General features: G+C 45.7%; 1 protein-coding gene across 2 annotated transcripts; it reads right to left on the bottom strand.

Moving 5' to 3' along the window:
* Positions 1 to 27,322: 27,322 nt before the first annotated feature.
* Positions 27,323 to 138,345, bottom strand: SRD5A3 (steroid 5 alpha-reductase 3). Of its 2 annotated transcripts, XM_069201123.1 has the most exons (5): positions 138,017 to 138,345; positions 110,559 to 110,710; positions 55,122 to 55,313; positions 31,205 to 31,333; positions 27,323 to 27,661 (listed from the first exon to the last, which is right to left on the bottom strand). In XM_069201123.1, the coding sequence occupies exons 1-5, from the start codon at positions 138,244 to 138,246 to the stop codon at positions 27,402 to 27,404; spliced, it is 963 nt and encodes a 320-aa protein (XP_069057224.1). In that variant the 5' UTR covers positions 138,247 to 138,345; the 3' UTR covers positions 27,323 to 27,401. The 2 variants fall into 2 exon arrangements, with proteins under 2 accessions (XP_069057224.1, XP_069057231.1); XM_069201130.1 differs by lacking the exons at positions 27,323 to 27,661; positions 31,205 to 31,333; positions 55,122 to 55,313 and adding an exon at positions 102,737 to 104,058.
* Positions 138,346 to 288,358: the final 150,013 nt, after the last annotated feature.

The following is a 288,358-nucleotide window of genomic DNA, read 5'->3' on the forward strand; positions in this document are numbered from 1 at the left end:
TGTTGGAGACACAGTTCCTACATTTTAAGAGATTCATCTGGGAGTAGATGGGGAGCGAGTGGCACAAGCTAAATGCAGTCCAAACCGAGGTGACAATGGTAAATGTGAAGTCAGATGTCTGGTTGGAAATCACTGGCCGAAGAGAAGGAATCCTGGCTCGTTCCAGTCAACAACGTGCACTACCAAGGAGTCACGTTTGCCAGGTGTTGGGTGAGAAGGGAGGTTGCCCTTCTCACTGATATACGCCTGTGTGCCTACAGATATAAGTCGGCTTTTAAGGTACTTCCAAGGGTGAGAGGGGGAAGGAATGTCAGAGAGAGAGAGAGAGAAATAGAAATATAAAGAGAGACAGCTCGGCTCTTCCACACCATGGTTCTTGTACGTAGGTGTTTTTTGGCAGTACGACAGTGTAAATAGAATTCAAGTACTCTTCCCTTATTGTTTGGGAATATGGTTACCACAGATAAATACAAGCAGTTGTAAGAAAATATTAGCAGTATAATTAAATCTCTCTTTTGTGCATTGGTAGTACCGGTTCCATTCTGCAAGGCACAGTGCACAGAGAGACTAGTAAACAAACTAGCACGAGAGCGACAAGCACAATTGCCAGGTGTCATTACTGGTTCCAAGTGCTTTTCTGCCTATGTTGGCCTGGAAGTCTTGCCCTTTGACCTGGACACCGGATCAAATGCCACCCTCTAATCTGAAGCCTCGGCTGCCTAAACTGGTCTGCCCCAGACACTGCCCTGCATGGTTGTATCCCAAGTGCCGAGTCAATCTACCAAATACAAAGACCGACTCCAATATTACTCTGCTTGCTAGTTCCAAGCCTTAGGCCAACGTGTTTCCCTTCCTCAATGATAATGGTAACCATCTCGCAGTGACGGCAATTATCAGATATTTTACAACGACAATGTTTTATTTGATGGTCTGCCAAACTCCTGCACTGGATTTAGGTTCCTGAGCATCAGGTACTTACTTGGTCACAGAAGCTCGCAATCCAGCCAACTTTGCCCTTTAAATTTTTTCTCTGCCTAGGGGATCTAATAAAGACCACATTTATTTTATAGTACTGTGTACAAACCACCAAATATTTTATCGCCAGTCTCCTAATTAGAAACCTATTCTTCCCTACTTCCGCACCAATTCACAGAGATAACATTCAATATGTCTGCCGTTTGAAGGTTCAAAGGGGCACGCTGGGGTGGATGGAGATTTTATGTTCAACCTCATAGTCTGCCGAATTAGCTGCCATTAATGCTATGTCCAATTTCTTTATTGAACAGTTTCAGAAAGCTCGAACACCCGGCTTTTTATTAAAGCATTCACACTTTGTAGGCATCCCATGCCAGTGTCAAGAAACCTGCTGGTGGACAAGCATTCTGGGTGTCATTATTAACGTAACATATCTTTCTTGTTATACAATACTGGATCACTCACTGTTCCTAATTCAGCAGTAAACACTCACTGCAGGCGGCATTTAGACATGCCAAATGTACTGGTAACTGCAGCTTGCAGACGCGTTTGGGCTTGAATTTTGTTCTATGTAAAACTGAAGTTAGTTCTTAGCCCACTTGGGTTACATATGGTAGGTGTTCGCATTCACCCCACCAGGGGGGTGCTCCTTCTTCACACTTATAGCATTAAGACATATTGGGGGTTATTCTAACTTTGGAGGAGTGTTAATCCGTCCCAAAAGTGACGGTAAAGTGACGGATATACCACCAGCCGTATTACGAGTTCCATAGGATATAATGGACTCGTAATACGGCTGGTGGTAAATCCGTCACTTTTCCGTCACTTTTGGGACGGATTAACACCTCCTCCGAAGTTAGAATAACCCCCATTATCCTTGAGTTTCTTTCGATAGGACCTGAATGGTTATGTGTTGCCTGTCCACTGTGGCATGATTGCAAACATTGTAAGTATACTAATGGATTTTATGTTTGATGCCATGATTACATGTTGCTAGCCCAGTGGAGCACGATTGAGAATGGTGTATTTCATGTTCATCATAACTAATGTGATATTTGGTGACACTCAGGAAAACCACCAGGTCCTCATGACGGAATAAATGGCAACACATCCGTAATCTCAGAAATACGTTCTGCTAATCAGCTTGGTGATCGCTTTACTGACCATTATATGCAGATAGGCATGACCCATAGCTACTGTATGCAATTCTTACAAAGAGTTACCTGCTTTACAAATTCATTAGACAGTTTTCATCTAGCATTTGTAACATTTACCCTTCATTAAGAGTAGATTATGTTTGTGTTTCTTATACAGAGATCTCAAGTAGACATATTTGGTGACTGTATCACTTTAGGAAAGTGTCTGTTTCGCAAGCAGTTTTGCAACAATAGTCTGTTTTCTATGTCTTACACTAAACACATATTGTGTGATGGTGACAATTTGACATGTTGGTTGTGAGCACAGCTGTCAAGCTGAAACATGTTGGCATTACATTAAAAAGGGGGTAATAACCTAGTACATACATTATTTAAATAATGTACTAAATATGGGTTACTATTAAACTGTTTCATTCTCCATGTATTAGCATTGGTAAAAGGAGTAAGCTTTAGTATTTTTTCACAGTAGTGTTTGAGATGTTATAGTGACTTCATTGAAATTCTTTTGTAAACTTTGTTTATTAACCGTCTAATTGAAAAGCTCACAATGGAAATATACCGTCTTGTTCTATTCTGTACTTCCTTGTGATAGTAATTGAAAGTTTTAACAATGGGCTCTAGTTTCTGGTAGGAAATAATGTTAGCTAAAATGTAATGTTCTGTGCTGTTTTCTACAATGTTAATATTCTGGGGAAACAGCCGAACGGAGAGGAGTGACAACATGGGACTATATTGCAGACGAATGAAGAAAAGTTACAAACCAAAGGAGAAGTGAAATTCAATTGGTTTCTCACTATCGCACCTCATAGCCTTGCTCAATAGGAGTCTAGCTAATGATTTTTGGGAGTTCAATTTAGCAAAGCTTTAGATGATGTAGTTCAGTTGAGTGAGGGTTATTTGTAGTGAAGATCAGACTTACATGCTTATGATATTAACAGTTGATAGATCTTATGCCCAACTTTACTGAACTGCTCCGCTTCATGTTCCTGATGCTGATCACTGAAGACCTGGAGGTTCTAGTGCTCTACTGACGAAGACTCTGCTAGCTGCTGTATCATTTAGAAGATGTATAACCAATGTGCATTTGTGTTTTCCTTTGCAGGTTTTCGTTTAGAAATCAAACCGTATATTTTTGCTAGCACCATAGTTCAGATGTTTTCCAAATACATTTTTGTCTTATTTAGATTTTTGTATATAACAAAGCCTAGCCCAACACATGCTTTTCGAATTAGAATTTGGTAGCAATGATTTCTGACCCCACAATTAAATTGAATGTTTATTATGACTGGTTCAACTGCACAACTAACGAAATCTATTGCTATTCATCTAATCGTTTTGTTGTTATTCTGTATAATTCTTTTGGAGTGTTTAATGGTGATTGCACTTATTAGACTAAGATTCTTCAAATGTTTTGGACAGCCTGTGTTGTTTCTGTATGGCTATCATCTGGTGTGACATACTATTTACGTGAATTCAGCATTGTTAATATAAAGGTAATAAATGTTTGAACTTATTATTACATGTCACTTAATCTAATTTAGGAGGTCACACACCCACAGAATTTGGTAGCAGATGATTGTTTCATCTCAATAGGAGAGAGATCATGCGGAGATTTGTTTTTGCCAATGCTTGTTTAGATGAGGTTGGTATGTTCCCAGGGTTGCTCAGTACTGTTTAAGTTTTAAGTAAGATTTGCGCTTGCAATGCTTTGGCAAATTCCAGGAGAATTGTGATGTGTGAGTAAAATATGGAGTTTGCACACTCCAAAGTAGATGAGTAGGGAGTTTGCATACTCCAAAGGGTGAGAGTAGGGAAGTCATCCTAATTCAAGTGAATGTGGCACTTTGTGCTCAAAAATTGCCATTGTGGTTGTATTTCTACCAGACCCTGCGACGTCTAAGACTCCAGAGTATTGTATAACGAGGCAAGGTGGAACCTAGAAGAAGGTGACCACAGACACATCTATTCAGCTGGACATGGTGTCTGTTCTGTTGGGGTCCTCTTCAGGTTCAGGCGCCTTCTAAACCAGGCATTGAATGGGTGACAAACCTGGCAGTGAATATACTTACGGTTACTGCAATGTGTCTATATTAATTGTCTTGTTATATTTTCAAGTTGATGGAGATATATATATATATAATTATAATATATTGTTTATGGTACAAATAATTTGCATACAATCCAATACTTTATAGTATAGTATTTAATACGGTGTAGAGGATATATAAAAATATGCTGTTTACATCCACAAATTGCAGGCAAAAATTCTCAACCTGTTGTTACCCATAAACTCCTGCATGAAAAACTGACCTTCCAATCACTTATGTTTTTTTTTTTTTAAATGGACGTCTGCTTCTGTTTCCCTCATCTGTATACAAGTTTCTCTAAAAATCTCTTGCCTATCTGCCTTAAAGCTCTTTTGAAACCATAACAATATTAATTCCAGCTAGTAATTGTGCCTCATGTAGACCCTCTAATAATCACATCAAACGAAACAAGCCCCCACTCAGCAGGCAAACTAACCCAATAACCAATTGACTGACCACTAACTAAGCTCTGGGTAGTGTGCTACTCACTGTAAAGTGCTTTGACGCCTCATCAGGGGTAGTAAGCGCTATACAAATACTATATATATATATATATACATATATATATCTCCAACAGTTGGAGATTGTGGAGGAACGGTCCTTTCCTCATGTTTGCACCCGTGAAATCTGCGGGCCAATGGTGTAATATATATATATATATCAAACCAAGGCCCTTTCAGGATTAGAGTGACGCATAAATTATGCAAAAAACAAAGGAGAACTCTGGGAAGTTCCCAATTTTAGGTGGAGAGCTGCTCTAGTAAGGAGCACCCTGCAACACCAGCGACACTCTAGATTTGCTCACCTCAAATGTCTGCTTATCTAGCAAAGTTTTTAAGCATAGGATCAGCACAGTGCTATACTTGCCAAGCTAGATAGTGACAAAGTCTTTTGCCATTTGTACAGCAAAATCTTTAAGAATAGGATTGACATAGGCGGTGATTCTAACCGCGGCGGTCGCCGCCCGCCATGCGGTTACCGCCAAATGACCGCACCGGCCATTCTGGCTTTCCCGCTGTGCTGGCGGGCGGCCGCCAAAAGGCCGCCCGCCAGCACAGCGGGAAAGACCCAGCAACGATGAAGCCGGCTCCGAATGGAGCCGGCGGAGTTGCTGGAGTGCGACGGGTGCAGTAGCACCCGTCGCGAATTTCAGTGTCTGCTAGGCAGACACTGAAATTCTTTTTGGGGCCCTCTTACGGGGGCCCCTGCAGTGCCCATGCCATTGGCATGGGCACTGCAGGGGCCCTCAGGGGCCCCGCGGCACCCCCTACCGCCATCCTGTTCCTGGCGGGATGGCGGTAGGGGGTGTCAGATTCCCCATGGCGGCGGAGCGCGCTCCGCCGCCATGGAGGATTCTCAAGGGCAGCGGAAAGTCGGCGGTACACCGCGACTTTCCGTTTCTGGCCGCGGCTGAACCGCCGCGGTCAGAATGCCCAGCGGTGCACCGCCAGCCTGTTGGTGGTGCTACCGCGGTCATTCGCCCTGGCGGTTTTTACCGCCAGGGTTAGAATGACCCCCATAGTGTCATCCTCGCCGAGCTGTAAAATGACAAAAGCCATTTACCACTCCAGGCACAGTATTACAGCTTTGGACTGGTCAAATACCGTCCAAGCCAACCTGGAATGAGTAAAGCAACCCCTGACACATGTTTCGCTCTTATTAGAGCTCTTCAGAGGGGTATAGCTTTGTCCAGACACAAGGGAGCACCCAGTATAAGTCAAACCAAGGCCCTTTCAGGATTAGAGTGACGCATAAATTATGCAAAAAACAAAGGAGAACTCTGGGAAGTTCCCAATTTTAGGTGGAGAGCTGCTCTAGTAATGGCAAAAGACTTTGTCACTATCTAGCTCGGCAAGGATAGCACTGTGCTGATCCTATGCTTAAAAACTTTGCTAGATAAGCAGACATTTGAGGTGAGCAAATCTAGAGTGTTGCTGGTGTTGCAGGGTGCTCCTTACTAGATCAATCAATCAATCAATCACGATATTTATAAAGCGCGCTATGTACCCATCAGGGTTTCGAGGCGCTGGGGGGAAGGGGGGTGGGGGGGTGGAGGTGTGCTGCAGTTAGCGGTCGAAGAGCCAGGTTTTGAGGAGTCTCCTGAAGGCGAGGAGGTCCTGGGTCTGGCGTAGAGATGTGGGGAGAGAGTTCCAGGACTTGGCGGCGAGGAAGGAGAAGGATCTGCCGCCGCAGGTCTTGCGCTGGATTCGGGGGACGACGGCGAGGGCGAGGTTGGCGGATCGAAGTTGACGTGTGGGAGCGTAGAAATTGAGTCTGGAGTTGAGGTAGGAGGGTCCGGCGTTGTGAAGTGCCTTGTGAGCGTGGGTGAGGAGTTTAAAGGTGATCCTCTTCTCCACCGGGAGCCAGTGGAGTTCCCTCAGGTGAGGGGAGATGTGACATTGGCGGGGTATGTCGAGGATCAGTCGGGCGGAGGCATTTTGGATACGCTGGAGTCGTATCCAAAGCGAGGATACTAGAGCAGCTCTCCACCTAAAATTGTGAACTTCCCAGAGTTCTCCTTTGTTTTTTGCATATTACAGATGTAGGCAAATACATTCAGTCAACAAGTTAGTAGAATCAAGTTATTTACAAAATATTATTACTTGCAAGGGCTGCATGCACAAGAGTTGTTAGCTCAAGCACCTCAGCGAGGATAACTTGGATTAATTGCCTTATTTGTCAATTTAACTTCCAAACTTGCCAATGCCAGGGGAAATGAAGTAAGCTCTAATTTTCTTGCCTTATTTGCCCCTCACTACCTTTTCAACCATTTTTCGTAACCCATTAAAAAAAACCTTCATCACTCTCCGAGATCCAAAAGAGTCAATATTTCTTGGATTATTAATTTATTTTCCACATTTAAGTGTTCTTTTCCATGGTTTTTGACACAGGTTCGGGCAGCAATATGATTCTCCGGTCCTCATACAGAGGCTTATTCAGTTTTCATAATGTCACAATCGTTTTCTTGTCTCTCTCATTTAGTATCCAGAATATTTATCCTGGGCTTCCTCCCTAATCTGCAACAGTCCATACTCTGCCTAACTTAATCATAGAGAATTTGTCCATATGAACAAGGTTGTCCACCCTTGACAAGTTCTAGCACTTCCATGACCCAGTTTTTAATAAAAAGGAAAGAGTCTTTAGACTGAATACCTCCAGGGAACCCCAGGGCTTTAATTTGGTTTTGATCTATCAAATTGTCCAACCTTGAGCTTCTGTTTCCAAAGGATTCGTTCACTTTCACCACAATCAACATTTTTCTCTCCATGCTACTCTCCTCCCCTTCTGCAAGGAGGCCCTCTTATTCAGTTTGTAAAATTTACCCTCAAATAGAGTGGTTGACTTTTCAATCCTACACTTTCTAGTAATTAATATTTGTGTTTCTGCTTTAAGTTTAGAACTGCAATGGTTAAACATGTCTGACCCTGACTGACAGTTCTTCTCCCAACCCTTGGTGCAAAAGATTGTTGCTCACTGCTAATTATCATTTCAAATATTCTGTTTTACCAACAGAGCACATTGCCAGTCTTTTTGAAGGTTACTAGATCCATTTTGTATGAAGTGTTAAAGTATTTGCCTCTAATATATGCACTAAAGCAGTAGACCTTCTCTGGCAGGCAATGGCAAGCCTGAGACATGGTTGAAGGGCTACTTATGTGGGTGGCACAACCAGTGCTACAGGCCCACTAGTAGCATTCAATCTACAGGCCCTGGGCACATGTAGTGCACTTTATTAGGCACTTACAAGTAAATCAAATATGCCAATTGAGTATGAACCAATGTTACCATGTTTGAGGGAGAGAGCATATGCACTTTAGAACTGGTTAGCAGTGATAAAGTGTGCAAAACCAGCAGAAACAGTGTCCGAAAAGTGGAGGGAGGCAGGCAAAAAGTTGGGGGTTGACCACCCTAAGGCTGTCAGGTTGAACAATCACCAAATAAATGGAACCACTGGTTTTGGTGCAACTGGAAACCAGAAGACCAGTGTTTTTGGTTGGACTTCAACCAGACTTCGGAGGAAATTGACTCCTGTAGCCAATGTCACCCCAACGGGCCTGTGGACCGAGGAGTAGCCCTAGGAAGACCACATTCACAGGATTAGCATTCCTTAGCATCCCTTAGTATCCTCTATCTCTTGCATCAACACCACTCTATTGATGTCTATGGTAGTTCACACATAGAGCTTGGAGCAGGACTGGACACTGCTTTGGTTGTGACGTAATTGTTCAACCAAACCTCTGTGACATCTATGACTCACTCCTGTCAGATTTGGTCACCCAAAGAAGGCAAGAGTAGTAGTTTACAACTTTATAAAAGTTTTCCAAAGTTTGTCAGTGAACGCTGTCCCTTATAATGAAAAAGCAAAGAGTTATTGTTCCTTTAAAATTCATATCTCCTGAAGTCTACAGTGGATTTCTGTCGATATGGTGTCAATTTGAAGCTAAAAATAGAACCTATTTTCATAATTTGATGTTGGATTTTTATTTAGTTTAATTTCTTTCTTAATCAACTGTTTTGGTACTTCTTAATGCTTTACACTTGTTCCTTTGATAAAGCCTGACTGCTCACAGCCACTGCTACCGAGGCTGAGCTTCGGTTTTTCAAGCAAATCTGACTGGATGCAGTACAGGTAGTAAGTTTATTATATGGTGAGGTCTCACAACCACACCATATAATAAACTTTTTTCGTCACACTGGTGCCTAGCAGTGGGATCCAGAACTTGTGTGTTGCAACACTATTTGGTTAATAAGTTTTAAACATTACAGATCTGCCAATTTAACACCAGGAAGAAAGTTCCTGTGATTTGCAATCAAATTGTCAAGTTTTGGACTCTCCTAAACACTGTTTCCGATCCCAGAGTTTGCAAACTTTTAAAAAGTTTTGAAAAAGTCTGCCAAAGTTTTTGCAAAGTTTCAGGAAATCGTAAAAAAAAAAAAAAATCAAGAAACAGAGATTGACTTGGACACTTTCTCCACTCCTAGGATTTATGATTTGAGATACCTGTGCAAGGACAGGAATATCAGGTGGGTGCTTCAGCAAAGAAATAGGATCTCATGATACACCTGCTGGCCCGGGAAGGGGCCCACAGGGGTCTCATGGCTTGGCAGTTTGGGCTGGACTGTTCCCTTGGGGAACAGGGTCAAGACTGATTTGCATATGGCTGGGTCCAAACTGTGGTGGCATGGTGAGCAAAATAATTGATGGTTTAAGCCCAGATCTGTGACTGGGAGTGAATGTTTGATTGGTTGAGCATTCCATCCATCATTTGTGTTTGTTTGCTTTTGTCGCCCTAAGTGTGCCGGCATCCCCAGATGTGGGTCCGGGCTCACTATGCCACTGGATTCAAGCTAGCCTGGCTGATTGAGGGTGATACCCTGAAACCAGTTCCAGGATGCTTGTTTCCAGTCCAGGGAGGACCTGGCCTGGCAGTTTCGGCTGGACTGTTCCCATGGGGAATAGGGTCAAGACTGATTTGCATATAGCTAGGTCCAAACTGGGGTGGCGTGGTGAGCAAAAGAATTGATGAATTAAACCCAGATCTGTGGCTGGAGTTGAATGTGTGATTGGTTCCGCATTCCGTCCATCATTTGTATTTGTTTGCTTTTGTTGCCCTAAGTGCACCAGGTATGCCCAGATGCCAAGTGTGACAAAGCAAAGTGAAACTTGAAGTCGCGATTGCAGGTTGGTAGAGCAGCTTTAAATTGCTAACGATTTTGCCATTTAAAAATATATTCCTTTCTTTTTAGTACATATAAGTCACCACTAAGGCAGGCCTAACGAGCCCGAAGTCAGGGTGCCTTATAACAAAATGCAGGATGTGTTTTTACATGTCCTAACAGTAAAAACTCCACAGTCGTTTTTACTGTAGAAAGGGTCAGCCCCATTGGCAAGTACAGTGTTACACACTCAACTCAGCAGTGCTAACTCCTGAATAGGACAATGAAATGATATTTAAATGTATCAAAAGAACTGCTGCATTAAACCTGAATTGATGCTCAAGTAGAATTTAATGTAACCTTTGTTCAAGTGCCAACTTTAATAAGTAGGCACTTCGTTGCCTAAAGATTTCCAGTGACAGTTTACAGTGGTTGGCCAGGAGTCAGTCTTCTGCCCTCCTGGGGGAGGTGTAAATGACTCTCAGGAAGAAACAACAAAGGGCATGTAGTTGGAAAAACAGTGACCTCACCCTGGCAGGAAGGCCAACCAGGGAGTGAGCCCAAAAGGCGAGATTTAAGGGGGAAGCCACCTTTGAGGAGCCAAACGTTCGACACACAGAAGATGAGCTGCTCTTTTGTTCTTATAGACAGGTTGGCATCAAGGACTGAGACAGAGAAGCTGAAAACTGGTTTTCCTGTGTCTGTGTAGCCCCAAGGTATCCATACCTATGAGGTGGGCTAGGGAGATCTACACACCAATTAAAGGATTGTGGCAACTTGGGAATGGGTTGAATAGTGCATTTTGAGCTACCTAGACTACACTTGACAGGATGCAGTCTCTAAGCAAGAACGGGACCTAGTAGCTCATTGGCTGGTCGCCAACACAACCCCTGAGGGCATACACATGGCATAAAATCAGCACCCCTGGCGTCCCGACCTTGGATCACGTCTGTACTGAAGAACGGACCCAAGAAGGACTGCGCTGCTGTTCCTTGGATATAGCAAAGAGACTGCACCAAGTCTTGAATGCACATGCTACTCCTTGGGTTAGCAAAGAGAAGACTGTGCCTGTGGTGTCCTGCTCGAGGAAAAGTCATCCCCAGTCTTAGACAGAAGAAGTGACTCCAAGAGTCAGTTGGCTAGCTTCCTGGTATAGCTACAGGGCCACAAAAGCAGAATACTGTCTTTGTGACTTAGTATCGAAGAATGCCTGACCGCCAATGTGCAGTCTTGGAGACTGAGATCCAACTTTCAAAAGTTGCACCCAAGTCTGCTGCACAGAAGAGAAATGTCGGAGTGCAGTTTGATTGCTGAAGACAGAAGTTAGCACTGTTAGAAATGGGGTCTCTAGTTGGCAAAGGTATACACCTTTGTCCAAATAGGGACCACAATCCTAGTCAAGGTAAGTCACTCACAATCCAAATTATCCTGTGCCCACCCTCTGGTAGTTTGGCACTGACAGTCAGGCTTAACTTAGAAGGCAATGTGTAAAGTATTTGTGCAATAAATCATACAGTAACACAGTCAAAACACCACCAAGATACACCACACAAGTTTAGATAAAATAAAGGATATTTATCTGGTTCAATTAAGGTCAAAACAATAAATATTCAAAAAGCACAAGTTGAGATATCACTTTTGCAATATTAAAAAGTGTCTTAAATCTTAGAAATCAACAGTTGTCTCTTGGTTTCACAAAGTACCTGGTTTGCGTAAAAATTGACATGCACAGAAACCGCAGAGGAGGAGATGCGTGGAAAAATAGGGTGTGCATCTAAATTTCTGGTGCGGCACAGACGATGCGTCATTTCTTTCCATAGTGCAACGGGGTTTGGTTCGATTTCCGACGCGCAGTCTTAGTTCCTCACTGCGTTATCGGTTTCTCTTTGACACCCAGGGACGATGCGTGGAAATCCTGGGCGTGAGGGACGAAGTCACAGCACAGGACGTTGCATCGATCCGGTAGGTGATGCATCAAATTTTCTGTTGCATGACAGCCACTGCGTTGATTCTGCACTCTGGAAGTCGGGCTGCGTCATTCCGGTTTGGCTGTGCATCGATCCGGTGGGCTGTGTTTTGAATTTGCGGCCGCAAGGCAAGCGCTGCATTGATTTTTCATTCGGGAAGTCGGGCCGCATTGTTCTGCTTCGGTATGTGTGGCAATTCTCTCATCGCAATGCAGGCTGTGCGTCGTTTCTGGCAGGCTGTGCGTCCATTTTCAGCGCACAAGGAGTTTCCTAAAGAGGTGAAGTCTTTTTGACCCCGAGACTTCAAAAAACAGGAGGCAAGCTCAATCCAAGCCCTTGGAGATCACTTCTCAGCAAAGTCAGAGGGCAGCAGGGCAGCAGTCCTTCACAATAAAGCAGTCCAGATGAGTCATTTGGGCAGCCAGGAACTTCCTCTTGACAAGTTGCAGGTTCAGGTCCAGAAGTGTCTGAGTTGGTGGGGTCAGAGACCCAGTTTATATACCCAAAGATGCCTTTGAAGTGGGGGAGACCTCAAAGAGTGCACAAGGTTGCGGTTCAGTACAGGTCTGTCTGCCAGGGTCCCAGTAGGGGTTAGGCAGTCCATTGTGTGAGGGCAAGGAACAAGCCTTTGAAATGTAAGTGTCAGGCCCTCCACCCTCCCAGCCGAGGAAGACCCATTCAATATGCAAGTAAGTGCAAGTGTGATTGAGTATCCTGTGTTTGTGGTTGTCTGGGTGAAATACACAAGGGAGCTGTCAACCAGCCCAGCCAGGCGTGGACTGGAGACAGGCTGTAAGGCACAGATGGATTTTAAGTGCAGAGAAATGCTCACTTTCTAAAAGTGGCATTTCTAAAATAGTAATATAAAATCCAACTTCAGCAATAAGCAGGATTTTGTGTTATCATTCTCGCCATACTAAATATGACCTGGTTACCCCTTTCTGCTCAGAATCTACCACTCAAACAGTATATGAGGCTAGCCCTAATGCTAGCCTGTCAAAGGAACATGCCTCACAGTAGTGGAAAACAAATTAAATTTAGGAGATTCACACTACCAGGACATATAAAACACACATGTACATGTCATGCCTTTTACCTACATAGCATCCTGCCCTATGGGTTACCCTGGGCCTAGATTAGGGGTGAATGATATGTAGAAAAAGAGGAGTCGAAGGTTTGCCAAGTACTTTTAAATTCCAAGACGAAGTGGCAATGAAACTGCAGACACAGGCCTTGCAATGGCAGGCCTGAGACATGGTTAAGGGGCTACTTATGTGGGTGGCACAACCAGTGCTACAGGCCCACTAGTAGCATTCAATCTACAGACCCTGGGCACATGTAGTGCACTTTACTTGGGACTTACAAGTAAATCAAATATGCCAATTGGGTATGAACCAATGTTACCATGTTTAAGGGAGAGAGCATATGCACTTTAGCACTGGTTAGCAGTGATAAAGTGTGCAGAGGCCTAAAACCAGCAGAAACAGTGTCAGAAAAGTGGAGGGAGACAGGCAAAAAGTTGGGGGATGACCACCCTAAGGCTGTCAGGTTGAACAATCACCAAATAAATGGAACCACTGGTTTTGCTGCAACTGGAAACCAGTAGACCAGTGTTTTTGGCTGGACTTCAACCAGACTTCGGAGGAAATTGACTCCTGTAGCCAACGTCACCCCAACAGGCCTGTGGACCGAGGAGTAGCCCTACGAAGACCCCTGTCAAAATCAAAAAATCAAAATCATTAACATTTATAAAGCGCGCTACTCACCCGTGCGGGTCTCAAGGCGCTAGGGGGGACAGGGGGGTTATCGCTGCTCGAACAGCCAAGTCTTTAGGAGTCTCCGGAAAGCGGAGTGGTCCTGGGTGGTCCTGAGGCTGGTGGGGAGGGAGTTCCAGGTCTTGGCCGCCAGGAAGGAGAAAGATCTCCCACCCGCCGTGGAGCGGCGGGTGCGAGGGACGGCAGCAAGTGCGAGGCCAGCGGAGCGGAGGGGGCGGGTGGGGACGTAGAAGCTGAGGCGTCTGTTGAGGTATTCCGGTCCCTTGTTGTGGAGGGCTTTGTGTGCGTGGGTGAGAAGACGGAAGGTGATCCTTTTGCTGACTGGTAGCCAATGCAGGTGTCTCAGGTGTGCGGAGATGTGGCTGTTGCGAGGTACGTCGAGGATGAGGCGGGCCGAGGCGTTTTGGATGCGTTGCAGGCGGTTTTGGAGTTTGGCTGTGGTCCCGGCGTAGAGGGTGTTGCCGTAGTCCAGGCGGCTCGTGACGAGGGCGTGGGTCACGGTTTTTCTGGTGTCGGCGGGGATCCAGCGGAAGATCTTACGGAGCATGCGGAGAGTGAGGAAGCAGGCGGAGGACACGGCGTTGACTTGCTTGGTCATGGTGAGAAGAGGGTCCAAGATGAAGCCGAGGTTGCGGGCGTGGTCTGCGGGGGTCGGTGCGGTGCCGAGGGCCGTGGGCCACCAGGAGTCGTCCCAGGCGGACGGGGTGTTGCCGAGGATGAGGACTTCCGTTTTTTCAGAGTTCAGCTTTAGGCGGCTGAGCCTCATCCAATCTGCGACGTCCTTCATACCCTCTTGTAGGTTGGTCTTGGCGCTGGCGGGGTCCTTGGTGAGGGAGAGTACAAGTTGGGTGTCGTCGGCGTAGGAGGTGATGATGATGTCGTGCTTGCGTACGATGTCGGCGAGGGGGCTCATGTAGACATTGAAGAGTGTCGGGCTGAGCGATGAGCCTTGAGGTACGCCGCAGATGATCTTGGTGGGTTCTGAGCGAAACGGAGGGAGGTAAACTCTTTGGGAGCGGTTAGCGAGGAAGGAGGCGATCCAGTCCAGGGCCTGGCCTTGGATCCCGGTGGAGCGTAGGCGGGTGATTAGGGTGCGGTGACAGACGGTGTCAAAGGCAGCCGAGAGGTCGAGGAGAATGAGGGCGACTGTTTCACCGTTGTCCATCAGGGTTCTGATGTCGTCTGTGACTGAGATGAGGGCGGTTTCCGTGCTGTGGTTGGTTCGGAATCCGGTTTGTGAAGGGTCGAGCAGGTTGTTGTCTTCCAGGAAGGTGGTCAGCTGTTTGTTGACGGTCTTTTCTATTACCTTGGCTGGGAAAGGTAGAAGAGAGATGGGGCGGAAGTTTTTCAGGTCGCTTGGGTCAGCCGTAGGTTTCTTTAGTAGGGCGTTGACTTCAGCGTGCTTCCAGCATTCGGGGAAGGTAGCAGAAGAAAAAGAAGAGTTGATGACGGTCTGGAGGTGCGGGGCGATGATGTCGTCGGCTTTGTTAAAGATGAAGTGCGGGCAGGGGTCCGAAGGGGCGCCGGAGTGGATAGAGTTCATGATGGATTTGGTTTCTTCCGTGTTGATGTGGGTCCAGTTGTTGAGGGTGATGTCCGGGGAAGCGGGTTCAGTGGTGTATGGTTGGGTCTGGTGTCCGAAGCTGTCGTGGAGGTCGCTGATCTTGCGATGGAAGAAAGTGGCGAGGGATTCGCACAAATCCTGTGAGGGCGTGACGGCGTTGGCGCTGGGGTTGGAGAACTCTTTGACGATGCTGAAGAGTTCTCTGCTGTTGTGGCTGTTTTTGTCTAGTCTGTCGGTGAAAAAGTTCCTTTTGGCAGTGCGGATCAGGTGGTGGTGTTCGCGTGTAGCGTTCTTGAGGGCGGTCATGTTGTCAGCGGTGTGGTCCTTGCGCCAGGCCTTCTCAAGGGCATGACAAGTTTTCTTTGATTCTTTGAGGGTGTCAGAGAACCAGAGAGGTTTTTTGGTGTTGGTCTGTCGATGCGTGCGTTTGAGGGGAGCAAGGTTGTCAGCGCAGTTGGAGATCCAGTTTGTGAGGTTGAGAGCTGCGTCGTTGGGGTCGGTGGTGAGGGTGGATTGGTTGGCGGCGAGAGCGGAGAAGAGTTGCTCTTCAGGGATCTTGTTCCACTGTCGATGAGGGATGGGTTGAGTGCGGAGGTGGGAGGTCTCGCGTCGGAATGTGAAGTGGACGCAGCTGTGGTCGGTCCAGTGTAGGGCAGAGGTGTGGCTGAAGAAGACGTGTTTGCTGGCGGAGAAGATAGGGTCGAGCGTGTGTCCGGCGATGTGGGTGGCGGTGTTCACCAGTTGTTTGAGGCCGAGGTTGGCGAGGTTGTCGAGCAGGGTGGTGGTGTTGGGGTCGTTGTTTTGTTCCAGATGGAAGTTGAGGTCGCCTAGGAGGATGTAGTCCGGTGAGGCGAGGGCGTGCGGGGAGATGAAGTCGGCGATGGCGTCGCTGAAAGAGGCGCGAGGTCCGGGAGGACGGTAGACGAGGGATCCTCTGAGGGTGGTCCTTGGGTCGGTGCGAATCTGAAAATGCAGGTGTTCAGCGGCGAGGGGGGGGTCTTCGGTGGAGGTGGTGACGCTGATGGAGTCTTTGAAGATGATGGCGACACCTCCTCCTACTTGGTTGGTGCGGTCTTTTCTGGAGATCTTGTAGCCTTCGGGGATGGCGGGTAGCGATGTCTGGAGCAGAGGAGGCGTTCATCCATGTCTCCGTGATGAAGGCGACGTCCGGGGCTGTGGAGTCCAGGAGGTCCCAAAGTTCAACGGCGTGCTTGTGGACGGAACGAGCGTTGATCAGGATGCACTTGAGGTGGTTGATGGCGCGTGGGCTTGTGGTCGTGGTAGTTGCGTGGTGGAAGATGCGTTTGCAGGAGTTGCAGGCGAAGGGTCCATGGGTGCGTTTGGGGTGAGCTAGGAAGCAGGTTTTGGAGCGCCCTGGGTTGAGGGCGTGGAGGGTGGTGGGGTCGTAGCGGATCAGCGGGGCTTGGGGGAGCTGGGGACCAGGGGTCGTGGCGCTGGGCGCGGGCCAGGCGCGGACGGGCGCAGACGGGCTTGCCATAAGAGGTAGGAGGGGGGGGAGGGGTCAGCTGGGGGCGAATGGGAGCTGGGGGGCGGGGGCGTGCAGGAGGTCGCGGCGGGAAAGCGCGAGGGAGGGGGGGGGACAGGTAGAGTGAGAGGAGCTGGGGGAGGGGGTTTAGGGTGGAGGAGGGTGAGTGTTAGGAGGTTTGGAGATTAGGGAGAGAGATAGGAGTAGGGTTGTGAAGATAGGGGAGGGGGGGTTGTAGAGGTGGGTGAGGGAGAGAGGTAGAGTGAGAGGATAGGGAGATAGGTAGTAGAGGGGGTGGCGGGAGGGGGGGAGAGATGGAGAAATAGATAGAGAAAATAGATAGAGAAGTCGATAGATAGGGAAATAGATAGATAGACAGATAGGTAGGTAGGAGGAGGTGGAGAGTGGGGGAGTTAGATAGTGAGATAGGGAGCTAGAGAGATAGGAAGATAGGAGGAGTGAGGGAGGTAGATAGCGAACGGGTTAGCTAGGGGTGAGAGAGGGGGAGGCGAGTGAGGGAGGGGGATGAGGAAGGAGCAGGAGGGCAGGCTCGGGGGAAGAAGACGGAGGAGGTAGAAGAGCCGAAGACAGGAGAACAGAAGACCGGAAGAGCAGAAGACAGAAGAACAGAAGAACAGAAGAACAGAAGAACAGAAGACAGAAGAACAGAAGACCGGAAGAGCAGAAGAACAGAAGAACAGAAGAACAGAAGACAGAAGCACAGAAGATCGGAAGAGCAGAAGAACAGAGAAGAACAGAGAAGAACAGAGAAGAACACAGAAGAACCGAGAAGAAGAACACAGAAGCACCGAGAAGAACAGAGAAGAAGAACACAGAAGACCGGAAGAACACAGAAGAACAGAAGGGAAGAACAGAAGAACAGAAGAGAAGAACAGAAGAACACAGAAGAAGATTGCAGAGGGGGGGCGAGGAGGAAGAGACAGAGAGGAGGAAAAGAAGCAGGAGCAGGAGAGAAGGTGAGTGGCGCGGGGCAGGGCGAGGGGCTGGGAGGAGGGGGGTACTTACAGTTAGGTGGGTCTCAGGAACACAGGAACTCGGTAACTTGGAGGAGCTGCAGCGGCAGGGGGAGCGACCTACCCTTGGATTAGCATTCCTTAGCATCCTCTACCTCTTGCATCAACACCACTCTATTGAAGTCTATGGTAGTTCACCCATAGAGCTTGGAGCAGGACTGGAGACTGGTTTGGTTGTGATGTAATTGTTCAACCAAACCTCTGTGACTTCTATGACTCACTCCTGTCAGATTCGGTCACCCAAAGAAGGCAAGAGTAGTAGTTTATAACTTTATAAAAGTTTTCCAAAGTTTGTCTGTGAACGCTGTCCCTTATAATGAAAAAGCAAAGAGTTATTGTTCCTTTAAAATTCATATCTCCTGAAGTCTACAGTGGATTTCTGTCAATATGGTGTCAATATGAAGCTAAAAGTAGAACCTATTTTCATAATTTGATGTTGGATTTTTATTTAGTTTAATTTCTTTCTTAATCAACTGTTTTGGTACTTCTTAATGCTTTACACTAGTTCCTTTGATAAAGCCTGACTGGTCACAGCCACTGCTACCGAGGCTGAGCTATGGTTTTTCAAGCAAATCCGACTGGATGCAGTACAGGTAGTAAGTTTATTACAAGGTGAGGTCTCACAACCACACCATATAATAAACTTTTTTTGTCACACTGGTGCCTAGCAGTGGGATCCAGAACTTGCGTGTTGCAATACTATTTGGTTAATACGTTTGAAACATTACAGATCTGCCAATTTAACACCAGGAAGAAAGTTCCTGTGATTTGCAATCAAGTTGTCAAGTTTTGGACTCTCCTAAGCACTGTTTCTGATCCCAGAGTTTGCAAACTTTTAAAAGGTTTTGAAAAAGTCTGCCAAAGTTTTTGCAAAGTTTCTGGAAATCGTAAAAAAAAAAAAAATCAAGAAACAGTGATTGACTTGGACACTTTCTCGACTCCTAGGATTTATGATTTGAGATACCTGTGCAAGGACAGGAATATCAGTTGGGTGCTTCAGCAAAGAAATAGGATCTCATGATACACCTGCTGGCCTGAGAAGGGGCCCACAGTGGTCTCATGGCCTGGCAGTTCGGGCTGGACTGTTCCCTTAGGGAACAGGGTCAAGACTGATTTGCATATGGCTGGGTCCAAACTGGGGTGGCATGGTGAGCAAAATAATTGATGGTTTAAGCCCAGATCTGTTACTGGGAGTGAATGTTTGATTGGTTGTGCATTCCATCCATCATTTGTGTTTGTTTGCTTTTGTCGCCCTAAGTGTGCCGGCATGCCCAGACGTGGGTCCGGCCTTACTATGCCACTGGATTCAAGCTAGCCTGGCTGATTGAGGGTGATACCCTGAAACCGGTTCCAGGATGCTTGTTTCCAGTCCAGGGAGGACCTGGCCTGGCAGTTTGGGCTGGACTGTTCCCCTGGGGAACAGGATCAAGACTGATTTGCATATAGCTGGGTCCAAACTGGGGTGACATGGTGAGCAAAAGAATTGATGGATTAAAGATCTGTGACTGGGGGTGAATGTTGGATTGGTTCCGCATTCCGTCTATTCAAGCTAGCCTGGCTGATGAAGGGTGATACCCTGAAACCAGTCACAGGATGCTTGTTTCTGGTCCAGGAAGGACCTAGCCTGGCAGCTCGGGCTGGACTGTTCCCATGGAGAACAGGGTCAAGACTGATTTGCATATGGCTAGGTCCAAACTGGGGTGGCGTGGTGAGCAAAATAATTGATTAATTAAACCCAGATCTGTGGCTGGAGGTGAAGTGTGATTGGTTCCGCATTCCGTCCATCATTTGTATTTGTTTTCTTTTGTTGCCCTAAGTGCGCCAGGTATGCCCAGATGTGGGTCCTAGGCTCTCTATGCCACTGGATTCAATCAACCCTGGCTGATGAAGGGTGATACCTTGAAACCGGTCCCCAGGATGCTTGTTTCCAGTCCAGGGAGGACCTGGCCTGGCAATTCGGGCTAGACTGTTCCCATGGGGAACAGCATGGGGAACAGGGTCAAGATTGATTTGCATATGACTGGGCCCAAACTGGGGTGGAATGGTGAGCAAAAGAATTGATGGATTAAACCCAGATCCGTGACTGGCAGTGAATGTTTGATTGGTTCCGCATTCTGTTCATCATTTGTGTTTGTTTGCTTTTGTTGGTTGGCACAACAGTTTTAAAGTATTAACACAATTTTGCCATTTAAAATTAATGACAAAGTCAAAATCTTTCTTTTTCATATATATAAGACAGTGCTAAGGCATGGTGATGTATACTAAAAAGTAGGACATGGGTTTTACAAGCCCTGACAGTAAAAACTCCACATTGTTGTTTTTACTGTAAAAAGGTTACTAGCCCCATTGGCGCGTACAGGGTTACACGCTGACAACTCAGCAGTTCTAACCCCTGAATGGGACTACTAAATATGATACTTCAAGGTGTTAAAACAAAAGTTGCATTAAACCCGACCTGATGGTCAATAGGAATTTAACGCAACTTTTGCACAAGTGGCAACTTTAGTAAATAGGCTCTTTGTTTCCCAAGGGTTTTTAGAACCGTTTATGGTTGCTGGCCACACAAGAGCCTTCTGCCATCCTGGTGGGTGGGTGAACAACTCTCAGGAAGGAACACAGGGGTCCTGCAATTGAAAGACATGTGAGCTCTCCTTTGCAGGAAGACCAAACGGTGTTAGCCCAAAAGGTGAGCTTCAAAGGGGAAGCTGCCTTTGAAAGGCAAATAGTGGACACACACAAGCAAAGTTGCTCTTTTGTTCTTGCATACAGGTTGGGGCAGAGAAAGGGGGAAGCCGTTGTCAAACTGGTTTTCCAGTGGGCATGTAGCCCTCCGATAGCCACCCCTTCATGTGTGGGGTAGAGGGCTCCACATACCAAGAGAAGGGTTCTGCCATCTTGGGAGTATGCAAAATAGTGCATTCTGGGTTAGCTAGATGCCACACTCCACAGAAAATCATCACTAAGTGGGAGGGGACCTAACAGCCGATTGGGTAGTAGTCGCTACATCCCGAGGCAACAAAACTGGGCATAAAAGTAGCACCCCTGGCCTCCAGACCTCAGATCACATATGTATTGTAGAGTGGACTGACAAATGCATGTTATCTTGTTCCTTGCACCCAGAAAAGAAAGGCTGCACTAAGACTGGACTGCACCTGCTACTCCTTAGGCTAGCAAAAATAGGACTGTACCTGGGCTTGAGGAAAAGTAGGCTTTTCAGTTGATTGACTTTCTGTTACATCTACAGGGCCACAAAAGCTGAAGAAGCTTGCCCTGGCAAGATGGTAGCCAAGAACAACTGAATACCGCTGCCTGCTAACGTGCAGCCTGGGAGACCAAGACATGACCCTCAAAAGTTGCATTGAGTCTGCTGGACTCAAAAGAGTCATCAGAGTGCAGTTTGGTTGCCTAAGACAGAAGGTATCACCAGTTACAGGGAACCACTGGTTTTGCTGTAACCAGGGACCAGTGGCAACAGTTTTTTGGCTGGACTTCAATCAGACTTAAAGGGACATTAATACCCTGTGGCCAAAGTCGTCACACCCTGCCTGTGAAGTAGCTCCAGGAAGGCCCTGTCACAAGATCAGCATCCTTATCATCCTGTATCCCTTGCATAAAGACCAGGCGTTTGAAGTCTATAGCAGTTCGCCCATAGAGTCTGGAACTGGACTGGAGACTGCTTTAGCCTCCTTCGCTTCTGTGACTTGCTCCCTGCCAGAGCTGGTCACCCAAAGTGGGCTGGGTTAGTAGTTTACAACTTTGTAAAAGTTTTCCAAACTTTGACCGCAACCATGCATAGTCCATTAGAGCGTTTTATTGTGTTGAATGAAAAAGCAGTGATTTATTGTTCTTCGAAAATTCATATCTTCGGAACCCTCCAGTGCATTTTTGTCATTGAGGTGTCAATTTGAAGATAAAAATAAAACCTACTTTTATAAACTGGGGTCGGATTCGGTCTTCTTCAACTGTTTTGATACTAAGTGGTTTACACTTATTCCTTTGATAAAACCTGAAGACTCAGAGCCACATGTACCCAGGGTTGAGCTAAGGTTCTTCAAGTGAAGTTGTCTGGACCTAGTACAGGTAGTGAGGTTATAGCACAGTGAGGACTCACAATCACACCATATAATAAACCGCTTTCTTCACAAGCAAGCACTCTAATGGCCGTTCAATGCAAAAAAAAAAGAGGTAGAATTTTTTTAAGGGGCAGGGATTTCACAGAATAGAACTTCCACCGGACTGCATTCAAAAGCTAATCCGGTGAATACAAGGAAAGTCACAGAGAAAAGGGTGCATGCATGTCGGTTAACTGCACATTTCACCACTGGGTTAATTCCCTTCGAAAGGAAAAAAAACCTGCAGCGCAGGGTTGGCAGGTTGGTTGGGGTTAGCCAGAAGTGCCGAAACACATAAAAGAATTGTGTGATTGGGTGGATGGGAAACAAGACCAAGCCAAAGTCTGTTTTGATTCTTGTAAACGTATTTCACGAAGTAGGCAAAGGAACCCGTATGCTGTGAGGATGGTATGTTGACTTAGGTAGGAGCGAACAGAAACCGGGCAAGATCCCTCTGGTTAAGAAGGGCGACTGTAGTGCACACTGGATGAAAGCTACCTAAGTATTTTACAGAAAAGTTGGATGAGTGTGAAGCTTGGTGCAACTTTACTAGAGATTGAAATGGTTTGATCTGAATTTATCTGCGATTCCTGTTTTAGTTGCTCATGTGTGAGGGGTAACAAATGTGAGTGTTTGCATTTCGCCTGGTTCTTTCAGAATGCCTAAATGTAAGTCTCCTGGTCCACGTGGCATGTGTGACATCGAGTGTATATATATAATGAGCATTTGGAGCAGAAGCTCCTCGACTCACCGCTCACACCAGCTCGTCAACAGCAAAAGGGACGCTGTATATGAACCCGAAGGCTACAAGCAGGTCCAGCTGGCCCAGGTATTACCATGTCGGCAGCGGCGTGGCCGTAACACACTGCCAAGGAGGGGCTTGGCACTGGCTCCTAGAAGCCAAACGAACTCATTACAAATTGTAGAACTGCACCACTCACCTTCGAGATTTCAGCTCTACAATATGGAATGTGTCACCAGCAAGTTTCGAAATAGCTCCGATTTTACTGCTTTTCAGCTACAATCCACCCTGCCTGTTGGCACTGAATGAAAGATATGCAGCTGGAACTGCCTGTCTAAACTACACATATCTATACAATGGATATCACAATTTATATTTTTGTTATAATCTAACAAAATACCATTAATGGGTCTTAATCGACCAAAAGCTGCCCGTATTCTTGTGTTCGACATAATTCGGTACACAAATCGAAGCAGAATCCTCAGCAATACACAATATTTCTTTACATCCACTGTACATTCTTTATACTAGGCATGGTATCCGTCCTATTGGCCAAGACTGAAAACAGCTAGTAGGAGTTACTAGTTTGATGAAACTGGCCCTGATGTGACAAACAGAAACCACAAATGCCTCTTAACAGTACAAATCAGGACGTCAGTCCTACTTGTAGGAAACTCTACAATTAGCAACTGCAAAATTCCAAATAAACAACCTAAATGAATCAAGAAGGAACGTTGTTTCACATGACGCTGCACAAAACACAGACACAACTAAATGTTTAATTGATTCTTGCCTTTTCTCTGACCCCTTCTGCCACTTTGTGTTTTTCTCTCTCGTTTTTTCCATTTTCTCGTTCTCTATGACACTTCTCTCGCTCCTTTCTCACCTTTGCCATCCCTCCATCTTCTCTGCACCTCTTTCCTGCTCTGTCTGTGCTACTCTCTTCCCCACAGTTTCTTACCTGTTCCTCACCTCTCTCCTTCACTGCTGTCGGGGTCCTCCTCAGCCCCGCACACCGCACTCCTCCCCCTTCCAGGAACTACTTAATGGCAGCCGCAGAGTGGTGCACAGCGGATGCATGCAGCAGGTATGCCGCTGGTACGCCATAAACCCTGGTCCTTCCCCAAGCCACCGATACCCCGCTTCTCACCTGCGTGCCTTGAACCCTGGATGTCCCACCACCCTCTGCTGGCATGCCACACCACACAACACGAAAGGACCTTTCACCTGCCCCCTTTGCCACTCAACTTGCACCACTGCTCCCACAACTCCAACCAAGAACACAACCACAACACCCATCCACACACACATTCAAACACCTATAACAAACCTGCACCGCTTACTCACTAATATCAGGCATGCACGCGGATCAACACCCACTCACTCAGCAAGCATGGCACTGAGATATGGGACCTGATGGACGATGATGCCCTGTACCTCCTCTTTGTCATAGAAACATGACTGAACACAGCTTCGCTGCCAGACATCACTATCACCATCCCTGTCGGATACAAGATCATCAGGCAAGACTTCCTAAATAGGCACAGAGGAGGATCACCATTGTCTACAAAGACAAATTCATCAGCGCCGCATCCACTGAAGCTGGAACAAGCTAATGTAACACCTCAATTTTAAATTAGAAATTACAACAAATTTCACCCTGGGTGGAACCCTAATCTATCGCCCCTCAGACATCACCAAGATCATCATACCTCTAGTCCTCGACTCCAGTGCTTTTATCCTCCTAGGAGACCTCAATTTTCACCTTGAAGAGCGGATCAATCAATCAGGGATTTGTAAAGCGCACTACTTACCCGTGAGGGTCTCAAAGCGCTGAGGAGGGGAGGAGGGAGAAGGTGAGGGGGAGAGGTGCTGCTACTGCTCGAACAGCCAGGTCTTGAGAAGTTTCCTGAAGGTAAGGAGGTCTTTGGTCTGGCGCAGGTGGGTGGGAAGAGTGTTCCACGTTTTGGTGTCGAGGTGTGAGAATGATCTACTACTGGTTGTAGTTCTGCGGACGCGTGGGACGGTTGCGAGGGCGAGGTCGGTGGAGCGGAGATGCCGGGTCGGGGTGTAGAAGGATAGTCGTCTGTTGAGGTATTCTGGTCCGGTGTTGTGCAGTGCTTTGTGAGCGTGGGTCAGGAGTTTGAAGGTGATTCTCTTGTTGACTGGGAGCCAGTGCAGGTTTTTCAGGTGGTCTGTGATGTGGCAGTGACAGGGGATGTCCAGGATGAGGCATGCAGAGGCCTTCTGGATGCATTGCAGCCTATTCTGGAGTTTGGCCGTGGTTCCTGCGTAGAGGGCATTGACGTAATCCAGTTTGCTGCTTACAAGGGCTTGGGTGACTTCCTCTGGTTTCGGTGGGTATCCATTTGTAGATCTTTCGGAGCATGCAGAGGGTGTTGACTTGCTGGGTCATGGATAGTGAGGGGTCCAAGATGAATCCTAGGTTGCGTGCGTGGTCTGTGGGAGTCGGAGCAGTTCTGAGAGTGGCAGGCCACCAGGAGTCATCCAATGCGGAGGGGGTGGAGCCGAAGATGAGGACTTCCACTTGTCGGAATTGAGTTTGAGGCAGCTGCTCTTCATCCATTCGGCGATTGCCTTCATTCCTTCATGGAGGTAGGTCTTGGCGGAGTCCTTGGCGAGGGAGAGGATCAGCTGGGTTTCATCGGCGTATGAGATGATGTGGAGGTTGTGGGATCGGGTGATGTTAGCGAGCGGGGCCATGTAGATGTTGAAGAGGGTCAGGCTGAGGGACGAACCCTGGGGTACACCGCAGATGATTTTGGTGGCCTCCGAGCGGAATGGGGGGAGGGGGACTCTCTAGATCAAACCCCAACTATGCCATCCATCTTGACAACCTCAGAAACCTGGGACTATTCCAACGTATCATGGAGCCCACCCATGCCACAGATCATATCCTAGATGCTGTCTTCAAATCAAGCGAGAAATCTTGGAATCATCATAGACAACAAATTGGACATGACTGCCCAAGTCAACCCAGTGGTCTCAACCTGTTTCAACACCCTAAGGATGCTGTAGAAAATTTTCAAGTGGCTACCAGACAACACAAGGAAAACAATCAGTCAAGCTCTCATCAGCAGCAGACTAGACTATAGAAACACCCTGTAGGCAGAGAAAACCAACCAGCTCACAAGAAGACGTAAAACCGTCCAAAACACAAGCGTCCACATTTCAAACTCCTGACCCACATCGGCAATGCACTCCACAACACAAGCGCTGCCTACCTGAGTAGCTTTAATTACTTCCACCAACCTTCTCGACACCTCCGATCTGCTGGTCTCTCACAATCACACACATCATGCACATACTAAAGCAGAGCAGTAGGACAGCTGTTCTCATACCAGACCTCTAACGCCTGAAACAACCTCCCTCAACATATCAGCGCCTCGTCCTCCCTTCTTGACTTTCACTAGAAGCTGAAGCTAAATAAGCCCTCCAGGACTGAATATCACACCTGCTATAGAACACCTAGAGACACTCAGGGGTGATTGGCTCACTATAAAACACTGATAACATAGCATAACATACATAGCATAACATATAAACACGGGCATAGATAAGATAACATGAAATGTGGAATATGAAAATAAAGAGTACTCTCAAACCCGATAACATATAGCTATCATCAGAACCTACCACACATCAAATCCAAGTATCCATAACATTACTACAAGTAAATGAGTAACGCAGTTTGGGCCGGGTGAACAAAGCTACATTTTTTAGGTCACCAAACCTGCCATTTTCAGAATCACAGGGTTCGTGACTTCAAAATAGATTTTTTAGATCTACTAAACCCATTTTGAGCTTTGGTGACATGTCACCGAACCACAAAATGGGTTCAGAAAGGCATAGCGAATAGCTATGGGAAAGGGGTGCATTTAGGGCATCCCTTTCAAATAGCAATTGTGATGGTATGTATCAAAGCTTTGTGACCATAATCCAGTTGCAAAACACTGAAAAGTTACCTACTTTCGAGATGGGGTGATGACACATTAGCAAATGGGATGAGTTCCTCCTGGAACCCCTTCTCCTTTCTGAATGTTAAAAAACATGCTTGTTGGGGCTACGGTAGTGGTACATGGGCCCACTGCGAACTCTCAAACCAACAAACAAAAAATAATTTTATTTTTAAATACAGCCTGTATACTTTTAGGAAAAATGGACTGCAGTGAAAAAAAATGACTTTAAAATATGATCACCGGTATGGTGGTCGCTGACCACAGCAATCAAACATCACTATGACAGCATCTAAACAAAGTGAGTCACAATTTGCGACCTATCTCATGAACATTGATGAAGTAGGTCGAATTGTGATGCACTACGATTCAGAATTTTGTGAAACAGCCTATTAGTACATAGGTCGGGTCACAAAATTCCTTTCACAAAAAGTTGGTGCGCAGTTTGTGACCACGTTTTTCAGATAGAAATTGTGTACGTCAGGCACTTTGTTCCTTAAACATGCATTTTCTGGTCTCCAATGTACACAATATTTAAGTTACTATAAAGAATAAAGAAAGTCTCAAGTTGAAATGAAGTTCTATAGATGTATATATGTGTGCATCTGGCATTCAAATACTTCTTGTTAAAGGCAGTTTTGTAATTTGTTTCCAAGGAAACAGCATTGATAATTAGTAATTTGTGAAACTCATTTTCAGTGCACTGATAATTGTGAATTAACCTGGGACTTTCTCCAGATGTCCCTTTTCCTTTCAGTGAATAATATGATTTGACACAGAGACAAGTGTTACAAAAATAGAAGATGTATTAGGATATAAATAAAATGTTCACAAACAGAAATTAACAAAACCAAATAAAGGTGGACTTTAAAAAACAAATGGAATAAATGCTTTTCTCTGCTTTGGATACTTGTCAAATTTCCTCAGATAGAATTCGTGGCACAAAACGGCTGCCAGCGCCTGGTTACAGAGCACGTACATTACTACCATGCACCACGTAAAGTTCCTGATTCCAAAAATGACAACCATGGCTATGTAGATTAATAGTTCAGCAAAGTAGTGTGGACAAGACACTCTATCAAACCAGTCTCCAGAAGGCACGTTGTGTCCCATGTTAATCACCTCACCTACAAGAAATGAAAACAACTTTATTTTTGTGTTTTGATAAAACAATATGATTAACAGACCCACTGGTTTTGTTACCCACCATGACAGGGGAAATTTTAAAAGCTTGATTTAGAGTTGGGTTGTAATCCTTTAATTTCTGGGGGAAATTCAAAATATGGAAGATAATCTGTTGGCTGAATTTCCTCCAGCATAATAAACTTTCGGTTAGGGAAATTTCAACAGCAAATTATCTTCTGCATTTACTCTATAAATGGAAAGGTATTCCTTAATAAACCGACTTTAAATCAGTTCACAGGGGCATCGAGCAAAACAGTAATTGCAAACATAGGGTAATACAGAAACCACTTGGTGACAAATAACATCATTAATCATTGTAACGGCACTCAATGGACATGATATATGAACAACTACCAGACTGTTTTCAGCACTAAACACAGGAATCCCACAAAGATACACAATTAGCACGACGAATACTAATAAAAGTAATCACAGATTTCCATCCAAAAATCTCACCTGTTTTTCGAGATCCTACAATTAGAACCTGAGACATTAATGGATTGATCAAAATGCAAAAGTACCTTTTAACCATCCAAACACCAACACAAATCTCACTTTCACCAAGAAAAAGGGGATAAAGGACACACAAAAAATTAAAATCGAAGCACTTGTAAGAGCAAATAGACAATGCAGCATAAACAGCTATAACTACGCAACCCCTACCCCATAGTCTACAAAAAATACCCACAAGAGACATACGGACAAGGAGAATAGTGTAAAGAAAAAGAAGGTTCAAACAAAGAACAATATTTTGGTTCTACATAAATCACAAGTTTCTGCAGGGACTCAGACTAACTAACTACATAATTATGAATCAGTTGTCTGCTTCCACCACTCTACGCCACTGGGTCATCAATCTTCACCTAATGTTCCAAACGGTTCTGGGGATCTTACACTGCATGGATCCAACAAGAGGCTCTGCTCAGTTCAAAGACAAACACAGGAACTGTCCCCTTCCTAGTGAGTTTTGCCATGGATGTATGTCAAATAACCATTCGCAATACGTGTAAGAGCAAAATATTGTGATTCTTGAGGGAAAATCATTAGCCAGACCTAAGCACCAACAGTACAATGTATGAAGGGACAAACCATCTGGGCGGACAAACATGACTGTAGGCACATAAAAGTACATGCATCCTAGACTAGCAATGTGTCCAGTTCTCTCTTTACCTTTTATATGGATCCTCTACCATTTCGTCTTATGCTTTCTTCCTTTTTACTAATTACTGTTTCGGGTTGTGTCAGAGATAGGAAAAAGACTATCATCCTAAACTTTTTTTCGCTATTTTTATGTACTGTTCCTTTTTAAAGAAAAGGCAAAACACCATCTTCCAAATCCTTTCATTTTGTAATTTGGAAGGGGAGTTCTCATTTCTTAAAAAGCTAGGTAATCACCATGCCTAGCATTTAATTTTCAAGCGCTGATGCTCTTTTCTCTCTTTTTTTAAAGTTTAACAGTTTGGTAATTTGCAAAAATGTTTGTGCATGCAATTTGTATTAAAAGGTTTTGATTTACCAATATAGTTTTGCCAAATTGTTTTTTCTCCGTATTCAGATACCACAATGAGACAACATCTATGAGAATATTTGCACATGTAATGTAAGTATCAGACAGCAAAAGATACAGTTTCTGTGAAGAAACTTTTTTCTGACACTGTTTTCCTTATTATGTTCGTGAGGGGAAACTAATTTGTGTATGTAAGCTTCAATCCCATTACAAGAAAGAAAGCGTTATCAGTGTTTTTCAAGTAGCCATTAAACCATTCCAGGTTCCATAGAGATATCCTTATTTTGACAGGACACTGATTAATTAGAAAACATTCTTTTTTGTTCTTTGTGCACCAGCTTCATCCACAGAAATCAGCTGTATAGAAATATTGCTGATAGATCCAGTTCTCTTACCCTTTTGCTCAGTTTACAGAATTCTCCTAAGCAGCGGTGAGCAACGTAAATCCAGATGATCTACTTCATGACAGGTTTTCGGACTATCAACCATTGGTAACTGCACTTGCAATACATTTAAATGTAGTTCAGTTATATAGCTGAAGGTTATCCTAAAACTCTGGCTTTGTGTGATACAGATTGCTTGAATCTGTACTTTTGTGGAATATTCAGCAATTTAATATTTGCCCCCTAAGCAGATAATTGAAGGCACTCCTATGAGGGGAAATACTATGAATTATAGTGTTAATATGTTTGTCTGTGAGAGATATTGCAAAAGTAGTCCAAGAATTTAGGTTGTCTGAAGGGATGACTAAGAAACCTCTCCTATTTACTTGTAAGATGCAGTAAACGCTAATGTAAAGTGGGTTACACAGGCATGTAGAGTAATGTACCCATATAGCTCGTAGTCTTATCGATCAACACAAAGGGGGTCATTACGACCCCGGCCATCGGTGTTAATATGGCGGTAAGTACTGCCAACAGACTGGCTTTACTTACCGCCATATTATGACATTGGCAGGTTGGCTGAAGCCAACCCGCCAATGTACCACACCAACCACCTTGGCGGTAACAGCCACCGGGCTGGAGATATTCATCTCCGGCCCTACGGCCGTCACTGTTCCGCCTGCAGGATTATAACCCCGCCTACTGCCATGGTTTTCGTGGCTTACTTAATGCCAAGAAAACCATGGCCGTACGCACTATCAGTGACAGGGAATTCCTTCCCTGTCACTGATAGGGGACTCCCTCCTCTCCAGACAGCCACCCCACCCCCCCACCTGTCCAAACCTCCCTACCCCCCCACATTCACACCTCCCCTTCAGACACACACACACACACCCATTCTCTCATGCATCCACGCATGCATACATTCATTCACACAAACATCCACACATACTTTCATACATACACGAAGACTCGTATTCACATAACACAACATACATGCACTCACACCACCATACATGCACACACGCATTCAACACGCAACACACCCGCATCCACGCACACACAAACATTAAAACCCCCCCACACACAACTCCCCCCACCCTCTTCCCTTGTCGGAGACCCGACGTACCTGTGTTCAGGGGGTCCTCTGGTAGGAGACGGGACGGGGCGCTGCTGCCACCAGCAGCACCCGGCAGCAGAATACCGCTTGGCCGTATTATGGGTCATAATATGGCTGGCAGCGGTTTACTTGCGTGGCGTTGCTGGTGGCAGCAGCACCACCTTACCGCCATCCGCAGGCATGGCCACAGCCGCATTTCCGCCATTCTTCAGGTGGAAATCCGGCTGTGGTCATAATACGGCGGAGGGCTGGTAGCCGCAGCAACAGTCTTTTGGCAGCCATCGCCGCGGCGGGAGGCGGTTTTTACCGCCAATGTCCAAATGAGGGCCAAAGTCTTTGCTCAACATAAATTCGTCTAGTGCAAGTGGACAATCGTACAACTGCATGGTTATAAACATACCGTTTTGCATTTTCTTACAGCATTATTTTTGCTAAGGCAATTTTGGTAGAATCACTAGCAGGAAAAGGATCTCACCTGATTTATTTTTTCTAAGATTGGCGAGAATCTTGTGACATCGGTGCTGATGAACAGAGGCCCATAAGTAAATAAGAACTCCTAAAATATGGTGCCAGCGGGTTTGTTGAAGAACATCTTCTGAAGAAACTGTAGGCAACATTTACAATAACTGTTAAACTGACATGGTATTTTATATTAAATGCACTCTACAGTAAATCCATTTTTAACGCAAAATACAAACAATCTTGAATTGAACAAAGGACAAAACAGCATTTGTAATTGGAGTACACAAACTTTTATTAATGTGTTTTAATTGAAATTTTGCATTGAAAATACAACACACCAACAAATTGGCTGCGGACAAGGTACAATGAATTCGACAATACATAGGGGTACACACACTTAGATACAGTTTGTAACATTTTACTAAGATTTCCTGAAATGCAAAGAATCTGAGAGACAGAAGGAACAGAACATTTTAACTTAAATCAAAAAATTTTGTTCAAGTTAAATGTTTTCAGAGTTTATATTTTGTGTGTTATTTAAAGATTTTATGTAGTGTTGGCTACTCCCACGTAGGAAGCAGAGTTCTTTACAAGTCACAAAAAAGCAAGAGAGCTGAAGATGAGGGGATCCATGGGTTGCAGTTCCTTTGTGAAAAGACACAAACATGATGACAAAAGAGGACTGGAGCAATGGTGTTTTTAAAAGTGATAGGGTATTACTTGCTACTCTGACGTTTGAAATTTAAAAGAAGATAATGGAGGATAGGTACATTCCGGTGGGTAGAGTATTCTTGATGTTTGGGCCCATTTTAGACAAAGGCACTGGCAAGATTTTTGGTGAAATCCAAGATTTAAGGAGTTGGACAGACCACACCTTTGAAGAGTACAATACTGTACAGATGTCTGAATATAAACATGGAGGTTTATTTCAAACCTCCACAAAGTGTGCTGCTTAATATCTAATACCGGGGCTTTTCTGGTACACCGCGACAGGTCTCAAAGCACTCCCTCCCCACTTGAGCTCTCACTGAGCGACCGTTATGAATCATTCATCTGGCTTATGCATTTTGGCACCTCAAACCCGGGTGAGCATGACAGCAATTAAAGCCATACATATTTTATTCTCTGTAACACCACGTGGAGGCAAATATTGTCACAGGCGTACCTGGGAACAGAATACTCGCTCCAAAGCCTTTCTTTCTCACCTCACACATCAAACTTTACTAAATTTATGAAGGCATAATGAGAGAATCTGAGACTTTAAAGATCCGCTGTGGGTCAGAACTGCTTCTCACTATCCATTCCACCTTCACTACATCATGGATAATAGAATACATCAGGTTACTATACTGCATTCGCGTACCAGAGCCTAACTTTGTCGTACCCTGCCTCGACTTTCCTCTTCTAAGCCAACCAAAAAGTCCACACGTTTACACCCACTGTCATAAGTCCGTAATCTTACGTCCTCAAATTCCTCTCTGCATTCTTCAAGAAACAGAGGATCGCCTCCTGTCTCAATCATTGTGAAAACACAACACTTGAAAAGGATCAACTAGAGTGGCTCAAGCTACTGAGGAATAGTCAACACATTTTATGTAAATGTGTTTTTGTTCGATATATTGGATATGCTAAAGATGCAACTATTGTGAAAGCATATTTTCTTAGGAGTTTCAGAAGTAACCTGGTGCCTGCTCCTGTAAATAACTGCACTGCCACAGGAAGGCAGAATATGCAAAATGTTGTCATGAGGATTATCTAATGCTTCTTTTGTCTCATGGCTTTCTTTCCAGCTCCTTAATGCAGATGCTGGTTTTGTCTGTAATTTCTTCTTTGTTCAGCTCTTATGTTTTATAGTGCCTGGGGCGTTACCCTCTGCAGCTATTCCTGGGCTTTTCTGGTAAACCACGAGTAGGGGTCTCAAAGCACTCCCTCCCCTGGGCTCTCATATTGCCGCCAAGTTTTCAGATTGTCTTGGTGTGACATGTACATGGTATTAGTGTATTCTGAGTGACATTCTGCTATGTGACACAGTGATTGACAATATTCTCACCAGTAAAACTAGGCAATGAAGTCCCTATAAAAAGCTAAATATCACAAACTACTACATTTTGAGCAATGAGAAGCACTAGCCTGACTATATAGTCTATTATAACACCATTAACAGCCATCAGAAGCAGCCTGACACAACCCAATGCATCCTAACACCATTGACGCCATCAGAAACACCTAGCCCAAACCAAAATGTTCAAACCCTACACACTTTTAGAATGTCTACCTCTGCCCAATGCACTCTAACCCTTTACATCCATCAGAGCTATCCCATCCAGTTCAAAGCAATTCTAGACCCATTCACATGAAACAGTGTGGCCCTGTCAAGTCCATTCTAGTCCCATTAATCCCCAACAGAACCAGTCTGGTCCTGTCTAGGCCCTTTCCCAACCTGAACAAAGAGCCATGGCAGTTGCGTTCAAACATCATAAATATTCAGACAACCCAGCCACATCAAGCCATTCTAGCCATCATAACCGCCCAATAGGGTTGCTAACTGGGTGTTTTTATTTTTATTAGCCTGTCCAGTACATTAAGGTCCCAGAACAAAAATGTAAAAAAAACATAAAACCTGTACTTTTCCACGTATCAGTGGATATTTAAAACTGCAAGCATAAGAGTAAAGCACTTTAAAAGGTGTTCCAGAGTTGCTTTAATGGTCCCTGGGAGATAAAATAAAGTAAACAAAGGAAGAAAACCAGTGTTAAAAATAAAAACAGACTATTTTGTATAACCGCCAGTTTATCATGTGTGGGCCTTCAAATAATTTTATAACATGATTCAGTGGTAAAGGTGGCGCTGCTACCGGCCTATCCCACTTAACCTTGACCCATTCACAACGCAACTCACCAGTGACAATGTCTTCATCGGGTAGGACGGGGCTGAGAACAACAGGCAGCGCTCTGAGGGGATAAATATTGCAGAGTGCATGGCCTACCTTGCTTCAGCCCGTACGGCGACCTGTTTCTGGTGCACGTTCTGAGGCCTACGGCTGGCAGCACTTTTAAAAGTTTATATTTATACAGCCAGCCTGGAAAGACCCTCCAACCCTTTCCTGTTATGAGCACCCCCTATGAGCGTGTGGGCATTGACATAGTAGTGCCTCTGGACCCCAAGTCAGCCCTTGGCAACCAGTTCATCCTGATCTTGGTGGACCATGCCACCCGGTCCACTACCGCTATCTCTCTGAGGTCAGTGACAGTGCCCGTTGTGGCCCGGGCACTGATGGTGATCTTTATCTGAGTGGGTTTCCCGAAGGAGGTGGTATCTGACAAGGGTACCACTTTTATGTCCTTATACATAAAGGCCATGGGGAAGGAATGCGGGGTAAACTACAAGTTCACCACTCCTTACCACCCCCCAAGTAATGGGTTGGTTGAGAGATTCAACCAGACCCTGAAAGGCATTACTGGGGGTCTGTCAGACTCCATGAGGCGTAAGTGGGATGTTCTCTTGCCATGCCTTTGCTTTGCCTACCGGGAAGTACCACAAAAGGGGGTTGGCTTTCGCCCCTTTGAGTTGTTGTATGGGCACCTGATCAGAGGACCTCTGAGTCCAGTGAAAGAGGGGTGGGAGCAAGCTCCTAGGAAGTTATCCCAGGATGTATTTAGTTACATCCTGGCCTTCAGAAACCAGACTGCCCGCTTCAGGAAGCTTGCTCAATAGAACCTAGTTGCAAACCAGGAGGACATGAAACACTGGTACGATCAGAATACCACTCTGGTTGAGTTTCAGCCTGGCCAGAAAGAGTAGGTCATAGCTCCAGCAGAGCCGTGTGCTCTACAGGACAAGTGGACAGGGCCATTTGAGGTAAAGGAGCGCAAGAGTGATGTCACCTACTTGGTGGACTTGCAGACTCCAAGGAGCCCCTTGAGGGTCCTACATGTGAACCGCCTCAAACCCCACTTTGAGAGGTCTATGTTAACCATGCTTCTGGCTACAGATGATGGGGTGGAAGAGGAGAGTGAACCTCTCCCTGACCTCCTGTCTGCCAGGGAGCAGGATGGGTCAGTAGAAGGTGTGGTCCTCACCCCTTCTCTGACTCTAGAGCAGCAGAGTGACTGTCGCCAGTTACTGGGACAATTTTCAGTTCTGTTCTCACTCACTCCAAGTGTCACCCATCTATGCACGCATGATGTGGACACTGGGGATAGCCTGCCTGTGAAACACAAGGTTTACAGGTTAGCTGACAGAGTGAATGCCAGTATCAAGGATGAGGTATCCAAGATGTTGGGTTTAGGGGTGATTGAGCACTCCAGCAGTCCTTGGTCCAGCCCAGTGGTTTTGGTACCTAAGGCTGCGGCACCTGGTGCCACACCAGAACTTCGGTTCTGTGTGGACTACCCTGGGCTCAATGCCGTCACTAAGACTGACACCAACCCCATGCCCATCCCCAGAGCCGATGAGCTCATTTATCGGTTGGGGGCTGTAGGAAAGTACCATCTTGCCTGGCATGTTACCCCCCATTTTTCACTGTATATATATGTTGTTTTAGTTGTATGTGTCACTGGGACCCTGGTAACCCAGGGCCCCAGTGCTCATAAGTGTGCCTGAATGTGTTACCTGTGTAGTGACTAACTGTCTCACTGAGGCTCTGCTAATCAGAACCTCAGTGGTTATGCTCTCTCATTTCTTTCCAAATTGTCACTAACAGGCTAGTGACCATTTTTACCAATTTACATTGGCTTACTGGAACACCCTTATAATTCCCTAGTATATGGTACTGAGGTACCCAGGGTATTGGGGTTCCAGGAGATCCCTATGGGCTGCAGCATTTCTTTTGCCACCCATAGGGAGCTCTGACAATTCTTACACAGGCCTGCCACTGCAGCCTGAGTGAAATAACGTCCACGTTATTTCACAGCCATTTTACACTGCACTTAAGTAACTTATATGTCACCTATATGTCTAACCTTTACCTGGTAAAGGTTAGGTGCAAAGTTACTTAGTGTGAGGGCACCCTGGCACTAGCCAAGGTGCCCCCACATTGTTCAGAGCCAATTCCCTGAACTTTGTGAGTGCGGGGACACCATTACACGCGTGCACTACATATAGGTCACTACCTATATGTAGCTTCACAATGGTAACTCCGAATATGGCCATGTAACATGTCTATGATCATGGAATTGCCCCCTCTATACCATCCTGGCATAGTTGGCACAATCCCATGATCCCAGTGGTCTGTAGCACAGACCCTGGTACTGCCAAACTGCCCTTCCTGGGGTTTCACTGCAGCTGCTGCTGCTGCCAACCCCTCAGACAGGCATCTGCCCTCCTGGGGTCCAGCCAGGCCTGGCCGAGGATGGCAGAACAAAGGACTTCCTCTGAGAGAGGGTGTTACACCCTCTCCCTTTGGAAAATGGTGTGAAGGCAGGGGAGGAGTAGCCTCCCCCAGCCTCTGGAAATGCTTTCTTGGGCACAGATGTGCCCAATTCTGCATAAGCCAGTCTACACCGGTTCAGGGGACCCCTTAGCCCTGCTCTGGCGCGAAACTGGACAAAGGAAAGGGGAGTGACCACTCCCCTGACCTGCACCTCCCCTGGGAGGTGTCCAGAGCTCCTCCAGTGTTCTCCAGACCTCTGCCATCTTGGAAACAGAGGTGCTGCTGGCACACTGGACTGCTCTGAGTGGCCAGTGCCACCAGGTGACGTCAGAGACTCCTTCTGATAGGCTCCTTCAGGTGTTAGTAGCCTATCCTCTCTCCTAGGTAACCAAACCCTCTTTTCTGGCTATTTAGGGTCTCTGTCTCTGGGGAAACTTTAGATAACGAATGCAAGAGCTCATCCGAGTTCCTCTGCATCTCTCTCTTCACCTTCTGCCAAGGAATCGACTGCTGACCGCGCTGGAAGCCTGCAAACCTGCAACATAGTAGCAAAGACGACTACTGCAACTCTGTAACGCTGATCCTGCCGCCTTCTCGACTGTTTTCCTGCTTGTGCATGCTGTGGGGGTAGTCTGCCTCCTCTCTGCACCAGAAGCTCCAAAGAAATCTCCCGTGGGTCGACGGAATCTTCCCCCTGCACCCGCAGGCACCAAAAAGCTGCATTACCGGTCCCTTGGGTCTCCTCTCAGCACGACGAGCGAGGTCCCTCGAATCCAGCGACTCTGTCCAAGTGACCCCCACAGTCCAGTGACTCTTCAGTCCAAGTTTGGTGGAGGTAAGTCCTTGCCTCACCTCACCTCGCTGGGCTGCATTGCTGGGAACCGCGACTTTTGCAGCTACTCCGGCCCCTGTGCACTTCCGGTGGAAATCCTTTGTGCACAGCCAAGCCTGGGTCCACGGCACTCTAACCTGCATTGCACGACTTTCTAAGTTGGTCTCCGGCGACGTGGGACTTCTTTGTGCGACTTCGGGTGAGCACCGTTTCACGCATCCTCGTAGTGCCTGTTTCTGGCACTTCTCCGGGTGCTACCCGCTGCTGAGAGGGCTCCTTGTCTTGCTCGACGTCCCCTCTCTCTCCTGGTCCAATTTGCGACCTCCTGGTCCCTCCAGGGCCACAGCAGCGTCCAAAAACGCTAACCGCACGATTTGCAGCTAGCAAGGCTTGTTGGCGTTCTTTCGGCGGGAAAACACTTCTGCACGACTCTCCACGGCGAGAGGGATCAGTCCACCAAAGGGGAAGTCTCTAGCCCTTTTCGTTCCTGCAGAAACCTCAGCTTCTTCTGTCCAGTAGAAGCTTCTTTGCATCCACAGCTGGCATTTCCTGGGCATATGCCCATCTCCGACTTGCTTGTGACTTTTGGACTTGGTCCCCTTGTTCCACAGGTACCCTAGATTGGAAATCCACAGTTGTTGCATTGTTGGTTTGTGTCTTTCCTGCATTATTCCTCTAACACGACTTCTTTGTCCTTAGGGGAACTTTAGTGCACTTTGCACTCACTTTTCAGGGTCTTGGGGAGGGTTATTTTTCTAACTCTCACTATTTTCTAATAGTCCCAGCGACCCTCTACAAGGTCACATAGGTTTGGGGTCCATTCGTGGTTCGCATTCCACTTTTGGAGTATATGGTTTGTGTTGCCCCTATCCCTATGTTTCCCCATTGCATCCTATTGTAACTATACATTGTTTGCACTGTTTTCTAGCATATTTTTGCTATTGTGTATATATATCTTGTGTATATTTCCTATCCTCTCACTGAGGGTACACTCTAAGATACTTTGGCATATTGTCATAAAAATAAAGTACCTTTATTTTTAGTATAACTGTGTATTGTGTTTTCTTATGATATTGTGCATATGACACTAAGTGGTACTGTAGTAGCTTCACACGTCTCCTAGTTCAGCCTAAGCTGCTCTGCTAAGCTACCATTATCTATCAGCCTAAGCTGCTAGACACCCTATACACTAATAAGGGATAACTGGGCCTGGTGCAAGGTGCAAGTACCCCTTGGTACTCACTACAAGCCAGTCCAGCCTCCTACATTGGTTGTGCAGCGGTGGGATAAGTGCTTTGAGACTACTTACCACTCTTGTCATTGTACTTTTCATAGGAGAAAAATATACAAAACAAGGTCAGTGTATATACACATAGCCAAAAAGTTTTGTATTTCCTCTTTTCACTATTTTCTAAGTGCTGAAAAGTACTTCTAACTTTCTAAAAAGTTCTAAAAAGTTTAACAAGTTTTTTTTCTCTGTCTTTCTAAAAGCTCTGACAAACTTTTTATCTTTTACTATCACTTTAACTCTCTCTAAAAATGTCTGGCACAGGCCAAAATGTTGATCTGTCCAAACTTGCATAGGACCACCTTAGCTGGAAAGGAGCAAGGAGTCTCTGTGTAGAGAGAGGTTTGAGTGTAGGGAAGAATCCTTCCTTGGAACTGTTACTTAACATGCTTAGAGAACAGGATAAGGCTAGAAGTGCCCCATCTGTTGAAAACGTAGCTAATGGTTCTCAATCTGATCCAGGGACTCCCCCAGGAAAAGATTCAGGAAAGAAACTTCCTAGCCTGCCCATTACTAGACAGTCTAGCATAGTTGGTAATGATGATGAGCCACACCATACAAATAGTGTTGTCTCACATCATAGCAAAAGCATTTATTCTCACCATACTGGTAGTGATGTTTCTGTTAGCCAAGCTGTTAGGGTGGCTTCTGTAAGGGACAGGTCTCCTTCTGTCCATTCTCACCATACTTCTGTTTCAAGGCATGTCCTTCCCACCCACCCTGATGACAGATTGTTAGAAAGGGAGCTCAATAGATTGAGAGTGGAACAAACCACACTGAAGCTCAAGAAGCAACAGATGGATTTGGATAGACAGACTTTAGAAGTAGAGAAGGAGAGACAGAAACTGGGTTTAGAAACCCATGGTGGCAGCAGCAGTATTCCCCATAGTCATCCTGCAAAAGAGCATGATTCCAGGAATCTGCACAAGATAGTTCCCCCTTACAAGGAGGGGGATGACATTAACAAGTGGTTTGCTGCACTTGAGAGGGCCTGTGTTGTACAGGATGTCCCTCAAAGGCAGTGGGCTGCTATCCTATGGCTATCATTTAGTGGAAAAGGTAGGGATAGGCTCCTTACTGTGAAAGAAAATGATGCTAATAATTTCCAAGTTCTTAAGAATGCACTCCTGGATGGTTATGGCTTAACCACTGAACAATACAGGATAAAGTTCAGAGAGACCAAAAAGGAGTCTTCACAAGACTGGGTTGATTTCATTGACCATTCAGTGAAGGCCTTGGAGGGGTGGTTACATGGCAGTAAAGTGACTGATTATGACAGCCTGTATAACTTGATCCTGAGAGAGCATATTCTTAATAATTGTGTGTCTGATTTGTTGCACCAGTACTTGGTGGACTCTGATCTGACCTCTCCCCAAGAATTGGGAAAGAAGGCAGACAAATGGGTCAGAACAAGGGTGAACAGAAAAGTTCATACAGGGGGTGACAAAGATGGCAACAAAAAGAAGGATGGTAAGTCTTCTGACAAGGGTGGGGACAAATCTAAAAATGAGTCTTCATCAGGCCCACAAAAACACTCTGGTGGGGGTGGTGGGCCCAAATCCTCTTTTAATCAGAACAAGGAAAAGAAACCATGGTGCTATTTATGTAAAATAAAAGGCCATTGGACAACAGATCCCAGTTGTCCAAAGAAAGGCACCAAGCCTCCTACCACTACAACCCCTACTGCTACACCTAGTGTCCCTACTAATAGCAGTGGTGGTGGGAGCAAACCTACTAATAGCCAATCCAAGGGAGTAGCTGGGCTCACTATTGGTAACTTAGTTGGGGTTGGCCTTGTTAGGGAGGCCACAGAGGCTGTGTTAGTCTCTGAGGGGGCTATTGATTTAGCCACCTTAGTTGCTTGTCCCCTTAATATGGATAAGTACAAGCAACTACCCCTAATAAATGGTGTTGAGGTTCAGGCCTACAGGGACACTGGTGCCAGTGTGACTATGGTCATAGAGAAACTGGTCCACCCTGAACAACACCTACTTGGTCACCAGTACCAAGTAACCGATGCTCACAACAACACACTTAGCCACCCCATGGCTGTTGTAAATCTCAACTGGGGGGGGGTTACTGGTCCAAAGAAAGTTGTGGTAGCTTCAGATTTACCTGTAGACTGTCTATTAGGGAATGATTTGGAGACATCAGCTTGGTCAGATGTGGAGTTGGAGGCCCATGCAGCAATGCTGGGCATCCCAGGGCATATTTTTGCTTTGACAAGGGCTCAGGCCAAAAAGCAAAAAGGACAGGGAAGCTTGGATCCTGGAACAATGGACCAAGTGCTCCCTAAAGCTAGGGCTAGTAGAAGCAAACCACTTCCTACTATCCCTCCCTCTACAGTGGATTCAACTTCTGAGGAAGAAGAATTCCCTCCCTGTGCAGAACCTACACCAGAGGAGCTGGAAGCAGACACTGCTGAGCTTTTGGGTGAAGGGGGGCCTGCCAGAGAGGAGCTGAGTGTGGCACAGCAAACCTGTCCCACATTAGAGGGTCTCAGACAGCAAGCTGTCAAACAGGCTAATGGGGATGTCAGTGACTCTCACAGAGTTTACTGGGAGGACAACCTCTTGTACACTGAGCATAGGGATCCTAAACCTGGAGCTGCCAGGAGATTAGTGATTCCTCAGGAGTACAGAAAGTTCCTCCTAACCCTGGCACATGACATTCCCCTAGCTGGGCACCTGGGTCAAATGAAAACTTGGGACAGACTGGTTCCATTGTTTCATTGGCCTAGGATGTCTGAGGACACAAAGGAATTTTGTAAGTTCTGTGAAACCTGTCAAGCCAGTGGCAAGACAGGTGGCACCCCAAAGGCACCCCTTATTCCACTGCCTGTGGTTGGGGTTCCCTTTGAAAGGGTAGGGGTTGACATAGTTGGCCCCCTTGACCCTCCTACTGCTTCAGGCAATAGATTTATCTTGGTGGTAGTGGACCATGCCACAAGATATCCTGAAGCTATTCCTTTAAGGACCACTACAGCACCTGCAGTGGCAAAGGCCCTCCTGGGAATATGTTCCAGGGTGGGCTTCCCAAAGGAAGTAGTATCAGACAGGGGAAGCAATTTCATGTCTGCATACTTAAAAGCAATGTGGAAGGAGTGTGGTGTAACGTACAAGTTCACAACACCCTATCATCCACAAACAAATGGACTGGTGGAGAGATTTAATAAAACTCTCAAAGGCATGATTATGGGTCTCCCTGAAAAACTCCGCAGGAGATGGGATATCCTTCTACCATGCCTCCTTTTTGCCTACAGGGAGGTACCCCAGAAAGGAGTGGGCTTCAGCCCCTTTGAACTTCTTTTTGGACACCCTGTTAGGGGTCCACTCACACTTGTAAAGGAGGGTTGGGAACAACCTTTAAAAGCTCCTAAGCAGGATATTGTGGATTATGTGCTTGGCCTCAGATCAAGAATGGCTGAGTACATGAAAAAGGCCAGTAAAAACCTTCAGGCCAGCCAAGAGCTCCAGAAGCAATGGCATGATCAGAAGGCTGTTTTGGTTCAGTACCAACCAGGGCAGAAAGTGTGGGTCTTGGAGCCTGTGGCCCCAAGAGCACTCCAAGATAAATGGAGTGGACCTCACACAATTGTTGAAAAGAAGGGAGAAGTCACCTATTTAGTTGACTTAGGCACTGCCAGGAGTCCCCTTAGGGTGCTCCATGTCAACCGCCTGAAACCCTACTATGACAGGGCTGATCTCACCCTGCTCATGGCAACTGATGAGGGACAGGAAGAAGACAATGATCCTCTACCTGATCTCTTCTCTTCCACAGAACAAGATGCTCTGGTGGAAGGTGTAGTTTTGGCTGATTGTCTTACTGCTGAGCAGAAAGACAATTGCATAAATCTCCTAGATCAATTCTCTGAACTCTTCTCTACTGTGCCAGGTACCACTTCTTGGTGTGAGCACACTATAGATACTGGAGACAGCTTGCCTGTCAACAGTAAGATCTATAGGCAGCCTGACCATGTCAGGGACTGCATAAAGCAAGAGGTCCAGAAAATGTTAGAACTAGGAGTGGTTGAGCACTCTGACAGTCCATGGGCTTCTCCTGTGGTACTGGTACCAAAACCATATTCCAAAGATGGAAAGAAGGAAATGCGGTTTTGTGTAGACTATAGAGGTCTCAACTTGGTAACCAAAACTGATGCTCACCCTATACCCAGGGCAGATGAGCTCATAGATACACTGGCATCTGCCAAGTATCTAAGCACTTTTGATTTGACTGCTGGGTATTGGCAGATCAAATTGTCAGAAGATGCTAAACCTAAGACTGCATTTTCTACCATTGGAGGACATTACCAGTTTACTGTAATGCCTTTTGGTTTGAAAAATGCACCTGCCACTTTTCAGAGGTTGGTGAACACAGTCCTGCAAGGGCTGGAAGCTTTCAGTGCAGCATATTTGGACTATATAGCTGTCTTTAGCTCCAGCTGGGATGATCACCTGGTCCACCTATGGAAAGTTTTGGAGGCCCTGCAAAAGGCAGGCCTCACTATCAAGGCTTCAAAGTGCCAGATAGGGCAGGGTAAGGTGGTTTATCTGGGACACCTTGTTGGTGGGGAACAGATTGCACCACTACAGGGGAAAATCCAAACAATTATTGATTGGGTTCCCCCTACCACTCAGACTCAGGTGAGAGCCTTCCTAGGCCTCACTGGGTATTACAGGAGGTTCATTAAGAACTATGGCTCCATTGCAGCCCCTCTTAATGACCTCACATCCAAGAAAATGCCTAAAAAGGTATTATGGACAGCAAACTGTCAGAAAGCTTTTGAGGAGCTGAAGCAGGCCATGTGCTCTGCACCTGTCCTGAAAAGCCCTTGTTACTCTAAAAAATTCTATGTCCAGACTGATGCATCTGAATTAGGAGTAGGGGCAGTCCTATCACAACTTAATTCTGAGGGCCAGGATCAACCTGTTGCTTTTATTAGTAGGAGGTTGACCCCTAGAGAAAAGCGTTGGTCTGCCATTGAGAGGGAGGCCTTTGCTGTGGTCTGGGCTCTGAAGAAGTTGAGGCCATACCTGTTTGGCACTCACTTCATTGTTCAGACAGACCACAAACCTCTACTTTGGCTAAAACAAATGAAAGGTGAAAATCCTAAATTGTTGAGGTGGTCCATATCCCTACAGGGAATGGACTATACAGTGGAACATAGACCTGGGAGTAGCCACTCCAATGCAGATGGACTCTCCAGATATTTCCACTTAGACAATGAAGACTCATCAGGTCATGGCTAGTCTTATTGTCCTTCGTTTGGGGGGGGGGTTGTGTAGGAAAGTACCATCTTGCCTGGCATGTTACCCCCATTTTTCACTGTATATATGTTGTTTTAGTTGTATGTGTCACTGGGACACTGGTAACCCAGGGCCCCAGTGCTCATAAGTGTGCCTGAATGTGTTACCTGTGTAGTGACTAACTGTCTCACTGAGGCTCTGCTAATCAGAACCTCAGTGGTTATGCTCTCTCATTTCTTTCCAAATTGTCACTAACAGGCTAGTGGCCATTTTTACCAATTTACATTGGCTTACTGGAACACCCTTATAATTCCCTAGTATATGGTACTGAGGTACCCAGGGTATTGGGGTTCCAGGAGATCCCTATGGGCTGCAGCATTTCTTTTGCCACCCATAGGGAGCTCTGACAATTCTTACACAGGCCTGCCACTGCAGCCTGAGTGAAATAACGTCCACGTTATTTCACAGCCATTTTACACTGCACTTAAGTAACTTATAAGTCACCTATATGTCTAACCTTTACCTGGTAAAGGTTAGGTGCAAAGTTACTTAGTGTGAGGGCACCCTGGCACTAGCCAAGGTGCCCCCACATTGTTCAGAGCCAATTCCCTGAACTTTGTGAGTGCGGGGACACCATTACACGCGTGCACTACATATAGGTCACTACCTATATGTAGCTTCACAATGGTAACTCCGAACGTGGCCATGTAACATGTCTATGATCATGGAATTGCCCCCTCTATACCATCCTGGCATAGTTGGCACAATCCCATGATCCCAGTGGTCTGTAGCATAGACCCTGGTACTGCCAAACTGCCCTTCCTGGGGTTTCACTGCAGCTGCTGCTGCTGCCAACCCCTCAGACAGGCATCTGCCCTCCTGGGGTCCAGCCAGGCCTGGCCGAGGATGGCAGAACAAAGGACTTCCTCTGAGAGAGGGTGTTACACCCTCTCCCTTTGGAAAATGGTGTGAAGGCAGGGGAGGAGTAGCCTCCCCCAGCCTCTGGAAATGCTTTCTTGGGCACAGATGTGCCCAATTCTGCATAAGCCAGTCTACACCGGTTCAGGGGACCCCTTAGCCCTGCTCTGGCGCGAAACTGGACAAAGGAAAGGGGAGTGACCACTCCCCTGACCTGCACCTCCCCTGGGAGGTGTCCAGAGCTCCTCCAGTGTGCTCCAGACCTCTGCCATCTTGGAAACAGAGGTGCTGCTGGCACACTGGACTGCTCTGAGTGGCCAGTGCCACCAGGTGACGTCAGAGACTCCTTCTGATAGGCTCCTTCAGGTGTTAGTAGCCTATCCTCTCTCCTAGGTAACCAAACCCTCTTTTCTGGCTATTTAGGGTCTCTGTCTCTGGGGAAACTTTAGATAACGAATGCAAGAGCTCATCCGAGTTCCTCTGCATCTCTCTCTTCACCTTCTGCCAAGGAATCGACTGCTGACCGCGCTGGAAGCCTGCAAACCTGCAACATAGTAGCAAAGACGACTACTGCAACTCTGTAACGCTGATCCTGCCGCCTTCTCGACTGTTTTCCTGCTTGTGCATGCTGTGGGGGTAGTCTGCCTCCTCTCTGCACCAGAAGCTCCGAAGAAATCTCCCGTGGGTCGACGGAATCTTCCCCCTGCACCCGCAGGCACCAAAAAGCTGCATTACTGGTCCCTTGGGTCTCCTCTCAGCACGACGAGCGAGGTCCCTCGAATCCAGCGACTCTGTCCAAGTGACCCCCACAGTCCAGTGACTCTTCAGTCCAAGTTTGGTGGAGGTAAGTCCTTGCCTCACCTCGCTGGGCTGCATTGCTGGGAACCGTGACTTTTGCAGCTACTCCGGCCCCTGTGCACTTCCGGCGGAAATCCTTTGTGCACAGCCAAGCCTGGGTCCACAGCACTCTAACCTGCATTGCACGACTTTCTAAGTTGGTCTCCGGCGACGTGGGACTTCTTTGTGCGACTTCGGGTGAGCACCGTTTCACGCATCCTCGTAGTGCCTGTTTCTGGCACTTCTCCGGGTGCTACCCGCTGCTGAGAGGGCTCCTTGTCTTGCTCGACGTCCCCTCTCTCTCCTGGTCCAATTTGCGACCTCCTGGTCCCTCCAGGGCCACAGCAGCGTCCAAAAACGCTAACCGCACGATTTGCAGCTAGCAAGGCTTGTTGGCGTTCTTTCGGCGGGAAAACACTTCTGCACGACTCTCCACGGCGAGAGGGATCCGTCCACCAAAGGGGAAGTCTCTAGCCCTTTTCGTTCCTGCAGAAACCTCAGCTTCTTCTGTCCAGTAGAAGCTTCTTTGCATCCACAGCTGGCATTTCCTGGGCATATGCCCATCTCCGACTTGCTTGTGACTTTTGGACTTGGTCCCCTTGTTCCACAGGTACCCTAGATTGGAAATCCACAGTTGTTGCATTGTTGGTTTGTGTCTTTCCTGCATTATTCCTCTAACACGACTTCTTTGTCCTTAGGGGAACTTTAGTGCACTTTGCACTCACTTTTCAGGGTCTTGGGGAGGGTTATTTTTCTAACTCTCACTATTTTCTAATAGTCCCAGCGACCCTCTACAAGGTCACATAGGTTTGGGGTCCATTCGTGGTTCGCATTCCACTTTTGGAGTATATGGTTTGTGTTGCCCCTATCCCTATGTTTCCCCATTGCATCCTATTGTAACTATACATTGTTTGCACTGTTTTCTAGCATATTTTTGCTATTGTGTATATATATCTTGTGTATATTTCCTATCCTCTCACTGAGGGTACACTCTAAGATACTTTGGCATATTGTCATAAAAATAAAGTACCTTTATTTTTAGTATAACTGTGTATTGTGTTTTCTTATGATATTGTGCATATGACACTAAGTGGTACTGTAGTAGCTTCACACGTCTCCTAGTTCAGCCTAAGCTGCTCTGCTAAGCTACCATTATCTATCAGCCTAAGCTGCTAGACACCCTATACACTAATAAGGGATAACTGGGCCTGGTGCAAGGTGCAAGTACCCCTTGGTACTCACTACAAGCCAGTCCAGCCTCCTACAGGGGCTGGCAAGTTCCTCAGCATGTTTGATTTAACATCTGGGTACTGGCAGATTGCCTTAACTGATGGGGCCAAGGAGAGGTCGGCTTTCTCAACACCAGAGGGGCACTTCCAGCTCTGGGTCATGCCCTTGGGGTTGAAGAACGCCCTTGCACCTTCCAGAAGTTGGTCAATCAGGTTCTGACTGGGCTTGAAAATGTCAGTGCTGCCTACCTTGACACCATTACTGTTTTAAGCAGGACCACTTGCACAACATCTGAGTAGTATTGAAGGCGCTGCAAGCCGCAGGCCTCACTATCAAGGCCAGTAAGTACCAGTTAGGGCACGGGTCAGTGGTGTACTTGTAACACCAGGTAGAAAGTGGCTGGATGGCTCCCCTACAGCCCAAGATTGATGCCATTCGGGCTTGGGCACACCCCAAGACCCAGGCAGAGGTGAGAGCCTTCTAGGCCTCACCAGGTACTACAGGAGATTTGTCAAGGGGTATGGCACCATTGTTGCCTCCTTGACAGAGCTGACCACAAAGAAGCTGCCTAGACAGGTGATCTGGACTGAGGCATGCCATACTGCATTTGACACCCTGAAGGAGGCCATGTGCATGATGCCCGTGCTGCTGGCCCCTGACTTCTCCAAGGAGTTTGTGGTACAGACAGATGCTTCAGAGCATGGTGTTGGAGTGGTACTTTCACAGCTGAACGAAGAGGGCCTAGACAAGCTTGCATCTATTTTTGCAATACTTTAGTTATGTTTTGTATTCAAGGAGATAAGTAATAATTAATTTTTGCTTGCAGCTAAAAAAAAAAAAAAGAGATATGAACCGCACCAAGGATATTATATCCAGTTTTTAAATATTTATAAGTGTCATGGAAGTTTAGACATTTACTTCCCCCAAGTGACCAAGTTTGTATTTACTTTTAGAAAGTGGGCATTTTCTTGCTTAAACCATTCTGTGCCTCTGCCTGCTTGTGTATTCCACCTCTGGGTCAGACTGAAAGTGGGGCTGTTGTGAATTCCTTCTAGACAATGACACAAAGGGAGCTGGGGTGTAGCCAGTATTTCTTGATGAGTCTCCTGGGCTAGAGTGGGGAGGGAGGAGCTGACATTTACACCTGAAAGGGCTGTGTCTGTCCTCACACAATGCAGTCTCTGCCCCCATGGAGTGTGTCTGGGGCCAGGTCTTGACAAGGCAGGATCCTGGGAACAACAGAGACTTTCCTTTGAAGTTTGCCTACTTCAAAGGTAGAACTGGGTATAAGCAGTGGAGACAAAACCCCAGACTTTTAGAACACTTCTGGATCAAGAGGAACCTCTGCCAAGGAGAAGAGCTGAGGAGGAGCAGTACTGCCCCTTTTTTGTGTGTGCTTTGCTGGGTTGGCCTGCAGTTGCTACTTCTGTTTTAAAGAGGAAAAAGACTGGACCTTGCTGTGTATCCTGCTTGTGAAGTTTCTCCAAGGGCTTGAAGTAGGGCTTGCCTCCTGTTGGAAGATTCCGGGATATTGAAGCCTTCAGCTTCATTTGCCTATAGCGCTGGGAACTGTGTTTTTTGTGCTGCAACAGAAGAAAAACCACTGCAATGCTGTCAACAATGGAGATGTCTGCACCGTGACCTGACGACACCACACGGAGCCATGCCCCACGTCACACAGCAACCCTGGTCTCACCGACGCCACCACCTGACGCAGTCCGCAAGCTGCTGCGTGCACTGTGACCTGTGGGCCCTGCACTCCGCATTGCCTTGCTCACACCGCAGCCTTGGGATCCCCGACGATGACACTAACAACCTGCACCGTTGCCTGAGGACACTGCTCGTGAAGCACACAATGCACCGTCCTGTACCGTGCCCCCAGTCCACCAACTCCAGTGTTTGCACTGCGACCCGTGGGCACTGCACGGAGCCCGCCCCACCGCCTTGGGCCTACCAATGACAGCACTTCAGTAATGACAACGCTGCTGCCTGCACCGTGACCTGGAGACACCGCACGCCACACTGCCCCGCTTCACACCGCAGCCCTAGTTTCACCGCCACTGCTGGACGCCGTCACTGAGCCGCTGCCTGCACTGTGACTTGTGGGCACCGCACAGCCCACAGCCCCGCTTCGTACCGCAGCCCCGACGTTATCCACGCCGGCGCTTCAGACTTCGTCATCAGCCCGGAGTTCGATCTGCAATGTATGTGACTTCAAGGGCCCGATGATCCCCGTACCGACCTCCCGAACAGACGGCTGCAACGCTGCACTCCGGATCTCGTTGCGAGGATCACAACGCCCTACATTTTCAAGGTACTGTTTGTGGGTCTACCCGACACTGTAGCTGGCCCACGATGCCGCGGCCGGTCTTAACTGTTGGATGTGTTGTTCATGATGCCATGATAGCTCAAAACGGAGCTATCGACTTCAAGAAACTGTATTTTTAAGTTAATGCTTGCAAAATTCATATCTTTATTACTGTATGTTGGATTTTTCTCGTTTTGGTCTTGTTTTACACAGATTGGCTATTTTTCTAAAACTCGTGATGTGTTCTTTTGAGGTGTTATCATTCTATTGCTGTGTGTGATGTGCAGATGCTTTACACATTGCGTCTGAGATAAGCCTGATGCTCGTGTCAAGCTACCAAGGGGGTGAGCAGGGATTATCTAAGCTGGGTACCTCCCTTGCCCTGACTAGAGTGAGGGTCCCTACTTGGACAAGGTGTAAACCGACTGCCAACTAGAGACCCCATTTCTAACAGCGGGGAACTGCTCCCTGTTCTCCTCACAATCTGCGCTTATCACCGTGAGGAGCATGGGATGGCAAGCACAGTTGCACTTGTGCTTGGTAACCCCCTCCTCTTTTACATGCAGGGTCGCCAATATAGGCCTAGGGGACTGTCTGGGTGAAATTATGCACCCCCACCTCTAATGTAGAGATGAATAAACAAAATAATAGCTTGGCAGTCCTTTGCAAGGTGATTGTGCCTTTTGGAGGAGTCTGGGGTACCCTTTATCCAGGTAGCTCCAGACAGAATTGGACCACGGAAATCCAAGAGAAACCTCTCCTTTGGGGTCCCTAGCAAGTTTACTCTGCACTGTTTCTCACAGAAAGTGGGGAGGTATGTACCTTGGCCTTGAAGGCAGGGAACAACAGAGTCCCCCCCCCATGGGTGGTGCCCAGAGCTCTTCCAGAGAGTTCCTGGGTTCTGCCATCTTGAATCCAAGGTTGATATGGACCTCTGGGAGCATCTAAGTGGCCAGGTCAGGCAGGTGACGTCAGAACCCCTTCCTGATAGGTGGTCACCTGGTTAGGTGACCAATTCCCCTTTCATGGCTATTTAGGGTCTCTCTCTTGGGTGGGTCCTCAGATTTGGCTTGCAAGATTTCAGCAGGACTCCTCTGCAACCTCTATTTCGAATTCTAGCCACTGGAACCGTGACTGGACCCTCCAGGGATCAACAATCTGCATCCATGATGAAGGCTCTGCTTGAAACATTGATTCCACAGCTCCTTAAAGCTTATGCAACATTTCTCCAGCTGTACTTCCTCTGAGGGCGGGAAGTCTTCAGTCTGTGTGAGAATGAAGACGGAATCTCCCATGGAGTGAAGGAGTCACTCCCCTGCATCCGCAGGCACCAACTGCAACAACGACTGGCTGCGTGGATCTCCTCTCATCCTGAGCTGGGTGGATCCTTCATCAAGGGTGGTGGTCCGCAGTAGTCCTCTTGGTCCTCTCTGCCAGCTGTCCAACTTTGGTGAAGGTAAGCCCTTGTCTTCCCATGCAGGACAGTACCCCCATGCACTGCGTCTCTTGAAGCTACCAAGGCTTGTTGGCATCTCCTTCAAGGGATCCTCAGGCTCCGTATAGCCCCAGCTCCCAGCACTCCTTCTGGTGACGCACAGCCCTCTGCGTGCTTCTCCTGCAGCATGGGACCCTTCTCCAATTGTGCTGCGTGGGCACATCTGCAACTCCTGGTTCCTGTTCTAGTGGGTCTCCTGTGGGGGCTGCCTCCTCTTCTGTGGACACTCTGCCTTCCTGAGGGCCCCCTAGGACTTCCCCCGTGGGTTGGGTCCTCCTGGACCTTGCTGGTTCCCAGCAGCTCCACTTTTGCTCCACCGCGACTTCTGCCTTTGCCAAGGCTTGTTGGTGGCTTTTCCAAACCACTGACCGACTGCAATCATCCATCCGGCTTAAGACATCGACTGCATCCTCCAGGAACTGTTCACCTGATCCAGGGCTGCATTCCTGACTGTCTTCGTCCTAGTGTCGACCAACTCCTGCAACTACAGTTGGGTGGGTAGTGACTCCTGTTCCCACTGGACTCTTTTGTGACTTCTGGGCACGGTCCCCTTCTTCCAAAGGTCTTCCTCTTCAGGAATGCACCACTGGTTTCTTGCAGTCTTGTCTGGGTGTTGTAATATCTTCTTTTTATTCCTTTTGGGTGGTTTGGGGAAAATCCAGTAACTTACTCCTTTCTTCCTGGTCGCTGGGGGGCACTGTGGTACTTACCTTTGGGGTTTCCTAGTTCCCCCAGCGCCCTTCTACACACTCCACTTACCTAGATGGGGGTCCTGCATTTGCATTCCATGTTTTTAGTATATTGTTTGGGCTTCACCTAGGGTCACTATGGTCTATTTGCATCTGCACTGTTTTCTATCACTTTTTATGCCTATTACTGATTACTAGTGTACATTCCTAGTATGCCACTTCCTATTGGAGGGTTGCCTCTTTAGTACGTTTTGGTAATTGTGTCACGAAAATAAAGTACCTTTATTTTTGTGACACTGAGTGTTTTGTTTCATGTGTGTGAGTGCTGTGTGACTACAGTCGTATTGCATGAGCACTGCAAGTCTCCTAGATAAGCCTTGGCTTCTCATCCACAGCTACCTCTAGAGAGCCTGGCTTCTAGACACTGCCTACACTACACTAGTAGGTGATACCTGGACCTGGTTTAAGGTGTAAGTACCTTAGGTACCCACCACACACCAGGCCAGCTTCCTACAGTCCTCCTTAACCCATAAGGGAGTACACAGGTTGGTTAGCGGTCTAGTGATTCCAATTTCCACAACTGGGTCTTCTGCAGTTTCCAATACATCTTGTTACCAGATCTCCTTTTAAGTGCCAAGAAACATGTGCATTGTAGTCTGCCATGTCTCCTCACCCACATATTCAGTGATCATCTTCACAGCAGTTCAAGCTCCAACTCTATGCTGTCGATCATACTCTCACCTGACTGCAAAAAGCACTTGGCCTTTTACCCCACTTGCGTTTAATTTGTAAAGCGTGAGCTTTGCAATTGACAGCGGGGTACAGTCGGTGATACCTAAGAGGTGCCTGCTGAACATCACTAGTCTCTTACTGTGTTTGCTGACTGGTTTCGAACAGCCTGCCACCACAGACAGGTTTCTGACCCCATGGAGGTGACAGCCCGAACTCTGAGGCCAGAAACAGAGCCTGCTCCAAAGGAAGGTGTTATCACCTGCTCCAGCAGGACGGCTACTGAATATGCATACCAAGGCCAGGAACTTCAAAAGGCCCTGCCACCGTTGGTGTGTGACCCTGGCTTCCCCACACATACGAGCTCCCACCCCCTGCCCTGAGGCCTCATTGCACCAAGACAGGCAGGAAAATTAGTTAGTGAGTAGGCGTGTACCACCTTTGGGTTAGCCACACCCCTATAGTGGGATACCCGAAGTGGACACTCGAGGAAGGGTTCCACCATCTTGTTTTTGTTGGAGCTGAGCTTTCTGAGACAGGGTTGTGCCCACTCCCCATAGGAAGTGATCAAATAGGGGGTGTAGTCACCCCAAGGGTAAGTAGCCCATTGGCTACTACTCTACACTCCCCTAAACACCCCTTAAGGGAGTATTTAGTTGCCCCTCCGACACCGGAAGAACAGATTAGTCCAAACTAAAAAAGTAGAGGACAAAGAAGAGCCGAAGGAACGAGAACTTTGGATGAGTGGTGGACTTTTGAGATGAAACCCTGTCTACCTACCTGCTCTAGTTCTGAAAATCGTGACACTGCGACTTGTCCTGCAGCTGTGGGGACTCCAAAAGCCTCAGAGGTTCTCCAGCACTTCGCCAGCCTGTCAGCATCTCTCTTGGAGTGGAGAAGCCACTTCCCTGCAGGTACCAACTGCAACTTCCGGTCCACCGTTCTGATGACCATTGGGTCCTCTGACTCAGCAGTTATCCAGGAGGTGGTTGCTGTGCTCCCACGGATCAGTCTCGTCTCCCCTCCAAGTGAGAAGACATCAAGACTAACCTGAGCCGAGCTGCACCAATACCTGGGGAACTGGACCCTTGCAACAACCAAGGCTTGTTGAGGTACAAACCAGACCCCAACAGCATATCCGAAGACCTGCTGTCGAGGGACGTCAGCACTGCGGATGACACCTTCCAGAGTAATCCAGCTGTCCTGTTTTGTCCCTCTTCTTGCAGGTGCCTCTGAGAACTGTATGTGCCTTGACACACGAGCACCAACTACAAAGATCTGGTGCACCCGAGCTCATGGATCCAGGTCCACGACATCCAATGGTGTTCTCTTGCTCCCAGGACCCCCACTGACCAAGACCCCCATTGAGAGGTCCTAGACTTATCTTGAAGTTCCCCCTTGCATTCTCCTTCTCAGTGGCCCCCTTATCGACAAGTGTGCGGTGCGCAGGAACCTCGACTCGCACCACTGCACCCAGTCGCCCCACGGCAGGTAAAACTGAACTGTTGGTCTTGTTTGTGGCTTCACACCCCTAGCACCCTTCTACCTACAGTGGATCCCTGAAAACTGATTGCAAGGACCCTTATGCAGTAAAAGTACTTTGCAACCTTTACCGCATAAAAGCGCATTTGAGTAAAAGTGTTATTCACTTGCTAAACCATTACAAAACTGCAACATTACTTAACTTCTTGAGAGTACTCTGGTACTTAAACGTAATATAAACAAAGTAACTATTTTTCTAAACAATTGGTCTTGAGTTCCTTCTTGGGTGTGTGTCTCATTTATTGACTCTGGGCCTGATTCAGAATTTGGCAGATGGGTTACTCAGTCACAAACGTGACGGATATCCCGTCTGGCGTATTACGATTTCCATAGGATATTATGGAATCATCATAGGACAGACGGGATATCTGTCACGTTTGTGATGGAGTAACCCTCTCTGCCAAACTCCAAATCAGGCCCTCTGTCTTCAACAATTGCTTAGCACTACCCTCTGATAAGGCTAACTTCTTGCACACACTACCCCAAAAAAGAGCTTTTGGGATTGTCACTTTTACCCCTGTTAGCCAATAAGGGTTGCAAGGACTATCTGCATAGTGTACCCTTACACTTGGAACAATACATAGATAGCCAGCTTTCTACACTTGTTGCTGTCAAAAACAAAAAACAAAAACAAAGAAAAACACAAAAACAACACAAAGCGGGATCCTTGAACAACTTTTGGTATTACTACTAAGTGATTACAGATGGTTGAGCAAACTTTGAGCAAATTCTCTACCCTTATGGTCAAGTGAGAACAGCGTTTGAATTACTTTTATGCCTGGGCCTGTGTTTCAGTGAGGTGAAGCAGTTTCCCTGGGTGGGATATCGCTTTGCCTGATCACAACGAGCCTAGTGTTTCCGCACCAGGTCATCCCAAGGGTAAGAGCACCGGACCCAGTTTTATTAACTGGTAACTCCAGCCAGGAAAACTGCATGAGACTAGCTGCAAAATCAGCCAAAGCCTTGCCACCCACTCATTCCAACTTTTTTCTCTGCCAATGCTCCCTACTACCACAACTAATCTTCCCCTTCCCTAACTCCCTCCCGCCAACCCTGTCCAAAACAGAAACCCCTGCACACATTTACCACCTGCTTACAGCAGGTGGTAACTGGTTGCATTAAACTCCTCAGAAAAGTTAACACTGCGTGGAACACACCATAGTAATTTCGTGTTTGCACAACTATTCCACGTTCTGAGGCGTTTAATTCTAATTTCACACTACTGGAATGGTGTTACTACACAGTAACCTTTATTACCTATACTAAGTTTGTACACCACCAAACAGTACCATACAACTCGCAATCAAGACCACTATATAGTTTAACAGTGTTACTTCCATTTTTATTCATACTTCCATTTTTAGACATAATGTTTACTCCTTCTTTCTGCCTAATTCGCTTGAAGAAAAATTGAGATTTGCTGACACTGATAATGACAGACTCACCACTTTTTCCATGAAATGGCACTTGGCACAGCACAGTTATGCCCAGGAGAATATAATACAGAAGTCCAAAGCAGTACTGCAGCAGGTGAATGACTCCGTCGGAGAACACGCTGACAAGGATGCACTCTGCCAGCCTCCTAAGACTGTGCAGCCAAAGCAGCATTAGAACCAGGAAGGCTGACAGCTCCCCACCTACAAATTAAACAGACGTGACAGGCTGTCAGCATTGTACTACACACAAAGAAATTCTTCAAGTTGCACATTCCACAGGCTAAGAACTGTGATTCCATACTGAACTGAAATAATACTAACCAAAGTTGGAAGCTATGACTAAAGGCGGAAGCTATGTAGTCACCTAGGAATAAATATTTCAATCAGGAGCCACAAGCGCATAATTTAATAGTTTCCGCCAGTGTCCAAAGGACAGGGCCCTAAAAGCTCAGTTTTTTTGTCGGTGTGGGTGGTAAAATAAGGCAGGGTGGGCCCAGTACTGTCCATTGGCAATGGCAGCGTTGGCTGAGGTCCAGAGTGTATGTTGGGTTGGACAGGTCTCAATCAATCATACATTTATATAGCGCAGCAAATCAATCAATCATACATTTATATAGCGCAGTAAATCACCCCTAAGGGTCTTGAGGTCTCGGTCTGTGGCCAGTCCGACATGTGCACTTCAACCTTCAAACCCTTGCTCTGTTAGTGAGCCAGGGGGAACAAAGCCCTGGTTTCCTTTGGAGCACTAAGTTCACCTGTCACAACCAATCCTTGTATGCTGTCATGCAGCTTTAAGTATAAAAAGAATGAGCAAAGCTTGGATTGATTCTGGCCAGACTGGCCTCTTCCCACGGGCACAGGGTTAGCACAGGGGTGGGATGACTAAAGGACACAACCAATCAATGTGTGGCATTATTTTAAAGACACACAGTAGTTTGTCAGATTTCTTTAGAGGCAGAAGCGCCTTGCGGTGATAACGGGGCGGGGTGGCATGTGCGGGGAGGGGGGGGGGGGGGGGGGTAAGAGTGAAATTATTATTTTTTTTAAACAAAAAAAAAACTTACCTTCATCTTCACCGCCGCCTGCCCTGCGCTGACAATCCTGACACTGCTCAGAGCAGCGTCAGAATTGGTTAGGAGCGCCCAGCCAGGGCACTCTCAGGCAGACTTGGAGCCTGTGCCTGCTCTTTCCAGCCCAGCAACTGTGTTTTGTGAGTCAACAAATATACATGCTCACTAGCGGAGGAGACATGCCTGTTTAAAGGTGATGCTTTTCCCATTATGCACAGCACCGCAGAATAGCAGTCGCCTTCTTATCATGGATCCTACAGGATCCACACTCACATAGCATGTCCCTGGAGGCCTGGTGATTGTCTCAAGCCCAGGCCTGTACTGCACTTCTACTATTTTAGAACACTGCGCTGTATCTGACACCTTGTCATAATTCACTCACTGGTATATAATATTTATGTCCAGTAACATCCATTATTTCCAGATCTTAGAAACTACAGAAGTATGGAATTAGGTGATAAATAAAAAGTATTATTAGTTGTGTCATAGAAATGTTTTGGTCCAACACAGTAGTCACTTGTGGCTTAATGAATAAGGTCGCAGACGCTCTCTGAAGATTAATGCTTTGAGTACTTATATCTCAACAGTCACCTGTCAAATATGCCCTTCTTATTGATGAGAAAATATATATTTTCACTTTGTCTGAAAATACCTCTTTTTAATTAGCTAACAACTTCTCTCTCTCCCCTCCGCCTTCTTAGCTGTTTTGTAAACAAATGCTGTAGATGTCAATGTACACTGAGCTATGACATAATATTATTATTATTTTCATCAAATGACCTTGAACTGTATAGTGGCAAAAGGAAAATAATTCAAGAGCAAAGCAGGCAAAAGGCTTAAAGGCAGAAAGATAAGACTGGTCTCAAGAAAACAAAGCATGTTGCACTGCACCGAGAGGACTCAAATGGCTCACCACTAATTTGCAACAATACCTATTTTGTAAAATCAAAGCACCTGACGGTTCGGAGAGGTTTCTTCTGGCACTGAGTGGTGTTCATAGTAAACTTGACAAAATGCTACGAGGCCAAAAAAAAATCATAGCTACATTTTTTAGAACAATGCACTGAATAATTTTGACAGATGTAAGAGTTTGAATGGCTCACACGATACAAATTTCTCTTGGAGCTTCAGCGAGTATTACTTAAAACAGGTCTAAAATGTTTTATTGACTTCGGAAAGATGGAAGGCAAAGTCATCCCCACTGCCATCCGGACTTGGAACCTGCAGTTTGTACTCACAGCTGTGAAGTTGGGCCATTGGGCCTTAACTGCTAAAAGGTTCTGTCCATTCATTCTTTCCTTTAAGTACAAAAGAAACAGGAGATACATTGCTGCATGGGCCTTAAATTCTACTTCAGCCCAAGCTGAAGTCTCCAAGTCATTACCAAGCAGACATTCTACAGGTAGATCAAAGGACACTACAACCTTTTTAGGGCCAGTAACCCCCCCCCCACCTAAAGTAAATAATTGCCATGGGGTGGCACAGTGTTACTGTGAGCATCAGTCACTTGGTACGTGTGACTAAGTGGGCGTTGTTCAGGAGACACCAGTTTTTTAGTCACCATAGTGACACTGGCATCTGTGTCCATGGAGGCCTTAGCCTCAACAACATTGATTAGGGGATGCTTCCTGTACTTACCCATAACAAAGGGACAGGCAGCCAGGGTGGCAAAGTCAATGCCCCCATCAGAGACCAACATAGCCTCAGTGGTCTCTCTCACTAGCCAATAACCCACTACAATCCGAAAGGTGAGCCCAGCTACACTTCTAGACTGGTAAATACCTTTATTATTGCCACCACTGCTGCTATTGCTAGGGGCACTAGGAGTAGGAGTGGTGGTAGTATTGGTGGTGGGATTGGTGCTTTTCTTAGGACAGGAGCTGTCTCCTGGCCAATGGCCTGTGTTTTTACAAATATAGCACCAAGGCTTTTGAAAGTTAGAGGAAGAGGAAGAGGATTTAGTCCCATCCCCAGAGGAGTTTTGTGGGCCTGATGAAAACTCTTGATTTATCTTTGTCCCCACTCTTATCCTGATGCTTACTTGCTTACTTCTATTTTGTGGTCTCCCCCTGTGCGAGTCTTCCTACTCACCCTGGTGCGGACTCACTTGTCTGCCTTCTTTCCCAATTCTTGGGGAGAGGTCAGATCAGAGTCCACCAGGTACTGATGTAGCAGATCAGAAATACAGTTATTCAAAATGTGCTCTCTCAGGATGAGATTGTACAAGCCCTGGTGGTCACTAACTTTGTTCCCACGTAACCAGCCTTCCAGGGCCTTCACAGAACAATCCACAAAATCTACCCAATCTTGGGAGGACTCCTTTTTGGTTTAGCTGAGCTTTAGTCTATATTGTTCAGTGGTCAAACCAAAACCATCCAGTAGCGCACTTGTTAAAGGTGCATAATTGTCCACATCTTCCTCTCTGACAGTGAGAAGCTTGTCTCTGTCTTTGTCAGAGAAGGACAGCCACAATATTGCTGCCCACTGTCTTTGGGGGACCTTTTGGACTTTACAGACCCTCTCCAAAGCAGTGAACCATTTGTATTTGTCATCTTCCACCTTGCAAGGTGGGACTATTTTGCTTAGGTTCCTGGAATCATAGGAGTCCTCCCTGACTCTGGTGTCCCTGAAGCTAAAATTGCTGCCACCATGGGCTGCTAACCCCATACCCTGTCTTTCCCTCTCTACTGCCAAGGCCTCCCTGTCTAGGGCCAGCTGTTGCTGCTGCAGCCTCAGCCTGGCCTCCTCCAGCCTCAGTTGCCTGAGGTCCCCGTCTAGGGGATCTTCCCCTGAAGTGGAGCAGTGGGTCCCCTCAGATACTGAGGAGACATGGGAACTGACAAAGGAGGATCCATCTCTTCTCTTGGGAACCCTTTGTACCAGCCCTCTAGGGATAAAGGTGGGCCTACTGGAATGGAATTACCCCTCTTCCCACTACCTGTTGTGCTCCTAACAGGGCTGTGGTGTGTCCCATGTTCTTCTTGATCCTCCCTAGGTACTTCTTGACCCTCCTCAGTGTCTAAATCTACACTCTCTAGCACTGGGGGAGTCAGATTCTGCTTCTTCCTCCTCTTGGCTGCCATCATTGTCCGGGTCAGCCTGGAGAAGTGGGCCAAGAAGCAGACTCTTGTTGGGATTCCTCCCAGTCTTCAGTTTCCTAGAGGCACACATCTCCCTTAACTCTTTAAAAGTTAGACTCTCATACTAAGAATCCAGGGCCTTAGAGGTGTTCTCTACTGAATACATGATGTCTAGCTAGAGTGCTGTAGGTGTCCCCAACTACTCTAACACTAGGATCATAAAGAAGTTTGGAGCAAGGGCTATGCTGGACCTCTAGCTTACCCAAACTTAGGAGACTAGAACCCTGACAACTAGGTGCAGTGTGTGTCTATAGCTAGCAATGGTCTTCCCTGTGGAAAGTATCTAGTGACAGAATGGTAAGGCAATTGCAAGTGCTTATCCCACCGCTTCACCACCAATGTAGGAAGCTGGCCTGGTGAGCACCTATGGTGTTATCACTTTATACCAGGTCCAGGTATCCCTTATTAGTGACGTGTAGGCAGTGTCTAGGAAGCCAGGGCTCTCTAGAGGTAGCTGTGGATGAGCAGCCAAGACTTATCTAGAAGAGATGCAAAGCTTATGCAATACCACTACAGTCACACAGCACTTACACACATGAAAGAACCACACAGTGTTACAAAAATAAAGGTACTTTATTGTAGTAACACAAATGCTAAAATACTGGTTAGGCAATACCCCAACTGGGGGTAAGTAAACACACTATTGTGTACACATTAGAAGTCGGTGATTAGCATAAAAGGCATCAGAAAACAGTAAAAACAATAGCAAGTACTGAAGGCCCAAGTGGAAAACCATACCATATACTAAAAGGGGGTAATTACCAGAGTGTCCCAAAGCGACCAGGAGAAAAGAGGTAAGTATCTGGTTCTCCCCAAACCCACCAAAAGATCTTCAGAAGAGGATTTTACAAGACCCAGACAAGACTGCAAGAAACCAAAGGTGGATCCTGGTAGAGGAAAACCTGTAAAGGAAGGGGACCAAGTCCAGTTTGCGTTGGAGTGTCCGGTGGTGGCAGGAGCCACTACCCACCTGTCTGTGGATGCAGAACCAGGTTGACGGTGGACAAAGATGGGCAGCAATTGAAGTTGAAGTCCGCCATCGGAAGGAGAGTTGCAGTCGGTCAGTGGTGTGGAAAAACCACCAACAAACCACCAACAAGCCTTGGCAAAGGCAAGAGTCATGGATAAAGAGATGCAGGGCGGCTGGGGACCAGCAAGGTCCAGGGGGCACAACTGATGGAGGGGAGTCCTGGGTGACCCTCAGCAGTGAGGAGAGTTGCAGGAAGAGGAGACAGCCCCCACAGGTGACCCACAGGCAGCAAGCACAGGAGTCAGGGTGAGGCCTATGCAGCACACCTAGAAAGGAGTCCCACTCCGCAGGAGCAGCACGCAGAGGACTGTGTGTCGCAGGGAAGAGTGCTAGGGGTTGGAGCTACATGGACCCTGAAGATCCCTTGGAGGAGATGCCAACAAGCCTTGGTAGCGGCAAGAGACGCAGTGCAGCGGGGGAAAGGCAAGGGCTTACTGTCTACCAAGTTGGACAGCTGGCAGAGAGGACCAAGGGGACCACTCCAGAACACCACCTGTGATGCAGGATCCACACAGCTCTGGAGGAGAAGAGATCCACACAGCCGGTCATTGTTGCAGTTGGTGCCTGTGGATGCAGGGGAGTGACTCCTTCACTCCAAGGGAGATTCCTTCTTGCTTCTTGTGCAGAATGAAAACCCGTCACCCTCAGAGGATGCACAGCCGAGGAAATGTTGCAGTTGCTGGAAGGAGCTGGAAAAACAATGTTGCAGAGCAGAGTAGTCGCTGTAGTTGCAGATTGTTGGTTCCTGGATGGTCCAGTTGCAGTTCCAGTGGCCAGCAGGTGAAGTAAACGATGCAGAGGAGTCCTGCTGGAATCTTGCACGTCGAATCTGAGGACCCACCCAAGAGGGAGACCCTGAATAGCCCAGGAAGGGGGATTGGTCACCTAGCATGGTGACCACCTATCAGGAGGGGGCTGTCACCTGCCTGTACTGGCCACTCAGATGCTCCCAGAAGCTTCTGCCCACCTTGGTTTCAAGACGGGAGAATCAAGTGGCCACCTGGAGGAGCTCTGGGCACCACCCCTGGGGTGGTGATGGACAAGGGTGTGGTGACTCCCCTTTCCATTGTCCAGTTTTGCACCAGTGCAGGGAAAAAGGGTCCCTGGGCTGGTGCAAACTGGTTTATGCAAGGAGGGCACCAAATTTGCCCTTCAAACCATACCGGTGGCTTGGAAAGGCTACCCTTCACAAGCCATGTAACACTTATTTCCAAGGGAGAGGGTGTATCCTTCCTCTCCCACAGGAAATCCTCTGTTCTGACTTACTCTGCTTGAGCTGGTCAAGCAGCAGGAGCGCAGAACCCTGTCTGAGGGGTGGCAGCAGCGTGGGCTGCCCGGAAAACCCCAGAAGGCTGGTAGGAGCAAAGCTGGGGGTCCTCTAAGGAGCCCCCAGAGTGCATGGAATCATACAACCAATACTGGCAACAGTATTGGGGTATGATTCCGACATGTTTCATACCAAACATGCCCAGGTTCAGAGTTACCATTATGTAGCTGGACACAGGGTAGCTGGACACAGGTAGTGAGTGACCTGTGTCCAGTGCAGGGGTAAAATGGCCTCCCTGCACTTACGAAGTCCAGTAAAATGGAGCTGGAGTTCACAGGGGCACCTCTGCTCATGCAGGGGTGCCCTCACACACAGGTACTTGCACCCTGCCCTCTGGGCTAGGAGGGCCTACCATCGGGGTAACTTACAGTGACCTGATGCAGTGACCTGAAGTGAAAGGGTGCATGCACCTTTTCATGCATGCTGCAATGGCAGGCCTGCAGACACATTTTACATGGGCTCCCATGGGTGGCACAATACTTGCTGCAGCCCATGAGGTACCCCTGGTGCCCCATTGCCCTGGGTACCTAGGTACCATATACTAGGGTTGTGTGAAGTCCCAAGCAACCAAATTTAGAGGGAGAGAGCATAGCCACTGGGATCTTGGTTAGCAGGCTCGCAGTGAACACAGTCAAAACATACTGACATCAGGCAAAATGTGGGGGTAACCAGGCCAAAAGGAGGGTACTTTCCTACAGCGCCTTGCAATATGTGTAAAATATGCCTTTTTTTGGGTCATTTTTGGGTCTGGTTGGAGATAGTTTTTTATCATATGCTGTCCCCACCTCCCCCTCATTGGTGTTGTACGCTTCTCCTCCTGGCCTGACAGTAATCTTTAACTCGTCCACTTATTTCTTTGGCCCTCCAGAACAAGCTTGGGAATGGGCAACGGACCAATGGGTGCCCCTGACCACCGTAACTGGGGAGGAGGTGGGGTTGCGGAGGTTGTGTCCCCTCTGGGCCCCCTCCCCTAAATTACCATGGAAAACCAAACTCACTCAAGGAGGGGAAGACTGGACCTCAGCAGGGAGCAAGGATCACCAAGCCCACCCTGTGCTGGGAACACAGTGGGCGCTCTGGGCCCAGAGGCGTTGCTCTCTGACACCCCTACTCTCTTCCAGACTCAGGATGATGAACCTGTGACACTCACATGAACCCTGACTTGCTGTGAGGTGCAGAACTGATCCGGTCATTGACAGACAACCTTTGCTGCAGACACTGTGAGATTCCCTAATAACTATAATTGCTTGTGGTCTGCTCCGAGCAGGAGGGGGTTTAGGTGTGGTAGATGTGGAGGGTTTCTTATGTTGTTACACCAAGATACTCAGAAATTGCTGTCAAGCGTCACAGGCCTTGAATTGGTAACTAGGAGTCTTGGATGGATTCAGAGACCCCCTATAGGTTTTTTTATGTTCGAGCGTGGGTAACAGATGCTTCAGGGTTGGAAGTATGGTGTGGGGGCAGTTGGGGTTATTGTTCTAACTTGTTTTGTTGTTCTGACTTATTTTTTCTAGGCACCTACCACGAACTTCATTTACTGCGTGCAATCAACCAAACAGTGTACATTATGGCTCCACTGAGTCTACCCCCTTGAGGACCGTGAGGCTTCTCTTGGGGGAGGGGCTGATCAACCCATTTCTAGCACCGCCCCGAAGGTTAGGGTCCTTTCCTGGGATGTAAACGGTCTCATTGATAGTATTAAGAGATTGGTAGTATTGCGCTATATAAAAAGTTTTCACCCAGACATGGTCATGCTCCAAGAAACCCAACTTATAGGCTCACACTGTTCTTTCATTGGCTGGCTGGGTTATGACTAAATCTTCCACACTGTCTTCTCCAGAGGATCGTAAGGGGTCACAATCCTACTGCACAAGGCCTTCCCAGTGGCAATATCCTCCTCTCACGTCAAACCACAGGGGAGAAATGTAGGAATAGAGGGCCGTCTGGAGGCTAGACACTACAACTTCATATCAGCCCCAACAGATGCTGCACTGGACATTGCAAGCACTTCAAGATCTTGTGGTGGGCCTTCCCCCAGAGATTACCCTGATGAGGGGATGACTTTAACATGGTCCCATACCACAAACTGGATATTTCTGAACCTCCTGACCGGGTTGATGTGTGCGCTCCTCCCAACTCACATAGTGGGCCGACTCTAGGGGCCTACGTGATGCTTGGAGATCATGGAACCTCTCAAAACAATGTACACCCACATGTCTGCAGCGCACAGAACGAGATCCAGAATCTATCAGATTTGGCTCCTTCTACTGAAACACTACTCACTGAAGTAGATCCTTCTACTGATCTACAGATCCTACATCGAGGAATCTCTCAGCATGCACCCCCTCCTCTTAGAAATAGGACTCCATGAAGGGACCCTACGACCTAAGTAGCACATAAACGCCTGGCAACTTGTAAACCAAGCCTGAGCCAACTTGATAGAAGAGGAACTCAAACTCTTCTTTAATTGCAACACTGCACCCTTTGCTAGAACCCTATGGGCATCCAATAAACCCACCCTGAGGGGTCTGATCAAGTGATACATTAGATGGAAGGAGACATGCCAATTGGCATAGGTAACAGATCGAGAAGTCTAGATCCTTTCAATGAAGTGGCAGGCACACAGGCGGTCCTCCGGTGACGTTGACCGCCAACTGGAACTGGCCACACTGAAACAAATCTCTGTGGAGGAAGTCAGGCAGTGATGTCATGAAGCGCTGGAGAGCATCGATCCAGTTGGTCTATGAACATATGGATAAATCTAACAAGCTCTTATATTGTCTGGCAACTAACAGACAATGCTTCGACCAGGATTGTACCGGCTACTCATGATGCTCACGGAGATCTCTGAACGCACACCCGAGGTTGTCCAGGTCTTAGCAGCTTACTACCAGGAATTATATGCGGCAACCCCTGAGCTTCCACAAGAGATCATAACCCCACATCTAGAGGAGATCCCCCTGCCCTCAGTCCCCCAGTCTTTGGCCTATGAACTTGACCAGCTGATCACGAATGAGGAGAAAAGGAGGCCATATCAGATCTCAACCCAGGTAGGACTCCTGGCCCGGACGGATTCACAATCAAATTCCCTAAACGTTACCGGACCCAACTGTTCCCCCACCTACTGCCACTTTACACTGAAGTGTGGAAACATGGATCGTTCCCCCCAGGACCTAGACACAAACTCATCAGCTTATTTACCAATGGCCCTATAGCTCCGGTCTGAGTGAACGAAGTCCTTTCCCCACCCTTCCCAATTTGCAGAGGCACCCACCAGGGTTGTTCCCTGTCTCCAATATTACTTGCCCTAGTAATTGACCCCTTGGTGCGCCTCATCAGATGTTACGCCCGAATAAGGGGATGCTTTGGGAGAGAGGTTCTGAACAGCGCACAGCCCTCTACATGGACATTTTATTATTTCTTGGAGATCCACAATTTTCAGGCCCAAGATACCTTGAGATCCTTCACCATCATGGTGAAGCCTCTGGCCTGCGGATCAACATGATCAAGTTGTTGTTGGTGCCGGTTGAGGGAGACAAGGGTGGACATTCATGGTGACCCACAATCCCAGTACGGGATCTCTCCTTCAAATATTTACATATATATACACCTCTCGCCTCCCAGAACTGGCTTGGAATCCTAATATTCTGCCCCTTATGAAATGATTGACTAGGGACCTGAGGAACAGGGGCTGCTTGCCTCTAAACTATATGGGGCATGTTGCCTTGTTTAAGATGATGTGCCTACCATGCTTTTTATTTGTCCTTGCAACCTTCCCTCACCCAATACCCCGAAAATAGTTTCAGACACTGACATCAAAGATCACCACCTTCTTCTGGGCAGGGGGTCATCACCGAGGGGCCTTTCCATTAGGAAATCCATATACGAGGGAGGCCTTGGTATGACTGACCTATAGGGGTACTACTTTGCTGCAGAAACCACAATGATAAATGGCTGGTTTACTGGGGGTTGGGATGACCCCATTGACCATGTAGAAATCCACCTCCTAGGTCTAGAAAATATCCTAAGCCTACTCTATGGCGCACTGACCCCGCCACCCCAACTCAACTCCACCTGGGTGTCTCTGTTTTGCTGGAGGGCAGCCCTGCATTTTATCAACTGATATCGTAAACTTACAGAGATGACACCACTGTGGGATGGCACATGGCTGCGTCAGGTATCGGGCCTCAAAGGCTTTACCCATTGGGACAGCATAGGCATTACCTATCTGGAAGATGTTAGACGCGGTACAGTATTGATGTGGTTCCAAGATATGCAGGAGCTTTACCAGTTCTATCTGGAAGATGTTAGACGCAGTACAGTATTGATGTGGTTCCAAGATATGCAGGAGCTTTACCAGTTCTACAGCTGTCTTCAATTGCGTCATGCCCTACTAGTCCACATCCCTGTTGACTTCCAGATCCCGGGATACAATCCTCTCCAAGCTAAGCTACTTTGGGGGAAACTGGGCAAAGGGGCCATCTCCAGGATCTACCGCTTCTTGATGGTTAACGCACCAGACTGTTTCTTGGTCCTACAACAGAAATGGGAGACATGGGTGGGAGAGCTGGACGATGATTAATGGTTGGAGACCTGTCTGGCCCCTCAAGAACTGGCAAGCTCCTTACGCCTTTGTATGATTCAGCTTAATTATCTCCACATGACATAACTAACCCTCCAGAGATTACAGTGTGCGGGTAAGGCCCCACAGGCCAGCTGCACTAGATGCTCCCTAATTGACACAGACTTCTTCCATATTGTTTAGTCTTGTCCGGCACTGCCCTTCTTATGGGGAGAAATAGGACGTGACCTCTCCACGGTCCTCAGCCGCCAGGTTGACCCTGGTCCCAGGACAGCCCTACTGGGTCTATTGGAGGAGGTTGGGGGCCAGAGAAAGGAGAGGACCTTTTTCAGGGAAACCACCTAGGTGGCCAAACAAGATATCGTCTGTAACTGGAGATTGTTGCAGCCCCCTCATTGGTGTGGTGGAGAAAGGGTTGGACTAGTGTGCCTGCCATGAGAGGCCAATCTACGAGGTACAGCGATGCCCCTGAAAACATAAGATATGGAGAAGACGGTGGGCACACCATGGGTTGAGCGTGTAACTATGTTGATGATGTTGTATTTATAATGTCTATATACCTGATACATATTGATGTAGTTTTGTACAATTGTTGTGCCAAACTCTGAGAAAACTAATAAAATGTGGTTATCAAACTGTGCAATGTCGAACATACTTGGAATGCTGGAGAGGTATCTCTCTCACATTGATGGGGTAGATAGCCATGTTTAAGATGATCCCTCTTCCAAAGTTATTATATGGCCTACAAAATACAAATTACTAGATCCGCCTGGGATTCTTTACAGCCTTGGCACGAGACATGCAACTCTTTCTGTGGGAAAGGAAATACCCTAGATTTGCCCTCAAAATGCTACAGTGCAATAAATATAGTGGGGGTGTCTCTCTCCCAGACCTGGAGGTGTACTACTGGGCAGCTCACCTCATTAACATCAATGACTGGATGTTTGCCCCAGGAGATCATCTTCTTTTCGACTGGAGAGACAGAAATGGGAGAGGAAATCTTATCTCCACTATCTTTACGGGGAGAGGGGTGGTGACACCTTTTACCAGCCACTCAGGTGTCCTCCAGCACTGTAACGGGATGGCATCACCGACCCACGAGGGAGACCACCCTTTGGAAGGGATGTTGGTTACCAGAAATTAGTAAACTGATGGGTTTTGAGGCTTGGGACCGCATTGGTATTTCCAAGGAGGGGGATGTGATGGAGGGGGGGCAATATCATGCCTTTTGCATCCTTTTAAACTGAGTATTAGCTTAGTAAGCCATGGATCCTGCACTATGCAAGTTTGAGGCACGCATGGAAAGCGGAGGGCCTCGTGGGGCAGGGGATACCTGATTACACCCCCCTGGAGTGTAGATTATTGATGGAGAAACTAGACACAAAAGCGATGTCCATGATGTATAGGACTATTAACAATAATATGCCTGACACACTTCTCAGACTACGCAGCTGTTGGGAGACCGACTTTGGGGAATTGGAGGATGTGGATGGGGAGGCAGCATTGATGTTCCCACAAGAAGTAGCTACCAGGTCGAGACTGAGACTAATCCAATTTAAGATCCTTCATAGGATCTATTACGATAGACAACGTTTACATGCTATGGGAAGGGCACAGCACCCGAACTGTCTTAGATGTCATCAGACCATTGGCACCTTCCTACACACAATCTGGGGATGCCTTGTGCTTCAGGGATATTGGACAAGGATTGTGGGGGAATTAAGTGGGGGTGGTATTGGAGCAGATCCCACTTGATCCCAAACTTATTCTCCTGGGACATTGATTTGCCCTGTGCTAAGCTCCTATTTTGTGGACTCGGGCTGTTGGTGGCCAAGAGAGATGTCCCTGTCTTTGGGGCTCTGAGATATGTCCAACTATCTTGTGTAGAAGAGTGATAGATGGATTTATGACGGCAGAGAAGGCAACATACACCAATAGAGCCTGTCCTCGGAAATCTGGGAAGGTCTGGGGGGCCTGGATGGCATATTACTCCTTGGATCCATAGATAAATACGGAAACTTGACCCACCGGGCCATGCTGCTGAATAGAAACAAATGAATACCAACAGAAATATTGGTTATGATGTTTATAGGTGGGGAGAGTTACCAATTGCTGTAATGACTACCTATATGCTCAAGTGTCTGTGGGCTGTTGTGAGTGGGGTGGGGTATTGTTGCTTATTTCTCTCTAGTTTTGGTGCTAGGATGATTTACCAATATGTAATGTTTCTTTGGTCATGTTATGCACCTTTAGAAAAAAAAAATCTAACTGCAAAAGTTACTAGATGGGTATATTTTTCCCCATTTTACATTAAAGAGTAATGGTCTGCCTTTAATTCTTGGCACATGAGGTTAAAGTGTGGGTGGCTGCCAGAACCCACACGGAGAGAGGGAGGAAGGGACAGAGAAAGAGAAAACAGAATGAGAAAGAAGGTGGAAAATATAGGGAGGGGCAGATAATGTTGAAGAAAGGTACAAGGAATGAGAAACAAAGAGGTGGAGAGGGGGAGAAATAAATGGTGAGAGAGATGTGGAAAGACAGAAAGAAAGACATGGGTAAACAACATACTAAGAAAGAAAGCCACTCCAATTAGCCACCAAGCCTAATGGGTGAAGTCTGATAGCCAATGTCTACATTTTTAGGTAAAACTATGTGCATAAAGAAATTCCCCACAAAGGCAAAACAGGCAAGTTTATAACAGTTTTTTAAAAAGTATATTTATTTATGAGCGATTTCCAGAAAAATGGAAGTCAGCATAACAATTAAATAGGTCAGTGCTTCAAAACTCAAACAAACATCTGTCAAGGCCTATACATTCATCATTGAATACAAACACAGGTGGGTGGCTGGCGCCGAGCTAGTATGTTAGTTCCCCTGGTGAATGACATTCCAGGCAGAAACAGGCTTTCCCAGTCTAAAGCTCAGTATCTGCTGGTATCAGTCCTCCTGGGCAGATGCAATATGTAGATAGACTTGCAAAGGGGCCCTAAAGAATTGTGGTCACTTAGCCACTGGAATTGGAATTGTGGTTCCAACTGGGCATTACAGTTCACCATAGCATTTAACTGTCCCCTGGCACTGAGGATCATATCTCTACCTCACACATAAGCCACTTGTCATTGAGCTAATAAACGTGCATGGATGCAGTGCGGCCCAGCAGGGCCAGCTTGGGGTCTGGGGCCAGTGGGAAGCTGAGTATCTAAATCAATGAGGCCAACACCTCCAACCAAAACTCACAACTGCAGGGACAGTGCCACACTAGGTGGAGGAAGTCTGCCACCGGGCATATACATCTATTGTAGAAAGGGTCACCCTTCCCTTCATAGTTTGTCAGGCCCAGAGGGGTACGGAACACCTGGTGCTCATATTAAAAATGGATGACCTCAGGTGGCCGTCGGGAACAGTTTACCAATCTGCTCGCAACTGTACGTCCATTCCTTATCTGTAAGTACCATCCTCAGATCTGCCTCCCATTTCAATCTGACTTTGGGCCGAGTCAACCGGGCCTCCACTCTTAGAGTGTTGCAGAGGGATGTAACTTTATGCCTGATTGATGTGTGGGTGATGAGTATGGTTAAGGCTTTAACGCTATGGGCTCTGATAGGAAGGAGGATTAGCGGGTTCTACACAGCGCTCGCAGCCAAATATAAGCAAAGGTGTCCATTGGAGACTAATGCTAGTCACCCCTCGACCCTGGGTGATCTAGGAACTGCCCACCTGAGTAGGTGTCTCCCATCCTATGTCCCCTCCATGTTTGTAACCACCGGGTAAGTGCTGCATCTGCCGTTAGTTGTGTGAAAGGATGAGTCAGGGATTGTATCTGAGAGTATAAAATGGTGTGGGTCAGTCACCTTCTGATCCTCTCCAATGGCCACTGAGTGCAAGCCCCTATGTTACTGTCAGTACGACTGATCTTGGGAGTCCATCCCAGCAATGACTGAAGTGCGTTAGAATGTGTGATGTCCTGCTCCACTGCTACATGTGTCATGTATGGGGGTGGGTGCAACCAGTAATGAGCCAAATGTGCTTGTGGACAATTATAGTATAGTTTGGAATCAGGAGCCTCCAGGCCCCTGCTCATATGACAAAGCTAAATCCTCCCATCAAATTCTGGGTTGCTTACAGGCCGATGACAGAGGAATCATTAGCGTTTTGAACATTCGAAAGAAGGTCTGGTTCAGCACAATGGGTACATTATAGAACAGGAACAATATTTTGTTCATTTTCATCAAGGAAAATTTCCCTCTTAGTGATGGGGCAGACGTTTCCGTTTATTGAAGTTTTCTATTTTTACCAACACTAATCCGTAATTCTCGGAGGTCTCAGTATCAATGTACTTGCCTGACGATTAGCACCACGAGAGCGGGTATTCTAAGGCAGTCTGCTGGGTGTTTGGGATGAGCGGAAATACCGTGGATTTATTCCAGTTAATTGTGATACCAGAGATGGTTCTGTAGAGGGAGACTTCTCTTATCAATAGACCCAAGTTATGAGCCGGGTCACGAACATATAGGGTAATATCATCTGCATGGAGCAAAACAATTAGGTTTCCTAAAGTAAAATCTAAGCCTTTGGCAGTGTGCAGCTGTCTAATGGCACACGCCAATGGTTCGGAAGCAATGGTATAGAGTATGGGTGACAACGGACAACCCTGACACGTGTCCCTTGCAATATGAATGGGCCCTGAGAGAAAGCCATTTAAGTGGATGTGAGCTGATGGGTCCTGATGCAATAATTTGACCCATTTGATAAAGCTGTATGGAAACTCCATCCTAGGCCAAAGTAGCGAATAAGAAGCCCCATTCTAATGAATCAAATGCTTTACTTGTGTCTAGGAAAACTGCCTAATATTTTTGCAACGACATTCAGTAAGGAAAGCAGCCGGTAGGAGTCGCACTGAGGGGGGGCTTGCCTGGTTTTAGAAAGGCAATGAGCATGGCCTCCCTGAAGGTTGAGGGAGAGACCCCTTAGTGTATGGCTCATTATATACTTTCAGCAGTTTCAGGACAAGGATTTGTGAGTAGGCTTTATAGAATCCCTAGGGAATCCATTGCTATCTCTTCGAGTGTGATTGGGGCATCAAGAAAGTGACGCTTAGGGCCCTCTATCCATGCGAGGGCCAGTCAGTCAAAGGATACAGTGTATGCTGCGGGGTCTGGATCCATGCAGGTGGTGTATAAATGGGAATAAAATTGTACACATTTGTCCATGATATCTTTTGCTTCGTGCGCTGATTGCCCAGTAGCTCTATCAATTTGGAGGATCTCGTGGGAAGCACGGTCCTGCCTCAATAGCCTGGCCAGAATCCTGCTCCGGTGCTCTGCCTACCCATAAACTCTAGCTTGTGTCAATTTATGCTGATGTTTGACCTCTTGGCTGACCACTGCCACAAACACATCAAGGGTTGTCTGGAGTTTTGCCAGTGAACTCTCAGATCACGGTTGCAATGCAGCGGACTCCTGCTGCTTTATCTCCTGAACATCTATGGGAGCCTGCAACGCCTTTTGGATCACATGTTGCTTGGCTATGCACACGCAACACAGATACTCTTTAAGGCTTCCCAGGCTGTTCCCGCTGACTCTACCGACTTGTCATTTGTCTCAAAATAGGTAAGGCTCTCAGATCGGAGTTTGCCATGAAACACCGTGCCCAGTAAGGAAGCAGGGTTAAGTCACCTTGTAAATACACGGTGCTAGGATTTGGGTATCTCTATGATAGACTGGACTGAGGCATGATCAGAAAATGTGTGCAAATGATGATCGATCCCTTTCACCCATGCAAATATATCTCTAATCCCCAACCAAAAATCTAAGCATGCTCAAGAACCATGTGCTGAGGATATATCAGTGTTCTACAGTTCCCACAAAAAGGAAGGACTGCGTATTAGAACAATATAACTTCAAGATGTAGGGACTGAGTCCATCTACATCACAGGAAGTGTCTGCCCAATTACTAGCTAGCCCACAGGGCCTCATCTGAACCCCTAACCTTCCCAGGGTAACATGATTTCAGCAATCCCGGACATGACCACTCTGACTCCCAAGGAAGTTGTGGAAACAGATCTCATCATTTCGTTGCCTACTCATGCATGCCCAGGGCAAGCACAAGAAAGATACTAATAAAGGTTTTCAAACATTTACTGAAATAATCGTACTCTTGCATAGAGAGAATGAACAACAATTATTAGGCAGATTAAACAAAGCATTATAACTAGCAGTACCAACATGGAGAAAAGAACAAATAATCAAACTATGACACCTATTTCTATGTATTCCTACTTATCACTACCTACACTCTGATAGTATAGCAGGTGTACCCTCTGTCCGAAAGGCTTACTAAAAACAAGCAGCACGTACAGCGTATTCTCAGAATAATATTGTGCAAGCATAAAGTGTGTAAAATGTAATTGCTAAAAGTGATGTCAGCCTAAAACGTGTAAAATATAAAATGTAAAACGAAGCAAAAAATGGAGAACCAATGTGGGCCTAAGAAGGCCTCATGACATGAGTACCCTCTCCCCGCTCGCTATGTCGCAGAAGCCAGAAAACCACAAGCCCCTCAAGTTGCATAATGTTCTGCAAGGTAGTGGCTGCTGCTTGATGAGTACGACACGTAGCACTGGAGCGGTCAACAGGTGTCGAGCACCAGGCCGAAATCTCCCCGCCACAGTACTGTCCACGGGGAGAGATGTGTACATGCAGTCCAAGCCGGTTGAAGGAAATCTGCATCATCTGTGTTGAGGACATATGTGTTAACAATAGTTAAGTGTTTGCCCTGAATCATGGCCTGGTATATGTTATATCCCCCTTGGGAGTCCTTGGTCTAGTTTAGCATTCAGAAAGGGATCCCCCGCCTCACCAGGATAGCTGTGCCACTTGAATAGGAGATGCATGAGGCCAGTGCAGTGTAACGACTCCATTTGGTGAATGCACTTGTCTAGTCTTTGCACTTAAATAGATCACTTGGAGCAATGCCACGTCGACCCTGTGCCTATCTAAGTAGGATAAGGCTTGTCTGGTCTTGCGAGGGTTGTTCAATCAGAACACATTGCATGTCATGAATAATAGTAGGGTGTGGCATCTGGTCATCTAGTGCTAGCAATCTGCATCCTAGGGTAATCTCAGGCAAACTATAGATCTGAATGTATTGGTAGGGGTCGGATGCAGTTGCTTGCGTGAAACAAAACCCAAGCGGAAGAGGAACCATTTCTTTGATTGAGTCGTGTCTAACAATCCATTCCAGTAGTGACCACCGTGGACCTCGACATAACATTCAGCACTCCACTCCTCACTAACACCAGCAACCTCCAACCTGCCAGTGGATACCTCTCCCATGTGATCCCTACAAGTACACTAACAGGGTGTCATTAATAACATTATCCATTATCTCAGCAAACCAGCGAAGAAAAGTGTGGGTATTATCCCTTTGAGATACAGAATGCAAGCAGAACAATACCTCCACCAAGAATGGGGGGTGTTCGCCAGGCTAGGATCGCACTTTGTAGGCCAGCCTCGGGTGTGCCCAGGTGTTGACTCTGGCCCATGTATGGCGATTGTCCATGATCCCTACCTTCTGGAGCAGAAGCCTCCCTACAGGCCATCCATCCACAGTGTCTGTGTAACTATGATGACAATAACAGTTATCACTGTCAATAGGAGGAGCAGCCTCCCAGCCGCTTCCCATGAGTTACCATCGTTGCAGTACTCCACCAACAGCATTGCTTCCCCTGGTATTAAAATATACTGGTCTTTTCAGTCCATCAGGGTGTGAACAGCAACTGTATCACTCAATATATTTCCAGTACACGTGCATTCTCTGGGAGGGCCACCCATGGTTTTTCTACGCAGTTGTTTATTAGAAGAGTTGGCGGTCTGCAGTGTTTGAATTATGTGACGCTTATTTTGGTGGGTGATTTTCAGGCGGGCCTGGTATAACATGGTATACTGTATGCCAGCTTGATGGAGCTTGCACTAAACTGGGAGGTATTCACGGCGCGCCTCTTGTACCACTCTTGTGAAGTCAGGATATATTGAAAAGGCTTGTCCCCCATGGGACAACGGTTGATTTTTGCATGTCACTTGAGGCACTATGTCGCGCTCACAATAAACAGTTTGGCGATTATCAAGTGCAGGTGCGTGCCCAGAGGAAGCCGGGGGCCCAGTGACCTGTGAGCTTGTTCCACTGAGAACATCATGGAGAAGGCTTCAAACCCGAATAATGTCTTAAGTAGGGTTTTTATGTACTCCACAACATTACCAGGGTCTGTGGACTCTGAGAGCCCCACCAGCCATATGTTATTTCAGCGGGACCTAGATTCTAGGTCCTCACTCTTGGCTTGGATTACTTCCAGGATCTTGGACATCTCAACTAGGGGGTTGCTGTGTTTTGTTGAGTCATAATGAAATGTCGAAAGGCGGGACTCCACCATGCTGAGATGTTTATCACGCTTTTCCATAGTGGTAGTCATTTTGTCAACTCTCATCTTGAGTATGTCCAGTTTGCTATTGATGGTGCTGTATGTGTTGTAATCACGTTTTACTGTATAGATACGCTGAGTCATCTGTGGTTGTGCTGGGTCATCCATCTTTTCTTGTGTGCCCACTGAGTCCGCTTTGCGTCAAAGAACAGCTTTGACTGCCAGTGGTCCCCCTTTCTCATGTCGTGGTAGGCCACCTAGGCAACTATGGGCAGTGGTTCATATTTCGGCTGTGTGTTGCTCCCTTTGCTACCTGCCAACAGTCTCTGTCACTGGACTCCAGACTACTGGGGTACTCCACTGCTGTCACTGAGATCTTACGATGCTCCTTGGGGTGAGGTACCCTTTCCACCCCAAGTTAGCATGGTATTCCTTCAGGTATGTTGGTGACCTGGTCTCCAAATGCACAAATGTCTTGGTAGGGCAGTGGGATCCCACACTTCTATGATGATCTGGTCACTCAAGCTCCCGCTCTCCTCAGCGCGGTGGTGGCCTTATGGTTATGCTACGGTGTTGTGGCTCACTCACCTCACCATGCCTCCTTCCAGTGCACCTCTCCAGGCAACACCACGACTATCCGCATGACTCCGTCCCCCAGCAGACACCAGGAATTGGGAGCATGTCAGCATCCACCTCACCTCAATCTCAGCAGGCTTCCGGGTGGGGGGGCACCCAGTCCCGGCGTGTTAGCTCTCTGCTGCACCCCGTGGCCCACCACCATCTTTGGAGAATCCACATGGCCCTGTACTGTGTCAAACAGGCCTGCGGCAGCGCCCCCAGCAATACCCCCACTGCCCGCTTCCTCTCTTTGGTAAGCTTCGCACAGAATGAGTAGGTCGGCCCCCTGGTTTCTGGCTTTCATTTTCGGCTGCATTGGACCCCGGCACCGCCATATTGCCTCTGTATTTCGGCCAGAGGCTGCTGTGAGCGCCAACCTGCAGAAATCAGCTAGGCCCTCTGCACCCCACGTTAATCTCTCCTCTGTGGTCTCTCCCCATATGGCAGCCAGTTGGGTGAGCTGTGTTGGGACCATGGTGGCCAGATGTTACAGGGTCTCTGGCCCAGCACTAGGAACCTCACGGATGTGCAGCCATTTTGGCTCAAGTTTAGAATAGGTTAGAAGTTTAGAATAGGTTACAGGTTAAGGTACCTGCAGTAGAAATCATTGTGTACCAAGTGTTTTCCACACTGCAACCACATTCCTATAAGTCTGGTGATTAATGTACTTGCTGATAATATCTAATCTGTGTGCAGTTTAGTCACTTCTTTTACCTATTTTAGAATAGAAAAGAGGGGTAATGTGCTTGCTACAAAGTACAATTAGCTTGTAACGAGGAGGTCAGGTCACAAATATTTATTCCATGTAGATTTCCGGTTAGGAAAACCCTCACCCACCAGTGTTAACCCTTGGTGGCATGCTTCATCATTAGGTTTCTTCCCATTCCGCCACAGAGCGGGGCATGCTACGACCTACGGGATACGTGTGAGCACTGATGTAGTCTTGTCAATGTGAATCACATGAGGGATAGGAGTGGTGGAGTCTTGGGTGAGTTAAAAATACCTGTTTCCTAGTAATTCCAATGATTTATTAGATCTCTTGGATCCGGTATGATTAAAAAGGGGGCTGCGGAAGTGGGGGATATAATGTACCTGACTTCCTAGTCTAAATGTACTCTCTATTGTCACGCTCTGTGTCGTCACCCCTACTGGATCTTGGTTGGATGCTCATTGGACCTGAGGTTGTCTCTTTGATTTGCCCCTTGGGAATCTCTGGACTCTTCCTAAAAAAAAGGGGGACGGTACTGTGGAAATTGGTCACCCTGGGGTTCAAAATGAGGAGGATCCATTTGGAGTGGTTGGGGTCCTAGTGCATAGGGGGCTGGATGTGCCCCACCCTCTCCCTGTTCTGAAACTATCTCTCCTGTTTCTTCTGTTTTTCCACCTCCCCTGAAACTGTCCTTTCATGTTGGAGTCAGAATTGCTGGAGTCTGATGAGTAAGAGTCCTTATTGTACCCTGGATTCCTTCCCGAGGGGACATAGTTGTCTCTGATATAAGGGTATACTTTTTCATACGAAAACCTGCTTACGTCCTTCTTAAATTTTTTATGTTTTGTTTGTTTAAGGTATATCTCATATTGTCTGATTTAATTCCTCAAGGCATTTCTTAAGGGCCCCTGTGGATAGGTATGATTTAAGGCAAACCTCTATGGTGAGAATCTCACCTTTTAGTTCCTCTGATAGTCGTGTTACAGTTTTAATGATGAGAATCAGCCAGTCCCGGGTACAATGCCAAGATATAAGTGACCAGTCTTTTTTAAAAGTCTTGTCATGTTGGAAAATGAAAGTATCATTTCTTACTATAAAACTTTGTGGGGCTGCATTTGCTATGAGGTACTCTGTCATCATGATCCCATGCATCATGGTTTTGACTAGATTCCTTCTCAGGGTGTTGAGTTTGTCACAGTCCTTACTGTCCCCCACATTCTCCGATATTGATGTGTCACCAAATGGGGATACTGAAGCTAAAATTATCTCTACTTCTTCAGCCGAGAAAGTAAGCCATGTGATTTCTGCCATGTGTGCTGAAGGTCCTTCACACGTTGGTGTAGTAAATCTACTCGCAAAAAAACTTCAACAGAAACTCAATGATGAAGTATGCCACCAAGGGGTAACCCTGGTGGGTGAGGGTTTTTCTAACAGGAAAATCCCTTTTCCTATTCATCCTGTGGTAGTTATTTTAGCTGGGACTCTGCTGTAATGTTATAAAGGCTATAAGGAGGACAGCCCCAGCCCCACAACCTCCTTTTCCCTCTTTGTTTTGGACATTTTACACAACCAGCTACGAAAACGAGGAATAGTCACTGGCTTTGTACAAAGAGCTGCAATTTAGTTTATCACCAGAATGAACAAAGTGAGAGAAGGGCTTGACAATTTTGACAGCAGACTGCCATAAAATTCTGATTTTTTAAATCGCAGAAAAAAACATAATGAACCTTTTTTTTTTTTTTTAAACAAACCATTTGGTGAGTGCCACATTACTGCAAAGTGGCCAGTTTGAAAACTACAATATTTTCTTAACTGAGAGAGCACTTAATGAGGATGTAGAAGCCTATGCTCAACAAAGAACATTTGGGAACTGAGTTGTCAGTATTATTATATAGAATGCATGTATATATGAGGGCTACTAGTGCCATTTCTGTAATTGCTTTATTTCAGAAACGTAATATGGAACATTAACTTGCAGAGACAGTGTTTTTTTTTTTAAATAGTCATAACTACTCCCTTGACAACTGGAGAGTTGGAAGAATGTTTTTCAACTCTGACCAGAATTAAGACATTCTTGAGGAACATCATGATTGATAAAAGACTAAATAAATCAGCAATGCTCTCATTAGAGAGAGACAATGTTCAGAGAATCCCAGACTTTAATGCACAAGAAAAAGAAATGTTTGCAACTCTTAAAGACAGATGCACTGATTTTGTGGATTTGAAGTGAACAACAACATGTGATTTTTACAATGCTGGTACTTTGTGACCTGGTGAGGTGTGTCTCATACCTTGTACTAATAACGGAGTGAGTGAAATCACTAGTGTATGCCAGATTTCAATATTTATAGCTTTTACACATAGATGCTCCTAAACATGTGATATCTACAATGTGCTCTTGACATATGAATATAATGCTGCTTAGCATTTAGTAAGGTGTATCACTACTGAGAGTAATATATTGTTTATAACATTAATAATGTATGATATGTATTTATTTATGCACTATTTTTATAGTGAAAATGTGCCAAAAAAGGTGAAGGAACTCTACAGGGTCAAAGGCAAGCTATCAACGAGAGATAGGATACGCAGCTGGTTAATGGTTTGTTACTGTACTGTGACCTAGTTGTCTTTGAAACAAGATGTGTCTTAAACTATTTCCTACATTGGAGCAGCCTTGAGCGGGGTGCTGCTGGATACGGGGATATTGTTCCAGATCCTAAGCGCATAGTTGGAAAAGGCCTGCAGTCTTGTTTTTTTTCTTTTTTATACTCCTTGTCTCCAGTCTGATGGTGGCATGGCTGTGCCACTTGCCATCAGAGATGGTGTTTTTGTTTACAAAATAAGAGGGGGTGCTGGTCAAGGCAGGTTTGTAAATGCTGCAGCTTGTTTTGATGATGCTGTGGGTCAGTGTTAGAAATGGGGTTTTTGGTTGGCAGTCAGGTTACCCTCTGTCCAAGCAAGAACCCTCACTCTAGTCAGGGTAAGTCACACACAATCCAAATTATCCTGTGCCCACCCTCTGGTAGCTTGGCACGAGCAGTCAGGCTTAACTTAGAAGGCAATGTGTAAAGTATTTGTGCAATAAATCATACAATAACACAATATAGCAGCACAAAAATACACCACACAGTGTTTAGAAAAATATATAATATTTATCTGGGTATTTGCACGTCAAAACGATAATAGATGCAAAATGAAATTGTAGAGATATCACTGAAAAGTGATATAAAGGGCCTCATTATGACCCTGGCGGGCGGCGGAGGCCGCCCGCCAGGATCCCGCCCTCCAAATTACCGCGCCGCGGGCAAAAGACCGCGGCGGGTATTACGAGTTTTCCCCTGGGCTGGCGGGCGGTTCCAGTTAAACCGCCCGCCAGCCCAGGGGAAAACGACCTTCCCACGAGGATGCCGGCTCGTAATCGAGCCGGCGGAGTGGGAAGGTGCGACGGGTGCTACTGCACCCGTCGCGTATTTCACTGTCTGCAAGGCAGACAGTGAAATACATTTTGGGGCCCTCTTACGGGGGCCCCTGCCGTGCCCATGCCGTTGGCATGGGCACGGCAGGGGCCCCCAGGGGCCCCGCGACCCCCCCCTACCGCCATCCTGTTCATGGCGGCTTTCCCGCCATGAACTGGATGGCGGTAGGGGGGTCAGAATCCTCATGGCTGCGGAGCGCGCTCCGCAGCCATGGAGGATTCCAATGAGCAGCGGAAAGTCAGCGGGAGACCGCTGACTTTCCGCTTCTGACCGCGGCTGAACCGCTGCGGTCAGAATGCTCATTGGAGCACCGCCAGCCTGTCGGCGGTGCTCCCGTGGTCGGTGGCCCTGGCGGCCACCGGCCGCCAGGGTCAGAATGACCCTCAAAGTGTCTTAAGTCGTTAAAAAGCAAACAAAGTCTCTTTCAAGCACAAAGTACCTGGTTTAAAGTGGAAAATCCCCACAAAGGGCCGCAGAGGAGGCGATACGTGGAAATGGTGTGTGCGTCGGCTTTGCCCCTTCACACACGGACTTGCGTCGTTATTTTTCACGCGGGGAAGTCGTGCGTCATTTTCCGGCGCGCGGACAGTCTCCTTCTTTGGTTCGCAGGATTACCAGATGTCCTGGGGTCTGTGCGTGGAATCCTAGGCTTGTTATCTGGCTGTGCGCCGTTCCGGTGGGCTGTGCGTGGAATCTTCTCCCTCACGGCAGGCGTTGTGTCGATTTCCTCTCTGAAGTCGGGCGGCGTTGTCCAGGCGAGGCCGTGCGTGGAAGTTTCGGTCGCACCGCAGGCGGCGCGTCGAGCGGCGTCTTTCCGGATCAGCGTGCAGTGAATTTTTCACCACAGAGCAAGCTGTGCGTCTAATTTTTTGGCGCACAAGGTCTCCAGTTAAAAAAGAGAAGTCTTTTTGGTCCTGAGACTTCAGGGAACAGGAGGCAAGCTCTATCCAAGCCCTTGGAGAGCACTTCAGCAGCAAGGCAAGAGTTCAGCAAGGCAGCAGGGCAACAGCAAGGCAGCAGTCCTTTGTAGAAAGCAGTCAGGTGAGTCCTTTAGGCAGCCAGGCAGTTCTTCTTGGCAGGATGCAGGTTCTGGTTCAGGTTTCTTCTCCAGCAAGTGTCTGAGGTGGTAGGGCAGAGGCCCTGTTTTATACTAAAATGTGCCTTTGAAGTGGGGGAGACTTCAAAGAGTGGCTTAGAAGTGCACCAGGTCCCCTTCCAGTTCAATCCTGTCTGCCAGGGTCCCAGTAGGGGGTGTGGCAGTCCTTTGTGTCAGAGCAGGCCCTCCACCCTCCCAGCCCAGGAAGACCCATTCAAAATGCAGATGTTTGCAAGTGAGGCCGAGTACCCTGTGTTTGGGGTGTGTCTGAGTGAATGCACAAGGAGCTGTCAACTAAACCCAGCCAGACGTGGATTGTAAGGCACAAAGATTTAAGTGCAAAGAAATGCTCACTTTCTAAAAGTGGCATTTCTAGAATAGTAATATTAAATCCAACTTCACCAGTCAGCAGGATTTTGTATTACCATTCTGGCCATACTAAATATGACCTTCCTACTCCTTTCAGATCAGCAGCTACCACTTCAATAATGTATGAGGGCAGCCCCAATGTTAGCCTATGAAGGGAGCAGGCCTCACAGTAGTGTAAAAACGAATGTAGGAGTTTTACACTACCAGGACATTTAAACTACACAGGTACATGTCCTGCCTTTTCCCCACACAGCACCCTGCTCTAGGGGTTACCTAGGGCACACATTAGAGGTGACTTATATGTAGAAAAAAGAGGAGTTTTAGGCTTGGCAAGTACTTTTAAATGCCAAATTCGAGGTGACAGTGAAACTGCACACACAGGCCTTGCAATGGCAGGCCTGAGACAAGGTAAAGGGGCTACTGAAGTGGGTGGCACAAACAGTGCTGCAGGCCCACTAGTAGCATTTAATCTACAGGCCCTGGGCACATATAGTGCACATTACTAGGGACTTATAAGTAAATTAAATAGTCCAATCAGGTATGATCCAAGGTTACCATGTTTAAAGGGAGAGAGCATATGTACTTTAGCACTGGTTAGCAGTGGTAAAGTGCGCAGTCTAAAAGCCAGCAAAAACAGTGTCCAAAAAGTGGAGGGAGGCAGGCAAAAAGTTAGGGGTGACCACCCTAAGGCTGTCAGGTCTAACAGTCAGCAATGGGGGTTTGTGGAGTTCCATCATGATGGGGTTGACGTAATCATATTTCTTCAGGCACCAGGTAAGACGGGCAGCAGCTTGTAGGATGCCCTTTAGGGGAGCCAGTGTGGAGTCTGGGAGAACATGGAGCAGAGTGTTACCACCATTTGGATGCAAGAGTACAAAGGCTTGAGCAGCAGTTCTAAAGTTGCTTTCTGAAAGAAAAGGTTTCACCTTCTTTACCAGCAAGAGCTAGTAGCAGGTCATGTTTATATTTTCACAGTGTGTTCTTTGAGTTTGAGGTTGGTGTACAACCTGAATCTAAGTGACTTAGCTTTCTGTGAAAGTTGGGGTTTGAATCTATCATTTCACTGAGGCAGGATTATATTATTTCTTGCTTCTTCTAATTGGCATATAACAGGAAATATGTCTTGGTTGGGTTTAGCTTCAGATTGGAGCTGAATAATTAAGGTCTGGATGAAGTGCATCAAGAGTATTAGGCGCTGGATGACATTTATAGGTAAAGGCCTTAAATAAAGAGCAGAGAACTGAAGCCTCTGGAAAATCTAACTGCGTGTTTATGACAATGCACATAGCATTATTATCAGTGGGCCAACAAAATCTACATACATGCTTTCAACCAATCTGTTTTTCACCTAAAGATAGTACAGGCAAAGGAACATACACAAACAGAAGGTAAAACAGTAAATACAATTCAAGACCAACAGAATATAATATTCTGCAGATCTGCATGAAGGTGCAAGTCATTCTAAATTTCATGTGCATTTGTTTTAAACAAATGCTTTCAATAACATACCCACATTGTCCACCTGAAGTTTTCACAATGGACTACTTAATTCCTACTGTCAGCAAGCCTCAACACCGGAGTCTCACTCAAGAAAAATTCAAAGATAATTGGAATGAGCATGCTAACCGTAAGTGTCTGCCTTTAAGGTAAGGCTGGTGCTATGAAATTAGGATATATGTCTTTGTGCTGGTTACATGTGAACATGTGAGCAAATGTGTGTGCATGCATGTATGGGCTGTGCCTGTGAGATGTCCTTGTGTGCAGCCGGGTATCTGTGCACAGATTGCTGTGGCAGACAGGACTCTGCAATGATTGGTATTGACCTGTGGTAGGCCTTACATTATAAGTGGGCATACACCGTGTAGGTATGTAGTGATTACTGGAAAATCTGTGATGCTTTACTGTATTATGCATTCTAGGCGAAATCTAGCCTAAAGTACAATTTTGCTCCACTTCGGCTTAGAGGGTAAGCAGTGTACCAAACTGGGGTAAAACATGTACACAGAGTTTGAATTTACAGTTTTCCATATTCCTCATATACACATCTTATTGGCCTTCAAGATTTGTCATATTTCTCTGACTCATCTCATAATCAGATTCTTAGCCTGTGTTCGGCCGCCTGGGCCAAGTTAACTACTCTACTCCCCAGCAGAGGGATCAAAGATCTCCCCACAAAAAAAGGGGCAGTTATCAGTACTTGAACTAGTTCCTGGGAAAGAAAAGGGGTTGGGACAAATCTGCACCTGTTACTTCACCTATCACACTGCACCTGGACAAGCCCAGCGCAGGCTCACAGGAACAAAGGAGGAAGGCACGACCTCTGCCAACACAGGAGGGGCCAGCCTTTAAAGCTTTGGTGGGAGGAGATCAGACATCTGTGTCATCAAGGGGTGGAGCTAAGGCTCTAAAGGGAGTTTTTACCAGAGACAATTTGAAGTCGCTATTTTGGTGTGGAGGGATGATGATGCATTCTAGAATTGGCCAGGGGTGCAAGGCTCCTAAAAATTTCCACCCGCACTTATATACCCCTGCACAAGGGAGAGACAGTTGAGAAGACCCTGGACCTGGGAGCAACAGCGGTGAAAGTATGCCAGCTGGATGGAGAAGACACCTAATGCCCTGCAACGATGGACTAAGGACCTTGACACCAGCTGACCCCCAGTAGTAGGAGCAGTCTCTCCAAGGCCAGTGGAGGTTCTATCCTTATGCCCGCTAAGGAACAGTTGGGTGAAAGGACATGTTAGGGGACCTTCGTAGGACTTGTGTGGCTTGGCCTTGGCTCCACTGCCAACCAGGTGCCCTTCCAGAAGTAAGGAGGCTCTTTGGGCCTGTGGAGTGCGGCAAGGAAGGTACTTGCCTGGCTTGATGTGGAGAGGCTGCACAAGATGTCCCCACCAATAGGAGAAGGGTACCAGAAGCCAGGCAGAGAACTGCTCTGGTGCAGAGAGACAGAAAATCCATCTCACTACCAAACGTGTTCCTTCAGACTACCAGAGGTCTGAAGAAAAATGCTCCTGGTGCTAGGGCTGGTCACCAGAAGCAGAACAAGCCAAAGATCATCTAGATCGGTACAAAGGGCCACAGATACGCTACTTTAAAGATTTGCCTGCTTGAAACCAAAACTTAAAAAAAAAAAAACAGGTGCATAGTGTTCTGTTGTACTTTCCCTTAATTACCCCCCCCCCCCAAAAAAAAGGGCCAGGGCCCAAGGGTCTGGCGTCTTTCATTTAATTATTTCCAAGAAAGGGGGCATGAGTGGGGCCCCCTCCACAACTTTGACCCCGTGGATCCCATCCTCAGCAGCCCGACACAAAGATGTCCTGGGGACCACAACTGCCGGGACAATGATATGGCAGAGGGCCGATGCAGGAAGAGAGGGCCCCTGAGACCCCACCTCTGGGACCGCAAGGACAAAGAAAGGCTGAGGAGTGAAAGGCCTGTGGGGTGCTCACCTGCCCCCATGCCTGAGTCTGGGGGGAAGTGGCAGGCGCACTACGCTCTCAAATGTCCTGTCGTGCAGAGCGCAAGTAGGAGGAACACCAGCTCCTGCCCACTGGGAACAGCAGGGGAGGGAGAAGCACAAGAATGCTGCCTTCTGTCAAGTGCAGGTAACCGAGTAGGGCTGAAGGGGACTTAGGGCTTCCCCCTGGAACACACAACATGTATACCATGCTTCTCAGAGTTCCTTTTAGTTCTAAGTATTCCTAGAGCTACAGCTTTTGCTGTTGGGCTTTGGACTCCTTGTGATTGGTTCTATGAATGTAGTAGCAGTCTAAAACTACGGAATTTGACCTTGGTTCTGTACTAAAAATGTGTGAAACTTTGCTTCTTGGTATACTCATTCAACATAACTTGTACTTGGTCCCCTCTATTGCCAGTCATGTTGAAGTAGACAGTGGACGGAAATATGGAGTCACTTTCTTGTCAAATTAATTTACAAATAGTAACTACACACATTAAGGCTCCAAATAGTGTACAAAATCACATGCTTGTGCTCACTTGGACTTGGAGACCGATTCCATTTATGGATGATCAGATAACTTGATCTACCGCTTTCGCTCACATAGAATGCCTTTAAACGACCTTAATATTAATTCAAGTCTGGAACTGAAAAACTCGCTGAATGACCCAAAGTGTTTTAAAACAATGGATGCTTTGATTAGGGCACTGCAACATCAAGTAGTTTTGTCTGCCGAGGACCAGCAATCAGATCTCCTCTTGGAAGGCTTTCCATCCGTAATGGCAAATGATAAAACAGTAAATGCATCTAAATGCAACTATTTTGCAACAAGAGGCGCAAGACAAACACACTCCCCTCCACGTATCCAGTCCTATTACCATTGATCACTATAACACCCTAACTAAAAGTTTGGATACATTCATTGGTCAATCAGCTGTAATAGAAAACCAGATAATGGTTTAAAAAAGATAGCCATGAAGCTAGACATGAGTAAAGACAATTCCATTGATTATTTAGAAGTTAGAAACACCCTGAAATTAGTGTGGACACCGCTTCAACAATCAATGTGAGTGGATGACTTTGTGGATCTACTTCAACTATTACCAATTAAAGTAAAAAGCTTAATTTCAGACCTCGGCATTCCATCCCCCCCATAAAATATTTTCCAACAACATCATTACTTCACGGACTATAAATGGGCCTACTGAGGGCTCTGTACCAAAAACACAAGAACGAATGAATAACAATACAGGACAATGAGAGACTATCCTTGAATCAACGACCCCCTCTGGGGTCAAATACTTCTCCTCGAAATATGAACCACTCATTGATAACTCAGGTGCATGAAAAGGTTCAGCGAGAAGGAACAATAAATAAAAACAAACATGGTTTTCAACCATACCTTAGTAACAAAAGTTTGAAAAAATTACACAAAGTAAATAAAACACCTTCTTTACACATGGCCTCTAACAACACATCTCTAAGAAAAGAACCTAATATCTTTCCTATATTTGAGAACAACCAGTCAGGGAAAAAATAAAGTGCTACTAGTACAGATAACGCCTTACTAGATAACAGTCAAATCACTGAGCCGACTCTTCAAAATGAGCTGGCTAATAACAGCAGAAGTATTAATGAAATACAGCCTAACTAGAGTCTCACCGTAAAGCCCACCACACAAATTAAACAGCCCCCACATCCACTTTGGAGAGGGATCAAACTTCATTCTAAAAGGGGTAAGAACAGATAGGAATGAGGCTACACCATGAATTACATCTGATGAACCCGTACTGGGGGATACAGCCCCGGAATGTAGTGGTGCCAGAATTGAGATTGTTGAGGAGTTAAGAAAGAATAAGCCTAGTGAGGTGGTACTTAAGGCTGTAGACCACGGAATCTCAGAGGGTACTTCAGAGGTCATGAACAACCTTCAGCACTACAAATAAGACTCAAAAGAGGAACCACGTCATAAGGGACTTCAGGGCATTTTAGGTAACACAAACACCAGGACTGAAGATCAAGCTTTTATGAGTCATGTGACTACTCCTGCCAACCTGCCAAATCCACCTGAATTGTTTCATGGACATCACGTCAGGAAAACAGCCCTTAAATCAATAAAAGGAGTGCATCATCCAGAGCATTAACCCCCTTATCAAACAGACTTTGTGCCTACCTACTGTTCGAAGGGACTATTTGATATTCTATTTAGGCAGAACATAATGAGGGTTTTGCGTCGCATAATGGCCTAGAATCGATTTATTCCAGCCATTTACTCAGCATTCGATTTTTATGGGATTTGATCTCCAAAAGGGAGTTCCCCAGAACAGTGTTATCCACCTAATTGCTCTACAAACAAATCCTAGACAACTACCAGACCTTAGTAGAGTGGGGAGTCATGATTAAAACCATAAAAATGGTGAGGTATCCCTACTTTTGGAAAAATTAGACGCAATGAAGGGCAGGGTTCTAAAAAAGCTCTAAAACACATCTTTTTTCAAAGACCTGGATTATTCGACCACAAATAAGGTTGACAACATCAGAATTACTATTTAAATTAACGAAGCAAACTAAAGGTTAGTTCTATTTCCAGCAAGCTTAATAGTTGGAGAGCATCCTGGATGGAATTCTTGATCATAGCAATAAATGGCTAGAGAATGATCTGGTTGCCTTAAGGGTCTGCTCATGGAATAGTGCAGGCCAGGAGCACCAGCTGAAAGAGTAATACAAATGTCAAGGATTTTCTTAATTTACATGTGGAAAATGGTAGAATGCACACTCTGAATTATAAATCCAAAACTTCAGTTAAACAAGGATGGATCAATGGGCAAGTTTTGGTGTGTAACCCCGGATCTTGTTCTGCCCCAGTAACACATGTGAAATTTGCATAAACAAGTAGGTGCACCTGTCCCGGGATGCACAACCAGCAAGACATCAATCGAACCGGGATTCGTGAGAAACTAGCACAATTTTAATCTTGAGATAGGAAGTCCATCAGAGCTAAAACAGCCGTCCTTGGAACCAAATCCTTATTACAACAGCCCACACGTGTTTCGTCCTGAGATAATCACTCTCACAGACTTCATCAGGGCTGTAAGAAATGTAAACAATGACTACAATTACAAAACGCACTCCTCCCAATGTAAAACTTATAACCCTATCATCGTGACATCCGTGAAGACATAGCTATTATAATTTGTGACTTTGTGTGACATGAAAATAGTAATTCATAGGAAAGGACAGAGGGCCACCATTAACAACAATTTATGCAATGCAACTTAAATCATAGAATTATTAACCTCAAGATGACTTGTGAGTCCAATTAAAATGAAGAGTATTACGTGACCAATCGTGTGTCATGACATAAATGTGCATGTCCTCAAATAAAAATTACTAAAACCCTCCCAAGTGATATTAAAACTGAAAAGTGATACGTGAAAAACACACCAGAAAGAACCAAAGCAACCTAAGTGACTAGCAAATAAACTGCCCTTAAAATGACCTAAAGAAACAACATTACATACCTTAATATAATAACATACAGCTAGTACATCCAAAATCTTAACTTTGCTCTGGATATCTGAAAAAATATTAATAACCCACTATGTAAACCAAATCAATTATCACAACCAATTATAAGAAAAAATGAGTAATACACTAAGTTATAGAATTAATTATATGGTCCAACATACCCTTCATATGTCATAATAAAAAGTATAATGAAGACTCAAACACCGTAGCTTGTGGGGTAACTAAAATAAAGTAAATGAAAAAGTCAATAAGTGATAAGTCTCGACTGAGACCACCACAACCCAACTCCAGTGCATGATCACTAGTTAAAATTGCCATCTAGGTCCGGGACACTATTTCCTCCCTCACCCGGGCTCAACCCCGCCTCCGCACCAGACATATCCACCACCATCCCCAAAGGGTACAAGATGACACACCAGGGCCAAACCAATAAGCATGGAGGCATAATCGCTATCATCTACTGGGACACCACACCATTCGCTGAATGACATCCCCTGATGATCCAACACCTTAATGTCCAACTCCACACAGACAGAAAAAGCACCATCAGAGGCACCCTTGCCTACAGACCATCAGGACCATGCCAGGCTTCTGCAATGCCATCCCGGAACTTATTGCTCCGCAAGCAATTGACTCACTACATATTCCTAGGGGACCTCAAATTCTATTGCGACAACCCCAGCGACACCAACTCCACGGACCTCCTGCAAAGCTTGAGCAACATCTGCCTCAAGCAGCTCATCACTGACCCTACCCATATAGCAGGGCACACGCTCGACCACATCTTCACCTCCACCGATAGAGTCAGGTACATCCACATCACACTACTCAGCTGGTTTAACCACTACAGCGTACACCTGACCATCTCAGGGCACCCCTACCCTAGCACTGTGCCCCACAGATCCACATGAAGAAACTGGAAAAAGGAATCAGAAGACCAGTGGAACAACACTCTCTGCTCCCACCTCCCAGACACTGCACACAACCCTGAACAAGCAGCTAAAAGCTTCTCCCAGTGGATCACAGAATGCGCCAATACCATTGCCCTAGCCAAGACAGTCAAAGTCAAAGAACAAAGCAAAAGAGCAAGCAGGTTCACTGAGGAACTGCACTCCACCAAATGCAACTGCCTACAACTTGAAAGGAAGTAACGCATTAGCAAAAAAACAGAAGACTGCACCGCCTTCAGAACCGCTCTTAACCAGTACCACCGCCTCCTGAAAGAAGCCAAGAAGAACGCAATAGCAGACAGCTTCAAAGCCAGCAGAAACCACAGCAAAGAACTCTTCACCATCGTGAAGGAGTTTACCAATCTCCAGCCACTGGGAAGGACATCACTCCCTCCCAGAAACTGTGCAACAACATAGCGGACTTCTTCTATGACAAGATCTTGGGCACCTACCAAAACTTTGAATGCCAACCCTCTGCCGCAGACAGCATCAACCAGCTTACACACATAAATACAAACCCCGAACACCTTCTCACCCACTGGGAACTCCTCACTATGCAAGGTACTATCTCCATCATGAACTCTGTATACTCTGGAGCACCCGTGGACCCTTGTCCCCACCATGTCTTCAACCTTGGAGGCAAGACAATCGGTGACGAGCTCAGGAATGTCCCGAATACCTCCATCATCGCGGCCTCCTTCCCGGAGGTCTGGAAATATGCTGAAGTGAGGGCCCTCCTAAAAAAAAACATCTGCCAACCCAACCGAACTGAGAAACTACCAGTCCATCTCTCTGCTCCGCTATCCAGCAAAAGTCCTCCTCCCCTATTCAGCAAAATTCCTCGAGAAAGTAATCAACCAGCACCTCACACAAAACCTGGAAGGCCACAACCCCTTGGACCCCTTCCAAACCGGATTTTGAGCTAACCACAGCACAGAGACAGCCCTGATTACACCCACAGATGACATCCGAGTCCTCCTGGACCATGGGGAAACAGCAGCCCTTATCCTCCTGGACCTGTCCGCCAGGTTTGACACCGTCTTGCACCACATACTGATCAGCAGAGTCCACGACATCAGGATTCAAGAAAACACCAAATGGATTGCCTCATATATCACCGGATCCGGTCTCCAACCATTCACCTCACAGCCCAAGAAGATCATCTGTGGAGTCCCCCAAGGATTGTCCCTCAGCCCAACCCTCTTCAACACCTACATGACTCCCCTGGCTGTCACTGTCAGATCACAAGGACTCAACATTATCTCCTAGGCCGACGACACACAGCTCATCCTCTCACTGTCCGAAGATGCCTCTACCACAAAAACTAACTTCCCCAGATGCATTATAAACGTAGCAGACTGGATGAAGGCCAACTGTCTCAAACTCAACACCGAAAAAACTTCAGAAAGTCTTCAGCTTGGGGAGCAACACCATGCCAGAGACTGACACATGGTGGCCCGGAGAGCTCGGTACAAACCCTACCCCAACAGACCACAACCTCAGCATCATCCTGGATAGGAAGCTATCCATCCATGAAGAAACAAGTTGACGCAGTCTCATCCGGCTGCTTCCACACCCTTCGCATGCATCGCAAGATCTTCAGGTGGCTCCCAGCAGATGTCACGCAGGCCCTCATCAACAGCAGACTGGACTAAGGAAACAAAGTCTATGTAGGAATCACAGCACACCTTCTGAAGAGACTCCAGACAATACAGAACTCAGCTGTAAGACTCATACTCGACCTCCCCAGAAGGACCCACATCGCACCCCATCTCGAGACACTACACTGGCTCCCAATTCATAAGAGATGCCAGTTCAAGCTGGTGACCCACACCTACAAGGCTCTGCACAACAAATGACCAGCATACATCAACAAATGCCTGACCTTCCACCAAATGACCAGACACCTACGATCAGCTTCCCTCTTCCTTGCATACACCCAACGGATTTGTAGAGGCAACAGCAGAAGACGCTCCTTCTTGCACCTGGCAGCCAAGGCTTGGAACAACATCCCCCCTGCACTTCAGGACTGCACCGTCACTCCAGCAACTCAGAAGAGAACTGAAGACCTGGATTTTCGAGCGATCATACTTACACGCAGTGGCATACAGCTCCAGCGCCTCAACACCCTCATGGGTGATTTGCCGCACTCTATAAATGTTTAATTGATTGCTTGAACTAGGATTCTGTGGAACATATGCTTACAAAAAACTGCAATGTCAGTGGGATCGGAACCTCATTTTAATAATAGAGAAGCATATGAAGGACAACTTACCAGGGTTTCCTTTGAGAAATTTCAACTTGCCAGCTAGTACTCTCAGTTAAATTCAATGTACTGGTCACGAAAGAGGATAAATAAATTGATGGAAAAATTCTAGACGTAAAAAGAGTTCATCCATCTAAAACCAGGCAACTTATTAAAACTGAGTTCCTCTCATCTCTGGAACATGCAGTAAAAACCTTAAAAGAGTGTTAAAAAAGTATATTTTGAACATAAAAAAAGACACCAGGAACTTGTCTTGATTGATCTTCAGACAGCAATTTCGATTAAAAATATCAAACTATTTTGGCCATTGGTGGGCTCTGGAACAAATTCCTACAAATTGGGGAGAGACAATTATATCCCTTTTCAAAAATGGAAAAAACGATTTATCAGAGTATTTTATAGAGAACCCTTCATATAGCCAAGTTTGAAAGGACCTTATAGGAAATATAGGATTTCTAATACGGAAATAGTAGCCTTAATAAAGCAAGCAAATAACTCACATGCGCCCAGTCTAAATGGTCTTTCTATGGCCCTATTAAAAATGAGTCAGCTAACTGAGGTGCCTTACTTTCTGTTATATTCAACTCAGTAACCAATATGTGTAAAGTGCCTCTGTTATGGAAAGGTTCTGCATTCAGCCCATATTTAAAAAAAGAAAAAGGCCCAAGAGATTTCTTCTTGCCAGAAGGGTGAACACCTCTTTGGAATATTCATCAGCCCATTTCTGCAAGTCCATCAGGAGTAAGTGAGCATAGTACTTTGCCTCAAGATCAAGGAGGGCTGTCATATTATAATGATTCATGTAATGGTGGGATCACACTTTTTAAACCCAAGGTGCAAAATTGAGCCTTTTCATGAGTTTGATGTACATGCTGTCTCCATACAAGAGAGATACAAACTAGTGAAACTGCGGGACCAAAAATCAATGTCCTGCTTGACCAAAGCAGAAGGGAGGCCCTTTAGGCAAGGTACGCCATTATATTTGCTGGTGATGAAGAAATTAGAGATTAATATCTGGGTTGCCAACTTCAATTAGAGACAATTTACCATTGTCCTTTCCACATCCATGCCAAATATAAACCCAGGAACCAACAGAAATGTTTCAGCAGGCTTCTGCACTATTCTCATCAAAAGTATTCACAAATTTCCAAAATATGCACCAGTTGCCAGATTTACAGGGCTTAAATAAAGTAGCCCATTTTGAGAAAATATTCATTTTTTTGAGGAAAATATGACAGTTTTATAATCTTTATTCACCAATGACATTTCAACTTTTATACTCTCCTGCACCTGCATATTTTTTTTCTGGGCAATATTTTATATTTTTTATTCACCAATAACATTTCAACTTTTATACTCTCCTGCATCTGCATAATTTGTTTTCTGTGCAAGTTTATTGACCAACAGTCTAAAGAGGTTGTTTTTCAATGCTGTTCATTTCTTAAGTTCACTTTGAAACATCTGTAGTACCTTTCATTTTGGTGCAGTGTTTCATTAAGACGGGGCTACAAGTTGGGGATTAGAGACAAAAATTTAACAACAGCATTTAACTAAATCATTGCATTTGAACACCAAAAGACCACATTACCAAGGCACTGATCTTTTATAGCCATCTCTGTGCAGACAACACAGAGAAGGACCATTTGATGTTTCAGATTAGCTTAGCAAGTTTGAAATTCCAATGCAGGTCAGATAGATAAAAATAATAACATAATATAACTTTCTTTGTCATAAGATGACGTTTGCGTCATGCACAGGCCATGCAAAGGTTACAAAACAAACATTTCTGTTGAATTCAAATATGCTGTAATTTGTCAAATCTAGCAAGGCAAGCAAAATACGGGTCATGCTAATTTTAGAAAGGAAAGTGCATGTTTAAATGTGGCTTCTGGTTAGGCCTAGTTTTCATGCTTAGATATTATTTAATTAGTGGTTTGTGTTTTCTTCTAAAATCTCTAACAGACTCAATAAGATAATCAGACCGACCAGCTATGTTTTTGACATGACAGTAGTCAATACAGTTCCAGATGATTCTTTTAACTGAAATGCAAGAAGACAACCTGGCTCTACAATAACAGGCCCAACCAGGGAGCCATAGACCTTCAATTTTTGTGTTTTCATTGGGCTTAACTCAAACACCAAGTAAAGTGATAGCTGATGACTCTAATATTGACAATGAGATATAAGCAGTGAGAAAACAGATCAAGGTTTATAAAAATATAATCAAGGATTGTTTAGCAAGAAAATATGGGCATAATTAGCTGCTCGGCCTTAAGGTAAATGACCATTAATAACTTTAAAATTTAATGACTGCAATAAGGACAAAAGATTTGCTGCTAAACCATCTGACTGCTGAGCTGGAGCATGTTTTTTCAGAGTATTTATATAAAGTCTAATAGATCAATTAACTGAGTTTCTTCGACAGTGGGCAAGTTTAGGCTAAAATCTCCAGCATTAAGCTAGCTGTAGAACCCTTCTACTTCAGGTTGGGGTTCAGATAAACTTTCACAATAAGTAATACATTTTCTGATTTATCTCTTAAGTGTCCCAGACATTTAAGAATCATAATCTAGGGGGCCTGGCCTGGCCTGACAAGATGGCCAACAGGACATAGTTGATGTTGGCTCATGACCAGTCTTAAATCCTTCAGAATCCTGCCACCTTGCTGTTGCACTGCCGCCCTGGAGCCGGAAAACAGTTCCTGATGGATGCAGATGATGTCCCACGCTGGAGTGAAGATTGCAGATGGGTGTAGAAGCAGAAATTCCACCAACAAGCCTTGGCAAAGGCAAACTCGCAGTTAGTGGAAAAGTGGTGCTGCCGGGGACCAGCAAGGTCCAGGAGGACTCAACCCAGGAGGGGGAGTCACAGGGGACCATTAGCATCACAGAGAGTCCACAGGAGCAGAGGAAGCACCCACGGAAGCTCCACAGGATGGGGGCACAGAAGTCACAGAAGGAGCCCACGCAGCACTACAAAAGAGCAACCCACGCTGCCGGATACCCACACGGAAGGCTGGGCTTTGCAGAAAGGAGTGCTGCGGGTTGGAGCTGCACATCGCCTGAAGATCCGTCGGAGGAGATGCCAACAAGCCTTGGCAGCTGCAAAAGACGCATTGCACGGGGGTACTGTCCTGCGTGGGAAGGCAAAGGGTTACCTCCACCAAAGTTGGACAGCTGGCACAAAAGACCAAGAGGACTACTCCAGACCACCTCCCATGATGCAGGATCCACGCAGTTCAAGATGAGGGGAGATCTACGCAGCTGGTCATTGTTTGCAGTAGGTGCCTGGTGTTGCAAGGGAGTGACTCCTTCACTCCAAGGGAAATTCCTTCTTCTTCTTGCGCAGGCTGAAGAGTTGCTGTCTTCTGAGGATGCCCATCTGGGGAAATGTTACAATGTTGCAGAACAGTCTTCTTCGTTGTTTGCAGCGTTGTGGGTACCTGGAGGGTCCAGTCGCAGTTTCAGTGGCCAGAAGTCGAAGTGGAGGTTGCACAGGAATCCTGCTGGAGTCCTGCAAGCCGAATCTCAGGACCCACCCAAGAGAGAGCTTTAAATAGCCCTGAAAGTGGGATTGGTCACCTAACCAGGTAAGCACCAATCAGGAGGGGGCTCTGACGTCACCTGCCTAGACTGGCCACTCAGATGCTCCCAGAGTTCCCTGCCAACCTTGGAAACCAGATGGCAGAACCCAGGGACTCTCTGGAGGATCTCTGAGCACCCCCCCTGGGGTGGTGATGAACAGGGGAGTGGTCACTCCCCTTTCCATAGTCCAGTTTTGCACCAGGAACTAGGGGGTCCCTGAACTGGTGTGGACTGGTTTATGCACAGAGGGCCCCAAATGTGCCCTTCAAAGCATACGAGTGGCTTGAGGAGGCTACCCCTCCCAGGCCAGTCACACCTATTTCCAAAGGGGGGAGGTGTTACCTCCCTCTCCCAAAGGAAATTCTTTGTTCTGCCTTCCTGGTCTTGATCAGATCAAGCAGCAGGAGGGCAGAAACCTGTCTGTGGGGTGGCAGCAGCTTGGGCTGCCCAGAAAACCCTGTAAGACTGGAGGTAGCAATGCTGGGGGTCCTCTACGGAGCCCCCAGAGTGCATGGAATTATACTTCTAAACTTGCAGCAGTATTAGGGTATGATTCCAATATGTTTGATACCAAACATGCCCAGGTTCAGTGTTACCATTATATAGCTGGACATAGGTAATGACCTATGTCCAGTATACGCGTAAAATGGGTTCCCACACTCACAAAGTCCAGGAAAATGGATCTGGAGTTTGTGGAGGCACCTGCACCTTGCCCTTTGGGCTGAGAGGGCCTACCATAGGGGTGACTTACAGTGACCTGGTGCAGCGACCTGTAGTGAAAATGGGTGTATGCACCCGTTTCATGCAGACTGCAATGGCAGGCCTGCAGAACCCTTTGCATGGGCTCCCTATGGGTGGCAGAATAACTGCTGCAGCCCATAGGGATCCCCTGGAACCACAATGCCCTGGGTACCTGGGTACCATATACTAGGGACTGACAGGGGGGGACTAGTATGACAATTGTGGGGAACAAAAAGGTACAGTTTACAGGAGAGAACCCTCTGGGAGCACGAGTGACTCGATATGTTAACATCAGATGCGGAACTCTGATCCTTGATTAAGAGCAAAAAGTTACCCGAACCTTTGGAGCCCTGCAACACTTTATTTGGGAGGTGTACAAATGCTATACAGCTGTATAGGGACAGTGTTATAGGGAGTGGTTGGAAAAATACATTACTACGATTTCACAAGCCTGTATCCATTTGTCTTTAAATCCCTCAATGAATACTTTGGATTGGTTAAACGTCAAGTCTACCCACCCCGGTGGCTTTACTTCCCAGTACTACCATACAGAGTCAATGGCAAGCTAATGTTCCCCCTATGTCGAACATGCGCTGAAAGTAAAGAGACTAGCGAGTGCAGACACTCTGAAGAGCAAAGGGTGATCACTGGGACATGGTGTACCCTTGAGGTGCAGGGGGCCTTGGAGAAAGGTTACAAACTTGAAAAAAAATGGTTTATTAATGAGACCTCCAAGCAGAAATATTTAGATGATTACTACGCTCATGAGGGTATATGCTTGGGACCTGAGTACATAGAAGTCAACCTCATCAGATGACAGTTAGCTAAACTCTGCCTCAATTCCTTATGGGGAAAATTCGCCCAATGTACAAACTTGTCAAACACCACCATCATCACAGATCCTGATGAACTGTTTAAATATCTTTTTGTGGGGTCTTATGAGGTGTCCAGCTGTGTGTTTATCGACGATGAAACTGCTGCTCTGTGTTGGAAATACACAAAAGAGTACCCCACAACTTGTAACAATATAAACATCTTTTTCGCCTGTTTTACAACCGCTCACACCCGTTTAGAGCTTCACAAGGTTATGCATAATCTTCAGGATCAGTGTCTGTATCACAATACAGACTATTTTTGTGAGCAAACTAGGGGATGAAGATCCTCAGCTCAGTGATTATTTAGGCGATTTGATCAGCGGTCTAGGGAACGGTGAGTACGTCACTGAATTTACCTCAGCCCAAGACCTACAGTTATTGTACATCAAAAAATGTGCATGTATGAAAGTCAAAGGCATCACCCTAAATCTTAACAGCGGAGTCTAAATAAATTTTCACAGTCTAAAGGATCTGGTGGAAAAATACTCTGCCTCAACCGACCATAAAAATGATAAAACGTTCGTTGTAAAACAACCTAGCATTATCCGGTCCAAAAATGCATAAAACCTTGCATCTAGTGTTAGATAAAAGGGTACTGAATGACGACTACAAAACCCTGCCGCACGGTTACTGAAGGGTCATTAGAGTCTCTGCCCCGACAATGGACATTAGGCTGCAGCACCCATTCTCCTGCGTTTTAGCAGGCCCCTCAAATTGCGGTAAAAGCTATTTTATAAAGAAACTATTAGAAAATGCTCTAATGTTTTATCCCAAACCTCAAACAATGTTGTATGGCTTATTCGTGATCTTTATCCAGAACTATCCCTAAGGTTCCTGCACATGAAATTTATAGAAGGCATATCAAATAGTCTCAGTGACTATGCGTTGTTACCTACAGGCCTTGTAAACATGGTAATTGTAGATGACCTTATGAGCGAAGATGGGGATCACCCTGAGATAGAGAAAGCTTTTACTCAATATTCACACCATTGCAATCTAAGCGTATCTAACATCGTGAAGAACCTGTTTTACATGGAGAAGAGTAGTCGGTCTACAGCTCTCAACACTTACCTGGTTTTATTTAAAAACCCCTGTGACAAACACCAGATATCCGTTATAACTGAACAGATTTTCCCCGGAAACACACAGGAAGACTTTAATGACGCTACAGAGAAACCCCATGGATACTTCCTGGTAGACTTAAAACCCAATACTCTGGAAGAATACAGACTGTGGGCGGCTATTTTCCCACCCGATCTCCCTGTCGCTTACACGCTTAAAACCAAGTCCAAAGCCTATAAAAAATTTGTTAAAGAGACTCCAGAAACATTTACACTCTAGACCTTGTGATACAGGTATTGACCATGTACGCCGAAATCTAGCCCTCCTAAAAAAGAAAGTCACGGCCAGCCCCCCACAAAGAAAAGCCATCCTGTGTGCGGTTTCAGACGATTTAGAGGCTGCCATTTCAGTGATCGCCCTAAACACCCTAAAAAGTAATGTCCCTGTATAGAGCGCCAGTTACATGTTTTGAAGCAGAAGCGCCATCTTATCAAGAAGCTCAGTAATAAACGGGTTTCCCTCATTTCTAAGAAGAAACTGGTAAAGTAGTCGGGAGGTGTTATAGGTTCTTTGTTGGCCATAGCTATATCCCTTTTCACCTGCCTCCTAAGCAGGACCTGATGAAGAATCCCCAAAAGATGCACTTTTGCTACAGAAAGTGCCTAGAGGTTGGGAACAGTTTTTACGAGCTGCTGCAAAACTCAACGTTCTTTCTACGACTGTCGTAATGCCGAACACAGACGACTGCTTGAAAGTTTGAAAGAACCGGTTTACAGCGCCCCAAGTACTCGTAACACCTGTTATTTTTAACCCTCATCCTGAGATGCCAGCAACTCATTTCCCCCCCCCCCTTGCTATCCCTTTCTTGGAGCACCCTGGCTCTGCCTTTGGAACCTAAAAAAAGAGATATTGTCCCAAATGAACATGTGGTTAAATGTCTGATGTTTCTTCTGACTTTTTAACCTATGTATATGTGTGCCTGTGTTTGTGTGTATGGTGATGTCATAGTTAACATTTGACGTTTTTTCATCTTTTATTTCTTTGGTAAATTTTATCCTTGTGTCGCTTGTTCTACAAGAACTGCTGTGTGAATAATGCTTTACATTTTTCAACATATTTCTGTAGTTTTTAAAAACAGTTTAAATGGCGCACGTGCGTCAGAATAAAGATGCAGACTCTATATTCAAAGACCTTTTTTTTTTTATTTTTTTATTATTTTATTGTAGACAGTCATCATTACACATAAATGGCATTAAACGGCCTTGCATTTCGACAAACTGAGTAAAATGTTTTAACAGCGTTTGATGTAGACCTAGAGTTCTCTTTCAAGTACTTCCTAACAACAGAATCATTGTTAACTAAATTGTTTGAATAGATTTTTTAAAGATTGTAAGTGTCAAACCTGCCGAGATTTTACTAATAAAGTATAAACAATGCTCCCTGCATGTGACGTTGAGAGAATTCTATACCGGTTTTCTGTTGTACTTCACCCTCTCCACAGCTTTTTATTTTGCAGTAATCACAGCCCCTTTGTGGAATAGTGCAGCATAGTTGATATCGTAGTGTTTGAAATTGAAAGAGTTTGATATATAGATACCACTAAAAGTCGTGTTATCGACAAAACCTATGATAACACGTTTCAGCAGTTGTCCCAAAAATAAATTTTGCTGTTGGGTTAATCTGGTGCCGGCTGGGATGCTGAATATCTTTAGAGCTACCCTCTCAATGGCGTACTTGGCGTCAGACAGAGGTAAAGCTTCGGCGTCAGCCACTCTGACATGTGGGGACGCATTCAATCTCTTTATAAACCAACCAGCCGAAAAGTATGACCAGTTTTTACTGTTCTGTATCCCCGCTGATGAGACAGAAAGTGTCCTTGTTGCTGTTAAGTTTGATTTTAAGATCAATACCGTTGATGAGTAGTTTATCTTGGAAGAAAAGGTCTGAATGTATATGCCGAGGAGGTCCAGCTCCTTGTCTTCAAAATGTGCAAAAGTATCCTTGAGGAAGAATCCCGCTGAAAGCTGTGTGTCCAGGGTGGTGCTGCTGAAATTTAGAATACTCTTGATAGGCTCTGTAGACATACATGTTATCACTTTGCGTGATAAGTCGGTCACCGAGGGTAATGTCCACTTTATTAAACATGGTTGCGAAGGTGTAAGCGATTGTCGCCACTTTAGCGGAGGCCAGTATGTTGGTACCATCCGCTTTTGTGATTTTACAGACAAGATGCAGCAGAGTATTGTTGAGATCCAGATAGATATCTATGAAGCCTGACACAAAAAACTCTATTGGTGCCAAAGGCATCAAAGCGGCTTGAGCCGCTACTTCCATAAAAAAACTGCCTTTGATGCTGGCCTGGGTAGGCTTTAGAGAAAACAAAACTAACTCTGAGTTGGCACATTGTCCTGATGCGCAGTGCACAAAGGCCATGGTTTTAGGTTATTGTGTTTTAAAAACATAAACGTGTTCTTCGAGGCTCTCTTCCGTCTTACGGATCTTCTTTTGTGAACTCTTTTTGAAGAGCGCTGCTTTTATTATAGAGCACTTGCGGCACCCTACGCCTTGAAGCCCTTTGCTTCTTTTTAATACTTGTGCTTGGTCTGTACACAAGTCCGGTTCCTTCTTGGGGTTGTTTGTTCATGCGTTTGGCGACAGCAGAAGTCACACATCCCACCACATCCTGGGCAATGTTCGAGGCCGCTTCTTTAACGTGGGGTTTTGCAATTTCGTAGCCTCTTCTCAAGTAAGGCATAGCTCTTTAAAACAAGCTATGGAAGAAACCTCCCAGCTCCCCTGTACATAACAGGTGACTCCTGAAAGAATGGTGGCCCTCCATACCTGGCTTGGTGTCTGCGATAGTCCCTGTACAGAGCGGGGTCGTCATATGTTTTCATGATCCCCATGATGTCTTCTTAATATTCGCTGTTGCGGAACCGCTTTAAATTATGCTTAATAATCACTTTCCCGTATTTAGAGGACACCGGCTCAGACTGGTCGTCGGAGATCATGAGCGACCTAGTGTCGAAATGGTTTTTAGAAATTGCTACATAGCATGGTTTGATATATTGATTATTAACCACAGTGTTAATTTGCCCCTTCACTTTCACCCACCCTAACAATGGTAAATAACTATTCCCGACCGTCTGCGGCTCTACAATATCACTAAACACATAGGGGGTCATTCTGACCTTGGCGGTCCATGACCACCATGGCGGAGGAAGCACCGCCAACAGGCTGGCGGTGCTTCCTTGGCGATTCTGACCGCGGCGGTAAAGCCGCGGTCAGAAAAGGGGAGCCGGCGGTTTCCCGCCGGTTTCCCGCTGGCCCAGGGAATCCGCCATGGCGGCGCTGCTTGCAGCACCGCCATGGGGATTCCGACTGCCTTCCCGCCAGCCTGTTGCTGGCGGTGTCCACCGCCAGAACCAGGATGGCGGGAACGGGTGCCGTGGGGCCCCTGCACTGCCCATGCCAGTGGCATGGGCAGTGCAGGGGCCCCTAACAGGGCCCCACAAAGATTTTAACTGTCTGCTTAGCAGACAGTGGAAATCGCGACAGGTGCCACTGCACCCGTCGCACCCCTTCAACTCCGCCGGCTCCATTCCGAGCCGGCTTCATTGTTGAAGGGGCTGTCCCGCTGGGCCGGCCGGCGGTCTTCTGGCGGTCACCCGCCGGCCCAGCGGGAAAGCCGGAATGGCCGCCGCGGTCTTTCGGCAGCAACCGCTTGGCGGGCGGCGACCGCCGACCGCTGCGGTCAGAATGACCGCCATAGAGTGTATCAAACCCCCCATTAATGACAGGGCACGAGGGGTACCATTCTACAGGGCTTTTTATATGTTGAACTGTGCCTGAAACCATTCCTAATTTACCCATACAGCTAAACTTTGTATCACAATTTGGAGCTTTAAGAAACACCTTCCTTCTAATGTTATCCAATACCAGCTGAATATTTGAAAAGCTGGCTATGGATTTGTTGATTGCCTGAACCACTGCTGTGACACTTGGATAACAGCCATGAGGAAAGCCTGCGTGGATGATCAATGGGTCCTGATCACGCTTTATAATAAATTTGGTCTCCAGCTTAGTAAATGTATTCCAGGTTCTCGGGTATTGGATTTCAGTTAGGGCTACCTCCCGGTCCACAGATTTGAGTTTTTCAGTATGATTAAAAATGTGATTGTCGGGAAACATGCCCTTTGAAGCATTGGATGGCAAAGCGAAATAAAATGATGCGTCTCCATATTGTCGTCTTCAGAATGCACCGTGCTCACATGCTCTGCAGGAAGGTGGCCAGCACCCAACTGTTACATTTATTAGGCCACCCCCTCCATTTGACAAAAGCCTGTTTGTTAGGCCCACTAACATTCCGTTTCAGAATCTTTTCAACCCTGTATACCCTATTTGGATCGTGCAGGACCAACACAGTTTCACCTTTGTACTCCTTTATCCAGTAAATGTATACACCTTTTTTAAGCTCCACTACAGGTATTTAATCGCTAAAAGTCTGCTGGTAGCCCTTCCTAAAGACCCCTTTCAACTTTGACATCCTAACATGATCACCTTCTTTTAAGAGGCTTCGTCACGCAGTCAGTGAAACGGCTCCAATACATCGTTTTCCACACCTCAAAAGAATTACCAGGTGTTACTTTTATGGGAGACATTTTGTGATAACTGGTGTTATAAACATCTATAAATGACGGTAGAATGTCCACATAGCGGTACGCTGTGAAATATCTCCACATCTTAGATTTTAGAGTGCTGTTAAAACTATCATAGCCACTTTTACCTCCGTGAGCGTGAGAAAATGCATAGCTGCCTGCTGTTTTAATAATTTTGGAAACAACTTGTTTAAAAATTCTTTTCTGGCATCTATTTGCCGTTTTTGAGGGGTTCCCCCTTTCCTGAAGATGCGTTCAAAGGCCATGGTGATGCTAGTCCCAGTTTTATTTCTCATTGCTTCCGTAAAGGCGCACTTGGACAATACATCTATAACTGTTAATATGTATTGAGCTTGTTAATATACCTGACTAGACCTTGAAGACTGATTAGATCTGCCTGCGGTAATTTATCTGCACATTAATGATGGTCAGTCTCCTCTTAAAATGCTTCCTGACAGGCTTATGGAGTGAATATGCCTCTTCACCAGATAACCACGTCTTCATCTGCACTCCGGTTATAGGCTCATTTTCAATTAGAGCCCTTCTAAACAGTGCTTCAGCACTTTTGAAGCTTCTGACCACTCATGTATCATAATAAATCTTCTTTAAACTGCAAAAGGACATGTTTGTCAGCCCCGCCATCCCATGAAATGAAAGACAACGGTTTTGTGTATTGTCGTTTTATTAAAAATAAGGAATGTTACCAACACATAAACAGGGCAAACTTTACTGTTTTGTGGTACACATTGTGTCAGTTTACACTACGTATACAGAATATGCCACACTGTAGAGCTATTGCTAGGGGGCCTGCAGATAATGTGTTGCAGCGTCACAAGTTTTGAAATTTTTACGGCTATAAAGTCTATGGCTCTAGGTAGGACTTCACAATCACCCCTCTTATAACTTTGTACACTAAGGATGCTGAAGGCATTCAAAGGTTCGTACAGTTCTCTGTAGTGCAATAAAAAACCTTTATTTCTGAAATAATCTTCAGTTAAGCGTTCCAAGGTGATACGTAAGCTGGTTGTCGGTGATAGTGTTAACTCCAGCAAATGTTGTTTGTACGCACTCCAGTATTTGTCCACTGTAGGCAGCCACACGTTGACACACCAGCTGGCTCTGCACATAGGACTGTCAAACTGCAGAGCCACGGGAGGATCACCAAGCTTCCGATAGTGGAGAGTTGCAGGTTGTGCTTCAACTATTCTTTCTTTAAGCAACATATATATCAATCTGGCAATACATATGTATCCTGGACGTAACTCAGAATAATTCTGATGCTTGCCCTAAAAGTGAGTAAGTATGTAACGTTAAATAATACATTAATGACACACTACCATTGGGATTCATAATTTTTAAAACAGTTTTCTAGCAGCTAAAGAAACGACTCGTTGTCTATTTTTAAAATTAATATCACACATATGCCTTTCTATAGTCCTTTCTGCCACCCTTCTAACAAAATACGTACACAAGCGTTGCATACGACCAAGTTTTGAGCTCGGCTTGCATGCGCATAAGATCTCTTTGAGCGTGGTCGACAAAATCTTAATCATACCGGGGTGGACATTTTTCTTTACCTCTGACAAACATACTCAAACCTTAACAGTTTATACACTTTATGCGGGGATAGCAGGCTACATACATGACAAATTATTCTTGACGTGTATGAGGTGCATAGACACTCATGAGCCTCCTGCTGCGGATCATTAATTTTATGGCCAGAACAGAGAATATAAAAGTCACGTTTGAGACAAGTATTCACAACATTCTTAGCAAAACCTTTAACAGGCCATATGTCATTGTAGGGTACGCCTGGGGCTTCCTTTTCAAAATCTGTAATATTGTATGTACAAACACATTTCTTACGAGGCTCTTTGTTTTCGGTTGTGGAATTTTCAGTCTGTTTAAAACAGCATAAGCAGTAAAAATGTACAGCATTAACTGCTGCGGTGTCCCCTCTACCACAGCGCTTTTTGCTGATGCTTTCTACGTTCAAAAAGGAAAGAAAGACAGACTATTAGATAAAATTAAAATATAGCGGTATATACATTGTAAGTAAGTGTTTATAATGATCTTTACTAACCTAATTTACGACCGACTCAGCGGTGGCTCTGAAATCATGAGAGTCGCTGAGGCCCATCGAGGCATAACCAGCATCACAGTTTGCGGGCGGCTGTTGCACGATGACAGCCTCCGGAGACGGTTCCTCCAGAACACCCATATCTTCATAGATCCTTGAAACTGAATGATTCAAACCGCCTGCAGAGCTCCTCGTCAAAACCGGTGACATTTTGACCACCCTCTTTAATACCGCTCTGCTGCACGGGCTACTCCATCATCTCTGGTGTCAGCCTACGATAACATCTATCAATAGTGTTCAAAACAGCAGCACAGGATGTATTTTCGGGGAGGTGGCTGTACCTCTTCATAACGACCGAACGCTCTCTTTCTGGAGGGTGGTTCCAGGGTTTGGGATACGCTGCTTAGGAGACTCCTATGTATTCTACGCATCAAAAAAGGGGGAGTCCTCTTCGACATCACCAGCTGGTCAATGATCTCCAGAGGCTCTGATTCGCTGGGGATAGCCGCATAGCCCCAACCATGTGTCTGGGCCATGAGCACACGACTAGGGTGCTGTCACAACACATGTGACCCAACACAGTCACCTTATTCCACAGGTGTGACGTCAGTTCCGGGGAGAGCCCCTGAGGGCCCGGCAGTCCCAGTAATGGAAGTGGCGTTACTTCCAGGTGGGGCAACCGTCACTTTTTGATGGCAAAAGTTAGCCCATTATTATACTATTAACATTTGTAAACTTTCTTTGCTTTAGTTCATTTTTGTATAGTAATTGGAATTTACTTAGTAAGGCCAAGAGGTCTCGGCTCTAAAAGGCCAAGCTCCTGGGTTTTCCAATGCTTGTATGGAATATGTGAGCTAAGTCGAATTTAGGTATCGAGGTGTGTTCTGGTTGTGGGATGGTGTTCACAATAAGGCATGAATAATAGCTCTGGAGCGGAGGCTGAAGGCAGTGTGTGTCAGTGGGTCATGATAATGTTTGGATTACAAGCTCATCCCGTACATGACTTTGCTCTAGTGTGCATAGACATCATCACATCTGTACCAATTCTATATATTTAGAACAACATCATTGTTGTTACTTATTTATATACAACTACTAACGAGCACTCACAAAGTCAACAGGTCTGGCTTGTTTTAGGCATGTTAGTTTTTGTGTAATATGGCAGGATGCAACAGCAGAAAATTCACAAAGAGGGACCTAAATGCTGGTCAGGCAGCATGCTGTGTAAAGCACAGGACTGTAGTTCATGTTTTAAGTCACACCCTTAATTACTTATGCCACGACTCTTTTGGGCACCCTCTTCTCACCTTTTTCATCCACAACAGGCTTTTACCTACAGACAGCTGAAACTGTCTCGCAGGTGAGACCTAAAAATTGTGATGTTGTAAAACTATTGAGTCCTTGGAGTCAAATCTAAACCTTGTGGAGCAGAAAGATGAAGTGACCACTTTTTTCCTCTGCAGCACTCCTTTTGCAGTGTCTCTGGGAAAGCCAGCACACAGCTATTGTTACAGGTCAGAGGATGGAGTTGTGCGCTGCCGACCTTCACCACTGTGACTCCCCAGGCTGTGATTGTAGGTGCTGGGGCACTTAGTGCCACTGTGAAATGTAACTGCAATATATGTTCTCCAGCGAAGTTTATCCAACTTTTATGTAGGTTATTTGTTTCCTGCTGAAGATTCAAATATCCTCAGCTTCTCTGGAAGTCCAGCGTAAAGGAGGAAAGACAGAAACATGCAGCAGGGGAGGTGGTAAAAGCAATGTAGGGGGGTAAAAGCAACATGGGGCAGAATCACGTAGGATGGGGTGAGAAAAACACTGGGACATAGGCATGTAGGGCAATACAGTAGACACGGGGAGGCAAGCAAACTAACTGGGATAGAGGGCAACATGAGGCGCTGGGGGAGAAAAAGCAAATGGGCAAGAGAGAAAGGAGAGCAGGCAGAGGAGAAACAAGTTAGCAAATAAGAGAGCACAAGATGGAGCACGGGGATGGACAGAAGCACAACAGGGAGACACCTTGAAAACACATGCACGCTCATGGAGAGAAAAGTAGTGCCTGATAAATGAGCCATGGAAGGACACAAGTAATGCATCCATGCTCCAGAAGAGGGGAAAAACACAATAAGAAGAATAAAAGTTCAGCCAAGCTAATGAATAAGGAGCAAGAAAATGAGAATGACATTGAAGCCAACCGATGGTAAGCAATGGGTGGACTCTAAGCCCACAGCAAGCTAACTACTCTTGTAACAGAAAGTACACGCGCTGTCTAGTATGTGAGTCCTAAAAAAGGTAGTGACAGCAGCTTGCTTACAGAAAACATTTTTATCCACCATTTTACCAGTAGCAATCACTGCAACGAGACTGCATTCGCCTTTATTTTTACCTGTGTTTTCGGTACAAGCCCTCCCTGGCAACTCGGCAGTCATGAAGTTTCCTATAGTATGCGCTAGTTTTCATCTTATTTAATGTTATCATATAAGACAGATTTTAACAAAAGCTAATGCCTATAGTATGAATAAACTGTCAGAGGTTCCTGTTCTGTCTTTCTAGGCCTGCTGCCTTAACGGTGACACACAATGCAGGCATCACCAACACACCACTGTTGTGCTGCAGTGCCTACACAGCCACAGCAGTTTATGTGGGGGTAGGTCCAATCGCAGTGGTTCACTTGCTGAAAGCCCAGCCTCCTTACTTTTGGATATCCACAGCCCTGCCAATACCACCAGGAAAGGCAAGGATGAATTTGTATGCAAGGTGAAATTGAAGTTAGGAAGTAGTGGCTGCCAAATTTTAAAAAGGTGCAGCGCAGAGGCTGGGACTGTGCAGAGCCTACTGCATTCAAACCTTTTTGAAGAGGCCAGAACCTGTGTGCCTGTCTAGAGCATTGTTACTTAAGCTACAGCTAGACTGTTCCAAAAATAATGACCTACTAGGTAACAGTTACTTCTCAAAACATGGAAGACAATAGAATCGACACAAACAGCACGTCTCTGACGTGAAGGGCTTTTAGGATGCTGACATGAAATATCACCAAACTGAGAATGGTGTCAGAACGTGTATGTTCACTTGCTCATCCACCTACACATTCCTCTCAATGACCTAACACCCACTCCTGCATGTCAGTCACACCTTAACTGCACATGCTCTCTGAGCAACAAAAGCTTGTTCTAGACAGCCCTGTTTAACCAGTTCCGTGTGGAATGTAAGACTGCACTTACTGTCTTCTGTGTGAGATGGAAGCTTGCTTTGCTACTGTCATGATGTAACTGTCCTGTGAGGAAGAAAGGTGTGCATTGCTGGTGAGCCATTTGTACCTGTCTTGTGAAGGAGAACGCTTAGCCTTTGCTGTACCTGCCCTCTGAATGATGGAAGCTTGCACTGTCTCTGTCCAAGGTGTATCTGTTGTATGAAGAAGGGGTGTTTCTACTGGTGTGTACACACCTTAAGAAAAAAACAAAGGATATTTTAAACAGACATGCATAACATGCTGAGGCCATTCAGAAGCTCTTGTGGGATTCCAGGCAAAAATTAGTTGCGGGGTCCAGACCTAGAGATCTTGTTTTTAATCCTGGCTTCTCAGCTTGACCCAACTATGTGATCCTTGCAATTATTGTTTTACAATGTGCCTCCTTTTCCCTGATCAAAACATTTGAGAGCACGTTCAAATAATTCAGTACAAGATAAGTACTGTACAAAAAAACTCTCTATTACATGGGTTAATAGACCCTATTGCTCCTCCATATATACAACAATAATGGCCTTGAACAGCAGGCACACGACAACTGACTTGCCTCTTGGGTCGTCATTAATTAACTGCCATCAGAGCTGAATATGGAAAGAAAGTGATACACATCTAGGCTGTTAATTGCAAAAGGCCTATTCAGGAAACTTGACCAAATTGTGTGACCACTAGACAAATTCTTCACTGGACCTCCTTTTCCAAGATCATCACATCTGAATCCCCCTTAAAACAAGTGAAGTCAGGATGCACACTATACAAATATGTTGCCTTGTATATGGTTTAAAAGACCATAATCTTGAGCCAGCAATGAGGATAAATGCGTATATAGGCTAATCAAGACTAGTGACTTGCCTTTTGAGACATTAATAAAACTGTGAAAGCAGCAGGGATGTGGTTCACTAATTCATATATAGGTCACTCGGTCCAGTGATATCTAATGTGCTTAAGTGAAACGATTCAAAATATGATGTCACTGAGGGGGCATACTAGTCGGAATCATTATTAACTCTAACCCCAGTACCTCCCTAGCCAATTACCAGGCGTCTTGTAATAATGTCAACACTAGTTAAGCATCTATGATTGTTACAATCCACGTGAATATTTTAACATACTTGCAGCATTCCCCATTGAATTCTATGCAGCTGTCAGGCTGGATATACTGAGGTCTGAATGATTTAGAAAAAAAATAATTGTAACAAGAAATGTTATTGAGCAATGAAATTCACCAATAATAAATGCTGTGAACCTGGCTCTCAGGTCATTGATAATAAATAAATGCAATGTTCACAAAACTCAGACCCTGTATACAGCCTGCACCTATGATCTTTCTGACATCCATATCTATTATATGCACGCCTTACCTTGTGCTGTGCAGCAGGTACAGCTTGGAACTGCAGAGTTCCTCTGTGGTCTGGAGCACGGCATGGAAACTACTTACGGATGATGGTCAGGGCAGTGGTTGCATGGTAAACGACGAGTACTGTTCGAGTAAGCTGCTGTTTCCTCTGTGGTACAGTGAGGCTGATTCTTCATATTATCCATCTCAGTGGCGTAACGCACAATGTTGGGGCACCCAGCAGAATGTGATAAGGGGCCCACGAGACTTCAATATCTCGCATATATTTACTGGCCTTTGGAGGTATGAACTCTGACCTATTGCCACCTTAAGGGTGTTTTCCCTAATGGAAGGTGATCCTGACACTTGAGGACACGCTCGGGCACTTCTCTCGGCAGCAAAGGCAGGTTTACAGTCTAGTGCCCCATTCCACAGGTTTTTAGCTCACTTTCCTCGGGCTCCGTTGCGTACCTCCTCTACGCAGTTCTCTGCTGCCACCTACCGAATAATTTACATTATATGCGCACATGGCAGGCAACGCCAAAAATCTATTTCTGGGCTTCGTTAAAGAAAGTTTAGATTTTATGTTTCAAAACACTTTAGTATAATTTTGCAGTAAACGAACTGCTGCAGTAAGAGATAACATGCCTTCTGTAACCATGCAATTCGACCAATGCACATGACAAAAGTAAATGTAGCTAAACTTTTCTAGGACTCTGGACAGGAAGTTGCTCAGCTGTGCTACTGAATTACTATTCTCCGTTTTTAGTCCAGTCTTCCTTTCTTTTTTCTAATCAAACACTCTAAGCTTCTGATTTAGGATTATCAGTTTATTATATATGTTTTGCACCAATGTTTTGTTATTTTGTTATCAATGTTCCATGAAACAAATCGCCAAGTTTCAAAACACTCAACTGGGAATACAGTGGCCGTGAGAGAGGCAATTAGCATTAAAAACTATAGTACAGCATGAACAGAATATAAAACCCAAGTAAACTACAATTTGTTAATCCACGGAGTTTGGGAATATTAAGTGTGCGAACCCAGTTATTATTAGATGGAGCATTGTAGAACTTCATGTTTGTAGAAAGGAAAGGCTTTGCAGATTGCAGGAGAATAAGCTCGAAAATGCAACTGATATTTACCTTTCCGTCCTTTCCCCCCAGTTTAGTAGTAAAATGTACCATTGAGTAAGTGGCTAACTGACATCTAAACAATATTTTACACAAACATTTCCAGACATGCACTGGAAAACTGCGCCAGGCAGTAGTTTCTAGGTGCCGTTCTGGGAATGCCATGCGACATATTTTCCAAGCTTCTACTCGCCGCTGTGCATAATACTACATGGCGAAGAATAATGCACATGGGAAATGGAGACAGCTGTGCAATGCACACATTTTCATCCATAGGGAAAACATTTTTCCTTGTGGGGAAAGCCCTTTCCTACACCCACAGAAACTCTGGTGGTGGTCCATTTACCTTCCCGTCCTATCAGAGTAACTTTCTGACCATATTGAGGGTGGGGAGGGGTTGGTCAGGAATTTCTGAATGTTCATAAATCTATGTTTGTTGGCGTTCACAAACTCCCCAGTCAAACCACATTTAGCAATGCCCACTTTGAATCCCTTGCAAGGGATTTATTACTGCAGATATCTCCTCACTCGTGGAAAAGAGATCTGCAGTAATAAATGCTTTTATGTCAGCCAGGAATTTGTTTGTGAATTCTTGGCAGGCTTAAATAGGTAATTGTGCCTATAGCCTTGTAAGACATAACACCACCATGCAAATAAAACATCTTTATGGACAACGGTTATAGTAGCACTTACCCATTCCCTGGTCTTGTGACACTCCACTGAGACGTCTGACCAGCACCATTAACCATGCTGGGATATTATGTCCGAAGAACAGAGTGTGAATAAGCACCATGATCAGAAATCCATTCCAGAGTACAGACACAACATAAAAATGGGAAAACCATCTGCAAAGACAAACCACATTCATGTCAATAGTGTGGAATCTAGACTCAGCTTCATTCTGAGGGTGAGGCAAGATCACTGGAACAATCGTTAGAGATATATGTGTACCTCTGTGCTAAGATCGCAACATAATACATAATAGGAAACTCTCATAAAGTTGGGGACTTGAAATGTGTTCATGCTTTTGCATACAAGCAACAGAAATACATTTTATCCCCGATCATAGTTGTGCTCGCATAAATGAAGTCTAGTGAAGCGGTTCATAATCTTTTGAGTTCGGTGGACCTCTACTTAATCATTACTGGAATCCAGGGACCCCCCCAATGTATCATTACTGGAATCCAGGGATCACCACTGAAACATAACTGGAAGCTGGGGACTCAGACCTGAGCAATTTCGAGTTTTTGGACCTCAAAACAACACATAAAAATGTAGAAACAAACATTCATCAAACAAATTCACAAATTATGAAATATCCGATTTAATTCACAAGTATAAAAAATGAAATTTTATTGGGAATGATGAACTTTTCTAAATTCATTTGAAGCCACCCATCAGCCATACTACTTTTGACTGATGTACTTGCACTGCTCCCACAAATTAATCTGAGGATACCAACTTAATTTTTAGCCTTCAAATTTCTTCACACTTCCAGAACTTTTCAGTTTTACACTTTATATATATATATATATATATAGATATATATATATATATAAATAAAAGAAAAATCTTGTAATGACAAGAAAGGTCAGGACACTTCCAGTATAATTTAAAGCTTTTTACTCTTTACAACGAATTTCCTCCCAACGCGTTTCAGCCGTAGCCTTGTTCACAGATGGGGGAGCTTGGCAGATTAGCATACAAATACCTACACTCAACAAGACTAAAGACAGACAAACACAGCATATGTATAGAGTGTCTTGAATAACATGGCAGCCATATTAGGCTAGTTTTTTTATATGTACATAATATAACACACTCATTGTATTGAAATTCCTTCTCTTACTATTTGTTTGGCCTATATATCAATACATTATTAATATTCACAAAATACTCAACATAGTATTATTATTATTAAAATACATATACCAAATAAATATCCAATTTTTTCAGATAGTTATATCTTACATATCGTGTTTATATATCCAGTGTACATACCTCATAACCCCAAAAAAATTAATTAAGCAAAAACCCTACAGGTGGAAAAATCACTACTAGTTCCAACAAAAGCAAATACATTCAAAAATATATATAGAACTGAAAACAATATATGTTACATAACTGTCATCTTTTACCCAGAGTAAATACTAATTAGCCTAGATGACTACACATCTCCTCGCTGGAGTTAAGCCCTCCAGGCGAGAGTGTCATGAACCTGATAATGTATTTAGATTCCAAAATCCGTAAGTTTTTTTGTCGATTGCCACCTCTTATACTGCTTTTAACATGATCGCATACCAGATAACTCAATAATTTATCGTTGCCTTGATGTACCTCTTGAAAGTGCCTCGCTACCGGGTAATTGCAATCATTATTACGAATGGCTCTCATATGTTCAAGAACTCTTTTCTTTGCTTTGTGGATAGAACTGCCCACATATATCTTGTCACAAGGACATCTCAAACAGTACACACAATATTCGGTATTACAGTTGAAAAAACCTGTGATTCGATGTTTGTTTTGCCCATCACCCCAACTAGCCTCTGTACAGTTGACACTATTTCTACAAGCTTTACAGCGTTGGCAACAGAAGAAACCCTGTACAGGGACCCCAATCTGATTGGTGGTGTCAGAGCTAGTTACCATATTATGGCTTAGGTCATCACGTATTGACCTACTTCTTCGAAATGTAATAGAAGGAGAATCCCGCACTACTCTATTCAAATGGGAATCTGTTTGTAAAATATGCCAACTTTTTCTCAAAATTTGCCTTAATTTGAAAGCTTGATTTGAATAGGTGGTAATGAATCTCATTTGTTGCTGATCGTCCTTTGCTGCATTTGAAGAATACAGCAAGTCCGATCTTTCTTTAGAATCCACCTTATTGACTGCAGTCCTAATCATTTTGTCACTGTACCCTCTTACCAAGAGTCTTTGACACATTACATTACACTCTTGTTGATAGCTTTCCTTAGTGCTACAAATTCTTTTAGCCCGTAACAATTCCCCATATGGGATACTCCTAATGAGATCAGGCGGATGAGCACTGCCTGCATTCAGTAAGCTATTCCCTGCTGTCGTTTTTCTGTATAGTTTAGTTACCACCTGGTCATTGTCAATACTTATTTCTACATCTAGAAATTGAATAGCGGTCTTACTATACTGTGCGCTTAACTGGATATTGAACTCATTCAGATTTAACAGTCTTACAAACTCCCTAGCTGATTTTTCATCTCCCTTCCATATCACAAAGATATCATCAATATAGCGGCACCAAAGTACCACCTTATCTTCAAAATCTTTTTGATCTTGGGATACCTGCTCCTCCCACCATCCCATGAATAAATTTGCATAGCTGGGAGCAAAGCAAGTACCCTTCGCTGTCCCTTGTAGTTGTTTGTATATCTCATTATCAAACAAGAAAAAGTTGTTAGAGAGACAGTACCAAATCATGTCACAGATCATCTCAGTGTGTTTTAAATAAGAGATAGAGCGGGCTCTCATATAATGTTTCACAGCCTTGAGGCCCAAATCATGTTGAATGCTAGTATATAGACTGGTGACATCCATAGTTAGTAATAGGAAGTCATTATCCCAATGCAAGCCATCCATCAATTTTAAGAAATGAGTAGTATCCTTGACATAAGAGGGCAGACACTCCACAAAAGGTCGTAGGAAATAATCAATATATCTTGAAGTATTCTCCAATAATAAGGACATTGCGGACACAATTGGTCTACCTGGGGGGTTGACACAGTCTTTATGTAACTTGGGCAATAAGTATAAGACAGGTATTTTGGGATGATCACACTTAAGAAAATGATATTCTTCCCATTCAAGTAACCCTGCCTCTCTCCATTCTCTCAGCATATCATGGTATCTCATAATGGACCCTTTGAAATCTGCTTGTACGACTTTAATATAGCATTTTGTTACACTAAGCTGTCTCATTCCCTCCTTCAGATAGTCAGTCCTATCCAGGACTACTACATTACCGCCTTTGTCAGATTCACGTATTACGATGTTAGGATCTTTAGCTAATGTGTTGAGGGCTATGCGTTGTTTAGAAGACAGGTTGTCTAGTTTTCTATCTAGCGACCTAAACCTGATTTTCTTTAATTGAATGATTACATCCCTCTCAAACACATCAATAGCATCATTCTGTATAGTCGGTAAAAAGGTAGATTTGGGTTTAAAAGGGCTAGGGCATGTAGCATCTATATCTAAGCCCAAAACCTCCAAATTTAATATAGGATCGTCATGTGCTTGCGTGTCACCATCCAAAATTGATAGTATGTGTAATGTTTCAATATCCGAAATCAAAAATTTACTGGCTTGGGCCCTTTCTGCTCCCATTGAATGTGATGTTACCCTAGTCTGAAACCATTTTTTCAGTTTTAGCTTTCTCACAAACTGAAAGAGATCAATTCTAGTCTGTACATAATCTAGCCGATTAGTCGGGCAGAATGATAAACCCAAGGCAAGTACACTGGTTTCTTCGGACGTTAGGGGTCTCTTAGATAGGTTAACCACAGTTTTTATGTGACTGTCCGTGCCCTTGTAGTCATTCTTCCTGTCATGTGCCCTTCTCTTTCTTCTACGGGTTTTTGCTGCGCGATTCCTCTTCCTCTCGAACCACGGCCCCTGCCGCGCGGTTGAAATGTATCCTTCTTTTGGTCTGTCCTGCCTTGATTGAGTAGCCGAAATTGTTTTAAAAAATTGGCTCTATCGGTATTTTTATCAGACCCCATGGTTTTACTGGAGGTAGAGGCATCCGTAGTGTCTGAATAATTACTATCTGACACATCACTTTCTTCCGATTCATGTACCTCAATACCAATGGTGTCTTTCCTCATATGAGGCAATGGTTCCCTGTACTCACTGGAGTACATATGATCGTACTTCCGATGAAAAGTCAGAATCCTACCGGCCTGATAGTCTTTAAAGTCTCTCAAGAATTTTCTCTGTTTTTTTGCTGTAATATCTTCTTCATACTTGATGAGTTTTTTGTCAAGATTCACTTTCACTTCTTCAAAATTTTCTGGTGTTGTTAATGTCAGAATTTCCTTGGTTAACTGTTCAATTTCCTCAAGAATTTTAGCTCTTTCTTTAGACGCATACTTAATTAGCAACTTCATCATGTTTAAAGAGCTTTCTTTTGAATTCACGTATGTACACTGGATATATAAACACGATATGTAAGATATAACTATCTGAAAAAATTGGATATTTATTTGGTATATGTATTTTAATAATAATACTATGTTGAGTATTTTGTGAATATTAATAATGTATTGATATATAGGCCAAACAAATAGTAAGAGAAGGAATTTCAATACAATGAGTGTGTTATATTATGTACATATAAAAAAAACTAGCCTAATATGGCTGCCATGTTATTCAAGACACTCTATACATATGCTGTGTTTGTCTGTCTTTAGTTTTGTTGAATGTAGGTATTTGTATGCTAATCTGCCAAGCTCCCCCATCTGTGAACAAGGCTACGGCTGAAACGCGTTGGGAGGAAATTCGTTGTAAAGAGTAAAAAGCTTTAAATTATACTGGAAGTGTCCTGACCTTTCTTGTCATTACAAGATTTTTCTTTTGCATTTTATGGCATTTCTCGAAGCCATGGTCGGACCACCACGTTTTTGAGCCTCGGTAATTCGAGTCCTTTTGGTGAATGAAGTTTTTGTATATACCTTGAGGCTCCTGCAAGGTTATTTTTGCTGGTGTATTTTTAGCTGATTGGATGACATGTGTTTGGCTCGGTATGGTGCACGGGAGAGCTGTTCCTGAGTTACATTGTAACAATGGAGTTGAAGTTTGAAGTCTGAAGGATATTTATTTGCGGAATTTCGGAAATGGAGATCGGCTGCCTCTGCCGAATGTGGAATCGTTTCTGTGAAGTGCCGTCTTAATGTCTATGACTTTACGGTAAGCGGCATATGAAATATTTCCCCTTTGTTTAGCGCGGGAGGTAAATGCGTGTGTCTCTTGGGATTATGAAATGTAGACAGCTGGCGCCCGCGCTTTAAATAAACAAGGAAACGGGGAGCGCGTATGAAACGTACTGGACTTTTAAAATCGTGTCTCCATACATACACGAAAAACGGCATTGCAGCTACACATTTCCCGAACCTGCAGGATTCGTTGCAAACTGGTGCCTGAATCAAAGAGCAGTCACGCCTACAATCTGCTGATTGTAGGGCCCTCCGTTACCGGAGTAGCAGACATGTGTCCGTCTCCGATGTGAGGGACATTTATGCACAGGAACGATGAAGCTTCTTACTATATTGTGTCAAAACTATAGTTGATTTGATTGACACTATTTATTGTATTAATGGGAACATATCATACGATGAGATCATTGTGACAGCTGTCTTGACCCTGTTTGGCCCTGAAGCTCGTGATTACTCCTTCAAGCGCCATTTTTTTGCACAAAAGATCAAATGAAATTATGTTATTTTCTCCGGTGCAATAAGAGCCAGTACGCAGTGTTATCCTCATAAAGAAGTAATTTGTACGCACCAGCTACTTGCAGTGTGGATTGAGCAGGGATAAATATTTAGCATATGCTGAATCTAGCCCATCTCCAGTATCTGGCTGACTCTTAAAATATTATCACACGAATATGGCTTCCTCGTCAGAAGCTCGTAGGAAGGAAAAATCAAGTAAACTGTTTTTTACCCAGAATGACTTAGAAGAACGGCAAGGGACTACCACACCAGGTTCTGCATTGAAATTACAACTCTGTTATGACAAACTAGAGAAATTGATGAGAAGAGAGCTGTCGAAATGGTGGGAAATTGAATCATTACAACAATATACTGATGTTCAACGAGTGCCCAGGGGTCTAAGGATCTATACTATTCCATCTTATGAAGATCCAGACCCTGATTTATTAGAAGAATGGGCTGAGAATTCAAAAGAAAGCTCTTTAAACATGATGAAGTTGCTAATTAAGTATGCGTCTAAAGAAAGAGCTAAAATTCTTGAGGAAATTGAACAGTTAACCAAGGAAATTCTGACATTAACAACACCAGAAAATTTTGAAGAAGTGAAAGTGAATCTTGACAAAAAACTCATCAAGTATGAAGAAGATATTACAGCAAAAAAACAGAGAAAATTCTTGAGAGACTTTAAAGACTATCAGGCCGGTAGAATTCTGACTTTTCATCGGAAGTACGATCATATGTACTCCAGTGAGTACAGGGAACCATTGCCTGATATGAGGAAAGACACCATTGGTATTGAGGTACATGAATCGGAAGAAAGTGATGTGTCAGATAGTAATTATTCAGACACTACGGATGCCTCTACCTCCAGTAAAACCATGGGGTCTGATAAAAATACCGATAGAGCCAATTTTTTAAAACAATTTTGGCTACTCAATCAAGGCAGGACTGACCAAAAGAAGGATACATTTCAACCGCGCGGCAGGGGCCGTGGTTCGAGAGGCAGAGGAAGAGGAATCGCGCAGCGAAAACCCGTAGAAGAAAGAGAAGGGCACATGACAGGAAGAATGACTACAAGGGCACGGACAGTCACATAAAAACTGTGGTTAACCTATCTAAGAGACCCCTAACGTCCGAAGAAACCAGTGTACTTGCCTTGGGTTTATCATTCTGCCCGACTAATCGGCTAGATTATGTACAGACTAGAATTGATCTCTTTCAGTTTGTGAGAAAGCTAAAACTGAAAAAATGGTTTCAGACTAGGGTAACATCACATTCAATGGGAGCAGAAAGGGCCCAAGCCAGTAAATTTTTGATTTCGGATATTGAAACATTACACACACTATCAATTTTGGATGGTGACACGCAAGCACATGACGATCCTATATTAAATTTGGAGGTTTTGGGCTTAGATATAGATGCCACATGCCCTAGCCCTTTTAAACCCAAATCTACCTTTTTACCGACTATACAGAATGATGCTATTGATGTGTTTGAGAGGGATGTAATCATTCAATTAAAGAAAAACAGGTTTAGGTCGCTAGATAGAAAACTAGACAACCTGTCTTCTAAACAACGCATAGCCCTCAACACATTAGCTAAAGATCCTAACATCGTAATACGTGAATCTGACAAAGGCGGTAATGTAGTAGTCCTGGATAGGACTGACTATCTGAAGGAGGGAATGAGACAGCTTAGTGTAACAAAATGCTATATTAAAGTCGTACAAGCAGATTTCAAAGGGTCCATTATGAGATACCATGATATGCTGAGAGAATGGAGAGAGGCAAGGTTACTTGAATGGGAAGAATATCATTTTCTTAAGTGTGATCATCCCAAAATACCTGTCTTATACTTATTGCCCAAGTTACATAAAGACTGTGTCAACCCCCCAGGTAGACCAATTGTGTCCGCAATGTCCTCATTATTGGAGAATACTTCAAGATATATTGATTATTTCCTACGACCTTTTGTGGAGTGTCTGCCCTCTTATGTCAAGGATACTACTCATTTCTTAAAATTGATGGATGGCTTGCATTGGGATAATGACTTCCTATTACTAACTATGGATGTCACCAGTCTATATACTAGCATTCAACATGATTTGGGCCTCAAGGCTGTGAAACATTATATGAGAGCCCGCTCTATCTCTTATTTAAAACACAATGAGATGATCTGTGACATGATTTGGTACTGTCTCTCTAACAACTTTTTCTTGTTTGATAATGAGATATACAAACAACTACAAGGGACAGCGATGGGTACTTGCTTTGCTCCCAGCTATGCAAATTTATTCATGGGATGGTGGGAGGAGCAGGTATCCCAAGATCAAAAAGATTTTGAAGATAAGGTGGTACTTTGGTGCCGCTATATTGATGATATCTTTGTGATATGGAAGGGAGATGAAAAATCAGCTAGGGAGTTTGTAAGACTGTTAAATCTGAATGAGTTCAATATCCAGTTAAGCGCACAGTATAGTAAGACCGCTATTCAATTTCTAGATGTAGAAATAAGTATTGACAATGACCAGGTGGTAACTAAACTATACAGAAAAACGACAGCAGGGAATAGCTTACTGAATGCAGGCAGTGCTCATCCGCCTGATCTCATTAGGAGTATCCCATATGGGGAATTGTTACGGGCTAAAAGAATTTGTAACACTAAGGAAAGCTATCAACAAGAGTGTAATGTAATGTGTCAAAGACTCTTGGTAAGAGGGTACAGTGACAAAATGATTAGGACTGCAGTCAATAAGGTGGATTCTAAAGAAAGATCGGACTTGCTGTATTCTTCAAATGCAGCAAAGGACGATCAGCAACAAATGAGATTCATTACCACCTATTCAAATCAAGCTTTCAAATTAAGGCAAATTTTGAGAAAAAGTTGGCATATTTTACAAACAGATTCCCATTTGAATAGTGTAGTGCGGGATTCTCCTTCTATTACATTTCGAAGAAGTAGGTCAATACGTGATGACCTAAGCCATAATATGGTAACTAGCTCTGACACCACCAATCAGATTGGGGTCCCTGTACAGGGTTTCTACTGTTGCCAACGCTGTAAAGCTTGTAGAAATAGTGTCAACTGTACGGAGGTTAGTTGGGGTGATGGGCAAAACAAACATCGAATCACGGGTTTTTTCAACTGTAATACCGAATATTGTGTGTACTGTTTGAGATGTCCTTGTGACAAGATATATGTGGGCAGTACTATCCACAAAGCAAAGAAAAGAGTTCTTGAACATATGAGAGCCATTTGTAATAATGATTGCAATTACCCGGTAGCGAGGCACTTTCAAGAGGTACATCAAGGCAACGATAAATTATTGAGTTATCTGGTATGCGATCATGTTAAAAGCAGTATAAGAGGTGGCAATCGACAAAAAAACTTACGGATTTTGGAATCTAAATACATTATCAGGTTCATGACACTCTCGCCTGGAGGGCTTAACTCCAGCGAGGAGATGTGTAGTCATCTAGGCTAATTAGTATTTACTCTGGGTAAAAGATGACAGTTATGTAACATATATTGTTTTCAGTTCTATATATATTTTTGAATGTATTTGCTTTTGTTGGCACTAGTAGTGATTTTTCCACCTGTAGGGTTTTTGCTTAATTAATTTTTTTGGGGTTATGAGGTATATGGATACTGGATATATAAACACGATATGTAAGATATAACTATCTGAAAAAATTGGATATTTATTTGGTATATGTATTTTAATAATAATACTATGTTGAGTATTTTGTGAATATTAATAATGTATTGATATATAGGCCAAACAAATAGTAAGAGAAGGAATTTCAATACAATGAGTGTGTTATATTATGTACATATAAAAAAACTAGCCTAATATGGCTGCCATGTTATTCAAGACACTCTATACATATGCTCTGTTTGTCTGTCTTTAGTTTTGTTGAGTGTAGGTATTTGTATGCTAATCTGCCAAGCTCCCCCATCTGTGAACAAGGCTACGGCTGAAACGCGTTGGGAGGAAATTCGTTGTAAACAGTAAAAAGCTTTAAATTATACTGGAAGTGTCCTGACCTTTCTTGTCATTACAAGATTTTTCTTTTGCATTTTATGGCATTTCTCGAAGCCATGGTCGGACCGCCACGTTTTTGAGCCTCGGTAATTCGAGTCCTTTTGGTGAATGAAATATATATATATATATATATATATATATATATATATATATATATATATATATATATATATATATATATATACACACATACATACACACACACAAAAAGAAGAGAGAACTCTGGGTAGTTCCCAAGTTAAGGTGGAGAGCAGCTCCAGTAAGGAGTACCCTGCAACACCAGCGACAATTTAGATTTGCTCACCTCAAATGTCTGTTTTTCTAGCAGTTTTTAATCATAGGATTAGCACAGTGCTATCCATGCCGAGCTAGGAAGGGACAAGGTCTTTTGCCATTTGTATAGCAAAATCTTTAAGCATAGGATTGGCACGGAGTTGTAAAATGACAAAAGCCTAACACCACTCCAGCACAGCATTATGGCTATGGATTGGTATAATACCATCGAATCCAACCTGGAAGGAGCACAAGACTTTGTCCCTTTCTAGCTTGGCATGGATGGCACTGTGCTCATCCTATGCTCAAAACCCTTGTGTCACTCTAACCCTGAAAAGGCTTTGTTTTGTCCTATACTGGGTGCTCCCTTGTGTCTGGACAAAACTACACCTCTCTGATGACCTATAGTGATAGCACAACACATGTCAGGGGTTGCTTTTGCTAATTTCAGGCTTGTTTGGATGGTGTCATTTTACAGCTTGGTGAGGATGGCACTGGGCCAATCGTATGCTAAAAATGTTTGCTGTTCAAATGGCAAAAGACTGTCTCTTTCTAGCTCTGCATGAATGGCACTGTGCTAATCCTATGCTAAAAACCTTGCTAGTAAAACAGACATTTGATGTGAGCAAATCTAGAGTGTCGATGGTGCTGCAGGGTGCTCCTTACTGAAGCTGATCTCAATCTAAACTTGGGAACTACCCAGAGTTCTCTCTCCTTTTTTTGCATAGTTTATGCATCACTCTAACCCTGAAAATTTTGTTTCGAGATGTATATATATACACACACACTATTTTTAAATAGTTTAAATTATTTATTTTCTAAGTAGACGTGGATCCCCCAAGTAGGTGTTTTGGACTCCCAGTGGTCAGTGGACCACAGGTTAAGAAATCCCTGGCCTAGTTGTTTATAGCTGACAGAGGCATCAGAAGGACAGTGTTCTAATCCCAACTTTTCCACATCTTCTGATTCCATGTTAATTATTTTTAACTCCACCTACCTCAGGTTCCTTACCGAAAAAAGATGCCAGTGTTAACTGCCATATAAATAACTCAATATGTAAACAATCTGCAATGTACGTATAAGGACTCAAGTTCACTGTACCTTCAGGTCTCCAGCTCTATTTGCAGGTCCAAGGGCCTCTAATATGATGTGCCTTTTGACTTAGAATGCTGCAGTGTGACAATCATCAGGTCTACTATGGACTAGTAACAGCAGACATAATATTGTCTTTAGAGGGCATTCCAACTACCTCATTCCTGTGCACAGGTAAAGACTGATTGTGGCCACACTGAATATGGATTACCAGTGTCTTTGTCGTGCTGGGAATTACTAATACTCACTTATGTCGCTTCCTATCACAACAAAGTACTTTTACTCAGACGTGAGGGTGCAGGCAGAATTACTTACCTTGTCACTGTAGTTCAGTTCTCACTACAGAATTGGCAATACAGATTCCATAGAAATGGTTGAGTTTCTTTTCAAAACCATTTGATCCATCCAATTCATTTACTCTCTTCTCATTTTGTGTAGATTAGTCGAAATGGGTACGGGAGGCAAAGATACAGAGGCAAATTAAAAGCAACATTTTCCATTCTAAGGTCCTATGAAAGTTTCTATTATTTTTACCATTATGTTCACAAACAGCAGACGAGAACACACCCAAATGTAATGTAACGTTTGTGTTGTTCCACGATGGCCACAATCGAATACATCATTCTAGAACATATGATCTCGGAAAATATCAGTACTTCTAGTGAACAAACCTTAACTTTATCTCTAAAACATGTCACCACATGAAAGTAAATCTAATTGAACATAATGTAATAAATTAGAATTCAAATAATGAGACACAATAAGTGTTGCTGGTTTAGGCTAGTGTTAGGCTTAATATTACCACATGATAATTCGTGTTTATACATATTTTAATACACATTACTTTAAAGTTAAAAAAAACATTTATTTGGGCAAAGGTTTGATCCACTGTGTAAGAATATTTTTAAAGTAAGGATGAGGTTCAATGGTTATAAAATGCATTTAATGTAAATAAATGTAACTGAATTCAATTAAATAAACACTGGCTAGTGCTAATATTAGTATTAGGCTTGGAATGGGGGGGCTCATATTCAAAAAAATAATTTCAAGTCAATTAAATGTAATAAATAATACATTTAATATTAGTTCGAGAAAGCATTAACAGTAGCACTTGGATAAGAGTTTTTTTAATTAACTCAATTTGAAGTGATTTCTTTAAACATAACTATAAATGTTTATTAGTAGTGGACATTTAGTGTAGGGGTAAATTTACTTGCACATAAGTAAATGAAAATAATTTAAATATAGTTAATTACAAAATAAACCAATATAATTCATAGCGTAAATGTAAAATAATGGTTAGTTATAGGATTACTGTAAGAATGCAGTTTTATTTCATTTAAACGTGACTAAATGAACACTACATTAAATTAATATTATGATTGGTAAGGGCTATGATTAAGCTTACTTTCAGGCGTAAGTGATGAGGTAAGGGTCAAAATGAGAAGACGGCATAATTTTGAATTAAGGCTGATGAGGTAATGGAAGTAGAGGTAAATGATTTCATATATATTGTTGGTTGAAAATGCTGTGGCATGATAGGCACTAAACAAAATCTGAAGGCCGTAGCCACCTGTAGCCTATTAATTGAGGTCATGGGTTGGCAGAGATAAGGGCTGTTTTTATAATAAATTCATGAGGTGATCAGGGCATATACCTCGAAAGGCAAAAGGTCAAAGACTTTCTTATAGGTGCACAGTACTGAGAAATACAACCCTGTTGTGCTAAGAATCTGCTGGCAAAAAAAAGTTTATTGTCAAATATCACCCTCAAACTTCTGGCTAATGAGGCGGGTAAGGGAGGGTAGGCAGACCTCTAGACCACCAATCATCGCTGTTAACATTATTGGCCTTCCCAAAGATCAATATCTGTCTTATCTAAGTTGCATTTCAGTAAACTCTGTCGCGTTCAATTGATCCACAGCTTTTAAAGGCCGATTCTGAAACAAATGAAGCTTTATCCATCAATATCAACTGCATTTCATCCAATGGTTTCCATCAATGCGGCCAGAGGGGCCATATGAGCATTGTAAAGCGTAGGGCTTAAAGATGAGCCTGGAGGAACGCCAAACTGAAGCTTTTTGCTTCTGGATAAGCAGCGACATTGCTACCAATTGGTATCTATCACATGAGAAAGACCGAAGTGCATTTCAGTGCTTGACCACGAAACCCATCCTCACCAATCTCTGTTACAGAAGAGACTGGGAAACCATGTTGAAAACTGCCAAAAACATCTAAAAGAATGAGGGCTGCATTCATATCTCTATCTAATGCCGATTTCGTACAGTATTGTGGCCTAACCCCAGATTGTGAGGGAGGGGAAAGTTCTAATTTTTTTTTGATATTCGGACAATTGAGAGACCACCAGGTTTCCAGCATTTAAAAAAATGCTGGCAATAAGGAGGTGGGACGAACATTAGCTAAAGTGTGATGGGACAGTAAGTGAAACCAAAGAGTTATTCAACAAAACATTTATAACTGGATTCAGAACTTGAGTTGCTTTAGTTAACACTCTAGGTGGACACAGACCTGTGGGTGAACCTGCTTTGTAGTCTCTAACTGCGTTTCAGTTTGCGCCCTAGGCTTGACTCTTGAAAAGTTAGTGTTGTTTTTAGAGATTATCGTTAAACTAGCACCTGATATTCCTTATTACCCATGTCCAATCCTGCCTGAAGTTTTTTATTTAAAAATGTGAACAAACTTAATGGAATTGCTATAAATTTTACGCAAAAGCATATTTTTAATTTTATCTTCTGACCTATAACTAAATTCTCCAATTGCGTTCTAAATATATATATTTTTTTTAATTCTAATGCTACCTCCGCTGAAAATCATGGTGTTGTCTGCTTTTGTTACTAATCAATGCGAAGGATGGGAAAGGCAGGAGTATTCATGATCTGGTCCAGTCACTGAAAGATGCCACTTGAATCAACACCTATGTCGCCAGTTAATGTTCTTAGGAAACTCTGTAGACAATATATTAAGTCATGGTCATCAGTTTGATTCTACTTCCTGAGGAAATAACCAACATCAGCGCTTTTCTGCTTATTAACTCTGATGTTCTCCCAATTAAAAGCGATTGGCCGATGATCTGTTGAAGTCAATTCAGATACATGTTCTATTTTTAATCTGCGATATTTAGTGGAGATGAAATCTAAAATAGGGCTAGATGTGTAGTGCCGCCTGGATCAACTGTTTCAGATTAAGAGCAGTAAATGCATCCAGTAATAACTGCGCATTTGTATCTTTCACATTTTCTATATGAATATTAATGTCACCTAGAACTGTAAAATTTGTAAACTGAGTACAGTGTTGAGCAATAGCCTCTCTTACTGTGCCTATAAAACCAGATGCTTGTCCGGTGGGCGTGTAAATTAAGGCTCCTGGAAAGAGCTTTGATGGGAAGTTTTAAGGTTAAAATCCAAACATTCTGCCCTCAATAAGGCTGTGAACGTAAACGTTTGGAAGGTGTCTCAAAAAATAATAGCTCTTTTTCCCCCCACTCTATCCAAGAAAGTGGTTACATAACCATTAGGAACTGCATGTGCAATATCAGGGTTAAAAGTTTCATTAAGCCACATTTCATGCGCATTATTGACCATTGATGGAAAATCCATAAGGCACCCAAATAACATATAGTTCTCTGATTCCATAATGTCGCTGCCAAATGAGTCCCCGAAGGTTCCCCACTCCCATGAGATTCAAACATAATGCAGTTGTGGCAGCATAGTAGCCATAAATAGACTGCATTAATAACTGGTTTTTACAGCTTATCAATCTTCCCAACTCTTTCAGTTTCTCAAGGGAGTAGGTTATCATTTGATCTTCTGGGCCCAAATGGGCAGCATGGCTGACGCCGACTACAGAACGGATGCAGACAGGTTTGCCTTTGGCACGTCCGTGCTGCCTCTGTTCTTTTAAAGGGTGCAGCCAACAGCATCTCTATAACTGCTGGAGCACTGATGCCCCAAGACAGCTACTAAAAAGGTTTAAAATTAATTCAGTGAAAACTGGCAGCCAAAAGCCCAGCGGCTCTCTGCAACATGGATCGATTGTCAGGAAATAAAGTGCTGGTGCAGACCAATGCTGTAAAAGCACAAAGATTAAACACAACCGAAATTCATTTCCAGAATAAACATTACAATTTTAAAAATGAGAAAAATACCAAACACAAAATTGAAAACTGTCCCCTTAAAATATCATGAGCCCCTTAAAACTCACTAATTGCCTTAAAAACTCCGTTAATTGGTTTCTAATAAATATCATAGCAGTGAAACAAAATAACAAACTATTTGCTCATTAACACTAGTTTTGCAGTACTTCACGCATCAAACAAGATGAGTCTCATCAGCCATCACAATCTTGACGCCCTCGTCATCAGAGACACATGGTTTATGCCTACTTCTTTGCACATCCTACACTTCCTTCTTCCCACAAGCTACACATCCAAAATGTGGCATGCGTGCATATGACAGGAGGATACCTCACTGTCATCGATAAGTCCTCCTGGTTCTGCATCCTAGGTAAACAAGTAACACTCAATTCCATGGCGCTGCTGATATGTCATTTCCCACTATCTGCAACTCAGATCACCACCTTCCATCTCAACTACGCACCTCCCAGAGAGAACAAAGAATTAATTGATGAATTATCAGATCTCCACCATCTTATTTATCCGACAAGTCCACACCACTCTCTTGGATGACTTCTACCTTCCAGACAACACAAGTTAAAAAACAAAAAACACCACACCACCACCAAGAGGAAATCTCTTCAACCTTGTCAATATACTCAACATGGTACAGCGAGTCACACAACCAACACACTCCAAAAGCCGCATTATCACCTTTGGCTTCTCAACCTCAACAACACAAAAATGAAAACAATCTGCATCCCTGGACTCGACTAACTACTTTGCCATCCCCATATGCCTGCTCAGCACCCTACCACAAATCAAGTTCAATGCAAACGAGAAAACAAAATCTTCAGATCCTTCATAGACTTCGCCATAGATAACCTAATGCTTGAACTCATCTCTCACCTTCTCAACTCCACGTTGAATGCCAACCCTCTTCTAAACAACTTCAACAAATGCTTGGAAGCTCTGAGAACACTAATGCCCTAACTACAACATGCAAATGGAGGCAAAAGCCTTCAGCACAAGGAACTCTAAAGTTCTTGTTGACAATAAACGATCCATCTGCATACAAGAAAATGGAAGAAAAACAGACCTTTTGATACTGATGTCTCTCACTGAAACATGCAGGCAGATCATTATATCAGCCAAAGCAAAGTACTGTACCAACACCATCATTAAACCACTAAAAGAAGCAGAACACTGTTCAAGACAATCAAGCACTGCATCAACCCTGTCAGGCCCACCCATTCCTCACTGCTCAGAAAGGTGCAATGCTATCAACCTCTTCAACAGTGAAAGAACACAGACGATCCGACTGCACATTCAGGACACCAAGCTTGCTTAAAGTCTTATACCCACCCCTTCCACAATGGTCAGCTTTCAATGCCCTGTCTCTCCTGTGTGTCACTAGCATACTCAACTCCCCCAAAGCCACTTCTTATGAAGATATCATCTTATTATTGTCCTTCATCAAAGCTCTCTCAGTGGATGCTCTTGTATCCCTACTTTCCATTGACAATGCCTCTCTCAAAACAAGCCAGATCTTCCCACTCCTAAATAAACCTACACTAGATCCTGATGACCACTCCAAATACCAGCCCACCATTCATCTGCCATTCATCAGCAAGATAATTGAAATGCAATCTACGTTCAACTCAAAGATCACCTCCTGCTTGACTAGCAGTCTGGCTTCAGATCACGATGCAGCATGGAGGCCGTTAACTTACACATCACAGATGATGCCCTCTTGACCACAGATGAAGATGACCACTGCTTCCTCAAACTGAGGGACCTGCTTTCGAGCCAGTCCACCACCCCACCCTCATATGCACCCTGGAGTCTCAAAAGTGATTCAACAGCAATGTCTTTCACTGGGCCTTCTCCCACCTGTCCAGCCAACACCAGCTGGTTCACATTGGCACCTCTAGGTCACCAAAGATCATTATCACATGTGGAGTCCCTCACAGTTCCAAAATGTCTTCTGTTATCTTCAGTCTCTGCACAGAGGCATTTTGGTGCTCTACTCAAAGATAATAGAACCAAGATTCACCAATATGCTGATGAAACACAACTCAACCTGAATGTATCCTCTTTTTCATAAAATATCCAAAGCCTCAAATACTACTTGCACATCATCCAGACCTGGATGTCAAGTGCCAACCTAAAGCTTAACCCAACCAAGGCAGAATTACTGTCATCTGCCAAGAACCACAAACAAGACAGAATAAAACCCTAGCCCAATGACATGAACCCTGATGGTTTCAAACCCAACATTTCACCAAATGAATTGGATTCATCTTGGAAACCAACCTCACCCGTCAATGGACACACTGTCAAAAAATAAAAGACGGTCTAGTATCAGCTCTCTCTTCTAAAGAAAGTCAACCTGTTTCTTCCAGAAAGCAATATCAGAACTGTTCAAGCCCTCATTGTCTTCCATCTGGATGGTGGTAATCTTCTACTCTATGGCCTCTCAGATGCCACAGTGGCTTCCCTTCGGGGCATCCTACACACCACTGAATTTGTCATCCAGGGCCTGAAGCAATATGATCAAATACATCGCCAACCCGATGAAACTCCATTGGCCCTCCCTTGCTGACCCATATCATGTTGAAAACCACCTTCATGATTTACAAAGCCACCACAAACAGCACCCGCTTATCCTGATAACAAGCTCACCATCACTTGTGGTTCTGGGCATACCCGCAGCCAGGACACCATCAGTCTGCAGACTAAGAAGTGTAAAAAAGAAAAAAAGTCAGCAGGCCTTTTCCATTTATGCACCCAGGATTTGGAACATCATCCCCATATTCATCAGGTCTGGCCCAACACTGCTCCACTTTAGGAAAGAGTTGAAGACCCACCTCTTTACAGCACACTAAATCACAATACATTAACGGTCCACAAGCCAGCTTCCTCTTTTATTACTTGTTGACTTTATGCTTGGCTTTGAACATGTACAGTGTTCTACTGCCTTTCGGCTAGGCTTGTGCTATAGAAATACCATATACATACATGATGTGAATAACTGCAATGTTATCTTCAAGCCAAGATTTACGTGATATAATTTCTAGTGATGTCATCATTCTGCTCTTGGGTAATTTGGGAACTTGAAATGTTGGCAAGTGAGCATTTGGCTTACTGGCCCACATTTCTTGAGGTTTTTTTTGTTTGTTTTTTTTTAAAGCTTTTTTGGACTTACTGAACATCCAAAAAGCTTGTCTAAAGCACGAAGGCCTATCCTAGTCTGAAATCTGAAAATTGTGTGTTCTTTTTACAATTACGGTTTTGCTAGTTTGTGGATGAACAGCTCTTGCAGGTTGAACAGACCAAAATGCTTATCATAGTATTATTAAATATAATAACATACATTCTTAATTACAGCAATATAATCAAAGAGAATGAGGCAGGTGGGTAGCAGATTACGTTGACAGGAATGTATCTTACCAGGCCAGCTCAACCTCATTCTAGATAGCATAAATTTGAAGCAGCTTTGCCACGGAGGTAGCCAAAGTGAAAAGAGAATCAAACTGCACATGATCCCATTAGTGTTCTGTCACTCTGCCTTCAACAAGGTGAGCTCTCTGTGTCCTTAGTAGGCGAGTGTATCTGATGTCTGAAGGGGGCCAAATTGGAAAATTACTGTCTTGGTTGATGCAACCCAAGGAAGGGGTGCGCCCTATTACCCAGGTTTCTGATTCAGCCAGTGCAACTGTTTACACCCAACAAGATATTCATGGGTATTTACCTAACATTATCAGGAATTATATGGATAATGCGACCTTGTACCAGAGGTTGTTGTTGAAAAATGTATAGACAGGGCGATGCTCCAGCAGCTGACTGTGAAAAACAGAGGCCCTATAACAAAACCTGAAATTAAAGAAGGCCTCAAGGGGGTGGCACGGGGTAAATCATCTAAATTGGACTGCTTGCTGTTGGAATATTATCAGACCTATATGTCTCTCTTGGTACCAAGATTATTGGAATGGTAAGCAGAAGGAATAAAATGTGGATCCTTAACCAATACTCCAAGGAAAGCTTTAGTAGTCTCAATACTCAAACCATCTGGCAAAGCAGTGGGTGTAATGTACTATAGACTGCTTTTTATGTTAAATCTAGGCTTTAAAATTCTTAGTAATTTGCTAGCTAACTGGTAGCAGTGCCACCTACACATCCTGGTCATAAGGACCAGAATGGTTTTATTCCTCAACATAGTACCTCCTATAATATCAGACGACTGCAGCGGATCCTGCATGAACATCACTGTCTTGTTACCCTGAAGTGATGGTATTATCCATTGATATTCAGAAGGCATTTGACACCCTGCAATTGGAGTACTTGTGGGCAATCGTGAATAGGATGAACCTGGGTGAGGGATGCAGTAAATGGGTCACCTCGCTGTATATAAATGCACAAGCAAGGGTCAGCTCAGGTCACTGCATAGCAGATCCATTTAAAATCTACTGAGGAACTGGAAAGGGCTGATAATCCTCTCACTAATGCAATTCACAGTGGCAGTTGAGCCATTGCTAGTTTTCTCTGCATTGAAGGGTTGGGTAAAAGTGTCCGGTAAAGAGAAAAAGAGCATGTCATCTCGCTGTATGCTGATTATATGCATTTACACATATATGAGAGACCCAAACGGGGGGTTCTGTGAAGCATGAAACTACTAGACCTGGGAAGAGTGTCCAGGCTGTGCACCAACTGGAGGACAATGTGTTCATTCCCAGTGACTCCAGAGCTGTGGAGTCCAAATCAGCCTATTCAGCAGTTAGGAATCCAATGAGAACCTAGGGTTCTCAACTACCTAGGAGTTAAGTTTTAAAACTCTGAAGTGGACACAAAGGAGGGAAACTTGGGAACCGCATGTCATGACCTGAAGGGTATTGTGGCTTTTTGGGAGACCATTAAAATCCCCATTATGGCTAGAATAGCCCTACTGAAAATGGTAATTTTTCCACACATCCTCTATTACTCTGCAAACATATTAGTCTGGATCCCATGAGGTTGTTTTCCACCCCTGAATGTCTTACTCTGGCAGTTGATTTGGGATGGGAGATGTCATTGCGTATACTCCAGAGGCTGATGCACAGTGCAGGCCTTGGAGTTCTAGACTATGCAGCGCAGTTGCAATTGCCTGCTAGATGGCTTGCCAGAGTTAACCTAGCAGAATTAGAGGAATTTGGCTAGCCATACAAATTGTTTACGCTGATACTGGGGGGTGAGACTAACCCCCACCTTGAGGCCAAAGCTCTTAACTATAGCTCTTTGCTGTTGGAAGGAGGCAGTTAACAGAATTAGATGAAACGCCTTGTATACTATAGCACTGCCCCTGATAGAGTTACTCACTTGAAGTGGGGGCAGGGAGAAGATGTCACAACCCACTGAGTAAGAGAATGGATGACTGAGGAGATTATGGCTCTGGGGGACTGTTACTTGAAAGGATCCTTTCAGAACTTTGAGAGCATGACTCAGGAGAATGGCCTTTTGAGAACTCAATTGGTGGTTCATAGGGTGTTGATCCTAGCCATACATCAGTTTCTTGGAGAATTAGATCCAGATCTTCTGACATATGACCAGGTTATAATAAACTTTGCGAATGGCCAACAATTGATTTCTTGGCTCCATGGAACAATAGCTATGATTTCAGATATCTTACCAAATCTGCACAAAAGGTGTGAAAAAGTAATAGGCAGGCATTTTCTGGGGAAAGAATCGGTGCAGACTCTTGAACACACTTACACCATCTCCAGAAACACCCAATTTAAATTGAATTACTTCTTTCCTACCTACTTTATCCCCAATAGATTGAACATTATGCTACATACCACCACCTTGAGTGTACAGAGTGTGCTCCTGTTGATGTGGAGTTCACCTATATGGTTTAGATCTGCCAAGTGATTGCATGTTTTTGGCTTGAGGTTAAATCGGAATTGGAGAGAACAGTGTATGGCATGCGTTGATGAAAGCTGACAACAGATTCCTGGACTTGGCTTTGGGTATGTCTCGCAGGGGCATCGTGTTGCACTGGAAGAACTTGGTGCTGGTGGATGAGGCAGCCTCATGACTATAGACATATAGGGGCATGTGCAGGAAATATTTAGCAAACCAAGGAATAGAAGTGGTGGCTAGTTTTGCTGAGGAAGCAGCATGGTAATTCTGAGGGGTAACCAATTGCTGTAATAGAGGGTACCACTTGTCCATATCCTGGATGCACACTGTGGCTGTATCCAACTACTCTGACGATCATAAATAGATTTCACTTACTCCTGTAACGTTTACTCTAGTATAACCGACTCTCCGATTTTTAAGTGGCTACATGTGTTGAACTGGGAAATTTACTCTCTTGCACAATCTGTTGTGTTTGTTTTTGTACTTTTTCTGTTTGTGCGTATTTGTAGCCCATTTCATAGACAAATTCTAAAGAAATGGCTTGTTCTACTTGCAAACCAGTAAGATATACATGTACCCTACATAATAAAGCAGAAATGTTGAGCAGATTACTGACACTATTGGGTCACTACTAAACCAGTAAGTAACATCAGCACCTCCATGTTGATAGAGCTTTTATCATACACAATCTCTAAAGAAGGAATTCCTAGTACCATAGTTACTGATAATGGAGTACAGTTCACCTCTGAAGAAATTACACAACTTGTTAAAAACCTATTTGTTACATAAAAACCCTGCTCTATTGTCCAAAAGCCAACGGACTGGTAGAGAGAGTAAACAGATTGGTTAAAGAGGCTTTACAACTGGCCCATACTGCAGAGGAACCAATAAACAAATCAGTGAGGAAAATGCTGTGGTCATACCACACCATCCCTAATGCCGTTTTGGGAGTATCTCCCTTAGTCTCTTTGAAAGGAAGGAATCCAGGATCCAAACTTACACCAAATTGACCTGATGGCAGAAATCCATTTTGGGCTGACAAAAATTAAATCAAAGAAAAAGTGGAGAACCATCAAAATGAGTATAAAAATGGTATTGGGGCTGTGCGACATGACTGGAATAAGGGACAATGGGTTGTTGTAAGGAGATCGTCTAATGCACACTCTAAATTCATGTCTTTCTCCAAATCTGTGAGGATTAAATATGTCAAATGTATTTCTGTTATTTTAGAAGATGGATGTACTTGGAGCAGTGGCAGAATAGCTTGTCCAGAGGCTCTAATTCCAGAGACTGAAAAATATACTAAGAAACCGGATGCACCATCTGGAACCGTAAACCCTAGGGGGGAATCAGAAGACACCAACCACCATGTTGGCAAGAAGACTATACAACGGACTACATATTATACACATTGTTTACATTTTTCTGATAACTGATGTATCGTAATTTATCACGCATTAATATGCTCTGTCCCTCTTCCCTAACCCCACCCCACTCTTACAGCTAACGTAATATTCTACACTCCAAAATAGAATGTTGATGTGAAGCTCGCCTTAGAATGCTGGTGAAGAGATTTTGACAAGGTGGAGGACCAAGCAGAGGGAGGGGACTCAGTTATTTGAATAAAACTTCTGTTTCTCACCATTTTGCTGTGTGGATTTATATCAAACTTCTTTGTCTCAGAGATGCATTTGATACATAAAGCAATATATTGCAGCATGCCTTTGTTAGAACTCAAAATGCAAGCCAAAACTATTGGCTTTGCCACTAGTTATTTAGCTATGAAAAACAGGTGGTGTTGGTGGCCAAGACACTTAAGGCTCAGGCCTGGCTGTGGCTTTGCTCAAGGTCCTCCTGGACTCTCTAGCCCAGAACAAGCTGAGTTTTAATGAGGTTTCTGTCTGTCACCCACATTCTACCATTATGCACCAAGAATGAAAAACAAAGCATAAACATTTGGTGTTAAAAAGGAGAGAAAGATATAATCATCTAACGGGTGAATGGCATAGTGTGAAACCAGAAAACCTGGGACCAAGCCTTACTTCCCCACTCAATCAAGACGTGTGATCTTAGACAAATATTTGATTTGATAGCACCTCCCTTTTCTTCATCATCAAATATATGAGCGTCTTCCAATACATGAATTCAGGGTGTGAACTCTACTAAAATAATCTGATGTATTAAGGAGAAACACTTCTGCATATTAAAGAAAATGTTTTATTCTATTTTAAAGACACTGTCATATTTTCACATGATGTTTTTTGCATGATTTAGTTGCCAACTGTTTTCAGGGCTCGGCTTGCGCATGGGCTTTTGGAGACCAGCCCAACCCTTGGCTGGGCTCTCCTGGATAATTTTATGACTCGCCCCCTTTACGCACACCTTCACATTCTCATGAAAATTGCTTCCCCTGCCTTTGGGTACCCTAAGCAGTACTCTATTCAGTTCACACCTAACCTGTGCTTGAAAGTAGGGGGATCCTGTTGGCTCCCCGTTCTGGCAGATATTCCGGACTAGATCCTAGGGAAACATGTTGACTTTGTCCTAGTGACATTTTCTGGCACCAGGACGCATTTCAGTTGCATTCAGTTTGAAGCAGCAACTTGCAGGTAGGAAGAGGGCTTTCTTGTTCACACTTCAAGCTGGGACCAAACAAAGTCCCAATTTAAAAGGGCCCTCTGCCCTTCTTTTGTTAAAATGTCATCCTGGCTAGGAGCCATCAGGAGCCTAACACCTAGATGTCAATGCAATGAAGAATTGAAAGGCACTCAGGTTGTCATCACTTCACAGGTGCTTCAGAGAAACTATGATTTCAAGGGAAGTTCTTAACTTTATTCAACTCCCTATGTAAGAGATGTGCTTGCATTGTAAGAATGCGAGATTGATCAGTATATATGGGTAATTATATGAATACGGATGTAAATGGCACCTAGTATTTGTGTTTATTTATTTTATAGCAGTACTCATCCCAGAGGGCTTTAAATTACACACAGGCACAATACATCTTACATGACTGTAAATCAATATACAGGAAATGTTACAAATACAAAACTGTAATATGCATGTGTAGGAAAGTGCCTTTTTGACATGGTTACCCCTCACTTTTCCCCTGCTTTCTGGTGCAGTTCCGAATGAAAGTGCACTGGGTACCTGCTAAACAAGTCCCCAGTGCCAGATCTCTTACTCTCGAAACTGCACAGTCATTTTTCCAACTGGCAAACCCTTTAGTTGCCACTTTAAGTCCCTAGTGAATGGTATCCTTGGTACCTAGGGCATGGGGCACTAAAGAAGGTCCTTGAGTGCTGCAGCACAGCCTGTGCCACCCTCTAGGACCCTCTCCACGCAGTGCTTCCATTAAAGACTGCGAGTCTTGGTGCAAAGATAAAATGAAAACGTGAGAAGGCCCACAGCCTGTGTGCCATGTTCCCTAACATGGCATGCAATATATGTAAGTCACCCCTCTGGCAGGCATTACAGCCCTAAGGCAGGGTGCATTATATTACATGTGTAGGCACAGCTGCATGAGCAGCTATGCCCCTATTATGTCTTCGCCAATTCTCAGACATAGCAACTGACCACTGAAGCCATTTTAAGTACATGTGCTGGACACTGGCCATTACTAGTTCCCCAGCTACATGGCTTCACTGAAGATAGGGATGTTTGGTGGTATCAAACATCTCTAATTAATAAACCCTCACTGAATCCAGTGATGGATTTATTAATACATGCACACGGAGGGCACCTTAGAAGAGCCCCCTTGAAAACCTACCAGCCCCTAGCGTGGTCACTGACTGGTGCAAACCAGTGCAGCCACCTTAGAGAGTGTTCTGGCCCCCTGAGGTGAAATCCAATGCTCTGAGGGCTCAGAACAAAGGCCTTCTCTGGGCGGAGGTGATAACACCTCTTCCATGCAGGATAGACATTCCAGGGAGGGGAGCTTCAAAGGCCTTGCTGCCTTCGAAATGCATTCCAGGCCTGTTCAAATGGAAGAAAAAGCCGACCCCCAGTTCCTGACCCCACTTTTTGTCAAATTAAAAGGAGTGCCCACTTTATCCCAGTCCCACCGCCAAGGTGGATGAGCTGAAGTGGACACTTTTTTAATTCCTCCATCTTGTTTGGAAGGAATTAGACCAATAGGGTTAGGCCTATGCCCACTTTCCAAAGGAAGTGTTTTCTTCTGTACTTAAGTGGCACCCCTGAACCCTAGAACTTAGATTCCTGACGACTTAAAAAGGGCCGGACACTACAGCAGCGCACCAGCAGAGAAGACTGCAGAAACCAACTGCCTTGTCCCCAGCCCTACCAGCCTGTCTGCAGCCATCAATGATTCTGCATCAAAAGATGAACCGACCTGCAGCCCAGTGACCTCCAAAGCCCTTGGAGTACTGCCTGCCTTCGACAAAGACCAAGATCTCCCATAGACAGTGGACCTGTCCAGTCGCAACCAACTTTAAAGAAAAAGAAGTCTGCCTTGAGGAACCTCTAAACTGCACCCAGACCCACCTCTGCACCAACGGCTTGAGTGGCCCACCGGTCCTGTTGAGGCTCTCCAGTGATTCTGAGCCCTAGTCCACCATGGGGTGCCTCTACCGGACTCTGCCTCAAAGCCTGCAGCCTCAAACCAAACACTACCCCTGACCGCGATCGCCCAGTAAGCTGTTTTCCAACATCAAAGAACACCTCTGCATCCGGAGCCCCTGGACCTTGGGGAACTGGACCAACGGTGTCCCCGAGTCCCTCAACATCCAAACTTACCTGGGCAGCTGTGGGTTTTCTTCATTCAGCCTGCTGGCCTGAGCCTGCAGACTTTCTCCAAAACCGATCTCCTCCATTGACTTGCATTGGGCGCCCAGCGCTGTGTTGGCACTCTGCAGCCGGCCGCCACTGTGTCGCTGAGGGAGTAAGTCTGGGGCTGCCTTGTGGCCCCCCCACTTGGTGCTTGCCTCAACCCCAGGAGATCAACCTCTGACCCCACTTTACTCACTTGTGAGCAGCACATCTTTGGTCACCACTAGACTCCATTGGTTAACATTGGGGGTCTAGTGCTGTGTTGGCACTCTGCACCTGGCTACCCTCTGCCACTGAGGGTGTACGTTTGGTGCTGTCTAGTGGCCCCGCTTATACTTACCTCAACCCCAGAAGATCAACATCTGACACCACTTTACTCACCTGTAAGCATCCCATCTTCGTTTACCCCCAGTCTCCATTGGTTAACATTGGGCACCCGATACCGAATTTGACCTCTGCACCCGGCCGCCCCTGTGCTGCTGCGGGTACACTCTTGGTGCTGATTTGAACCTTGCCTGGTGTTGACCTAAAACCCCAAAGATAGATTTGTAAGTCGAGTACTTACCTGCAAAACTTCATTCTTGTTTTCCTCCCATAGGTCGAACATTGAAAATTGCACTGTCAACTTTTGAAATGGATAACTATTTTTAATTTCAAAACTGCTTACCTTTTAACAAAAGGTTCTTTGGTTCAAAACATAGATAAAAGCAAATGTTATTTTTCTAATTTGCTCTCCAGTTTATTCTGAGTGTGTGTCTCATTTATTGCCTCTGTGAGTACAAGAAATGCTTAAAACTCCTCCTTGATAAACCTTACTGCTCGCCCACACCACCACAAATACAGTATTAGACCTATCTATTTCTGCCTCTCCAAACTTTAGGGGATCCACAGGACTCTGTACGGTGTTCTTCATTTTAGTGCACCACATAGAGCTAGCTTCCTACAGCATGTTACACTATGTGCTTTGCAACAGGCACAGAAACCCGCTATGCTACTTTATGATTGAAGATTGTGATAGGATAAAATACAGAACTCGATAGCAACTGTGTTAACCACTAAAGTGAAGTTACCATAAATACAATCCCCACCAAATTGCGTACACAAAAAGCTCTTTAGCAGGTGGTTTATCGTTATATTTTAAAATGCAGCCTCTTTGTGGCCAATTAAGCAATAAGGAACAGATTTGTTGTCACATGTCCTTGTTACCACTTTCTATGCAGCAGATGCTTAAATCTATAAATCGACTGTCACCAAGCTCCGCCGTTCGGGACTCCACCCCCTTCCTAATGTATGGGTTATTGCTGCACCTGACTTTCACCGAACATCCTCAAATCAAACCCCCACCAAAGTCACTAATCCCTTTTTTTGTGTCGCTGCTACTTTGCTTTCTGTCGTTCGTAACCAATCAATTCTGTCTACCGGCACTCTGATCCCGGCTGAACTTCCGTTTCCGGTGTGCTCACCTCTTTGGTAGGTCACAGAGGCGCATCCACGCGAAGCGCTGCCCCTCCCATCCGCTCTTGGTCTTTCCGTAACGGATGACGTCCTCGAAGAAACAGTGCAGAGCGCGAGGAAAGTAGGCATCGCTGACGCTGCGATGCAGTAGGTGCGCCAGCAGGAAAGCCACGGCTAGCGTCAGCCACAGGCAGTCCAGAAAGTTCGGCTTAGTGGCAATTCCCGGCATGGACAACATAGCATAGGAAGCTGACTGGCAGAGCTAAGAGCGGCGTGCGATCAAAATTGCCTCACTGTTTCATTAGTCCTAGGGAAGGGACCAGCGTGGAAACCCCTACTGGCGCTTGCGTGTGACGATAGGACGGTGGGCGGGGCTGCGGTTACCATGTGTGCTGAGCCTATAGCAATCTGTGATAACGAGTCAATACAAGCGGCTTCATCTCATCTTTATCAGCAAATTTCATTGAAGTAGCATGAATTAGTCGTTCTTTCCGAAAAGTTGTGCACTTGCTCTGCAATCATAAAGTAAAGAGATCCAGGAGCTAGACCTGAGAGTTAGAATACCAAAGAAAAAACAAATTTTCCCAAGAATTCCGAGAATTAGAGTTTCTTGCATAAGTGGAGTGCTTCAACTCAGCATATATATATATATATATATAATCCGTTTGTAAACTGTCCGTTATTTCTAGCCACACATGGAAACCAACTACGAGTAGCAATCCAATTTTTCGTTTCTCGTTATTAAAATACAAATTTATGTCAGCGGTTATTAGATGTCCGATATAATTTTAGTGCTGTACAAATGCACATGCGATGCACTTTGGGGTCGTTCACATTGTAGGAGAGTTAAACATTTTCTAGCTATCGCGTCAAGAATTTTAGATTCTATTAAGGACACGGAGGCGAGGATTATGCTTCTCTTAACTTTACTGACAAACACAGCAGCCAATAAAATGTAACAATTTCAGAAAACTACAAGTCCCATGAGCCCTATACCACCAATCATGGCTCGATACCGTCCATAAATAGCCTAAACGCCATAGTCCTTCCTCTTTCTTTGCGAAAACAGTTCAAACATGCGTTAACTTGCACAACTTGGTAACAAACTCTCTCCGGGTCCTTGAAACGATCTCAAGACGTTGGAGAATTAATTGCACCAGCGGTGATCCATTGGATACTTTCACAAAGTCGTGTTGTATGTTCCTGAGTGAGACAAAAAATCAAACTAATATCTAGGTATACCATGGGAGGGTAGTTCATTCACGTTTTATATTATAACAACTTAACGTTTATAACATTTATAACACCAAAGCCATAAAATGTGCATAATGGGTGGGATAATCCTCACCTCCGTGTCCTTAATAGAATCTAAAATTCTTGACGCGATAGCTAGAACATTTTTAATTCTATGTCAGGACCGGAGGCTTCGGATTATGCTAGTTCAAAGTCTATTTACCACTTCTGATACTACATCGACAGTGGGTTTGTGATAGAAAACCTTGAAAGTGGAATCGTTTGACCAGTCTGCTGCCGCCATGATGTCCTCTAGCCTAGCTCCAGTAGCAAAGGCTTTCGAGGCCATGGCTCCTCTAATCGAATGTGCCCCAAAAACACTTATGTCAATACCAGCTTCGGCCAATAACCACTTGACCCAACGGGCTAATGTTGCTGCAGTGACTGAATTAAAAGGTTTTTGTATCAAAATCAACAATTGCCCAGAAACATTCTGTCTGAATTCTCTTGTGACATCTTCATAACTTTTCAAACACTGAACTACACACAGTTTCTTATTGTGCGGAAAAGAGTGATATGAAATACATTTGGATGAAGTTTTTGTACGTCTAGAAATGGAAAAGGATACTCCATTCGGAGTATATACTCTACCTGATAAATCCAGAGCTTTAACATCTGAGACTCTTCTGCAGGAGAGCAAACATAATAGCATTGTCAATTTTGCCGATAGCTGTTTGCGAGATAAACCTTCATTATCCGGCCAGTTTCTAAGGAAATGTAAAATGATTTTAACGTCTCATTAGGAGGTATATTTCGGTTGAGGGGGTTTTACCATACGAATACCCCTAAGCAATTTGCAAATCAAGGGGTGTTCCCCTACCGGTTTCCCCTGGATGTGAGGGTGACCCGCAGAGAGAGCTGAGCGACAATTATTAATTGTCCTATATGCCAAACCCTGGGAGGCCAACTCTGACAGAAAATTGGCTATGACATGAATCTCTGACCCTAGGGGATCCATACTTGTACTGCACCAACGTACCCACTTCCTCCAGGCTTGCTCATATCTTTTCTGAGTGGAGGGTGCCCAAGATTGGGATACGAAAAACATTGCCGAGTCCGAAACTCCAGGCACTTGCCATCGTCGCCTGAAAGTCTCCAGGCCATTCAGGGTTAACAGTCCCTGCAGAATTAGAGGAAGAAAATTGTCTGACGGGTCCGAGAGAAGGTCCACAGACCATGGAATCTTCACCAGAAAGTCGCATGACTGGTTCATTGCGGAGGGGAACCAGGGTTGAGCACTCCACAAAGGAGCCACTAGAATGATTTCCGAGCGTTGGCGATGCACTTGTGCCAGGACGCGAGGAATCATCACAAAAGGAGGAAAGGCATAAACAAGTTCCTTCGGCCACAACTGTAGGAAGGCATCCATCCCTTGTGCCTGAGGGTCCGGCCTCCAACTGAAGAAACAAGGAACCTGACTGTTCAATCAGGAGGCAAATAAATCCATCAGACATGTCCCCCAACGAAGTTGGAGAGCTTGAAAAATGTTCTGATTGAGCCTCCAGTCGCTGCCATCCCGAAGGAATCGCGAGTTCCAATCCGCTGTTGTATTGGTAATGCCCGGAATGCATTCCGCCACCACAGAAATCTTCTGACTGAGGCATAAGTGCCAGAATTCCTTCGCTATCTCTGCTAGGAGACGAGACCTGGTCCCCCCCAGGCGATTGATGTACCTGACTGCGGAAACAATGTCCATTCGCAGAAGGATGCAACAATGAGCCCGGCGAGGAGCCAGGGATTTGATGGCAAACGACCCTTCCAGGAGTTCCAGGCAGTTGATGTGATAGGATAGTTCTCCCGGGGACCAACGACCCCCGGTCTCCACAGGGCCGCAACGTGCCCCCCAGCCCCAGCGGCTGGCATCTGATTCTATCACCACATCCGGATTGGAAGGAAAAATCGATCTGCCGTTCCATGCATCCATTTGAACTAGCCACCATGATATCTCTGTCTTGGCTTCTTCCGAAAGGGGAATTAGCTCTGAATATTGAAGACCTTTCTGAAGGTGAAGAATCTTCAATCTCTGAAGGGCTCTAATGTAGGGGCCCCGGGAAAATCACTTGGATGGACGATGCTAGGAGGCCTACGAGGCGTGCTAATGTCCTCAATGATATAGTCGGAGTGGCAAGCGCTCTCCTCAACTCTTTCTTGATCAAGTTCCGCTCGCTGATCGGAAGAATTAATAGGGATGCCACAGAGTGTATCTGGAAACCCAGGAAGTCTACATTCTGTGAAGGGGTTAGGCAGGACTTCTCGGAGTTTATGATAAACCAGAGGTCTTGGAGTAACTGCATTGTCCAACTGAGGTCTTGGGCCATGATAAGAATGTCGTCTAGGTAAATAATTAGGCGCACTCCACGTTCCCTTAAAAACTGCACCACTGGGCGTAGGAGTTTGGTGAAACACCAGGGCGCTGAGGAGAGGCCGAAAGGAAGAACCTTGAACTCGAACCACTGGGAATCCCATTGGAATTGTAGGAAACGCCTGTGAGGTGCAAAAATTGGAACTGAGAGGTAAGCGTCTTTGAGGTCCAGACGTACCATCCAGTCTTTGTCTCTTAAAAGATCTCTGAGGAGATGGATGCCCTCCATCTTGAAGTGGCGATATACCATCCAAGAGTTGAAATGTTTGAGGTTTAGGACCAATCTGGAGCCGCCGCCCTTCTTTTGAACTAAAAAGATAGTGCTCGCGAAACCTCGAGGATGAGGAGAGGATTGTACCACTGCTCCTTTTTGAATGCAAGAGAGAATCTCTTCTTTTATGAATTTGCGATCTGCCAGGGAAAAAAGGAGAGGCATAGGGGGGTTCGTTTGCCTCGGGAGGGCGTAAAATTCTAGCTGGAATCCCTGGACTGATTGAAGAACCCAAGGGTCCTGAGTAATTGATTTCCAGGCTGGGAGAAAATGCTGTATCCTGCCCCCCAATATGACCTCCAAAGGAGGAATAACTCTCACCTGAGTTTGCGTTGTCCTGGTTGGAGTTACCTCCACAATATCCTCTGGAGGTTCGACAACGTCCCCTGTAGCGATTGGGGTAGAAATTGCTTTGGTTTGAATAACTCCAGCGGTTACCCTGAGAGGCGTATCTGGGAGCCTGGTATCTTCAGCCTGGCGCTCGGCCCCTGAAACGTTCGGCCCGGATAAAAAGAGCGTTGTTGAATACCTTCTTGATATTGGACTGGGCTTTGTCAAGGGCTGTGAAGGTAGCAACGTATTTGCTCAAATTGGAAATAAATTTATCCCCAAAGAGCATACCATTGGCCGATGATCCTGCGTCATTAGTGGCCAACTCTGCGAGTTTAGGATCTAAACGAATGAGGAAAGATCGTCTGCGCTATGTTGACATGGCGCAGTTTGCATTGCCTAGGAGGCAGATTGCTCTCTGAGCCCATTGAAGTATCGCCTTTGTATCCAACGGGGTCTCTGTTTCTTTGGATTGTATGGCTAAATCCAATATTTTTGTTAGAGGACCGGACACGTCCAATAACTTGTCCTGACATCCTCTCCAGGCACGGTCTAGGCCCTTCTTTGGGTCTTTGGCGAATTTCCGTAGAAAGGTCACCATGCTAGGATCTAATTCAGGCGTGTCTGCCACTTTGCCGAGGAGGGAGGGGCGAGGGCATTCTGACCTAAGGGTGTTGCGTACTTCCTTTTCAAAACTTCTGCGCAGTCTGTCTTGGACGTAATTAGCCACCTCTTGGTTAGGAATCCACTCAGTAGAGTGAGGGTGGATAATATCTTCTGGTGAAAATAAAAGATTTTTGCCTTGAGGGGGGTTACCCTCGGGCATCTGATGCCGCGTCTTGCGTTGCTTTTTGCGCGGTTGGGGGTCAGTTTGCGAATCCTCTGAATCTGATTTTGATGAGGAAGGGTCATGATAACTGGAATGAGAGGATTGCAGAGGGTTGGATGATGAGTCCTGAGGAGGGGGAAAACCTCCATATGCATGGTCCCGCCACACGGAGGTTGCCATCTGCGACCACATTTCTGCGGAAGAATTGCCACCTGAGCATGGCAGATTAAAACCCACTGTTTCGCCGGGATCCCTGGACTGTAAGCGAGGTGGCTGGCTACTCTCGCCCAAAAATTCCCTTTTGGCGAAGTTAGATAGAGGTTGGGTAAAGGGTTTGAGGGCTTGAATTAGCGCCCAGTTCACGGAATCTTGCACATGGTAACCAAGTGCTTCCACCAGTCTTTCCTCCATTTGATGTTCTGAGGGTATTTCCTGCAGTTCGCCATACTGCTCATCATCATTGGCGTAGTACGCCATTTTAAAGTATTTTGTAAGGAGGAGATAACGGGGGGGCAAAAAACCCTGAGCAGGTGAGTAGAGAGTTAAACTAAATTAGTTAAGTTGTAAACCTGTAAATTATTTAAGTGGAGGGAGCCACCTGCTACCTACATTTTTTAAAACTTTAATATCTGGTATAGAAACCAAATATGCCCCCTGAGCAACGCTCTTAATAGTATTATTACAGCCCCCACGGGCGATTTCAGGCCGCTCTGAAGTTGATTTTGCCGCTTCGTGCCCACGAGTAGAAAACCCGGTCGGAAAAAACTCCGATCGGTTCACTGCGCGTGCGCACGCATGGGCATGAAAAGAGGACTGCGTCCTCTTCGAGCCGAGCGAACGCTCATTTGATGGCCTGCTCCCGCTCCACACCGGTCGTTAGGGGCAACAGTAAACAACAGTATTAGCAGAGCCGAAGCTCCGGATCACATAAAAATAACAAAGCGCTATTGCTGCGCACGTTCGCTTAAATCAAAATTCTACACATGACAGAAGCACTTTGTGCGTGACTTAACTGGCTTCTGGAGAAGCAAAGAAAGAGGAAGGACTATGGCGTTTAGGTTATTTATGGACGGTATCGAGCCATGATTGGTGGTATAGGGCTCATGGGACTTGTAGTTTTCTGAAATTGTTACATTTTGTTGGCTGCTGTGTTTGTCAGTAAAGTTAAGAGAAGCATAATCCGAAGCCTCCGGTCCTGACATAGAATGGAACTATGCTCGAAGATGTTATACTTTCTCCCAGTTAGTGTCACTTGCCGTATCTTCCTATGCTGCTCCATTTAGGTGTTTCTAGAGCACACAATCACATTGCCCTACGCAGACTCAAGAGCATGCATTGGATCTACTGATAGGCTACACCAATTACATTTAGTGCCTTGAATGTAAATGGGCTGGTACTCACAGCCACGGAATACCCGAATTTATGAATTTTCTGCCCTTGAGTACCGGAACTACTTCTTGACTAAGGAGAGTAGGGGTAGGTGCTGCTCTGTAGCTGCAGATGAGTTTATCAGAGGAGTGTTTTTGTGAAGGACTGATTATGGGATGCCCTTGCACTGTGCTGATGATAAATCAACAGCAGCTCATTTGCTTTATTTCAGAGCTGCTAGGGAGTTTGGGTGGGGCCCGTGTCACAGTGTGATTAACGGCATAGGGTGCGATCGGAAAGTGATCGCACTGTAGGTGTGTGACACAGGAATTCTAACTGCTGCGTTTTGCAGAAAATTGAAGTGAAGACGTGATGTATAGCAGAGTTCGCCAGCACCTTTGTGTAGCCATGTTGCGTTGGAAGCTGGTGATAGTGAGGTACAGTGGGAGGCAATCGAGGTACAGTAGAGAAGATATCAGTGGAGGTAAGTATTTGTAGAAACAGATGAAGGGTGTTTGTGAGTGCTTAGGGTTAGATTGTGAAATTAAAGGCCCTTAGATCCCAGTGTAGATGTGCCTTTCTCTGTGCTATGGCAGCACTGTCACAACATTACTGTACCTTGGTTCGAAGAGGCCACTCTCTCCTGCGTTCAAGGGATGGCTCTGAAAAAAGGTGATCTGTCTTTAGTGCATGTAAGGAGATTTGAAGCAAAGCTGTGTGAGCTTGGAACAGCTCGGTGGTATCTGCTAAGTGGCAATGAAATGGAGGGTTTCATTTAATTAAACATTGGCAAGAAATCTTAAAGATAATAGCTTGTGGAAATCACATGTGTTTTAAGTGTCATGCAGAGGGATTCTTGCTTTCTTTTATGGTGCTGGGCAGCTGAAAGTAAGAAAAATATCCAGAAAATCCAAAGGAGGACCCATGTTAAGGGCTTCCCCACTTTCGGGAGTTGCAAGCACGTTTGTCAACATGTCCGCTTTGCTTTTTCGTTGTACAAAAAAAGGTGACGCCGCTTTTTCTGTCAGGTGGTCCTTTTCACACCAGTAATTATCTTTAAAAAAAAATTCCTCAATCGAATTACGTCCTATCAAGATCCTTTTCCAGTGTTCATTTATGTTCAGCTTTAAGAGGGGCTAGGATTCCATAGCAACGAGGAGTACGCTTTAACTTTCCTCATTTTTATTTGCGAGCGCAAAGTGCTCCTTCCATTCTGTAATCTCTCTTTGGGCTTGAAATCACACCCAAGTGAGTGCCACGTCAGTCACTTACATTGGTTGGTGTGCTTACCTTTTAAAATCCGCTTGCTTTCATTTGTGAAAGGCATGCCTACGTCAAGCCTTTTCCGGTGTTTAGCCCACCTGCACAGCACCGGTAAAGTACCAAAAACATATGAGGCTTGATGTTTTCAGCCTGGAGTCTGGACTACTTTATCTGTTTATTTTCCACGCAGAAAATGCTTGTTATTAACAGCCGCCAACCTAACATAATAACAGACTTCATTTCCCATAATACTTAAGGAAAAAGTCGCAGTTCAAACAACAACAAACAACCAATCCGCGAACGACTGGACTCCCTATATTCTTATGCCTCTGTTGTTGCCTCCTCTTTCTTCGCTGTTCTGCAGCCAGCTTAAGTGACTCCAGCTTCTGGGGCTTTTTATTTCCTTATTTTCTGTCTGTTTAGATTATTAAGGTGTTATATTTGTTTGCTTTCAGCTTGCAATTTACACGGCCGCTGGAACACTTGATGCCCCTCCACGGCCACTATCAGTGCTTTCAGTGTGGTGCTTCAGCGCCTGGGGCCATTGCAGTGTCGGACTCCTGCCACTAGAGGGAGTCGCAGTTGCGCTTCACATGCGCCTCACTGCTCCCAACCGGCGGGCTCATTACAAAATTGTTTTCCTTCAGCCTGGCCGGCCAGGCTTAGGTGCGTGTGTGTGCCCCCACACCTAAAGCCTTTTACATCCCATGAGGGTCAGTAGTTAGTGCGCTCCCCCACGTTGTGTCGATACTTAAGTTCCGACTCAGACAAGACCATTTCCCTGAGCCTGGAGCTACACCGGAGGGGTCCATAATAATACTTGGCGCTCTCCCGCCCTATAATTCATTTGTGACACTGGCCCAGGCATTGCCCATGCAACAAATAGTGGGCATTTGTGTCCAACAGGGCCTGTACCCTGTCAATTGGCCCCCTGGCCCCATTGAAAGTCTGGGGAACAACCCCAGTGTCTGATTCCGTCTTTGGCTGGACCCCACCCCAGGATTGCGTTCCCTAAAGCAGTGGCCCCCACTGGAGAAGACACTGCTGCAATATGTTGAACGCTTCTTCACACACCTTCCTGGGAGGTAAGTCGATCTAGGGGCTTTGCCCCTCCGACCTCCATGGGGCACCGTTCATCTCTCGCCACTTCTCAAGTGTAAAAGAGACTCAGTTTCTGGCCTCAGCTTAGACGAGTTTGACAAATTGAAGCGCATCTTCTTGGCTCGTGAATAATCCAAACCCCTAGCTGTTTCAGAAGCAGGCCCTTCGGGCCTTCTACACCCAATGGCTCCCCACTCTCCTGCACCTTCCTTGCCCCCTCATGACCTTGATTCTCCCTTAGGCTCGGACAGCGATCAGGAGCTGAACTTCCGCCCTTGACGCCCTTCTCCCCAACCCCAAGGGGAGCCTGCCCAGGCCTAGAAAACTCTACTAGCCCACTCCCTATGGTGAGTCATATTTTATCAGGTCAAATTATTTTTAGCACCTACTGGACCCTTCTGGCGAGTTGACAAAGAACAGGTATTCTGTTCAGTCAGAAAGTGAAAGAGGCCTTTAAATCCTATTCTTGTCACATTTGCTCTGTGCTCGGAGACAGAGGTCAAAAGTCAATTGTTTCCTTACACACAGCATTTAAAAAGCTAAGTAAACTGTACAAACATTTCAAAATATATTTCAGTAGTTGTGAAAGCCCATTGTTTGTACTTATGTGTGATACAATTTTTTTTTAATAGGATGAAATTAAATCGGAACACTTGACTTGGTGATGTGTAAAGAATAACTGTTTCCTGAAACCCGATTTTCACAGATTTGTTAATACATTATATCAGTGGTTCCAAAACTTTTTAGACCCGTGGCTCTCTTGACCAATTGGCCACGGCTCCCTATTATATTACTTTTATTTGGCAGGTGGAGGGGGATCTACAGTGTGCACTGTAATTCTCATTCTTCTAGCAGAGATGTGGTATAATGATGGCTAATGCAACATCAGTTCACAGTAAAGGGAAAGAGAATACATTAAAATGCCAAGTGCAATCCTGGCAGCTTGTTGTTTCTGTACACCATCAGACACTGAGAGAAGATATGTGTACATTCCTACTGCATACATTCTGGAATCAAAATTATATCAATTTGTTGCAGGGGTAAGCCTGAGAATCTATGATAATTTAAAGGCCAGACTGACTGTTACTAATACAAGAATGTAGAAAAACATGTTAACACCAGCATGCTTCACTACTTCAAAAGAGAGTAAAATATCAGCAGTATTCCAGCAAAGCTGAGAGAACGCAACAATGAAAACAAAACTGAGTCTCCTTGAGTGTGTAGGGCAGGGGTACCATTCTTCTGAAAAACTGCACTTTTTGTCTGGATGAGGTGGCCTACAAAAGTGGAAACACGGATAAGTAGATCTAAAGCTGTCCTTCAGCAATAAAAATGATGCAACTAGAGCTGCTGTTCCAAAGTCTGGAAATCTATGCTCATACTGGCATCTGGTGGCTGTTACAGGAACTGCAGTTCATTGAAACGATCTGCCAAGGTACACTGCTGAACAATGTGTGCATCATTGATAGTTTTGCAGTGACCGTGGCGCCCCTGTCTGAGACTGGTGGCGCACTCGGTCGCCAGGCCGCATAGTTTGGGAACCACTGCATTATATCGTTTTATCAGTAAAGCTACAATTTGTGGGAATGTTTTTGGAAATTTCATGGAAAGTTTCTCTCTGCAAATGACAGTGTGTGACCACATCATGCTTTAGTAATATATTCATTCAGAATACGTGCTTAAACATAAACCTAGAAACACTCCTGCCCTGGTAGCAATGCCATTAGTAAAATAAGAGGCATGTAATGGATCATGTGTCCTCTATACGTGGGCTAGATTCTTTTTATACATGGAGCAAACGTTTAGTCCATGTAATCAAACAAAGAAGTTTTTTGTACAGCAGAAATGCTGAGCTCACATATTTGAAGGTACTCTCGTATGTGAGAATGAAGAAAAAGCCGCCTCTGTAAAGTAAAATATTTGCCTCCGGTCACACAAGTGAGACTTGTTTACGGGTCAAGTACATTACAGTTATGGTTAATTCGATTTTTCAAGTTACTCGACCTGCAGGTCTAGTAACATATTTATGATTTTTCGAGGCCTGTGGCAGATAATGTTACCCTGGATGTTTGGATATGCTAGATCCAAACATCCCATTCTTTGGAATGAGTTCCCACACTCAAAGTTGCGACGTATGTCGCGGGCAGCTTAGCAAGCCATTAGATAGGGAAGTCAGTAACCGCCTTTGGGCAGAGTGCTCTTTGCCTTCCTTGGAGGATAAAGTTACCCTCACCCTGACATCGACCAGTGCATGGCCACTTTCCTGGCGAAATATATGAGAGACCCCAAGAAGGGGACTGACCAGTTTTCGCGGGCTTACCAGACCAAGCTTTTGGACTTGACTGGTCCCCTAACCAGGATTCCGGACATGGCAGAGGACGCCAAAGTGTAAGGGAACCTCATCTCTCCCAGGATCCTCTCTGGCTGGGCCCAACATGCCATTAGCCTCATGGAGAATGTGAATTGTGTCATCTCCACCAAGTGGTGCTGCTGGCTCCCTATCAAGATTGACCCTAAGCTGGGGGGATTTACCAACTTCGCAAGTGGGCCCGGTGGTCCAAGGGTTTTTTTTTGGTGACCCTTTCATCAGGGAATTAGGTAAATTTGTCCAAACCTTCAACTCCCTGTTTTGCTTCACTAATGACCGAGCTGAAACACTCATGCACTGACAAAAATCTCTGGAATGCGCCGCTTAGTCTAAAGAAGATATTAATTATATCACTTCGCAGAGTTCATAAAGGAGATTAGCATGCTGAAAGCACATGTTTAAAAATGGTCACAGCAATGAAATGAAAACATGTACAAATGATTCTCCACTGCAATATACACAGCAAATATATGTATCTATATTACAATGCAAAGCAAATAATAAATTAAAAAATATGCATGAGGCATGTGCACATCTGCTTCATCTCCCTCCTATCAGCATCAGATCGCCAGATCTCAGAATCGATCGTGTAGAGAGAGAGAGAGAGAGATCAATTATCCTCACGGGAAGGATGACACACCTCCGTGTCCTGAGCATGTCTGAGATCTGAATCACTCCCCGGTCTATCTGGTCTCAGCCTCTTATACTTTGAACAAACAAGAGAGGAGAATTCTAGAAACTCCCTCTCACTAAATAAGTTTATTATTCAAAAAATGCTGATTACTTTAGGTCAGCTTTGAAAAGAAAACACGTTGGGACTTGGCCAATATTTCCTGCTGTCCTAGTACATTCTTATCAGCCTATACCCTTGGTGGGAAAAGAACACACAAACACGCAAAATAAAAACATGAGCATGTTGTATAGTGTGAGCATAGAAAATTACTTGCAGCTTTTACCGTGGCGGTGGCTAATGCTAAAATAAAGTCAATAGGCAAAATTAATCTGGTGGTCACTAATGTGACGGTGTGCTGCTAGGCTAAGTGCAACATGGAGTCTGTGGTCAAAACACAAATATCATTACACTCCCTTGAGAGGGCTCGGGTGTCTATAAACCGTATCTTCATGCCTCAGCTTTTCGCCGAGGCTGGTCGAAGTAGGGGGTGATCGGCCGGCCACACTAACTATACAACCTCCTCTAGGTGGAGAGACCTCAAGAAGGATCGGTACCAAGACGCCTCCAGATTTGGCAGCTTTCACCCCGCAAAGGGTTACCCCAGGCATGGAGGGGCGAGAGAAGGATGTCATGGCAGCACAGCCCAAGGATCCAATAGAGGTGAGTATTCAGAACCTCCCATGTCAGGGTCTGGGAAAAGGCTGCGCTGTTTCCTCCACATTTGCAAATGACGATCTCCCTACTGGAGTCCCTGGGTTTTGTGATGAACCAACAGAAGTCGGCCCTCACTCTGGCCCAGTCGCTGGTGTTCCTGATGTTTGTGGTAGACTCTGTGTGGGCCACACTCAGTCCCCCTTCCAGGAACGTGACCAAAATCAAACACGAGCCACGTCGCCTGGTAGCTCGACTCTCCACCTCCTGCACCAACTAGCAGTGGTGGTGGACCTCCTGTCCTCTTCGATTCAGGCGATCTTCCTGGGGCTTCTACATTACCGTTCTCTCCAACAGTTGAAGGCTTCTCACCTCATGAATGAATTGACCTACTTGCAAGTGGTTCCCCTTTCAGAGGATGCTCGAGAAGAGCTTCATTGGTGGCTGACTCATATGGCGGCCTGGAATGGGCGAGCGATCTTCGTCTCTCTTCCAGATCTGGTCACAGAGTCAGGCGCCAGTAGCTCAGGATGGGGGGGCATGGTGTGGGGAATTCTGTACTGGAGGAAGTTGGTCTGCTCAAGAATGCTCAATGCATATCAGTTGTCTAGAACTCTTATTGGGTCCTTCGCAGTCTGTTGCTTAACCAAAAAAAAGGCCTAATGCTGTGTCCTCCTCAAAATCGACATACTGGCGGCACTCTGCTACATAAACCATGTGGGAGGGAACTCGATCCAAGAACTTAGCGGATCTGGCTCACGACTTTTGGGAATACTGTCTGCAAAACCAGATCTTTGTTTCGGCGGAACACCTCCTAGATGTTGCCAGCAAGGTAGCTGACTGGCACAATCGCAACCTCAGAGATGATAGCCTATGGCATCTACACTCATCGATACTCCAGGTCCTTTACAGTCGGTTGGGCCACTTTTCCATGGATCTCTGCCTCTCGCCTGGACCGTCAGATCCCAAAGGTCTTCAGCTGGTATCCGGATGCGGCAGCCATGTGCGCCTTCCTCCAGAACTGGCAACCAGAGCAGGGGTATGCTTTTCCCTTGTTTGCGATGATCATGGGTCTCTCAGCCCAGGTCAGGTGCCAAACGGTGGACATAACCCTGGTGACCCTGATGTGGAGATCTCAAGCCTGGTTTCTGGATAACAAGAGTGGAACTTTAATGGTATTGTCCAATCCCTCTACCCCTATTTCCGGATCTCCTCCAGGATTTGAAGGGGAATCTCCATCCCATGGTGTTGGAGAAGTCTCTGACGCTTATGGCATGGAGGATTACAGGAGACACTGGGAAGTACAAGGACTTTCGGGACAGGCTGAACACTTCCTTTCCAAAGCATGGGTGGACAGCACTAACAAGCATTACAAGCCAGTGTGGTCTAAATGGCTGGGCTGGTATAGTACAAGATACTTGGATCCCGTGGGGGTGGACATTGTCCACATTCTGAATTTCCTCGCTTCCTTGTCTTTGGAGGGCCTGGCATATATAATCAATACTTTCAGGTCTGCTATTCTCGCAGGCCACGCCCCTTAGATGGCCACCCAGTATGCAAGCATCCCTTGGTGCGTAAGCTGCTTCGAGGCATCTTCCTGTCCATTTCCCCTGAGCCCAGCTATTCTGTCCTATGGGATGTTAACAAGTTCCTCAATTTGTTCCAGTCCTTGCCAGCTAATATAACCCTATCGCGTAAACAACTTTCGTCTAAGCTGTCCTTGCTTCTTTGCCTGATTTCCTGTCGAAGTGTATCAGATGTCAGAGCCCTAGATTTAACGGGTAGAGGATTTACCCTGGAAGGGGATTCTTTTCATATTTCTAGACGTACGAAATGCAACTCTAGTATATACATCCCCACAGGGAGCACGAGCTGCTCATTGCTTTATGCAAGCCATATGAGTGGCGTCTTTCCTGACGATTGCCCGATGGGTAAGTTGGGCCGCACAGGAAGCGGGCACTGACACAAAAATGTTTGGGGCACATTCTGCCAGGGGGGCCGTGGCCTCTAAGGCATTCTCACTTGGAGCCCGCCTTGAAGATATTCTAAATGGCGCGGACTAGTCTCAGACTCTACCTTAAAAGCTTTTATTTTAAACCAGTGCCCAGCATTGCCTCACTCGTTCTGAATAAGCTTTAAACCAGCGTAATCCTTGCCTCCATTCCTGCCATAGAATTAAACATTTCCTAGCTAACGTAACAGAAATTTTCGATTCATACATAGAGGCAAGGATTAACCCACCCGATTTTGTCTGCCTCCAGTGTGGGACAGCTTGTAGTTGCAGTTAAATATGGTTCTTATTTCCAATTGTATGTTGTAATTTTTCCTGGGTGGGAGAGTTCTCCTAATTAAAAGTATAATGTCATGATTTGGTATCGGCTGGTTTCCAGGTTCATACACTTTTTGTTTTTCTACTCTTTAGGGTCTGAAGGAGTGGAGCTGGAATAACAGGAATAATTGAGGTCTGCACTCACAGGAAGAAAGAGGAGGCAACAACAGAGGCATAGAGTAATAGAGGGTTCAGTCACCTCCGGATTGATTGGTTGGTTGTTGTTTGAACTGTGACTTTCCCCCTAAGTAGTATGGGAAATGAAGTCTGTTAAAATGTTGAGGTTGGCTGCTGTTAATAAAAACGAGGAAAGTTAAAGCGTACTCCTCGCCTCCATGTCCTTAACAGAATTGAAAATTGAAACTTTCCATTACGTTAGCTAGGTAATTTTTCAGGGAAAGCAGAATCTTGAGGGTAACAAGTTTGCCCTAGGAATCGTGCACCTGCTGCAGTGAAGGTCGGGCACTGTTTCAATCACAGGTGTGGTTTTCAAACAGTCACCTTTTTTAAAGGAGAGCTCATAAGCTAACCATTTAAAGTGCTAATTTTGCTTAACACACCCTCGTTGTAGGGCAGAAACCAGGCTATTGTTTACTGGAATCAAATACTTCTGTAAAAAGATAATTCTTTGCATACCTTTTTTAAGAAGGTGATGCTAGCAGTTCTGAAAGAATGTATTAACCTTTCTTTTTTTATTCCTTTTTATTTTACGAGAATCTGATCAATATATTAAGATATAAATAAAAATAGGTAATCACATGTGGATTTTTTTTTTTAACCCAATCCTTCTGCACACATTAAGTACATCAAATACATTTGAAATTGATCAAGTCGAAACAAAAAGTTGGTTGAGTGCGTGACACCATATTAACCAATCACATAGACAAAATATGCCCACAAGTATTACAAGGTTCATAAAACCTCTTTTCCCTTTGGCATTTCGAACAATTCATTCCAATTCAAAGAAATGACAGATCCGACTAAACCAACAAATCATCGTAGCTGAAGATGGCTTTTTCACTCTCACGTAATGCAGTCTTGCAACAATAATAGAAATATATGATAGGTGCAGTTGATCGTGATGCTTTTAAATTAATGGGGATCGTGATATTTAAAGAATCGAATTCCAACTCAGCCAATAGTTTCTCTACTATTCAGCTTGTGATACCTCCCAAAACCCTTGGAGGGGTGGGCATGCAGCACATTTGAACAATATCTGCTGCCCAGAGGCCTCAACGTGAGCCCTTTATAGTATTTCGATTTCCTTTAGCGCATTTAGTAAGTCTATTTATCAGCCAGTTTCATCAGATTAGTTTGTCTCAAATCAGTCAAACAAGCATAAAGCTGTCTGATATTAATCTTAGCCCTCGCCTTGAATATAATATACAGTAGGCATTATTCTTAGAAATAGGGGGACTGAGAATTAGATAGTCGTGTATTTATAGACACTTAAAAAAGGTCTTTGGCAGGAGTGCAAATTCCCCCTGTAGATCTGACAAAGTACAAATCACGCAGATCGGATTAATTGACAGATAGTTTTCAGCCCTCTGTTGTGCCAAATATAGGTAGCGTCGGTCAAGACAGAGGGAAAAAGAGAGATGTTATATAAGAATGGATACACAAGTATTGCACTTTGTACAACATTCGAGCCAAATATAGAATGCATCATGAATCACCTTAAATCTCACACGCTTAAAGTAATTGGGACCATTGTGACAGAAGGAGCAAGTGGCTTCTCTACCCAAGACAATTTCATACTTATGTAACATTCTCTGGTCACAATCCTCAATCACAAGATGCCAAATCCATTCCCCAAATGCTGCCCAGAAACATTATTTAAGGTCTGGTAGTGCCCATCCGCCCTCTTCTTGCGGCAACTCTGAAAGTTCAGTTGCGCGCCTTGCTTGCTGTTAGCCCTAATGAAACTACTAATAGCTGAATTGAGGCATCTGAAGAAAGAGTTAGTAGCCAAGAATCAAATGGCATGAAATAAATACAGAAAATTCAGGAGCAGATTCATTTTAATGATGTTACATCTCCCGATTAATGATATTAGTAGACGACGTCACATTTGCACGTGCAAGACACATTTGGAAAGAAGAGTCTCATAATTAAACTTGGAGATTTCATGCATGTTACTCGATATAACAATACCTACTAATGTGGCATGTGTATTAACCCTCGAATCTGATATTGAAGTTGGGTGATTTATATGATTTGAGTTTTGTTCGTGTTTAATTTGTAGCTAGGGACCCTTCCAAAGTCTAATGCCTCTTGCTCAATATGTGGTATCTCTGAAATTGCATTACCAGAATAATATAGTTTGCATTCATTTCTATAGGTGAAAGGGAATGATTATTAATAAGTTAAGAGAGGAAAGGTTCAAGATATATGATAAATAGTAACAGCAGCGTTGGACACCACTGACAAGTGCCTTGCTTAATCGCAAAAGCTTCCGATGCTTCTCCACCAATAAGTACTGGACATTAGGGTTTTGATAGCAGCGTTTTACATGGTTGCATTATTGAGCCATGAATCCCATTTTCACCTTAGTAGCCCAAAGATAAGGCAAAGAGACAATGTCAAAGGCGTTCTCCGCATCATGGAGGATCATACTGACAAACCCCGTAGATTATTTTCAGCATTGAAAAGAGCAATGGCAGTATTATTTGAATGATGGTAGCTCAGCGTGGGATAAAACCATGTTGGCATGGGATGGCAATTGTGTTGATTACTAAAGCAAGCTGAGAAGCTAGAATTCTAGCATACATTTTTGCATCTTTATCAGTGAGCAGTGAGGGAAATCTGTCAGTATGATCCTCTCTCCCTGACGGGTTTTTATTTTTTTATTTTTTATAAAGATTACAATATTGACAGAGTCCCAAAATGAAGGTGCGACCTGTTTTTGATCAATACCCTTAAAGACCTGGAGGAAAATAGGGGTGAATATGCCCATAAACAGCATATCACATTCTCCAGGATTTCCATTCTGGCACAAAGCTTTGCCTTAAGAGAGAGATGGGATAGCCACATTACAAGAGCCTCAAGCATGTGTGTTTGGTGCTTGCTTAGAATGGGACTCTGTGTAGTTTCTAGATATTGAGCAATTTTATCTAGATCTACATTATTTTGGAGACTATAAAGAGTGTCAAACCCGTCAGCCTTATGGTGGTCTTCCCCCAAACCTTCTGCCTTCACCCCTCCTGTTTTTGCTAATCTCGGTTTTGCTGGTCCTTGGGACTCTGCACACTTTCTACAGCTAACCAGTGCTAAGGTGCTTGTGCCCTTTCCTTTAAACATGGTAGGATTGACTTACACCAGAAATACATATTTAATCTACTTGTAAGTCCCTAATAAAGTGGTAATACATGTACCCAGTGGCTGTAAATTAAATGCTACCGGTGTGTCTGCAGCACATATTATGCTACCGAGTTAAGTAGCCATTTAAACATGCCTCAGGCCTGCCATTGCAGCCTGTGTGTGCAGTTTTAAACTGCCATTTCGACCTGGCAAAGTAAACCTTTTGTCAGGCCCAAATCTTCCATTTTAATACATATGTCACCCCGGGTAGGCCATGTACAGCCGAGACGGCAGGGTGTAGTGTATTTAAAAAGTAGAACATACACTTTTAAGTTTTACATGTCCTGGTAATGAGAACTCCTAGATTTGTTTTTCACTACTGCAAGGCCTGCATCTCCCCTAGGATAACATTTAAGCTTTAATAAGCTGTAACTTCCAATTGCGAGCAGGTAAACAAGTCAAGTTTGGTGTGAAAAGAATTGTAAGTAAAAGCCCTCTTTAATGGTAAAGTCGGATGTTTTGTCACAATTCTGAAAATGCAATTTTTAGAAAGTTGGCATTTTCTTGTCCTAACAACTTGGTATCTGTAGCCTGTTTCAGGGTCAGATTACTAGGTGTAGCTGGCAGTTTTCCTTTGTGTATTGCTCCCAGGCAGTGAGACAAAGGGAAGATAGGTGTTGGCAGGAAAAGCCACTGTCAGTTAACGATGGGGAGTAGCAGTCAATTACCATACTTGCATTGGATCCAACTGTTCAATACACTTCTGGTCCTGTGGAAAACTCTGCCAGGATGAAAGACTGCTGTGCTGCTGAAAGGACTGACACTCTCTGCTGGACTGCTGACCTGAAGCACTGTTGATCTGCTGTGCTGACCTGCTGTCATAATGTGCCCTCTTGCCTGGGCGAGAAGGACTGGACCTACAAACTGTACCCGGACCACCAGAGTGACTTCAAGATCTAGGGGCCAGATGTACAAAGGATTTTTCAGCTTGTGCTATTTGCGACCTGGAAAATGCTTTTTGTCGTGTACAAAGTCCTATTTGCGATTTGGTAACCTATTACTAAATCGCAAATTGGTTTTGCGATTCGGTATTTGGAAGTTGTATGTTTAGGGCGTCCCTTCCTAATACCGAAATACCCAACTGTGGATCCAGCAGAACCTACGCATCTCCTCTGCTGCGCGGCACAACCCCAAGCAGAATCTACGCATCGCCTCTGCTGCGTTGCTATTCTGTTGCAAGGATTCCGCATCGCCACTGCAGGCCTCAGCCTCCTTAGAATTACCACTGTGTGACACACCCTTGACACAGGCCCTCGCATTGCAAGCACCTTGTCAACTTAATCTTTGATGATGACACAGGAGTCTGCATCACAGCTTCTTCGGAACCAACTGGTGCGTGACCAATCCTTGACACAGCACTTCAGATTGTAAGCCCCCCTCATTGATGCCTCCTCTACAAAGACACAGGACCTCGCAACACAGCCGTGCAGGTCCTCAGAACTGCCACTGCACGTCACATCCTTAACCCAGACCTCATACTGCCTCGGCTGCTCAACACATTCTTGACGCAGTACTCAGAACACTCTGCAACAAGGATTTAAGGTACTCTTGTTCAGCAGGTCTAACTAGGTACTTGCAGCTGGCCCATACTCCATCGCGGTTGGCCTGAAGTTGTGACTTTTTCTTTGTCTAGTGTGACCAGATATCCAGTTAGCGCTTGGTCTTTTTTGGAGCTATTTTCTCTTAAATGTTTAAAAGTCCATATCTCCGATTCTACTGATTATATTTTTGTTGTGTTACTCAATTGTTTTTTAATTTGGCGTGGGATTTCTTTTCTGTCATGTTTTCATTTATTACTATTTGAAGTGTTGCACAAATACTTTAAACATTGCCTACCTGTCTGCTGTGTGCCAGGCTACCAGAGGGATAGGCACAGGCTAATTTGGGGTTTGCTCATGGCTTCCCCCTGTCAAGGATTGTGGATGCTGCTTGATTAGGCTTTTGCCCCCCCCCCCCACCAGAAACCACATTTCTTACAAAGTGATTGCTAGAATGAGCCATATTGTTGCAAGATGTCTTGGGTCAGAGTGAAAGTTTGCTGTATAGCATATTTTTTTTAATTTTTTTTAAAGAATCTGTTTATTGGTTATTTCTTTCAGAAATACAGCAATACTTTATGTACAGCTGAATAACAACACAACTTTTGGAGATCACTGTTAAATAATATTGTTCAATTTCCACATTCTATCCTTGAAAAGGGAAAGAATCCACAATATTCCAACTTTGCAGTCATCAATCACATGTCCCTTCTAAAATATGCTACCCTCTTCCAAAACTCTGGTGTGTGCTCATCCCTCCCACCTCGCTCACTCCTCATCATCCGTAGATTCTCGCCATCCTTGGGTGCCCCTCCCCTCAAAGCTGGACAGCAGTGCTACCCAGTCATCCTCCAGCTTGTCGTCTGTTCGTACTCGTTTAAGGCAAATTTCCTCCACCAGCACCCATTCCCTTACATCTTTCTTTCAGTAGTCTAGCCCTGGTCCTGTGTGCCCCCTCCAGGTGATGGCAGTTCTACATTTTGCCAATAGTAGTACCAAGTGTGTGAACCTGTAGTCCATCTTTTTCCTTTGCATGCATGTACGTCCTCCAACAACCCCACCATAGGGCTCTGTTCTAAATTTATCCCACAAGCAGTCTCCAGATGTTGGAACACCTCACCCCAGTATGCTCTCACAGGTGGGCAGCTCCATGCGTAGTGCATGAAGGTTGCATTGTCTGCAGGCAGCGGGGGTTGTTTGGCGGCTTGGTATGGTCTATCCTATGAAGTAGGACTGGTGTATGTATGGTGTAAATAGTTGAAATGAGTTAACTAAACCTAGCGTTTGCAGACACCGTGCGCACCAACGACCACATCATGGTCCACTGTTTAACTATGAGAGGGGTCCCTAGATCTGTTTCCCATGCCTCCCTAGCCGGGTATTGTCTTATCGGTCTATCACACAATGCAGATTTGTATAAATGCAATATCAAGTGTCTTGCACCCCCAAGCTCCAGGAGTGCTCAAAGTACCAGCGACGAGGGCGGAGCAGTTGGATAACTCGGCCTTATCTCTTTAGCTATGTTGACTATACTAGCGTACACAAGAAACTGACCCTTCCCTAGGGTGAATGTCTCTGGCACAGTTTCAAAGGAGAGAAAGTCTTCTGCAGGGTAAAGGTCTCCCAATGTTTCACCCTCTCCCGCCCTCCAAACGGGTGTGTCCACAGTCGTGGTCAGCCTACAAAAGGCCGGTAAGTCCCAGAAAGTTAACACCCTGGCAAACTGAGCGTTTCCCAGAATCACTTAACAGTCCTTTCCCACAATGCTGGCGTATGTGTGATGAGAAATGGAATATTTTCTGTGGTTCGGCTGTCTGGGTGTAAGAGGAGTGGAAGCACCAGGAGCCTCTCACTATCCCCCAACAGTTCCTTCTCCCAATTTGGTCCCTCTGCCAGCCAATGGGAGGCATGTTGTATTTAGGAAACCAAGTAATACAATTCTATTTGTGGGACCGCCAGCCCTCCCTCCCGAGTTTTCAAGTGTAAATGTTCCCGGGCTACCCTGCATCCCCTCCAGAGCAGCGTTGTCAGCAATGAGTGTAAGCGACAGAACACCGCTCTTGGCCGTTGTATCAAACCTGTGCTGCAAAGTGCAGAGATAAAGGGGGAGTTACTTCGCAACTGCCACTCGTCTAATCAGGGAGAGTGCAAGCGTGTTCCAGAACAGTACTGATGCAAGAAGCCCTTCAGACATTTTGATCACATTGTAGCGCATTCATAATCACACCCCTTTTGCACCATGTAGGAAGCAGCTATTTTCTCCCTCAAAGCCCAACCAATTCTACTAAGACACCCAATCATACACAAAATAGTTTCTTTCAGATTAGTCTTTTAGTAAAATTGTGCTTGCATGCTCATTCTCTAATTTAGAGATATCAGAGTAAAACTGAATTTCATTATTGCAGAGTTTTGTTTTATAGTGATCCTCCACATATCTGAGCATATATCTCAAATATAGGTTTTTAGATTATCCCATATCAAATAGATAGGGATAGAAACCAGATTAATCCCCAGAAACACCTTTAGCAATGTAAGCATAATAGTAATATATTCCTTATCTATGAGGAGTCGTTCAAAAGTCCACTGAAACATATTTGAGCCAGAGTGGCAATGCTTAATTGACAGTATAAAGGGATCATGATCCGATTCCAACTTTGGGCATACCTCACTATCTGTATCATGAAGCATGTAAAACGGAGCCAGAATAAAGTAAATTCTATAATAATTATGGACATGTGAGTAATAAGTGAAAGGTTTAAGAAGCCATCAAGAATTAGGCAATCCATATATGCTCATCAGTGCTTTGATTGCATTACGAACCGTAAGCATACGAGGATTAGCACGATGATTGGTTATCCATTTGTAGTCAAAGATGCAATTAAAAACACCAAACTATTATTTAGCTGGACTGGCAATACAAGGATTTCAAATTAATCGCATAATAAATCTGAGGGTCATACTGATTGGGCCCATATATTGTACAGATATTGTATTTAATTTGATCAGTCTCAACCTATGTGATTGCCCTTCTCCCATATTTATCCTCTAGGGTTCTGCGCACTTTGAGAGAAAAAGTTTCAGTGCAAGTAGCCCCTCTGATAGATACTTGCTGTGAAGTTATGAACACAAGTTTGTAATCCAGGCATCTAAAGAGTGCACAAAACCTGTAAGCAAAATGCATTCCAGTAAGATACTGAATTTAATGTTTATATAGTTTTATCATCTCTTTGTTGAGTCACATTTTAGCAGTGCTACTGAGTCGTCTGACTTTCCAATGCATAATTTTAGTTGCCATCCTATGTAAGACTAAGCAGTGCACGTTGATCAGGTTAACAATTTGGCTATGGATATAGGTATAGTTACAGGCTACAGCCCCATCCAGAATTCATACATCGACTGTTGTAGATAAGATTGTGATAAGCTTCGCCTAAACTTTTCACCCCTTTTTAACCCTTCTCTGCCCCATCTTCCATACCCCACTACCCCAATTTGTCCCTCCCCCCCACAGAACGCCTCCCCATAGGAAAATCATCCTACCTATTGCTCTTGAGGAAGAAAAGCAGTTAGCTGCTCCTCACAGTCCAGAGCTGAGGCCTCTGGCCTGTGGTGAGTCATCTGGCCTAGTTACTAGGGGATGCCACCGCCATAGATGCACAAAACTCAGACAAACTAATCTAACCATAAACCTAGAGAAAAAATGTATCCCATTAACCAGTGACATCTCTGTATAGCATGATTAGGACAGAGTTAGCAGGCTAAATAATCCCACCGCCTATTAGAAGTATTACATCAAACTTTTATCCAGCTATAAGCAAAAGAATTATAATAGATGATACAGTGATAATAAATCTAACCTAAAAACCCAACCCAAATGCAACCCACAGACAGCCTATAAAGCCCAAGCCTCCTGTCATGGTGCACATTCAAATACCATTCTGTATTCAAGATTGTATTTTATATTGGACCCCCTAAACCACCTTAAGGAGACTGGAAGAGCTAGAGGAAATAGCATTTGAGGCAGAGCTCCTGTGATTGTGAGAGACATTTGCCTCAGGGTGGGTCCTAGTCTTCCGAGTCCATCGAAATACCAGATAACATATAGGTCTGGCTGTATCTAATCACTTTTATGTAAGCAGGTTTCTGTAGAAATATCTGAACTCCCAATTCTTGAATTGGAGTAATACATTTTCTAAGACATCATCTCCGCTCTTTTGTGGATTTGAAAAAGTCCAACTTCGCAAAGGAACTTGACATTGTTTACAGTGACGGGAGTGGAAGGCTTAGCCTTAGCACAAAACCTTTTCCAAAGAAGAAAGTTACCAATGTAAATCAGAATGGGTTGCAAATACTTTGACCGGGGCCGTGATGAATTACTCTACTGGAGTAGAAGCCAATGGGCCGCTGTATTTGGGAGTCCCAGTCAGAGAGATCAGGGAAAGCTTTCTGAAACAAAGTTACCAGAATTTGACAGGCATTATTTAATTCACAGTCTTCTTTGATGCCCAAGATCCATAGGTTATTGTAGTGTTGCCTATTTTCAAGGTCCTCAGTTCTTTTTTAGCATTCTCAGTATTCCAGCATTTTTTACATCTAGAGACTCTTGAATACGAGTCACTGCTTCCTCATTCTCAGCCTTTCTCGGTTCAAGAGCCTTGATGCGATCCAGAAATAGAGCAATGTCTTGAGCAACTAAGTTCACAATTTGTTACATCTTATCATTGTCATTCCTGAGCTATACCTATTGAGCTTGTGATTCCCTTTTACATTCTTGAATTGTCTGAAAAATGTCTTTCGAGGACGGCTTTCAGAATCCTGTGCCATAGTAGAGGAAGGACAAGCACCATTAGCTAGCTTCATCTGTACAGCTGACTTTAACAATCCCAGTGGGCTCTTAAGAGAAGGACTAGAAATAATTGAAGAGGAAGACCGAAACATGTTCTTCATCTGAGGGATCAACCCACTATTTGAGCTGCAGCTGATCAATGATGGAAGAGATGACTCAGGTTGTGCTAGCCCCCACCCCCCCCCATAGTTACTGAGTCTTTTGTGGTGACATTAGAATTAGGGAGATTAATGTGTTTCAATTGTCTCATACTTTTCAGGCAATACGTATCAAGCCCCCCCACCTCTCTCCTTATCACACAGTCCCTTTGATGCTCTTTGGAGCATACCATTCAGTTTGAGCGCACACTTGAGTTGTTTGGATCATCACAGACGAGCAGTCTGAATTGTATAGCACCAGTATTAGCAGAAATGGTCATATTTAGTGGTAGGTCCGTCTCTTAAAGGAGGGGGTTTTCTATGAGGGTTGCTGACAAGGACACTTTCCTTAATCCCATTGATATACCACTGTTGGCTGTCTCAGTCCTCTTCCATTTATCCCCACTAGACAGGATGGCAGGGGGATTAGCACTATTAGAATTATGGATGTAATTTAAGGGTCACAGATACGACCCCTGGCTTGCTGTTTGTGACTCCTCACACTGCCTTTGCAGCCCTTGGGCTCAGAGGTGGCCAAATCAGTGCCACGAACACGAGGGGCTCCCGTGCCTTCTATTTAGCCCATTTTTCTTTATACTAATAGTGAATAATATTCTGTTATTCAGTATTATTATAATAAACAAATCAAGCACTCTTAGCTGGATTGGGACCTTTGGTGGCATCCGTGGTAAGTAAAATGTTTTTAAATGCATGTTGTGTGTGCTTGCGGATGAGAGTGTGTTTATATGAGAGAGAGAGCATGTGTATATGTAAGAATGTATCATTATGGATAAGCATGTGAGTGTGAGTGAAAGTGAGTGAGAGTCAGTGACAGGTAGCGAGGGAGAATTTATGAGATTGAATCCCAGATTTACTATTCTTTGACACAAGGCAATGCTGCACTGAAGTTGTGTCAAAGGGAGAGAGAAGAATGCACTGGTGCACTTTTGCAGCCACAAGCCAAGCATACACCCTTGTGCCATAGCTTTCTCTGGAGCACATGTTCTGTACTAGAAGGGGTCCCATACAGTATACAAGCTATGCTTCAAGTTTTTTTTTCTCCAGTTTGTGTGTACTATGCAGCACACATGCAAAGTTGGAAAAATGAGGAGAAATTCAAACATTTCTCCTTATTATGCCTGACTTGAGGAGTCTTAAGATTTTGGAACAAATTTCTCTCTTCCAGTGGTTGTAGTTAGGGACTTACGTCAGATCCCATGGGTGGTTGCATGGGAATGCCCATGTAGCACCCATGCCCATTTGATGCCAAATAACGCAAGGCAGTGCATAACACAATTTTGCGTTAATTTTGGTTGCTATCCCTGTGTTGGATCATAAATCCCACCCTAACACTTGGCACCAGGGTTGTATTACAAAAGTGATGCAAACAAGGTGCAAAGAGCTTCTAAGCCTGCGTCTGAGTGTCAGTGCATATGAGTGAGATTAAGAGTGAATGTAAGTGAGTTAGTGAGAATGAATAGGAAAGAGTGTAAGTGTGTATGAAAGTGTGAGTGTAATATTAGGGTCATGTTCCATGTTTTACTGAAAAATATCAGGGTCAAGGATCATATGATTTCTATTTCCTGTGCTGCCATTAAGGTCAAAAGGTATGTGATGTCACTTACGCTACCTCTAGCATTTTGGTTCATCGAAGCCAAAGATTAGAACAAGGAGATATGAGACTGACATACACATAACTTTCAGAAGAAATTGAAAAGGCTTTGTTGTTAGTGTAATGATGAACTAGAAGAATATGACAACTCTTCCCAATGATCTCTGGGTTCCCATTATCATATGAATTAGGCAGTAGCAAAGGAAAAGCCTATGACACTGATGAGGTGGGTACTAGTGGGTACACGTGCACCAGCACAATTCATACTCATATCAGATAAATCAACAGGCAATATTACAAAAGAGAGGGTATCAGCAAGAAAGCTTTGGACTTCAAGGCCTTCTGGGTCACAGGCACCCTTCCCTTAATGGCAGTACAGTTATTAAAAGAAGAGCGTCTCAGAGTTATTTGGTTGCTTACTTGAAAATCCATAGCCTGTCTGAAGTGCAGATAGTACAGTGCCTTCGTGGTGTCCAAATATTGCAGTGGCTCAGAGATATCTTGGCAGTTCAGCATCTGCCCGATAGCACCTCTGATATCCTCCCCAGCTGGGAGCCAGTGCTGTCCCTGTAGCTGTTGGCCGTAGTCATTGGTTGGGAAGTAGAAGCTGACTCACTCAGTTTGGGAACCAGATGCATTCTGTTGTGGGCTCCTACCGCGGTGTATACTTCGACCTCACCAATGTAGCCCAAACCTGTTTCATTTACATATACTCCTAAAAAAGATTATTCCCTCTATTGATCTACTGGTTTTAGCATTGTGATTACTCATTGTCTTTGGGCAATTCTACATCTGGGTAGCCTTAGCCCCATCTGGCCTTTCGATTTCTTTTTTCTGTAGAAGAAGGATCACACTACTACTGCCCAAAGGGTCCCATTAGGGCTCACGCCCTCGATTGTCTAACCAGCCGTAATGCAAGGATGGCCATTCTATCGTCTGGGCTTCAGTTTTGGCAATTCCCCAGAGTGGAGAGGCCAGAGAACAGGAAGCTATTCCCTATTGAGAGGAAATAATCAGTGAGCATGGGAATGGTGGAAAATATATTTACCTTTCATCTTAATGGTGACAGAGGTCCAGGTTATCCTTCATGGTGATCGATTGGAAAGAGCCTTTTTAATTATAGGGACAAGGCCACTGTCCAAAATAAACTTCATGGTGTGGTCACCTTCCTCAAGATGGCGAGACTGGTATAAGTGGTGGTTTGAAGTTTTTGAGCCGTTACACTGAACATTGGAAAATCACAGATGTCAAACAGATGGGGCCTGCTGTTAAAGCCAGTAAGATCATGGTGTGTACATTTCAATGTTTCTTTCTTTCATTGCCCATAGCGTCCTTTACTGTGCATAATATAAAAATGCAAAATATCTTTCATGTGCTGTATGCAGAGGTAATCTGTAAATATGTAAAATTTGAAAGATAGTATTCAGTGTACTTTTTTGTACATATAAGGACAAGAATACTCCAGAGATCCCAGAATGGTATCAGTATCATCATGCACAGCTGCACACCAAGACAGTCTCAGTTCTGTTAAATGTCCAACCCAAACTGTCTCTTACCCCACCCATAATCCATGGATCAATTTAGTAAGTACCTGCACTTATTTATTCCCATTTAAAGCACTCATTAAACTACATATAGTTAAACTTTATAATCAGCAATAACATAGCTAGTATAAGAACGCATTTCAGCATTAGTAATTATTTAATCACATAATATATGAATTCATCATCATTAAATCTTAATCTCTGCCCCCATGCCTTGCAAATTTCAGCAATTTGAACTTCCTTGTTATTTTCTATTTAGCCCAAATGCAAGCCACTGCATAATATTTTATCACTAGATGGACAGTTCGGTGTAACACATTAAAGTGTTTCTTTACATCCAGTGACTTTAGTTATTCATATAACTGAATTAACCATTTATTTATGGCACAGCCTATTAAACTTTGCACCATTAAATGTGACTATTGGCAATAATACATTTTGCAAGGATAAGCACAGGCACTTTATCACTGGTAAGCTGTAGTAATTTGCACAGAGTTCTACAGCCAGCAAAAATATACGGTCCAGCAAAAGGCCAAAAATACAGGGTGACGACGGAGAAAGGTGGATTTCCTACCATATATAAAAACAATATATATATATATATATCTATAAGATAATGTTGAAAATATTTTGAAAGTAACAATAACCTTTGTTCAGGTGATAGATCTGTTTGAAGATTCATTATTAAATGGTGGACTTGGCCTTTAAAGAGGATCTGCCCTGACTGTGATTCATCTAGGTTCTATAAAGACAACAAGTGGATAGATTGCCCCGAATCTGGGTTTTGCTGTCAAGTGGTTGGATTTTATTAAAGAGCAGTGTAAAATGCAAGGCCAATGGAGTGAAATTTAAAATTCTGTAAGAATATCCCACATCATTCAAAAGATAAGTCACATTTGCAGCCAGGAACAGCTTGAGCCTGTCAAACAAATAAAGTGGTCAGTGGTGAAGCAAGAAAAGCAAGTAGAAATCGTGAACATTTTTCTGGATGCAGTTCAGCAAACCACCAGTGTAACTACTGTAGCAAATGCCTGGGATTCACTGGCTGACTGCTTGAGGAATAACTTAAACTGTTTAATAGCGAGAGAAAAGAGCAAGCCATGTGCACTCTTTAATCAGGCACCAGATAGAACGCACCAAATAATGGAACTAAAGCACAATTTAAACAAACCCTTGCGGTAGGTGAGCAATGACAAAGGGAAAAATAAAGGCCTGCTAACTAGGATCATCACAATCCGCCTGGAATATAGAAAAGCCCTCTATGCTCAAATGAGGGATGAGGAAGTCAAGAGGTGGGTCAACACATATGAGGTTATAAAATCCAGGAACCCAAGGAAATTTTGGCTATGGGTCAATAAATGCTCCAAGCCGATTCATCAGATGATCAATGCCAACATTGCACCTGGGGAATGGGAAACCTACATAAAATGTCTATGTGGACTCCACAATGCCCCATAGCATGCGAGTCTTAAAAAAAACAATCCAGTTGGTTGCACAAGACAATCTGAGCCAGACCGTGAAGACTTTGAACAAACGATTTGTGAGACCACACTCCCAATAACCTCAACCCAAGCAGCGCTGGGAATCAGATCACTGCGCGCAGGAGGCACACCAGGTCCAAGCGACATTCCTGCTACCGTATAGAAGTGGGCCCCTTTTCAATAGGCTGCAGTGATGGCACCATTATTTCAGGAGTGCCGACTTAGGGGGAGCATCCCGGCAACATGGAGGGGTGCTCACCTGGTCCCAATCCATTTGCAATGCAATAGGTCTCGCATTTGTGAGAGTTAGAGCTATTGGCATTGTAAATGACAATGGCCCTCATTATGACTTCGGTGGTTAATTTTGTTGACCGCTGAAGTCACTGCCACCATATGACCGCTAGTGTTGGCGGTCGGAAGACTGCCATATTATGACTGCTGGCTGCTCTCCACCACTATTTGGCGGGGAAGCCGCCAGAAGCCACACTGACAGTAAACAGTCTAGTGGAGCTTGCTCCACCGCCACGTCACCACAACACCGCCCGCCGTATTAGAACATTGTAAACGGTGTGGCGGTGTGTTGGTGGGGTGCTGGCAGCGGAGCAAGCACCATGGACCCTGTTCCCTCCCGAGCGACCACCAGGTAAGGTGATCGTCCGACGGAGGGGGGGGGGGGCTGTTGAGTGTTGTGTGTGTGAATGGGTGTGTGAGTGTGTGAGAGAGAGAATGAAGGGGGGTGAGGCGGGTGTTGTGTGTGTGCAAGTGTCTGTGTGCTTGTGTGATTGCCTGGGGTGGCGGGAGTGTCGTGGCTGTGTGTGTATGTGAATGAGTGAGCATGGATGTGTACGTGTATGTCCTACATGGAGGGGGGGGTCGGGGAGTCCTATTGTGGCAACAGAAATTAGTATTCCTGTCACCAGTATCCTTTCCGCCAGGGATTTCATGGCAGGGCTGCTGCCACGGACTCCCTGGCGGAAAGAATACTCATAATACTGCGTGGCCACAGTTTGTTTAAAACACCTCCTGCCCATGTTTACTGTTACTATCCAGGATTGACTTTGAGATGTAGTCCTTGGGGTGTTTACCCATATAAACAAACACACATATATTCCTATAGCCACGGGGAGGCATGGTAAAGCATCGAGAGGAACACCAGTAGAAGCAGGAGTGAGGAAAGGGCCTCTTGATAGGGTCAGGAGATATTTTCTTGACATTGATTTTCCATGTACTTGGTAATCACAACAATCGGAAATAATGCATAGTGTTTACATCCAATGATGCATGGGAACTTAGTAGAGTGGTTACATGAAGACTGGGGCTGGAAAAGAGGAGAGCAGGTTAAACATTACTGGATTGTGACAGACGATGCGTGGATCATTATACACAGAAGTACAGAGGGTGCTGGGGAAAAGCTCGAGTGCTGTTTTAGGCAGCGCTTCTGGAAGTGGCATCTTCAAGGTCACAGTATCTGTGAGGGGACTGTCATCAAAGCCATGACACCAGTAAATACTGAGAGGAGGAAGTGAGTTTGCTCCACTTTTGTGCCCTATGATACGCTGCTTCTCTCACTGTGGCACCCTTAGCTAGCTTCTTTGCGCTACAGGTTTAGGAAAATGGCTGCCTGTACTAACTGATCTCTATTTGAAGAGACCAAATTTACATCCTAAGGCTAGATGTTTTTTGCTATCAAGCTTGAGGCAGTGAAGTGCTTGAGTCTGGGGTCACGACTCCTTTTCCACCATTTTGGAGACAACAACTTTTGCCGCCTTCTTGCCTAGAAGTAACCTATGTGCTTGGTTAGTGACCGTGGCGGAGGGGCATCTCCCCCTGGATGAGCCAGCAGATGAAAAATAAAGCGATAGCTCAGCCATTGGGTGCAGGGAGGGGCGGAGGTGGGAGAGTGCACTAAGTGTGCAAGTGTGTTTGGCCGGCCAAACACACATGCACACTTGGGTTTCTCCAACTTGGCTGTATACACAACCGGGCAGAAGAAACAGCACAGACCCCAGGCTTGTGTCTGAGCGGCAGTGATTGACACTCAGACTAACCCTGACGCTGCTTACATGCTATGTTTAGCATATAAGCAGTGCCAGGATTGCTGGGGAGCCTGTGCTGGTGTCCCAGCATATGCTGGGACACCACAAGAGCATCGAGGCAGCAGGAGACAGCAATGGGAGACAGGTGGTGCACGGTAAGTGGTTTCTTTTCTTTTTAAAAAAAATGTTTTCCTTCGCTGTTCCCCACACCCCACACCCCTCTTTGACATATGCGGCGGCCGCCACAGTTGGTGACCCTGTGGAGTTTACCAAGAGCACGTGCTATCGCCTAGTGTTCAGCTCTACTCAAGTCAGTTGGTTAATGCACCCACTACAGAGGTCTTGACAGAAAAAGAATGCCACAGATTACAATCCTGATACACCTTTTTCATCTCTTCATCTCTGCAAGGTCGATGCAAATGAATTATAGCAATTTTGTTAAGAATGGCACCCGCTTTGCAGCCCTACGAAACAGCAGAACCTGTATTACCAAGCGCTATATAAAAGTAAAAAAAATAGTTATTCCCAGCCTGCCCTGTAACGCACCAGACATAGTACCCTAGGGAAGAGGATGTGACGTAAGGGCCAGAGTTACCGACTTTGGAGCTGTGGAACACGGTTTGAGTGTTGGCGCCGGGTCAACATCTTGTGATTCTGGGTAGATCACTTAGGGGCATATTTATACTCTGTTTGTGCCGAATGTGCGTCAAAACGTTTGACGCACATTCAGCGCAAACCTTGCCCCATATTTAAACTATGATGCCAGACCCCACGGATGTAAAAAAACCTCAGTGTGTGTCATTTTTTGGATGCGAGAAACCGACTTGCGTTAATGACATGCAAGGTAGGCGTTCCCGTCCAAAAAATGACTTTAAGGCCTGTGTGCCTTATTTATGCTCCCGCGTCATTTGACACACAGGAGGGGGCGGGCCTTAAAAAACGGCACACAGCCTGATGTGCGCCATTTTTTAACGCCTGGGTGAGGGCAGGCGTTAAGGGACCTGTGGGCTCACTTCCATGGTCTCTGACCATGGAAGCAGTACAGTGGTGCCCTTCCCTGCCCCCCTGCCACCCTCGCCCACCCCAGGAGGACACCCATGGATGGGGGGACCTGTCCCAGGTAAGTTGAGGTAAGTATAATTTTTTTATTTTTTAAAGTGGGATGGGGGCCCTAATTTGGGCCCCCCTACATGCCACTGTTCCCAATGACCATGCCCAGGGGACAGACGTCCCCTGGGCATTGCCATTGGGCAAGAGGGCATGTCTCCTGCCTTTGCTAAGACAGGAGTCATTTCAATTGGGGTTGTGCGTCAGAAAATAGCGCAAGTCCGGTTTGAGCCATGATTTTTGACTCAAACCTGACTTGCAACATTTTTTGACGCACAATCCCCATTATTCCCTACGCCGGCGCTGCCTGGTTTGAGTCAAATGTTTTTTTACTCTGACCAGCCTGCAGCCCCGGCTAACGTCAATCCTTAAATAAGGCGCCTGCATGGTGCGTAGGAATGGCATTAGCCGGAAGTACATTTTTTTACGCAAACCAGCGTCAAAAAGTATAAATATGGGGCTTAATCTCCCCTTGCTACCAAAAATGAATGTGTCTTGTGTAATGTAACTGGTGCTTACTTAAAGTGCTGTAATACATTTGTATCGAGTTTGCGCTATATAAAACTACAAAAAATAAAAAAATAAAGTGTTCTAATACCTTTGTGTCGAGGTGGCGCTACATGAAACTGCAAAACAAAAATACAAAAAGACCCCACAGACATCGCAAAGAAACAGAAAGTTGCCTGAAGCCAAGGAAGATGAAGAAACAACAATACACCATGACCACGAAGCGGCGAGACAAAAGAAAACAAGAGGGTACAGGGCAAGTGGCCACAGTGGCACAGGAATTAACAAATGATAGCGGGATGAGGGTGATTCGGTGGTGGGACTTGCAAGAATACAGCTGGGAGTGAGATTTTAGCGCTCTGGATGAAGTAGTGGGGTGCGTGTACAGTGCCCCTGAGCTCAGCATTGTAAGCACATTGACTCACAGGAGCAGTAAACCAAAAAAAAAAAGTCCCCCAAAGAACAGATAAAAACAACAAAGCAGAATTATACAGTAGTTAGTCCCTGCTCCCAAAGAAAAAAAGGAGGGACAAAGAGGCATGACTGCAAGCAATGATTTTTAAATGACACTGAAATGAACAAATGAAATGGCTTTAAGACCACAGAAGTAAGTATACTAAAAGTATAGAAGAATCCATACGCTTACGCTTGACCTAAAAAAGGATTTTGAGCATGCCTGGGCAACTACCGACTGATTGCACTATTGGATGCTGAAGGGAAGTGTTATGCCAGTATACTAAATTGAGAACTTCAGGTCTGGATGGAAGTAAGGAAATTGATACTCCTGTCCCAAATGGTATTTCAAAAAGGCTGCCACAATGAAGACAATTTAATTTGTATCGCCCACTTGATTGAAGATGCAATGACAGCCAAGGGGAGGGCCCTCTATGCGAGGTTCATTGATTTCCAGACTGCATTGGATAGCGTGTCTCAGGGAAAACTTTGGGTGAAACTCAGCAACTGGGGCATCCTGCGGAACCTGCTAAAAGCAATCATTATCCTCTACTCAGACACCTGGGTAAAGATAAGGGTTAGTTCTGGATGGGCCATCACAAGCAAAATCGGGCCAAACAAGGGCTTGAAGCAAGATTACATATTGGCATTACTTCCATTCAGTCTATATCTGGCAGACCTTCCAGACCACCTGGCGTCAGTGAGAGCATTCCCACCCAAATTGGCCGGCCTCGAAATGCATTAACTCCAATATACGGATGACATGGTCTTGCCAGACCAAACTCTGATTGGCCTCCAAAGACTCTTTACAGCGCTAACAGGCTACAGTAAGGCAGTTGACAGTGAATATAACCAAAACAAAGGTGATGATAGTCTCATGGAAACTGACAAAAAAGGGACCTGGTTTATTCAGGGAAAGGCCGTTGAGGTAGTGACTTCCTATAAATATTTGGGAGTCTGGCTGGACCACAGGGGCGGCCTGGTAGGTCAAATAACTGCTTAGCAGATGGTTGCCACCTCCCTAGAAAGGGCCTTCTGCAAAATAAAACACAATCTATGAATACCCCGGATCTATTGCCATTGTTGAGGCTAATAGGATGTAAATCCCTCCCCACTGTGCCTTATGGGATTCTGACCTTTAGAAACAAAATGGCCAACTGGCTAGATAAAGCACACTTGTCATGCTATAGAAGAGTTTTTTGGCACCCAAATTGCACTTCACATGCTCAAACCCGGCTAGAGTTTAGACTAATTTCGCAAAAGTGGCTGCTAAAAGCTAAGTTTTTAGCTTACAGTTTGAAAGCCAAGCAGGCAAGGGTATGCACGCTCAAAAACCCCATTTGGAAACTAATAAGCAAGCTGGAAACAAACTGGCATAAGTTTCTTACCCAGGCCTTGGAGGATCTAGAGGCACACACAATCTGAACAAGTGGGCTTCCATGGCAGCCAAACTGTTGATTAAACAAACCAGGCTAATCTCAGCAAAGCAAGATGCACATGCAGTGAAACATCTGGGCCATGGCAGACTGGCTTCGATGTATGAGCCAGGGCCTCTGCCTCTCTACTTATCCTTGCCCATTATTCAAACCTTAAAATTACAATTAATGGACTGGTGCTTTGGGCTAGTGCCCTTGAAGGCATATTGGTACAGGCGGAGGAACTTGGTGGAGGAGAACAAACGATGTGCCAAGAGTGAAGAGTCTTTGGCCCATGTGCTATGCATCTGCGAGGAATTGATAGCATTAAGAAAGTTCTGGCTTTGGTTGCTAGGGCAAACTGTAAACGTCTGGACTTGTCAAGAAGCCATAAAGATCTGTCAGAGAGGGGAATCAGTGGAAGTAGCAGCTCAATTCATGAAGTTCATGAAAGCGGCAGCAGGGCTGTTTAGCCCCCGGCAACCGTTAAGGGACTGCTCGAGGACAGAACTTTCACAATAACTGCTAAGTTACGACTTCACTCATGTGATCTCAGGTTTTAAAGCTGAAATGAACTCCATGTCGGCTTTTATTGGATGATTTATCTTGTAGGTGTTGTTACTTTTACTACATTGTTTTTTTATCAACATATAAAGGTTTTTATTTTGTAATGATTATAAGTAATTGTGCAATGAATAAACAATCCAAATCTGAATCCCAGATCATTATGCAGGAGGGCTAATTATCTCCATCACTTACACCTTTTGGTTGAATGGTTCTTTGAATATAGGATAAGTCAAAAGGATATGTTTTGATTGTAAATGTAATAATAAAAAAATAGATGCTTTTACTATTATTTGAGTTAGATATTCAATATCCCAGGAGTCACATTAGCCGATTAAAATGTAAATCTAGATTCACCCCCCAACTTAACCTTGGCAGTGCACTGGATGTTTTCTTCAGGCAGTAATAAGAGACATAGAGGTAGCAGAAGAAGAATAGGAAAAGGAACCAGAGTCTTGGATTTAACCTAACACACAAGGAAAGGTAAGTGTTGAAGTAGGTACAGAGTGACACCAAGATTATAATTGATGGGGGCCATAAAGGAGGTTATATAATGCAATTTTCAGACTACAATAATGAAATCATGTCACAATTTATAATCAGGAATGTTACATGAGATTGGATTATAACCCAGTGAATGAGTTTAGTAATATGATCAATATACAATTGAATGATCAGTTTGGATTGCGTCTGCTCAAAGATGATGAATACACATATCTAAAAGTCTACAGACCAGGATATCCGTATTAAATTACACAAAATAGAAATGTAGGGGAATACCATTGTCCCCCAGTCTCCTAATCAACACTAAACCTAATTCACCACGGGGGGGAGATATTGTGATTCACACTATTAGACCTGGTCTACCATTATTCATTTAAATGACCACATATTCTTTTTATGGATGAATAGACCTCACCCACAGTTTTGGTATGCTTCCTCCTCGGCCTGTCTGTCCTGTCTGGTTGAGATAATACTAACCCGGCAGCCTTAACCTTGGCCCAAGAGAAAAAATATTTTCCTGGGTAATGGAGTTCAAAATAATGTGTCTCCTAGTAATGTAGGGAACCAGTCAGAACTAATTCTCCACGAAGAGAATATGCGTTCAGGTAGATGATTAATAGTACACCAGGTCTAATAGTGTGAATCAGGATATCTTTATTTCTATACCTGATCTAAAATTTACAAGGACGCAACCTTTCCACATGGATGCCCCTTAATATCTGCTATCAATTCAGATATGGAAAAAAATTCAGAATATGTAAACGGTATCTGAAGACCATATTTAATGAATTTCCCATCTTACATCAAAGACACCCATGAATGATCTAATGCGGGAAGAGAATATGTTTTTATTATATTTGATCTTATGTCACTGTATGTGAAAGTAAATAAAAATGGGGCATGACCTCTCTGACATTCTTCTTGAACAAACAACCTGGTAATTACTATACACATATGTTTCTGGCCATGATGTATACTATCCTGAGCAACAATATATATTTACATGAAGGAGTCTGCTATCAACAGACCCACGGCACTGGTGTGGGATCCAGTTTTGGTCTGTCCTACGCCAGCCTATTTATTAGATGGTTTGAGAGATAGCACACCTGGAAACGTCTGTGGTGGCCAAATTGACAGATGCAATCTTTTTTTGGGGTAATTTCATAAATAATATTCTGTTGATATGGACAGGAACAATGGTAGCATTGGAACAATTCATTGGTCACTTGAACCTCAATCCTTATGATATGCATTTTGATTTATGAATTATAATAGTTTAGGAATTGTGTTTCTGGATGTGGAACTGTATGTATCTATAATAGGCTTGAGAGTAGGGCACACAGAAAGTGGACATTGTGTAAATACATTCTACATCCTTCTAGCTCTCACCCTTAGGAACAAGTAAGCATGACCCCCCATGGAAAAATAAGACTAAGAAGGAATTGGAGCTAAAATAAAAAATTGTTAAAAACATCTATGCCATGAAAATAAGAGCTAAATAGAGGGTTTAGGATGATAGCACTGGGGAGAAAGTAGCAAAGAAAGTGATGAGGGTTGATAGAGCATCTGTGCTGAACCCCCAAAGCAAAAGGGAAGGTTTATCAAAATCACAAGGTACCTGCGAGATTAATCACATCATATGGTGATGGAATTGTGATGCTCTACCTGATACTTATCAGGCACTGGCAAATGCTTACTAGAAAACTGCAGATAGAACAGTGGATCATCAAATCCATGAGTATTACTTTTCTCAGAAATACCATGTTACAGTGTCAGGCATAGTCCTGAAATTTGGATTATACTAGGCAAAAGGGCATTTTCAGATGTGGTAGCTGTTCAATGTGTTGTTTTACCCTAGATAAGTGTGTACATTTTCAGTATAACACCTATTAATATATTTTGGATTAGGTGTTATATATCCTGTATTACCGGCTGTGTGGTTAATGCCATCATATATAAATGTGGTAAAATATACTTCAAGAGTACAATTCGCCCCGCCCCCTTAAATAGACGATTGCAGAGCCTATAAGGGTTGTAAGAGAAAAGAATACTTGTCATTTGTTGGCTGTCCATTATATGGTATGTCAGAATAGATAATTGGACTTGCATGTTAAATTTCATGGTTTACAATTTTGTGAGAAAAGATTTCAGAAGGAGTGATAGAGACGTTTATAGGCACGCTTTATTATAAATTTAAAAGCAGTTGAGAAGAAAATAAAGGTTGATCATGAATTTCAGTATTTTTTTAAGTTAATACACAGAAATGATTGTACAACGAAGATTGTGAAAAAAAGGTGTTATTATTTAAGATGTTTTTTAACTATTGTACAAATATGCAGATAACCATTTTGTTATGGCATGTCCCATTGACATAAGCTCCTGAGAAGAATATGAGATTAAATATAAGGAGTTTGTTATATAGACGCAATACTCGTGTTAGGCATTTTCGATATAATGTATATTATTCCTTCTCTATGTAACATAGAGTGTCCATGAAATTATGTCCATATCCAGTACTTACTTTTGGCCTTTACTTTTAGAAATATATTGGTAAGCAAAATCTGTAGCCAATTCTATCTTTTTCGCTTTTATAATCTACTACTACCGTATCATGAATACTCAGCCACGTGACATAATTTAGAAAACTGGAAATAGTTTTGGAATGTAGGGGGTCATTACAACATTGGCGGTAAAAGCCGCTTACCGCCGTGCAGAAGACCACCAACACACCGTCGTGGCTGCGCAATTCCGCCACAGCTATTACGACCCACATCCCGAAAATCCGACAAAATTCAGACACCCACACAAGTCCACCACACCAAAGATCAGTGATAAACTGGTGAAAACAAAACCTCCACCATCACGCCAACAGAAATATGCCCATGCTATCACGACCCATGAATCCACGCGGCGGTCTTTCAACCGCGGTATTCCATTGGTGGTGCACACCGCCGCGCTCAAAATACACACACTCTTACAAAACACAGCCACATTGGACAATTCGAAATACACACACCTGATACACATACACACACCACTCCCACACACCCAATACAATATAAAACACCCACCCACATCACCCACAAACCCCTACGACCAAAAATTCAGAAAGAAGGCCAGAGAGAGACACCACCATCCACAAACTTGCAGCCACAGGCACTCAACACCATCACCCATACTACTTCCACGCACAAAACACCACACACCACTACATATCACCACACTTATCACCACATACACCACCCCACACTTCACCTACACCACCCCATGGCACCGCAAAGACACCCCAGGTTCTCGGAGGCGGAGCTCAGGGTCATGGTGGAAGAAATCGTCCGGGTAGAGCCACAGCTATTTGGATCACAGGTGCAGCACACTTCCATAGCTAGGAAGATGGAGCTATGGCAAAGAATAGTCGACAGGGTCAACGCAGTGGGACAGCACTCAAGAAATCTGGACGACATCAGGAAGAGGTGGAACGACCTACGGGGGAAGGTGCGTTCCGTGGTCTCAAGACACAACATCGCGGTACAGCGGACTGGCGGCAGACCCCCGCCTCCTCCCCCACAACTAACAACATGGGAGGAGCAGGTCTTGACTATTCAGAGGAGTCGGTGGATGAATGGACTCTGGTAAGTCAAATCTTAAATATCATATCCCCCAACCTACCTGCATGCTATCACAGACCCTCGCCCCCTCCCCTATCACTCCAACTCCTCACAAATAACACAAACCACCCATCTCAACACCAAGCCCTGCATGACACAACAAAGGATGGACACCCATCACTAAAGCATGCCCACTGCACATACCCATAACACCCCCCTCAACCATCATCACACAAGCCCCCACACAGGAATGCTAGCACTGGGGTACACGGTCACCCACCCATTGCACACCATGACACACACAGATGCAATAATCATGATTTTACACCCCTGCAGGACTACTACCCAGCGTCACCAGACAGGAGGGTCCAGACATCTCCACCCCACCCACAGAAGAGGCCCACAGTGACGACAGCAGCTCTGTCCAACTGGATCCAGATGACCAGCCTGGACCATTGTGGGCCTTGGGACAGTCGGTTCCCCACACCCAGTCACAGGCCACCACAGACCTTCTTCCCTCTGGTAACACCAGCACAGCACCCACCCAGCGGGCCCATACCTCCGTCCCCAGGACACGTCAATCAGCTGTGTGTCCACCACTACAGGGAACCCAGGATAACCCACCACCCCAACAACAACAGGGACCTGGGGGCAGTTGTAGTGGGCACACGGTCCAGAGGACGGAGGCCCAGGAACACAGGGGAACTGGGAAGGCTGCTGTGCGACAGGGGGCGGACAGGCCAAGGGAACCCACTTTCCACGAGGCCCTCTCCTCCATCATGGGAGCATACCACCACTCCCAGGAGACAATGGCAATGGTCCTGGCCAAGTTTCAGGAGACCCAGCGGCTGTAGGAGGAACAGTATTTGGGGTTCAGGAAGGAACTCAGAACCATCAGCTCTGCCCTGGGCACCATCGTAGGGGTGCTGAAGGAGATACTTAACACCAGGAGGGGCACTGTGGCACTCCAAGGGCCTCTGACACTAGCATGGACGTTGAACTGCCTCCACCTCCGCCGGCGCTAGTGGACAGGACGCCCCGCCACAGGACCACCACACCAGCACCCCATCCCCTGCAGACGGAGAACCACCCCGCAAACGGTCCCTGAGATCCAGGAACAATACAGAGCACGATGCCAAGACCCCCGCCAAGAAATGAGACCACCCTGATTGTCATCCTACTGTCCCACTTTATAACCCTGTCCATATTGGAACTGCCCCAGCTCCACTTCCTATGCCCATATGGGCAATGCACCTATGAGACTAATAGACTGGACTCTGCCATGGACATTCCTCCACCATCACCCCTCACCATTTTACAACCCCCCCTCCAATATTGAGCACTTCAATAAACACCCTTGAAGCACAAAACAATCTGGAGTCAGTCTGTGATTTCGAAAATGTGTATTAGCAATGACAGTGACAAAATGCGTTTTCAAATGTAATGTCAACATACCTATGTCACACATCTCAAGTCCATGAGGAATCTAAGCAGATGACACACGTTGGAAACCACACCTGTGAAACCGTAAGGGAAATGTACAACTCAGTTACCATATACTGGTTGAAATCGACAGACAGGATAGAGGTAGAAGTGTTAAAGTACTTGTAGTAGGCAGGAATGTGTTCTCACCTGTGTGTCACTGGAAATATTGCTGGATAACTGAATCCCTGTTGTCAATGTCTTCTTCCTCTGCTTCCTCCTCATCACTGTCCACAGGCTCCACATCTGCCACAACACCGTCATCTGGACCATCCTCCTGCAGAAAAGGCACCTGTCGTCGCAAAGCCAAGTTGTGAAGCATACAGCAGGCCACGATGATCTGGCACACCTTCCTTGGTGAGTAGAATAGGGAACCACCTGTCATATGGAGGCACCTGAACCTGGCCTTCAGGAGGCCGAAGGTGCGCTCGATCACCCTCCTAGTCTGCCCATGGGCCTCATTGTAGCGTTCCTCTGCCCTGATCCCGGGATTCCTCACTGGGGTCAGTAGCCATGACAGGTTGGGGTAACCAGAGTCCCCTAATAGCCACACCCGGTGCCTCTGGAGTTGACCCATCACATAAGGGATGCTGCTATTCCGCAGGATGTCGGCGTCATGCACAGAGCCAGGGAACATAGCATTTACCTGGGAGATGTACTGGTCTGCCAAACATACCATCTGTACATTCATCGAATGATAACTCTTCCGGTTCCTGTACACCTGTTCACTCCTGTGGGGGGGGGACCAGAGCTACATGGGGCCCATCAATGGCACCTATGATGTTGGAAATATGTCCAAGGGCATAAAAGTCACCTTTAACTGTAGGCAAATCCTCCACCTGAGGGAAAACGATGTAGCTCCGCATGTGTTTCAGCAGGGCAGACAACACTCTGGACAACACGTTGGAAAACATAGGCTGGGACATCCCTGATGCCATGGCCACTGTTGTTTGAAATTACCCACTTGCAAGGAAATGGAGCACTGATAGCACCTGCACTTGAGGGGGGATCCCTGTGGGATGGCGGATTACTGACATCAGGTCTGGCTCCAACTGGGCACACAGTTCCTGGATTGTGGCACGGTCAAACCTGTAGGTGATGATCAAATGTCTCTCCTCCATTGTCGACAGGTCCACCAGCGGTTGGTACACCGGAGGACTCCGCCATCTCCTCACATGTCCCAGCGGACGGTGCCTAGGAATGACAACAGCGACCACAGAGTCAAACAACTCAGAGGTATGTACCCACAGTCTACACAGAATACCATTCATACACAAAATCTAGCCTGTATTTGTGTTGTGCAACAAGGCCTAGGTCTGTGTGACGCAGTTGGTAATTAGGCCATGTGGGCCCCTGAAATGGCGGCTGCCTGACCTCTAAAGTGGGACAATGGGATGTGAGGTAACTGCGCTGGCGTTGTACACCATCGCGGTAGGCGGTCGAAGACCGCGGCGCAAAGCTGCATTGGTTAACATTGGACCCTATGGGTCCCAGGAGCCAATGACAATGTACGCTGGTGGTGATGGTAAGCACCGCCGGGACGTGATCGCCGCGGACGTGACCGCCATTTTCTAGCTGTTCAATCACTCGATACCTGATCTTTGACAGGAGAGGACCTACACTGCAAGTGCTGCTGTGACCTCGGTCTGGAAGAGACAATGGCTCGTGCGTCTGGGGAAAGGGCCCTGCCTTCACTGCAGAGGAGTTGGAGAAGCTCGTGGACGGGGTCCTCTCCCAGTACACGCTACTCTACGGTCCTCCAGACCAACAGGTAAGTACACAGGAAGCACGTTGTATGGGCTATGCCTGGGTGGAGAGGACTGGTTGTAAGAAGGAAGGGGGCACAGTTCTGCGTGCATGAAGGACTGTGAATGCATGTGCCACATGGCAAGGGTAGGGATGTGGGCCACTCACTTCGACGGTGCAGTTGGTAATGACTGCTCTTCTTCCCCTGTACATGTCATGTAGGTCAGCGCCCACCAGAAGAAGGATATTTGGCGTGCCATCGCCAAGGACGTCCGGACCCTGGGGGTCCACCACAGACAGAGCACCCACTGCCAGAAAAGATGGGAGGACATTTGCCGCTGGAGCAAGAAGACGGCGGAGTCTCAGCTGGGGATGGCCTCCCAATGTGGGAGGGGTGCCTGTCGAACCATGACCCCCCTGATGTTCCGGATCCTGGCGGTGGCCTACTCTGAGTTGAATGGGCGCTTGAGGGCATCACAGCAGACACAAGGGGGTGAGTACAACATCATTCAGCGGACTTTGCGCGCAGTGAAGGTGTCTGGGTGGGGCAGGAGGTCTGTGGGTTTCCCTAGGCCAGGGTGAGTTCCGTAGGCTAGGCCCCTCCGTAATGCAGGCCATGTGGCACCCCACCCCACCTCTGTAGAGTGCCAAGTACAGGTATACATGCCCCTTTGTCATCTATGTGTGAAGATGTCGCCTATAGCCATGTAGGCCATATTCCAGGAATTGCATCTGTAGAGACCAACAGCGCGACGTAGTGCAGGGGGCTGCTGTGTCTGTATTGTCTGCCAACGGTAGCGGTAAGCCATGCACTCAACCTGTCTTTCTTCTGCCGTCCCCCCCCTCTTTGTGGTCTCCCTGTTCTTGTGTGCATCAGCATCATCAGACGGAGGTACAGTGGCACCGGAGCATGAGGGAGCTGCATCCCACATGGCCATGGAGGGCCACACCACGGACTCCTAATACACCAGTGGGACAGAGGGCGAGGGGAGCAACACGGCGGTCACAGGATCTGCAACCAGCGACACGGGCTCGTCCTCCGATGGGAGCTCCCTTGTGGTGGCGGCAAAATCTGTGCCCCCCACTTCTCCAGGTACAGCCGCCACCCCCCCTACCAGCACCGCCCTCCCAGCAGCCCCTCAGCCTTCGCCCCCCTGCCCGCTCACCCAGGAGGGTGGGCATCACCTTCGCGCCAGGCACCTTAGCCCCTGCCACTGTCACCTCTGCTGCCCTCAGTGAGGAGGCCATTGACCTCCTCAGGTCCCTCACTGTTGGGCAGTCTACCATTTTGAATGCCATCCAGGGTGTAGAAAGGGAATTGCAACACACAAATGCATTCCTGGAGGGCATTCATTCTGGTCAGGCTGCCCTTCATCGAACCCTGCAAACTCTGGCCTCAGCACTGATGGCAGCCATTGTCCCTGTCTCTAGCCTCCCCCCTCCAACTTCCTCCACCCAGACCCAATCCCCTGTACCCCAGCCTATCCCAAGCACACCATCAGACCAGCCTGCACACACCTCACCACACAAGGGAAGCTCAGGCAAACTTAAGCACCACACATCCCACAGGCACTCACGCAAGCATCACACACATACAGTCACACCAACATCCAGTCACACCAACATCCACTGCCTCCACTGTGTCCCCCTCCTCCTCGTCTCCCTCCTCCCTCCCAGTCTCATCTACACTCTCACCTGCATGCACTACCACTACAGCCACTACGTCCCGCACCAGCACACCCACCACCACACCCCGCTCACGTGCACTCACCACCCCCACTCCCATTTACACGTCCCCTGTGTCCTCTCCCAGTGTGTCTGTGACGCCCCCTCCGAAGATACACAAACGCAGGCACACACCCACCCAACAGCCATCCACCTCACAACAGCCTCCAGCCCATGCACCTTCACCCAAAGTCACCAAACGTACACCTCCTACAACCACTACCTCTTCCTCCACTCCCAAACCCCCTCCAGCTACCCGTCCCAGTGTTCCTAAGCAACTTTTCCTGGCCAACCTTGACCTCTTTCCAACCCCCCCTCCAACTCATAGGTCCCGTACTAGCACCTCAGCCAAAAAATCTCTGGGACCAGTGGTGCCTGTTACAGGTATGTGGAGTGCACCGGCCACCAGGACAGCCAGTGTGGCATGGAGCCACAGCACAGCCAGTCCCCTCCCCTGTGAAGCACCAGAAGTTGGACAGTGCCCGGTGGGAGAGGGGGAAGACTCCAGCCAGCAAAGCCACTCACAAGTGTCCCGGGGGGAGTGTCGACTCAGCTGTGACTCCTCCCAAGGTGAGGAAGGGGCAGAAGAAATCTCCAAAGTCTGGGAGGAGCAGCACGGCGGAGAAGACCGCCATCATCCCCGCTGCCCAGGAGGCCACCGCCAGCCCAATCGTCACAGGCCAGGAGGCCACCGCCAGAGTCACTGCCCAGGAGACCAGCCCAATCGTCACTGGCCAGGAGGCCGTCGCCAGAGTCACTGCCCAGGAGGCCAGCCCAAGCGTCACTGGCCAGGAGGCCACTGCCAGAGTCACTGCCCAGGAGGCCAGCCCAATCGTCACTGCCTAGGAGGCCAGCCCCATCGTCACTGCCCAGGAGGCCAGCCCCATCGTCACTGGCCAGGAGGCCACCGCCAGCCCCAGAGTCACTGGCCAGGAGGGCCCCGCAAGCCACAGCCCAGCTGACCCATGAAGGACCGCCAGCCACAGGCCTGCTGGGCAATGAAGGACCGCCTTGGCAAGCACCGCTGAACAGGCGAGGGACCGCTGAACAAGGCAAAGACCGACATGGCAAGCACCGCTGAACAGGGCAAAGACCGCCATGGAATGCACCGCTGAACAGGGCAAGCAACACTGAACAGGTCAGAAACTGCCAACTCAAGCACCGCTGAACAAGGCAAAGACCACCATGGAATGCACCGCTGAACAGGGCAAGCACCGCTGAACAGGTCAGAAACTGCCAACTCAAGCACCACTGAACAAGGCAAAGACCGCCATGGAATGCACCGCTGAACAGGGCAAACACCGCTGAACAGGGAAAAGACCGCCATGGCAAGCACCGCTGAACAGGGCAAAGACCACCATGGCAAGCACCGCTGAACAGGGCAAGCACCGCTGCACAGGGCAAAGACCGCCATGGCAAGCACCGCTGAACAGGGCAAAGACCGCCATGGCAAGCACCACTGAAAAGGGCAAGCACCGCTGAACAGGTCAGAAACTGCCAACTCAAGCACCGCCGAACAGGGCAAAGACCGCCAAGGCGAGCACCGCTAGCCCATTAGCGGCAGAGGCAGTGACGCAACTGGGACCGTCACGGGGTGAGTGCTGCACTCTGGGCACCAGTCCCCCTCCAGAACCAGTGGAGACATGCATCCACTCTGTCTGTCCTGCACAGGATGAAGTACTCTGGGCACCAGTCCCCCTCCAGAACCAGTGGAGACATGCATCCACTCCGTCTGTCCTGCACAGGATGAAGCACTCTGGGCACCAGTCCCCCTCCAAAACCAGTGGAGACATGCATCCACTCCGTCTGTCCTGCATAGGATGAAGCACTCTGGGCACCAGTCCCCCTCCAGAACCAGTGGAGACATGCATCCACTCCGTCTGTCCTGCACAGGATAAAGCACTCTGGGAGTCAGTCCCCCTCCAGAACCAGTGGAGACTGTTATCCACTTGAGAGACGGTGGCTTTGCACTCCCCAGGATGGTACAGTGGGCAACCCACCCACTGTAGAGACTTGAGAGACTGTGGCTTTGCACTCCCCAGGATGGTACAGTGGGTAACCCACCCACTCTGGTGAGTTGAGAGACTGTGGCTTTTCACTCCCCAGGATGGTACAGTGGGCAACCCACCCACTGTAGAGACTTGAGAGACTGTGGCTTTGCACTCCCCAGGATGGTACAGTGGGCAACCCACCCACTGTAGTGAGTTGAGAGACTGCGGCTTTGCACTCCCCAGGATGGTACAGTGGGCAACCCACCCACTGTAGAGACTTGAGAGACTGTGGCTTTGCACTCCCCAGGATGGTACAGTGGGAAACCCACCCACTGTAGAGACTTGAGAGACTGTGGCTTTGCACTCCCCAGGATTGAACAGTGGACAAACCACCCACTGTAGAGACTTGAGAGACTGTGGCTTTGCACTCCCCAGGATAGATCAATGGGCATGGAGCCCCCTTGTGGATCTGGCGTGGTGCACTCATCCGGCTGAGGTGCCCCCCCTTCCTTCCCCCTGAGGTGCCTGTTGTATTTCTATCTGATGCCCCTGCAGTGTTCTCTCCATTTTGATCAGGTATCTAGTGTGGGCCTCGCCCATGCATTTTGGGCCCAGTGGTCCACGGACAATGAATGGTGCATTACCTGCACTACTAATCGTGGTGTATATTTTGTTTAATGTGTATATATATATATATATATGTATATATTTGGTTACTGTATTTTGATATATTACAATGGTTCAACTCATTTCCTTTTGTCTTGGCATTCTTCCGGGGGGGTTGGGGTTTGTTACTGTAATGTTTGGATATGCATTGGTGTGTGTGTTGTAGTGGGTGAGGGTCGGGGTGGGGGTTGGGATGTTGGTTATGTGTGTCCCTGTGTTTTTTCCTCCCCCTCCCCTATGTCGTAGGTGCAGTACTCACCGTGGTCTTCGCCGCTGGCGTTGATGATCCTCGTATAGGAGCAGGAAGACTATCGCTGGCAGAATATGGAGTTCAGGCTCCATGGTGTCGTTGTTCCTCGTGGAGTGTGTAGAGGTGAGCGTTTTCCCTTTGAAATGCCTATTTCCGCCGTGTTTTTATCTGCGGTGAATCCGCCCCGGAAAAGGTGACGGATTGGTAGGTTGTGATACTGTGGGCGGTACATTGTCCTCCGCCTGTCTGTTGGCTGTGACCGCCGCGCTGTTTGTCTGTACCGCCGTGGCGGTCGGAGTGTTAAAGTGGCTGTCTTTGTTGGCGGTTTCCGCCACAGACATAATTCCAATTTTTTTACCACCGGCCTGTTGGTGGTTTTACCGCCGCTTTAACACCGACCGCCAGGGTTGTAATGAGGGCCATATTAAGATTAATATCAGTGATTATTACAAATAGAATGAATCAAATGAATCTACTACTACAAATATTCCTACTACTTTTTAAAGTAGCCCGGTTGATACATTATACACTGCACATACAGAAATGGTATTATAATTGGGGTTTAAATTGAAATCACTTGGTTTAATTTAGTAATTAACTTGGATTATGGATTTAACTTCGAGGTTCAATAACCCTGAACCTGTTTCAAATTGGGGTTACATAAGGAGGTATTGACTATTCATTGTCATCCTTTATGTTTAATATGGTTTATAAGGGAGATATAAAGGCCTTTAACTAGCTTTCTCACGATAGAGATTTCATTTAAGTCTTTCCTCCATGTCTATTTCACAAAAGAGATATTCTTTTGAGTCATACATCTCTCTGTATGTGCAAATATAAGCATGGGTGATATTTGGATCCTGCATTTCTGAAATTGTTGCTATAGGATATAATTTCTGGTTTGGCAAACCAAATACTTTATGTGACTGAGTCAGTATTAATATTTCGCCAAAAAATCCTTTGAAAATGGCATGACCACCAGAGGAACCACAATGACCACTTGTCCATCATCTCTGTTCAATATAAATAGGAGCATAATGATGGTGAGTACACACACTAAATGCACATGCGAAAAGATCTGGGACCCGGCATGGAGATTGATGCTTCTCAGGGATAACTATATTGAAATGCTATAATACTTTTATGCAGCAGTTTATTAGTATAGCAACACTATTTAGGCTTTATCTTATATTGTGATATAAGATAGCAGTTTTGAACACCCTTGCAAATAATTATTTCTTAAGATTTAAATAGTCACAGTGGCTGTGACTGCATGTTATTCACAAGTATTATTGATTTTGATTGGTTTAGTAACCACTTTAATCAGCACAATCATAACATTACTTCTTATCAATACTCTAAATAAATACCAGGCCTCTTGGCCTTGCAAATGTGTTTTTGTTTGTGATTTTATAAAGTGTGAACTCAACCCAAAGGTATTGGAGCGCTTTACATTAGCACCAGTTACTTTACACAAGGACGCATTCATTTTTTGGTGGGCACAGGGAGATTAAGTGATTTGCCCAGAATCACAGGATGTTGAGCTGTCGCTGAGACTCAACCGGGTTCCAAAGCTCCAAAGTCAGCACCTCTTACGCCACAACCTCTAGTGGTGTCCTTGAGGAGCCGTGACATTGTAATCAGCAATAAATGTTTTTACTTGCGTAACTATGAAACACTCAACATTACTTTGGGACATTTTACGGATCTAAATTATAAAGATGGGCAAAGCCAAATATTTGTATTATTGTGCCTTCCTAGTAGGGCAAAAATAGTATGTATCTCTGAAATTCTACAGAAAGGTAAGGTGTAAATTACTTAAACTATGTTGTAAGATGTGGGCTAAACACTGTAGCTATTTTACATTTCATAGGACAATTCTAATTTGTTCAATATATTTATGATGAAGAACTACACATTAATTGGAGATTTGGGTGATAGAGGTAAAATATTGTATTCAAAGGGCCTGATTCACAAAGGTAAACTTACACCTTTGTGTAAGTTTACAATTTTATTTTGTATTCACAAGGAGGTGACCGTGGAGACTCTGCAGTCGGACGGAAAACCCTGCACATAAAAAGATAGACCTACCCTATCTTTTTATGTGTGGAGTTTTCGGAGCAGTTAGTGTGTTGTAGGATGTTGAACTTAGCATGTGGCTGACATTCTTCTGGTCAATGCTGGTGTTTCAATGTTTGTTGTCCCCAACAGAGGTTTTTCTGTGATCAGTCTAATGGGAAGGACAGTGACGGTACTGCAGAGTTCTTATCAGAGCAAAGGATGTCAAACTTGAACTACTCATTTGTCTGTTAAACCAGCTCCATGAATTACAGCAAAGGACCTAAACACACTTTAGGAAGTAACCTTTCAACAATTGTGGTCTGTTCAGGTAACTCTGTCTAGGGTTCCTGATCTAAGATAAGTTGAATCTTTTTCTGTGATGCCAGTTTCTGTTTGAATCATATTTCAGGAGGCATTTGTATGTGATGGATGTGTTGCAACACATTCATTCTCATATTTGTCATTGCCTTCATTGCCCTCCTTCAACTGTTTTTGTCCCTGATTGCTCCCTCTTATAGTTGGAATCTTCCTTTTGATCTCATGCTGGATTTTCTTGCTTGACTCTTTTCTCTTCCCTGCTGTTGGTGGTTTGCTACTTATTTCTGCATTAACCTTCATCTTCAACCAAGACCGATAGGCTTGCTAAGGAGGTTTCTTGCCCTTTGTTACATTTTCCTCTTAACTGGAACCCTCTAAACAAAACACTTGAAAAAGTTCACATAAACTATACTATGCATGGTGGCACCGAGACTGCTAGGAGGATTCGCCCTTTTGTTGGGCAACCAGAAAGTGACTTAACTTACCTTGTCAGCGCCCTGTACTTGACAGGATGAGCAGCAAGAAGAGACATATAGAACGAAAGATAAATAATGCACTGTTCATTGTAACGAAAGGGTCTGACATCAGCTTTGGAAAGATACAACTCATCTGATCAAAACACTGGGAGTCTTCAATGACTCTTGGGCAGGATAAACAAAAGAATAGGGAGGACAGCCATCAAAAAAGGAATAGGGAACCTGTGATAGACAAGAAAGCCATTGAACCGTGAGCAATGGGCGGACAAAAAAAAAACACAGCATGCTTATATTGTATACACTAAGAACATTTGCCAACAGACAGTTTAAATTGCGCACAGGTGAGATTTAAAACCATTTACATTACAAAAAAGAGTTGGTACTGCATTGTTAAGTGTATTGAATTGTTTTTGGGAAGTACAAGTACTGTTGCTTGCTGAGCGGTTCTGGTATTGTCCCAATAAAAGTATCACAAATAATACTTTCACTAGTGATCCATGTTAAATTGCCCCCAAATCCTCCTGCCCAGCTTTCAGGGACGGCTCCTCTGCAGTGGCGGAGGGGCGTTGCCCCCCTGGCTGAGCCAGCAGATGAAAAATAAAATGATAGCTTGCTATCGTTAAATTGTTCATCATTTTATATCTGCTGCCTCAGCCAGCAGAGTGTACAGGGAAGGGCGGGACGAGTGCACTAAGGGGAGTCATTCTGACCTCGGTGGTAAAAGTCGCTTACCGCCGGCCAGAAGGCCGCCATAACACCGCCGCGGCCGCGGGAAACCGCCACGGTCATTCTGACCCGCAACTGGCAAACCGCCAAAAACCCGACATCCACAAAAGTCTGCCACACCAAAGGTCAGCGGGAAACTGGCGATGACCAAACCTCCACCGTCACGCCAACAGAAATACGCCCATGCCATTCCGACCCGCAAATCCCCGCAGCGGTCTTTCAACCGCGGTATTCCATTGGCGGTACACACCGCCACGCTCAAAATACACACACCTTTACAAAACACCACCACATTGGATAATTCAAAATACACACACCTGAGACACATACACACACCACTCCCACACACCCAATTAACTATAAAACACACACCCACATCACCCACAAACTCCTACGACCACAATTGCGAGTGAAGGACAGAGAGAGAGAGAGCACAGCATAGAGTACACCATCACACAGAGGCAAATCACAACATCACCCACACAATTTCCACGCACAAAACACCATACACCACCACACTCACCGCACTCTACAACACATACACCACCCCTCACCTCATCCACACCACCCCATGGCACCCCAAAGACACCCCAGGTTCTCTGACGCAGAACTCAGGGTCATGGTGGAGGAAATAGTTCGTGAAGAGCCCCAGCTCTTCGGTGCACAGGTGCAGCACACCACCATTGCCAGGAAGATGGAGCTATGGAGCAGAATAGTGGACAGGGTCAACGCTGTGGGACAGCATCCACGCAATCGGGACGACATCAGGAAGCGGTGGAACGACCTACGGGGGAAGGTGCGTTCCATGGTATCAAGGCACAACATCGCGGTACAGCGAACTGGCGGCAGACCCCCACCTACTCCCCCAGAATTCACAGCGTGGGAGGAGGAAGTCTTGCATATCCTGCATCCTGAGGGCCTCGCAGGAGTAGGCGGAGGAATGGACTCTGGTAAGTCAAATCTCCACTACTTCATTCCCCCCACCCCACCTGCATGCCAAATCATACCCCCACCCTCACCCCCACCCCCATCACACCAACTCCTTGCAAATGGCTCACCATCACATCCCACCCATCCCAAAACCTAGCCCTGCGTGCTTCCCCAAAGCATGGACACCCATCCCCAAAGCATGCCCACTGCACACACCCATCACCCCCACAAGCCACCGTCATAAAAGCCCCCACAAGGGAATGCCAGCACTGGGGGACACGGCCACCCACCCATTACACGAAATGCCACACACAGAAGCAATAACCATACTCTTATACCCCTGCAGGACCCGAACGCCACCACACTGCCCAGGAGGGTCCAGAGATGTCCATCCCACCCCCAGAAGAGGCCCCCAGTGATGACAGCAGCTCTGTCTCCCTGGACCCTGATGACCAGCCCGGCCCATCGGGGACCTCGGGACAGTCGGTTCCCCACAGACAGCCACAGGCTACACCAGACCTAACCCCCTCTGGGAACACCAGCACAGCTCCCACCCAGCGGGCCCATGCCTCTGTCTCCAGGACACGTCAATCAGCGGTGTGTCCACCACTACAGGGCACCCAGGTTGACCCACCACCCCAACAACAACAGGGACCTGGGGGCAGTGGTAGTGGGCACACCGTCCAGGGGACAGAGGCCCAGGGAAACAGGGGAACTGGGAGGGCTGTGCGACAGGGAGGGGACAGGCCCAGGGAACCGACTCTCCAAGAGGCCCTCTCCTCCATCATGGGAGCATACCACCACTCCCAGGAGACGATGGCTACGGTACTGGCCAGGTTCCAGGAGATCCAGGTCATGCAGGAGCAACAGTACATGGGGTTCAGAGAGGAACTGAGAAACATTAGTTCCACAATGGGGACCATCGTCGTGGCCCTAACCCAGATAGTCTCCACATTGCGGGACCATGTGGCACCACAAAGGGCCCCTGTCACTAGCCTGGACCAGGAACAGCCTACCACCTCCGCCGGCGCTAGTGGACAGGAGGCCCCCACACAACGACTGGCCACCAGAACCCCACCTCCTGCAGAAGAAGAACCACCCCGCAAGCGGAACCTGAGATCTCACAAGAAGACAGAGTAGGATTGCAAGACCCCCGCCAGCAAACGATACCCCCTGATGTCATCCCACTGACCCACATTGTCACCCTGTCCAACCTTGAACTGCCCCTGCTCCATCCTTCCACAGGCATATGGACAATGCACCTGTGCGACTGAGAACTGGACTCTGCCATGGACATTACTCCACCCCCGTTTGACAATCATGTTCCTTAAATTTAGCACTTGAATTAAATCACTTCTTGCACTAAAAAAATCTGGAGTCTGCTTGTATTTTGAACAAATGTATTAGACATAACGGTGCCAAAATGTTCAGTTACATTGTGATGACAACATACCACTGTCACACAGCTGTAGTCCATGGGCAAACAAAGCAGAGGTCACGCAGTGGGGCCCACAGCTCTGAAAACGGAAGGGAAAGTCACAACTCAGTTAACAGGAACTGGGGGGGAACTCAGACAGTAGAGAGGCAGGAGACTTTAAGTAAATGTAAAATGGCGTGGTTGATTCGTACCTGTGTGCTACTGAAAATACAGTTGTATCACTGTGTCCCTGTTGTCTGTGTCGTCCCCGTCGTCTTCCTCCTCTTCACTCTCCACAGGCTCCACAGCTGCTACAACACCACCATCTGGACCATCCTCCTGCAGGAAAGGCACCTGGCGTCGCAAAGCCAGGTTGTGAAGCATACAGCAGGCCACGATTATATGGCACACCTTCTTTGGTGAGTACATTAGGGATCCACCTGTCATATGCAGACACCTAAACCTGGCCTTCAGGAGGCCGAAGGTTCTTTCTATAACCCTCCTAGTTCGCCCATGGGCCTCATTGTGGCGTTCCTCTGCCCTTGTCCTGGGATTCCTCACTGGGGTAAGTAGCCACGACAGGTTGGGGTAACCAGAGTCACCTATTAGCCACACACGGTGTCTCTGTAGCTGTTCCATCACATAAGGGATGCTGCTATTTCGCATGATGTACGCGTCATGCACTGACCCAGGGAACTTGGCATTTACATGGGAGATGTACTGGTCAGCCAAACAGACCACCTGGACATTCATCGAATGATAACTTTTTCTGTTCCTGTACACCTGCTCACTTCCACTGGGGGGAACCAAAGCCACATGGGTCCCATCAATGGCACCAATGATGTTGGGGATATGTCCAAGGGCATAGAAATCACCCTTCACTGTAGCCAAATCGCCCACCTCAGGAAAAACAATGTAGCTCCACATGTATTTCATCAGGGCAGACAACACTCTGGACAAAACCTTAGAAAACATAGGCTGAGACATCCCTGATGATATGGCCACTGTTGTTTGGAATGAGCCACTTGCCAAAAAATGGAGTACCGACAGAACCTGCACCAGAGGGGGAATCCCTGTGGGTTGGCGAATGGGGGACATCAGGTCTGGCTCCAGCTGGGCACACAGTTCCTGTATAGTGGCTCGGTCAAGTCTGTATGTAAGTATGACATGTCATTCTTCCATTGTCGACAGGTCCACCAGCGGTCTGTACACGGGAACATTCCTCCATCTCCTCGCAAGTCCCAGCGGACGGTGCCTAGGAAGGACAACATGGAGCACAGAGTCAAGCAACCCACAGGTACGTAACCACAGCTTGCACAAAACACGATTCGCTATGCATTGAATGGCTTGTATGAGTGGCAATGCAAGGCCTAGGCCTGTGTGACGCAGTAGAAATTAAGCCATGTGGGCCCTTGAAATGGCGGCTGCCTGACCTGTGAAGTGTGACAATGGGATGTGAGGTCAATGCGCTGGCGTGGCACACCGTGGCGGTAGGCGGTCGAAGACCGCGGCGCAAAGCAGCATTGGTTAACATTGAACCCTATGGGTCTCAGGAGCCAATGACGATGGGCGCCGGCGGGCGCGGTACGCACCGCCGCGGTACGCACCGCCGCGGGCGTGACCGCCATTTTCTAACTGCTTAATCACTCGAGACCTGATCATCCACAGGAGAGGACCTATACTGCAAGTGCTGCTGTGACCTCGGTCTGGGAGATACAATGGCTGCTGCGACTGGGGAAAGGGCCCCTGCCTTCACATCTGAGGAATTGGAGAAACTTGTGGATGGGGTCCTTCCCCAGTATGCGCTATTCTACGGTCCTCCAGACCAACAGGTAAGTACACAGGGAGCACGTAGTATGGGCTATGCCTGTGTTGAATGGGGTGGGTGTAAGATGGTGGGGAGGGGTGCGAATGGGGAGTGCAACGCACGACAGATGAGAGCATGTGCCACATGGCAAGGTTGGGGAGGGGGGGCACTCACATCGACCATGCAGGAAAATGATGATATTTCTTGTTCCATCCTGTCCATGTCACATAGGTCAGCGCCCATCAGAAGATCGACATTTGGCGTGCCATCGCCAAGGACGTCCGGGCCCTGGGGGTCCACAACAGATGGGGCACCCACTGCCGCAAGAGGTGGGAGGACATCCCCCGCGGGAGCAGAAAGACCGCCGAGGCTCTGCTGGGGATGGCCTCCCAACCTAGGAGGGGTGCCACACGGCAATTGACCCCCCTGATGTCCCGGATCCTGGCAGTGGCCTACCCCAATTTGGATGGGCGCGTGAGGACATCACAGCAGACACAAGGGGGTGAGTATCAGCACATTCTGCTATATTAGCGCACAGTGGAGGTGTCTGGGTGGGGGAGGAGGGCTGTGGCTATCTCTAGGCCAGGGCGGTTTCTGTAGGCTAGGCCCCTCCGTTAGGCATGGCCCTGTGCCCCCGCCCCCCACCTCTGTAGGGTGCTAAGTACAGATATCCATGGTTGGGCCTCACCTATGTGTGCATTTGTCGTCCATTGACTTGTAGGCCAAGTCACAATAATTGAGTAGTGTACCCCGAGTGCGCGGCGTAGTGCAGGGGGCTTCTGTGTCTGTCCTCTCCGCCAACGGTGCCGCCAATGCATGCACTCAACATGTCTTTCTTTCTTTTCCCCCCCCTTATTTTGGTTTTCCTGTTCATGTGTGCATTAGCATCATCAGGCAGAGGAGAAGTGGCATCGGCGCACGAGGGAGCTGCATCTCACATGGCCCCGGAGGGCCATGCAACCGACTCAGAGTACACCAGTGAGACGGAGGGCGAGGGGGGCTCCACAACGGGGACCCGTGGAGACGTCAGCGACACTGACACGTCCTCGGAAGGGAGCTGCCTTGTGGTGGCGGCACCACCCGTGCCCACCGCAACAACAGGTACAGCCGCCACCCAGCGCACCAGCCCCGCCCTCCCAGCAGCCCCTCAGCGTTCACCCCGTGCCCGCTCGGCCAGGAAGCCAGGCATCTCCTTCGCCCCTGGCACCTCAGGTCCTGCCCCAGTTACCCCTGCTGCCCTCAGTGCGGAGATCATTGACCTCCTCCAGACGCTCATTGTTGGGCAGTCTACCCTTTTGAATGACATCCAGGGGGTAGAAAGGGAGGTGCATCGGAGCAATGCATACCTGGAGGGCATTCATTCGGGTCAGGCTGCCCATCAGCGATCGTTCAACGCTCTGGCCTCAGCACTGACGGCAGCAATTGTCCCTGTGTCTAGCCTCCCCCCTCCAACTTCCTCAACCCAGTCCCACTCCCCTGTTCCTCTGCCTATCCCAGACACACCTACAGACCAGCCTGCACACACCTCAACACCCAAGGGCAGCTCATCCAGACATAAGCACCACAGATCACACAAGCATTCACCCAAGCAACATCCACATGCAGACATGCCAACAGCCACTGCCTCCTCTGTGTCCCCCTCCTCCTCGTCTCCCTCCTCCCTCCCTGTGACGTCTCCACTCACACCTGCATGCACACCACCATCAGCCAGTACGTCCATCACCACCACACCCACAAGAACAGTCCGCACACGTGCAGTCACCACCCCCACTGCCATTTACACGTCCCCTGTGTCCTCTCCCACTGTGTCTGTCACCCCCTCTTCCAAACCACACAAACGCAGGCAGTCACCCACCCAACAGCAATCCACCTCACGACAGCCTCCAGCACAAGCACCTGCACCCAAAGACAGCACACTTGACTCTCCTACAACCACATCCTCTCCCTCCACTCCCATACCCACTGCACCTACCCTTCCCATTGCTCCTAAAAAGTTGTTCCTCTCCAAAATTAACCTCTTTGCATCACCTGACCCACCCCCTCCATCTCGTAAGAGTCCAAACAGCACCTCAGCCACCACAAGCCCTGCACCTACTAGGACCATCGTTCAGGGCTATTGGAGTCCACCAGCTCCTAGGGCAGGAACATCGGCCAGCAGCAAGGGGACAGCCAGCCCACCCCCTGGGAAAAGAACCAAAAAAGGGAAGGGCCGGCGCGACAGGCCTGAGACGGCTGCCCCCAAGGACACCACCCTTGCACCGTCACCTGGCCCATCCACAAAGGGAGGCAAGGGCCCCAGAGATTCCGCCAAGGGGGGCAAGGGCAGCAGGGCGGACAAGTCCGGCAGCAGGCGAGCTGCCCAGGAGGGCCCCACCAGCCCCATTTGGGGTGTGACTGAGGACACCCAGGGGCCCAGGAGTCCTGCACAGGAGGGCCCCGCAAGCGATAGGTCGGATGGCGACTGAGCGGGAATGATTGCCCAGATCTGGTTCCCTAGGAACACAAGACAAGCACCGCTGAACAGGGCCCCGCCGTGAGAAGCACCGCTGAACAAGGCCCCGCCGTGAGAAGCACCGCTGAACAGGGCCCCGCCGTGAGAAGCACCGCTGAACAGGGCCCCGCCAAGAGAAGCACCGCTGAACAGGGCCCGCCAAGAGAAGCACCACTGAACAGGGCCCGCCGTCTCTGCACCACTCCGCTGGGCCCTTCCTGTCAAGCACCGCTCCGCTGGGCCCTTCCTGTCAAGCACCGCTCCGCTGGGCCCTTCATCTCAAGCACCGCTCCGCTGGGCCCTTCATCTCAAGCACCGCTCCGCTGGGCCCCGCCGTCTCTGCACCGCTCCGCTGGGCCCTTCATCTCAAGCACCGCTCCGCTGGGCCCTTCCTCTCAAGCACCGCTCCGCTGGGCCCTTCCTCTCAAGCACCGCTCCGCTGGGCCCTTCATCTCAAGCACTGCTCCGCTGGGCCCCGCCGTCTCTGCACCGCTCCGCTGGGCCCTTCCTCTCAAGCACCGCTCCGCTGGGCCCTTCATCTCAAGCACCACTCCGCTGGGCCCTTCATCTCAAGCACCGCTCCGCTGGGCCCTTCATCTCAAGCACCGCTCCGTTGGGCCCCGCCGTCTCTGCACCGCTCCGCTGGGCCCTTCCTCTCAAGCACTGCTCCGCTGGGCCCTTCATCTCAAGCACCGCTCCGCTGGGCCCTTCCTCTCAAGCCCCGCTCCGCTGGGCCCTTCCTGTCAAGCACTGCTCCGCTGGGCCCTTCCTCTCAAGCACCGCTCCGCTGGGCCCTTCCTGTCAAGCACCGCTCCGCTGGGCCCTTCATCTCAAGCACCGCTCCGCTGGGCCCTTCATCTCAAGCACCGCTCCACTGGGCCCTTCCTCTCAAGCACCGCTCCGCTGGGCCCTTCCTGTCAAGCACCGCTCCGCTGGGCCCTTCATCTCAAGCACTGCTCCGCTGGGCCCCGCCGTCTCTGCACCGCTCCGCTGGGCCCTTCCTCTCAAGCACCGCTCCGCTAGGCCCTTCATCTCAAGCACCGCTCCGCTGGGCCCTTCCTCTCAAGCACCGCTGGGCCCTTCCTCTCAAGCACCGCTCCGCTGGGCCCTTCATCTCAAGCACCGCTCCGCTGGGCCCTTCATCTCAAGCACCGCTCCGCTGGGCCCTTCCTCTCAAGCACCGCTCCGCTGGGCCCTTCCTGTCAAGTACCGCTCCGCTGGGCCCTTCATCTCAAGCACCGCTCCGCTGGGCCCTTCATCTCAAGCACCGCTCCGCTGGGCCCTTCATCTCAAGCACCGCTCCGCTGGGCCCTTCCTCTCAAGCACCGCTCCGCTGGGCCCTTCCTGTCAAGCACCGCTCCGCTGGGCCCTTCATCTCAAGCACCGCTCCGCTGGGCCCTTCATCTCAAGCACCGCTCCGCTGGGCCCTTCCTCTCAAGCACCGCTCCGCTGGGCCCTTCATCTCAAGCACCGCTCCGCTGGGCCCTTCATCTCAAGCACCGCTGGCCCATTGGCAGGGCCGGATCTGTGTCAGGCAGGGCTTCACAAAGCACTCTGGGCACCATGCCTCCTCCATAACCAGTGGAGTCTGTAATCCACCAGATGGACTGTGGCTTTGCACTCCCCAGGATCGTACAGTGGGCAAGCCACCCACTGTAGAGACTTGAGAGACTGTGGCTTTGCACTCCCCAGGATGGTACAGTGGGCATGGAGGCCCCTCGTGGATCTGGCGTCGTGAACTCATGTGGCTGAGGCGCCCCCCCTTCCCTTCCCCCTGAGGTGCCTGTGGTTTTATTATCTGATGCCCCAGCAGTGTTCTCTCCAATGGAATCGGGTCTCGTGTGTGGGCTTTGCCCATGTGTTAATGCACATTGGCCCACGAACAATGGCATGTACCCAATATGTGCCGGACATTTGGACTATGTATACATTGTTCATGTTGTGATTTATTTATTTTAAATATCTCATATTTCATTTCAGTTCAAATATGCTTTAATATACTTCTATTTTAATGATCATTTTATTGTGTCTTTGAATTATTCCAGGGGATTTGGGGGGTGTAAATCTGAGTTGTTGCTCTGCTTTGGTGTGTGGGGATTTGGGGGGGGGTGGGTGTGTCATGTATGTGTGTGCCCGTTACCTTTTCTCCTCCCCCCTCCCCTGTGTCGTAGGTGCAGTACTCACCGTTGTCTCCTGCGGCGGCGTTCGTGCTCCTGGTAGAGGAGGAGGTGGTCATGGGGTGGAGGTAAATCAAAAAATATTGTTGCACTTGGCACCACCAGTGCTAAAGCCAGCCCTGGGTAAATTTCAGGTCGTATTTTATACAGGATTGGACTGAGACTGAAAATGGTCCCGGGCACCAAAATAAAAGTAGCCCCCATTAGTGAATTACAAATGTAAAAAACTGGCCCATGTTTGCAAATTTGGGCAGTTTTGAACTTGAAAAGACATGCTCTGTAAGTGTTTTGCAAGGTATTTGAGACTGCTGCATTTGTGCTTGCTGCAGTCAATGTTTGTGTTCATATCCGGGAAAGCAATAGTAAAAACCGGCCCAGCAGACCATAAAACAGGCCCACAAGCAGCCCTAAAATGGCCCACATACTGGTCTATGAGACCAGCCAGTCTGGCACTGCCTGATTGCCCTATAGGCCAGTCCAACTCTGATCGTATGCATTAATTGGAGAAAGAGCACCTAAGTTCTATGGATGCAGTAGTAGTATATAAATTTAATCTGGCATTTCTGGTTACTGATCTACAGTCTGTATGCAGTCTGCACCAAGGAGATCCCTCAAGTTATTGTGATTTGCGGTCTCCAATCTTTATAGCTATTTCTCATCAGTTAGGCACATCTTATATAGTGTTGATATAAGTTGTTTGACTTTCTACTTTAACAGATGCAGGAAGTAGGGGTGCAGGGGTCCTGCAGCACCCCCATAATAACTATGCCAGAGTTCCAAAGATGAACGAGTATTAAAGATGCCCCTAAAGCTATCTTATATACAAAAAAGGACAACCCGATATTCCCTTGTAGGCTTGGGTACAAATATCCAACAAGTAAAGTTACCAACAAGAGACCTATTTGAACGTTAAGTGCTTTTGATCTGATTACTAAGTGGTTTAAGATGTCCACAGGTAACGTTAAAAAAAAATCACAAATGAATTAAAAGATTAATTAACACACAGATAAATCAGTCAAATCAATTGACACAGCAGGTGTTAAAAATAAATAGATTTGTATTTTTAAAACACAATAATTTCCAAAATCAAACTATAGTGATTCACAATCTAAGTCTCAGAAGTTAATGGACATCGTATTATTTATAGTGTAGTCAGAAACATCTCCACCAAATGTCAATGTATCTACATCCCACTCAATAGCGTCTCATCACAATGTCCCCAAATACAACGGAGAACAAGAGCTTCACAATCAAAGTTATATTGATAATGAGATGGGTAACACATCAATGTTTCTGTCCCAGTTGCACGCATCGGTGAAACAATCTTCAGAACTTAAAATTCAAATGAGGAAATAATTAGACCCCCTAAGGGAATGAAACGAAAATAAATTAAAAAAATCAAGATACACACCTGCAACACTAGAAATAAGTAAATAAACCATCACCACATAAGACCAAGCTATGTGTAGAGGAAGTCAGATGACAAATATAAAGACAAGAATGATTTACAAAAGAGACTAAAATGAACAGCGCTCTACAGCCAACCAAAGAGAGAAAGTCAAAAAGTTAGTAGGGAAATGCCTATTCACAAAGATCATCCAGGTTGGCACCAAGCAACTTAATTAAATCTTGTAATTTTTAGAGGGCTACTAATACTCCAAAAATACCGAATGTATCCACACCCCTGCAAAGAAAAGTGCAAGACCTCTATGGAGGTTAGATTAAAATGGATTTAAAAAGACTCGCAAAGTCCCAAGTCAAACCCCTATTCTCCATAGAGAAATCCTAGAAAAGTGCTAAATCGCACTACATTTGCTAACTACAAACATACAATCTACTTCCAAGTGCACCTAGACTCAGGGAACTGAGTTATTAAATTGACAGCAGGGTCACAAGTGAATTCACTGATGTGGAGATCGATAATCCAGTGCTATTTCACAAATAACCATCAAAAAGTAAAAATTATATCAGCCAATAGTTGAACAAATAATTATTTACATATTTATGAGGGTATACTTATTTTAACAACCATTTGCAATGCAATAGGTTTTGTATTTACTTGAGTTGGAGCTATTGGCATTGTAAATCCATAACTGGACTTTTCTTCCCACATAAATTGGTCAACCCTGCCTCATAATTTGGTCATTTCCTGACATAATTCCAGTGGCTCTGCATACAACTAAAACACTTCCATTTACCTTCTTCCTCTATCTGCAGACAAAATGAAAATGTTGCCATTTAGCATCTGTTGCACCTGACCCTTTTTGCAGGGTCATCCCCAGTCTTTTTGCCTCCTTCCTCCTAATGTTTCTAACCAGATTTTGTTGGCTCTAGGACTCTGGGCACATTACCACTGCTAAAACAGTGCTAAAGTGCATATGCTCTCTGTGTAAATTGTACTGTTGATTGGTTTATCCATGATTGGCATATTTGATTTACTGGTAAGTCCCTACTAAAGTGCACTAGAGGTGCCCAAGACCTGTAAATCAAATGCTACTAGTGGGCCTGCAGCACTGATTGTGCCACCCACATTAGTAGCCCTCTAAACATAGCTCAGACCTGCTAGTGCTGTCTTGTTGTGTGCAGTTTTAAACTGCCAATTTGACTTTGCAAGTGTACCCACTTTCCAGGCCTAAACCTTCCCTTCTACTACATGTCAGGCACCCCTAAGGTAGGCCCTAGGTAGACCCAGGGACTGGGTGCAGTGTATGTTTAAGGTAGGAAATATTATAGTGTGTTTTATATGTCCTAACAGTGAAATACTGCCAAATTCAGTTTTCACTGTGCAAGGCCTACCTCTCTCATAGGTTAACATAGGGCTGCCTTTAAATACCCTTAAAGCGCAGATTCCTTTTGAGAGCAGATAGAAATATGGAGTTTAGGGTCTCTGAACTCACAATTTAAAAAAACATGTTTTAGTGAAGTTGTTTTTTTAATTGTCTGTTTGAAATTGCCACTTTTAGAAAGTAGGCATTTTCTTGCTTAAACCATTCTGTCACTTTGCCTGTTTGTGGATTGTCTGGGTCAGTTTGATAGTTGGGCTGTTTTGCACCTTTCTAGACACTGACACAAGGGGGTAGGGGGTACAGCGTGCATATCCTGATGAGCCATCTGAGCTAGAAGGGAGGGAGGAGTGGTCCTTCACAACTGAAAGGAGTGTGCCTGCCCTCTCACAATGTAATCTCTAACCCCCTGGTGTGTGACTGGGGCCTGGCATGGCCAAGGAAGGATCTCACAAACACTTGAGACTTTGCTTTGAAGTTTGCCAACTTCAAAGGCAGAAAGGGGTATAAGAAGAAGACCCAAAAACCCAGACTTGTAGAATCTTTCTGGAATCAAGAGGAACCTCTGCAAGGAGAAGAGCTGAAGAGCTGGAGGAGGAGTACTCTCCCTTTGCTGTGTTGCTTTGCTGGACTGGCCTGCAGTTGCCGCTTCTGCCTGAAAAGAGTGCAAAGGGTGAACTTTGCTGTGTATCTTGCTTGAGAGAGTTCTCCAAGGGCTTGGAGTAGAGCTTGCCTCCTGTTGGAAGTCTCAGGGACACCAAAGACTTCAATTTCCTCGACCTGCAGCACGGGGAACTGCGTGTTTTGTGCTGGGACAGTGCCAACAAAGCTGCTGGTCTGCACCTTGGCCTGCTGACGCTGCACGGAGCTGCACTGCCCCGCTTCACACTGCGACCCTGATCTCACCGATGCCGCCATCAGATGACTTCACCAAGCCGCTGCTTGCACCACAACCTGTGGGCCCTGCACTCCGACATCGCCTGCCCACACCCCAGCCAGGGCCTACCCGACGCTGCCACTCCTGCTGACACCGGCGCCGCTGTCTGCACCGTGGCCTGTGGACACCCCTTGTGAAAAGCATGAAGCACCATCCCGTCCCGCACCACAGCCCCGGTCCACCGACGCCAGCACCATCGACTCCAGTGTCGTCACCAGGCATCCCTGCCGGCACCGTGGCCTGTGGACACTGCTCATGAGGGTCACAAAGCACCGTCCCATCCCCACACAACTGGCTTGGGCCTACCGACGACGGCCCTTCAGCAACGACACCGCCGCTGCCTGGACTGTGACCTGTGGACACCGCACTGCCCCGCTTCACACTGCAGCCCTGGTCTCACCGATGTCACTGGATGCCGTCACCGAGCCTTTGCCTCACCGTGACCTACGGGCACCGCACGTCGCGTCGTCCCCCTTCGCTCTGCAGCCCCGAGGCCATCCATGCTGGCGCACCTAACTTCATCAGCCCGGAGTTCAATCCGCAACACGTGTGAACTTCAAGTGCCCGACGACTCCCGCACAGACTCCGGCGGAACCGACACTGCAACACCAGCGATGTCGCTCTCCAGAGCTCACCGCGAGGATCACAACGCCCTGCAAATCCAAGGTACTGTTTGCGGGCCTTCCCGACACCGTAGCTGGCCTGCAACGCCGCGGCCAGCCTGAACTGTTGGTTTTGTTAATCGCGACGCTGTGAGAGCCGCTGGTGGAGCTAGGACTTCAAGGAACTGTATTTTTGAGTAAATCTTGCAGAATTCATATTTTTATCACTGTGTGCTGGATTTTTATTGTGTGTGGTCTTGTTTTATACAGATAAATATTGGTGTTTTTTCTAGAACTGGTGTGGTGTCCTTTTGTAGTGTTTTCATGTATTACTGTGTGTTATGTACAAATGCTTTACACATTGCTTCTGAGATAAGCCTGACTGCTCATGCCAAGCTACAAAGGGGGTGAGCAGGAGTTATCTGAGCGGGTATCTCCCTTATCCTGAGTAGAGCCAGGGACCCTACTTGGACAGGGTACAAACCGACTGCCAACTAGAGACCCCATTTCTAACAGCATCCTAATTTAAATCTTCCATGCTAATTCCAGTAGAATACAACTTTCACCACACCACCGTCAGCACTGCTGGCTGGCTAACCCAATTCCCCTAAAAAAAGACTCAAGACAGCCACGGAAGAGTAATGAAAGAAATAAACTACAAGTGTTACCCAAACATATCAAGAGTGCTCAAACAGTCATAGAGTAATAAGGATGTTAAGTCGGCTTGAAACATGTTCATAACTGCAATAAGGAGAAATTAATAAAACAAATAAAGTTATCAGGTAAACCCAATAAAAACCTTTATCAGAAATATACTTTTGTCATTAGGCTGTAATGCTCAGAAGAGTCCCTGGAGGACACCACAATGAAAACAACATTTGTAAGAAACATGGGTGGTCATTACAACATTGGCGGTAAAAGCCGCTTTCCGCCGTGCAGAAGACCGCCAACATACCGCCACGGTCGTGGAATTCCGCCACAGCTATCATGACCCACATCTCGAAATCTGACAAAATTCAGACACCCACACAAGTCCGCCACACCAAAGGTCAGTGATAAACTGGCGAAAACAAAACCTCCACCGTCACGCCAACAGAAATACACCCACGCTATCACGATCCACGCGGCGGTCTTTCAACCGCGGTATTCCATTGGCGGTACACACCGCCGCGCTCAAAATACACACACACATACAAAACACCGCCACATTGGACAATTCGAAATACACACACCTGATACACATACACACACCACTCCCACACACCCATTACAATATAGAAACACACACCCACATCACCCACAAACCCCTACGACCAATATTACAGAGAGAAAGCCAGAGAGAGACACCAGCATCCACAAACTACCATCCACAGGCACTCAACACCATCACCCACACAACTTCCACGCACAAAACACCACACACCACTACATATCACCACACTTATCAACACACACGCCACCCCACACATCACCTACACCACCCCATGGCACAGCAGAGACACCCCAGGTTCTCGGAGGAGGAGCTCAGGGTCATGGTGGAGGAAATCGTCTGGGTAGAGCCACAGCTATTTGGAGCACAGGTGCAGCACACCTCAATTGCAAGGAAGATGGAGCTATGGCGAAGAATAGTCAACAGGGTCAGCGCAGTGGGACAACACCCAAGAAATCAGGACAACATCAGGAAGAGGTGGAACGACCTACGGGGGAAGGTGCGTTCCGTGGTCTCCAGACACCACCTGGCGGTATAGCGGACTGGCAGCGGACCCCCACCGCCTCACCCACAACTAACAACATGGGAGGAGCAGGTCTTGGCGATTCTGCATCCTAAGGGCCTCGCAGGAGTCGGTGGAGGAATGGACTCTGGTAAGTCAAACCTTTAACTACCATATACCCCACCCTACCTGCATGCTATCACAGACCCCCACCCTCGCCCCCTCCCCTATCACTCCAACTCCTCACAAATGTACTAATATCACAAACCACACATCCCAACACCAAGCCCTGCATGCAACACCAATGCATGGACACCCATCACTAAAGCATGCCCACTGCACATACCCATACACCCCCCTAAACCATTATCACACAAGGTCCCACACAGGAATGCCAGCACTGGGGTACACGGTCACCCACCCATTGCACACCATGACACACACAGATGCAATAATCATGCTTTTCCACCCCTGCAGGACCACTACCCAATGTCACCAGACAGGAGGCGCCAGACATCTCCACCCCACCCACAGAAGAGGCCCACAGTGATGACAGCAGCTCTGTCCAACTGGATCCAGATGTCCAGCCCGGACCATCGTGGGCCTCGGGACAGTCGGTTCCCCTCACACAGGCACAGGCCACCACAGACCTTCCACCCTCTGGTAACACCAGCACAGCACCCACCCAGCGGGCCCATACCTCCGTCCCCAGACCACGTCAATCAGCAGTGTGTCCACCACTACAGGGAACCCAGGATAACCCACCACCCCAACAACAACAGGGGCCTGGGGGCAGTGGCAGTGGGCACATGGTCCAGGGGATGGAGGCCCAGGAACACAGGGGAGCTGGGAGGGCTGCTGTGCGACAGGGGGCGGACAGGCCAAGGGAACCCACTCTCCACGAGGCCCTCTCCTCCATCATGGGAGCATACCACCACTCCCAGGAGACGATGGCAACGGTACTGGCCAAGTTTCAAGAGACCCAGCGCATGCAGGAGGAACAGTATTTGGGGTTCAGGGAGGAACTCAGAACCATCAGCTCCTCCCTGGGCACCATCGTAGGGGTGCTGAAGGAAATACTCAACACCAGGAGGGACACTGTGCCACTCCAAGGGGCCCCTGATACTAGCATGGACGATGAACTGCCCACCACCTCCGCCAGCGCTAGTGGACAGGAGGCACCGCCACAGGACCACCACACCAGCACCCCCCCCCCTGCAGATGGAGAACCACCCCACAAGCGGTCCCTGAGATCCAGGAACAAGACAGAGCACAATGCCAAGACCCCCGCCAAGAAATGAGACCACCCTGATTGTCAACCCACTGTCCCACTTTGTCACCCTGTCCATATTGGAACTGCCCCAGCTCCACTTCCTATGCCCATATGGGCAATGCACCTATGAGACAAATAGACTGAACTCTGCCATGGACACTCCTCCGCCATCAACCCTCACCATTTAACTTCCCCCTCCAATTTCTTGCATGTAAATAAACACATCTAAAGCACAAAAAGATCTGGAGTCTGTCTGTGATTTAGAAATAGTGTATTTGCAATTACAGTGACAAGATTTCCAGGAAATAGTAATGTCAACATACCTATGTCACACAGCTCTAGTCCATGAGGAATCTAAGCAGATAACACATGTTGGAAACCACACCTGTGAAACCGTAAGGGAAAGTGACAACTCAGTGACCATACACTGGGTGAAATCGACAGACAGGATAGAGGTAGAAGTGTAAAAGTACTTGTAGTAGGCAGGAATGTATTCTCACCTGTGTTTCACTGGAAATATTGCTGGATGACTGAGTCCCTGTTGTCAATGTCTTCTTCCTCTGCTTCCTCCTCATCACTGACCACAGGCTCCACAGCTGCCACAACACCGCCATCTGGACCATCCTCCTGCAGAAAAGGCACCTGTCATCGCAAAGCCAAGTTGTGAAGCATACAGCAGGCCACGATGATCTGACACACCTTCTTTGGTGAGTAGAATAGGGATCCACCTGCCATATGGAGGCACCTAAACCTGGCCTTCAGGAGGCCGAAGGTGCGTTCGATCACCCTCCTAGTCCGCCCATGGGCCCTCATTCTAGCGTTCCTCTGCCCTGGTCCTGGGATTCCTCACTGGGGTCAGTAGCCATGACAGGTTGGGGTAACCAGAGTCCCCTCATAGCCACACCTGGTGCCTCTGGAGTTGACCCATCACATAAGGGATGCTGCTATTCCGCATGATGTAGGCGTCATGCACTGAGCCAGGGAACATGGCATTCACATGGGAGATGTACTGGTCTGCCAAATATACCGTCTGTACATTCATCGAATGATAACTCTTCCGGTTCCTGTACACCTGTTCACTCCTGTGGAGGGGAGGGGGGGAAAAAAAAGCTACATGGGTCCCATAAATGGCACCTATGATGTTGGGGATATGTCCCATGGCATAGAAGTCACCTTTCACTGTAGGCAAGTCCTCCACCTGAGGGAAAACGATGTAGCTCTGCATGTGTTTCAGCAGGGCAGACAACACTCTGGACAACACGTTGGAAAACATAGGCTGGGACATCCCTGATGCCATGGCCACAGTTGTTTGAAAAGACCCACTTGCAAGGAAATGGAGCACTGATAGCACCTGCACTTGAGGGGGGATTCCAGTGGGATGGCGGATTGCTGACATCAGGTCAGGATCCAACTGTGTACACAGTTCCTGGATTGTGGCACGGTCAAACCTGTAGGTGATGATCAAATTTCTTTCCTCCATTGTCGACAGGTCCACCAGCGGTCGGTACACCGGAGGATTCCGCCATCTCCTCACATGTCCCAGCGGAAGGTGCCTATGAAGGACAACAGCGAGCACAGAGTCAAACAACTCAGAGGTATGTACCCACAGTCTACACAGAACACCAGTCATACACAAAATCTGGACTGTATGTGTGTAGAGAGTAGGCCTAGGTATGTGTGACGCAGTTGGTAATTAGGGCATGTGGGCCCCTGAAATGGCGGCTGCTTGACCTCTAAAGTGGGACAATGTGATGTGAGGTAACTGTGCTGGCGTTGTACACCATCCCGGTAGGCGGTCGAAGACCGCGGCGCAATGCTGCATTGGTTAACATTGGACCCTATGGGTCCCAGGAGCCAATGACGATGTACGCCGGCGGTGATGTTACACACCGCCGCTGACATGACCGCAACGGATATGACCGCCATTTTCTAACTGTTTAATCACTCGATACCTGATCTTCGACAGGAGAGGACCTACACTGCAAGTGCTGCTGTGACCTCGGTCTGGAAGAGACAATGGCTCGTGCGTCTGGGGAAAGGGCCCCTGCCTTCACTGCAGAGGAGTTGGAGAAGCTCGTCGATGGGGTCCTCCCCCAGTACACAATACTCTATGGTCCTCCAGACCAACAGGTAAGTACACAGGGAGCATGTTGTATGGGCTATGCCTGTGTGGAGAGGGCTGGTTGTAAGAAGGAAGGGGGCCGAGTTCTGCGTGCATGAAAGACTGTGAATGCATGTGCCACATGGCAAGGGTAGGGATGTGGGCCACTCACTTTGACGGTGCAGTTGGTAATGACTGCTCTTCTTCCCCTGTACATTTCATGTAGGTCAGCGCACACCAGAAGAAGGATATTTGGCGTGCCATCGCCAAGGACGTCCGGACCCTGGGGGTCCACCACAGACGGAGCACCCACTACCGGAAAAGATGGGAGGACATTCGCCTCTGGAGCAAGAAGACGGCGGAGGCTCAGCTGGGGATGGCCTCCCAACGTGGGAGGGGTGCCCGTCGAACCATGACCCCCCTGATATTCCGGATCCTGGCGGTGGCCTACCCGCAGTTGGATGGGCGCTTGAGGGCATCACAGCAGACACAAGTGGGTGAGTACACTATCATTCAGCTGACTTTGCGTGCAGTGAAGGTGTCTGGGTGGGGGAGGAGGGCTGTGGGTTCCCCTAGGCCAGGGCGAGTTCCGTAGGCTTGCCCATTCGTAAGGCATGACCCTGTGGCCCCCCACCCCACCTCTGTAGAGTGCCAAGTACAGCTATTCATGCACCTGTGTCATCTATGTGTGCAGATATCGTCCATAGCCTTGTAGGCCATTTCCCAGGAATTGCACTGTAGAGCCCAACAGCGCGACGTAGTGCAGGGGGCTGCTGTGTCTGTATTGTCCGCCAACAGTAGTGGTAAGCCATGCACTCAACCTGTCTTTCTTCTGTCGTCCCCCCCCTTTTTGTGGTCTCCCTGTTCTTGTGTGCATTAGCATCATCAGGCAGAGGTACAGTGGCACCGGAGCATGAGGGAGCTGCATCCCACATGGGCATGGAGGCCCACACTACGGACTCTGAATACACCAGTGGAACAGAGGGTGAGGGGAGCACCACGGCGGTCACAGGATCTGCAACCAGCGACACAGACTCGTCCTCCGATGGGAGCTCCCTTGTGGTGGCGGCAACATCTGTGCTCCCCACTTCAACAGGTACAGCCGCCACCCCCCCACCAGCACCGCCCTCCCAGCAGCCCCTCATCGTGTGCCTGTGCCCGCTCACCCAGGAGGGTGGGCATCACCTTCGCCCCAGGCACCTCAGCCCCTACCCCTGTCACCTCTGCTGCCCTCAGTGAGGAGGCCATTGACCTCCTCAGGTCACTTGCTGTTGGGCAGTCTACCATTTTGAATGCCATCCAGGGTGTAGAAAGAGAGTTGCAACACACAAATGCATTCCTGGAGGGCATTCATTCTGGTCAGGCTGCCCTTCATCGAACCGTTCAGACTCTGGCCTCAGCACTGATGGCAGCCATTGTCCCTGTGTACAGCCTCCCCCCTCCAACTTCCTCCACCCAGACCCAATCCCCTGTACCTCTGCCTATCCCAAGCACCCCATCAGACCAGCCTGCACACACCTCACCACACAAGGGAAGCTCAGGCAAACATAAGTACCACATATCCCACAGGCACTCACGCAAGCATCACACACATACAGACACACCAACATCCACTACCTCCACTGTGTCCCCCTCCTCCTAGTCTCCCTCCTCCCTCCCAGTCTCGTCTACACTCACCCCTGCATGCACTACCACTACAGCCACTACGTCCCGCACCAGCACACCCACCATCACACCCCGCTCACGTGCACTCACCACCCCCACTACCATTTAAACATCCCCTGTGTCCTCTCCCAGTGTGACTGTTACGCCCCCTCCCAAGATACACAAACGCAGGCACACCCCCACCCAACAGCCATCCACCTCACGACAGCCTCCAGTGCATGCACCAGCACCCAAATCCACAAAAGTTACACCTCCTACAACCACCACCTCTTCCTCCACTCCCAAACCCCCTCTAGCTACCCGTCCCAGTGTGCCCAAACAACTTTTCCTGTCCCTCCTTAACCTATTTCCCACCACCCCCCGTCCAACTCATAGGTCCCGTACTAGCACCTCAGCCAAAAAATCTCCTGGACCAGTGGTGCCTGTTGTTACAGGTATGTGGAGTGCACCAGCAACCAGGGCAGCCAGTGTGGCACGGAGCCACAGCACAGCCAGTCCCCCCCCTGTGAAGCACCAGAAGTTGGACAGTGCCCGGCGGGAGAGGGGGAAGACTCCAGCCAGCCAAGCCGCTCACAGGGGTCCCGGGGGAAGTGTGGACTCAGCTGTGACTCCTCCCAAGATGGGGAAGGGGCAGAAGAAACCTCCAAAGTCTGGGAGTAGCAGCACGGCGGGGAAGACTGCCATCATCCCCGCTGGCCAGGAGGCCACCGCCAGCCCCATAGTCGCTGCCCAGGAGGCCACCGCCAGCCCCATAGTCGCTGCCCAGGAGGCCACCGCCAGCACCATCGTCGCTGACCAGGAGGCTGCCAGCACCATCGTCGCTGACCAGGAGGCCACCGCCAGCTACAGCCCAGCTGCCCAGGAGGGCCCCGCAAGCCACAGCCCAGCTGCCCAGGAGGGCCCGCAAGCCACAGCCCAGCTGCCCAGGAGGGCCACGCAAGCCACAGCCCAGCTGACCCATGAAGGACCGCCAGCCACAGCCCAGCTTGGCAATGACGGACCGCCAGGGCAAGGACCGCTGAACAGGGCAAAAACCGCCATGGCAAGCACTGCTGAACAGGGCAAGGACCGCTGAACAGGGCAAAGACCGCCATGGCAAGCACCGCTGAACAGGTAAAAAACTGGCAACTTAAGCACCGCTGACCAGGTCAGAAACTGGCAACTCAAGCACCGCTGAACAGGGGAAGGACCGCTGAACAGGGCAAAGACCGCCATGGCAAGCACCGCTGAACAGGGCAAGGACCGCTGAACAGGGCAAAGACCGCCATGGCAAGCACCTCTGAACAGGTCAGAAACTGGCAACTCAAGCACGCTGAACAGGGCAAGCACCGCTGAACAGGGCAAAGACCACCATGGCAAGCACCGCTAGCCCATTTGCGGCAGGGACGCAACTGGGAGTGTCACGGGGTGAGTGCTGCATTCTGGGCACCAGTCCCCCTCCAGAACCAGTGGAGACATGCATCGACTCCGTCTGTCCTGCACAGGATGAAGCACTCTGGTCACCAGTCCCCCTCCAGAACCAGTGGAGACATGCATCCACTTGAGAGACTGTGGCTTTGCACTCCCCAGGATGGTACAGTGGGCAAACCAACCACTGTAGAGACTTGAGAGACTGTGGCTTTGCACTACCCAAGATGGTACAGTGGGCAACCCAATCACTGTAGAGACTTGAGAGACTGTGGCTTTGCACTCCCCAGGATGGTACAGTGGGCAACCCACCCACTGTAGAGACTTGAGAGACTGTGGCTTTGCACTCCCCAGGATGGTACTGTGGGCAAACCAACCCACTGTAGAGACTTGAGAGACTGTGGCTTTGCACTCCCCAGGATACATCAATGGGCATGGAGGCCCCTCGTGGATCTGGCGTCGTGCACTCATCCGGCTGAGGTGCCCCTCCTTCCCTTCCCCCTGAGGTGCCTGTTGTATTTCTATCTGATGCCCCTGCAGCGTTCGTGGGCCTCGCCCATGCATTTTGGGCGCCAGTGGTCCTCGGACTATGAATGGTGCAAAACCTGCAATACTAATCGTGGTGTATATTTTGTTTATAGTGTATATATATATGTATATTTTTGCTTACTGTATTTTGATATATTACAATAGTTACACTAATTTCCTTTTGTTTTTGCATTCTTCCGGGGGGTTGGGGGGTGTTACTGTAATGTATAGATAAGCATTGGTGTGTGTGTGTTGTAGTGGGTGAGGGTCGGGGTTGGGGTTGGCGTGTTGAGTGTGTGTGTCCATGTTTTTTGCTTCCCCCCGCCCCTATGTCATAGGTGCAGTACTCACCGTGGTCTTCGCCGCCGGCATTGATGCTCCTCGTAGAAGAGCAAGAAGACTAACGCTGGGAGAATATGAAGTTCCGGCTCCATGGTGCCCTCCTTCCTCGTGGAGTGTGTAGAGGTGAGCGTTTTCCCTTCGCAATGCCTGTTTCCGCCGTGTTTTTATCCGCGGTGAATCCGCCCTGGAAAAGGTGGCGGATTGGCCTGTCATAATAGTGTGCGCGGTACATTGTCTCCTGCCTGTCTGTTGGCGGTGACTGCCGCGCTGTTTGTCTGTACCGCCATGGCGGACGGAGTGTTAAAGTGGCTGTCTTTGTTGGCGGTTTCCGCCACGGTCGTAATTGCAAAACTTTTACCGCCGGCCGCTTTAACGCCGTCCGCCAGGGTTGTAATGACCCCCCAGGTCATGTAACCATGTAGTTAGCCCCTTAGAGGGCATAACCACAAGAAAACAAAAGGTCAGACAGTAATGATATCTAGCCCCTAGAGGGCACAGCACAGTGCACATTTTTAGAAATAGCAGGCCTACTGCAATGAAATTACAAACAAGGCCTTTAAAACACAAACTACTCCCAGCAGTAAAACAAAAGTTACAACCATGAGAGCACTTAAAAAGACACTGAATGGTGGGAGGGGTTATTCTTTTGGGGTCTCCACTAACCTGGTGTGGGACCCAGAGATGATGTAGACAGAAAGAGCACATTCTGATGAATGTTTTGAAGATGGTCCAATTGTCCTAGGACCACCACAGGCTGAGTTATGAGCAAAAATGTTTTGTAAAAGTAATGCACTGCAAAGAATTATGGGGCGAGTTTCCATGCTGCGAATATTGTACTGTGCTGATATGTTGACTGTAATGCTTAGAACAGCCACAAAAGGACATCACAATGAAAATAGCTTTTGTAGGAAACATGGTCATGTAACCATAGCCCCTAGAGGGCATAAACACATGAAAAGAAAATGGCAGAAAGTAATGCAGTGTAACCATATATTTAGCCCTTAGATGGTGTAGTGTCTTACACATTTTCTAAGCTAACAGCCCTTAGAGGACATAGCATAGTACACATTTTTAGAGCTAGCAGGCCTACTGCAATGAAATTACAAACAAGGCCTTTAAAACACAAACTACTCCCAGCTGTAAAACAAAAGTTCCCACCATGCAAGAGCTTAAAAAGATGCAATTGTAGGAAGAGTTATTATTTTGGTGTCCCCTCTAACCTAGTGTGGGGACCCAGGGATGGTGTTGACAGAAAGAGCAGTTGTAGTGAACATTTTGGTGGTTGTCCCATTGTCCTAGGACCACCCTAGGCTGAGTTATGAGCAAAAACTGTTTTCTAAAAGTAATGGCCTCCAAAGCATTATGGGGCGAGTTTCCAGAGTGGAGTGAATATTGTAGTATCGGCTCTCCTGCTGTATCGGGAGAGCCGCTTTGAAGATCTCTGTGTTTTTTTTACGTAAAGCATTTACTAATTACAAGTGTTTTTGTGGAAGCTATGGAGCGTGAAGGGAGAGCAAAGAGGAATTACTCTGATTAGGTAACATAACAGTGTGAACAATGTGACCAGCGCTTCGATACCGCAGATGGAGTTTGCACTGTTCATGCTGTGAGCACCATGGAGCACGAAGGGTAGAGACAAATGAAAAAAATTGTTCACCCACGCTTAAGTATATCAGCAATCATACAATAATACATGTAACAGGGTCAGTCTGCAAGGGGGTAACAAAATCTCCCCAAGGTGGGACAAACGTAAAGCATTTACCAATGACATCAAGGGATTTTTAAAAGGTTGAAAGGCAACCCGACGAACAAGTGAAAGTGATGGGTGTGGTTAAAAGCCCACAGAATACTTACAACAGGTTGTAAAGTGCTTGTGTGCTCGACCTAAAAATATGTGAGTAGTTAAGAGTGCTACATCATCATTCTGGTATATTAAAAGTCCAAACATGAATAGTTGCTGGTAAGTACCTTACAGAGAGCGCCAGATTGGACATAAGCGCAAGACCCCAGAAACTTAAATGTAGAGGGTTCTAGATGCAAAAGCGGGTCGTTATACCACTGGCAGCAGGTGGAAGGTGAAAAATGAGACAACATGTCTCCACAATGCCTAGAAGCACTGCCGTCTCAACTAGCATCTATTAACTAATCCCACACACACCAGGAAACCTAGCCGGAAGGAATTGAATAGATAAAAGAACCACTAGAGCACTAACCTCCTCCCACCTTGTTTGAAATAGAATGAATATCGTTTAACAATCAAGTATATTTGACAAAGTCAGCCCTATGACAGGATGAAGCAATATAATTTAAAAGAGCATATAGACAAGAATGAAAAGTGACACCCAAGTTTGAAAACAAGTCTTAATCAGAAACAAAACATACAACACCCTCCAAACATGAAGTACTTAATGAAGACTAAGCTGTGTTTACATTAACTAGGTGCATGATAAATATTTAAATAGTAAATACACCCACCAGCAAAGACCAGAGGTACGTAATCAAAAAACAAACAACATAAAACATGTATAATACAAACTAAATTAGACTCTTCTCTCAATTGATGAGGGGAGAATCCATTTACATTGTTTGCACCATTTGAGTAATATTGAGCCAATATAAATGAATGAATGGAAGAATAAATAATTATTATCTGAAACAAACAGTTGCTCACATGAGCCATGTTCTAGTTAAATATGATTTTCACAAAAAGTCCATCATCATAATGGAAGAAAGAAGAAATACATTGAAAATACAGGAGAACATTTGAACAAAAGACCATTCAAGTCTTACGGGCAATATCATTCACAGAAATACATAAACAATACAAGATCGGGATGTGGTAAATGTTAGCAGACTTATAGTAGAATGATTAACAATATAACAAAAAGATGGGCACCACATCAGAGTGTGGCTAACATTGACCATTCAAGAGACAAATGAAATCCTCTTTGTACACTGTCAGGTTTCTAGATCCACTGATTTTCTCTGATGGTAAGTATGCAGTCCACATTTGGTGATCCGAGCGTAGGTTCAACATCTAGGACCCACCATGAAATGTCTTTCTCAGAGCGTTTCAATTGAGTAAAATGATCAACCATTGGAGCGTGTTCAGCCTTACATCTGATTCTTTATTGGTGTTGGACAATACTTTTTTTGATTTGTTGAGTTGTCTTTCCAACATCAAAAAGGCCAATTGGGCACAATATGCAATAAATTATATCACTTGTATTGCAGTTGGAAAAATGTTTCAAAGTTGACTGGTTACCATTGATGTTTTAGGTGTTACTGTCTTAGTAGTGCTACATGCTATTCAATTATTGCATTTATAGTGACCCTGAAGCGGAGTAAATTGAGAATACTGCTGAAGGTTGGAAGATGTGGGCTCAACATATGCTTTGACTAGTCTGTCCCAGCAATTGGGTCCCCTCTAAAAAGCAAATAAAGGTTTTTCAAGAAAGAAGGGATTGCTTGTAAGTAAGTTCCAGTATCTACGAATGATGTTCTTGCTCTTATTAGACAGAGTCCCAAGGGTGGACAGGCATACCAGTTTAGACTGTTTTGGTCATTCTCTGATTTCTAAAAGGGCTTGTCTATGGTTATATCATGCCCATTTTAGTGATCTTTTAAATAGTCTAGATGGATGATCCTTGAGCAAGAAGTTTGTTTTTCACTTTTTTTGCTTCTACAAAATAGCCTTCTTTTTTTTAGCACATTTACGCCTTAACAAGAGGAGTTGTTTGAAATGAAGATTATCTTTTAGAGATTGGGGATGGTATTTTAAGAGTGTATGCCGAGCTGTGGGTTTAGTGTATAAAGTGGAGTATAGTTTATTCCCTCCTGATTTGATTGTGATGTCTAAGACGTTCATCATCACATTGCTATGGTCAATGGAGAATTTAAGGTTGGAATTGCCTGTATTGATCCAAGTGTGGAATCTAAGCAGACTATTAGTATCCCGCTTCTAAATAAAAACAAACATCTATCTATACCTAATTAACTTAATAATTTGAGATCTAAATGGATGTAGGAAGGTGAACCGCTATATGGGGTACTAAAAAGAAGTACACCGTGCAGAGAGTCCAGTGGATCCCCAATTGGTTAACAGAGGCAAAAGTAGATACAAGTAATGCTCTATTTTGTGGTAGTGTGGGTGAACAGTTTGGCTTATTAGAGGGTAGTGCTAAACATTTGTTCTCCTCACAGAAGCAATAAATGAGACACACACTCAAAGAATAAATCCGAGACCAATGTAGAAAAATAATACTTTTGTTTACATATACTTTAAACCCAAGAACTTCATTACAAGGTAAGTTCATTTTCAAGCATAAATACTTTTTAGTTTAAAAAATCGACACAGTGCAATTTCAGAGTTCTTCAATGTTAACCCATGGAGGAAAACAATGCTCAGTAAACATACGGTTAACAATGACTTACAAAGCAAATCTCAGAGAGTTAAGGTAAGTACTGGGCACTGATCAAAACCACACCAGAAGGTCGCTCCGGGCAGCACTGGGGCGGCCAGGTGCAAGGGTGCAGGGAAGAGTTGCGTGCCCATTGATTTTCAATGGGAATTGGTCCTCATGAAGACAGGCTTCAGGCTCTGGCTAGGAAGCCAGTCGGGGACAACAACCAGGTAGGTTCTAAACTCGGGGTTCTGGGGACATAGGTGCACCTTTGGGCATTTTCTCCAGGGCCCAGGGGTGACAGATGCAGGGGTGTCCTTCGGCGTCGGGTTTCTCTGTCCGGGAAGCACTCACGGTCAGGGAGTCCTGTGTGTTGAGGCTGCCGGCTTTTTCTGGGAGTCCAGCAGGGGTGAAACCAGTGTGGGCTCGAGCTCAGGGGACCCGGGGGACATCGTTGGCGCTGGTGACCCACCTCAGATTGAGTTGTGGGCGACAGATGCAGTGATTGATATAGGTGGTGGGTTTTCTCCCACCACAAGGCTGAGGGAGAGGGGGTCTGTGTGCAGAGGCTGCAGGCAACTTGGGGAAGTCCAAGAGGGGTGAAATCTGAGTGAACTTAGACTCTGGACAGAAGGGGAACCTTGCTGGCACCATTGTTTGGCTTCATCTCGGGTCGGGGACATTGGGTGCAGAGGTCACTTCAGGTGTTGGGTCTTTACTGTTCCAGAGGCTGCAAAGTCCTTTCTTGAGACTTTGTTGCAGAGCAGATCCGCTGCTCACAAGAGTCTGAGTCTCCTGGGTTTCTTGGAGGCTCAACTTCAGGACGAGTCGTATTTTTGGGCAGAGTTTGTTGAGGTTAGCAGGTAGGACAGTGGGGCTGGTACCAAGTCAGCTGCTTCCTCTTTTCCTCTTCTGCAGGTGCGTCTCCTATGTGTCATTTTCTTCTTAGGTCATCAGGATCTGAATTCTAGGGTTCAGGGATGCCACCTAAATACTCAATTTAGGGGCATTACAGGGAGTGTCAGGTGGTAGCTAATGGGCTGACCTCCTTTAGGGTGACTACACCCTTTTTATGACCACTTCCACTGGGAAGTGGGCATAACCCTAACCCTAGTGGCCTAATTCCTTGTAAACAAGATGGAGGAATTTAAATAGTAGTGTCCACTTCAGATTCTCCACTTTAGGGGTGGGAATGGCATGAAGTTGGCACACCTCCTAATCTGACTAATTTTCCCACCTGTTCTGCTGCCAAAAGTGGGGTGGGAGCATGGGGGTTGGTCATCTCTGCCATCTGGAGAGACCAAGGTCGCATTACAAAGGCGGCTATACTTTTAAAGCTCCCTGCTGTGGAATGTCCATCCTGCCTGGGTGAGGTGCTAACACCCCTGCCCAGTGCAGGCTTTTATCTCTGGTTCTCACCTTGAAGGGGGGGGGGGCAGGAAACATGTTTAAGGTGGCTGAACTGGTCAGGATCGGTCAGTCAACACACTAGTAGCTGTTAGGTTTTCAGGGGGTGCAGTAATTAATGCATCTGTCACTGGCATCAGTGAGTGTTTATTTAGCTCAGGTGTTTGATACCATAATCCCTATATTCAGAGAAGCTATCATGTAGTTGGGAAACTCATAGTGACCAGTGTCCAGCACATGCATTTAAAATGGCTTCCCTGGTCACTTACTATGACTGAGAATCAACAAAGTCATAGCGGGGCATATCTGCTTGTGCAGATACACCCTCACATGTAATATAATGCACCATGCCTTAGGACTGTATGGCCTGCTAGTGGGATGATTTACATATATTGCATGCAGTGTATAGGGGCATGGGACACAGGCTGTGTGCCATGTTGTGTATTAACTTTTGTCTGCACCAAGACACGCAGCCTGCAATGACAGCCTGTCCTGTGCCGGGTGAGGGGTCCTGTAGGGTGTCACAATTCATGCTGTAGCCCTTAGGGACACTCGTTAGAACCCCAGACCCTAGGTACCATTTACTAGGGACTTACAGTGGGTGCTAAAGGTTTTGCCAATTGGGAAAACGACTGTGCAGTTTTGGGGATAAGAGATCTGGCACTGGGGTTCTGGTTAGCAGGAACCCAGTGCACTTTCAAGTGAAATTACACCAGAAATGTGGCAAAAAGCTGTGTGTGTGAGGTGGGGTGGACATATCAAAAGAGGCCCTTTCCAACAATGGATTACTCAGGTCCTGTGCCAGCTTCCCCATGCAGTCTCTGGCCTAACTGCCAGCGCCCACCTCCTCTGACGTGCTCGCTCCGCTCCCGTCTGTGTGCTCCATTCACTGTCTGCTTTCTGCCTCGTTTGCCCTCACTGTTTGTCTGCTTGTCTGTTTTCCCCCTCTTATTGCCAGTCTTTGTCATTTTCAACCCTTTGTTTAGTGCCCTCACTGTTTGTCTGCTTGTCTGTCCCCCCCTCTTATTTCCAGTCTCTTTGTTACCTCTTAGTTCTCTGTTTAGTGCATTATTTTCTTTTGTTTTGTGCTTTTCTGTTCAGTCACGCTCACTCGTCCGGCACCTTTTCCTGCTTCCTGCCTTTTTCCGCTGCTCCCTTCCAGCCCGCTCTTGCTGCCTCTGGCCCCACCCACTGCCATCCACACATCACCCTCCCCAGGACCTACCTAATGGATGCTGTAGCGAGACCCTATTGTGCCAACTCCCCTACGTTGTCTCTGGCCTAGCTGCCAGCCTTCTGCCACCCCTGACCTGCTCGCTACGCTCCCGCCCGTGTGCTCCGTTCACTGTCTGCCTTCTGCCTTTTTTGCCCTCACTATTTGTCTGCTTGTCTGTTTTCTCCCTCTTATTGCTAGTCTCTTTGTTGCCTTCAGGCGTCTGATTAGTGCTCTATTAGTGCCTTCACTGTTTGTCTGCCTGTCTGTTTTCCCACTTTTATTTCTTAATTCCAGTCCATTTGGCACCCTATTTAGTTTTTTTCTGTGCTTTTCAATTCAATCGTGCTCACTCGTCCTGTGCCTTTTCCCACTTCCCACCTTTTCCCGCTGCTCCCTTCTCGCCCTCTCTCGCCTCCTCTGGCCCCGCCCACTCCCATCCATGCCCCACCCTCACCTGGACCTACTTAATGGAGGCTGCAGCACGGTCTCCACAACCGGTGCACCGAAGGCAAGCTCATCCCCACCTGGACCGCACCCCGCACCAGGAACACTGGCTCTCCTGCCACCTACTACTGTTACTCCATCGAGAAGCTCAGAGCCTTGAACCAGGGGCTCCACAACTGCAGCTGCTGCATCGCCTCCCCTCAAGCAACCAAAGAACCCTTCACCAGCCGACGCTGCTGTTCCTCCTGCAACACAGAGCATTCAGCCCACACAGGACCCTGTTCCACACTAACCCGGAAGACTATGAACAACCCAGAACCACTCCATTACATCCTGCTCAACACCCGATCCCTCTGCAAATACGTCATGGAAATTTGGCCCCAAAGTGGTCTTCATCACGAAACCTGACTAAACCACTCCTCAAACGCCGACATCGCCATGTCAACACCCGACGGCTACAAAGATTATACACCAAATCCCCACCAACAAACACTGCGGAGGCATTGTCATCCTCTTCAAGGACACCATTCGATGTATGGCCAACAATGACGACACCTCATCCCTCGTGGAACACTTAAATTTTTTGTTACTCTGTAAGAGGCACCCTCGTATACAGACCTCCCAAGACCTCGACCAGCCTTTTGCTGTGCCATCCCCAACATCATCGCAACATTAGCCATAGAGTCCAACCTCTACATCCTACTCAGTGACCTCAGTTTCCACATTGATGACCCAAATAATGCCAACTCCACTACTCTCCTCAAGAACATGAGCAACATAGGCCTCATCCAACTGGTCAACGTACCCACACACAAGGGCGGACACTTACTTGACACTGTCTTCACCTCCAGTGACAGAGTGAGATTCAGCCACCTCCCAGAACTCTTCTGGACTGACCACAACATCGTCCACTTCACCATTGCGGGTGCCCAAGACACCTCCACCAAGAACCACAGAACTGATTACTGCAGCTGGAGCAAAGTAACAGGAACTCGGTGGACGCAGGCCCTCGGCTCATCCCAACCCAAGCCTCATCCAGCCTCGGCCAGGCCATCCATAACTTCTCCACCTGTATCACCGAATGTGCTGACACAGTTGCCCTGCTCAAACCAGCCAGAACCAATAAAACCTCAGCAAATGTCAGGTGGTACACTCCAGAGTTCAAAGTCTGAATAGCAGCTGCCTCATACTCAAGAAGCAATGGCGATCCACCAAAAATCACTCCAATAGAACCACCCACAAAGTAGTCCTCAGTAACTAGCACCAACAAATCAAGGAATCCAAGACAGCGGCCATCAAGTACTGCATCGGATCAGCAATCAACTGCACAAAGTAACTTTTCAGAATAGTGAAAGAATACTCCAACCAGACAGCCACAGATAACATATCCACCCTTCCCAAGAACTCTGCAACACCCTCTCAGACTACTTCCACAGCAAGGTCACCTCCATCTACAACAATTTCGACCCCCAACCCACGATCTGCAACCTCAGTTCTAACCCATAATCTCCAGCCTCAGTTCTCTTGACCCCCCCAGCCCACCACACACCAACAGAACAATTACCAAGTGGTCACCACTCACCACTCAATCCACCTCTGCAATCATGTCAGCCATCCACTCTTGGGCATCCACTGACCCATGCCCCCACCACATGTTCAACCTAGGAACCAATCTCTTCAGCACAGAACTCACCAACATCCTCAACACCTCCTTCACCTCAGCAGGTTTTCTGGACAAATGGAAACATGTGGAAATCAAGCCCCTCCTAAAAAAAACCCTCTGCCGATCCCAATGACCTAAAAAATTACTGACTTATCTCTTTACTACCCAACCCTGCCAATACCCTCGAGAAAGCCATCAATCAGCAACTCACCAGTCACCTGGAAAAAAACAACTTACTGGACATCTCCCAATCAGGCTTCCGTTCTAACCACAGCACCGAGACCGCACTCATCAATGCCACAGATGACATCAGAGCACTCCTCGATCACAGGCAAACCGCCGCCCTGATCATCCTCAACCTGTCAGCTGCCTTCAAGACCGTCTCCAACCATACCCTCATCAACAGACTCCACAGCATTGGCATACAAGATGACGTTCTCAAATGGATCGCCTCCTTTCTGACAGGATGTACTCACAGCTTCCAACTACCTCCCTTCAGCTCCACACCCAAGACCATCATCTGCGGTGTACCGCAAGGCTCATCCCTCAGCCCCACTTTGTTCAACACCAACATGACCCCTCTGGCCGACATCATCAGATCCCATGGACTCAATATCATCTCTTACGCAGACGATACTCAATTCATCCTCTTGCTCACTGAAGACCTCTGCACCACCAGTGCTAACTTCCGTAACACCACAACAAAGGTAGCTGACTGGATGAAAAACAAACTGCCTCAAACTCAACTCAAGATGATAGTTCTCATCCTCTGGGAAAAATACATCCATATGGGACCATACCTGGTGGCTAGCCAAACTCAGACCCACTCCCATGCCTATAAACCATGCGCGCAACTTTGGCATCATCCTTGACAGTGAACTAACGATGAAGCAGCAGATCAACACAATGACCTACTCCTGCTTCCACACCCTCTACATGCTCGGCAAAATCTTCAAGTGAGTTCCAGCCACCATCAGGAAAACGGTCACGCAGGCCCTCGTCACCAGCTCTGTCAACTACAGCAACGCTCTCTATGCCAGCATCCGCTCCCAACTCCTAAAGAGACTCCAGACTATACAGAACAATACAGCCAGACTCATCCTGGACCTCCCAAGGTGCACCCACATCTCCCCTCACCTCAGAAACCTTCACTGGCTCCCCATCCAGAAGAGATACCACTTCAAGTTCCTCACACACACCTACAAAGCCATGCACAATCAAGGACCGGACTACATCAGCAACCATCTATGCTTCCACCAACCCACCAGACACCTGCGCTCCTCCTCTCTGTCCCTCACACCTAGAATCTGCCAAAGTTGCAGTGGTGGCCACCCTTTCTCCTACATCACCGCCAAGGCTTGGAACGACTTACCTTTTCCCCCTCCAAAATGCACCCTCATTGGCAGACTTTAGGAAGAGACTCAATACCGGGCTCTTCGACAGAAGCATTGCACCCAGGTGCCCATATACCCCCAAGGATGACGGCACCACAGGACTACAAATGAAGGATTGACTGATTAGTATCTGGGGCAAAACCTTCCCCATGGCTACTCCCTTAATCTGTTCATAGAACTGATTTTCAAACACAAAAAAATTCTTATTCAAGGCTTATTCTGTGCATTCAAGAATGAATGAGGTAGGCACCCGACGAGTGCGTGTTTTGGTCTCAAGTATTTGATCAAGAAGGGTAAGACCCTCGGTTTGCGGGAAGTTAGTATAGAGGCTTTCAGTGTCCATAGTCACCAAAAAATTTTCAAATGGGTTGAAAGGATGATTTTCTATAGACTTAATCACAGTAGTGAAATAATCGGACGCCCAGGGGGTTTCATAGGATGCTTGTGGATCTTAGGTAAGATATAGATAGCAGGGTGTTGTAATCAAAGATGTACACACTTGCAGATATTCTTTGTGTTTCTTTTATTTCAAGAAGCATCAATAATAAAGGCCCACCAACAGCGTCTGATCAGCAAAGCCTCCTCTCCCAACTGACTCTGATCTCCCCACACAGAATTCTACATTCTACATTCTATTCTACATTCTACATTCTATAGCTATCTATTCTATCTATCTAGTATTACAACATCTCTTTTTTTTCCCAAACAAAACAAAAAAACAACAAAAAATAATAATAATAATAATAATAATAGATAAGTAATGATAATAAATTACTACATCATATAAACATTAATACATTTCAAATTCAGAATACTTATTTGGAACTTGTCTTTTCCTTTTAGTTCTCAAATTAACATCAGTTACATCAGTTAATTCATTCTCTGTAACTCTCTGTGCCATTTCTAAATTATGCATTTCATTGTCACAAATACTACTATTACTCCTACTATTGTTTCCATCAATTCTGCAATTGGATTTTCCCTCCATTCCATCACTAGTTAAATCTCCAAAATCATAATAATCCCTATTTTCCAAATGAACATCAACTCTGTTTCCTACATTTTTCAAAATGCTCTCTTGATGTGGTTTTAACAAGATCACTGCATTTTTACTCCACCAACCCTTATCTTTCAAAAGAACAGAACCATTAGATACTTTCAAAACTTGCACTGGAGCAGAGTATACCGACTCCCCTTTTTGTACTTTATAGGGTTTTCTTAAAAGAACCCAATCACCTATGTTGAATACTCCAGATCTCACTCTATTTATTTTATCATAATAATGTTTAGTTTTTACTTGTTTGTCGATAATTTTTTGTTTAACTTGAAGTTCATTATCATCCACAATTTTGACCATATTACCATTATGCACAACCTTGCCAAATTTAGGAGTGAGTAAAGTATTCTCCTTCCTACCTCTCATCAAAAGGAAAGGTAAAAATCCAGTTGTAGAATTCGTAGTACAATTATACCCATACACTTTCTCTCGTACAAATTCATATACATCTAATTTAGATGCTAATGCTAATTGAATACCTTCTTTCATAAATCTATTCATGCGTTCTACTTGACCATTCGATGAAGGATTGTAAAGAGGACTTTTTTCTTGTCGAATACCATGACATTCCAAAAATTCACACATTTTCTGTGAAGTTAATTGTGTACCATTGTCAGATACTAAAATTCTGGGTAAACCTTCAATTGCAAATATTTTTCTTAAAAATTCAACAACCGTTTCAGTACTAACATTACTTAAAAATTCCCAGTGAATCCATTTAGAGTAATAATCTGTGATGACAATTAAGTAACGCATATCTGATTCAAGTAAAGTAAATGGTCCTGAAATATCTATAGCTATTTTCTCCCATGGTGCATAAGGTATCAAAACAGGTTGTAATTCCTTTTTGCTCAGTTTCCAATGTTTGTCAGATCTAATACACTCCACACAGTTATCTAGATACATATTAACATCATTGTCAAGCCCAGGCCACCAATAATATGATCTTAAAGCTTTCTTTGTAAGACTAGTTCCAGGATGTCCTTTATGGGCCAATTCAATCAACCTTTTCTTTAAAGCTTGTGGTGGAACATACAAATCATGTCTCATTAATATTCCACATTCAATACTCAATTCATCAGCTACTTGTGAAAAATTCTTTAATACATTACCTACATTTCTGCTAGGAGGCCACCCTTCAGTGACATATTTCATTACTTGTTGTAATACTGAATCACTTTCAGAAGCTTTGCACCACTCCTCAGCAGAAATCACACCATCACAATGTTCTACAACATCCATATATGCCACTATACATTCATCATCCAAAAAATTTCTGTGATCATCATCTTCCAAAGGTAACCTGGATAGACAATCAGCACGTCTATTCAGACCACCAGAAATGTGTTTTATCACAAAGTTATATTCTTGTAACTTAGATAATAATCTGATCAACCTAGAAGATGCCTTCGTATTACTCCTCCCATCCATCATGTATACCAATGGTTTATGATCAGTTACTAACTCAAACTCATTGCCCCAAAGATATGTCTTCAATTTCTCCACGGCCCAAATGCAAGCCAATGCCTCTCTTTCGATGGTACTGTAAAAACATTCTGATTTCTGAAGCATTCTAGAAACAAAAGCTACTGTAACTTCCTTTCCAGACACTATCTGAGTAAACACAGCTCCTATACCTGTTGCACTAGCATCAACAGTGATTCTGTTGCGTCCTTTCGTATCATAAGGTTGCAAAGCTGGTGCTTTCAATATGGCATTTGTTACATTTATAAATGCAGTTTCTTGCTCATGTGACCATTCAAATTTTACTTTCTTTCTTAGCAGTTTCCTAAGAGGTTCAACTATGCCAGCATAATCCATAATGAACCTAGAATGGTACTCACTTAACCCAAGAAAAGATTTTAGAGTTTCCTTATCCCTAGGTCTGGGAACTTCACGAATTGCTTTAAGTAAATCCTCCTTTGGTTTTATACCATCAGCCGATAAAGTGTGTCCCAAATACTCTATTTCTGTACAAAAGAACTTACATTTCGATCTACTCACTGTCATCCCTCTTTCTCTTAAAATACTTAACACTTTATTCAAAATGACATTGTGTTCAGAAGATGTTTTTGCATGCACCAAAATATCATCCTGAAATTTCTCAATACCATCCATATCTTGAAAAAGAAAATCCATCAGCTTTTGAAATACAGTAGCGGCTGAAGCAAGTCCAAAAGGTAAGCGTACATATCTGTACGCTCCAAATGGTGTTACGAAAGTGGTATAATCTTTTGATGATTCACACAATTTGACTTGATGATATGCTGACTTAAGGTCAATCAACGAAAAATATCTTGAACCATTAGTAGCTGCTAGAATTTCTTGTATCCTGGGCAATGGGTGACAATCTACTACAATATTCCTGTTCAAGGATCTCAAGTCAGCACATAACCGTATATCACCAGTTTTCTTTTTTTGTAACTACAATAGCCGACACCCACTCAGAAGAATCTGTGCGTTCAATCACACCTTAATCACACAATTTCTTTAATAAATCTTTTAACTCCTTTCTAACAGACAGTGGAACAGGACGCACTTTATGAATGACAGGTGTAGCTGTTGCTTTCAACTTAATTTTGTGTTCAAATCCCTTCACACATCCAATATGATTCGCAACAACATCCTGATTATCAGTCAACACCTTTTCAAGAGTCAAATACATATCAGTATCCCCAATGCTATTGACATCTGAACATGGTATATCACCTAGAATGATTGGATTAGTTGATCCTGGTTTCAAAATTATTCCCAGTCTACCCAAATCCTGCCAACCAACGATGTTCCTGCCATTTTCAGCAACATATATCTTAGTATCGATGCTGCGACTTTTAAATTTCAAAGTGTCACAAAAATATCCCACCATGTTAATATCAAACTCTCCAAACGCCTTTGGGTTTACATCACTCTTTTCTAATTTCAAGTTTTTCAAAACTTTCTCAAATTTGTCCTTATCTAATATAGTAATAGGAGAACCAGAATCTGCCATGACCTCCAATTCTTTCCCTCCAATACTAACACAACCAAGTGGTGCTTTATATCTGTTCATCATTTTCCTACAACCATCATCTTCTACAGTTAGGACAATATTTGCACACATTTCTTCATCAAAATTCTCAACTGTATTAATTCTAATTTGATTGCCCTCTTTTGTACTTCTACATACAACAGCAAAATGACCGACTTTTTTACATTTAATCAATTTTTTTCCTAACGCTGGACATTTGGAATTATTACCCAAATGTGATTTTGACCCACATCTGTAACATTGTATACTTTTCCTTCCGTAGTACTTGCTATCTTTGTCTTTAGTGTCTTTAGTTTTTTGATCCTGTACCATATATACATCTGTATTAGAAACATCTACAGATGTTAAAGCTTTAGTGGACAGTAGCGATCTCTCAATTCCTTTGGCTATGTCAACAACCTCTTGTAATGTTGGATTTCTGCATGCCAACAACCTTTCTTGTATTTTTTTTGAATAACATTGAAATACAAATTGATCTCGAATATAGGTATCAGTCATCTCATTAAATTCGCATGAAGAAGCTAAGACTCTCAAAGAAGCGATGTACTCCTCTACGCTTTCATTCTCCATTTGCTTCCGTTTGAAGAAACTGTGCCTCTCCACCATTACATTGGGCTCCTCTGTGAATTGTTTTTCCATACGTTTAACTGCTTCCTCATACTCGTTCAATGGAATAAATTGTCCAGGAGGAGATTCATACTCCGGTAGATTGTCAAAAATTTCTTGACCTGTATTGCCTAATAGGCCAAACATCAATGCTTTTTTCCGTTCTGGATCAAAAAAAATTCCATCAATAGCCACCAAGTAATTTTCAAATGCTCTATGCCAATTTCTCCATTTCATTACAGGTTTGCCAGGATTATTTAAAAACAACGCAGGTTGGTTAATAAAATTATTATGAGCCATAGTTTATTTATTCCTTAAGATATTTATTAATATATATATATATATATTTTTATGTATTCCACAGTGTCCAAAACGTTCTTCAAGAATCTGAAACTCTCCTGCAAACTTAAAATGGCTACTGTATACTCCTTGGTCAATTGAAAGCAATGTATATCCAAATCGACATACAAAATGGCCGCCGTTGATGAGTACTTTTATTAGGAATTTGCCCTTGTTTCACTCAATTTGCCCAATCCAAAATGGCTGTTGTTTATGTCACCGCGTTATATTTGTTTTCATTGGAGATTGGGCACAATACAATTACACAAAAAGTACTCCAGCATGACTAGCAACCGTTGCTAGGAAACTAGTACACTTCATTAATGAGTGCTTGAAGCGGCGATAAATTAATAAGGAAAGAGGAAATTTCCAAATCCCACGGCGACAGTACCTTTTTGAAAAGCGGTGAGTACTTTGAAGATAAAAACGCCAAAACTTTCCTCCACCGGATCCACAATATAGAATATTCGATGAGCCTAAACAACACTCGTCGCCAAATTGTTGTAATGAAAGATGTACACACTTGCAGATGTTCTTTGTGTTTCTTTTATTTCAAGAAGCATCAATAATAAAGGCTCACCGACAGAGTCTGATCAGCAAAGCCTCCTCTCCCAACTGACTCTGATCTCCCCACACAGAATTCTACATTCTACATTCTATTCTACATTCTACATTCTATAGCTATCTATTCTATCTATCTAGTATTACAACACAGGGACTGTTGAGTCTGGACTATTTAAAAATGCAAATTCTTTAGCACATAGCCATCCTTCATCTAAACCTCTTTTGCTCAAGGCAGAGATAAGGCTCTTGATCTCATTAGTGGTATTTTTCTCAATCTTCTGTAGTGGTCTGTAGCTTGAAACTGTTTGAAAACTTCTTCGCTGTATGCAATTCTATCCATTAGGACAATTCGCCCGCCCTTATCCGCACGTTTTATGGGGATATTTTTAAGTGACTGAAGATGACGTAAAGCAATTTGTTGATCTTTGGGTAAATTGTATTTACAGTAGTGGGGACTACTGAAAAGATTGTCTATTTCTGTTAGACCAGTATTCTCAAATGTGATAATCTCTTTGGAAATCATATGATTGTCTGGGTAAAAAGTTGAGGCAACATGTAAACCTGTTGTGTCAGATGTGGGCTCTTGGTCATTTCTGGAAAAAAAAAATCTTTCAGACATATAGGTCTAAAAAAACGGTGTAGTTCCACCTTAATCTGATAAAGAATATTTTTATGTTTAGGAACAAAAGAAAGTCCTGATGCTAGGACAAAGTTTTCAGTTTCTGAAAGTATGTGAGATGATAGATTAAAAATGGGTTATGCTCTGATCCTTATCTACCATTCGCAAAATTGATTTCTGGTTTGTCTCTGACCTGAGGTACATTGATTGTGGTGCCATCGTCGCCTTCCAACTCTCTGTCTTGTGCGAGAACCAGGCCCTATGCTGGACTCCCCGACAATGCCTGCAGCCTCAACGCACAGGACTCCCTGGCCGCGAGTGCTCCAGGACGGAGAAACCCGATGCCTAAGGACACCCCTCATCCGTCACCCCTGGGCCCTGGGGAAAAGGACCAAAGGGGGCACCTATGTCCCCAAGCACCCCAACTCTACAACCTGTGTGGTCGTTGCCCCTGACTGGCTTCCTAGCGAGAGCCTGCAGCCTGTCTTCACGAGGACCCATTCCCTTTGAAAATCATTGGGCACCCGATGCCTTGCTGCACCCTTGCACCTGGCCACCCCAGTGCTGCCCTGAGTGACCTGCTGGTGTGGTTCTTATCAGTGCCCAGTACATACATTAAATGTCTGAGATTGGCCTCGTAAGCCATTGTTAACCGTGTTTTTGCTGAACATTGTTTTCCTCCATAGGTTAACATTGAAGAACTCTGAAATTGCAGTATTGATTTTTGAAACTGAAAAGTATTTATGCTGGAAAACACACTTACCTTGTAACGAAGTTCTTGGGTTTAAAGTATATATAAATAAAAGCATTATTTTTCTATATTGTTCTTGGATTTATTCTTTGAGTGTGTGTCTCATTTATTGCCTCAGTGAATACAACAAATACTTAGCACTACCCTCTGACAAGCCTAACTGCTTGCACACTTTATCACAGAATAGAGCACTAGTCCTAACTGCTTTTGCCTCTGCAAACTAATTGGGGATCCACTGGACTCTCCGCATGGTGTACTTCTTTTTAATACACCATAAAGAAAGTCAGCTTTCTACATTGGTGGAACAGTGGTGGGGTCTGCGATTTTACATTTGCTGATACCACTTGGTCAATAATTACACAAGTGAATCCAAAAATTGCCGTTAGGTAAATTGCATTTTTGAATTGTTTTTTTTTTTTTTAGCCAAATTCTTTAAATTAACTGTTAGGGCTTGTTAGAGCCCTGGTTAGCTCCCCGTAGCTTGACAGTTTAAAAACTGTAATAACATACTTTAGTTAGGACTGTAAAAACTGTTAGGATTTTTTCTCTATCTCAAAAGGTCCCAACTTTAGAACAAAAATGAGTGCCACAGAGGGTGTGGTTAATGAGATCGACCTTACCCCTTACCTCCAGCTTTCTCACAAGCAGTTAAGAACCCTCTGTAAAGGGTACAGAATTAAAACAGGCTCAACCCCTACCTCTCTGAAGCTCCAGGAGCTGTTGGCAGAGTATGATCAGGCCCATCCTACTGATGAAGCCATATGCTCTGTAGATCAGGGCAACTCAAGTGAAGAGGAGGATCTGGACCCTCCATCACTTTTAAGAGTGGAACCTGCACCCTATAAACAACCCAAAGTGGCTAGAGCACCCCACCTCTAGTGGGGATGGCTCAAGTTCCTCAAAGTCCAGTGAAGAACTCTGTGAGGAAGAGATTCTTTTGGTAAGATTGGCTCGAATAATTGCCCTGGAGGACAGGAACTGGCCATAGAAAAGGAAAGAGCAGAAATGGCTTTAGCACCCATGAATGATAGCAGCAATTTAGGCCCATATTTATACTTTTTGACGCTAAACTGCGCTAACGCAGTTTAGCGTCAAAAAGTTTTGCGCCGGCTAACGCCATTCTGAAGCGCCATGCGGGCGCCGTATTTATTGAATGGCGTTAGCCGGCGCAAGCAGACCGGCGCTGCCTGGTGTGCGCGAGAAAAACCACGTACACCAGGCAGCGCCGGCGTAGGGGGAAAATGGCGCATGGGCGTCTTAAAATGGGGCAAGTCAGGTTACGTCGAAAAAATCATCGTAACCCGACTTGCGCCATTTATTTTCGACGCCCATCCCCCATCAACATGACTCCTATCATTGTAAAGATAGGAGTCATGCCCCCTTGCCCAATGGCCATGCCCAGGGGACTTCTGTCCCCTGGGCATGGTCATTGGGCATAGTGGCATGTAGGGGGGCACAAATCAGGCCCCCCTATGCCACAAAAAAAAAAAAAAAATACTTACCTGAACTTACCTTAATGTCCATGGGATGGGTCCCTCCGTCCTTGGGTGTCCTCCTGGGGTGGGCAAGGGTGGCAGGGGGGGTCCCTGGGGGCAGGGGAGGGCACTCTGGGCTCATTTTGAGCCCACTTGTCCCTTAACGCCATGCCTGACCCAGGCGTTAAAAAGCGGCGCAAATGCGCCGTTTTTGGCCACGCCCACTCCCGGGCGTCATTTTTGCCCGGGAGTATAAATACCACGTAAAGGCCTGGGAGTCATTTTTTAAGACGGGAACGCCTCCCTTGCATATCATTAACGCAAGGAAGGGGTTCACGCTAAAAAATGACGCACACTCCGGGCACTTTGGCGCCCGAAGCGTCTAACGCCATAGTATAAATATGGCGTTAGTTGGCGTTAGTTTAGCGTCGAATTTGCGTCGAAAAAAACGACGCAAATTCGGCGCAACCAGAGTATAAATACGGCCCTTAATACCTAGGGACAGAGTAGGGATCTCTGACCTCAGGCCCTGAAGACCTTCTGGAATGATATTTGCATTTAAACAGTATGTGAGGAATTTAGCATGCAATTCAGTTCTCACTAGTTTTTTCTTTATTTTTTCAAGTTGAGCAACATCTGTGTCGTGAAAATGTTGTGTAACTGGGCCTGTCCCACAAAGCAGGGATGGCCCACCAGCTGTCTTAATAATATACTCGTCTGTGTAAGAGAGTCTCAGCTTCCGACCCATGTGGGCAGCTGGCTGTTGTGTTAAACAAAAAACAATCAAATATATGATCCTAACATAATTTGTCTGCGCAGAACTAGTACAAAAAAGGAAACCCCAATATGCACATGTAGGCTTAGGTACAAATATGGTTTAAGTACAAAATACTGACAAAGGACTTATTTGAACATGAATGCTTTTGATCTGATTGCTAAGTGGTTTGAAATACCCACAAGTAATGTTCAACCCCTTCTGTCGCAGCTTCCTGTTGTGCGGGGTCAGGTAATGGATGCTGGTTGAGATGGCGTTGCTTCTAGGCATTGTGCAGACATGCTGTTACATTTTTTGCCTTTCACCTGCAGCTGGTGGTATCACCACGAGCTTTTGCATCTGGAACCCTCTAAAATTAAATCTTTGGGGTCCTGCACTTACATCCAGTCTAGCACTCTCTGAATGGTACTTACCAGCAACTATTCATATTCAGGTGTTTCATATACCAGAATGATGATGTAGTGCTTTTAGCCACTCATATATTTTTATAATAAATATACCCTCATAAATATGTATATACTGATTTGTTCAACTATTAGCCCATATAGTTTTTACTTTTTGATGGTTATTCGTGAAACAGCACTGGATTATCGATCTCCACATCAGTTAATTCATTTGTGACCATTCTGTCAATTTAATAACTCACAGTTCCCTGAGTCCACACGCACGTGGAAGTAGATTCTACGATCGTATTCTACGATTTTGCGCTTATCTGGACTTTGCTTTGGTGAATAGGTTTTTTTTTAATTGCGTTCTCTTATTTATCCTAGTTTTTTTGGTGATGCAGGGTACGACCCACATTAATATAAACTGTGATCGCAGTACGTAACAAGTGGCAATATGACATCACATCAATATTAACAGATGTCTTTGGTTCAGTCCATACTAACAAACACAAATAACAGCAGAGAGAAAAACTTGTCAAGTGGTGGTGTTGTTTCAGTTTGGTATTAGCAGTAGTTATAGTATCATATATCCTTACAATCTGAGACGGGGCCACTTACTTTGGATATCGACAGCGGCTTCAGTTTGTCCTCTAGTGTCAGCAGGAGTCTGAACAAGGGGCAGTGGGGGCCGGGGGGGGGGGGGGGGGGGGTGCAGCACACTTCCTTGGTCGCGGACGAGGGTAGGGGCCTTGAACGAGGATGAGGGCATAGGGGGAGGGCTGGGAAGGGGAGCAGTTGCAGCTTGGGTGGGGGCAGGTGAGGGAACAGAGAGCATAGCAGTGAGGGGGACCCTTTCTTGTGAAGACCTGTTTCTGCTGGCGTAGGTACTAGCAGGAATCACTCAGCCCTTCTTTATATGTTTGCAGGTCGAACAATAGCCACTATGGGGTATTTGCGCAGTCCATGGGCCTCTTCCCTCCTCAACGACACCACTTTTGCTCGCCCTCATTTCAGCAACGCAGCACACCAGTGGACTTTGTCCGGCAGTACCTGGGCTTTCCAATGCAAAGCTATTAGCTGGCAGGCTAATAACAATTCCAGATCTAATAACTGGTTTACAGTTTTGACTACAGTTGAGCTCCTAAACCTCCATCGTGCTCACATCCGTGCACCCAGTTATCTCGCTCAGCGCAGTGGACGCCTCTGCCCACAAGACTACTGCCTCCAAGCAACTCCAAAATATATGCACCATGTCTGCACCTGTTTGTAGGCATCTCGGACATTCGGAGAAGGATCCAAACATTCAGGATAAATCTACGGGAGTGAGGTATGCTCTATGCAATATATTAATCTGAATGTACTGGAATTTAGCATTCTAGGACAGATTCCTGGGCTATTCTAGTGCTTTCTCCCATTCCTTCCTCATCTGTTCACGATTCAGGTCCCTCCCCTACTCCCTATGGGTGGCACTCAAGAGAACATTCACAGTGTGCCTGAGTGCTCGAGCAAACCAGTTGAAAAACCTACAACCACCTTCTATAAGCTACAGAGTGTGCATAAGACGGTGCTGATCTGACTCATCATCTTTGATGTACCAGAGCCTCTCCAGGTTGCCCTGTAAACAACCATAGACCAAGACATTGCCTGCTGGAAGCTTGTGCTCCTCTTGTAGGTGATCGTATGGCAAGAGTGCACCTTCCAGGAACAGGGCACCCAGTGTGCTCACTTCTGCCTCCTTCCAAGTCTCCAACCCCGCTCCACCCAACATGTCGCTAAAGGAGGCTGTGGAACTTAGTGGTATCTGGGGAATATCGAGGAATCTGAGGCATGAGGCGCAGACTGCAATTAAAGCTCTCAAACGCATCCTCAATAATTTGTTGGCATCGTGCGATAGCAGGGCATAGGGTAAGATGTTTGTTGGACCACATGTTGTGCCTGGGCTACTGGGGGAGTCACAACTCTTCGATGATGCATCCTGACAGCCATCATGCTGGCCACTGTAGTTGTGCCGCCAGATAATAATTAAAAAAATTTGGGGCCCCCAAACATCCTCTGTCTGTGGGCAACTGCAGTTTACTGAGTGCTATTTGGCATCTCCCCTTATTCCAGATTATATTCCTTAGGGCAGAGTGCAGAGCATGGAACGTCGCTCTATGGAAGGGAATCAGGAGGTTATGATAATAAAATAGTAGCCAAAGGAGTATCACCATCTTAGATAGGGCACTCTCCCTCGTACTGTAAGTGGCAGAGTGCTCCAGAATGCTATCTGAGGACGTAGTGATGCTATGGCTTTTGTGAGATTTCCATCCATCAAATTCTTCGATTTATGATACAAGTTTATGCTAAGATGGCGAAATGTACAAGGCTCCCGGCGCAGGAGTTGTGAGTCCACAATAAAGTGCTGCTGTGGACAGTCCGATGCAATGGGAATAGGCACGATTTGCCCCAACTCACTTTCAAACCAGAGGCAGCATGGAACTCTTGCAGTAAACGCTGGATAGCTGCTGTACCGGATATCTGCTATACCCGTCGGTACGTCTTGGATGTAAATTAACACATTGTCCGCATATAGCAAGACGATAAGGGTCTCCCCAGACAGTGGGATACCCCAGTTGTGTCCTGTTGGTGGAGCCTCTGAGCTAAAGGCTCCATAACCAGGGTAAAGAGCAGCGGGGACAACGGGCAAACTTGCCTCGTCCCCCCGCTCACTCGGAACTGATGGGAAATACATTGGGCAATATTAACTCAAGCTGTGGGGTCGGTGTACAAGAGGCAGATTAATGCATGTATGCGCCTTTCAATGCCAAAGGTAGTCGGGGTTGAAAAGAGATAATCCCAATCGTTTGTATCGAAAGCTTTCTCCAGGTCCAGCACAAGGCATCCAGCAAATGGCCACTGGACCGGAGCGCTCTCCATCACTCTATGGAGGTGACGGAAATTTAAAGTGGTACACCTCCCAGGCACAAAGCCATTCTGGTCCAGGTGCACCAGGCATGTCATGTGCTCATACAGTCTGCCCACTACAACCTTACTAAGATTCTTGTAGTCAGACCCTAACATAGATAGTGGATGATAAGAGGTGAGCTCTAGGGGGTCCTTTGTAGGTTTGGAGAGTAAGACTAGCAGAGATTCACGGAGAGTTGGCGGAAGCTTACCTGCCGCTTGGGCCTCTTCATAGACCTCAAGCAATTTTGATGCTAGGAGGTGCTCATATGCCTTATAGAACTCAATAGGGAATCCATCCAACCCCAGGTTTTTTTATTGGTCGCCGAGCCCCATAGGGCACCTTGTATCTCCTGTAAAGAGCAAGGTGCATTAGGGTCTTCCCTATCTAATGGTGTGAGGGGTGGTAGATCCACAGAGGCCAGGTAGTGGCATAGGTAGTCCTGACGGTCCACCATAGGAGGGTCATATAAAGTCTGGTAGTGCATGGTGCATGCTTTATGTATCTCTGCTTGGCTAGTGGGAGCACTCATTGGGGATGCCTTGTCCGGCATGGATGGATTAGCGCTGTGCAGTATCCAAGCCAATAGTCAGCCAGACTTGTCCTCTCCCGCTTGCATCCTGGTCTGGTACATGCAGATGGTGGAGGGCAACTGTGGATCATGGGTCCTCCAACAGACCGACCCTAACACCTGACCGCCATCTTGCCTGGCTGGCCACGCCCTCCTTGGCGCGTAGGGGTTTGAATCATGACATTACAAGTTTGTTTAAATTCATTTTAATCTAAACTCCATTAGTTTGGGGATACATTTTTGATATGCGTAATAAGTGCATATCCATAGTGGTCTTGCACTTTTTTTTGCAGGACTATGGATACATTCCGTATTTTTGGAGTATATAGCAGGCCTCTGAAAGTTACAAGATTTAAGTAAGTTGTTTGGAGCCAATCTCAATGATCTTTGTGAATAGGCAATTCCTTACTAAATGTTTGGCCTTCTCTCTTTGGCTGGCTGTAGAGAACTGTTCGTTTCATTTTGCTCTCTTTTGTAAATCGTTCTTGTCTTTATATACAGTGTTGTACACTGGAGTTGTCATCTGACTTCCTCTTGTTTATATCTCTGGATTGGTCCTACGTGGTGATGGTTTCTTTACTTCTTTCTAGTGTATTTAGTGATGTTTCATTCCCTTAGGGGGGTCACTTGTTTTCCTCATTTGAATTTCAAGTCTGGGAGATGGTCTCACCGATGCTTACAACTGGGATCGAAATGTCGATGCGCTACCCAACTCATTATTAATATAGTAACATTGATTGTGAAACTCTTATTTTCCATTGTCTTTGGGGACAGTGTCATGAGATGTTATTCAGTGGGCGGCAGACACATTGATATTCGGTGGAGATGTTTGTATCTGCACCATAAATTATACAATGTCAATGTATTTCTGAGATTTAGATTGTGAACCCCTATAGTTTGATGGATATTATTGTGTTTTTTAAATATAAATCTATTTATTCTTTATATGTGTATCAATGGATTTTACCGATTTATCTGTATGTTAAGTAACCTTTTAATTTAATTTTGATGTTACTTGTGTACATCTTAAACCACTTAGCAATCAGATCAAAAACATTCATGTTCAAATAAGTCCCTTGTAGGTATATTTACTTGTTGCATATAAAGTTGTCTTGTCACATTTGCTGTGTATCCAAAGACAGAACATTGCTTTTTATTTTTCGTATAACATGGAACTTGGTGTTTACTTTTTTTTCTCTGAATGCAAAATGAGGGGATTTTGGAAAGTGAGAGGACTTTGTAACATGAACTTTGTAATTGGTTTGCTGATGGTAAAATGAAAGGCTGGAGGATGACAAAATGTAAGAACCTATAAATGAACTTAAGTGTGATTAATGCTGTACTTATTAACCTAAAAAACACCCAGAAGGCCTTTTCCTTTTTGCACTAGGGCCCATGACACACAGGCACCCTCCTGGTTAGCAAAACACAAATGAATCTGTAAATCCGAAGTGTGATGGGAACAAAGATTTTAATAGGATCAAAACAAATCAAGGCAGTTTCCTTGGTGATGTGTAAATGACAAATATTAGCGAAGCCCAATTTCTACTGTTTCTTTGCGCACTATATATTTTTATCAGTAAAATTGTATGTCTTTGCAAATTTAGAGATCATTCCAAGTGGGATTGTGCTTTTTTAAACAGATTTTATTGCCTTTTTGAACATCCAATCACAATACACATTTTAATCTGAGTTCTGCCCGTTGTTAACAGTTATATGATTCTTATTGTACATAGTAGGAGTCTGTTTTTTATGAGGCTGTTCAGTAAATAAATTGTAGCATTCTTAGTGAATTATGCAGATAACTATCAATTCAGTGAGCATTGTGTATTACATATGGGTCATGTGTAGGCATTCAACTAACAATCTCCACTCACTCCCCCCTCTACCCTCTAGGTGTAGGTTGTGATAGATTTGCTCTGCTGTCAATCATCATTGAGGTACCCATTTGAGAGGAGAGTTTCTCCTATGTAGCATGTGTTGGGGTTCTGGAGGTCTTCTCTTATTGGGAAAACAATAATGTCGGGAGAGGGGATACCTCAGTCACCATCCATTGACCCCCGCCCTCTCTTCTCTGCACTTCTGCTTTATATCCGCCCACTTACCAAATTCCTTTTCCCAATTGCACATGCAACGGCCCTGTGGATTCTTCCAGTTTCGTGCTATCTCCCTCTAGCGTAGGGCAAAGGCCAGATCTTGAAACCAGCTAGTAACTTGATTCTTAGCTGTATGTGGGAACCAGACGACAGTGCTGTGCTATACATGGGACCTCCCGTTCTATATTAGTGCTTAATGTCTTCGCAATTTCCTCCCAATATGTGAATTGTTCAGAGCAACTCCAAAACATGGTAAAATTTTGCTCCAATCTCACCAAACCTGGGACAGACATTTGGCATATATGAGTGGGTAATATCTAGTTGCTTTCCCAGGCGCAAGATATGACCTATGAAGGACATATAGGTTAATAAGACTAAACCTGGCATTCTTAGTTGCTTTTGTTGTATTATATAAGATGCTTTCCCAGTCTCTGTTTTCAATTGCCCCACCAAGGTCAGCCTCCTATTTGGCTTTTAGTGCAACTAAGGGATTCATGATGTCGCCACACAGTTGTCTGTAGAGGCAGGTGACCGCCTTACAGGTTCCTGACGCTGTCAGGATATATTGGCAGCAAGCCGCTCCGCTCGGCACCGTCAATCTAGACCTCCAGTGTTTACAGACAGCTGTAGTGAGGGCGCTGTGTAGCAGAACATTGCCCCGGGGTAGGTCATATCTGAGGCGAAACTCCTCAAACTGGAGAAGTATTTCCTCCTCATAGAGGGCTCTGGCTATGGTCGCTCCCGTCTCCCGCCAGCATTCCAATGTGTCTCAGGTTCCACAGTGAGATCGCTCTCACAGAAAGCCTATTTGTATGTCTGGAGCGTATGGGTGCTAAATACGTGTCCTGTGGAGACCTCATGCCCAAAAGTGCTGTAATACTTTGAACTCGGCCAAGTCATCCGCATCAGGGTTTGGGAGCCTTAGCAGAGCTCTGGTCATCCTAGTTAGTCCTGGGGCATGTAGGGGTAGCTCTCTGCCCGGTGTCAATATATTAGCCATCCATTGCATGAGCCACGGCATTTGAGCTACTATGTAACAGGATTCAAAGTCAGGGAGTGTCAAACCCCCCCTCAGTCGTTGGATGCTGTAATGTGGCCAATGCCACCCTCCTTCACCCCATGCCCCAGATGAAACTTCTCACTATTTTGTCAATGTTGCGAAAGTAGGAACTAGGGATCCAGAGGGGGTAGCGTCGTAAAAAAAAAATACAGTAGGAGGGGCAGAGCCACCATTTTTAATAAGGCTACTCTGCCCGCTGCTGATCGTGGAATAGTCTCCCAAAATGATATAATAAATCTGAGGGCCCTAAGAGCCCTGCCCACATTTCCCTCGAATAGATCCGCGGAGTCATGGTATATGCGGACCCCTAAGTATTGGAAGGAGTTGGGTGCCCATTCCAATACTCCCAAGTCCTCTGGGGATTGGCCAGAGGCCTGTACAGGGAACAGGCAGGATTTGCGCCAGTTGACCTTGAATCCTGATAGGGTCCAAATTCGTCCAGTATGGTGCTGGTACCCCTCAGGTCTTTGTGAGCATCGCAAAGAAATAGGAGTAGGTCGTCGGCAATATAATGTGTCTGACCCCTGTCTCAAAGCCCGATACAGAGTCCCCGTTCGGGTGCAACATGCTAAAGGTTCAATAGCTAGTGCGAAAAAAAGAGGGGAGAGGGGGCAACTTTGTCTGATCCCCCTCTCCACTCTATAATTCTCAGAAATTGAACACCCAGTGTGGACTCTAGCCACTGGGTGAGTGTAAAGCAGCTGGGACCAGGCTATAAAGTCTCTGCCTAGTCCCATCCTCTCCATGACCCTGTATAGGAAGTGCTACTTTACGCTATCAAAGGCCTTCTCAATGTCCACAGCCACCACCCGTGCCCTGTCCTGTTGTCCGTGCAGGCCCCCAGTATGGCACACAATCGACAGATGTTATGAGTCATGTTGCATCTTGGTATGAAACACCCCTTGATCTTTATGGTCCTCAGCACTCTCTGGTGAGAGTATTGGTAGGTGCACAGGTGCCAGAAATGCGGCCACTCACTCTACCAGGGGTTCCACTCCTCTACTATATAACTGAGTGTAATAGTGATGGATTTCATTATTGATGTCTTCCTGGCGGTATAAGCCACGGCCATCATCTGTAGTCAATTCCACTATGACCGACCAGTGCTTGCCTGGGTTTGCAAGCCACGCCAGAAGGGGGCTGGCCTGGTCCCTCTCAGCGTGAGCCCGCACCGTGTAGTTGCAGTAGTCAAAGAACCACAATCTCTCAACTTTATCGGCCACTGCTTCCTTGGCAGCAAGAAGGGCTGGTTGCAATTCCGGGTGGCCCAGGTGATGCAGTTCATAAGACCTCAGCGTATCTTATGCAGTTGTTGTCTATGCAGCAAGGTCCCTCAGATTCCCACTATCTCCGAGTTACACCGCCCCCTGAGCACCACCTTAAATGCATCCCATTCTGTTAAGAGGGTCTCCGCTGTTCCTGAATGCTCTTCAAAATATTGGATAAGATCTTGTCCGATCTTGTCCCGGAAAACCTGGTCCTCCAGGGAGCCAGCGCATGGATGTCTGGCATACAGAGAAGGGAGTCCAGCCTCATGTGGACATCGTGGAGGCTGGTGAAGAAGGAGTAATCACGGACTTGCGGGTGTCGACGCCTCCAGGAGTCAACCAGCCTCCATTCTGCCTGCCAATTCCCAAACACCTTAGCCACCTGTGTGGCCAGTGCATCTTGAAGAAGAGGATGGGGTCGGTCCATGTCCAGGTCAGAGCCAGAGTTAAAGTCACCACCTAAGAGAACCAACCCCTTCAAATGTGGGGCAAGTTTCCCAGAGAATTCCACAAAAAGGGTTACTTGGTCCACAATGGGTCTGTATATACTGGCTAGGACAATATTGCTACCACCAAGCCTCCTGGTGACAAGTACATAGCGGCCATCCGGGTCGACCACGTGCCCAGTATATTGAAAAGGGCTCCTGCACGTGTCCAGAGGAGTACCCCATGCGCATAGACTGGGTAGACTGTGTAATAAAGCTGGCCCCTCCATCTGCGCTGTAGCGACAAGCCCTCTTTAGCGGTCAAGTGTGTCTCCTGGAGGAGTGGGAACTGTATCCCCCTTTGCTGTAGAAACAAATGGACTTTGTACCTCCTGGTTATGGAGTGCATCCCACAGATAGTCCAAGTGCTCATTTTCTATGTCATGGGTGTTGCCATGGCATAATGATGTCAGAATGATGTGCTTGTCTCGGCAGAGGGCGATAACACCACCCAGGATCCCGTCCATACTTATTTGATGACAGATCGGAATAACCCACATTACACCTACGGAATCCCAACATAACAACAAAAAACAGTAACCCCTTGAGCTCCCCATCCCCAGGACAAGTAGGACATTCCCCCTCATCCAAACAATCATGCCACAAGCAAACAATAGTGGGAGTGCCCACCACATGTCCTATTGGGGGTGTCAACAGCCAGTGAGTCAGGTCCTTCCAGGTCCTCCCCCATCCAGTATCATAAGTAGAAAGTCACATCTAGGTATGTATGCATGCAGCCCCACTGCTCCATCAGGTCCCCCCTCCACGCCCAGTCAGTGATCAAGCTCCATTGCGGATAGTGTAATGGGCATAATAGCCTCTCCAGCCATTACATTTATGTATAAGTAGTTTTGAGGCTACGTTTGCCTATCTAAAAGAGATAATCCACCATGCATGGGGTGACGCTTGGGAGTTCATCCTCCGGCATCCCAGATAAGCTGTTAGTATTGGTAGTGGCTGAGTCCTGGGCATCATCTTCGATCTGTGAGGTGAGAATGTTCCCTCCCTCCTTACTCATTGTTGCTGCCATCTGCACTGCTTGTTACTGATCTCTGTGGGCTTCTGCACTGGTTGGTGTATGACTCTGAAGCTCCAGTTTGCATTATATCTTTTGCCTTTTTAGAAGCCAAGCCCCCACAGTGGTTCTCTGCTGGGGCCGGCTCATACCTGTGTGTCCAGTCAACTCCACACATCTTGAGGTGTGGAAAAATTGCACCCCTTCCGGGGTCACTACTCTCAGGCAAGCAGGGAACTGCATAACATATTGCAGGCCCAGTTGTAGTCTTTTCTTACGTCCCCAAATGTTGCTTGCTGTGGCCGTATGTTTTTAGTGAACTCTGCATTTATCATGATTTTGCGGTTATCCATGCGGAGGTCTCCTTTAGTCCTGGCACAGGTTAGGATATGATCACGATCCCTATAGTGGAGGAGTTTGGCCATCATGGAATGAGGTGGCGCTTCCGGTGGTGGCGGCCGGGCAGGGACTTTGTGCACATGCTCTAATGCATAGAAAGGAGAGAGGCCCTCTGGGGCTACTTCCTTTCAGAACCATCTCAGCACATAGGACAAGGTGTTTCTCCCCTCCACCCATTGTGGGAGGCTGACTATCCTGATGTTATTCCTTTGTGACCTATTTTTGCTGTCTTCCACTTGGATCTCCAATGTGCGTATTTTATCTTCCATGGCATCCATTCTGGTGCGTATCGCAGCTACATCTGTACGGACCTCAGCCAATGCATGCTCTGTAGTGGTAACGCGCTTGGCCAAACTTCTGTGGTCGTCTTTCGGGATGCTCAGGTCCGCTCTCAGGGTGTCTAATTTCATTCCCAGTACATCTCTGGTAGCTGTGATGGCTTGAAGGATGTCTTGGAGTGTAGGCTCCGGGACCGACTCTCTTTAAGGCATTTCCAATAAGTCCATAGCAGCTTCCTTTCGGGCCAAGAAACTGGCCTCTGGTTCACGCTTCTTCATCACCTGTCCCATTGGTGGTCCTGGTTATCACTTAGGGTATGTTCGCTGGTCACGGAGTATGCGCTCTCACTGTAAATGGTGATAGTATGTGTGTGGGGGCGCTGCTGTAGGTCCCCTTCTATGAGCTTTCAGGGACTATTGGGAGTGTAACAATTGGTGGTCATCAGCTCTGGGGGGGGCCCATGCCACCCAATTCTGATGCAAGGGGCAGGCACACCAAAAGCACCCCGCAATGTCCAGTGATAATGCCACCACTGTTTGTGCTTGGAGTCAGATGTCCATCAGTGCCAAGAGGTCAGGGAAAGAGGCAAGACCAGGTCACAAAGGCCTGTTCATGGCGTTCCTGAGTCCCAGCAGCTCTCTCTTCTGCTTTGGTGCAAATTCCCAGCAGCCGAGATCATGCGGGGGTGTGTGGCTTCCACTGTTTGTTTCCTGCAGGGGCAGTAGCTGCAGGTTTTTGTTAAAAGAAATGTTCTTGTTGCGCCTCTGCGCCTTTGCTGTTAGTAACCTCCTAATTAACTATGTGGCCTTCAGACCAGCCCTCTATGCAGTATTTCTCTATTGGTATGATTGTTCCTCTTCAGCGGCGTATGCACTGCTCCCGTCACAATCGCCTTGGCTGAGGGATAGCGTGCCCACGGGGCAGCGGAACCATTAGAGTTTATGTCACTGCAAATTCAAAGTCACCCCTTCTGTATGCAGTGTTATTGTGCTCCATGGACCTATTCAGTGTCGCAGCCCCTAGTCTCTCCTCGCAGTGTCAGCAATCAAGTATCAGGCTGCACGGTTGTGTCTGTCTCCTGGTAGTTCAATCTCCCCACCAAGGCCACAAACATTCCCCGCAGGTTATCTCAGGAACTCAGTTTCAGGAATGTAGCTGGCCGGTTCCCTTGCTGCGCTCTGCAAATGCACTAGGTCGCTGATCTCACCTCCGTCTTGCGGGCCCCAGGGTCTGTCACTGCTGGCATACCATATCTGCTTCCAGTCGGGTGATGCCTTAGTTGGGGGCAGCGCAGTCTCGGGATTGCATTCAGCCACTCGCTGCAGTCGCTGCCATTTTGGCCATGCTGCTCCATTTTCCACTGTGTTCATGCTTATTCTTCTGCATGCCCCACAGTTGCCTTGGGCACAGGATCTGGGTCATGGTGGTATGCCAACTTTCCCCCTCAGTGATTGGGACAGGGTTCATATAGGCATGCCACCAGTGCTACATGCAGCCATCTGCCTTGAGCCCCGCCATTTTAGGCCTGCCCAAGTGTGCAGCTCATGGCCTCACTGTTTGTCCCGTTGCGCTTTTTTCTGGGGTTGGATCACTTCAGCCAGATGGTTGTGAGTTTAGGGTATCAGGGGAGCGATATTAGGGTGACAGAGGGGCCTCCAGCGACAGGAGTGTTACAGATGGGGGATCGCCAGACAGAGAGCCGGTAAGTGCATGTCTCACTGCATCAGCTGCTGGCCACGCCCCACCAGTGAGATTGTATTGTCTGTAAATGACAGTGTGCTACCACACCATGCTTAAGTGACATATTTGTGACAGTGTATACTGAAATGCACCACCAGCTACATACTAAACCCTTGCCACTCTCTTGCCGAATGAGCAAGCCTCATTTGCTACACTTTGTGTGAAGCTCAGGGTTTCTCTAAGACTTAAGTCATTTTCACTCCAGCACCATGGTTTACAGTGCGTATTTAGGGTTCTCTTGGGTGATATAGGGCAGACCGCTGCTTTCAGCATGGTATAGATCAGAAAATACATGATACTTATCACCCAGTTAGTACGAAAGTCACTGAAGATTAGCGGGTGATTGTTTGTAAAGATATGTTTTTTTGTATTTATAATGTGACATATACTAGAACAATCTAGTTTCAAAGAATGGGTAGGGGAACAAGAGGAGAAGGGGAGAGAAAGATAAATGTTTGGCGAGAACACAATTCAAGGCTGAACTTTATAAACAGATGCAATTATTAGGCTTCCCTAGGCAGTCTGCTCATCAGAAACTATCTCAGGTAGGTTTTGAGAGCTGTAAGAAACAGCGTGTCTTTGCTTCTGGTAGGTAGTATTTCATCTTTCGCATGTCATTCTGTGGGAAAATAACATCTTTCTGACATAGTTACCCCCACTTTTTGCCTGGTGTCAGTGTGTTTAGAATGTAGCGCACTGGGATCCTGCAAACCAGGACCCCAGTGTCTGTGCTCTCTCCTCCAAATGTGGTTGTTTGGTAACTTTTACACCCCACAATTGGCATACTGGTGCACTCATGTAAGTCCCTAGTGTATAATACTTAGGTACCTGAGCATTTGTGCTCCAGGGGTCTCCCATGGGCTGCAGCATCTATTATGCCACGCATGGGAGCCCAAGCAAACTGTGTCTCAAAGCCTGCCTTTGCAGCCTGCATTAAATGCTGCATGCACCTTTCACTATAGATATAAGGCTTGCTTTATATTGATGTCACTGTACCTGAAAACTGTAAGTTACCCCTATGGTAGGCCCTTCAGCCCAAGGGCAGGGTGCATGGTCCTGAGAGTGAGGTCACCCCTACATGAACAGAGGTGCCTCTATAAATCCCAGCCCCCATTCCTTGGGCTTTGTAAGTGCGGGTAACCCATTTTAAGGTATGCAGTGGACACTGGTCAATGCCAGTAGTCCAACATCATAATAGCTGCACCAAACCTAGGCATGTTTGGTATCAAGCAACTACACCGACTCCAGTGCCAGTTGCATGATACCATGTACCCTGGGGTTTCCTTAGAGGATCCTCCAGTTCTGCCATTACTGCCTTTCAGGGTCTGCATGCCAGCCCGCACTGCTGCTGATGCTAGACACTGTTCTGCCCTCCAGCTGATGAGCCTAACTTGAGCAGGGGAAGGCAGAACAAAGGATTTCATGTAGGGTAGAGGTGTGACCACCTCTCCATTTGAAATGGGTGTCTCTGGGCTGGGGTGGGGTGGCCTCCAAGTGCCACCAGACTGTTTTTAAAAGACACATTTGGTGGCCTTCTTGCATAAGCCAGCTAGCAAGCTGGTTCCCATTCTGGTGCAAAACCACACAAAGGACAGGAGAGTGACCACCCCCTTGTCCAGCTCCTCCCCTAGGGAGGAGAACAGAGCTCTGCCAGGTAGCCAGTTGATTCTGCCATCTTGGAAACAAGATGTGCAGAGGCCCCTGGGAGCATCTGACTTGTAGGCCAGGTAGATGATGTCCCTAACACCCTCTGATGGGCGGGTCACTGCAGATAGTGACCAACCCCCTTTTAGGGATACTTAAGGGCTCCCCCAAGGGTGGGTTCCCAGATTTGTTGAGCAAGACTCTACAAAGGAAGTCTCTGCAAGGCTCTTCTGCTCCTGGCCTCTGGAATTGCTGCTGGTCTGCTTTTGGAACTGAAATAAGACTATATCCTGATAGGAGGGCTCCCACTGCAACTTTGTTTCTCCAGCAGCTGCAAGATTTCTGCAACATCCGTGGCTGTGAATTCTCCAGGGTCACAAGGACTCTGTTTGCATTCGAGAAGCAAGAAGGAATCTCCCTCGAAGTGAAGGAGTCAATCCCCCGCATCCACAGGCACCTAAAGACAACAACAACTGGCTGGTGGATCCTGCTGTCCCACAGACACCGAAAGGCTCTGCTACTTGGGAGATGTGAACCTTTGCTGCAACCACTGGAACGGAACCCCTGTGAACCATGACTGTTGTTCTTAACAAGGCTTGTTGGGTCTTCCTACAGGAGATCTTCAAGCTTCAAGAAGCCCCCTTTTCCAGCACTCTGCCACTCCAAGTTCAGCTTTCACTCTGCAGCTCCTACAGCGTGGGACTCCTGTTTTGTTGTGCTGCTGAGGCCTCATTGCGACTCCCTGTGGCTGTCGCCAGTTAATCACTTGTGGGGTCTCCAATGATTCCTATTAGCTTTCTTTCCTGCTGAGGGCCAGCCCTGACTCCCCTCCAAGGGCCAAGTCATGTGGGACCTTGCTGGTCCCCAAAAACCTGCAATGAGTTTTCAATTTGCCAATGTTTATTAGTGGTCCTGCTGACCACGGACCCTCCTTCCAATCTGACGACCGATGTGGGACAGCTCATAGGTGACTCCAAGGATCCTCCTGAATTCCCTGGACTGCGCAGCTGGACTTCGTCTTTCATCGACCTTCAGGAACTTCACCTCTAGGAGGGTAGGCATTGCCTACCTGCACCGGGTAGAAATCGCAATTTGCGATTCCTTAAATTAAAGGGCTTTGTAATTAGGAAAAGCAAAGTTTGCATTTCTCAACGGCCCAAAACAGCGATTCGGACTATTAAGAAAAGCAAACAGGCTTTGTACATCTGGCCCTAAGTGTTTTTTTCGTATTTGAATATGCCAAGGGAACACGCCTTCCATGTGTCAATATCTGCGAGTTCTGTGATCAGACGCAATAAGTGATGTATTGTCTCCCAAAAGTGTTGGGGTCTGGGCAGGACAGGACACTATCATGTGCTGTAGATCTGCACTAGCAGCTCGGCATTGGGGGCATTCTGCTGCCACCTGGGGGAAGATTTGGTTTATTTGGGCTGAAGCAAGGTATGTGCAGCATAGCATAAAGAACTGAATGTTCTTGAAGTGAGAATTACAAGATACATGCTGTGGGAATTTCAAGGTGATCTCCCATTTCTTGTTGTGCAATGCTCAGCTAAAGTCCTCCTCCCATCGGTTGCGGAGAGTGTCAAGGGGTGGCGTTATCAGTTGACATATGGCTTTATAAACATGGGTAATTAAGTGGCGACCAGGGCCCATCATAAGAATGGCTGCTAGTATGGGATGTGGCAGGTGTTCATTCTCCATGGAGTTCCACAGGGTGTGGATCGTGTGGGTGAGTCAGTGATGTAAGAGGAATTACCCCAGGGGTAATTTGTAATCTGCTACCAGCTGCTCAAAGGTGAGGAGTTGGCCATTAGGTTAGAGGTCCCCAGCTTTTAGGTTTCAGTGCCCCGTCCAGGGAGCAAATTCACAGCTAGTGAATGACCCGGGATTTTTTGGGAGACCAAGTAGGGCGAGTGTAGGAGCGTACACTGGTGACTCTGGGGACGTGCACTGTATTCGCACCGCACCATACAAGTGTGGGCTACTGCTACTTATAGAGGTAGTGGGGATGGGGAGTAGAAGGCAGTGAATTGCCGGCAAGGGAAGATTGTTAACTGCATTGTAACTCTCTTCAAGATATCTGTCAGCTGGCCAGCGTGACAGACATTGTAGCTGTGCCGCAAGGAAATATGCTTTGAAGGACGGGGCACCTAGACCCCCTGGTCCATTGGGAGTTTGAACAGCCACATGGTGTCTTCAGTTGCCCTAGATAAGGTCTCCTAGCAGTGAGTCAAGTTCCTTGAAAAAGAAAAAGGAGCTTATAAGAAGGTTAGCAAAGTGACAGAGCAGACGGGATAGTATGATAATTTTTGCTAGTGTGATTTTGCCCACGGGGCAAGAGGTAGCATGTGCCAGAAGTGCATTTGTGTCTTGATACCTTGTAGTGCCACAAGGAGGTTCCCTTTGTACAGGTCTGAGGGGGTATGATAGAGATGGATTCCCAATTAGCGAGTAGCTGCTCCTCACCAACGGAGGGGCATGGTGCCCAGGCATGTGGTTTGTGGTGGTTAGTCTGGGTATTAAGAGTGGATTACGGATTTGTCCCAATTGACTCCAAGGCCTACAGCCATTCCAAATACATCAAGTGTGGTGTAGAGTGGAATTAGGTTTGTGGTAATGTTTTTTTTAATAAATGAGGAGATCGTTGGAGTACAGTGACACCGCGTGTGTTCTATCCTTGAGGGGAATACCCCAGCTTCCGTGCTAATATCATGGCCATATGGCGAGCGGCTCCATCTCCAGAGTGAAAAGTAATGATGAGAGACGACATCCCTATCTGGTGCCTCTACTGACTGAGAATGAGGCGGAGACAAAGCGAACCCAATCGGACATGGGAAGTCTGGTTAGTGTATAGGAGTCGGGTATAAGCAATAAGCCATGGCCCGACTCCAAATTGTGTTAAGACATGAAAAAGGTAGTTCCATGTCAAGGAATCAAATGCCTTCTCCAGGTCCAGAATTAGAGAGGCTCCTCCGGACTTGATCCTATATGTGGAACAGCCGTCGGATATTTTGGGACGTTCTTCGTCTGGGGATGAAGCCATTTTGATCCATGTGAATTAGCTCTGGGAATATCTGGGCATAGCTGTCCGCCAATATTTTGCACAATATTTTGCAATTGGCTCCTAGTATTGTGATGGGGCGATATGATGATGGTTGTGTCGGCTGTCTGTTGGGTTTTAAAATAGATACAATGATTGGCTCTCGGAGGGAATGGGGGAGTTCTCCTGGGTTAGTGCCACTTCATACACATCAACCAGTTTAGGAGCGAGGAACAAGGTGAAGGTAGCACAGTGTTTGAGCGGTAGGCCATCTACACCTGGTGTTTTGCTGTGGGACAAGGCTCTGATGGCCTGTATCACATCTTCCATGGTAATTTTTAGTATCTAGAGCAATTCTAGAGGCGTTGGGAATGCGGGGGAGTGGGTTCCCCTTGAGGAAGGTCTGGGTGTGGCTCATGGTGTGTGTAGGTGGGGCTTGGATAGTGTGGAGTAGAGGAGTAGAAGAGGTGCAGTACGTTTTCCTGGGTGCCAGTTCTTCTGACATTATGGGGTTCCCCGCAACAGATCGTCTCCCAGTACAGATTAGGTCCTCCCCCGGTGCTCCCTCAGGGAACTATCCAGGGACTGGGTTTGGGGCAACCTGGGCCTCTGCCCACTCCAGCTCTCCTCCTACCCTGACAGGGGACATGGGACCCTCTACCCATCCCACTATACTGGGTCCTATCTGGGCTACTGTGACCCTCCCCCACCTCCCTTGGTTGGGGGAAAACTGAGCCACTCTCTTTAGGATCAGTCATAAATGCCTTTTCAGACCCACTGGCACTCATCCAGAGGTCTGACTCCTTTGCAAGTTCCCTGGAGTCAGAGAACTCACACTTCAACAGTTGATGGTGTAGCCCTGGAAAACAACAGAACATGTGCTCCCCGACAATTAGATCGAACAGCCCTTCAGAATTGTTTGCGGTGGTACCCTTCACCCATCCCTCTAGTGCTTTGCAACAATCCTCCACAAACTCCCCCAAAGAATGGTGAGACAGTTTCCTACTGCCCTGAACCTCAACCTATACTCTTCAGGGGTGAAGCCATACTTCCTTATCAGTGCCTCTTTCAGGAGGGATACCTCTGCTTGTCACTCCCTTCAAGGGCCATAGGGCATCTCTCCCATCCTTAGGAATATAGCTACCCAAGCCAGTTCCTCAATCCTCCTCAGGGATCCTGCATACTACCAGAGCCTCCTCATACTCCTGCAACCACTGACGTATGTCATCCACTTCCTTGAAGCTAGGCACCAAGTCTGTGGGTAGGTGGGTGTTGTTCCTGACACTAGTCTCCAAATTTCTGCCACCACTGGACTCCACCTGAAGCGCTGGTGAGTCCAGAACTCTTACTCTACACTCAAGCAGGTTTTTCCATGGCAAAGGCCCTTGCATCCTCTGCCATCCTCTCCTGGACAAAGGCTCTTTACGCCTCAGCCCTTCTTTTCTCCACAGCCAGCTGCGCTAGCTGCAACCTCAGGTCCCTCTCCTCCCACCTACCTCTGAGGGCATATAATACAGCATGTAATGAACAAAACCCCTAAATCAGCAGATCAGTAACAGTATGACCATAACTCCAGGCATACCTGCCCTCCGATTACCAGGGTTACAGTAATTCAAGTCCTCCCCGTAGGGCTCAGAAGCAGCTGTTTGCCTACTATAGAAAATATGGTAATCCTAGATCCTTCGGATCGTCTCTCTCTCAGGGCTTGCCATCGAGGTAGTGCCCCGCAACTCTTTCTCTGATCCAACACCCCCAAGGTGTGTCTTCAAACTGGGGATGGGGACGCACACACTGTAAGGGGTAGCGGGGAGACCTCACTGGGTCCTTAGTGTACAAGACAGTAAAGGAGCAGCTTCATGCGTCCTCTTGGCAGTGCCCCCACTAAAATATGTCGGCCCTCACTCATGCTCACATCGGCAACGTAGCCTGCGCTTCAGCTTGCACCCACACTGCGGCTTGGGTCGCACAGTGAATAACAGCTGAGAGGAACGCCATATCACTCTGCGTCTCAGCTTCCAAAGTGGATGCCTGCTTGTGCCCTGGGAGCTCCGCCATCTCCTCCTCCCCGGCCCTCCTGGACTAGGGAACAGACCAGCACTCTGTATCTTTGTCAAAAGGGACATGCAGCCACAGGAACAACAGGATCACTCACCAAGCGCTCCCTGCAGATTGAGAATAGCGCTCACCTCACACTACTTCTCATTGTCCCAGGCAAGGCAGCAGAACATCGAAGTGCCCACCACGCACTTCTCCCTTGACACAGCGCTAACTCTCACGCTGGGTGTAGAACTCACAGCAAAACAGGGAGGGGGACACCCCCCCAGCCCCTGGAGAACAACCGGGGAGCACAAAGATGCAGTGAACTAGCAGCAGGCCAGCACATCAGGGTCCTTGAGCAGAGTGGCAATGCTTCTTGTAGCCTACCAGGCCACAGACAGGTCAGCACAACAAGCAAGTCAGTCCAATGGCGGTTTCTCCTGCCAGCATAACAGTTCTTTCTGGCAGTGTGCAGTCTGTAGAACCAGCAGCATCTGAATACAAGTCCAAGCAGTGTTTAAAAACATGGGGTTACAACCCCTTTACTTATACTCAAAATGTCTTTGATCTAGGGGGCACTTCAAAAGAATTTTAGAGGTGCACAACACCCCCTTTCAGCCCTAGCCCTGGCTCTGGACATCAGTATGGGGCAAACAAGCCCTTTGTGTGAGGGCAGGACACAGCCAGCCCAGGAAGACCTTTCAGTATACAAATGTAATCCTGTTACACCTCCACCCTCCCTGTGTGATGACTGTCTGGAAAGTATGCACAAAATCCAACTGTCCCTCTAACCTAGATGTGGATTGGAGTCAGGCTGCAAAGCACAAGAGTCATAAGCACACTGAAATGCCCGCTTTCTAATAATGGCATTTCCACAATATTCATGAAAATTCTACCTACACCAATAAGCAGGATTTCCTCACTACCATTCCAAATATACCAAACTACTCCTCACAGATCAGAATGTACCGCTTAAGTACTTTTAAGGGACTTCCCAATGCTAGCTTATGAGAGGAGCAGGCCTCACAGCAGTGAGAAACCGAATAGGCTGGTGTCACTACTAGGACATGCCACACAGCGAAGGCACATGTCCTACCTTTTATCTACACAGCACCCTGCCCATAGGGTTACCTAGGGCCTATCTTAGGGGTGACCTATATGTAGTAAAGGGGGAGTTTCAGGCTTGGCAAGTAACTTTAAATGCCAAGTTAAAGTGGCAGCAAACTGAGCACACAGGCCCTGCAGTGGCAGCCCTCATAGAGGTTTGAAAGGCTACTTCTGAGGGTGGCGCAAGCTGCACTGCAGACCCAATAGTAGCATTTAAGTTACAGGCCCTGGGTATAGGGGACACCACTGTACAAGGGACTTACAGGTAAATTAAATGTGCCCAGCAGGTGTAAGCCAATCATACCAATTTTAAACGGGATACCACATGCACTTTAGCACTGATCAGCAGTAGTAAAGTGCCCAGAGTCCTAACACCTACAAAAAGAGGGACCGGAAATTAGGAGGAAGAAGGCAAAATGTATGTGGTTAACCCTGCAAAAGGGCCAGGTCCAACACTATGGGTTAACATTTGGCAGTTGGTGCGATAACACTATTTTTTGTATGTTATTTCCCAGTACATAGAGGCTCAGAGTGAATAAATATAACAATGCCATGCACTGCCGGCCCTTGTGAGGCCGAACTTGCAGCACATGCTGCACCCTGTCGAGGCAGGGTCACTCGCAGATGCTCGGAAAGATTGATGTTAGAACATTCTTTTTCATCTCATAGTGTCTCTGCTGGTCTCATTGTTCTGGAAAAACATGTTTTTTATCGTGCCGTTTTTTCCCCACTGAGTGTTAATATTAGCCCATTAGCAGTGAACTGCCCCTGTTTTCATTTGAAAGACTATGGGGGTCATTATGACCCCGGCAGTCAGTGTAAATGTGATGGTAGTACTGCCAACAGACCGGTGGTACATACTGCCACATTATGACACCAACCCGCCAATGTACCACACCGTCCACCATGGCGGTAGCAGCTGCCGGGCTGGAGATAACAATCTCCAACCCGGCGGCCACTACTGTCCCCCCCTTTCATCCACGCTCCCCCCTTCAAACCCTCCCCCCATACATGCACACTTGCAGGCAAACACCACACATTCACACACTCACTCACACAGGCATACACGCATTCATACATGCATTTATCCATTCATTCATGCACACATCAATACACACATTCAAATTGACACACAGACATGCATTCACATCTCCATTCATTCACGCATTCTCACACATGCACACACATACGCAAACAACACTACACACTCATTCGCATTCACGCACACACTCACACATTCATGCACACACCCCAACACACACACACAACACCCCCCAACCCACTCCTCTGTCGGAAATCCGTCTTACCTGCATCCAAGGGGGCTTCTGGCAGGAGATGGGACGGGCGCTGCTATCACCAGCAGCGCCCGCCAGCAGAACACCGCAGGCTGTATTATTTGACATAATACGGCTGGCAGCGGTCTACTGGCGTGGTGCTGCTGATGGTAGCAGCACCACCTTAACACCGTCCGCCAGCATGGCCACAGCCGGATTTCCGCCCTTCTTGTGGCAGAAATCCAGCTGTAGTCATATTATGGCGGACGGATGTTAGCCGCGGCGACGGTCTTTTGGCGGCCATTGCCGCGGCGGTAGGCGGCATTTACCGCCATTGTCAAAATTAGGGCCTATATCTGCCCACATACCCAATGGGCTATTTAACTCTCAAGAAAAAAATTTGAAAGCCAGAAACGAAATGTTATTTTCCATTTTACTAGTCTCTGAAGTGCACTAAGATATATCAGCATTTTTTGCTTTTCAGCATGCAGCATATTGTATTGTGGTGCTAGTATTTTTGGGCCAGATGTAGGAAATTCCGAGTTTGCGACTTGCAAATTGCGAGTCTGAGTGACTCGCAATATGCAAGTCGCAAACCCGGATGCAGGATGGTGTCCCTGACACCACCTGTAAATCGCAAGGGGGTCGCAAAGACCCACCTCATTAATATTAATGAGGCGGGTCGCTATTTGCGACCCCCTTCCGATTCACAGCACTCACAGGGATGGTGGCCTGCTGGAGACAGCAGACCACCATGTCTGTGACTGCTTTTTAATAAAGCAGTTTTTTTTTTGTATTGCAGCACGTTTTCCTTAAAGGAAAACGAGTTGCAATACAAACGAAAAATGTAACGTTTTTGTTTCATTTTTTCAGAGCAGGCAGTGGTCCATAGGACCCATGGGGACCCCTTCCCTTTTGCGAATGGGTTACCACCAGTGTGACACTGGTGGTAACTGCGAATTGCTTTGTGACCGCATTCGCGGTCACAAAGCAATTCTACATCGTGATGCAAATCGCAAATAGGAAGGGGAACACTAGATTACTGATTCGCAAAATGGGAATGAGCATCGTGATGTGCTTTTTGCATGGCGCAAACAGCAAATTTCGCTGTTTGCACCATGCAAAAAGCTTCGTACATCTGGCCCTTTGTCTTAACACTTTCATTTATGGGTTCAGAGTCCCAGAATGCAAAGGTATGTTGGTTAAAATGCCAGAACTGGCCAAAGATATTATACATGACACCCACCCACTTATTTGGTACATTTTAAAATGTTACAAAGTAATTTAGTCCGTTTCAAAATGTGTTTGTTTGACACATTATACTAAAAGTAAAGTCTGCTCACATATTTTGTGAGAGAGGTTTTACTCTTTAATTCACATCACGCCTTAAAATAACAATTGGCAATATGAGTTCTTTGTCTTTTGTTTAGTGGAACGTTTCAAACCAAGCTGTATATCACAACAGAGGTACAATGGGGATAGTAGCAGTTCAGCTTTACCTAATGCCCAGAATAAGTAAAGCACCGTTGACTGTAACAGAAAGAACATCACACACTTCTCTTACTTTTTCTAACACACTAAAGAGGCAGTGAGAAGAGTTCAATGATATTTGTATGCTCTCCATTAACACACGTACACATACAAGAAACAAAACACACCTGAAAAAAAGAGCCAAACCTCTACTAGAAATACCTCTATCAGAATAGGAGGATGAATTATAAATTTAGCTACTCATAAAGGACGATGAAGTCCACTTACCTGGCATTTTAGGGTTCAATAGTGGGTTCCTCAACTAGCACTGCTAACATTAAAGAGTACTACTGTTCCCTAGTTGTGCAGTCTCCTAGTTATGGGTTCCCGAGTTTTGGTAAGGTTATGTCTCTTATGTCAACATTTATTCTCCTTTTGTTGTTCCCCCTTGTGTTAAACCCTCAGATCTATTTTAAAATTGTGAGGTGAGCTAAAATGTTCGTACTGGCATCTCCCTACCACAATATTGAAAATAGAATGTAAAGCAATTGAGCATGCTTCTCTTTTCCGTCAGCTTGTTTTGGCACTCAAATATTCCTAATTTGAGAATAGCAATTTACTCAGGACTACAGGTTCCTCATATTAAATATTGTAGAAACATTCTGGTTCATAGGGCGTTCTTTCTAAATGCATTGTATATGTATCGTTTTTTTCTTAATAAGTAATGGAGACACCTTCATTTAGCAGTGGAAACACCCCTTCTTCAAAAACACAGGTATATCTTGGGACAAACAGTGCAAGCTTTCCTCCTGCACTGGACAAATTTGGGTAGAGCAGCAGCAATGCAAGCTTTCCTCTTCACAGGACACATACAAATCAGGCAAGCTGCAATGCAAGTGTTGCTTCCTCGCAGAATAAGTACCAGATGGCAGTAGCAAAGCAACGTCCCACTCTCACAGCACAGAACGCAGTAAGTTGTCTTCCATTGTACAGTTTCAACAGCACAGACTAGTGCAAGCTTTTATCACCCACAAAACGTACAGTTAAGGCATGAGTGACTTGCAGGTTGGAGACAGATTTCTGGAGCAGGTGCTTAACTCACTGAGGGGAATCTATAGGTGGTTGAATGATTGAATATGTGAGTTCCAACACCATTCTCACGTAGGTAATAGTCCACATCAACATCCTGAAAGTCCCAGGTTTTCCACCTATTGAGAAATATCCACTAAATCGTAGGTCATTGTTATTTGGAGCAACCCATCCACAGCCTAAGAAATTATGCTCTATACAAACACACAGGTGACCCCCTCTTCAAAAAGGGTTTGAAATGTGCGCAATAGGTGCTGTGCAATCCCAGCCTTGGGGGGCACCTGCTCAAAATGTTGAAGGCCGCCAGTGATCCTATGGTTATATTACTAATACTGGGAGCAGACTACTCGCGATGAGGGTCTTAAATGTCTCTGCAGCGTGTTTTGCATGCCGCCACACAAGAGCAGTGAAAGCACTGTCATTGATGCACATGGCCCTATCAAAACAGGCATATTAATGTTCTGTCACTGGCATTCGTAAATCCTACAATTTGCCATTGGGTACAGCACAGTTGTGTTATTGGTAATCCAGGAGTGAAAATGTGCTATCAGTAGTGTGTATGGGTATGCTCCTATTTGAGGTGAATGCGTCCACTTCAGTGAGTTGTGTATGAATGTTCTACGTGTTGGATGAGTTTGGAGGGCTATGCAGAACCTCTTATGCTTGATCTAAGACAGTAGGCATGCTCACAGTCTTGTTAAATATTGGTGTGAAAGGCATTTAGCGACAATGAATGCTCTTGGGCGCTGTCGTAACCAAATAAAGGCCTAAGTGTGGGGAGGTATGTTAGAAGTTCTTTCTTAATGTGTTCTATTGTGTGATACTGTTTTTGTGTAGTGGTGGTTCCAAACTATGGGGGTCATTCTGACCCCGGCGGTCATGGACCGCCGGGGCCAGGGTTGGCGGGAGCACCGCCAACAGGCTGGCGGTGCCCCACAGGGCATTCTGACCGCAGCGGTTTGGCCGCGGTCAGAGGCGGAAAACCGGCGGTCTCCCGCCGGTTTTCCGCTGCCCATTAGAATCCTCCAAGGCGGCGCAGCTCGCTGCGCCGCCATGGGGATTCTGACAGCCCATACCGCCATCCTGTTCCTGGCGGTTCTCCCGCCAGGAACAGGATGGCGGTATGGGTTGTCGTGGGGCCCCTGGGGGCCCCTGCAGTGCCCATGCCAATGGCATGGGCACTGCAGGGGCCCCTGTAAGAGGGCCCCACTTTGTATTTCAGTGTCTGCTTTGCAGACACTGAAATACGCGACGGGTGCCACTGCACCCGTCGCACCTTCCCACTCCGCCGGCTCAATTCTGAGCCGGCGTCCTCGTGGGAAGGGTCTTTTGCACTGGGCTGGCGGGCGGCCTTTTGGCGGTCGCCCGCCAGCCCAGTGCAAAAGCCAAAATACCCTCAGCGGTCTTTCGACCGCGGAGCGGTATTTTGGAGGGGGGAACTCTGGCGGGCGGCCTCCGCCGCCCGCCAGGGTGAGAATCACCCCCTATGTGTTATGTTGGAAGTGTGTGCAGTGGTTGGTCTGAAGCCCAAAATTTTTTTTCAAGGATTGACAGGTTTCTCAAGTTAGCTTGATATATGAAATCTTGTCAGGTCATGCACGTAACACAGGCCCCTGCAGCCCCTGTGGTGCAGGGGGTAGGGGCAGCTATTCAGTGGGCCCCCAACCATTTAAGTGGCCCTCATTCAGCCCAAAACCAATAAATACCTGTGAGATTTGGGAGACCCAGGGGGCTCTCATCATATTCTTCACGGGAGCCCCATCATATTGAGTTACGCCACTGTCAGGTCACGTGACGATGTGTGAGGGCTATTAGGAAACGCACAGAGGAGAATGTGGAAGTTGAGTCCATTTCCACTGAATGATAAAGTATTTAGTGGTAACTATGAAAACTGATACCTACAGTGCTAATCTTCTGCGAAAGAGTTAAGCTAAATTTGTGCTAACTGTAGCCTTTTGCAACAACATTTGGTTCTCTTTGATAAAGCATCATTGACAAATTGGAAGATGTATAACATTGTTACTGTTTGCAAGTGAGGGGGCACGACAATGGGGCAGTAAGAACTACAGATTATATTTCTATGGACCTTTGAATTGTATGTGGATGTTGTGGGAAGTGAAGATACTGTAAAATATATTTGAATTGGGGAACTGTTCTAATAGCAACTAAGCCTTCCCATCGGGTTAATAGAGGTAGTGGCCCTAGTCCTCTTTTTTAGGTGGAGCGCACAAGCGCTTTGACCAGTTGTAAGTATTGTGGGCTTTTAACCATGCCCACCATCACTTTAACTTGTTCCTGGGCTTGCCTTTCAAAAATCCTCTGTTGTCATTGGTAAATGCCTTACGGTTGTCCCGGTTTGGGGAGGTTCTGTTACCACATTGCAAAATGACCCCCGTTCCATGGATAGTTGGACAAGTGCTGATACGTTTGACTGTGAGAGAACTTCTTTTTCCTTTTGTGTCTCTCCTCTTTGCTCTGAGCAGGCGTTAAAAGTGCCGAAAAAAATGGCGCAAGGAAATCTCTTCAATTTCCTTGTCCCATTTTCTTGACCACCTGATAGGGGAACACCCCCTTTGCATACATTATTCCTGGTGCAGGCATAATGTAGTGCAAAAGGTTACAAAGTGGTGCAATGCATACACTGCACCACTTTGTAAATATGGTACACCGTTTTTGGCCTTCTAACTCCACATTAGTGTCAAAAAAATGACGCTAATGTGGCATTGGAATGGTGCTAGAGGCTCTTCGATATGCTCCTTAATGTTTTCAGGCTTGTAAAAACCCACTTAAAATGGCTGAGAAGATGAGTATGCGTGACACAGAGGCCCTAAATTTTGCAAGTGTGGAAGCCTGAGCAGCCCGATGAACTCGTCCTTGTCATGACTGAAGGAGAACACAGCATGTTCCAGACATTGAGGACACAACTGTTCTTTTTAAAGAGAAAACTCCTCATATGTGTAGCACTGGTGTTTAAAAGTGAAGAGTTTGCGATAGATGGCTAGGGTCTACTCCCTTTTTAGGTCGAGCGCGCAAGTGCGGTACTTGGCAGAAAGCACACTTGCCATGTCTTCTACTGATTCTTACTGCAAAAAAAGCCCATGCTATGTTTAAGTGTGTTGCTTATTGGAAACTTCCCTCCTGCTTTAGGTGTTTTTCATCTAGCTAGACACTGCTGTGTCCAATTTTTGTGGCAAGAAAAGTCCAGGTAGGAATTTACTACGCCAATAGCTCTAACACGAGTAAATGCGAGACCCGTTGCATTGCAAATGCTTGTTTAAAGTGCTGTTGCTTGGGGGCGTGTCCAAGATGGCGACCGGGTCGGACGCATAAGGCGTAGCTCCGATCCGGCCTATTATAAGAATCCTGAAATTAAAGACGCCTCGCCCTGCTGTGGAGGTTTGAAACCTCTCCATTTGTCCGGAACACAAACGGGACGGAGGCGACGTCGAGCGACCGACTGAGGGAGTTGCTTGTGGCGCTTGACGAGCGCCCGAATCACGAGACGACTGGGGCACCATTTCACGCAGCGCTACCGCGTTGGGAGACGCCGGAAGGGGGCCACCAGCGGAAGATCGAGGCGGCGGGAGCCGCGATCATAAGGAGCGGCGGAGGTGAGATCCCCGTCCTTCCAACAAGGACACTGATTGATCGGGGGAAGTTTAAGAGTGCCGGGCCGGGAGAACTATCAGGGAGGCTCGGAGCGCACTCGCATCACAGGGCACCGGAGACGCTTTCTCCCGCAACGAGATCGCGCAGGGAGTTACCTGGACGCGGCAACCAGGAAAATGTCAGGATAATAGGAGGCGAGATTTCAAAGGGCGACGGAGATAGGAATCCTCACCTTCCGATCAAGGCGCAGGTGGGGCGGAAGAGAAGACGAGCGGCGGAGCGTGGGAGCTGCTCGGGACGGCCAGCGCGCGTTTGGCTCGCGTGTCGATTGAGGCGCCCTTCCTAATGGCATGATCAAGCTGGGACTGTTCCAAAAGCGGCCTCCGGTGAAAAAAGAAAAACGAGACATCTGGAACCGAGATCGGTGGGAGAGACGCGTGCAGGCACCCTCTCCTACTAAGCAGGATATAAACAAATAGGAAATAACGGCGAGTAGCGGGCCGTAGGAACTGCCCGGGACACCTGGGGGGCGTTTGACGCACGGGATGGTAGCGGCATCCCTTACAGAAGCGTGATTACGTTGGGGGACACCCGATTGCGGCCGCCATGGAAAAAAGGGGGTGCCTGGAGTCGTGACTACAGTAGAGGGTGATGCATTTCATGTGCGGTAAGTGGTAAGCCGCCCCTGCGGGCACTGACAAAGGTTAGGCCCGGAAGTCTCAAGTGGGCTCAATAGACCTTTCAAAGAACCCCATGCGAAGCACTGAAGTACGCATAGGTCCCTGAACAGAAAAAACCTGAAAGGCTGACAATTCCTAAAAAGAATAGTTCCCAAAGAGTACAAAGTAATGCAAGTCAGCCATAACGGGACGAGGCCAAGTGTGTGCGCGCTGTATATTCACAGAGTGGCCCAGCAAAGAAACGTAGTACCCGATCTGGGGGTGGATGAAAAACATAGGACATGCCAACGCAGAATTAATTAACATGAAGACGTAAATGAGCCGCAGAAGCAATTGGCTAAGATAGCACTTATAGACGAGTGCGTTGGAAGCGAGGGGGAGCACGGTCTGGGATCCTCAAGCATCGTGTCACAGCCGGATTGCTATTTGCCGCATACGACGCGTCATTGCCGTTGTAATGCTCACCCACTGAGATAAAATCAAGCAATACAACGCTGAACCCAGAGACAAATAAAAATATTGCACGGAAATCTCCTGATGGGAAAACCAAAAACTTCGCGTGCACCTCCAGACACCATGGATTCTACTAAGTCGCCTTGAACAACCACTCCTGTGGACACACTCCAGACCCTCCAGAAAATGGAAGAGACATTACAAGCGCACTCAACACAATTCGAAAGGGTGCTGCAAGCCATCCTTGATACTAAAACAACGCTAGAAGCGAAAATGGGATCACTCACGGAAGAGGTGAATCTACTCCGCGTAGACCATCAGTTACTAGCTGAAAAGGTATCTGAGCTCGAAAAGGATACGTCACACCTCACACCATCCATGTTGGAAGTTAAATCCCAATTGAGCGCTATAAATGCAGAAATCGAGACACTCAAACGTAGGGCCGAGGAAACCGAAGGCAGATCGCGACGGAATAACATCCGGCTCGTGGGATTTCCGGAACGCGTTGAAAGTCCCAATACGGAACTTCTTATCGAAAAATGGCTAATTGAAACGGTGCTGAAAGATAATGTTCCAAAGTTTTTTTCAATAGAGCGCGCCCACAGGGTTCCGGGCAGACCCCCACCTCCGGGTGCTTATCCACGTCCCCTCATAGCAAAACTACTGAACTACCGCGATAGAGACCTCATATTACAGCTATTCCGGAAAATTGGCCCAATATACTTTGAGGGCGCACAAATATCAGCCTATCCGGATTTTACAACTGAAGTTAAAAAAAAACGAAACTCATTCTACCGGATCAAAGAGCACCTAAGAGGGCACAATATTAAATATTCTCTGTTGTTCCCTGCTAAACTCCGAGTACAAGACAATACCCGTACTCTTTTTTTCACTACCCCTGAAGATGCATGGACATGGCTCCATGCAAAAGGTCTGGCGGATACACTATCCCTTACCGATAAAAGTCTCCCTCCGAGGAATAAACGGAGACCTCGCAACAAGCAAAACAACAAACCTTCCCCTGAACAGTCACGTGTCGAACGTTCACTATTGTTGCAATCTATGTCGCGCTTTGCCAAGACGTCGCCGACATCCATATCTGGGCAATCAGATGCAGACCTTGACCCAGAGTTAAATTCCGACTCAACGGAAATTGATCGGGGTCCTACCTTCACACCTAGATCAGCGGATGACATTTGATATATGTTAGATACCTGTCTCTAAGTACTAGAGTACATCCTGACCGCTGTCCCTGTCTGGAGATTTTTATCGTTTGGGTCTGCACAATCCTAAGATGCTCGGGTTGCTGCCGACACTGCTTGATACGGGCACCAATATATGCAAAATAGGCCGGGTCTAAGACGCTTAACTACCCATAGCCATGGACTACCCTCCGATCCGTAAGGACTGTTACCCTAAGTTGACAAGTTTCGTCACTCCCCTGTCGCTATCTCAACTACTATTGTTGCTATATATAGTGGATGTTATTGTAGTAGTTGAACAATATGTTTTATTGTTACAAGTAATGACACATATCATTTGTAGGGCGTCACATCACAATGTAAACCTTAAAGGCTGGGCTCCTATATTAATAACCAAACGGCTAGATATTACGAAAGAGGGTCAAATAGCAAGGATAACTGGGCTTCTGCAGACACAAGCTGCATTCCTCCACATCACCTCACTCAAACTCCATGGTGACCCAAAATAAGCGTTATATTACACATTACAAAATCCTCACATGGAATGTAAAGGGTATGGCATCTGTAAACAAAAGGCAACGGATTTATACATACCTCAGAAGACACCAGATACATATAGCAATGCTACAGGAAACCCACTTAGACGAATCCTCGTTAGCACACACGAAAACAAAATGGAAAGGTCAATTGTATGGTACCACTTTTTCGACATTCGCGAGAGGCACGGTAATCTGGATAGCCCCTGGTATCCCATACATTACGTCCCGCACTCAATACGATACCAACGGGCGATACGCAATACTAGAGGGTACTCTGGATGGAAGTCCCTTAGCACTGATAACAGTATACGCGCCTAACATAAACCAACGCGACTTCCTGGTGTCACTAGGCAGCAGTATGCTCAGCGATCCTGCAATGGATGCCATATGGGGGGGGGATTTCAATTGCGTTCTAGATATTTTAAAAGACCGCTCTACTCCTCCACTGGAGCACACTCCAGCTAAACGTGCGTCGCTAGACCTGATAGATTGGGCGTCGAATAACGGACTGAGCGAAATGTGGAGAACTTCCCATCCCACATCGCGCGAGTATTCGTTTTACTCACCAGTGCATAAACTTTACACTAGGTTGGATATGCTCTTCACTACATCTATAATCCCAAAGGTAACTACATGTGGCTATCTAGCCCGCACTATATCAAACCACAACCCACACTATTCCGTATTACTATGGGGATACATACATTCCTGCATTCCTACATGGCGCTTGCAGCCAGATGCCTTGACTGACCCCCCATTTAACTCCGAACTGGCCACATGCTTGACGACCTATTTTTTATTAAATAAAAACACAGCATCGAATCGTGCTACTGAGTGGGATGCCCATAAAGTAGTAATCAGGGGGCACTGCTTGGCAGCATCTGTGGGTATTAAGAAAATGCTTACCACGGAGTTACTAAAGTTAGAAACCAAAATACATAGGGAGGAGAATGAAGTCTCAACAAACAATACCTCACAAGAAACACTGATATCACTGAAAGCAAAATATAGAGAAACGGATGACAGCCTTAGCAGACATGACTATAGACACTTCAAAACGAGACAACATGCTGAGGGGGACAGATCGGGCAAGATGCTGGCGTGGCTGGTGCGACAGACCCCACAATCATCACCAATAGGAGCTATTAAATTACAAACAGGTATAGAGGTTAACACTCAAGCTGATATTAATAAGGCTTTCTACAATTATTATCACACGCTATACCAATCCTCTACTCCTCCTATAGAACAACAATTGGCCGAATTCTTAGTTCAGATTCCTCAAAATTCGAACATCGTTAATAATGCTGATAGCTTAGACGGTCCCATTACTATGGAGGAGCTTCGTCTGGCCCTCTCTCAAATGGCACGGGGTAAGACCCCTAGCACAGATGGCCTACCGCCAGAATATTACAATTCACACAGCATCCACTTGCTACGGCCCCTACAAGAAGTGTTTAATGAAGCACGCAATAGGAAACAATTGCCAGATTCTATTAGGGAAGCATTGATAGTGGTCCTACCAAAACCAGGGCGTGACCCACTAGATGTCAGATCATATAGGCCACTCTCTCTTCTGAATACTGACTGCAAACTTCTGGGGAAAATCCTAGCAAATAGACTGCTCCCCCATATGTCGAACTTAATACATCCCGATCAGTCGGGATTTATTCCGGAAAGAACTACTTTTTCTAATATTAGACGTCTAATCCGTATCATGCACGCCACCAAGGACCCAGATAGTGTAACTGTGTCACTGGACATAGAGAAGGCGTTTGATACGCTGGGCTGGGAATATTTATTCAGTACCCTCAAGGCGTTCGGATTCCAGAGAGGCTTCATTAACTGGATCACTACATTATATTCCAAACCAATAGCCCGAGTTAAAACTGGTCAGGTGGTTTCGGAAGCCTTCCTTGTGAACAGAGGAACTAGACAGGGCTGCCCACTTTCGCCATTGCTGTTCGCTATAGCCATGGAACCACTTGCAATTAAGCTTAGGAGCTTTGCACATAAGTGGGGCATAAAGGAGTTCGACACATATCACATAGTATCCTTGTACGCTGACGACGCCTTGATATATCTGCGGAATCACTCTGTCTCCCTACCTGAAATAATGCAAATATTGAACAGGTTCGCTCTTGTGTCTGGCTTACACGTGAATTGGTCTAAGTCCTGTATTTTCCCCTTGACCTGCCTGACCCCTGAACAACGTGCATCACTCCCCATGCACCAACTGCCATGGTCGCACCAAACCTTCAAATATTTAGGGGTTCAGGTATATCATTCTATGTCAGACATTAGAGAAGGTAATTTAGATAGGCTGCTCCGCTCTACCCGCGTCTCCTTGTCATTTTGGAGCTCTTTACCCTTATCGCCTATGGGTCGAACTGCATTAGTCAAAATGCTAATTTTACCAAGGTTCTTATACTACTTCTCTGCACTCCCGCTGAACATACCACGCTCTTTTTTTCACAAGGTGCACTCTCTATTAACAGACCTGTTATGGGGCAGAGACAGACGTAGAGTGGCCCTAACCACTACACAATACTTACAAGAGGAGGGGGGCCTAGGCATGCCAAATCTTGAGCTGTATTATGCAGCAGCCCAACTTCAATGGGTCACTAAATGGCTAAATGAGCCGGCCAATATAGAGTCTACAGCAATAATGGCCTATACATCCCCAACAATGATACTGACATGGTTATTAACAGGTCTCCATCATCTATTATGCAATACTCCCCTGCTTGATTCGGCCAGATTTTGTTGGAAGAGATATGTACAAGGCAAAATGCAACCTCTCCCCTATTCTCCCCTAATCCCAATTTCACAATTGCCGGGTATCCATGCACTTTCCTCACATCACGATGTGCGGGCGATTAATACTCTGAACATAGGGGACCTATACAGCGATGCTAGTGCAATCAAATTTGCAGATTTGGTGACTTCGGGGTTATGCAACCACGAACCTTCCTGACGTTCAGTGCTATATCTAACCTCCTACGTAACATATGGGGCTGTGGACAAAATGAGCCAAACGAATCCCCACTACTTACAACAATGCTTTCTATGAGCACAGCGAAGCACGCTGTTACTAAACTATACAAAATACTCTTAACAAAGAGCTGTAAAGCTCTAACCCAGGCCAAGCATCGATGGGACTCTGCTCTCCCCGCACCAATGACGCAAAAATCCTGGGACACGGCCCTCACCTCGATCAAATCCGTATCCCGCAACATCAGACTAAGATACACGCAATTTAATTATGTGCATCATGCATATCTTTCCCCTGCTCGTATTCATAAAATATATCCAGGAGCTAATTCCATATGCCCAAGATGTGCTATCCCTGCAGCCACCTTTTACCATATGGTTTGGGAATGTCACGTGATCAATACTGGCTGGAATCAAATAGTCGCTACATCCGCAGACATAGTAGGCCATCCACTGTCCCCTACTCCAGAATCCTGTCTGCTTAATGTGCGGCATCGTACAAAAAATGATAAACATAAGCATAGGTTCATAGATTTAGCATTCGTGACATATAAACGTCTGATAGCTACACATTGGAAGGCCCCAAACGCCCCCTCCCAGTCCCTCTGGATATGAGACTTATATGATTATGCACTGGCGGAATCTCGAACATTAAGGCAATTACAGCACAGAGGTCAGGCACAGAGCGGGATTGACAGTTGGGACCTCTTTATAGTTGGAATTGAATCCAAAAACGACAAGTACCCACCTTGAAGCAATCTCTTCAAAATTCTAAAGATACGTTAATACTAAAAGCCATCCATAGCAGTCGAGATTGCCGTAAATTACCTTATGCCAATGTAATATCAGGTCTAACCCATTATAAATCTGCTAAGCGGCTACACTTTGTTAATGCGACTCTCTGATACCAATGTACATACACAAAAAAAAAAAAAAAAAAAAAGGAGTATCTACGACCTATACAGATCCCTGCTTTGACTATAATAATTGACGCCAATATACATATATTTTAGAACAGTAATCCTCATGTAATGTGTTATTAGTTACATAATGTTTATGAAAATCAGTACACTCAGATACAGCTTTGTTGTGCAGTATAATGTACAAATGTCAAAAACTAAAAAAGATACAAATGGAGAAGTACTGGATACTCTCCCTACAATATATACGTAATGTACTGATACTTTTGCATTTTGTTTTGTATTAAGTTTAATAAACAGATTTAAAAAAATAAATAAAAAATAAATAAAAAAAGTGCTGTGGCTTGATGCTTGTGTGATAATGTTTCATTTCATCCTGTTCCGACACTACTGTAAAAACCTACAAACAGAGTAATAAATTCCTGTCTCAGAGAGAAGGGAGTAGAATAGTCAAGGTGATTAATTGCCTGATTTAGGATTTGCGGACGGGTTCCTCCATCACACATTTGATGGCTATAGCTTCCTCCTTATTACAAGTGGCAGTGGATATTACGCCCCTGTAATATGGCGGATGGTGGGTACCCATTACATTTGTGATGGAGTTTACCCGTCTGACGAACTCTAAATCAGGTTCTAACTTGTGAATTGTGAGTGTCCTATTCTCTACTGAAATTATAATCACATGTTTCATGGGTTATATTTTTAAGGCTCCTTTGTAGTGATTCAAATGTGTATAACCTGAGAAGCTTGACCATTTCCAATTGTCCCTTCTTTTACATTTTAATTTCAAGATTCTCTTTTGTGTCCATTTTAAAACTGTTTTCAACTTCTGATCGTTCACTAACTATTGTTTTAGTGATATACTGAATTCGACGTTATGTTCTTGTACATAGTGTATTATTGTTTGGCTCTGCAGTCTGCTGTCGATAAATCTGAATTTGGAAAAAAGACAGTTTTTGGTAAGGACGAACGTCAAGTTGAAACTCATATCAGTTATGGCAAACCAGAACAAAAGAGAAAGTGAAAATATAGATTTGCGAAAGTCTGGTAGTTACTTGGACTAGGTGTTGGTTGAGACATGGTCTTATGGGGAAAAATTAAGTCTCAGAAGATGCTAATTCTGGCTGGATATTTGTATTTCCAAACTATCTCTCTAGTGCATACTACACCAATCACTTTATACCCTTTTTAAAACGTTATTTTAAGTTTTGGATAGATAAAAGAAAAGTTTTTTAAATTTTGAGAGAAGAGTGATTATTTTCTGTGGTGTCTTGGAAAAAAAATGGAATCGGTCTTAACTTAATGGTTGCCAACTCCATTCGAGGAAGGTAGATTTGGTTACCAGAGCCTTAAAGCATGCAGTGGAGCATTTATTACATCATGTTCAGTGTTACTGTTATCACCCTGGATTGAGATGCATTGACAGATCCCAAATCAAGTATTATAATGACAACATGTTGATGCTAGTCACTCACCAAGACCAAAAGGGCAGTGTTGGAAATCTCGAGGTCCGCACGAAGCAGCAGTGGAAAAAGGAACATTACATCCAATTCACCTCTGAGGACTGGCCAAGAAGTCAGCATGGGCAGAAGAGAGTTGGCCCCGGTCTCAGCCTCTTTTTAATTCAGATGTTGATTTTAGATGAGATTGAACTCCTCTAATTTTTTGTAAAGTCCTGTCTAAGTAGTAATCATAAATTCCACCAGATGTTTCTGCAAGGAAGCATTGAATATTTGTTTTTTGCATGTTCGGCAGATGTGGAAGGAGTCAATGTTTTTTAGTTAGTTTAGTGACAAAGTAAGCTTTTACATTTAGGAATGAAAATTTACTACTGAAATTGTTTTCAAATAAGTAGTAAATAACAGATAGGAAGAACTGAGAAAATGTTCATGTGGAGTTGGAGGATAAACCGAATTTCCTTCTTGGACATTAGTGATTTTTTAATGTTTTGTTTATTTGCAAATAAATATTGTTTTTATCATGTGTGTGATGTCTTTATTATTAAACACAATTTTTAAATAAATGCCTCAATGAGGTTCTTCACACATCGAACGGAGATGCATCAACAATCATAGTGCGTTAATCTCTTAATGTTAATAAGTAACCTCCGATCCCTCCCCTCTCCCATTTCGCGACAATTACCTCCTAATATCTGACAAGGCTGTACAATTAAGTAAACACAATAATCAGAATGTGGATTGGAATGAGAATATCGAATGCAGATAGCTCTGTATCTCTCCAGTTAAACAATTCTAAAGCTCTGAGCCTTGGTGGGCAGATGACTTCCCTAAGTCTATGGTCATTACTCTGAAACAGGTGGTCAGGTCGAGAGGAAGCCACCTCTGCCCTCGAGGAGATGACTTCCTTCGCCACAGTGGCCTAAACCTTATTTAAAGTGCGGCTGCCCTTTTATCCAAAAGCAGGCAATCAGCGCTTTGCCACTCCCAATAGCTGAAAAAACAGTGCACATTCTCTAGCTAGTTGCCTTTCTCAGGACGCATAATCTTCTGGTTTCGGGGTTCACATTATTTCCTTTCCTGTTACCAGTACTTCTTAAAAAAAAAAATCTCATCTTAAGGAGTTCCTACCAGACATGGATCAGGGTACCCTCGCCGCTGCGGTCCCTGCATAATCGGCCAGAGGCGCCTCGAAGCATTTTACCACCTTGTCATTACTTTGATTCTGGAGTTCCAATAAAGGACTGATCTGTTATATAGAATATTTTCCCTCCTTAAAGGCACCCACGACCTCTTAGGTATTACTTCCACCTTTCATTTCTCCCATTTGGCCACGTACCCAAACTGCTGTAGTTTGTCAGTGATTGGCACGACTTTCTGTATGTTTGACAGCACTCCCCTGATCCATCCGTACTGTCATCTGACGGATTGCGGCTGATTCACTGACTGGGTGCGTCGACCACGGCCACAGGTGAATGCAATGCCTAAATATGTTTTTTGCTTCAGATAGCCCGAATGTCTCTTTACTGTCCTTGAATGATCTATTCTGGAGACCTCAATGAATGTCAGCTTTCGGAAATGTTTTTTTTTATACCATGGCAATGTCTTTCTCTTTTAGCCCAGTTTCTTGAAATTGTGTTCATGCGTATTTATCTAGTGCAGAGATACGTGATAACTTAGATCCGTGTTTCTTTCCCTAAAGCCCGGAAAACATTGTAAAAAGTTATGATGGGCAGAGCGGAAAAATATAAAGTAACAATGCCATATTAAAAAAATACATTTCACACCATAATAAGCCTCAAAGAAATTAATAGAAGGCTGTAAAATATCGGACTCTTTAAACGTGAATAATTGCGTCAGAGATCTTGTTTACTGGAAGGTAAATTTACAGGGCTTTACGTATGAACGAGTATAGTTTATTAAGTGACGTTTTAAACTGCTCCGTTATAAATGTTAATATTTTTTGAACCACTAGAGGTCAGTATAAGTCCTACCAACAGTAAGTACTGCGCTGTGCAGCCTACAGGGAGACGACGATGACGAACACCGACATCTATTTAGCGAGTTCCTTCCAACGCTAGTACTTGGCGCTTCTATGAGTTGGGAGCAAGTTTCTATTGTTTTTTTAAAATGCCATTTATCACGACCTTTAGCGGCAATTTCAGTTTGTGGGGTGCGCCCCAAAATGAATAGAAACCAAAACCAGCTTGGCCTTGTACATCTCTACTCCCGAGCCGTATCTAAACGCTGGCACAGAGCATACCTGGGGGCCTGTTTTTAGGTCTGGCCCGTGCAATAGCTTTACTTTGAACTACCGTTTCTCGAACATACTTACTTAGAGGGGCTTATGCTCAAGGGGTTTCAGCCATTAGTTTGGTAAATTGTCATTCACATTTTGCTTCCTCCACGACCACCACATATGACATGGACCGGGCGATGGGTCAGCCCACTTTACTCGGCTCCCTTCACTGTGAGTAACTGCATAAAACATGTGCACATTGCTCACATCCGCCTAAAAATAATCCATCGTCTTTGGAAACACATCCTATTGAAAGTTTTTTCAATTTTATTTTGTCATATTAACTTTAATACCAGCTATTTATTTTCAGGTGCGCTTCCGGTACCCAGTTATATGGTGATTAATTTTCCAACTCCTCCTTAAAGTTGCTGTTAGAAAGTATTTAAGTGACAGTATATATTTTAGCTACCTGCAATTTGAGTGCTAAGTTGTGTTCTTTTTTATTCTTTTCTCTCTTGCAAATAATAACATACTCAGCACAATTAAAAGGCTTGTTAATTAAAAACATCACTAGCAAAATGTCTCCATCATTTAATATTTTTTAATTTTAATATTTTTATTCCGAGCATATGCTGGCTACGTATAGGTTGCTTCATATATTTTTTCCCTTTTTTATTGTTGTGACACATTCTTGATATAAAAATAGAGAAAATTAACCTGCGAACCAGCAAAGGCCAGACCTGCTATCTTTGCTACTGCTTTATTGCATTAGTGCTTGTGTCTAAATTGACCGCAGTAGCCTTTCAGCTTTTACCGCTGTAGTTTATTTGTTATTTCTCTTAGAGACAAGTAGAGATTGTTGAAAGGTAACTAGCGAGTATCTAGTGTAAGTAAGCTTTTGAAATTCAGCCATAACGCTGCAAACAAAACACATCCATTTGAATGGCAGAGCAGTGGTTGTTAACCTGAGGCCTGTAACGTCTATCATATAGTGCACAACTGTTCAGAAAATTAAATATTATTAGGAGACTAATACAGAATATATACATGCAAAATGTAAATTTGAAAATGTTAAAACCTTCTTTTAGGTGAAGGAATTTGAAATTGGAGCTATAAATGAAGTTAGTGACCTTAACTTGAAATGTAGAAGCAGAAGAGTTGAGTAAACAGAACCTAGTAAGGATTATTTGTGGCCTTAATTGAAGCACTCGTATGCGCCAACAAAACAAGAGAATGTATTGCAAACAGAAAGGACAAAGTGATGTGCTAAAGTCCAGAATATCGCCTGTAACCAAATTTTGAAAAGCTCCCACCTTCCCATTACAATTACAATTTCGAATTTTATATATTTTTTGTTTGTGATTTAAGTGAAATATTTTATAATTTGTGTATTTGTTTGATGTATACTTGCTTCTGTATTTTCGTATATTGTTTGAGGTTCAAATGATAGCAATTGCTTAGGCTGGAGTGCCCGCTTCTATAAGTTATTCGATGGGGGTCCACAGAAGTCAGATGGTTAAGAATCACTGTTGTAGAACACAGAATCATATTTAGAAAGCACCATTTCAGTTTACTCATTTCATTTCAGTGTTTACCCTTTTGTCTTTGACTATTTTCTATTGTAGCTTCTGATTCTCCTCTCACCCTCTCATACCGTATTGTGGCATAGTTGTAGGATTTAAAACATGTTATTTGAGAGGCACCCTGGCCAGAGAGTTTTGCCTGCTGCTCAGATCAGCTCAGTTGCAAATAACTATTTCTTTCAACTCACATATCTTAAAGGTCACTGAATGAGGGGCCGTGGTGTGTGCCAATTACTTAACTGTGGGGCTGGTCTTAGGTTGGGACACATTTTATCAAGGTGGTTTGTGTGGTCTCGTAAAGGGGTCCTGTCTCATTGTACAGAGCATGATATCAAGGCAGAGAGTCTAGTCTTGGCATAGGAAGTGGGGTAAATCTGCCCCATGGGTGCAGATATGTAGTTTCAAGGTGGTGAAAATCTGGTCACAACTAAGAGTCAAGAGTCAGACTATGAATGATGATCTCAGGATGGTTGTATGGGCTCAGCATGGATGTGTGGTGTTGGCACTGAAGATTCTGGTTTCATGGTGTGAGATGGAATGTGTCAGTTTAGGGGTGATACTGCTCTTGGCATAGATGTGTCTGGCACTGGGTCTGCTTTCCGGCTTTGCCTGAGGAAGCCAAGGACCTCACACCAAACCAACTGCCTTTCTCATTTAAAAATAATTGAGCTCCTACATCTGAGGGGGGTAGGGTAGGAAGTGTACTCTCCTTGGATGGATGGATGGATGGAGCACCACTGGCTCTCTTTTTTTTATTTGCAAGATGAAAGAAGTACATTTTAGTTTTGGCTAAAGCTTATTTGCTCAAATAAATGTATCATTAAAAATACATGCATAGGTACAATCACAGAGGGGCTATGGATTAGCCCTTTTCATCAATTTCTCTCTTCAAATATCATTCACGTTTTGCTTCAGTTCGTCAAATCATACATTGTGAGGCAATGGGCCAGCCCACTTACGCCTTTGTGTCCAGCCAAGTCATTGCCTTTCTTACACTGCAAATGACATAAATTGGCTGTTTACAGATTCACATCCACTTAAAAAGAAGTGAATTCCAAGGACTGGTGTACTAATACTTTACATTGCCAATGCTTTTTCTTTCTATTCCCTATCCTTTTTCAGTCACCCTTTAAACCATGTCTCCAAATTTTAGTAATTCAAAGCCAATAGTACCTTTTTGCACCTGTAAGAATCATATTTTCATATCGTGTATTAAAACAAAAAAGTGGTTTTGTAACTATTCAAAGTACACCTATTTGCTGTGAAGAACTCATACTGTTTTATTAGAATTATATGAGATTGTGCATATATTTTTAACTGTAATATTTTTTATTGGAAACCTCTTGCTACTGCATTTAAGCTGTGACATATTTTCTCTTGTTCTTCATATTACTTTAGAGGCATATGCTTGCAATAACAAAATACTCATGGCAACAGCTTGCTAAGGCCAGGATCATGGCCTTTCCCAATGCTTGTTTCATTAAAGTACAAAACAATATCTTGAAGTAGTACTGTGCAGATTTAATTGCATAATCAGAAACATTTTACATATATATTTAGCAGTCTTATAGCATGTAATAAACAATAGAATACAGAATTAATCAGATTAACTTTCCAAATACTTAAGGTACATTATGATGTAAATTTGTTCTATAAACACCATATCCTGAATGAAAGTTAACATAAAGGTTGCCCTGCTGTTTCTTAGATTTGTGAAATGTTCCTTGTCGTTGATAAAACATTCTTCTTCTTGAGTTACATATTTTAGCTTCCTTCTCCAGTTTTCTGTGCATGGAGTCTTATCTGACCTCTAAAGCACAGCCACAGCAGACAGATTGTGAGTGTAATTCTTTAGGTTTCTTGAACTCGCCTTCAAACAACACACCCATCTTTTCTGACTGCAATAGTGTCCTGGAAAAATGATTAAAAACTTGTAAAAACAAATCTGTAATCAGGACCAGATAGTGTGCCCCTAAGTGCTGAGGGTGAGCCATACTGAGTGCACAGTAGGGGATCTGGTTCCCACCACATTATGCTGCCTTTCTAGAAAATAATATAAACAAATTAGGAATAAGCATTGACAAAACCAACAGGTATGGTTTTAATGTGTAAACCTATGCAGCCAATGTTGCACATTCTAGTGTTGACATATTAAAGCTAGACACATTTGCTTTGCCAATGCCTAGTTATCAGGTTTATGGAGCACTCCAGTAGTCAAAGTGTGACTCCAGAATAAAACTTTAGCCTGCTGCTATGAAAAAACACAAAAGAAGAAAAGATTGCTTTCCTTACACATAAACATTTTACTTAAATAATTTTGTGGGTGATGATGTAGCAGAAATGTTATTGCTACCTTTGACGTCACAGTGATCATCTACACATGACAATCTTTCCACTTATTTAATTGAAATACTAATAGATGAATTGTAAAGTGATGCGCTGAAAGCCTATGTTAAAATGTATTCACTGTAGGTTACTGAACTAAAGAGTTGCTTTATAGCCTTAAAACTTCATGAATAACCAACTAATTCAATTCAGTATTATTCTTTATGATGTTAATTAACATTTTGCACTAAAATGATAACATATTTCTGAAGAGGAATGTTCTATATGTTACATGCAGATGCCCAAAAATGCAGATCAGCACTACACTTAAAGAAATGTATTAACATAGTTATTTAATTTTAAAATCTACTGTAACATGAACACTGGCAAAGTTTATTAATGGTACATTCATATTTTGAGTGTTAATTGTGAAAATATTTTACGTAAATGAATGTGCCATTTTGATAAACTTTATTTAGGCCAAGTGAGGTCTGCAAGGCATGGTTTTCTTACTATGCAGAAAATGTTTAGTCATTCTTGCTAACAATACTTTGCTTTCAGATTTTGTTCCCGTGAAATGTTAGCTTGGAAATAGATGTCTTATTGTTTTATGCATGGTGAGCCTGATAAAGTAACCTTGAGCCCAGTGCATTGAGGAACTGTGGAAGTAAACTGTAGGCATTAGTTTTAACACGTACGGATGAGCTGAGGTGGATGCCTTCCCCATGTTTGTAATGGAAATCTTTCTTGATGTTGCAGTTCCATGTCGCATGATGGACTTTGATTGGACTGTTACACCTTCCGAGTCATGTGGAGTGATGAATGAGTGAATCCTCTTGCACTATGGACTTTAATATACCTTTCCCCAGCTGGATTTTGAGGAGTCTTCTTACTCTTCGCTTTAGGAGCAGGTCCCCTTAGACTCTGAGAGGTAGAGACCTCTCTACCCCCACCCTCTAGTCCAATGCTTTGCTGAGACTTTGACATTTTTGACCTGACCCCAAGATGAAGACTCTTGACCGAGCTTCTGACATGCTGACACTCCCTTTTTATATACTTTTTGCCAATTTTGGTTTGTCATCTTTTGCCCCAGATGTTTTTTCCAAAATCTTCTTGACCTTTTTTGAATTTGTTTACTTTTTGTCCACATGTGTTTTAGCCCAGCACAAGTTAACTATTTTTTAGGGTTTTCCCTTGTCCTACCTAGCTAAGCTTAGATTACTTTTAAATTTCCTTAATGCTGTAAAGAATTGAACAGAGCTTGTTTTCCACCCATCAGATTATTTTGTTGCTGTTTTGTATGTTCATTGTTTAGTCCTTTTGATGTTAGTTTGTTTGAATCTTTTCCGTCGCCTTGGTCAACCCCTGGTGATTCTGTATCTTTATAACTTTGCTTTGAGAATTGTCTACATAACTTTGAGTCTGAGCTTGTAATAAAACCCCTTAAACTTTATTTCAGACTAGAGTTTTCCTTGTTTGTCCACATAGGTCATACTGTAAATTCAAATTGTGTTGCTTGAAGAGGTTTGCTAGCACTATTTCTCCACCCCTTCATGCAGGGTGAAAAGATTTATTGACCTTGTTTAAAGCATAATTGATAAATACTTTATCAGTGATGGTTTAGTGTACCTTTGGTATGTAAAATAGTTCCTCATTTTTTGCAATGCAGTGACTCCATTAGAGGCAGAATGATACACCAGGCAACATATAGCTTGCAACAGGAGATTAGGCCTCCTCTGGGTGGAGCCAAAGGCCACTCTTCCATAGCTTTTAAAGCACTGATAACAATAGTACTGCATTCATCACAGATTGACTGCTATTGGGGGCTATGCTTGTCGGAGGGAGGGGGAGAAGAAGGGAGGCTTGACTCCATTCCTGTTCAATGAGAGCTATGGCAGCTGTTGTAGCCCAGGTTCCAATTATGTCCTTATCCTCTAACCTGAAGAACTCAGAGACCTATAATAGCCAGGAATGGTTGCTTTTGTAAATGGCCATCAAAAACATTTTCATGCAATTGAGCATCTTCCCAGAGCTCAAAATGGAGGGGGGGAGAGGGGGCTAGAAAAAGTTGAAGTTGGGGGGGGTTGTTCCACCCGCCCCCTCATTCGGGCCTGCCCTCCGCAATCCACCTGGTAAACCACTATAATTGGGCTGCCAAATAATATGTCTCAAAGTCTGGGACCACCAAGCCCCCCTCCGCTCTAGGTCGCTTCAACGTGGTCAGAGCCACTCTGCGTCTCCCGTCCCCCCATATGAATGCTGTTAATAGGGAGTCAATTTCTCGGAACACCGTTGCCGGAATCCAAAGTGGTAGTGCTGCAAAATAATATAGTAAACTTGGCAACACTATCATCTTGATAAGAGCTATGCGCCCAGCCACAGAAATCGGAAGTGTTCCCCAGAAGCCTATGTTAGTTTTCAGCGCCCTTATGGCTCCCCCAATGTTACCCTCCAAGATGTCCGCTCTTGTGTGATATATTCTCACTCCCAGGTACAACATGCATCTGGGTTCCCATGTCACACCACTCTGCACCTCAGGCGTTCTACGATTGTCCTGTAGCAGGAACAAGTACAATTTCTGCCAGTTTACCTGCAGGCCCGTTAAGCGGCCAAAGAGTGCCAGGAGGTCACGAGCTCCCCTAAGGTCCGAATCAGTGTCATGTAAAAATAGGAGGAGGTCATCCGCATACAGCGCAATTTTGTTAAGTGGGTTTCCCTGCTTCAGTCCCTGATACCAGTCAGCAGTTTGAGCGTGAGCAGCCAGTGGCTTCATCGCCAATGCAAACAATAAGGGCGAGAGCGGGCACCCCTGTCTAGTGCCCCTCTCTACTGGATATTGTTCAGAGATCATGACCCCAGTTCTAACCTTCGCCTTTAGCTCTGTGTTCAAGAGTTTCGTCCACCTGAGGAAACCTTCTCCCAGGCCCTTATAAGCAAGAACAGCGCATAAGTAGTCCCATTCTAGGCTATCAAACGCTTTTTCTATATCTACTGCCAGGATGGTTGCCGTATCTCAGTGGAGGGCAACATTATCTAGGATATTAATAACTCGACGGATATTCTGGGCAGTGTTCCTGGTAGGAATAAAGCCCACCTGATCTCTGTGGACCAGTCGAGTCATGTATGGGAGTAACCTGGTCGCTAGTATGCGACTTAGGATCTTATAATCCGAGTTCAGCATAGACAGAGGCCTGTAGGCTCTACTATCGTCTGGTGGTTTACCCGGCTTTAATAGCGGGATTATCAGCGCTTCTTTTGTAGACTTTGGGAGGAGTCCGGATTCTTGTGCTTGGTTGAATAGTTGCACTAGCTTGGGGGTTAGAGCCTGCTCGTAGGTGTCATAGAACTCTATTGGCAACCCATCTGTGCCTGGAGTCTTCCCCCTTGCGAGGCCTTTAATGGCATCTTTAACTTCCAAAGGCACTATGTTGCCCCCCAGTGCAGTACTTTCCCCTTCGCTGAGGCCCCTGCCAGGCAAGTATCTTAGGAAGGACTGCATGTCTTCCTCCGTTCCATGTGGTGCGCTAGTATACAGTGCCTGGTAATATAAAAAAAAAAATGGTGATTAATTTCGTCTTGCCGATATATTCTAGCACCTTGTGATGTCCTAATCTCTATTATTGGGTTACCTCGCTTCGCGGGGTTAGCCAACCATGCCAATAGTGCCCCTGCCTTATCCCGTTCCGCATGTGCCTTTACCATGTAATTCTTATAATCGAAGCTTCGGAGACTCTCTGTGCGGGTTGCAATTACCTCCCTGGCCTCAGCTACTTATGCCCATGACTCAGGGCACTCCAGGCTAATTTTTTCTAGCACTCGCAAGTTAGTTTCTGCCATCTCTATCCCTTTTAACAGTGTCTTCCTAATCCCCATGGAAACAGCAATACATCGACCCCTGATCACTACCTTGAATGCTTCCCACAATGTCTGAGGGGAGGGAGCCAGCGCCTTGTTGTCGTCAAAATAATGTGTGATATGTTCGCATATTTGAGTCCGGAACGCCGGGTCCTCTAGGGAGTCCACTTTTAGTCGCCATGTAGGAATGATCGCGGACACCTTTTCCCATGCTAACGTTAGTAAGATAGGGTTGTGGTCCAATATCCTACGTCCCAGATATTCCGCCCCACTAATCTGAACCTGCATATCAGGTGTGCATAGAAAGGTGTCTAGTCAAACGTGCAAGTCATGTACAGCTGAATAGAAAGAGTATTCCTTGGCGTTTGGGTTAAGGTGCCTTCATGAGTCTAATAAATGCCATTCTGCCTGCCATCCCTGAAACTTCTTGGCTAGCACTTGGGCTGGCGAACCCCACAGCTGCAGGTGGGATCTGTCCAATTCAGGGCTTGCAACACAATTAAAATCCCCCTCTATCAGCGTTGTCTGTAAGAGGTGGGGGGACAACGTCTGCGATAGGCGATCTAGGAATGTGCTTTGATCTGCATTTGGCGCATAGATATTTATAAGCACTATGTCTCATCTGCCAAGCAACCTGTAACCACCACAAATCGCCCCTCAGGGTCCTCTAACATGCTCGTCATTTGGAACGGTACTCCCGCTTGTATCCAGATGAGGGTACCTCGCACATAAGCTGAATATGTTGTGTAGTATGCCTGTCCCCTCCATCGTCTCTGCAGTGCCCTCCCCTCTGCCGCTGTCAAATGCATCTCTTGTAACATTGCTATATGGGCCCCTCTCCTTTGCAAATATGAGTAAACTTTATAACGCTTTGCCATGGTGTGCATTACCCTTATATTCCAGGAGAGTACCTTATAGTTTCTCCTGTCATCCATATCCAAGCAAACATGCTAGTTGCCCTACGCGCACGCATGTTGTCTGGTACTGGCACAACTTAATGACTTTGAGTTCCAGAACTAGTAGTCGGGCTTGGCAGCGGGCGAGTTAACTGTAACTTCCCAAACTCCCCTCCTCAGGACAGGTGTCAAAACATCCCCCATCCAAACTTTACCAACTAGTACCAGTACTTAAAGGGTGGGTGAGAGTAATTCACCAGCCGCGTGGAGCTCACAGCTCCTCAGCTCCCCCGCCATTGTTTCAGGAAGGTCAGCCATGCATCTGTCAGGGGAGTCCCGGCCCATGTACAGCAGCCGGGCCCCAAACCAGCTTCATTAGTCTTGCCTGTGTAGTCAAATTATGTCATCCGATGTTCCAGGTGTCACCACCGGCAATTCAATTCTGAGTGTCGTCGAGCTCACTGATCCACCATCAGACTCTGACCCCTCCCGTCTCTCGTTGCATCCTGGGCACGTGGGCTGAGGTCTCTTCCGCTCAGTGATGCCACCGTGGCGGCAGCGCGCTGCCTCTCCTCCCTGGCCTCCACCCCAGTGGGTACCCCTCCTCCGCATCACGAGTCTCTGTGTCGTCGCACCCAGGTTTGCGGAGGCGTCTCTCCCATCTGTCCACTCCTTCGCATCCTGTGGTGTGCAGAAGAAATTCGCCTCATGGCCCGCCACCACTCTTAGCGTAGAGGGGAAAAGCATGGCATACGGAATGTTGAGGGAGTGCAGTCGCGTCTTGATGTCCATAAAGGTTCCCCTCTGTTTTTGTACTTCCCGTGAGAAGTCAGGAAAAATGCGTACGATAGTGTTCTCCACTCTCAGATCGCCTCTTTTTCGGGCCTGAGCCAAGATGTGGTGGCGGTCCTTGTAGTATAGAAGTCGGGCTATCACCGGTCTTGGCACGGCCCCAGGGTTGAAGGGGCGCGTCGGCACTCTATGTGCCCTCTCAAAGGTGAAGAACCACAATAGGCCCTCTGGTGCAACTTCTTCTCATATCCATGACTCAAGAAAGCCTGTAAGATCTGTGGTTGCAAGTTTCTCGGGTAGTCCCACAACCCGTATATTATTCCTCCTCGACTATTTTCAGCATCCTCAGCACGGGCAATCAATGTCTCTATATGCTTCTCAAGGGTGGTCACCCGGTCTTCCACCCCAGTCACCACCGGGGTAAGCTCCTCCACATTTCGTTCTACTGTCACCACTCTCTCTGCCAGGCGTCTTTGATCTTCTCTCAGGAGGGTCAGATCGGTAGAGAGGGCAACAATTGTAGATTCTTGTATTTCTCCGGAGGAGGTGACGGCCTGCAATATATCGCCCAACACAGGCCGTTGGCCCCGCGCATCCGGGGGAGGCACCCGCTCAGAGTTTGTCGCAGTTGGGGTGGTGCCATCTTGGTGGGGGTCGGAGGCCCCCGTCACGTTTTTTTAATTCTTAGTCTTAACTAATAATAAAGCCCTTTAATTTTATTCCCAAGAGGAGTTTCCCTTGTATGACCAAATAGGTCAGACTGTAATCCTAAATTGTTGTTAAAGTTTTTATGCCTAACCTTTCTTCCTCTTATGCAAGGAAAAAAGATTAATTGATCTCGTTTAGAGCATCCCTGAAATGCTCCTTTAGTTGTATCCATCCTGTAGAGTGGGAAAAAAACAGAAAGGTACCAGCAGTCATAATGTGGTTGAACTCAAGGAGCGTCCTTTCACCCATGTCCGGAATCCTACATTACCTCATAAGGAAGTGACAAATTATGACAAAGTGACATTTTTTAAAGCTTGAGTTAGTGGCAAATATTTTCCATTTCTGGAAGAGCTCAGTCACTCTCAAGTACTGATTTGGTAATTTTCTGTTGCCTGGTTTGTCACATATGCCGGACCATATAAATTCCATTATGAGCTGATTAAGCGTACTGAAAAAGACTGGATTCAAATATACTGCAATGGGTTAAAATAAGAAAGGTACTGTACTGGGTTTATCATTTCATCTACATTCCTTTGACCCATTAGGGACAGGAACATGGAGAGCCAGACATCAAATTCCTCCTCCATCTGTTTTCACAACGACTTAAAGTTGAGTTCTTACAAATTTTGTGTTTGATTGTTGATCATAATTCCAAATATCTGGTATGTCTAGTGAGATTCCTGCCCTGAAAATACGTGGGAAGATCTTTCTGTTCACAATTCAGGAGAATCATTTTGATTTTTAGGTATTTATCCAATATCCAAAAATTCTTCAGTTGTTTTGAACAAACTGATTATATTGTTTCACAAAGAATGTAAATAAACTCAACACTTTAGGTGCTGAGGCAAAGCTTTGCTGTGGTGGCTGTTGGTTATGCAATAATCCTGTTCTAGCCTCCTAAGTCAATGTCTCGATATGAATAACAAACAAAAGTGGTGGTGGGGCACTCCTGTCAAGTGCCTCTATTAACACTAATTCTTCCATAGACTCTTCTCCCTAAGTTAAAGTTCAAGGTAGTGCCCTGTCCCTGAATAAAGACTGAAGCAACCTCATTGAAGTTTAGGCATAAAAAAGGCCTAGTTCACGAGATTAAAGGCATTTCTGCATCTAATATTAAGACTACAGGGCCATTGTTATTGCTCAGCATAAATGTATTGCTAAGTAGCTACAGTTGGCTGCTAGCAATTGACCCAGGATAAACCCTCTTTCCTCCTCATGGATTATTGAGCGAAACAAACTCACAAGCTGATTGGCCAAATGTTTTGCCAGTGTTTTATAATCATAATTCAACAAGTTTGGCAGTCTACACTAGTCACATTTAGTACAATCTACCCCCAGTTTTCGGAACGCCACAGAATTACTACTTTAAAACAAAAGGGTTGAGACTTGCTTATTTAACAATATTGGTAAAGACAGACATTAACTTAGGGGCCAGAGCTTGTCTGAAATTTTTACACAGCTCTTTCTGGAGGCCAGCAAGGCCTACTTAGTTTACATTTAATAAAGCCCAGGTTGCCTCTCAATTCTCTCGCTCTGTAGTTTCTGGTATAAGCCCTTCTGCCTCTGTAATTGAGTTTAATTGATCTTGGAAACCTGGATTTCTGATCCCATTGCCTGAGTTTCATGTGGTTTAACTTTTCATAATACTTCAAATATTTTTATAATAACTTTGGGCCTCTGTCTTCCATATATGTTTCTTGGTTCTCAAGAATGTGGTACTTAAATTGTCGATGCCTCCCATGCCAATTTAACATTATAGCCTCAGAGCTCGCGGTAGTGGGCTATACTGGCCATTATATGCCCACTAATCAAAAAACAAAAGAGTACACTGTTCCAAAAAGAGAGGAAAGATCCAGATAGGACGCCGGATATCGATATGATATCAGGAGTGCCCTCATGCGTCAATGAAGACGCAAAGCATCATCATCGGGCTAACTCCTCGCCAGAACGGCACTGCAATATCTGACGGGTCACCACACAGATGATGGTGACTCTATACCATAAAAGTGGTTGTGCAGATCCGTAGGTATCTGCAGTACGTGCTGACAAAAAAAGAGAGAAGGAGAGTGCAATGTGGAATTAAAATTGGCTCTGCGCATCCAAAGACTAAATTTAATAATGCAAGAGTGGCTGTCAGGCCAAGATTAAAATCGGTGGCGGAGTGTTTGGAGGAAATAATGACCACCGTCACTCCTTACATAGGGGGAAAGAAGAGAACTGCTCTAACCTTCCACTAAGGGGTCAACATGTTTCGCGCTCATGCGCTTCATCAGGACCAAAGTTTGTCACTTCTCCTACAAAAGAAAGTGCTGTGTGTGCTAAAAAGTCACTTACTGTGCGTCATTAGTCGTCAAGGTCAGACACCCAATAGGTCGCCCTAAAAACAGGATAAAGAACATAAAAACATATATTGGTGCCTAAGCACAACACATGTGCCCATAATTAAAGGGGGGTAAATATCATACCTAAAACGACATCATCTGGCACAAATCACACTATAAAGCGAGCTTACCATCCCAGGTGGAAACCAGGCATCCTAGGGACGCGTAGCCCTCAGACAAACGGAGAATGCACTGTGTAAAAGCATAGTAGCAAAATGTTCCACAGCCCAATCGTTTGAAGCACAGTCATTGGAACTGAAGGATAAATTACGTCATCGTCACTATCCCACTAAGATAATCAATCCAGCTTACAAACGAGCCCGCCATAATCACAGGGATGCTCTCCTTGCACCCAGTATGCGGGCAGAACAATCACGTTTGACTTGTGTATCCACCTACACCCCCTTGTCCAACACTGTTAAAAAAATTATTAACAAAAGATGGAACATATTACAAAGCGGTGGGACACAGATTGATAGACCCCTTTTTGCATTCAAGAGATCCCCTAATATTAGAGATCTGGTTGTACATACACGGCCGCGTAAACAAGGTAGCTCTAGTGGACAATCCACCCTATGGAATTTACCTCCTATTTCTGGGCATCATCCTTGTGGCTCTTGCAATGTCTGCCCTCTGACGAAACGGACAGATTCATTAGACCTTAAGCATGTTGGTGTGTGCCGACTGACCCCCTATGTAAGGAGTGACGGTGGTCATTATTTCCTCCGAACACTCCGCCACCGATTTTAATCTTGGCCTGACAGTCACTCTTGAATTATTAAATTTAGTCTTTGGATGCGCAGAGCCAATTTTAATTCCACATTGCACTCTCCTTCTCTCTTTTTTTGTCAGCACGTACTGCAGATACCTACGGATCTGCACAACCACTTTTACGGTATAGAGTCACCATCATCTGTGTGGTGACCCGTCAGATATTGCAGTGCCGTTCTGGCGAGGAGTTAGCCCGATGATGATGCTTTGCGTCTTCATTGACGCATGAGGGCACTCCTGATATCATATCGATATCCGGCGTCCTATCTGGATCTTTCCTCTCTTTTTGGAACAGTGTACTCTTTTGTTTTTTGATTAGTCCAGATACAGGGAGAACGTACACTGGACCAGTAATCTCCCAGTCCCTCTTATTGTTTGATGAGATTGCACAGCAGTTTTGCTGTGGGACATATTGTATTTCTGTAATAATCTTTATGGCCATAGATAATTTCCAGGGGCTAAGCTTCGACGACGATGTTGTCTCAGCTATATTACAGACTCCATCTATTCTCTCAAATGACGGCTCTGCTCCGTCAGGGAGTCTGAAAGAGGATTGGGACAAACTATCCTCTTTGAAACGTGAATTGATAAAAACCATCATACATGGCACAATCATGACTGAATATTTGAGAGCTAACATTGCCCCGAATGGGTTATTGGTCTCAAATATGCCCAGGATCTTCCTACAGGACTTGGCCTTTAGGAAGGACTGGGCACAGATTGCATGGAAATGCACCCGTGACTGGCTAGTATTGATTATCAACACTTCAAAACGCCTAGCTGATTCAATCACAATTCAGATCAATTGCATTGAGAGCACCATTAAGACAACCGTCACCTTAGCGGCATTTAAGAGTCGCCTTTCTGAGATCAACACAGAACTCAATGAAACCAGGGAGTTCCTTACACAACAAAAAATCTCCAAACTACAAAAAGATATTGGGAAATTTGAACGGGAAAAGGTCTATCCATATATCAAAGAGGACTTTGAGACAGACACTCAGTCCCGGTCATCAGATGAATCTACCACCTCTTACAAGAAGACACGTAATTATAGTAGTAGCTCCTCGTCTGATGGATGGAGCACGGATGAGAACGTGCCCCCAACATTTGATAACTTTCCCCATTATCCTCACAATCAACCTCTTTTCTGGCAACCCCCCTACCCATTTTTTCAGCCGCGCCCCATGCCACCTTATGGGCCTTTTTTAGGCCGCGGCCCGGGCAGAGGAAGAGGCAGAAGGAGAGGAAGAGGGAGAAGAGTACATTGGGCCCGGGAAGAACCACAGATGGTCACACGGAGCCAGAACAAGACAGCTCCTCCAAAGACCTAGTGGTTAATCTATCTCATAGACAATTGTCTGTGGATGAGTCTAGAGTCCTAAACCGTGGCCTTGGTTTTGTCCCGACTCCCCCATAGGACTTTTTTCGTTTGAACTGCGAGTTGTCGCAATTTTTTAGTAAAATACGCCTTCATTTTTTCTTTAAAGATCGGCCCGATCCAACTCCTATCATTGATACAGGTCTCAAAAAACCTTCTACATTTATGCCTCCATCTAACTTGCTTCCTTGCGAAGTTTTAGCATTTGAGAAAGCAATCTTAACCGATCTTGACCAGATTACTCCCAAACGCCCGTTCATCAATCTACCAACTCCTGAACGAGACGCACTTAAGACTTTGGCTTCTGATCCTTCAATTATTATCAAACCAGCTGACAAAGGTGGTGCAATAGTCATTTTGGATGCGATGGACTATAGGCAGGAGTGTCTTCGTCTTCTAAGCGACACTACCTACTATGCTCCCCTTATTCGGGACCCTACCAATGGGCTACTGTCCCAGATCAAAGTCATGGTTGAAGAAGCCAAGACTAATGCTTGGATCACCCCTAGGGAAGCTGAATTTTTGGTGACTTCTCATCCACGCACGCCATATTTCTATTGTCTCCCGAAAATACACAAGGGTACCTTTCCTCCACCTGGACGACCCATTGTGTCTGGCATTGGGTCACTGTTGGAACCACTCTCCACCGTCTGTGACTCATTTTTGCAACCCTTAGTGAAGAACTCAAGCACTTACCTGAAAGACACCAAAGACGTTCTCAATTTAATTGAAGTCATTAATGCCACCACTATTGTCGAGGCTCTGATTACCTTAGACGTTGAGTCTCTGTATACTAACATTCCTCAAACAGCCACCTTACAGGTAGTTGAGGAAGCCCTCCTCCAGCATTCATGGACCTCACCCACTCCGGTGCATTTTGTTATGCACTGTGCTACCCTGGCAATGACACAGAATTTCTTCCAATTTGAAGAAACTCTATATCATCAGATTCGAGGTACTTCGATGGGGAGCACGTTTGCCCCCAGCCTGGCATGTCTTTACATGTATCAATTTGAGAAACTGTTTATTTTGCCAACCCACAATCCTTTTTTCGACCATATCAAACTATGGCGTCGCTATATTGATGATATTCTTATTATCTGGCAAGGTCCACTGCAGATCATCAATATGTTTACCGATTGGATCAATACGTTGGATCCGTTTTTGAGATTCACAGCACACGTCTCTACCATTCAAGTTCCGTTTCTAGACCTTTTGATACAAATCGTGAATGGTAAATTAGTTACAGACACGTACCATAAAAGTACTGATCGGAACAGTTTACTGTTGTATGACAGCCACCATCCTAAGGCTCTACGCGACAACCTTCCGTTTGGTCAATTCCTGAGGCTACGTCGGAACTGTTCCACAGCCCAATCGTTTGAAGCACAGACATTGGAACTGAAGGATAAATTACGTCATCGTCACTATCCCACTAAGATATCAATCCAGCTTACAAACGAGCCTGCCATAATCACAGGGATGCTCTCCTTGCACCCAGTATGCGGGCAGAACAATCACGTTTGACTTGTGTATCCACCTACACCCCCTTGTCCAACACTGTTAAAAAACTTATTAACAAAAGATGGAACATATTACAAAGCGGTGGGACACAGATTGATAGACCCCTTTTTGCATTCAAGAGATCCCCTAATATTAGAGATCTGGTTGTACATACACGGCCGCGTAAACAAGGTAGCTCTAGTGGACAATCCACCCTATGGAATTTACCTCCTATTTCTGGGCATCATCCTTGTGGCTCTTGCAATGTCTGCCCTCTGACGAAACGGACAGATTCATTAGACCTTAAGCATGTTGGTGTGTGGCGACTGACCAAACACACAAACTGCAATACTCACCATTGCATTTACTTGATAACATGCCCTTGTAATCTCCAATATGTGGGTATGACAACTAGACCAGTCAAACAGCGGATCAACGAACATCGCAGCAACATTAGATGCTCTCGCATCACGACCAGACTTAGCGCACATTTTTTGGAAGTTAAACATGGTCCTGATGACTTGTGGTGGACTGTTCTTCAGGTGCCTCCACGCAATGACAATGATCCCAACTATCTGTTCAGGTTAGAACAACGTTGAATACACAAACTTAAGACATCCGACAAAGGCCTTAATGACGAGATTCCTTGGTGGACTCTCTGACCCGTATATATATCAATGTTTTGAGTATAGAACTGATGTCCTTGTACATAACCTTTCAGTCGATATAACTTTAAATACTCACACTTTGGACCATTTTGGTTGAGTGGAGTATGAATATTCAACTTTTGAAGTCTATGTGGCCTTCCTGGGTTTACTTTCACCTTTGGTGGTCCATATGACATAGAGTACGAAGTTTCTCTCAGGACCATTCCAAGATGGCCGCCAGTTTACAATAGTTCTCTTACTGGCCCAGTTAGTCCTTCTTCAATGTTTAACCGGACACACGTTGTGCCAGCGCACAGCCCACTAATTCCGATACCAATTTAAAACCTCCCGCATACGCTGCGCCTTACCTTTCAGGCACGCGTCCCCGGGTAGGTTGAATGGCTGGACAAGAGGAAGATATCAAGTAAGTGATAATCTTGGTATCCGTGAGGACAGTTTCTGCGGGTAGTGATGTTTACCGATTTACTTTACATAATAACTTTTTTTCGGGCGCTTAACACTCGGGCTGGTTCCGACTCTCTTCTGGGTCCTTTGGGTCACTCTGTTGTAGCTTCTCTAGTATGTGTGCCTACCGGAGTATTCACCGCGGTGGCCCCTGTGGCCATTACCGATTCGACCGGCTTTTGTGTGAGCCGCTCTGACGGCTTCATTAGACGTTACCGACGCCATGGAATACGGCGCTTGGGGTATATATTGGAACGTTGCACTGACTCCAATTATGAATTAGCGGCGATGTCTGAGTTTTGACGAGTGCGTTTATCGTTTATGACAACAATATAATTTCGAGGCAACTTCTAAATTATAGCTGCACTTAAAGAATCAGTTCCGACTGTTTCATTAGCTTAAAAACTTTTTATTCTATACCAGCATTGTGAGCTACCACTTTTAGCATCCACTATATCATCAGTGTTACCCTGAGATGACTACATGTATATACAGCGAGGTTTACATGAGTATATATTCTTCAAATTGTATATGTCATACAAGTGATTTTTGATGAAACATTTTGCTACTATGCTTTTACACAGTGCATTCTCCGTTTGTCTGAGGGCTACGCGTCCCTAGGATGCCTGGTTTCCACCTGGGATGGTAAGCTCGCTTTATAGTGTGATTTGTGCCAGATGATGTCGTTTTAGGTATGATATTTACCCCCCTTTAATTATGGGCACATGTGTTGTGCTTAGGCACCAATATATGTTTTTATGTTCTTTTTCCTGTTTTTAGGGCGACCTATTGGGTGTCTGACCTTGACGACTAATGACGCACAGTAAGTGACTTTTTAGCACACACTGCACTTTCTTTTGTAGGAGAAGTGACAAACTTTGGTCCTGATGAAGCGCATGAGCGCGAAACATGTCGACCCCTTAGTGGAAGGTTAGAGCAGTTCTCTTCTTTCCCCCTATGTAAGGAGTGACGGTGGTCATTATTTCCTCCGAACACTCCGCCACCGATTTTAATCTTGGCCTGACAGCCACTCTTGAATTATTAAATTTAGTCTTTGGATGCGCAGAGCCAATTTTAATTCCACATTGCACTCTCCTTCTCTCTTTTTTTGTCAGCACGTACTGCAGATACCTACGGATCTGCACAACCACTTTTACGGTATAGAGTCACCATCATCTGTGTGGTGACCCGTCAGATATTGCAGTGCCGTTCTGGCGAGGAGTTAGCCCGATGATGATGCTTTGCGTCTTCATTGGCGCATGAGGGCACTCCTGATATCATATCGATATCCGGCGTCCTATCTGGATCTTTCCTCTCTTTTTGGAACAGTGTACTCTTTTGTTTTTTGATTAGTCCAGATACAGGGAGAACGTACACTGGACCAGTAATCTCCCAGTCCCTCTTATTGTTTGATGACATTATATGCCCACTCCAGCAGGGAGCAGGCCTTTAATGGCAGGCCTAGCCCTCTGCGGCAGGCTCTAAGGCTTTTAGAACATTCTGGATCCTAGAGGGCAGAATGTTCTAATTACTAAAACGAAGGCCTCATGGAGACTGAGGGGGTTAAAACCCCCTCGGGCTCCATGAGGCCTTTGTTCATAGCAACAGCTGTGAACAACATTGGAATGTTGGAGCTCCGGCCTTCTACCAACCATTGGAAACTCAGAGCACTCCATTGTTTTCAATGGAGCTCCCAACATTCCAATGTTCTAATATAAACTAAACCTGTGCATGCAGAATGAACTATCAACTAACATCCGTACGTTATTTATGGCAGGCATTTTTCCAATAATGATGGCTACTCCTCCTGGTTTTGAACTTGTCAATCTTTTTTGTTTTCCATTCAGTTTTGCCATTGCTAACGCGTCCGTCTATGTCAATTTATACACATCAGGACTCGTTTTAGGCCAATGAATCTTTGGGCCCAGTGGTGAGACACCGTAGGACGAGATAACTAAATAAAATATCAATCAATATCTCAATATCATTGTCAACGTTTAACATCAAAACACCTCTCACTTTAGACATTAACGAACATTCGACGCAACCATGACCCTTCAGTCATGAATAACCACACCTTAATGGAGTTAATAAGTTTTATTCCCTATTGATTACAATCTAGTAGTAAAGGCATTAATCTCAAAGTCA

This window comes from Pleurodeles waltl, chromosome 1_2 (assembly GCF_031143425.1).
Source record: "Pleurodeles waltl isolate 20211129_DDA chromosome 1_2, aPleWal1.hap1.20221129, whole genome shotgun sequence".
NCBI classification, from domain to species: domain Eukaryota; kingdom Metazoa; phylum Chordata; class Amphibia; order Caudata; family Salamandridae; genus Pleurodeles; species Pleurodeles waltl.

Excerpts from the sequence above, each read along its gene's own strand:
- SRD5A3 (XM_069201123.1), bottom strand. The coding sequence starts at position 138,246 with ATGTTGTCCATGCCGGGAATTGCCACTAAGCCGAACTTTCTGGACTGC. Across the intron at positions 110,711-138,016 it reads CTCTGTGACCTACCAAAGAG|ATGGTTTTCCCATTTTTATG; the intron begins GTGAGCACACCG and ends TTGTCTTTGCAG. Across the intron at positions 27,662-31,204 it reads TCTTAGAAAAAATAAATCAG|GTGAGGTGATTAACATGGGA; the intron begins GTGAGATCCTTT and ends CATTTCTTGTAG.